Consider the following 243793-nt stretch of genomic DNA (forward strand, 5'->3'; position numbering starts at 1 on the left):
CTGAGAGACTCTGAGTGAGCGATTCGGTGTGTGCGTGACTGTAATTAAAGTGCTGTTCTGCAGTTGTGCTTGTTCCTGTCTTCTGTGAGACTGATGCTTAATTAATGAGTGGTATTAATTAGAGAAAGAGAAGGAGAGAGAGAGAAGGAGCCAGAAAGCAAATTTAAAGTGTGAGCGAATTAGAGATAGAATTTAAGGGTGACCTAAAAGCTATATTGGTTCGTGTGCACCTACCTGTTGACCCTCGGACAGCATCATCTATGTTTGATTCAAGATGCAGTTAAATTACATAGGGCTAAGATTTTAGACAAGAACGCACATGCTTGTTAATGTGATTATCTGATTCTCCTTTCTGTTTCTTCGCTATTCGGTCTGGACTTGACCCTTGTTGTTAGCATTACAAGTTAATGGGATAGTTCACCCCCCAAATAAAAATCTCATCCTTTATTCACCTTCATGTAATTTCAGATCTGCAAGACTTTCACTCTTTCCCAAAACACAAGAAGATATTTAGAAAAAAATGTGTTTGGAACTTTTGTCTATACATTTAAAGTCAATGAATAAAAGACATACAAGTTTGAGATGAAACGAGGGTGAGTAAATGATGACAGAATGTGTTTCCATTCATGTTTCCAGTTGACAGTTACATCATGAAATTGCACCTTGCTTGTGCAAATGATTTGTCCAAATAAGTCCTGCTATGAGTTATTGTGTGGTATACAATGAGCATGTAAAATCGATTAGATACCAAGCCAATAGATGCCATGCATGACAATCGGCAATTTGATCTTCAAAGACCTTGATGCTCTTGTTTTCAGTGTTCGAAATGGTGTCAAGGAGATTAAGGCCTACAAAGCAGTAGTCAACATCACAGGATGTGGCCATTAGAGAAAGATTTCACAACAGAATACTTCTAATGGTAGAAAAACTTCTTCAGCTGGCACACAGATTCGAGCTGACCTTCAAACACAAGTTTTCACCATCTATTGCCAGCCCAATGAAAGGGTAATATGTTTGAAGACCCAGGTAGACACCACTGCTGAGAGAGGCATAAGTGCAGGATAGTAGCCAAAACACGCCTGAACATGCCTTAACAGCAATCCTTCTGATGACTAAATCATTTTGGTACAGTACATCATTGCTATGTTTACTGACAAACAAAATGAAGCTTTCAAAGAGGAGGAGAGTTTCATTGATGTTTTGGATTGTTTTGTTGCCCTTGGCACCGTGAACATGTGCATGGTTTCAAGATGTCAGGTGAAGACTGAAAAATGTTGGAGAGCACTTTTGAAAGAAGTGTCAGAAACTTGGTATTGAGTGAAGGTCATGGGCCTTCCAGCACACACAAAAAATAATTGTTCTGAAGCAACCAGCAATGTGTTCAGATCTAAATCTCCCTGAAAACCTGTGAGAAAAGAAAACTGTGAGCAGGCAGTGCTGAAATCTGGGAGAATTAAAGCACAAGAAGATCAGGCCAAACTGGCAATACAGTAGGGTGGGAAGCTTATCCATGGCTCTGAACACTTGATTGCAGCAATTCTGTTTGTGCCACAGAATATTAAGTGTACGGGAAAATGCTGTTTTGTTTTCTAGGTGGAAGAATTAATTATGTGCATCAAATGTAAAGTTTCAGCAGCACTTGTAGTGAAATAAAGGATTGTGCAGACTAAATTCTTTAATTTTTTAGCAGAAATGTGTGAGTTATTATGTGCAAGGGTGCATGTTTTATGTATATTTGTCACTGTATCAGTGTCTTCAAGAATGCAAGTGTGGCAGCTTGTTTCGGCACCATGTACTGTAGCACATGTTTCTGGTTCGCTCTCTCACTCTCTCTTTCTGCACTTTCCTTATCGTTGCCAGTTAGTAATAAAAACCATGTGGAGCAGACTGAGAGATGGATAGAACTTTATTGTGTGTGTGAGAGTCCAGCCCCTGGACTTCCTTACATCACTACAATGTTTATCACGAATGAAGTGCAATTCTTGTAGGAATAGTTTGCCTAAAATGAAACTTTTGCCATCATTTATTCACCCCAATCTCATTTCAATCCTGTACTGTATTGTTCTAAAAGCAATATGAGAAGTTATTCTGAATGTCAAGGCTGCTGTTTTCTATATGAAAGGTTTTATGCACACACAAAAATATTATATCACTTCAGAATACTTGGTATATAGCACGTGTAGGCTGTATAGGATTTATTTATTCATTCATTTATTCATGGCGGTTATGCAGTATCCACTTTTATTCTGCCTAAGATCTCATTTTCTGTTTCACATAAGAAAAAAAAAATTATAGAGGGTTGGAATGACATGGGAGTGAGTAAATTGTACAAATGAAAACTTTCCTTTTGTTACTCAAAATTTTGGCATGCACTTGTCTACTTTCCTTTATTTTTCAGGTTACCATTTGAAAAATGTGTTTTTCACTCTAAATTCCCCTATTTTACTTTTTCTTCATTCACATACTCTCTCATCCTTCAGTCTCTTTCTTCAGGACCTCTTCTATATCCCTCTGCATCCCCTTCCTCTCGTCTCTTTGCTGCCCCCTGCTGCCATGCCCCAACTTCTCTGCATTTTAGCCTTCTCTCTGCAGGTTGTATTTTTTGTGTACCTCACCAATGTGTGTGGTGTTTTTATGTAGGTTCTTGTTAGTGAGAGCTGAATAATAAACTTGTTGAAACTTTTACTTTTTTATTTAGATGTTGTATTTTAAATTCTATTGTCTATTCCATATTTGTTTACTGGCCCAAATTTTCAATCAGCTACAATGTAGACATTTGTAAGTAATCTAATAATACATTTAATAATACTTTGCATCAAAATATGTGGAAATATATCACCTTGTCTTTTAAAAACAGTGTTAGCCTCATGACACATCACACAATAAAACTGAAATAATAAATAAATAATAAATTGCAGCAGGCAAACATTTATTCATCAAATACTGTTTTGAATTGAAGATTTAAACACATTTCACTTTGGATATTTCTCAACAGTATTTAAAAGATGTTGTTAATTATCTTTTTTCTGTTAATTTGTAAATTCAGACTTTGCCCAAAGGATTTTTGAGAGACTATTGATTCTGGATTATTGCGAGAGATCACAGATGTTAAACTGTGTTCAAGACTTTCCTGCCTGTTATTTTTTATTTTTCTGCACTAGAACAGTTGCCTATCCAGTGAGACATATGTCGTACTGCCATAGTGAGGCCTGCAATCTATTGCACTGGAAAGGAAAACTATGTAACCATGGTTACCGTTCCACTCATATTCTATTGCCATGGTTACAACTGTTCTCTAACTGTATCGCCATAGTGACAAGTGTCCTTTCGCCCACAGGGATAACACAAAGCATGGCCACAGCAGCAGACATGGTAAGAACAACTGCAATTATTTGAATAGCATTTTCAATTATGTTGTACAGTAATTGTTTGCATTCCTCTACAGTAAGTAAATATGAACATCTCTTTTTGTGTGTTTTGTCCCCTTTACCATGGGAAATAACCTGTTGTCTGCACTTATGAAAACTGGGGATCCCAAGACTATATGAAGCCTGATGGTCCAATTCATTCTGGCCAAGAATAACAGTGAGAGGAAAGAGATGAAACAACCTACCAGCTAAACTGGACCCAGCTCACAATTAAACTTGACACAGAACCATCACTGACACATATATATAAATACGAAGCTCCTGATCTGCAATTTTGGGGGTAATGAGCCGTCTGTCAGGTCGCCTGCGCTCTGGAGGTGTTCGTTTGACTTGTGGGGCACTGGCTGACAAGGACTGCAGTGATGATGAGGGCCCCTCTTTATGGGAGGGGGATGAAGAGCCTGGGGGCACATCTGTAGGATCCACTGACTCTAATCCAGCCAGCTCACTACATTACAGCTTTTATTCGCCTCCCTCTTTAGCTAATGGTCTGCGGAACCATGAAGAGCAACTTCGACGTAGAGCAAGGAGACGTAGGCAGACAGATTATGTGGAGCAATTACACACACAAGAACAAATGCTCATTCAGCAAAACACACAACCACAGATGCACACAACACAACACTCACACTCACTCACACAGTCGAGCACACACCTGCAGCCTCATACCCACATTCCAATGGATACACATATGTGGATGGACACAAACACGCTAACACACAAGCGCACACAGAAAGGCATGTGCACGCCTACAGACACTGGCTCCTCACTTATGGAGCAGGACCCTTCCCTGATTCCAGAGGACTTGTCTTTACCTTCCAAGACTGACACACCTAATGTACATGTACAGCCAGCCCCTTTGTTACACACCACCCTTTCCCCAAACAATTTGACACCTCCTCAATACAACCCTTCCACTTTACCCAAGGAGGACACAGAACACAATTCAACATGTAAGACAGAAATGGATCACACCAGTGATCTAGACCACATTCATATAACAGGCCAAGCTAGTGTCATGACCTCTGTGGAAGCTGAAAGGAAGTATACCCTGCGCAGCTCTGGCCGGCCACGTTTCCCCTGCCATCTTCGGAAATCATCCCGTTTACGTAGAGCTGCTGAGGAAAACATGTTCAAAAGGGAAATGGACCAAAAGGATGAAGAAGAGGAGGAGAGTAGAGTCTGGAGAACAGAGGACATAAGGCCGATAGAGGAGCTTCCCCCAGAGGTTTGTGATGCTGCCTCATCATTTGAGGTTTTCCCATCGCCAGCTATGTCAGCAGGTGTTACAGCAAATCATAGCATGAGAACATCAGAAGGAGAGAGCATTGTTACTCACCACTCAGTTAGAGGAAGGCGACAGGGACGTTATTTAGGTGTGAGGAAGATTGTGGTAAAAGTAGCCAGAATACCTGTTCACATGAGCCGACGACAGAAAAGCTACAAGATTTCATCCCTGGAGCCAGTTTGTGCTGGACCCCGTGGAGAAGGGGTCACAACAGGAGAGGGGCCTGAGGCGGGTGTAGGAGGTGAGCCAGTACCTAATGTTTCAAGAGAGCCCACCGCACTACTCCGCATGAAGAACAATGGAAAGAGTGTGATGGTGATGTTTCCACCGGGAGAGCTTCCTGTAATCCTGAAGCGACGCAGAGGACGACCCCCTAAACAGGCATTACCAGGACAACCTGACATGCATGAGACCAGAGTAGGAGCAGCCAGTGCTGCAGAGCCCAAAAAAATTCGGAGGCGGCGAACAGTAAAGCTACCGTCTCCGCAGCCCTCATATGTTAATGATACCAATGATGTTAAAGTAGAATATGCAGATGTCCTCTCCAAATTGGCCTTCTTGAACAGACAACCTCCCAGCACAGGCCGCTGCTCTCCTCCACGCTGCTGGACCCCAACAGAGCCTGAAACTTTTCACATACCACCAGAAAATCCATCCCTTTCGACTCTTTTGCACCGTCTCACAGGATTCCGCAGGAGAGGTGGTCGTGCAGGCTGTATGGGGAGTAGAGGAGGGGGAGGAGCTGGATCCTCTGATTCCTTTAAGAGGTCATTCAGTGACTTCTTTGAAACTATTGGCAAGAAGCGGAAGGTGCCTGCATCTGAACCAGGAACCCCTCGAAAAAGAGGCAAGGGTGTTGCTGGGGGAATAAGTAGGGCAGCTTTAGGTGACTCTGCACAAGGTGAGAAGGTTAGAAAACGCCGATCACGAAAGAATGGGGCTTTAAAAAATGGTCCAGGTGCACAAGAGCAAGACTGGCAAAATGAGAATAGTAGCTGGATAAGGAAAGGTGACAGAGATATTTCTGAGAAAACAAGCAGTTATCAGAGCCCTTGTTCCCCTCGTGGAAGTTTTCAAAGCAGTGAGGCTAGTAAGGGGGGGATGTACCACAGCCCTGGTATGAGAGGGGTAGGCAGCGGAGAAGAGTCTCAGGGAATGTTTGCAGGTTATTTTCGCTCTCTTCTTGATTCTGATGACTCGTCTGATCTGCTTGACATCTCTGCTGGACGCCAGGAAGGTCGTAAGCTCACCCCAGGATATGAGGGTGGCAGCCCTGGTGCAGCCCATCGTTGGTCTCCTGCCTTTCCTAAAAGAAGTCCTAAAGGAGCAGCCTGTCTTGGGGAAGGGGCACCATTACCCTCACCCCAAACGCAAGGCAGCTCGACAACTAAACCCTCATATTCATACAGTGTCTCACAGACTTCTCCCACCCCATCTTTCCCTAAATCCCCTGCACTCTTGCTTTCCCGTTCACCTAGCTCTCCACATCCATCTGGTGGTTATCCTCAATATCCACCTAGTTATAGTGCTGGGGTTCCTCAAGGAGGAAGCATTTACCCCCTCCCTCAACAGCAGCAACAACAGCAAAGGCCAAGTGACTGTAGCTTTACATATGGCACAAAAACTCCCTCTGTTCCCTCTGCACAGTGTCAGATGAGTTATTCAAACTACCAGGGTTCTGCCAAGCGCAATTATAGTGGATATCCAGGCCCACCCCATTCAACCATACAGCGAGGGGACTCTGGTGCAACCTCACCAGGTGGAAGTTATATGTCAATGTCAAAGTCTAGTCCCTATTCCTTATCCTCTTCTCCGCCTGAGGGTTGCCGACAGTTCACTTCTACAGCTCAGTGTGGATACAGACAAGGGGGAAATAACTGGGGTGGTGATGCATATGGTACTCATCAGTTTCATGGTTTCTCTGACTATGGGGTAGCTGGAACTGGATCAGAATCCAAAGACATTCTGGACATATCAAACTACACACCCCAAAAAGCCAAACCGCGTCCTTGCCCTGATACACTCTCTGAATCCTCCTCGGATTCTTCTCACACTGGCGGAGGAGGGATGGGTGTTATGGGGGGAGCATTTCGCCCAAGGGATGTTCCAATGCCTGAGGGTCAGTCTAGCCTTTCAAGCCTGGAGAAGCTAATGCTTGACTGGAATGAGAATTCAGCAGGCCCTTCTTACAACTGGAGTCAGAATGTACTATTCCAAGGGGGGGCGAAACCAGGTCGTGGGCGAAGAAAAAAGTCAGAGACACACAATGAGAAGGAAGCATGCTCTCTTCCCCCAGGATCACCTGCCAGCCCTCCTATGCAAGGGGGAGGGCCAAAACGTAGTGCTACAGGTGGTAGACAGCTGAGAGGAGCTAGAGGCAGGGGAGGTTTCTCTCCTTGCCAAAGAGATCGTCCACCACCACCAAAAAACAAATCTCAAAAGCCTTCAGTCCCATCAGGGTCAGGGCAGATGGGTTCAGGGGGTGTATACCAGGAAGCACTGGACTACTACAGTGGAGATAGTAGTAGCCTGTCACCTCTCAGCCATGCCCCAGAGTCCTGTGAATACCCCTCTCCATATTCTGTCCATACTTCCACTCCCTCCTCAGATGAGAGATTTGCTCATGTCTACCCTCCAGACTCTGCTTCTATATCCCCCAGTTTATCAAATCAGTCAGATGCCCTAAAACAGTACTCTAAACCTGGTCCTCCCTCACAGACTTATGGGCATGCTGTCAGGACTTTTAGCCCAACCCTCTCGCCAACCCCTCGCCTCTTGCCACAATGTGGTTCTGCCATGAGTCCGCATCGGGTCCCAAAAGACCAATTCTCCCAGTATGATTCCCCCAGTTACAGTGGCTCTCCCTGCTGGTATGGGCAAGGAGGAAGTGTGGCTAGCAGCCCCCAAAACTACGAGGAACAGCGACCACCAACAGTCTCTTTGCCCTCCCATAAACGAGACATGTCATTGATGGTCTCTGGGATGAGAGTTCCATCCCATTCATCCTACCCTTCCCCTTTACAAAGAGGTCCTTCCATGTCAACTTCTTGTGTGAGTGGGACTCTGGACTCTTCCCCTCTGCATGAAGAGATGGGTTACCATGGTAACTTGGACAGCTATGCACCCGCTGGACACCGTTATGCACCCCAAACAGCCCGGGGAGGGGTACTCTGCCAGCTTCTTGACCAGCCCAGTGAAGAAGGCTTTACCGTCACCAGCCTGTAGTTGGAATTATCTTGGCATCCTTAAAGAGGTAAGACATTAATTCTGGGACAGAGTTCAGATAATTTCAGTATGAAATTGTTCAAGTAGATTCTTGAATGCTGCCACAAACTATATTGTGACATAAGTTTTTGTAATTATGTATTGAAACTAATCCTCATTTGACTATTCTTTTTTTTCTTTTCTTTTCTTGACAGATGAAATGGACAGTACCCTTTTCATATTTTTAATCTTTTTTAAAGGATAAGTTTTGGAAGACACTTACTGAGTTAGACTGAAGAGTTTCAGAGCTATGGACTAAATAAAGACTTCTCCAGCAGTGACAATCAAGATCCAAATCCATACACATGGACACACACAGAAACACATGCACGAACACAAACATACTATGTGATCACAAAACATTCACATACTTGCATATACTTTTCATACGCTGACTTGCAACTGCAAATGCACGCACAAAAAGACAGTCTTGCAAACTAATATTGCTATACAGCTTGGGCTAGGGACTTACTAAACAAAGAATGGACACTGCTAGTATCAGGAAGAAGCCAATTTGATGAAATGCAGGGAACAACCTTGTCCCGTTCTTTTAGAGTGCAAATGTGATTCACACATACCCGCATTTCAGTGATGCCCAAAAACTAAACAATTGTTAAAGACCACACAAAAGGTTTTTGTCTACATAATGATCTTGCTCCCTCTTTCTCTGTCTGTTTTAGTCTCAAAGCCTTCTCTGATTTTTTCACTGGGGAGATTACTTAATCCTAAAGGTTGGTCCACTCCTTCAGCATCTATAAATGGTGACTGCACAAACTCTGCCCTCTTCTCACTTATAAGTTCAGCATAAAAAAAAACAGCATTTGTACATAAGCTACTCAAATGGTTCCATCACTTGAGGAGCTCACTGCTATGAAAACAACCGAATCTCAGAATCCTGCTGAAAGAGACATATGTTAAAGCAGCAATGTCATGACAGTGTTTTGGAACTGCTGTAAGGACACATGAGGGAAATACCAGTTTTATGTGGCTTTAAATTGTTCAGCTTGGGTTTGTGCAAGTACAGTTTAAGTAATCTTTTTTATCAGTGGCCTGGTCTGGCCCCACAGGAATGTGTCTAAATTTGATCCCTTCAACCGTCTCTCTGGATCTACAGCTTGGTCACTTTGTGCCCAACATCCAACTCTCATTTGTGTGTTTTTATCACCGCAGGAGGACAGATACCCATGCACTGCCCCCGAACGATGCTGTCCTTGTCAACATATTTAGAGGCCAGGGCACTTTCCACCCTGGATTTGATGACCTGGAACTCAGGGTGTGGACAATGCATATTCGCCGCCTCTTTTTCTTTCATCCCTCTGTTCGTATTTCTTGTGGTCCGCTGTGTCGTACAGTGATTTTTTGTGATAAAATATTGTATCCGTCTGTTCCATATACTGTATCTGAGGTGAAAATATTTAAATACACATTCTGTTCTGATCATTGTTTAATTTTGTCTTGCCTCTACTCTGTGGTTGGCGACATACAATGAAAATGAAATGAGATCCAATGGAGGCCAAGCATGAAAATAAAAATGCAATGGGTAATAACTATGATTTTTACTAAAATGCTCAACAAAGTTTCAGATCTCATTCAGATGACAGTCCAATTGCATTTGATGATTTGGAAAACTTTACTCTTCATATGATGTATGTTATATTTCGTAACATTTCCTTCCTCTTTTTTTCCTTCTGTGAGTGGTTTTGGTGCCTCTTTTGCATTCTGGGCCAAGCAGCACCACTCAGGCGTTTGGAACGAGGCAATTGTGCTTTTGGCGTCAGACATTCCAACAGAAACTCAGATGAGTTCAGATGAGGACATGAGCAGTGATTTGAGAGAGAGATGAAGGAAAGGTTGTATGGGAATTATGGAAAGTAACTGAGTGAAGAAGGCTGTGAGAATTTTTATTTGTGTGGAATTTTTATTTCATTCTGTTTTTTTTCATTGATCTGTTTGTTTGTAAATGTGTGGTATAGGGAGTGTTTGTGGGGGGAGGGGTGTGATACTTAAACTTAAATTTCTCATCCTTTTGCTGCCCCCTGTGTTGAGAATGTGAAAATATTGGACAATTACAACAGTTATCTGCAACAGATCAACCCAAGGGACTTGCACATCTGAATACAAATGTTTGGCTTTTTGTCTATTATTATATTTTAGGTCTACATGGATGCATGGGGAAAAAAGAAAAAGACCTACTCTCTTCACTACCACTTTCTGTGCATTATCTATTTTGAGTCAGTTGCTCGATATTTGTGTTGCCACTGTCTGGTTGCAGAATTGTACTTTTGTTTCTTGATTATCACTTAAATGTTTCATTATATTTGCAACAAAAATTGCAGCACCTGATAACAGGCATCGGGTTGTCATATTGTTATCTATTATTTCATTGTCCATTTGCATTTACAGAAATACAGAAGTTTAAAGATAAAATAAAAAACTTAATGTTGGCTGCTTGTCATTCTAACATCCAATCGCGCCAACGTCGTCATAAACACTGCCAATATCAGATATGCATTTGCATTTGAATACGTCTCTTGAATAGGCTACATCTCGCAATATTTCTCCCTTTGTTTGTGGCCTAAGTTACAATTTTAGAGGGCACAAAAAAGATTTACGAAATTTCAAAATACAACGATGACCCCTTTAAAAAACTCTTGCTTTAAGACACAAGCTTGCAATTTGATTTGTGGTTAAGGACTTTTCATTCACCACTGAGATTGCCATGTGTGAACGATGTTAATAGATCATTATAAATAAGCATCCGATGCACATCCAGTCCTCCCCTGCTTTAGCTCTCAGCCAATACTGGAATTGTTCATTAACAAATCACATAAGCAAAACGCAAAAGCAGCAAGGGAAAGTTTTTGATGGGAACAAGACAATCACTCCTGACTAACAGGTCGATTTTAACGATTAGTTTGTGTTTCTGTTGTATAGAGACACTGGCTCTACCGCAAATGGACCTTTTGTTCGTACGGTGTAGGCTACTATGTCTCAAAGCACCCACGTGCTATTCCTGATTGTTTAAATTCTCCTAATTGCATGAGTTTTATCGGTTTGAAATTTTGTATTTATAAAATCGCATCCAAATTCCTGAACTGAATTCCCAACAACTGTATAATAGTGGAAAATGAGCACTGGCTGCACACTTCAGAGTCCCAGCAGATGCAGTATACGTCACGAGGCTATTACTCATCTTCTGCGTTATGAATAGTGGCTGTTCTTGCATACTACATAGTAGTAAAATATGTTCGTGCGCGTGGGTGGGAACCTTCCACTAAACCTCACTCAAACGGTTCTGCCTTTTTTAGGTTTTTCATTAATTCATTATTTAGTATGTCTATTAAGCTTCTTTTTTCCCTCGTGGGGAATATTGGGAGGTGCAGGCAAACACTGACTCAAACATACTTGTATTTGTTGATAGACTGTCCAGCCGTGAGCTTTAGATCAGTGCCCTCAAGCCAGAGTCACGGTGGCGCCGACTCTTCATTTCTGGTGTCTGCGCTCCCACGGGTCACTCCAAACTCAAGAGAAGGGAGGTATGGCCGCTTGTAACTTTAGCGGATTGAGAAGCATTTCCCACCGTGTATTTATTATAGGTTTGCCGGTGCTACTGCTAGTCCAACTACTGGTAAATTTAACGGTGCCGCGTGCATCTAGCGACATGAGCGGTGACGCGCCTGTTTTTCTCGTTATTAGCATAGAAAAGAGCGGTGGCTCAGCGTCGTATGAGGTTAGAAAAAATGAGTGGGATTTGGAAAGCGGCGTGTTGGGTCTCAGGACTGACAAGGAGGACTCAAGACTGACAGGATACCAGGACGAAAACGAGCTTGAAGGACGCCAGGTAATCGCATATTCACTAGTAATGCAGGTAATTATCTGTCTCGGTTTTAGGTGGAGGGTCCTCCGGATGTGCAGCTCAAACGAATATAAATTGTCCTAGTAAACTGATTGAATTTTATAAAGAATAAATTACCCTGTTGCAGCTTTTTATCTGGAGGGTCAGCTTTTTTAAATGACTTGGCAAAATATACGGGTATCCCTTCTGGACACTTTAAGATGGAAAAATTCTGAAAAATAAAGTCTCTCACTCCCCCTTTTCTCTTTCTAGCTGTCCGCCCCTACCTCCCACAACAGTGAGTCATATCCCCTCTTCCTCTAGTCTAGTGTCTCCATGGTTACTAAATAGGGTTGTTGTATGTTTTGGGAGAGGCTCCATTTCCAACAGCCCAGGTTTAAAAAGTTATCTCTGTTTCTTTTGTTCTCACTCATATAACCTCTGGTTTCGTAAGGGCACATTCTGTGACCCCAGACAAGTTGCAACTTCTCTTGCCTGAAGCGCTGCACACGCTCACATAGTTTTTTTTCAGTGGCTATCGAATGCCTGACCCTCCTCCACTGCATCCTTGTTTTTACAGTTTTTTTGTGTGCATCTGAAATTTGGCCAAGATTATGTTTATGTGTTTACAGGCTGCAGATAGAGAACTGATACTGCAGGCATGGGCATCAGAACAACCCTCGTTTTTTGCAGAGTTGCAGCGTCTCACCCAGTTCATCACCACAACAGAGGTACACAAACAAACATACCATAATGTACTTTTCTATTTCACTTTTCGATCGTGCTTATAGCTTTCTTATATAACACTATGCGACTTCATGTTATAAAAATGGACTGTCATTTCCAAAGCAAGGTGTCTGGATTTTTTCCTATCACTCTGCAGGTGAACTGCTCTGTGGTTCAGGGTTCAGATGGGAATCAATCAACACCCTCTCCTGGTCACTTAGATGTTTTGTGCATCAACCACTGGAAGGGGAAACGAGGTTGTGTGGCCTACTCATTCAGGTATACAAATATATTACTTTACAGCAAAAAGATACAAAAATGCTGATTTACTTGAAGCTTCCCCTAAATAACGTAAGTATGGAAGTAACGATAGACCTTTTCTTCCATATTGTGACGTAGTGAAATGGATAAAGGAAAAAGAAACAAATGAGGATGGGGACTTGGTTCTTTTGACTAAATGTACTAAATGGACCTTTGGAGTAAAATGCATAGTTTGTCATATTTCAGCCAACTGAATTGTTTTAGTCTTAGTCTACTTTTAGTCGACTAAATATCATAAGACTTAGGTCGACTAAATCTACAGTAGATTTAGTCAACTAAAATCTAATGGGTTTAGTTACTGTCTAATGCATTTATTAGGAATTTCTCTAAAATTTCCAAACTCATATATTTCCAGGGTGAGAACATCTATTAATCTGTTAAAATTAATATTAGGGTTTGAACATGCAATATAGAGACACATTTAACTGCTCTGACACATAATTTAAATAAAATCACTTCTCATAAGGAAATAAGAACATGGTTTATGTGAATACATGTCAAAACGGACAATTTGAAATCATTTTGTCTGCATTACGATGCGAAAGAGAACTGAATTCAGTATTCGTGCGCTGTTTGAGAGGCACTTTTCTGTGTGCGTGATTCGGGTGTGTGCGTTCAGAAACTCTTTCGCATTCTCATGCTTTCCAACTTTTTATCCATATATCTGCTCTTCTCTTACTCCCAGATGCTGACATTGTTTTAACATTTTATGAGACATGCAGCAAATGCTAACTTATAATCAGAGCGTTACAGTTAAAATGTTCGCATCTTCGCTCCCTTCCATGCAGGAGATTCGTTCTGACTGGATTATTGAAGTTAAAATCCCATTTATTTTCTCCATAAGGGAAATTATTTTTAATGATAACTTGTGAATCTTTAAAGACAGACCTACTTTAAGCTACAGAGCTGTTAATAGATACTTTTAGCCCCCATTATTTCAACTTATCTTTTTAATACACTTTAATACTTGTATTGTAGTTCATTCCCTCACCTAAGCCGTCAAGCACACAGTCTTTTTTCAGATTTTCAAATATTTTTTTGCTTCAAATCAGGGTTTGCAATGTTGTGTTTCACCTATTTGAAAAATTAATGGGAAATGGGTGAGGCAGAATTTAGGCAGAGTAGATGGTTTTAGAAGTCTGACATATGTCACTAAAAGAAGTTTATAATTTTAGCCAATTAATAAAAAATGACCTCTAAAAATGTAAAATTATAAGGTCAAAAAAGTTTTAAATTATACATATGCATTGAAGATTAATAACATCCATTTATAAAATAGATTATCTAATCTGACAAAGGTAATATTCTTGTTAGTGCTACGAACACTAATTCTTAATCATAAAATGTACGAAATTGAAAATGATATTGACCTGGAAAATCACTTTTTTAATTATGTAAATAACAGTTGTTGTGAGTACTATACAGAAGATAATTTAATAGAAATTTGAATATGGAGGGGGCATTATCAATAATACATTTAAATAGTAGAAGTCTTTATAAAAATTGCATATACAGGTGCTGGTCATAAAATTAGAATATCATGATAAAGTTGATTTATTTCAGTAATACCATTCAAAAAGTGAAACTTGTATATTAGATTCATTCATTACACACAGACTGATATATTTCAAATGTTTATTTCCTTTAATTTTGATGATTATAACTGACAACTAATGAAAGTCCCAAATTCAGTATCTCAGAAAATTAGAATATCAATTAAGACCAATGCAAAAAAAATGATTTTTAGAAATGTTGGCCAACTGAGAAGTATGAACATGAAAAGTATGAGCATGTACAGCACTCAATATTTAGTTAGGGCTCCTTTGGCCTGGATTACTGCAGCAATGTGGCGTGGCATGGAGTCGATCAGTCTGTGGCACTGCTCAGGTGTTATGAGAGCCCATGTTGCTCTGATAGTGGCCTTCAGCTCTTCTGAATTGTTGGGTCTGGCGTATTGCATCTTCCTCTTCACAGTACCCCATAGGTTTTCTATGGGGTTAAGGTCAGGCGAGTTTGCTGGCCAATCAAGAACAGGGATACCATGGTCCTTAAACCAGGTACTGGTAGCTTTGGCAGTGTATGCAGATGCCAAGTCCTGTTGGAAAATGAAATCTGCATCTCCATAAAGTTGGTCAGCAGCAGGAAGCATGAAGTGCTCTAAAACTTCCTGGTAGACGGCTGCGTTGACCTTGGACCTCAGAAAACACAATGGACCAACACCAGCAGATGACATGGCACCCCAACCATCAATGACTGTGGAAACTTTACACTGGACCTCACGCAACGTGGATTATGTGCCTCTCCTCTCTTCCTCCAGACTCTGGGACCTTGATTTCCAAAGGAAATGCAAAATTTACTTTCATCAGAGAACATAACTTTGGACCACTCAGCAGCAGTCCAGTCAAGATGCTTCTGACGCTGTCTCTTGTTCAAGAGTGGCTTGACACAAGGAATGTGACAGCTGAAACCCATGTCTTGCATACGTCTGTGCGTGGTGGTTCTTGAAGCACTGACTCCAGCTGCAGTCCACTCTTTGTGAATCTCCCCCACATTTTTGAATGGGTTTTGTTTCACAATCCTCTCCAGGGTGCGGTTATCCCTATTGCTTGTACACTTTTTTCTACCACATCTTGTCCTTCCCTTGTCTCTATTAATGTGCTTGGACACAGAGCTCTGTGAACAGCCAGCCTCTTTAGCAATGACCTTTTGTGTCTTGCCCTCCTTGTGCAAGGTGTCAATGGTCGTCTTTTGGACAACTGTCAAGTCAGCAGTCTTCCCCATGATTGTGTAGCCTACAGAAGAGACCATTTAAAGGCTTTTGCAGGTGTTTTGAGTTAATTAGCTGATTAGAGTGTGGCACCAGGTGTCTTCAATATTGAACATTTTCACAATATTCTAATTTTCTGAGATACTGAATTTGGGACTTTCATTAGTTGTCAGTTATAATCATCAAAATTAAAGGAAATAAACATTTGAAATATATCAGTCTGTGTGTAATGAATGAATCTAATATACAAGTTTCACTTTTTGAATGGTATTACTGAAATAAATCAACTTTATCATGATATTCTAATTTTATGACCAGCACTTGTACATTAAGGATTATTTGCATCAGTTTAATAAATTTAATGTGATTGCTGTGTCAGAGACTTGGCTTGATAATGAGAAAATACATGAAGTAGAAATGGAAGGGTATAATTTGTTTACAGTAAACAGAGATAATAAGAAAGGAGGAGGAGTTGCTTTGTATGTTGACACAGCGTTAAGATCTAACTTGATTAAAAGTATGTCAGTGACTATAGAAGATCTTTTGGAATGTGTAACTATAGAAATCGATATTGAAAGATCCGAGTGTACGGATACCTTTATGAATGAATTATTTGGTATGTTCGATAAATGGAATGAGAACAAAGTACAAATTATATGTGGAGATTTCAATATTGACTTGTTGAATCCAAATGGAAATAAGAGAATAACAGATTTTACTGACTCACTATATAGTAAAGGTCTATTTCCTGTGATTACAAAACCTAGTAGAATAACTAAAAATACTGCTACATTAATAGATAATATATATATAAAGGAAATTGAAGGAAAAATAGTAGGAGGATTATTTATAAATGATATGACTGATCATTTTCCAGTTTTTGCAATATTTCAAAGATTATTTGATAAAACAAAAGGTAGTAGGATAAATAGATTTAAATTAAGTCGATATAGAACACCAGAAATCATTGTTGCTCTCAGTGAGGACTTAAAGAATCCAAATTGGCGCAAAGTTTATGCAAGTAAAGATCCTAATAGTGCTTATGATGATTTTTTGTCTATATTAATCGAAAAATACGAAAAACATTTTTTAAGAAGACTGTAATGAAGCAAAAAAAATGAGGATAAACCATGGATTACTAAGGGAATAGAGAAAGCATGTAAAAAGAAAAATGCATTATATAGGAAATTTATAGCAACTAGAACTATACAAGCGGAAAATAAATACAAGATATATAAAAATAAATTAATAAGTATTATAAGATTTAGTAAAAAGGACTATTATAATAAGTTATTGGACAAGCATTAGAATAATATACAAACAACATGGAAAGTACTTAATAGTATAATTAAAAAGAATACTGGGAAAGTTGATTACCCAAATTATTTTGTTAACGATGATAAATTAAGTATAACTAAAATGAATGACATTGTCAATGAATTTAATGAGTATTTTGTAAATATTGGGAGCAATTTAGCAAAAGTGATCGTGGAGTATTATCTGCCTACTCCTTTTTCGGTAACAATGTATTTTATTTATTTTGTGAAAATTTGTTTGTGAGGACCGGAATAAAATTATTATTGATTGAGGTATGTTTAAATTAGTATTTAATCCAACAGTGTCTTCTGTTTTAACTTTAGGTATTCTTTAAAACAGCCAGCACATTTAAGAACTGACTTGTTTATTTCAAAGAATGTCAGTCATTTAGGGATCCTTGTTTCTTTAAGATGGAAGGGTGGGATTTGTTGAATATAATCTCTAGAAAAAAACAACAAAAGCTGAAGGTTCTCCCAGATTCTGTATCTTTTTTCCTCGACATATCATGACTGATGCAGAGAAGCAGTAATTGGTTGAACTGTTCATTGGGATGTTTCAGGCTGTTCCAAATGAGCCAAATCTTTTGTCTGTATCTTTATAGTCTGGATAGGAAGGATGCAGCGTTTTTAGACACAATGCTGTACGCTGGGTGTGAGGTTCATCGGTTTGACCCCAGCGGTCGAGGGAGTCGAGAGCCTGCATCTATTAAGAATCATCGGGCTTGGTTAGACTGGAGAAATCCACGGCGTCGTGCAGGCCTCGTGGGTAATGTACAACACAGACTGCTTGACATTATGGACTCCCTGGGCCACACCATGGTACTTACACCCAAATACACTCATTCTATGATTATTTTACATGCACTGCAAGTCACGTATAATTTCACACGCACCATCCAGTGCTGAATCAGTAGTGAATCACCACCTTTATGTACTTAAGTCTTTGTTCACACTAGGGCGTCATCGCAACAGTGACTCATAAAATGAGGTGTGCTTCAGGGAATATGTGTATTATATTTAATCAGTGGTCATTTGAAAAAACAGATTTCATACTAATACAATATTTTTTTCTTGCTTTTTTTGATTGCTCCCATAATGTCACATTCATTTAGTGTCTGTTTATGTAGGTGGATGTTCTGCGTATGGATTTGGAGAGCGCTGAATGGCGCATATTAGAAAGCTGGATTAAGGATGGAACTCTCAGAAGGATCAATCAGCTCATTCTGACCATTCATCTGCAGTGGGCGGGGTTTGAGGTGGGTGGTGCTGAAGAGGAGGTGGTGCGTTTCTGGTACAGTTTACTGAGAGCCCTCCGCATCTCAGGACTCCAACTCGTGCATTCGGCACACGGCCCGGGACACATAGTACTGAGACACAAACTGGCCGACTCACACAGTTCATTCACACTCAGCTGGATAAGGACAAGCGAGCAGCCCAGATAACCAACTGCAGAATCACTGCAAAAGACACTTTGGTGCAGAAGCAAAACCCTAATTCCATGGAAAATATGTGTCTAAGAGTACTTTAAACTAAAACAGCTTCATTTAATGAGGCTGGCGTGTTGATTACATACAAATATACATCACATTTTTAAGAGGTAAAGTTACATATTAGTGTTATTTTGTTTCTTTGTACAGACTAAGACAAGCCGTCTAGTGGTTGTGAAAGGCACTGCAATGATTCAACTGCATTGTGCGCACAATTAAATCTATACTGTGATGATGATCCTTTAACAGACATTTTTATACAACAGGGCTACGTGCAATATTTTACAAGTGCACTGTTTTATATGAAATAAACTGTACACAATCAAATGTTTATTAGAAATGTGTCCTATCTGTTTTTCGGTGAGTAATGAAATCCTGGGCTGCATTTGATTCACTCAACAACAAAAAAAGCTAAAAGACAAATAACGGGCATTCCTTGATCTCTTATCACTTGTGGCTTTTTCTCCTCTGAATTTCGTCGTGTTTCGGATTTGTTCGGACTGGCCCGGTATTCAGGAATGTTGATTATCCCTCCCCTCCGTGTAGAAACTGCGAACAGATGTTTTCATGCCGCTAGGGTGGAGTTGCGCTTTCAAGATTCCAGTTTCCATATCCACCCCTTTTCTGTGATTGACGGACGCATCAGCCAATAGTATCTTTGGATTAACACGCACCGTCCAATCAAAAGTTACCAAATGCGGGACTGAGCTATCGCTGCCATTCAGCTCTTGTTACAGTACTTGTAGACATTTTGTCGGCTTAGAAAATTAAACTCAGGGAATGGTATTGCTAAGGTAGTTGAAAAACCAAAATACGTCGGCATCCAAGGCCAATTCCACATATATTCAGGTAAGACTGAGAAGTACTTTATATGTGCCTAAAGTATTAAAGAGTCGCAGTTGTGTTGGCGAGTTGACAGTATGTAATGTTAGGCAGCTAATGCTAACACTTCCTGCTATGCACAGACGCCTGAGAGAGTTTAGGCCTCAGCTACTAGTTTTTGAAGTATTTTAAACAGTCGTGACAAATAACCCTATGTCAATTTGATAGCTTTAACTTTTGAACTGGAAATCAGTTTACTGGGAACAACTTTGATTTGATCTTATCTTGTGACAAAGTTAGGTTGGTATGTTGTGGACTAGAGCCTCCACTCCCTCCCAATATAGGAAGTCTGATGGGTGAAAAAAAATTCCTTTATGCACAGGCAAAAAATTCCTTTATGCACAGGCATTTTTTCTGAATTTATATAAAAAATATATATAAAAAATATATTAAAATTGGATTCAGATGTGTAAAATTATTCCTATTTGTATATTTAACATATATATATATATATATATGTAGTCATAACATGGTGAAAGGATATGATTAGTTGTTTGTAAATGGGTCAGTTGGGAAGTCGTGGCCTAATGGTTAGAGTCGGACTCGTAATCCAAAGGTTGTGGGTTCGAGTCTCGGGCCGACAGGGATTGTAGGTGGGGGGAGTGAATGTCCAGCACTCTCTCCACCCTCAATACCACGACTGAGGTGCCCTTGAGCAAGGCACCGAACCCCCAACTGCTCCCCGGGCGCCGCAGCATAAATGGCTGCCCACTGCTCCGGGTGTGTGTTCACTGCTGTGTGTGTGCACGTTGGATGGGTTAAATGCAGAGCACAAATTCCGAGTATGGGTCACCATACTTGGCAGTATGTCACTGCACTTCACTTTAATAACCACAGTTAAAACACCTTTTAAAATAAAATGTATATAAAAAGCCAGAGGACAAGAAGTGTTAAAGGGTTGTTGCTTGTTGGTGTTAACTGCAGAAATTAGAGAAAGTTGCGTTTTGGCAGAAGAAACACCGCAGCAGTTTTGGTTCTGCTTTGGACACAAGGCTGTGAGTCTGGTTGTGTTGAATAAGTGTAATGTGAATGTGGGTGGGGGAAGCACCAGCCCATTTTATAGATTCTGCCTCCCCAGCTAATAACAGGATTTTTAATGCATTCAATTCTTTTCTTCTTTTTTTGTTGTTTTTGTCTGAAAGGGGAAGGTGACAGATAAGCTCCCATCATGCCTTTGGTGACGCGAAACATCGAACCAAGGCACCTCTGTCGCCAGTCACTGCCAAATACGATCAAGAGTGAACTGGAGTGTGTGACCAACATCACACTTGCCAACATCATTCGTCAGCTTGGATCACTTAGTAAGTGTTTGTGTAATGACATGTATACTGAAGTAAATCTGTTGTGTGTTGCTGCTTTTAAGCTGTCATTTAATCATAGGCAAGTATGCAGAAGATGTGTTCGGCGAACTGTTTGTCCAGGCCAGCTCGTTTGCCGAACGGGTCAACACGCTGGGAGAGAGAGTGGACAAGCTGCAGGTCAAAGTCACCCAGCTGGACCCTAAAGAAGAGGAAGGTAAGAGACATTGGGTTATACCCAACCAACTTTTTTCATCATAAATATGTACAATATTAGTCAAAATTTGCTTTGGTTTATTACAATTTTATTTGGACCACACTGGTTTGTACAGAAAACAGAATAGTTAATGCTGAGTTTTGATTCAGTTTTGAACATTATTACTGCATGTTGTTTTATTTTGTATTTGCCTTAGCTCATTTGCATTATTAATATTTTATATTTCTTATTTAATTTTCTTCTCATTTACTTTTTATGCATCTCTAACTCTGTTTTTAATTGATTTTACAATGACAAAAAAACACATGACTTTTTTTTATTTTTTATAATCCCAATCCAAACCACATCTATTTGTGGTTAGAATCTGATTTAAAAAACGATTTTTCAAAAACGTTTAAAAAGAGTCAAGCTGTCATGAGTGGTCTAATGACGGCCCTAAGGATGGCTGTAATGTTACTTGTTTTTAACCAATGACTTTTAAGTTTATTTTCTAGAAGTGTGTAACACCTTTTCTTCAAGAAAAATCTCTTTTTGAAATGCTTTTTGTTGTCAACCGTCAGATCAGATTTCAAGTGCTTTTTCGTACCTGTCACTGTAACATGCTCAAAGCACAGTAGCGTGTCTATATCTGTATCTGAATTCACTCCTGTTTGCTCATATGGCATTCTCTGTATTCATTTACTGTATAAATAGTACATTAATGTTTCTGACACACTTGATGAGTTCAATAAGCAACATGTCAAGAGCAGAGGCAAAATTAGTGGTTTTCCCCATCTACTCCCCTTTATCTCTTGGCGTCATAGTCATTACTATGGCAAAACAGATTTGATATAACCACTTGCAAAATGGCAGTAGCCATAAATATCAGATCTGTGTGCGGTGTGAACAAAGCCTTAATTTGTGGTTTTTGAAGCAATGATGCAAAATATGAACTAATTCCAAATGTCATTATCTGTCTTTTTTCCTTTCTTTTTACTTCCTCCTATTTTTGCTTTTTCGTTCCAGTTTCTCTTCAGGCCATTACCAGCCGCAAAGCCTTCCACTCCAGTTCCATTCAGGATCAGCAGCTCTTCATTAGGGTGTCACTACCGCAGCCTATCCAAGAGACCTATCTGACCTGCAACAAGCCACCCCCCCTCAACAATCTGAGCTGTTACAGGTAAACACACCATCACATCTGACCTCCATGTACTGACCATATATACAGTCATGGCCAAAAATATTGGCACCCTTGGTAAATATGACCAAAGTAGGCTGTGAAAATTAATCTGCATCATTAATCCTTTTGATCTTATATTTAAAAAATTCACAAAAATCTAACCTTTCTTTGGATAATAAGAATTTAAAATGGGGGAGAAATATTATTATGAAATAAATGTTTTTCTCTAATACACACTGGCCACAATTAACGGCACCCTTTTATTCAATACTTTTTGAAACCTCCATTTGCCAGTTTAACAGCTGTAAATTTTCTCCTATAATGCCTGATGAGGTTAGAGAACACCTAACAAGAAATCAGAGACCATTCCTTCATCCAGAATCACTCCAGACCCTTTAGATTCCCAGCTCAATGTGGGTGCTTCTTCTCTTCAGTTCACCTCACTCATTTTCTACAGGGTTCAGTTCAGAGGACTGGAATGGCCAGCAGAAGCTTGGTTTTGTGCTCAGTGACCCATTTTTGTGTTGTTTTTGAGGTTTGTGTTTGGATTATTGTACGGTTGGAAGATCCAAACATGGTCCATTATAAGATTTCTAACAGAGTCAGTCACTTGTTGATTTTTTTATCTGTTGGTATTTGATAGAATCCATGATGTCATGTGTCTAAACAAGATGTCCAGGACCTCCAGCAGAAATATAGGCCCACAACATCAAAAATACAGCAGTATATTTCATCGTACACATGGGGTACTTTTTATCCCTGTGTTCACCAAACCCATCTTGAGTGTTTGCTGCTAAAAAGCTCATTTTTTTAGTTTCATCTGACCATAGAAGCCAGTCCCATTTGAAGTTCCAGTCGTGTCTGATAACTGAATATGCTGGGGTTTGTTTTTGGATGAGCTAGGATAATTTTTCTTGAAACCCTCTCAAACAGCATGTGGTGTTGTAGGTGCTGTTTGACAATTTTTTTTTTTTTAAGGTTTTCTGACCCCGAGACTGAACTATTTTCTGCAATTCTCCATCTGTGGTCCTTAGAGAGTCTTTAGCCACTCAAACTCTCCTCCTCACTGTGCATTAGGACGATATAGACACACGTCCTCTTCCAGGCAGTTTCGTAACGTTTTATGTTGATTGGAAATTCTAAATTATTGCCCTGATGGTGGAAATGGGAATTTGTATCGCTCTAGCTCTTTTCTTAAAGCCACTTCTTTAATTTGTGAAGCTCAATTATCTTTTGCTGCACATCAGAAATATATTCTTTGGTTTTTCTCATTGTGATGGATGATTAAGGGAATTTGGGCTTTGTTTTCCCTCCTATTTATATTTCTGTGAAACAGGAAGCCATGTCTGGATGATTTCATGTTCATAATCACCCTGGAGTGCTCAAAATTGTGAATATGAATGGGAATATACTTCAGAGATAATTTACTCATAAGAATTTCTAGGGGTGCCAATAATTGTCCAACGTGTATTTGAGAAAAACATTTATTTCATAATGATACCCCCCCCCCCATTTTAAATTCTTATTATCCAATGAAAGGTTAGATTTTTGTGAATTTTTAAAATAAAAGATAAAAAGGATTAACAATGCAGATTCATTTTCACAGCCTACTTTTATCATATTTTACAAGGGTGCCGATATTTTTGGCCATGACTGTAGGCATGGGAAAACTCTTTATATTTATCACAATATATTAATTGTATTGCTTCAGAATATGGTTATTTTGTTTCAGTATAAGATGGTTAAAGTGTTTTCTGTTTTCCAGGGATGATGGTAAGGAGGCTCTGAAGTTCTACACTGATCCGTCTTATTTCTTTGACCTCTGGAAAGAGAAAATGCTTCAAGATACCAAAGACATTATGAAAGAGAGACGCAAACATAAGGTGGGACATAAGAGTATGAAGCATGTGTACACATGTACAGCAACACTTCAAAATACCATCCAAAATGCATGGGCTTCTGTAACTGTGCTTATTTCTGTGTTTATTGAGAGCAGAAGAAGAAAGATGACAACCTTAACCGAAGGAACTTGAACCCTAGAAAGATCAAAACCCGTAAAGATGAATGGGAACGCCGGAAAATGGGGGAGGAGTTTGTGATGCCCAAGCACGATACCCTGGGGTAATAAAAATTAGTTCCAGACAGACTATATTTTTTAACTTAATTTTAATAAACCAGTATTGATTCTTAAATCCCAAGAATCTGTTTTTTTAGTCTGTTCTTTTCAGTTTATGGTTGAAGTAAACATTATTTGAAGCATATCTTCCATCCAATAACTGCAATAAGATTTGTGACTTAATTTATAGCAAAGTCCAAGCTTTCAAATTCTATCAATTTTATAGCCAATTCAAGCCACAAATGTTGTTTTACTAACAAAGTTCAGGAGGCGCACGTTCAGATGATTAACCTAATTAACACGAGAGGAGCACGATCAGTAATCAACCCAATTAACAAGATAAGGTGTATATATACACACAGGAGACTTGCTTCTGGGAGTTTTCCAGCTTCCCTTCACCACCCCATCTCTGCACTTTCAACTATTCCTATTCTAACCTGTGGGGGGTACTCTGGGTTCGGGCCAAAATTCAGAGCTCAGAGCCCTCTCTTCAGACAGCACGCCAAATACGCATAACCTTTACTCTGTTTATTTTATGTACGCGTGATCTTGTGAAATGTCATTTTGATGCTCTTTTGTGTGGCGTGACTGATCACTATAGCGCTTCAGTTCAAGCGGCAGTGAACCGATCATTTCTTCCTCTTTACTAGTTAGCTAGAATCAGTACAACTTACTGAAATATATCATGTTTCAAGCAATCACTCAATCGGTTATTTCAACCATGGAAAGAACAGCATGTCACATAATGCATCATTTACCTCAGTGAAGCCATTCAGCATCCATAGCTTGTTAGTTAGCTATAAAAAAAAAACTCTAGGGAGGAGCATTTGGTAAATACATGCACTATACCAGATTATTATTATAATTCAATATATTTTTTTTTTTTACTAAAGATGTAAGTGTTATTTAAACTCAAATGAATAATTTAAATACCACCATTCATATATTCAACAAGTTGAAATAGAAACATTATTATTTATTCAATTAAAAATGCCTTGTGCAATTTAAATGTTTATATTCAAGTTTATATTTTTTAATGTTGATACAAAAATAAATATATACATATATGGACTCTTTTGTTAATTCAAACCTTTTAATAGTATTATGGTAATATACCAACTGACAGGATTCCCTGTTTAGGTTACAGCTTTAGTTGAGAGAGATTTTATTTAAGTACCATGTACTCTACCTGTCCAAATTTATATTAAATCGGCTCAAAAGCTTCTGAATAGAATTGGCTTGTGAAATCGGTCAATAAAAATCCAGTGCTAATAAAAATAGCATGGGGCAGCATATTGAAATCCATGTTTAATACTACTATTCATGCGTTTCTAACAGCAACTCTTCAGAAGTGTTGAACGGCAGTATTGGCTCTGGTGATGATGGTTTTAATCACTCTGATGGCTATTTGGACCAAAGCACTAACTCCTACAGCTATGATCCCAGCTCTCCTCTCCCACCTCCAATGCAAGAGGACTTCCCACCACCACCACCTCCAGACATGCCGTGAGTGTCTTAAAATAGCCTGCCATTTCTCTTGTTGAGTATCAAGTTCAGAGACTTCTCTGAGCTGACAAGCATTCATCCTCTTGCAGGTATAATGATGGATCTGGTGGTCCTCCTCCGAAGCGTGGCAGTCTTTTAAGCCCCAGTCATCCTCCTCCAGCTCCACCAGCGATGTCTTCTCCAGGCCGTCCAACTGTGGCTCCTCCTCTGGCACCGCCACCACCTCCACCTCCCAGTGGCATGATCCCACCTCCGCCACCTCTAGGTTTTGATTCACCCCCCTCTCCTCCTCCTCCATTCTCCAGCAATGCTGTTTCCATCCCACCTCCGCCACCCATGGATGCCTGTAGTCCAGCTCCCCCACCGCCACCCATGATGGGGGGACCACCTCCTCCTCCTCCCCCTCCTCCTCCTCCAGGTCCTCCTCCACCATCTGCTCCAGCCCCACCTCCCTCAGGAGGAGTCTCTGCTCCCGCCGCACCCAAAGCCCAGCCTGTTCCAGACGAGGCCGATCCTCGCAGTGACCTTCTTGCAGCTATCCGGCAAGGTAACATAACTACATACATTCACAAACACTTTAAAAGTTTGATTCAGTCAGATTAAACAATTATAACATAATCACATTTACCACTGCTAAGTTAAATTTTGTGGGGGAAATCCAGTCATTCCAATAGGAATATGCGCATGTGTGAGGACAAAAAAAGTTTTCACTCATGTGCAGACCATCAAGACAGCTGCTTGGATTGAAAGTGTTTTATACATCTTTACGCTATTGATATTGAACAGTGAACCTTTTTTTTCGCTAAGGTGACTGCACTTTTTAGTCTGCCTGAATTTTTTTTTGTGAAGTTGGACTAACAGACCTAGATAATGTGATTGTAGCTTGACTTCGTCTAGCATGTACACATTAAACATTGCGTGCATATTTCAAAAAGAATGCACACTGGGTATTTCATCTTTCAAATATTTGATTGCACTTTGCGTCACGTATACTTGGATAGACAGACTATAATTCGACTAAGCAAAAACCTGCCAATGCTTGATTATAACTGTGCATGTAAACATGCTGACTGTAAATTTACTGACTTGTTTACACCTGAAATTAACATGTTTCATGTGATCTGATCTCAAGTGGTCAGAGCTAAATTTAGGTGCTAATGGGATCCGCAACATTTCAGGATTACGTTTAAACAGCATACAGAGGTCATAAACGCGTGTGCCCCCATCACATTTGTAGTGTAAATGCTAATGTGTCATTGACTGAAGTGAATTGCTGCCTACTCACCTGTCTGGTTATTGTGCTAAAAAATAGCTTTAAACAAGTTGGAAAGAGAATTTCCGGTTTATTTCAGGTTAGCAAAATCTTACCACTGGAGGTTATTGCGATGCACTTAAGATGCCTGTATATGCAACCATTCAAACTTTTGTTTGGTGTTTGTTAGATTTTTTTTCATATTTTTGAAAGTCTCTTACACTCACCAAGCCTGTGTTTATTTGATCAAAAATACAGTAAAAACAGCTATATTGCGAGATTGTTACAACATAGAATAACTGTTTTCTATTTGTATATAGTTTAATATGTAATTCATTCCTGTGATGACAAAGCTGAATTTTCAGTAGCCATTACTTCAACCTTCAGAGTCACATGATCCATCAGAAATCATTCTGTCATCATTCATCAATCATTCATGTTTTTTTAGGATTCTTTTGATTTAGTTTACAAGATTAGCATGTGTAACATTTCTAATGTCTTTCTCACTTTTGATCAACGTAATGCATTCTTGCAGAATAGAAGTATTTTAAAATCTTATTTTTGAACAGTAGTGTGTACCATGTGTTTAAAGAGGTCTTACTGAACACTTGTCTTACCTGAAACAGATGTTAAAACCACAAGTTAACTAGGCTTTCAGATCATTTCTACATACTGGGAATATGAAATGTTTATTAAAATGTCTCTGAGCTTGCTGTAATTGTGTCTGTGCGTGTAGGATTTAACCTGCGTAAAGTGGAGGAACAGCGAGAGCAGGAGAAAAGAGATCACAATGGCAACGATGTCGCAGCCATCCTGTCCCGCCGCATTGCCGTGGAGTGCAGCGACTCTGAGGATGATTCATCCGAATTTGATGATGATGAGTGGTCTGACTAAAGCTGTCACCCCGCTTTTCATCACCTGTGCGATTACATTAAGATCATTCCTTCTAGACCTCACACTTCTCATATTACCTGTTTACCTGCAGTGAGGCCAAAAGCAAATAAGGGGAAGAGGGCCAAACATTGTGTGTGTGTCCAGAGGGTTGAGTCTAATATAAACGAGAGAGTGAATTATTTAGTTTATAAGCCTTCTCCTTTTTCAGAGCGCCTGTGCCTCTGTATAATGTGGCCAAAGGTAAACCGAGACTGGTGTGTGTGTACTTCCATATTTTCCTCTTGATGCATCAGTATCATTTCTGTTAAAATCCCACCTGATTTAACATTACTCTGTATTAACTAATCAACTAAAGCCTTCCTTACCGCCAAGACCAGACACACTTTATAATGCAGATATTTAAAGTAGTAAGATGTTTTGTGTCTATGATAGTTCTTGCGTCTAGTAGGATGAAATTACCTTGTATTTCATTGCAGTACGTATTCACGGTCATGACCAAAAGTCTGTTTAAATGGCATCTGGCTGTGTCTGTGCTGTTTTCAGCCCTCAGGTCTGACTGAATGATGTTGGTGTCAGCCTCACAGTACTACCAGTAGTTTTTTTTTAGCCCAAGTGCCTGCTTCATAATGCCTGTTGTTTTAATGCCAAAGTTTTAGAAATTATGCAAGATTTTGAAATCAAAGAAAAGTGAGTGTTTTATTTTATATATGTGGGTAATAATTATGAATTTTTTTTCTATCAGCAACTGAAATAAAATCTATAATACTGTGTCTGGCTGCAGTTACAGATGTTTTATACCAGTGTTGTGTGCATAGCTGAACTTTTTTTCTACGTGTTTGAGCTTGCATGTGCAGGGGCTTTTAAAGACTTCAAACTGCACAGCTGCATGCTTATTATGCTGCTTAGGTTGGGGTAAACATTCAGTCCACACAGGTGGTCTTGAGCTTCATGAATAGGTTGAGAAATGAATTATGCAACAGGCCAGCCCCTAAATAGGATTTTGTTTTTGGATCATCTCAATGATTTTATGTTGGCGAAAACTGTAACATTCTAATAAAAATTGTTCTAATTCATTGAGAATCTGTAAGCCCACACTACACTTATAACGATAATGACAGAGGAACTATCAGAATCTGCTGGCTTTAAAGAGCTCAAAACTGCACACTCATTAATAACAGAACTTTATATGTTGTTTCGTGTGATGCACTGATATTGTTATATTTATCAATCTTGGTGTGAGCGGGCCTAAAGTGTCGTCCTCGGCAACACAACCTTGCAATTTAGTAAAAAATATCTGCTGCACAATAAATAGGTATAGGTTGATTTTTACTGTTGGTTACAACAGTAACTTAGTTCTAGATATTCATAGCAGTGTTATTTGAGTATCTTTGAGATACTGTTAAAGTTTTATTGTAATAAAACTATTACTAGTTAGTTATATATATATATATATATATATATATATACAGGTGCATCGCAAAAAATTTGAATATCATGAAAAAGTTTTTTTTGGTAACATTTCAAAAAGTGAAACTTTCATATTTTCTAGATTCGTTACATGTAATGTAAAACATTTCAAAAGTGTTTTTGTTTTAATTTTGATGATTAGAGCTCACAGCTCATGAAAGTCAAAAATCCAGTATCTCAAAATTTTACAATATTTACATTTGAGTTTCAATAAATGACCATCCATACAGTATAAATTCCGGGTATCTCTTGTTCTTTGAAACCACAATAATGGGGAAGACTGCTAACTTGGCAATGATCCAGAAGACAATCATTGAGTGACCGGGTCATTGCTGAAAGGTGTGGCAGTTCACAGAGTGCTGTATCAAAGCATATTAAATGCAAAGTTGACTGGAAGAAATTGGGTAGGAAAAGGTGCACAAGCAACAGGGATGACCACAAGCTTGAGAATACTGTCAAGCAAAGCCATTTCAAACACTTGGGAGAGCTTCACAAGGAGTGAACTGAAGCTGAAGTCAGTGCATCAAGGGTCACCACGCTCAGACATCTTCAGGAAAAGGGCTACCAAGCCACTTCTGAAACAGAAACATCGTCAGAAGCATCTTACCTAAGGAGAAAAAGTCCTCTTTTCAGATAAAAGTAAATTTTGCATTTAATTTGGAAATCAAGGTCTGGAGTCTGGAAGAAGACTGGAGAGGCACAGAATCAAAGCTGCTTGAAGTCCAGTGTGAAGTTTCTGAAGACAGTGATGATTTGGGGTGCTGTGACGTCTGCTGGTGTTGGTCCATTGTGTTTTATCAAGTCCAAAGTCAATGCAGCCGTCTACCAGGGGATTTTGGAGCATTTTTGCTGACCATGATATCACTGTGCTTGATTGGCCAGCCAACATGCCTGACCTGAACCCCATATGGAATCTATGGGATATTTTCAAGAGAAAGATGAGAAACAGTTGATCCAACAATCCAGACGAGCTGAAGGCTCAATAGTGCCTCAGCAGTGCCACAGACTGATCGCTTCTATGCCACACCTCACTGATGCTGGAATTTGTGCTAAAGGAGCCCCGACCAAGTATTGAGTGCATAAATGAACATACTTTAAAGAACTTGAACCTTTCTGTTTTGCAAATCCTTTTTTTTATTGATCTTAGGATATATTCTAATATTTTGAGATACTGGAATTTTGACTTTCATGAGCTGTAAGCTGTAATTATCAAAATTAAAACAAAAAAATATTTTGAAATGTTTTACTTTACATGTAATGAATCTATAAAATATGAAAGTTTCACTTTGAAATGTTACCAAAAAATTACTTTTTCACGATATTCAAGTTTTTTGAGATGCACTTGTATATAGTTATATAAATGTATGCATGTGTGTGTGTATGTGTGTGTGTGTAACTGTGTATATATATATATATATATATATATATATATATATAGTGGTGTGAAAAAGTGTTGGCCCCCTTCCTGATTTTTTTGCATGTTTGTCACACTTTAATGTTATGTTTCAGATCATCAAACAAATTTAAATATTAATCAAAGATAACACAAGTAAACACAACATGTGGTTTTTAAATGAAGGGGTTTTTTTTATGAAGGGAATGAAACATAACTGTGGTTTATCACACCTGAGTTCAGTTTCTCTAGCCACACCCAGGCCTGATTACTGCCACACCTGTTCGCAATCAAGAAATCACTTAAATAGGACCTGCCTGACAAAGTGAAGTAGCCCAAAAGATCCTCAAAAGCTACACATCATGTTGAGATCCAAAGAAATTCAGGAACAAATGAGAAAGAAAGTAATTGAGATCTATCAGTCTGGAAAAGGTTATAAAGCCATTTCTAAAGCTTTGGGACTCCAGCGAACCACAGTGAGAGCCATTATCCACAAATGGCGAAAACATGGAACAGTGGTGAACCTTCCCAGGAGTGGCCGGCCGACCAAAATTACCCCAAGAGCGCAGCGACAACTCATCCAAGAGGTCACAAAAGACCCCACAACAACATCTAAAGAACTGCAGGCCTCACCTGCCTCAGTTAAGGTCAGTGTTCACGACTCCACCATAAGAAAGAGAGTGGGCAAAAATGGCCTGCATGGCAGAGTTCCAAGACGAAAACTGCTACTGAGCAAAAAGAACATAAAGGCTTGTTTCAGTTTTGCCAGAAAACATCTTGATGATCCCCAAGACTTTTGGGAAAATACTCTGTGGACTGACGAGACAAACGTTGAACTTTTTGGAAGGTGCGTGTTACATCTGGCGTAAAAGTAACACAGCATTTCAGAAAAAGAACATCATACCAACAGTAAAATATGGTGGTGGTAGTGTGACGGTCTGGGGCTGTTTTGCTGCTTCAGGACCTGGAAGACTTGCTGTGATAAATGGAACCATGAATTCAGCTGTCTACCAAAAAATCCTGAAGAACAATGTCTGGCCATCTGTTCGTGACCTCAAGCTGAAGCGAACTTGGGTTCTGCAGCAGGACAATGATCCAAAACACACCAGCAAATCCACCTCTGAATGGCTGAAGAAAAACAAAAAGACTTTGGAGTGGCCTAGTCAAAGTCCTGACCTGAATCCTATTGAGATGCTGTGGCATGACCTTAAAAAGGCGGTTCATGCTCGAAAACCCTCCAATGTGGCTGAATTACAACAATTCTGCCAAGATGAGTGGGCCAAAATTCCTCCACTGCGCTGTAACAGACTCATTGCAAGTTATCGCAAACGCTTGATTGCAGTTGTTGCTGCTAAGGGTGGCCCAACTAGTTATTAGGTTTAGGGGGCAAGCGCTTTTTCACACAGGGCTATGTGGGTTTGGATTTTGTTTTCCCTTCATAATAAAAGACTTCACGTGTGTGTGCGCGCAGACAGGAGCATGTGTCTCTGGAGGGCGATTTGGTGTGAGTGACGAAGGACGACTCGGGTCAAAGGGCGAAGAACGCTGCAGGATTCTCCATCATGCAAGCAATTCCAGCCCATGGCAGGCAGGGCACCTTGAAGACCGGCAAGAGTCCAGCTGCGATGTAGCGAGAGGAACCGGTCCAGGGTGATTCCCAACAGCGAGAACACGGACACACTGAGCACGCTCACTAACAGACCCACGCTGCCCAGCTCTAGAGCTTCTGAATGCACTGACGAGTGCAAAAGCAGTCCCACCCCTGCCAGGAAGTCCACCCCGGCCAAGCTGCCAATTAGTAGGAACATAGGTGCCCGCAGAGATGGTGAGGAGAAGATGGTGGCCACGACGATTGCATTTTGACAGCAAATCAGGGCTCCTGATACGCACAGGGCCACATCCCATGGAGTCATCATTGTGGCCTCCAGGGGTTTAGGGGTGACGTGGGAAAGGGTGAGCTCCAGCAGTTGGTTCATCGCCAAGATGACTTCTAAGCCCACTTCAGAGTCGTTCAGGGCCATTGCTGTGGGAGAGGGAGACAGATTTAGTCACGCAATCCACAGCACGGTGACTGTCACGTATTCTGCTGAGCGCTAGAGCTCCTGCGCTCCACTCCAAGGCCTGGCCTCATAATGACATGCAGAGTAAGATGAACTGCAGTTAACAACATCTTATTCAATCTGACATTCCTAGTCTGTGCTACCGGAGATGCTGGCAAGGGCAAAAGCTAATAGAACACTTTATTAATCTGTCTCAAATGCATATTGCATGTTTGATTTAGATTACATTACAATTTTAATGTAAAAAGAATATTTAATTATATGTATGTATGAAAACCTGTTACGTAATATGATATAATAGGTTTGGGGTTGGTTAGATTTTTTTCATGTTTTTGAGAGAAGTCTCTTATGCTCAACAGCACAGTAATATTGTGAAATATTACAATTTCAATTAACCGTTTTCTGTTAATGTATTTTAAAATGTAATTTATTCCTGTGATGCAAAGATGAATTTTCAGCAATCATTACTCCAGTCTTCCATGTCACATGAATGATCCTTCAGAAACCATTCTAATTTGCTGCTCAAGAAGCATTTCTTACTATTATCAATGTTGAAAACAGCTGCTGCTTTGTTTTCCTAAAATTCTAAATGACTTTGCTGTCACAGTAAAATATATTACTCATCAATTTCAATATTAATATAATACAACAAAATGTTAATATTTGTTCTTGTTTTTTTCTATCTGTATATTAGTTATATACATATTGGGTTGTTGAAGGTTACATTTCATGTTGTTTATTAACTTCATATTGCATTATTTTACTGTTTTAATGTCATGTGGTATAGGTAATGTGTAGGTAAAACATTTTTTTCTTTAGCCATTGTTCACTGAAAGGCTAATTTTGAACTTTAAGCTAACATTTATTTGCCACCTATTATTATCATTATCCAGAACTGAAATGTGTTTAACTCACATTACAGTATTCATGTGGCATTATCATTAATATGAATTCAAATAAACTTGCAACAATTACACACAAATCATAATTTCAGTAGGTTTATAAGCAAATTAAATCATTAAATATTATAAGCAGATTATAGGTATCTCCTGGATCCTGCAGGGTTAAACGTGCGCCTGGCTGGGAATCACCGTTTTGAAGTTCAAAACAGATTTGAGTGCTCCTCAAGCAGACTGATACATCATACAAGGTTATGTAAAACACAGCAGCCCATACGCGCACCAATAACACCATCCCTTAATGTCTTAAATATTTGTCCTAAATATAGCGAATTTCTGACAGCAAAGCTAGTCATCTTGAATTCATCAAGAGTCAGAGAATATATAAAGATGCATAAAACAGACTTACGGAAGCTGTAGAAGGTTGCAAAGCGGACAATTCTTCACGCCACCATCCAGCTGAAGGTCTCTTGGAGCGCGTGCTGAAATCTGAGCTCGAGCTGCCAGTGCATCCCGGTGTTGTGCCGAATTCTGCACCCCTGCCAGATTATGCACCCCTTAGTTGAAGTCGCTGCCTGATTGCCTAATCGCAACCCCACCCCAATCCTAAACCCTACCCCACACCTACTCTTAAACCTACCAATACTAGGGGGTGCATAATTTGGCAGGGTGCAGAATTCGGCACAACACCGGCGCGAGCAAATCCAGTCCTTGAGAAAACGATATCTTGTTCTTCTTGCAACGCGAGGTTCCTTCGTAGCTCCGCTGTATTCGCTCTTTCGATCGCTTCTGCATAACACTCAGCTCCGGTGTGCTGCTGCGACCTAGGCTATACCTTCACCGATTCCCCTCTGACGTCAGTTACGATGATGAGGGGCGATTCTGCCCCGGTCGACCAATCAGGAGACTCTCAGGGACACCAGCCTCTGTCGTAATTTCATTCATAAAAATACCGCATTCTTTCACCCCGCCCACTGCGACGGCGGGAGAGAGGACGAAGTGTAATCAATCTGCCTTGTTAAAGCATGGTGCGTGGACCAAAATGCACTGGGCCTTCATAAAAATCACCGACGATAAACATTTAACTAGTAAACTTATATCAGAACAGAAAAAGCTGGCCTCAAGCGTGTGATCATGTGTGACTGAGAGGGAAAGTGAGAGTGAGTCACTGCTGTCCATGGTGCTGAAAAACGTGCTCGCTTCGTTGATTGTGACCCAAATTGTGCCGCACTATTGGGGTACGTGGCACAACTCTACGATTATTAATTTCATAAAATCCCACATGTTCATCTATAACCTTGTATAAGTGACAGAGCTAAAATATCGCAAACAAGGAACTCTTCTGCCTAATATATTTTTTATTTAAATGCTACTATTCGGGTGATTGTTATAACTATGACATAATTTCCCCGCAGATGATGGAGATTATGGCGCTTCCCGGCAGATTCGGCGCGTGGGCGAGCGCTAAAATACTGGGGAACTCTCCTGTTCTCTATAAAAGGACATGCGCTTCCGGTGGTCACCAGCTGGGGAATCTTATAAACAATACCCCCTTAAGCTTTCTGTGTTCGGGGAGAGTATCTGTAAGTGTCAATTGAAGATGCTGAACAATTTATTGAACAATACATATTTAAGGACTCTATGATTGACTAAACTGGGGGCTTGTTGGTAAAAGATAATCTAATAATAATAATACAATTAAATTAACAGGATTAGGCCTATATATTATATGAAATCACTCAATCAACAAATCAAATACATTAGTGTACACCAACAAGACTCAATTTTAAGGATCAATTTGAACAACCTCCTTAAGGTAATTACACCGTCTTACATGTTTCTAAATGCAGCTTTCCAGGATTTGTGTTATTTTATCCATCCCTGCTAGTCTGTACAAATCTTTTTTGTAACAATCTCCATTGTGTGTTATACAATAATTCATTATTGGCCTGATGCACTTCATGTGTCCCCACCAATCAAATATAGCCTACAGCATAAGCTCATTTCTGAGGTTCAGTATGTTTGATTCTGTAAGCTTATGTCAATGAGAGAATCATTTGAAAAGGATGTTTAGAAATAAGAGCACAGGCACTGTTTATCCTTCCACCGTTGTATCTCCTTGAGCTCCTTTTTGGCAGGAAGTCTGTGTGCGCGTGTGGTGGGGGGTATACTGCGGAATTTCTCGCAGTTACCTAATATCTGCAGAGCGCATGCGCGGCTATATCTCTCTGCACCTAGTTCTCCCTAGAGGAGGACGCCCACTCTCTCTGTATTCACACGGCTTGGCACTACCTATTGATCTCTCTGTGTGTCGTGAGACATTACAAAACAGTTTAAGGAGTGATGGTGTGGGTTAGGGGTGGGTTTTAATTGAACAAAAGGTAGGCACTGAATTTATTGTAAAAACAAATGCTGAACTGATTTGCATTGATCCCCAGATGTAGCAGTGATAGTGGTGACTGCTTCCTCCTACACAAGCATGCATTCCCGTACCTACATATATATCATCGCCTCCTCTGCTTAGTTTATTATGCTGTGACTTTTAATTACAATTAAAAACAGAGCATCCAGAAGCAGATGTGAGGATGCAGAGGAATTGAGGGATATAGAGAAAAGAGAACTTGTTATGTAACTATGTCAAACTCTGGCTCTCTTGCTCTGGCCCTCTTCTGTTTGTTTTTCTTGGCTAAAATATATTCCAAATGTACAATAATTATGTTGTACAAAGCACAGATTTTGTTTAAACCTTCAAATGCCAAAATATATTACAAAACGTACTTGAGGGGGACAAGAAAATGTATTTCAAATTTCAAAACGCATTTTGGGTACAACCAAAATGTATTTTATTAATTTATGTTGGACTGTTTATAATGGTCTGGTATGGTGCAGGAGACCTGCATCTTTTGGGAATGAGATGGGACAAATTTCTGCAGCCTGCTTGTGAAAAGGCAGAATATCTTCAGTGGTGTGGATATCAAGACATGGTCATTTGCCATTTGGTTGCCATGTTACCTGTCTCACATTACACACCTTCCAGTCTCGCTGAATCAGAGGGCATGACGTCAACACACACACACACACACACACACACCACATGCTCCTCACAGTTCACGACGACCTTTTGTCTGGAGGACACAGACATTTAGGACTGGATGTTCACTTGACAGGCACAGGCACATTTATCACTCCTACACTTTTAAGTTTTTAGTTTTACACTTTCTGAGCTGAGGTAAAGTTGTTTGTGTTTCTCAGTTCATCAAGTCTTTCACTTGGTGTCTAGTGCTTATATCAAACTTTAGTTGTGTTACTCGGGTCAGCGTTTCGCATCGTAAGTCTGACTAGAAAAAGTTAAGATTGTTAGACTGATTCAGATAGTGTTTTACTTATAGGTTAAGCTGTTGCTTTGTTGATCATTTAAGTCAAGGTTTCCAGTTCGAAATGAGGAACTTTGTGCATGTGTTTATTACAGGCGGGATTATTGACGATTTTTTGAGGATGAGGTGTGTGTGGGCCACACTCTGTGGGATTGTACTGCTAACGCAGGTTATTATAACCAATTCACAAACCTCAGGTAAGTGTCAATACAATAATGATCTTCTATATCAATGCTGATTAGCTAATAGTTTTTTAGCTAACATTTTTACAATCTTCAAATCTAAAATACATTGACTACTGGACTATCTTGCTCTGATGTCTCGCAGGCTCGCAGCCATTATATTCAATTGCAACTTTTCTTTAATGCAATTTTAATCATTATATTTAATGATTTAAGATCATAAAAATAAATTTCAGATATTTTAAAACTTTTAAACATCAATCTAATCTATGTCAAATCTGTGAGTTTTGATAAATCAGTTCTTGTATTAAAGCATCGTTTAAGAATCAAATTTGTCAAGTCTGAGGAAAAAAGACAGTATTAGTTATTAGACGGGTGTATTAGTTGTGACAGATCCAGTTTAAGTCCAGTTTAAGTCTGTTTTGTTCTGTTGCATTTGAGTGCTGCTGAACAACACTTACTCATCGATTTCAATTCAGAAAAGCATTCCTCTCGCTTCTACAATGTGATTTATGTATAATTTATTTGATAAGATTTCTAGCTTTTTCTCTAAAACATATGTGAGTGTTAGGTGAGAATATAAGCTTACATCTTTTATCTCTTGATGTTCCTTACAGAGCCACCCACTGGGGAGTGTTCTCAGTTTGACTCGTGTAATGGCTGCATCAGCGGAGACCCGGCCCTCAACCTGACACGATGTGTGTGGCAAAGTTGTAATGACGGTAAAGAAATACATGTCGAATATGAGTTAAATGAATTCTCCTGTGCAATGTCTCTGTTTTTTGTGCGCACACACACGTACAGAGGATCCCACTGAAGGACATGTGATCCTAGCCACAGAGAGCCATCTCAGGAACAACCCGGTGAATTATTCAAAGATAGGCACACGCGCAGTTACAGCTGCCGTCCACACAGACATCAGTCTTTGTAAATAATTCAACACCATTATATACCCTCCTGGAAATAAGTGTGAGGAGACATGAAGAGAGAGAGATGTTCAACAAGAAGCATCATCTTTTAGTCTATTCATGCTCTGTTGCCAAGGCAACCAACTCTGTAACCCAGTCTCTCTGTCTTTTAGACCCATATCTAAAATACAACTAGGTTTACATGCTGTCTATGCTCACTCTGCTTTACACTCTAAAATAAACAACAGGTTTAGAACACAGAAACTGAATGACATTATAGCGCTTTCTACTCGACTACTTGTCAAATAAACAAATACATGACTTGAAATATTGATTTAAGTTGATAAAATGTTATATGATTGTAATCCGGAAATACTAAATTCATCATGTTTTCATGTGACCTACTTGTTGTGTTGCTTCACTTCCATTAACAAATCCTCTCTCCTGTGGCACTTGAGAATCTCGCTAGAAATAGAAGGTCATCCGAGAACTTTTCGCTTACTTCGATTACATTAGGTCACGATGGGGAAGTCGTGGCCTAATGGTTAGAGAGTCGGACTCGTAATCCAAAGGTTGGGGGGTTCGAGTCTCGGGCCGGCAGGGATTGTAGGTGGGGGGAGTGAATGTACAGCGATCTCTCCACCCTCAATACCCTTGAGCAAGGCACCGAACCCCCAACTGCTCCCCGGGCGCCGCAGCATAAATGGCTGCCCACTGCTCCGGGTGTGTGTTCACGGTGTGTGTGTGTGTGTTCACTGCTGTGTGTGTGTTCACTGCTGTGTGTGTGTGCACGTTGGATGGGTTAAATGCAGAGCACAAATTCCGAGTATGGGTCACCATACTTGGCAGTATGTCACTTCACTTATGAATACTCTGACATACTGCTCTTTACATATTGTTTTTTTTTTTTTCACCTATTAGATGGCTTCTAAATATATGGAGCCCATTCTGAGAGATGCAAGATGGTGCCAGTTGCCTTCATTTGAAACAAGTGCAGTAAATGGTCAAATTAGTTGTTCAACAAACCAGTGTGTTAACGATTACGTTAATAATGTAAATTAAAGTCAAATGACAAGAAGTAACAGCATAGTGAACTGTTTTGTATAGATAAAATAACCAGAAGCTTCTGACAACGGAGGTTTCGCATATTAAAATTAAACATGGCTTCTCCTGCGCTTACTTTAAAAGTAAGACCAGTTCTATCAAACCTCTACAACTAATCCAGAACGTTATATTTAAAAGGATAGTTCACCCAAAAATGAAAAGGACGTAGTAAGGACTTCATTAAAATGGTCCATATGACATCAATGATTCAACGATTATTTTATGAAGCTACAAGAATCCTTTTTGAGCACAATAAATAAATAAAAATAACAACTTTATTCAACAATTTCTTCTCTCCCAGAACAGTCCTCCTCCATTGTTGTGTGGTGCTGCTGAGTCATGCACTGTGCCTTGTTTACAAGCAGAGGAAAGCAATGCGGTCCAGAGTGATTTTACCAGCTCTTTTGCTCACTCTGGATAAGTACAGTTCTTGGTGTCTGGGGAGGGTTGTACCAATGATTCGCTCAGCAGTCCGGACTACCCTCCGTAGTCTTCTGAGGTCAGATTTGGTAGCTGAGCTGAACCAGACAGTTATTGAAGTGCAGAGGACGGATTCAGTGATGGCGGAGTAGAACTGTTTCAGCAGCTCCTGTGGCAGGTTGAACTTCCTCAGCTGGCGAAGGAAGTACAACCTCTGCTGGGCCTTTTTAACAATGGAGTCTATATGAATGTCCCACTTCAGATCCTGGGGGATGGTGGTGCCCAGGAACCTGAATGACTCCACTGCAGCCACAGTGCTGTTCATGATGGTGAGTGAGGGGAGAGCAGGGTGGTTTCTCCTTAAGTCCACGGTAATCTCCACTGTTTTGAGCGTGTTGAGCTCCAGGTTGTAAAGACGGCACCAGACAGCCAACTACTCAACCTCCTGTCTGTAAGCAGACTCGATGACATCCTGGATGAGACCGATGACTGTAGTGTCGTCTGCAAACTTCAAGAGCTTGACAGAGGTGTCTTTAGATGTGCAGTCGTTGGTTCAGAGCAGGGGTGTCAAACTAGGTTCCTGGAGGAGTTTTTTTCCAACTCTGCTCCAACACACAAACCATGTAGTTTTCAAATAAGCCTGAAGGACTTGATCAGCTGGATCAGGTGTGTTTAATTAGGGTTGCATCTAAACTCTGCAGGGCTCCGGTCCTCCAGGAACTGAGTTTGACACCCCTGGTGTAGAGGGAGAAGAGCAGTGGGGAGAGAACACAGCCCTGAGGAGCACCGATGCTGATTGTACGGGTGCTGGATAAGAATTTTCCCAGCCTCACTAGCTGCTGCCTGTCTGGTGATCCACTGACAGACAGAAGTGGGGACAGAGAACTGAGTTAGTTTGGGCAAGAGGAGGTTTGGAATGATAGTGTTAAAGGCCGAGCTGAAGTCCGCAAACAGGATCCTCACATAAGTCCCTGGTCTGTCTAGATGTTACAGAACATAATGCAGTCCCATAATTTCTTCATTCTTTTCACAGAAATCATAATGCAGAAAGCTCTCGGATTTCATCAAAAATAATTTGTGTTCTGAAAATGAACAAAGGTCTTACAGGTTTGGAACGATATGAGGGTGAGTAATTAATGACAGAATTTTTATTTTTGGGCGAACTAACCCTTTAACAAGCAGAAAAGAGTGCATATCACAACTCTGTTTATCAATTCAATGCCTCACACGTCCTGAAAAGTGAAGCTGCGGGCTCTTTGATCGCCCCCTGCTGGCTGGCTGCAGTACAGGTCATAAACCCCGCCCTCTCCATGTAAACGAATGGGACATAAGTCAAAATAAAAAAATTAATTACACTTCCAATACAATTTTCCCGAAATAAGGTTTTGGTCATTTAAAGTAGTTGTTAATGTTATCACGCTGATATATGTTCAATTGTTCGTTTTTGTGATAAGTTTGATTTTAGCTAGAAATTTGATGCTATAAAAATGGGGCGTGTTGTTATGGTTGATTGGGTCTGCGAGAGTTTGGGCGGGAGTTTGATTCCGCGGCTCCACCTCACGACTCTGGCTCCAAAGACGTCATTTACTCAGGATGGCAGCGGCCATACTGAGATGTTTTGGCTTCACTTTTCTATAGTTTTTTTGTTGTTGTTTTTTTGTTGTTGCAGATTTTAGAACAAAGAACATAGAACATACAAGGGCAATAACATTTTAATTAAATCAAAACAAATACTATAAAGAAAATTAAATAGGAAAAGCAATACGAAAATCACATGTCAGTAAACAAGCACAAATAATTACAAATAATAGCTAATAATAATAATAAAAAAAGATTTAAGGCTTCAAAGTAATTTACAGTTTGTTTGTTTTTTGCTTTGTTAGTTCTTGTTTCTTTTAACGTATACAGGTAGTGACTTATTTCTGTTTTAAAATGAGTAAAAAAAAATTTTCACTTCCCATTTACATTTGTGAATAAAGAATTTTCCATATATGATGAGTAAATTCACAATATACCATATTTTGAAATCAACAGTATACTCATAAAAAAATAAAACATCCTTTTCTTTGAATTGCAAATCAATATTAGTACTAAAAAAATAAAATCACACCAAAATATTTTTGTATAAGTACAATCATAAAATAAATGATATTTAAAAATAAATCTCCTTTTCCTCTTTACAGAAAACACACTTCAAGTCAATGTCTTTACAAAACTTTGCAATTACCTGTTTTACAGGATAACAATCTTGTATGATACTTCTCTAATTTTATTTGTGATACAAAAACGTCTGGAGATCTTGAAATTGTGATCTTCAAAAACCAATGGCTAAAGGAACACTGGAAATTTGGCAAATCATTCTAAGATAATTATTATTACATTTTTGTTCTTTTATATTTATAACTTCCAGTTTAAAACTGAAATCTAATTATTGTTTTTATTATTTTTTTGTCTATATCATTTCCTAATAAATTCCTAATTTCTGAAGGAATTGCATTAATTACCATCATATACTCCTTAACAGGTATATAAAATGAAAATTTTTCAAAAAATTCTGTATAAGAACATGAGCATTACTACTATTCAAAAGTTGTGAAACCAACTAAATATTTTTTCTAAACCAATTAACTAAAAAAAGAGATTTATTTTGGTGTGTAATGTATTTATTATTCCAAATTAAGCATTTGTGTGGGGACAAATTGTGTTTGTATATAGGCTAATCATCCATGATATGGGAAGCTTGCTAATATTAATATTACAATTAAGAATAAATTCAATACCACCAACTTTTTCAAAAATAATATTAGGGATGTAAAACCATAGCTTATCTTTTGAACGGATATCATTTTGTATCCACTTAATTTAAAAAATAGTGTTAGATGTTTCAAAATCAAGTACATTTAGCCCACCTTGGTTAAGTGGATTACAAAGTATTTTGTATTCAAATAATGTTTATTTTTCCAAATAAAATTATATATTCATTTATTTATCTCATTAATGATACTTTTTGTAATATCTATAGCCATTGCGGTATAAACTAGTCTGGATAATCCTTCAGATTTTGATAATAAAACTCTCCCGTTTAAAGAGAGGTCTCTCATCAGCCAAATGTTTAAAAAAAAAAATATTTGATTAATTATTGGGGTATAATTAAGATTTATTCTTTCTTTTTGATCTTTGCATACCGTAATTCCTAAATAAGTAATATAGTCTTTTATTGGAATGCCACAAAATTCAGACAAATTACTGGGTCTTTCTTTTAAAGCAAACAATTCACAATTTTTCATATTTATAGCTAACCCTGATAATAAATAGAATTCATGAAGACATTCAAGAGCCATCTTTAATTCTTTTAGGTCTTTTAGAAAAATTGCCGTATCATCTGCTAACTGGGAACATTTAATCACATTATTGGCCAATGGATACCTTGAAACGGATTGATTTTAATATGGAGATACAATACTTGCATGACCAATAATAATTCACTTTTCTATAGTGGAAGGAAGCAGAGACGCATCGTCCATCTTGTTTTACAGTCTATGGTTCAATGGGTTGTACCAAAGACTTTGGTTGTACTGTTGTTTACCATAATATTGTTTACATTTTTTTTTCTTCAGCTAACGAAATGTTATTCTGAAGAAAAAAACTGTCAGTAATAGTTTTGAGTCATAAGTCATTATGAAAATGACATGATCTAGGATCTTTAAGTCTATTCTTCACAGTCTGCTTTCATCTTCCTTACTAAGGTCTATTGATCAATCAGAATCAAGTGTTCCAAAGAGCTGTGTTATAATTAAAGCTGAAATCTGACAGTGACTGAATGTCAGTATTATATATTTCATTTTCAGGAAATGACACAAGATGCATGTCTGACTCTGAAGACTTAGGGGGCTGCTCTGTCTACAATGAGACCGGCATGTGCCAAGGTGAGCAAAAATGTGCATCTTTGCAAATTAATGTGTGTGTGTGTGTGTGTATGTATGCTTATGTGTATGTTTGCTTATTGCAGCAGATGGTGGGTCCACTGATGGTGGTGGCAAAGGTGAGGCATTTGATTTTCTCTGTATAAATCCTATTATGCCTATTTTTGTTTTTGATGTGGTTGAAAGAGATCCAGGCAGACAAAATCTTTCTGTGAAATTATATTTTCTTAAAATCAATTATCATAAATTCAAGTGATTAAGATTACAGATGATTAAATGTAAAATATGAAAAATTAAAAGAAAAGTTTAAAAATGAATGCAATATCCAGACTGAACATATTCTGCCAAAATTCTAAGAGAAAAGACTAAAAACTGAGCATAATAATCTTCAAGAGCAAAAGAGATGAAGATCTTCAGAACATGCAATAAGAGAGAAGGTAAAGAAGCCAATTTGGGGAGCAATATATAGACTAGAGACTTACATCCTCTTACAGCATTATGGAATGTTTATGTCTGATCGATAAAATGTCAAGTGAAATTTTCCATTATGCCATTATCTACGTGTTGTCAAATATTTTCCCTACCTAAGATGAATTTAGTTCAGGACTAGGTCATGTTGACATGACCTATGAAATGTAGTAAATAGAAGTAAGATCAAAAGTGGGGAGTTAAGCAATCTTCTTGCAAATACCAGCTCTTGGAAAAGAACTTCTAGTACCATGAAAATAGAAGACAAGTTGTTTAGCAAACATCCTTGCATATAAAATATTTTAGCAGAGAATAAGTTTCCAACATCCTGTCCAAACATCACTTAAACATGACAAAATGTAGCTACCTTTTATCTGTCAAATGAAGGAAATATATCACATCAATGGAATATGAGTACAACTAGAATTATGAGTATAAATGCATAATACTTGAGTAACTGAGTATGAGTATACATAATACAGTAATATGAATATAGTGTAATAAAAATAAAAATAAGGAAACATAACCATATTGGAAATTCTGATACACCAGTTGTTGTTGTTTACCGAATTCTCATTTTCATCATAGATACAACCCCTGGGTCAGGCCCTGATTTCTCTCAAGCATCATTTGACCTGTCCAGCTTCATTGGAGGAATCATCTTAGTACTGGTGTTGCAGGCTGGGGCTTTTTTTGCCATCCGGTTCCTCAAAACGAAAGACAGCTCTTATGAAACTATGTGAGTAATAATCATTTATTAACTGAATGTGAGCTTTTTCTTGATTAATTTTGTCTTTAAAGTTTTAATGCAGTATGTAGGAACAACAAGGGCATTTACAGGCAGAGGGATTCATTCTGTATGTGTCGATCATTAACTGTGTAATTGTTTTGCCACCTTCTCTTACAGTGATCAACCTCAGTGAGAAAATGAGTCATGACTGGGAGAGAAAATTATGGAACAAAACATAAAGAAAAGCATATACTCAGAGGAATGGATGTTACATTGGGGAGAAGTCTATAGACACTGTTTTCTCTTTTTGCTTGTCCTAAAGCTTCATTAGCCTGTTAATTGCTTTGGTTAAATCACCATTTCTTGAATGACAAAACTATTTTTGTGTGTACAGAAGAGACAAATGTGAACAAAGAATGATATAGACATGTGGTATGACAAATATACTAGGGAATTATTCACAATTGAGTGTGGGCATGTGATTATCTCTTGTGGAGTGAGTTCATATCTGTTTAAGGGGATTTAAATCTCTGGTTTGGCTCTGTTTCTGTTTGTTACTTTGATTTGAAAGATTGTTGAACTATTTTATTTAATTTTTTGAATAATTGCATGCCCTTTTATCTGGTTTTTATTAAATGTTATGTTTTGTAGGTAGTTACCTGGACTCATGTAGCATTGAGATTGAATGAAAAATGAAGAAATAAAGTAATTAGACTCTGAATGTTATACAGTGTTAACCCTCAGTAGAACAACATTTTTAATTATCTAAACCTCTCTGGGCCTGGAGGATGCATCAACCACATACAAGAATTAACATATTTTGTGCTTTTGACTGTATCTTAAACGGTCCTTCATTTATTTTCTCTTTAATCAACTTTCAGCATAATTTTCATCAGTTTTTTCCTGTAATTCTAAATTTTCACTGCATAGTAGTGTTATTGGTTTAATATAGTGCATTTTCTGGGGGGGGGGGGGGGGGGGGGGGTATGCACTGTAAAATATATTTTTTACAGTCCATATGACAGTCTGAATTTCAAATTATCATGCATCTGTATTCCTCACATTGGGCTCCTTCTTTCATTCTCTTGTGTTGGATTCATAGACACAAATTCCACACATTCACAATGCATATGTATTCACTCCATCCACACACATTCAGAAAGAACACATGAAGAGTTCAGATGCAAAAGCTTCTAAGTGCTATCTGACATTTTCTTCTAAAATTAGCTTTTTCTCAGGTATTTATGTTATTTCTATTTAATGACAATGAACAGAACCTATTGCCATTCAAGTTAATTAACTGAACCCACACATGAGAGCCTGAGTAAAATACTCATTTTGGAAGAAAATTTCAAATGGCACTTAGAAGCTTTTGCATCTGAACTCTTCACATACTCTCACATTCACTCTGCATTCTTTGAGGGTGGTTTCCCTACAGTGATTCTGGCTGTAGGACTGTCAAATGACTGAAAAAACATTGTTAACATGATGATATAAAACTGTACATTTCTTGTCTATCACCACCCTTTACTGAAACCACCAACGGAAATCATCACATTTAGAATAACAAAATATGTAAGAGAGAAGACTAGAATGTGACTCTGTTGCATTGCAGTAAATAGCATTTAAATGTTAATATGGAATCAAAACTACTTTGCACATACATTGTAATTGAAACAGTTTAATAACATTAATGAGTGGTTATAGTGGGAAATAGATGCATGAAATTATACACAGGTACATGTAATTTACACTCAGCTTGTATGGGCAATGTTACCAGAGAGATAAAGAAGAGAGAGATAGAGAAACAGCTTTAGGTAAAAGAAGACAGAAAGACCTATGTCTGTGACCTATGGCCATAGGCCTATATCTGGCCTGTGGCTTTTAACCCAGTTCAGTCTGGGAAGGCAGAACTCAGATAGAAAGGACGAGGAGGATCCAAAAGTAGGAATATAACTGTCTTTGTTCATTTTCAAACTTACAATTCACATTGTCACACAGCTTCTCTTTCACTTTTCTCAAATCTTTCAAATGTTCAGACGTCTGTAGTTTTTTCTCACTCTGTGAGGGGGTGGGGTGTGAGAACTGTTGTTTGTCTAGACAAGAGATGAGAGCAAAAGAGGGAAGCAGACATCTGCTCTGTACTACTGCTAATAAGCTAAATCGGTAAACACATTCTCTCTGACTACTGTCCTTTGCAATTCTTCAACACCAAAAGGTACTAGTTTAATCAAATTAAAGTCCAACAAGATTTAAAATAAGCTGTATTAGTCTTATAAGGATAAAGAAAAGCAAATTCTCAGTTTATGATATATAACATTACATTTACATAACGGCACTGATGCAGTGTAAACCAAACAGATAATCCAGACAGTCACAAAAAAAAGAAAATTCAAGTACAGTTATCAGACAAAGTCTGATAACAATGATTATAGAACCCAATAAATTAATAAAATAAGCATTAACGTTGTACAGGCAAAATTAGAAAGGGAAGGGAAGGGAAGGGAATACTTGGAATTTGTGCTCTGCATTTAACCCATCCAAGTGCGCACACACACACACCCGGAGCAGTGGGCAGCCAATGCTGCGGCGCCCGGGGAGCAGTTGGGGGTTCGGTGCCTTAAGCCCGGTACACACCAAGCCAACGCCGACGAACTAGTGCCGACGAAAGCAGACTGCGGGGTCTGCCGACTTCGGCAGCGTCTGGGTCCAAAGTTGCCCTGACACACCAAGCCGACGCTGTACACCCGATGGCCAAGTAGCACGTCCTTCTGCGCCTGCGTATAGAAGAAATTCCTTTCCGTGCCAGCAGGTAGCAGTAGTCTGTGTTTGTTACTCAAAGCCGGAAACCGGAAGAGCTAAAGGGATACAAAACATAAACAAAGGTGCCTGAAATCAGATCAGAATCTCGCTCACCACAGACGGAATCTTGATATTTCGAAAATGTCTGACACGTTGCAAATGGCACTGGCGTTGTCAGCCCTTGGTCTTTTGCTTGTTGAAGAGGAAAAGAAGAAGCGGCCGCGAAAAATACGGAGCAAGCGCACTAAATGGGTGAAACCATGGATACTCCAGAGACAGGTTCAGGTTCTTGGCAACGGTAATCAAGCTAAAGGTTATTCGTTATTTGAATATTACATTACAACGCTTTTTCAGTTGTGTTTATGTCGGTGTATCATTAAGCATTATAAAAAAGATAATTTGATTATTTCAGATGGCAGTTGGAGCTTACTTAAAAAGAGACAACATAAAACATAATTGTGGTTGTTTATAGCACAATGCCTTTAATAATTGATAACAATAATCTGATTTAATGTAATGTAATGAAAATGCATTAAAAGTGTTTGATTTGACTCTGTAAAAGGTGTGGAACATCGATAATAGAGTTATGTGATTGTAATCTTTGCAGGAGAAAGCTTCAAGAGCCTTTCTTACCAGTTCTGAGTGGGAATGACTACAATTCGGCAATTCGTTCCTGAAACCTGTGCAGCAATCTACCAGGTCTTAAAAGAGAAATACCTGAAGGTATGCATGTATCGGTTTTATTTTTTCTTACTTTATAGGGCAGTTTGTACACATTCAGACAGTGAAATATGCCAAAATGACTACAAGTTATCAAGGGTCGACAATTAAAACTACTTTTTGTTTCGTATTTCAGATGGTGGAGTATTTGGTGGATGCTCATTGCAGGATGCCTTGGAGAAAAGAACATCAAACATACCTGCCCCTGCACCACTTCCTGAATCTGACCTGCTGGCCCCTTACTGCATTGTGGCAGATGAGGCATTTCCCTTGAAGGACTACCTAATGAAGCCATATCCGAACCGCAGGCTATCTGTAGAGCAACGCATATTCAATTACAGGCTTTCGCGAGCTCGGAGGGTGGTTGAAAATGCATTTGGCATCCTGGCAAATCGATTTCGAGTCCTTCTAACCACCATATCCAAAACACCACCAAAGTGGAGGACATTGTTTTGGCTTGCTGTGCCTTGCACAACTTTCTGCGTACAGAGTGCTGTGAAGTATACATGGCAGGAATCGACCAGGAAGGACTTGATCCCTCGTGGTATTGAGGGTGGAGAGAGCGCTGCACATTCACTCCCCCCACCTACAATCCCTGCCGGACCTGAGACTCGAACCCGCAACCTTTGGGTTACAAGTTCGACTCTTTAACCATTAAATGCAAAACGTCTTCTAAAATGCATTAAGAAATCCAAACATTTTTAAGGCTGTTCTACATGACAGGAAGGACCAAGAAATTCCCCATTGATCTTAAACTTCTCTTGCAATGTTTCAAAGTTGAAACATTCTTGCAGGTCCTTGTGATAATGTTTTTCATCAGCCAAACTGATTACAGTGTTAAGCGGTTGTAGTTTTAACACTAGTTAAGATATGAGCATGTAATTAAATATCTCCACCGAAAACAATTGTGAGCATCAACTTCCTGTTAAGGTTTTTACCTTGCTAGGTCATAAAACATACCCTGTATGTACCCATACCCAGTATGTTCAAGTAAACAGTTAAATTAAGTAAGGACATGTTCAAGTAAACAGGGTAAACATTCAAAAAAACTTTAGAAAAAAAAAAAAACTACACACACATATGTGCAGAGCTGGGTAGATTACTTACAAATTGTAATCCGTTACTGATTCTAAATTACATGACAAAAATTGTAGTCAGTAACGTAATCCATTACATTACACATTTTAGGTAATATAATCAGATTACTTTTGACCTAACTCGTTTATCACATTGATTTAAACAGGATAATCTTGTACCATAATGATGTAAAAATACATAGAGTGAGAAAAAAAATATTTTCATTGTAATTAACAACATGAAGCGCATTAAACATTTTATTACATCAAGGTTTCCCAAACTTGGGTTCGTAAGGGAACTGCAGGGGGTTTGTGAGTTTAATGAAAGGCAAACATGTAATTAAATCATAAAAATTTAAATAAATCACCTTAAAATAACAATAAAAATAATTCACTTACTAAAAAAGAAGAAATATTTTATGTTTACCTGCACGACATATGACCATTAACCAGTGTGAACTGTGAACATGTGAACGCAATACTTATTAAAATATTTATTTTAAAATCTCAGGGGTACTTAAAGGGGTCATTGATGATTTCACTTTTTTTAATTTTAGTTAGTGTGTAATGTTGCTGTTTGAGCATAAACAACATCTGCAAAGTTACGATGCTCAAAGTTCAATACAAAGGGAGATGCTATCTTTTACAGAATTGCTGATTGACCACCCCTTTAAAGTAAATATATTAGGTGAAAGAGATTCAGATGACAAAAAGTTTGAGAATGTCTGCAAATAAGAAATAACAAGAATTTGGGGATTTTAATGAGTTTCAAGGACAAAAGCCTTTCAATAATACATAACAATACATGGTTAAGTAACCATAATAATTCAATAATAAATTATAATTATTTGATAATTCAAATAAAAATGTATGTGTTCATCAGTAGTTGATGCAATGATGAAACGCTTCCTAAACCTGAAATGATTTTTGTAAATCCATTGGTCAAATGCTGTGTCGCCACCTGAATAATGACTAGTCTGAGTGAATGTCCACAAAACTGGAATTTCTGAGTGTATATGTAACAGATAGGCAAGGCTCCACTACCACCCAATCACAGAGATCACTCTCACCTGAGTTCTGAGCACCTGCACCTTACACACAGCCAATTACCCAATCACCAGCCAAGTACATAAGCACACACCTCAGTCGCCATCATTGTCTAGTCTCGTACCTACGAAGAGGACCTATGAATTAATTCAGCATTCTATGCGATTTACCTGTGTGACACAAAAATCTAACCTTTCATTGGATAATAAGAATTTAAAATGGGGGGAAATATCATTATGAAATAAATGTTTTTCACAAATACACATTGGACACAATTATTGGCACCCATAAAAATTCTTATGAGTAAAATATCTCTGAAGTATATTCCCATTCATATTCACAATTTTGAGCACTCCAGGGTGATTATGAACATGAAATCATCCAGACATGGCTTCCTGTTTCACAGAAATATAACTAGGAGGGAAAACAAAGCATCACAATGAGAAAAACCAAAGAATGTATTTCTGATGTGCAAGCAAACAATAATTGAGCTTCACAAATTAGTGAAGTGGCTTTAAGAAAAGACCTAGATCAGTGAAAATTCCCATTTCCACCATCAGGGCAAGAATTAAGAATTTCCAATCAACATAAAATGTTACGAAACTGCCTGGAAGAGGACGTGTGTCTATATTGTCCTAATGCATGGTGAGAAGGAGAGTTTGAGTGGCTATAGACTCTCTAAGGACCACAGCTGGAGAATTGCAGACAATAGTTGAGTCTCGGGGTCAGAAAACCTTAAAAAAAATTGTCAAATAGTACCTACATCACCACATGCTGTTTGGGAGGGTTTCAAGAAAAATTCTCCTAGCTCATCCAAAAACAAACTCCAGCATATTCAGTTATCAGACACGACTGGAACTTCAAATGGGACTGGCTTCTATGGTCAGATGAAACTAAAAAATGCGCTTTTTAGCAGCAAACACTCAAGATGGGTTTGGTGAAAACAGGGATAAAAAGTACCCCATGTGTACAATGAAATATACTGCTGTATATTTGATGTTGTGGGCCTATATTTCTGCTGGAGGTCCTGGACATCTTGTTTAGACACATGACATCATGGATTCTATCAAATACCAACAGATAAAAAATCAATAAGTGACTGACTCTGCTAGAAATCTTATAATGGGCCATGTTTGGATCTTCCAACCGGACAATAATCCAAACACAAACCTCAAAAACAACACAAAAATGGGTCACTGAGCACAAAACCAAGCTTCTGCTGGCCATTCCAGTCCTCTGACCTGAACCCTGTGGAAAATGAGTGATGTGAACTGAAGAGAAGAAGCACCGTCATGGAGCTGGGAATCTAAAGGGTCTGGAGTGATTCTGGATGAAGGAATGGTCTCTGATCTCGTCAGGTGTTCTCTAACCTCATCAGGCATTATAGGAGAAAATTTAGAGCTGGTAAACTGGCAAATGGAGGTTTCAAAAAGTATCGAATAAAAGGGTGCCGTTAATTGTGGCCAATGTCTATAAGTACAAATGAAACACCAGGCACAGGGAAAAGTGAGGAGTAACTCACTCAGATAACATTCAAGGACAGGGCCTCTGTATCAGGTCTTAAAGAAACAAGAGAAGGAAAAGATGTATTTGTACCATATATAAAAGTACTAAACATAAATATGCATATAATCAGAGAATAAAAGTAAATAAGAATTATCAAGAAGTTTCATCAAATGTGCATTTGTTTGCATTTACTGGCCAATAATCTGTGGTGGGATTTTTTTTTTTTTTTTTTTTTTTTTTGAGAAACATGGGAGGATGGAGAAGACTCTCATGTCAAATAATCTTTGAAGTCTACAAGTTACACTGTATTCTTGTGTAGAACATAGTTGTAACACTTCATCACAAGTTCATATGAGGCCACCAACCGAACCAATCACACGACATATACTGCCACCCAAATAAAAAGCATCCAATCAAATGCACAACTAATAGCTCACATGGGGTGAAGGGAAGGCTGTTTCATGACTTTTATTTGCACTTTTTCAGGCTTGTTGGGGCTTATTGTTTCAGGCTGAAAACTGGAATGTTGCTGATTTGATGCCCACCAACCTCAAATTCATGCTCAGACTGACTGATCGGCAGTTACTAAGTACTCAGTGTTGTGCATGAGAGACCAGGAAATAATGTTGTTTGTCAAACACTTCGAACAACTGCAAACATTTAGAACAAATACAGTAGTATCCCATTCAGGGTTGAATGTCATCAGGACAGACATCCACCAGCTAAAAAGGAGTGAATCAAAACATAGAGATAAAATGGAGAACAACACATCCACACTGACTTTATAGAAACATTCTCTTCATGAATGTAGTATGAAGCAACCAATCAAGCTGAAAAATCTGAAAGAGTTGTAAGAATGTATATGTTAGTTTATAGAGCTATCAACCTGCATGACCCTAGGCATAGTTGGACTTTATGTGTGGGGGTTCAAAAGCATTCCTTCCTTTGGCCAGACCCCCATTCACAACTCAGATAAAACATGGCAGGAATGTATGCACGTAAAAAGACTGTGATTAACTAAAATAATAATATAATTTGCTAGCTTTTTCCCCAATAGGACAGTTACCATATGTTTTCTCTGACCAGTAATACATTTCTGTGTTAGAGCCCTGTTTTCCGGTTCAAATTCTGTTCAGGCCACCATATTCTTGTCTTCTTGCCATTATGTTTTGCCTGGGTACATAAGAATAGAAAAGAGAGAAGTGGTACAAGCCTTAGAAACAGATGAAAGAAATGCTCAGAAGGGTTTATAAAGTACTGTGAGATTAAGGTGAAAACAAATTTAGATGAGGAATATATATGAAAAATTAATTTGCAAAAACCGATAACTCAGTTTTGAACAATTCTCAGAACTCATGTTTTTTCATTGTGCATTCTAATTAATCTCAATCAAATTGCAGTTGTTGTTTTTTGACTTGGTTAAAAAATAACTAAAAAAACAACAACTAACTAACACAATAAAAACATGATGACATAATAAAAAAAAACATGTTTTTCGATAATTATTTGAGTTATCTGTCTTTGCAAATAAACTGTTCATATACACACACACATACATTTAGGAAATTCTTGTACTTAAGCCAAGAAGAGGATGACAGCAGCAGTAATTCTTTTCTTTAATCTCTTTAGGCTGAGAAGGTCATGTTAGCCTTCAGAGAGACAACACAATACTTTTGGATAGTTTATCACTTCCTCGGCCTTGAAGGGGAAGGAGATCACACAGCAAAACACATTAAATATGCAAAAACGTGCTTATTAATATGAAATGTAAAGACAACGTATAAGATTAAAAAAAACGAGAAATAGTGATATCTTAAATAAGTTAATACAAATACACACAAAGTGTTTGTATTCGGTTTGTATTCAAATTCGTTTATATTTTAACTTTTAAACACCCTTCTATTTTTAGCTCTTGGAAGTACAAAAGTTCAGTTTCCTCATTCTTAGTTTCATTTCAGGAAACAAGATTTACGAACATTAAAGTTTATGAATATTCACGAGGCTTTGCTGACGTGTTAATGAATATTCATGACTCTACACACCTCCAAACCACGCAGCAAGAGTTTACACCTCACTAAAGAATAAAGTACAGGTAGGCAAGCAAATTATCACTTTAACTCTTTGAAAAAACACTTCTTAATCATTTTTGTTTGATGATTTCAGAGTTTTTGTCGGAAGTAATAGAAAGCTAATCGCACGTGCTTAGATGGGAGCACTCTTTAGGAATCACAACCAACGTTAAACGCGGTCACACTTTAAAAATACTTTTTTTCTTGTAACGATGAAATGTCGGCGGTTTCGTATCATGTTGAGTTTATTGCCATTTTCTCTCTTGTTACTCAACTAAAACTTTAATACTACGAGTAAGAACAGATAACGATGGGTTGCAATGATTTTCTGACGGTTGCACTCACTAGACTTGCAAAAGTTGTAAGTAAACATCCTTCCTTACATTCGCAATGGAAAACTAGTTAGTGCCTACATCATACTGTGTGCTACACAGTGAACATAGTGAAACGATACACAGACATTGCCAGACGACCTCATTGATGAGAGAAAATGGCAAATTCAACTCAGTATTCAGTACACTGCAGATATAGTAAGTGGAGGATGTTAGTTTGCTATTCTGAATGTACCTGTGGATAGCTTGGAAGTTTAGCCTATCTAGACACTGTTCTGGTTTTTCTTTCTCCCTCTAGTTGATTCTGGGGATTTAGTTTGTTGTCTTCTCAGCAGCCTAGTTATGTTTGCTGCCAGCAGCCCAGGTTTGTTCTGTCACAGTTTCTAGTACACTCCTGCAATTATATTTTACCATAGTTGTCCTCTTGGTGAAAAGTGTACTGTATTATTTTCCAGGATGCCACAGTCACCTGTACAATTCCATACGTTCATATCTCCACAATCAGAACAGAGCACAGCCCATCATTGGTAAGAGAGGGTACAGTATCTATAATGATTAACTTCCTGGAGTTAAAGAAATATCTGAAATCTCTATTTTGTGTGTGAACCTGTTTGAATGTTTCAGGCCTGAACTCCATCACAGAGGTGCTGGCATACAATCAGCCTGCATTGTACTTTTGTGATGTCTGCGTTTTGAGAATAACCAAGTCTGATATCAGGAACCACATCATGGGCAGCATTCACAGATACAATTACATTGTAAGTTATTGGTTTTGAGATTAGTTTATTTTTGAGATTTTCAACATGACATGACAGATTGTTCTTTATTTTATGTAAGGGAATATGAAAATATACAATTTACTCTTACATTTAGTGCTTTTATTACATTTTATTTATGTACGATTACAGTTATGCTTTGAGTTTAATTTTCTTATGTGCATATTTTTGTTTAGATTTAATGCATTCTGGAGTGCCGATGTCCTGCAGAGTTTAGCTCCTACCCTGAAAAAACCTCACCTGCCTGTAGCCCTAGTAATCCTGAAGTCCTTGATTATCTTGTTCAGATGTGTTTGATAAGGGTTGGAGCTAAACTCTGCAGGACATCGGCACTCCAGGACCGACGTTGCCTACTATCATTGATCAATGCTTCTTTATTATTTGTTTTATTATATCTTGTAGCTTTGAAACTGCATGCTTCTCTTCTTCTCTTGTTGTGATTAGATGCACATTTTATCAACTACTTTTATTGTCTTCTGATTCTACTGGCAGCAGTTTTCCTATGTAATTATTTTTGGAACTTTCCATAATAGAAATCTCATCATGCACATGGGTGGACGTCTGATACAGACCTGACTCTTTTGGCTCGCCCTCTAATGGATATTGCAAAAAAGGTTGAAAAAAAGGAGGGAACAGGTGATATACAGGTAAAAAAAAAAGTATCAAAATCATTTTGTTATATATTAATATATATTCTTCTCACTAACCTTTCAATTTCTCTGATAAGGTTCTGAGTGTGGATGAAGTCCTCTACAAGGAGATGACATCATTGCCTGTCCCTGATGGTCTGTCTTTTGTCTTATCTTATTGCTCCACCTCAGTTTAAGGAAAGACAACTGTTCAGTGGCACTTAGTTGTGATTTTTGACTTGTGTATCTTTATTAACCCTCATCACATCCTCTTTCCACTATTGTCTTAGCTTTTGCTCAGATGACGAAGATTAAGAACCCTAATGCGCCTAATTTGCTTGTTCATAACAGACCGTCTGAAGGTATGGATACTGCAGTATGTTTAGTAATCAGTTTCATTATCATACTGTAGTAATTAGATACTGATATATGTTTGGTGTATTTTAATGTATCTATGTTCTGTAAAAGGTAAAGAAACCAGTGCTCAATGGCAGCAAGAGTCTGACAATATGAATGAGACTGCACAACTTCCAACTTTAGGATGTTTGGTCCCAACACAGTGTGTATCTACGACACCTTCGAGGTCAAAGTGTTCAAGAGTGATTGAACCCCAACAAGTCTCAACCTTTCCAACACCAAATCCATCTCTTCATAGAACCGTAGATCCTGTCAAACCATTATTCACATGCCAGGTATCTACACCTCAGAGTCTAGTGGATTCTCCTGTTTCATCTAGAATGCCTTTTCTAGAAAGCTCCCCAGCTCCAGTCCTCAGTCAACACATAAATCAGCATCAACCAATCCCAGGCAGAAGCTTTCAAAGATATATAATGTCATCTGAAAACCAGTGTTTTACTGAAGCAAGGACAGTCTCTGTTGTAAGACCACCAAGACCGTGTATCCCCGTCAGAATTCTTTGCGAGAATGACATTGTGCATGCTGGTGAAGATGATGGGAACAATTCTGTCCAGTCATTTGGAGTCAGCTATGAATCACATGCACTGCACCTGGCCCAAACCATTCCATATGAAATCCAGCTGCAAACACCATCTCTTTCAGTGAGCCACATGGTACCCGAGTCAACCCAGGATCTAGCAAACAGGCATGGAATTTTCAGGAATGAAAGTTCACCTGATAGTCCAGAGCCTGTCAGAGATGTGGAGATCGTTATCAGGCAGATCAGAACCCAAATGCTAACAGAAGCACTGGAATCGGCTACAACGCATGATTTAAGTCTGTTCATTGATGAGTCTAATTTACAAGAACCAATTAACACCGGCTGGGAAGCACATGGTAATGTACTTATATATGTAAAATATTATTCTTTTTGGTGTTTGTGTAATTCTCATTTATATTTACAGAGGAGCCTCAATCAGACACCTTAAGAGAAGAAAACACCTTTGTGTTCTCACAAAGTCCAATTGTCCAGTCTCCTCTTACTCAGACTCAAAGTCCTTCTGATCAGTTTCAATCAATAGAAGATTTTCTAGAAAACTACAATGGTCGAAAGCCTCTTATCGGTGAGTGTATCTGCATACTATGTAATCTAGCAAAATAATCGCATACAAAAGATGATGCATTGATTTAAATTCACTGCACCAAACTCTGTGTGAGCATGTTTGTCACAGGTCTACAAGCTGTTATTAAGTGCCAGAGCGTGGATGGGAATCCACCTCCATGCTGTTACATGTGCCAGCTGTGCTCTTTGAAGCTGAAGAAGAAAAAAATATTCAGCCATCTGACTGGCTGTGATCACCAGCGAAACTACTTAGTAAGTGTTTCTTTAGGTTGCGAAACTTACTCTCTTGCCAGCAACTGAATTAGTGAACTCTCCTTATCTACACATAACCCAATTTGCACAAATATACTATACAAAATATACAAAAATTCTATTGCTAATTGATCTTCTATTGCTTGTTGCTTATGTGAATGTCTTCATGTCGGCAGAAAGCTCTCCATCCACAGCTCTTGCCTAAAAAGAGGAAACACTGCAACACAAATGACATGCTTGAGGATATTGCTATCCAGCTGGAGAAAGAGGATGGAAGAGGACATATAAAGGCACTACCTACATTTATCTTTTTCATTTAGTTTTCATAGTCTCATGGGAATTAGATGTGATTGTGCAGAGCTGTATGGTAACTTTATGTTGTTCTAAAGGTGATGAGGTTGTCTGCATGTCTCATAAGTGAGGTACTAGAAAAGGATTATCATTGGTGTAAGTACAACAGATGAAAGCACAATACATAATTGTTACTTCATCAGTGAGAGCCAAACCGGTCTCACTATATTATTTATTATATGCATAATTTCTTGATGAAAAAGGCATGAAGGTGTTGAACTGTGGAGGCGATGTGGGGTGGAGATCAGGTCTGTTGTCTTTCAAGGAAGGAGCTAACAACACCACAGGTGAGTGTGTATATGTGTGTGTGTGTGTGTGTATATATATATATATATATATATATGTATATTCCCTGAACAAGAAATTGTAAAAAGGGAAAAGGTGCTCATTTATGGATAGAGATTGTAATTAACACCAACAAGATAAAGAAAAATTAATAAATAACACAATTGGATATAGAGTGCCTTATGATTTTTTCTAGATGTTTTATTACTTTATGTAATATTACTCCTGAAGTGATTTTGATATTTATACTGGAAAACAAAGCAAAAATAATTAAGAAAATTATTACTGGCATATATTGATAGATTTTCTTCTTTGTCTCAAGGTCCCGGTCAGACTCTTAAACGGCCAGCGGAGTCTGTGCTGCCCCCTTCTGATAACAACACCACTGGTGAGTGTGTATATATGTGTATGCAGTTCATCCTTTTTATGTCCGGATCAAATAATTTTTATTTTTTTCTTTAGTATTTTGGCCATGTGCTTTAGTAAAATACATAAACTTGCTTAAAGTTTATAAATATGTTTGTTTTTAGTCAGAGAATATATCTTAAGAATACAATTCAGAAAATGTCTTGAATTACGTCTGAAAATTGTTTTGCTCCATTGGTAAATCCTTATTTCTAACAAAATTTGTGAGGTTTACACTATTTTATTCTAAGGATGTTACAGGGAGACATTGATTTTTCTTTTTCTTTTTTTTGTCAAGGTCCCATTCAGACTCTTAAACGTCCAGCAAGATATATGCTGTCCCCTTCTGATGCACGGGCTTTTATAGCTCCTGCTGGAGCTCCAGCCCGTCAGATGTCCAAAAAAATGAAGAAGGGTCATCCTAAGAAAGTAGTATGTACAAACAAAGTTAAGGACCCTGTGTTTAAGGTAAGCCTGTCACTGCAGGAGGGACCTGTTATCATTGAGAGAGCATCTCTAAGAGAGACAACCACAGTGGCGCCTGAGATTGAAGGCCAAAGCCCTGCAACCACATGCAAAGACAATGATGCACCGCCTTTAGCGACTAACACACATTCTGAAGTTCAAATGTGCTTTCACAGCTGTATGTATGAGGAAAAGTTCACGAATCCTGCTCATTATGCATACTCAGGGCAGTGTGACCAGTCGCAAGTTATTCAATATCTTGAGCCTTCTCTCAGACCTAGGGACTGTGGTCCAGCAGATGAGGTGGTCACTGTCACGTATGCTGATTGGCCGCTGCAGGACTGGTCCTGTAATAACAACCAGTGGCTTGTAATGAGGCAAAACAGGGATGGAAGTGATTATTCTGAGTGTGCAAGTTACATGCAGTACTGATGAGAATGAGTCTTGAAGCATCAACAAAAAATACTTTGAGCACTTTGAACAGAATTCCTTCCAAACTGAGTGTTTGTTTTTTTTTCTTCAGTATTACAATATTTTTCTGTTTTTTTTTTTTTTTTTTTTTTAAACAGCCATGTCTTTGAAGCTGGTAAGAGATGGGTCTGAACCATTACTGAATTATTAAATTATTTGTATTTGGTAAGCTCAAAAAACTTAAAAGGGCTTCTACATAATATATAGATATTGTTTGTTCTTATCTGTAGTAATGCAGAATAATACACTGAATTTGTCAACCTATGCTTTAATTTTTTTTCTGTTCAGAATTTATTGGATTTTTCATCAGTATTATTAATTTAACTTCCATCAAAAAGACATTATTTGTTAGTTACTTCCTGCCTCTATATATTTGTTAGTTACTTCCCCTATATATATATTATTAGTAACATTTAAAAGAGCATTGCTGTGTTCCACTTAACAGACATAAATATTTTCTGTAACCAGTGAATATATGTATATGTATATGTATATGTATATCTGTTAACTTGGAATCAGTAATATTAACTTTGACTTAGTATTGAACAACAGATTTATTTTTTCTGGTATACTGTACTGTGTCACAGCTGAGGTCAGCAAGAAATACAAACATGCATATTACTGACTTCACAAGAAGGATTCCTCAGATTTAAAGAAAAAGTGTTTATAGACATTCATAAGATAAATGGTTGTTGTTTAAGTTATACATGTGAATTGTATGTTGACTTTGGTTCAAATGTATGCTTTAGAATCCAAAAAGAATGTCTATCTAGTTTGAAACTACAAGCATCACGTAGTTTAATTTTTTAATTATTTTTTTTTAGAAATGTCATTATTGGCGATTAACATTCTTGAAAATGTGATCAAGTTGTAGTAATTCATTTAGGTAGACATTCAACAGTGTTGACCGTTCAGTTCTGTTTAATCCAACCATGCTTTTGTCCTTACCAAGCAACACGCATTACCTTTTATATTGTTTCGCTCTTTTTTTTTTTTTTTTTTTTTTCTTTCTTTCTTTCTTTCATTAGTAATGTAGAAGTTAGTATTGATGTTAGACCAAGAGTAATTATTTTTAGAATCAGCCAATAACATTTAGACAGGATTTCTTAATTTTTGTCATGGCTGTAAGAATTCAATATAAATTTCTTATCACAAGTGTTAATATAAAAAAACATTTGTATTGTAACTGATTGTTTTAACAGTAAATTCACGTTTCTTCAATAAAATTCTTTTCACAAACCTATAATCTGAATTGTGTGATAATGTACTTGACATTTTGTAGGCTAAATATTGATTTGCTATACTAAAAAGACTAGTGGTGAGTAGTCCAACTTTATTTATTTTTTTGTGCAAAATTCAAGAAAAACATCAATTGTATTTATTCGTAATTCCACGGTTATTTTTTAACAGTACCCTGTTCAACCAGGTGATGGCGCCAAATGACCAGTTTACAACCAAACGGGTGAAGTGGAGTGAATTTTGTAATTGTTGTTAAATCTTTTTAAAATGTATTTATTTTAATGGATCAAAACATGAATAATTTATCGCATAATAATTTGTATTACAAAGGCATTTTAAATCAAACGGGTTTTTTACGACAACATGATGCGCGTGAACGGCAGTTAAACCGACTCTTTTTTTTTTTAGTCTATGAACCGACCTCAGCAGCAGTTAACTGACCTCTAAAGAACCGCGTACCCTCAGTATATTTACTCTAATATACTTACCTCACAAATATATATATTTAATTTTTTTTACTATTTATCACCTGGCGTCGTAATGAGTGTGATACTTGGTGGGTGGTTGTTTTGTTTGCTTGTTTGTTTGTGTGTAGAGGTGTTGGCTAGTCAGCTAAGTTAAGCAGGTTGAGTTTGATTTTCGAGTAATGCAGCTTGCTATATATTGTTTTGTACAGAGTCATCATTCAACATCGAAGATATTATAAAGACTCCAGAAAGCCCAGGTATGAGATGACTCATTAACATATTCATCATTTTACATTACATCTGACTTTAAAATAATATACGTAACGTTAAGTTGAAAATAATCCTACTAAACCGACGAGTTTGTTACTTCTCACATTTTACCCCATTACATGGTGAGGGCCTAACCTATAAACCAGATCTTTTTTCTCTGTCCACTCAATGGGATTTAATGTGTTTGTATTTCTTACAAAAACATTTGGTCTCTTTATAGGCAGGCGGGCAGAACCGAAACCAGCGGAGCTGTTAATCAAACTCAGGAAGCTGCAACAAGGTCAATTATGCTTCTTAAGACTAAATAAGTCAGTCAGAGTGTAAATCAAAACATTATTAACACCCATATATTGATTCCAGCCAAAAAACACTTTGAAGATGATGCGAAGGAAACTATGCTCTCTAGATGTGCTAGGAAGGAGGAGGAAGATGCATGTATGTAAATACTCATATTACTCTCAAATGGTAAATGAGTAATTCACACAGTACAATTAATTTAAATGAGGGAAAAACAGTAAAGAACAGGGTACTTTTTTGTTGCAGTAACTGCTGAAGCCCTACAGCTGGAGGGAATGCTGAATGAAAAGGAAGGTACTGTAGTCTAAAACCAAATAATGAGCCCATAAATGACATAAGCTTTGTTATATTTACGGTGTTAACACAAATACTCTTGTCGTAAAGAGTTAAACAGATCTCTGCAGCTTAAATGTGAGGACCTCCAACTAGAGGCACAAAGGTAAGCATACTTGGACACTCATGGGTATTAAGACACTTCAAATGGGAGCTGCTCACGTGTGAATCACAACATGAGTCACCTAAACATTGAGCTTTGGTTTCAGGTCATTGAGTCTTGTAAAGGGTGTGTATTCACTCGATACCTTATACAAATCATATTAAAATAGGATGATGTTGAGAGCAGCAGTTTGTCATTTTTTACTTAATTATAACACAGAATTGTTTGTGAGACGTACTAGAAGGCACCATTCCATTTGATTTACAATCTAACTTGTAACTATTTAGGCAACTTGAGCAGAACTATCAGAAAGAGGAAGCAGTAAAGCAGTACTGCTTTCAGATCCAGGAGACCAAACTAAAGCACAGAAAGATTCGGTATGACTTACTGTTTTTAGCAAAGATAAATGTTTACATATCTGTTTACATTCAGAAATAGACATGAGATGTTCTGTCATTTCTTAGAATACCACTGCATGTATTGCCAGAACGTCTATTGTAATGCCCACATTCAAACTGAAATGCCAAAACCCACTAGTTCAGCAGCACAAGCCATTACTGATGGTATTAGGAATAAATGACAATTATAAAATATAAGAGCGTATTTTATTATTAAGAGAGAGACTGCTTTTGAAATTCTAACTTATTTTAAATAATCTAATTTAATTTTAGGATGAAGTTTGAGAATCAGCTTCAGCAATTAATGGAGCAGCATAAAAACCTGTCCACCGTCTTTGTAAGTGGCCTATGAGAATGCATATCAAACTAAAAGCAACTATTCTTTCTTTATTTGTAATTGTAAAATAGAAAGTGCTTTATTTATAGAACAATAGCATTTGATAATGGCTTTTATGTTCCCTTTTTTTTTTCTCCAGACTCCACAAAGACTTCCAGCAGAAATACATTCTGCAGAGTACACCACTGAGCAGCTGTTGAAGGCTGGTACGTTTTATTATTAATTTTGTTCCATTGCTTAGTTTTTATGGTCCTCTCCAGTACAACCAGTGTGTAGTTGTGTGCTTAGTTGGACATTTGATCCATTCTGGTTTCATTCAGACGTAGAAGTCAAATTAGTCGTCGTTTTTCCAGAATGACTCATTTGGCCAGTCAACAAGGCAGTCACTGAATTCAGAATAGCATATTAGCAGACTACTCTGCTGAATAACGTTATGGCAGACATATTAAGAGTAGCATGATATTCTGGATTTAGCCATTTTTAAAAACATACTACAGCTAGAGGACTTGCAATGATGGGATTGCACAGGAATGTAACCTCATACCCAAGTGTCTGCGGACCTAGAACTGAACTCTTAACATTGGACTGACACCCTTAAACAAGAGACCAACATCATCCTTATAGTAATCTGATTCTTTCCTGTGTTTGTGTGTCCATCCCTACAGAACAACAGAAGCTGGAGCAGTTGAACAAGCTTCTGGACGGGTTAAGCCACACCCAGAATGCAGAGATGCACATGGACACTTGTGAAAAAGCACCATGAATACCTAAAAATTATTTTTCAAACTTAAGCTGAGTATCTAATACCTTCCAACAAATATGAATTTTAGAAAGAAGCAGCTTATATTATTTTCCCTTTTGTTCCATTGTTCTAATTTTAACTTGTTACCAACTGTATTGTCAACAAATGTTTGTGAACAAATACTGTTATAAACCAAAATCAAACCATTCCGTACCTAGAATTTGAAAGTTTCTTAAACCATTTATTTAGAATTTATAAAACACAATAAAAAAGTTTGTAAACAAGTCTAAATTCCCCAGGATTTGCATTTATAAACACAAAATGTACTGATGACACTCTTATCAAAATTCAATTCCATCATACTTCTAGATTAGATATTCCTCATTAGATCAGCTTCCAGTTTCCATAAATCAGTCCTATGACACATCCAGAGAGCACTCTGGGAAATCTTTGGTGTTCAGTAATACCGTTCTGTCTTAATTTAATTTTGCATTGACAAAATATAGGCTAAAGCCCAGTCCTGAGAATATCTTTATCAACCTAATATTTTACAGTTTCTCCTGACAACACAGTCCATGCAGGAATGTACAGGTATAGTATGTCTGAAACCATTGTACTGCAAGTTCTAATTGCCGGTGAAATATAATTAATTCAACTCTACCCCTCACATCACTTTCTCAGCTTTCAGTCCACTTTCTTGATTGCACACTGTTGATAGAGGAAAGATGAATGAACAGGCCTCCTTTCATTTTAATACATCCCTTACATACTTTCCAGTCATCTCTTGACAGTTTCAGGTTCCACAGTTTCTCTGTTCTTTGCCTTCAAAAGTAGCGTTGTTTACCAACCATCTATGGTTTCCTTTATGCCTGTGATCCATTGGCACAGTCACCACCAAAGAATAATTTCAGCATGACGTGTCCTGGGGCATTTGTGTGGTGTACTTTAAAGAGGGTGTGTTTTGGTGCCTTCAGAGTAGCATATCTCAGCTTCTGCCCAGACAAGTTAATTTCCTTTGGAAGTTGGAAATTGTGCACACTTGTACATGTACATCTTATAGAACTTATAAGGTCCAGTAGAAAAAGAAAAAGCTGAGAAAAGCCTCTTGAAGTTCGATCCCTCCTTTGGCCTGACTTGTTTCTATGTTCTGTATGGGATGGTGTGTGATTACTGTAAAGAGGTATGCCCTGATGCCTTATAAGGGCAAAATGAATCATCTGTGGGCTCAGATTGGCACAGAGCGAGGAATATTCCTCCTGCTGCAGCAAGAATCCTCATATTTGAGGTTGTGCTATTTTTGTGGTCTGTTTATATGAGATCCATGGACCATGTTCTGTAGATTACTAGTCATTTAGCAGACACTTTTATCTGAAGCGACTTACTTGCTTCTCTGTGTCGGTTCACAGGAGTATTGGGGATGTTTGGTACTTTTTTTTTTAGAATGCTTTCAGGTTCTCTCTACAGTTTTCTGTAAGGAATATTGGCCCCTTCATCCATGTTTTATCCCAGGTTATTCCCCATCTGTTGAAGCAGAGTGACAGATATGTGAGTGAAACATCCTACTAAGCTCTCATCCATCAGACCACAAATAGTACAGGAGATTCTGTGATAGTCTGTTTCATTTATTTCTATCATAAATTAAAGCAAATAGATTGGAGGCTGCAAACAAACTCATATTTAAATTTCATGGCATATAACAACACTGAATTATTGCTGAAATTTACTGTTGAAAAAAAAAAGTATATTCTTAAATTCTAGGCATACTACAAAAGAGCGTAAAGTCAAATAATAAATACGTAAAAGGAAAAATATTATCTGTCAATAAATATTCCTAGAAATTAAATGCTACTTTAAAGGTGCAGTAGGAGATCTTGGAAAATGCGAACTTTAGCCTGATAGCACTGAAAGCGAATGTCCCATCCTCCCTGCAATTGCCGTCCAAAGCCACGCCCCCCGTAATGCATATACGCTCACAGACCAGAATGCCAGAGGCAACATTACTACAATAGCCTACATCAGTGGTTCCCAATTCCAGTCCTTGCAGCCCATGCTCTGAACATTTCATATGTATCTCTTATCACTTGCCACGTTTGTTCTATTCGACCGTAAGTGCCCTGCGAAGTGGACATCACCGGATATTCTGCCATGATTGCAGTTCGACGCGAGCGTATATGTTCCATATAAAGTGCATTAAAGTGTGCAAGACATTAATTTAAATAGTATTTATTTACAGAGGTATGTTATGTCACACTTCACACTTGTCTAGTAATGAATGTTCCGAAGTGAAGTAAATTTCAACAGATTTCCCCTGCTCAGGGAGTAGGGAGCATGTCAATCGGAACACAGTTCATGCACATAGCTCTGTTCTGCCTGAATCGGGTGTGTTAACTAAGTGAGACATGCGAAATATGCAGAGCGGGGGGCGCAAGGACTGGAATTGGGAACCGTGCTGGGCTACATCATGTGCCATAACCGGTGAGAAAACTTTATAGTACAGTTAGTAAAAGTATTACAATACCAGGAAGGAAGATCGGGTTATTGATGTTTGTCTTCCAATTAACGTGTTAAACGTGTTTTGATTGGACAAACATTTCTTGGTCCTACGCCTTCCACAGAATATATTACTACATATAAATGCATTTAGACCACATAACTTAATGATTGCTATTGGGATTTGAAGAGACTTTCAACCAGAACAACAAAAAATGTTTCTGAAGACAATCACCTATTGCACCTTTAAGTGCTGTGCTCAGAAATTATATACTTCATATATAAGATATAAGCAGAAATAAAATATACATTCACAACAAATATTGTACAAGGATCTCATGTGATTGATCTAATCAGACTTTGCTCTGCCTTCTCTACATTTCCCTGGTCCCAGCAACACTCTTCTCGGTTACGATAAAGTACCTCAAAACGACTGTAGACTTTCTTTTCTTTGCGCATGCTCTCTATTCTCTTCAGCAGATTGTCCCTCTCCTGTGGGTTGACTGGAGTTCGGCTGAACCGGTTCCGGTTTTGAAATTGGAAGGATGAATTGGAAACTTCTTCTTCCTTGCCCCCCTCGACTTTCCCAGACTCTTCAGTCTGCTGTCTATTTTTCTGGCTATTTGCAGATATTTGCTCTAGGATCACCTTGGTATCATCCCTGAGGTTGCTGCTAAATATCACATTTGAGGTAGAGGACTGATAGCGTGATGGAGTTGGTTTAACATTGGGTTTGTTGTTCTCTACTATGGTTGAAGGTGAAATGGATTCAGATGGTTTCTCTTTGTCTGAGGGCTCCTCTTGCATCTCAGGGACTGTTTTCATTGACTTGTCCTCTTGAGAGTTGGAAACTCCTGAGTGCTTCTTTTCTCCCTTTGTCCCAAGGAAACCCTTTAATCTCTGTGTTTGTTTCTTGAGGAAATCAAGGGCCTTTGTATCTTTGCCATCAGAGTTCCCTAGGTTTAGGGAGCTCAGGCTTTCTTTAGACTCTGCATGGGTGATTCCCGATGAGCTGAAGCTGCGAGACTTCTTAAGCTCACTCTTTTCAGCATCTGTTGCGTCCGTAAGAATCTCCTCGCCGCACGAGATACGACGATGAGAAGATTGAGAGGCTCTGAATGGTTTTAAGAACTTGGGTGATGGGAAAGGTCGAAGTGACTTTGTTGGTTCCTTAGCTGGCTCTTTCTTTGCTACATCAGCTGTGCTCTCCGTCAGAGTTTTGCTGTTCGTGAGTGGCCTGTCCACACAGATTTCAGATGGTTTTGTTACAATCACCAAGCGCTGTGGTACAGGATCTGTTAGTGTAATCGTTGACTCTTGTGTCTTTAAAGAGGACTCCGCTGAAGTGACAGGCACATTTGGAACTGTGTTTGCTGTATCAGTGAGCTTTTTCATGGCTGTTTCTCGACTTTTAGTGCCCAAATCGAACTCTAATTTTGAGCTCTTTCTCTTTTCTTCGAAATCTTTGAAGTACTGAAGTCTGCTTGCTGGATCATTCATGTTTAGGGAAGAAGTTGTTTGCTGAGGTCTTGAAGGCTCTGTTGGCTGTGTAACTTTATTGTCCTCAGGTTTAGGGTTGTCAGGTTTCTCAGGTTTCTCCTTTTCTTTGATAGGCTCCTCTTTGGCATCTGTGATGGTAGTCAAATCTCCTGTTGATGCATTTTTAATCTTATTTTCTTCTGCTTTTTTATGCTTATTCCAGTCAAACGGCTCTCTTGATAGTGACCTCCTCTTCTCCAGAATCTCTGCCACAATAGATGAGTATCGAACAGGCTCACTCTCATCTTTCTCCTCTTGTAACTCCCCACCAGATTTAGCTTGCAAGGAGCTGTGTTGCTCCAGCTTTGAGGAGCTGAAGATTAAAGAAGACCTTAGTCTTGAGCTCCTTTGCAGCATTGGGTTAATTCGAGATCGGAAAGACTCATGCTTGGTAATGCTGATTTCCCTTGGTTCCCTTTGTTCCCTCGGTTCTGGCTCCTTTTCATTATCTGTTGAAGATGCTAGTGATGATGCTGAAATGGCTGGCTTTAATGTGTCAGTACTTGTGGGACCCAGGTCAGAGCTAATGTCTTTCACTTGATTCCTATCTTGTATGATGGGTTTACCATAGCGTGGCCGCAAATCAAGGTTTGGCTTAGTTGGGATGTTTGGACGCTCTCTTAAATGAAGGCCTGGTCCCTCTGAGCCATAAAGTCTGCTGTCAGGTTGTTGATGTGGCTCATCGAAGGCATCTGGACCCATTGGCTGATGCAGGCCCTCCTCTCCTGCATCTTCACAAGTGCTAAGATAAGAGTTGATTCTCCAGCTCCGCAATCCCTGCTTTACACTGGGGTCCTGGGACTGCTGTACCTGCTCTCCAGTGGAGAACAACTGCTTGTGGTCAGGAGGATGTGGCTGAGTTGGCGAACTCTGACAGGCATATGTGTGGCCCGTAGCAGGCCTCTTGTGGGTTTGTGGACCATAGCGTCCCCCTCCTGAGTTGTAATGTTTTTCTGAATCACTTTTGAGGTCGTCAGTGGACAAAACATTCAGATTTCCCGGTGCTTCAAGTTCAGGATGATATGAAGAATCAGAGTGTTGCTCTGTCTGGTACATGCCATAGTTAAGGCGGTCATGGTGCCCACGCTCAGAATCCGGTCCCATGCCCTCGCTATGATAGTAATGTTGTTCTTGCTGGTAATGCGATTCCATCTCCTCCAAGTTGTTCATTACACGCTGTTTCATATACTGCCGGGAGGAGGCGTAGGTCTCATGGGTGCCCTCGGCATAGCTATGCCTCTTAAAGGCATTCATTTCCAGCTGTTTGGAGGCTAACATTGAGCGTCCTGGATCCAAGAATGACTGTTGCATCCTGAACTGCTGTGTTGCATATTTTGTGACCTGCAAAGGACCAGCACCTGTTTCAAGTGTATGGCGAAATGGGTCCTCCCTTCGAAAAGGTAGTATGGATTCAAGACGATCCCCAAATGGGTAAGCAGTAAGTTCAGGCTGACGAAGATATCCTCTGGGATTCCTTTGTGACTGAGTCCTTTTTAAGCCATACTGATTGCCAAGGTAACTACTTGTATTGTCTTGTGGCATAGGTACAAGGGCATTTTCAACAACAAGAGGCTGAGACTGAGCAAACAAGATCCGAAACTCCTCATCAAATGTGGCAACTAGTTCTCCAAGGAACAAATGGGCAATGCAGCGGTGGATCTTCTCAAAAGACCACATAAAGCTGTAGAAAGAGAAAAAATATATATGTTCAGGTGTCATCTTTGTCATATTCAACTGGGCATGCATTAGAGTTGAATTCTTATCTGCCACGGAACTCACCTATAATTTCCACTGATCACTGCTCTGCAGTCTGTCAGAAGAAAACGGTCCATCACTTGACCTTTAAATGATTTTCCTGTGCGGCAGAAATAGGTAATGCCTGCCACTGTCCGTACCCGCATCATCTGTAACCAGTGAAGTCACCATTAAGCCTGCATTTTCTTAAAATACAAACTTAGGCTAGTTGAAGTAAATTTAACTTACATGGATCATGTCCAGATTAACTTTACAGCTTGCCACCATGTTAACAAAATGATGGGCATTTTGTTCATCCAGCAGAATGTAGACAGGCACGTGACGTGCTGTAGCGTCCAAAAGATCAGAGAATATATCAACATCTGTGAAAATATCCATCACCACTGCAATTACCTGTGAGAAAGAGGAAATAAACATGAAATTAGCAGTTAAGATTTTACATAACATGCAATTATGGCACAAAAATGATCCGTAACTTTTGTTTATTTTGCAGTGACCAATATCACAGTTGTATTGGACTTTGTACTATCACTATCAGTACTGATGTACAGTACCCTCACTCTCGCTTTCATTTATTAAAGCCATTGCATAAATGCCCTATTTGTTTATTCCATGAGCAATAACAGGGGCCACTGACATAAAATGAGTAGAATTTGGCTGGTCATATCTTAATTTCATGTAAGTGTACATTGTTAAACATATCTAAAATAAGATGTTAAAGTAAAATATTTGTACTGATGAAAATGATTACTGAGTGGACCTTTCATATTCTTGATTTCAGCCTGACATCAAGCACTTACCTGATGAGCATTTTTGATGAGTCGCCGGGCCTGCTCCTTAATGCTGGGCTGCTCAGGGTCAGCAGGGTTTACCAACATTGTGACCTCTGTGGGCCCCACAAAACTATGTTGCTGCAGAGGCCAGCCAAGTTCTAGTCCTGGTGCATCCAAGTCAGAATGCATTGGCCAGTACGTGTCAGAGGACCCATCCTGATCTATTTCTCGATATGGCAGTTCTGGTACATTTCCGGCACTCTGTGGTGAGTGCAGATTGCTTTTAATATGTTCAATCTCTGACCTTGATAAAAAGTCAACTACATTAGCACTTTGTAAAAACTTGTAATAGCCCTCAACATCCTCCTCCACCAGGGCATCAATAGCCATGCGATACTCTTCTCGGTAATGCGGACACAAGTAATTGGGATCCAGGGGGTTGTCGCCCAATGAAGAACTTTGTGAGCGGCGGGCCATGGTAGAACAGGGAAAACAACCTGAAAAACAAAATATTTCAATAAATAAGCGTATGAAATGATCTAAACCGCATATGTAAACTAAAATTTATGGTCACATTTTATTTTAAGGTCTAATTCTCATTTACAATGACTTAACAATGAACAATGAAATATTAACTATGACTTTTGCCTCAATAAACTACTAATTTGATGCTTATTAATAGTTAGTAGTTGTTAAGTTTAGGTGTTTGGTAGGATTAGGGATGTAGAATATTGTCATGCCGAATATGTACTTTATAAGTACTAATAAACAGCCAATATGTTAATAACAGCCATGCTAATAATTAACTTGTTAATAGCGAGAATTGGTCCCTATGCTAAAGTGTTTCCAAATTTAGATATTACTTTTTTCCCCCATTGTTTTTACCAATAATAATTCTTCCAGAAAGTGTTTAAATTTTAGCACAAGCATGTTTGTTGTTAGCTATTTTTTGTTAGAACAAAACAACAACAACAAAAAAAGCCTTTTAATACCAGAATACAATAAAAAATATAAAATAGAGCACTGTCTTTTGGACTAATTTTTTTTTATTTTTTTTATAATTACCGTACAAAAGATCCAGGAAGCAAATTCTGCATGCCAAGCCAGTGTTTTAAATTTGCATATTACATGTTGCATAACACAGATGTTAAATCACCAGTGAGTCAACAAGTGTATTATGAAATATTATGACCCCAAAAAACATTCTACTGCATGCTAGTATAGATCGACCTGCTGAAAAACTAGCTGCTTGACTCATTGTGTACATATGAAATTCCTAGCTGTTCTGTGATCTTCCAAAACATGACCCCTAAGCAAGGTTAGGCCCCAGTATGAAGGTTTTTGTAGGTTGTGGGCTCTTGTGTACATTTGTTTGTATTTTAGACATCACCATGGCAACAGCCTGTTGGCGAATGACTCATTGTGGGCAAGAGGGGAAGCGAAAAGACATCAACCGAAAGGGAAAAACTCTAGAAACATGTGACTGAATCAAAGAAGGGAGTGTTTTTGAAAGAGACTTACATGCACGATAGAATCAAACTTTGAGCAGATCGTAAATTAACTAAGACATGCTGTGGCTGATTCATAACATGAACATTCACTAACAGAAATGTTATGGAATTGTATGTGTGTGTATGTATATATGTGTGTGTGTGTGTGTGTGTATATATGTGTGTGTGTATATATATATATATATATATATATATATAACACACAGAGGTACATTTACTTGAGTATTGTACTTAAGTACACTTTTTGAGTATCTGTACTTGAGTATTATTTTTTTCTGGAAACTTATGACTTTAACTTCACTACATTTGAAAGACAAATATTGCACTTTTCACTCTATTACATTTCTATCAAGGTCCTTGAAGTAGAAAGTCATTACTATGTAGCTGCTTTGAAAGTCAGTGGGTGATTTTAATTTTTTTTTCTCCAAAACGTGACTTTCTTTTTTTTTCAGACAGTTTATCAGTAATCACTCTTGTAGGGCTACATGAATTTCCCAGCATTTCCCAGCATTTTTGTGAACACTGACCAGTTGCAAATGTGATATTTATTTAAAACAATTTAATAATAAAAAGTTAATAATGTGGTATATATTAGACACAATATTGTCTGATTTTGCTAAATTGTGTGTGAAAATATTACCTATAAAGCCACAGAAGAGCTGTAGTGAACTCCTAATAAAACACAGGTGTTGGACTTGAAGCAGCACTGCACAGACCGTTCTGTGTGTGACATCAAAATACAGCGAGAGTGATTAGACAGCATTTTTTAAATTTTTGTTTTGATGTCAAATAAGTTTTGCTTTTTTGTTAAAGCAGTGTTGCTGTTGTAAAGTTACACAGCTACAGTTGTGTTGCTGGGTTTTAAAGCAGGTTTGATTTTTTTTTTTTTCTTCCTTATCACTCTGTATTTACAGGATTTCACTGTCCACTCTGTTCAAATGTGGATGAATGGCTACACATAGATGTGTGCAGACATGCTGTCAGAGCTGTGTGAGATCACTACCATCCTGCTTTTGTGGGGGAGGGTAGGGGTGTTAAATAATATTTTTTTGTTGTTGTTGTTTTGTTTTTTCCCCATTGCTTTTTAAAATTCTAAAAGCTCTTTATTCCAGAGATACTACAAGCTAGCCAGTGCATTCAGTAGGTGTAATGTATTGGAAGTTGCTTCAGAGGTATTGCAAGTATTATATACAACAATAATAAAACAGTGCATTGACATAAAAAAGGAAATTTACTTTTGGTACTTAAGTACTTTTAAAAGCAAGTACTTCTGTACTTTTACTTAAGTAAAAATCTGTCTTAACAACTATTACTTGTAATGGAGTAATATTTGAAAAGCAGTATCTGTACTTTCACTCAAGTAATGGAGTTGTGTACTTTGTCCACCTCTGTGTGTGTGTGTGTGTGTATGTGTGTGTGTGTATATATATATATATATATATATATATATATATATATATATATATATAATAATATTATTATTATTAGCGTCTTCTCATGACTAGCCTTGATTATTATCAGTTTTCTCATTTAATCTGAAACCTGCGCTGTCAGCATGTTTCTTTATGAGAGTTGACACCCAGACCAGTAAATCGTGTTGGAGTGGATTCAACCAAGATTACCAGACAATGTACTACTTCACTGTTAATGTCACCATTTATTAAGACTGAATTTTATTTAAGCCTTTAATCTTTATAAAAATCTATTACTACAATGATTGACCGATAATTTTAATTCAAACTTATTTGTATTGATTTCGCAAATGGATGGCAAAATGTGAAAAAACCCCAAGAGAATCATGTTAGGAAATTACAGTAAGCCAGGGCACAGAAACTTTATACCTGCGGGTCTACACTGCAAGTGCCAATAGTCATATAAATCAATTTTACTTTTCAAGATATGTTTTCATATATATGTCTGCATAGACATCATTCATGTACATATTCTTTTTTTTAATTGAAGAACATAACGAAAAATTACCTAGGCAGAAAATGCTTTGCATTCCTGAGATAACCTTAACAATAGGCAGTGAGACTGACATATAACAGGTAGTCAGTGTTTCGGTAGCTTACTTTCTGCAATAGTCTTAATCATTTTCAGCAAACACAAAGAGATTTTTGCATGACCAAATTTTTTTTTAAATGAACCCCTGACTCTGATGAATATTTGGCTCATTGTGAATTTCTATTACATTTACAGCTGTGACCATTTTTATGTGATATTCACAGGCAGAATAAAGGATAATTCAGAAATACTGAATTTATATGAACATCTTTATTTGGACACTGACTTAATATATTATGTAATGTTGGTTATTTGCTAACATTATAGTTTTTTTTGTTTTATTTTGTTTCTAAATTTATTGGTATCGGCCACTGTTGTAGGCCTATATATTTAACTGTGAATACTCATTTCCTCCATTTTTACCTTAAGATTAACTTTGCCATCACCTAATCCTCATGTATATTAATATTTTGGAAATACTAAAAATGTAATAACGCTGTTAAATGTAATCTCAATGTATCCATTTTTCATATTGAATATAATAATGTTGTTATGCCTGAATTAAATTTGAATTTTAGCTTGTAAAATGACTGATTTTGTTGGCGCCAATAGCTTTGCGGTTAGAGCGCCAACAGACAGTGCAACTGTGCTCACGGTGACCCGAGTTCGAATCCCGGGTCGTGGTCCTTTGCTGATCCCGCTCCCCTCTCTCTTCGGCCAAAAAAAGCTTCCCTGTCTACTCTACCCTGTCCTGTCCAATTACAGGCATAAAAATCACATAAATAAATCTTTTTAAAAAAATACAGATTTTATTGTGTGTGTGTGTGGGGTGGGGGGTATTGGACAAAATACAGTAGAATTTAAATTGCAGACATTTTTTTCAGTTATTGGCCATAATATAGAAATAATTATAAGTTTATTGGTATCAGCCATAATATTGGTGCTGCCTTAATCCTGACATGCTGTACATAACTCTACATACATTTGATCAATTCATATCCAACACTATTGGGACACTGAATCTAGCGTTTATCGATCTAAAGACCACCAACAGGTTTCAGATATTTTTATCTCAGGCCTACATGTAAATCATGCTAGATTTACCCAAACTCTCATTTCTGCCACTGATCAATTACTAACAACACCCTCTTAGTAATTTCCATAAAAAAAGAGCTTCATGTTTCAACAAGTGCAAAGTCTTATCATAACTCAAGCTCAACCATATGTAGAAAATTATGAAATATGACCGAACGCACATGTCTGTTCATGGTGTGGTTCACCTGGGCCTCACCCACAAAAAGAATCGGTGCAAGTACTTGGATTTACATGGATAGATAATTTAATATTTAGAGTTGTGCAATGTTCGAAGACCATGATGGCACTGTGAGGAGAGGACATCCTGAACCAATCCCTAACCAAAGTCCTACTTGATAACAAAGGAACAATTCTGTGCACACAAGACACTGAACCATCACATTTCAAAGATCAATAGTAGACGTAAACTCTAATAAAATACGTATAATTCATAGATTTAAGAAAGTTTATGAAAAAAAACTGCCAGAATTTTCACACTGCTGTCAAAGCTTCACTCCATCTTCAAAACGATTGTTCAAACAAGTTATATAATTCTCAATTGTTTTAATGTTTTCTTCAAAAGTCTCTCAAATGGGCTGCTGTAGTATAGAGTGTACACAGTTGCGAATCTCTTATCAGATTAATGTGCAAACAACGTTTAAAAATAAAAATAGCTTTCAGCTCAGGCTCGTAGAGAGTCTCTGCACTGTCAACGTTAATCTGCTCGTTCACACTGCGTGACTCGTATTTTTGAAAGTTGAGACTACTGGGTTTTTCTTACCTTTACGTTTGGAGTTACTTGCAGTCGCCGGTAAAGAAACTTTTTCCGTTCCGACAAAGTCGCCTATTTTTCACCCCCTGTTCAGCGAACGCATCCGCGGTACATTCCTGGTGTCGGTGAAACCCCACCCAAAACTATTCAGCTTGAAGGCGAAAACCAGCCCTGGCGAAACCTGTTCGCGTTCGGCCGAGTCCTGCCCGCCGACCGTCTCAGCCCCATTAAGATTACACAGCACTCCGTTCGCAATGAACAGCTCAACACTTTGAATTTCAGTTGTGAAACTCCTCCCAACCATCGCCGGCGTCACCGCTCATCTACAGGAGACAGTTACAACAATACCGTCAACTATAAAGCCGAATACAATACTTATAAAACCGAATAGGGTTTTTACAGCAGGCTTTGTTACAGTTTAACTATTTGCATAACCGGCAAAACACGAACAAATATGCTCCTTGGAGTTCCACGAGCGCACTCCATATCCCAGCTCACCCTGCTCTTCCTCTTTCCATAACGAGCAGACAGACAGATGGTGGATTGTTACTCATAGGACAAAGGCGCACCCAGTTCATGATCACACTGCTGAGTTTTTTGTATGTCTGGTGGTACAGATGGCATAGAAGATAAATGATTCATTAATTGTTCATGATTTAAAACTCTATTTCTGTAGAATAACGTGCCTCTAAAGATCACATCAAGTTGCTGTGCACATGTATAAAAAACGAGAGCCATCTTAAAATCATATTAAAAGTTAGTGTTTTTTGTCACAGGATTTTTCCTTGAATCAAATACACAGTAATTTCCCCTCTTCTTTTTCCATAATATATGATATTTAATATTATTAAATATTTTGTATTTACACTATATATACATTTAGATTTTATAGTGTACATTATATTTTATTTAAAATACTTTTTATAGGTTTTTTCCTTAGGTTATGTGAGAACCCTTATGTTCTTTAGCTGTTAAATTCAGGATGTGAACTCGAAGAGAATCAGTATATTCGTTTATTATTTTCACTTACATAATGCGACTTACATATAGGGTACTGTAGGTCTTAAATTGTCAATATTTGTACAATGATTTTGTATAGTGAACAACAGATTAAAGGGATTAAACCATTGAAAACGTACAAATAGCTGCACATATTCTTTTACAAGCACATTATTTAATATACACCACCTGAATTTGAGCACCAGTGGTTAAATTAACAGTAAAACTGTCAACACTCTTACTAGTACATTATTACTGTTATTAATTTAAAATTTCAAATATCAAAAATTCTAATAAAAAAGCAGGATCCACACTCCATTTTAAGCAAAAAGCAAAATGGATCAAACATTTTGATACTCTGCCTTGCTCAGTGAATTATTCAAGATAATATAAAAATAATCAAAGTTATATACATGAAAGGAATCACATTTTCTGACTGTAAAGTTCACCCATTTTAATTGATGGATATATCAACATTTCTTCAGGTTAATATATTTTAGTTGCAAATTAATTTTTAAGTGAGACCAAAGGACAATTTTTTATGCCAGCTCTATAGTGTCAAGACATCCCAAGAGCAATACACTACATACTTTATGAGGCTATAATGATTATTGGTTACTTTATTGCAATTTGTAAAAGAGCACAATAACATATGCATGGTGAGGGGTGGAGTAAGTCAGAGGATTTTTTTAAAGACATCCGTATTTTACTAGACTTTCGTCTTTACTGGTGTGGGGAAGTTTTCTTAGAATTCTGTGAAGATTTTTTGCTGTTTATTTGTGTGAGGCAAGTTTCATGTCCCCTTTCTTGCGAGATTGATTCTGAACATTTAAGCATTTCTGTATCTGACTGAACTTAGCAACTCGGGTAACTCAGGTAAGGGAGGGTGTGAGATAGGGTGCGGCCGCCGAAGAATGTGCCAGCGCAACTGAGAGACATTCACCACGCCCAGGACACGCTCATTCCTCAAACGCACATACACACCTCCAGCATACTTACTTTTTCTTCTGTCTACATAACCTTCTCCACATTCACTTGAGGTCACACAAATCGCATTGCAAAAAAACATTACTTGTACCACAAATATGGCGTATGCAAATTTCCAAGCTATCCGTTGAACACTCTCACTCATTCACACTTAAAGTTCAGCTGTCGAAACACTTTATTCACTTTCAGTTTTCCAGTTTTACTTGACTGTGATAGGTGTGATATGTTTCCAGCAGTCCCGTAAACAAGTAGGGGGAAAACATTAATATATATTTTTTAAAAATTGTATTTATTTTTCAATTTAATCCTCATGTCATCTTTCAGTCATTTTGACCTGGAGAGGATTTTCTTTTTCTTGAAAGTGCTAGTTAATGTTATGAAATTGGACAAAAACTTGCAGACTTTTTGTAAGGTATAACATCTTACCCAAAAATGGATGATTTTTTATCTTTTTCTCATCTTGTTACACTTGTTGTGTTCCTGGTCAAAAACGACCGATCTACAAAAAATTGCTTGTAAATCTCTCATTAGGCTATATTACTAAATATATACTACCAAATATTGGATTCAGTCTTTTTATCGGTTTGTTTTCTGTCAGTTAGCGCAGGTTTTGTATTTCTTTCTGATTGATTGTAGACCTGATCTGAGATTCATTTTTGTGTGAATAGTGCCAAAATTATCCACAAATAATGTTTGTTTGTTTTTTCACTCAAAAACTGAGGTGCATAAGGTCAGATCAATGAGGCCTGCGACTAATCAGTTCCAAAAAGAAACAAAAAACCTGTTAATTGAAACCGCCGACAAAAAGATTAAATCCCAGATTTGGTGATAACAGTAATTTTTTGTCATTTTTGACCAAAATTATGTAAGAGCACGAGTTACAAAACCTAAAAATCTAAAATAAGGCATTCCACGTGATTGTGGCTTTAAACCCGAATGGCTTTTTACGAGGACAAACAAAGGTTTACCTCCCAGCTGAAGGATTTTTTTATGAGTAGCCAATGTTGAAAGACTGTTTGAGATCATTTTTTCTTGTTTTATAACCTCAACAAGTTTTAGCATGCCAACATAATCTGCATCCATCCATTTACTGAAGAGTGATCTTTAAAACAGTGCTCTGTTTTTCGAAACAAGGTGTCCTTTTGCTGTCTGGCAGAGTCCCACCCACAATTCCCTTCTGCTGTAATACCACACCTGTGTATCATGTGACACATGGCAGCTTTCTGTTGCTCTTAAACACACACAGATGCACATAAACAAACTTTTATTATTCAAAGTAGTTATGCATAATCTAAACGGAGGCTTTCTCTATTTTGTTTACTCACATTTGTTTACTGTCACAGCCATTTATATGAATACATGTCCATTCATGTTTTATGCTTGTCTTATTTGTGTTTTTAATCATTGAGTGTGTGGCACATTGCTGTTACATTACTGATAAGCTCAGGTAGTGTATTATGTGAGGTTGAAACCCGTAATGTGGCATATTTTCACATTAAATGTCAAGTCCCTGAAGCTACAGAGCCAGTTAAAGTTGAATGCATCAGCTCCTCCAGTAATATACACCTCGGGCTGTGTCATGTTGAATTGTACTTTATTACCTCATCCAGCAATCCATGTCCACCACCCAACCCAAACACAAAGACAAACAAATCAGCCCAACCCGTCTGCTATCTTGAAACGCTGTATGTGCCTAAATTCCATAAATGATTCAGAAATGGTTGGACATCAAATTCGAGAACATTAATGATTATTACTGGACACTTGCATGTTTAAGTACAGGATAATTATATGTAAGTCTCATATAAAATTATTTACTATAAGTGTCCAAGTTAATCATGTATGATGTCCCTGCTATATTCATGTGATCTGATTTCACAATATCAGCCAAATGCTTTAAATACCATCCGGTTATATAAGCAGTAAATATATTTGAGTGACTTAAGAATGGAACTAATTCATGTCAGTCTAGCCAATATACTGTTTCTGCAGTTCATTACCATCAGGTTTTCAAGAGCAGCTGCTATAAGCACACTATTGATAAAGAGTTTGTGGGAAGACTCTTGAACGATTATGCCGCATAGTAAAAGGAGGGATACATTTTTTTGCTATATTAATCAAAGCAGTGTTATAGGACTAGCTTCAAAAGTTAAACAGATTAACAGTTAAAAAGGTTACAGATAAATTGTTCTAGTCCTGATTGAATTGAAATTGCAATTGAATTATTTCAGTCTAGTCATGGTACAACCAAAGAATTACCCATCCACCATCACAGCAATCTCATAAAAATGTATTCTGCATAATCTATATTATACATCACATTTAAAATCTTCAAATTTTAGTATGTCAAGTTTTGACTTTTCACACTTTTGTATCCTAAAATCAGAATCAGAAACAGAATCAGAATGAGCTTTATTGGCCAGGTATGTTTACACATACGAGGAATTTGTTTTAGTGACAGAAGCTCTATAGTGCAATAGAGAGACAGCAACAGGACAGGACACAGATAATAAAAGAATAATATACAAATAGGCAATGTACAAAATAGCAAAAACACAATATATAATAGACAATTGTGTGTGTACAGGTCTGATATGTGCAAATTTGAAATAAAAAAATAAGTATGTGGTGAAGTAAATAATGTATAATAAAGTTGTGTGTTCCACGTTTTATTGACAAGTGTTCATGAGATGGATTGCTTGAGGGAAGAAACTGTTCCTGTGTCTGGTCGTTCTGGTTCTCAGAGCTCTGTAACGTCGACCAGACGGTAACAGTCCAAACAGGGAGTGTGCTGGATTTGAGGGGTCCAGAGTGATTTTACCGGCTCTTTTGCTCACTCTGGATAAGTACAGTTCTTGGAGAGTGGGGAGGGTTGTACCAATGATTCGCTCAGCAGTCCAGACTACTGCTACTTCTTCTGAGGTCAGATTTGGTAGCTGAGCTGAACCAGACCGTTATTGAAGTGCAGAGGATGGATTCAATGATGGCGGAGTAGAATTGTTTCAGCAGCTCCTGTGGCAGGTTGAACTTCCTCAGCTGGTGAAGGAAGTACAACCTCTGCTGGGCCTTTTTCACAATGGACTTCATGTGATTGTCCCACTTCAGGTCCTGAGAGATGGTGGTGCCCAGGAATCTGAATGACTCCACTGCAGTCACAGTGCTGTTCATGATGGTGAGTGGGGGGAGAGCAGGGGGGTTTCTCCTGAAGTCCACGATCATCTCCACAGTTTTGAGCATGTTGAGCTCCAGGTTGTTAAGACTGCACCAGACAGCCAGCTGCTCAACCTCCTGTCTGTAAGCAGACTTGTCACCGTCCTGGATGAGGCCGATCAGTGTGGTGTCATCTGCAAACTTCAAGAGCTTGACAGAGGGGTCTTTAGATGTGCAGTCGTTGGTGTAGAGGGAGAAGAGCAGTGGGGAGAGAACGCAGCCCTGAGGAGCTCTAGTGCTGATTGTGCGGGTGCTGGATGTGAATTTTCCCAGCCTCGCTAACTGCTGCCTGTCTGTCAGGAAGCTGTTGATCCACTGACAGATGGAGGTGGGGACGGAGAGCCGTGTCAGTTTATTCTGAAGGGTGTCCGGGATGATGGTGTTAAAAGCGGGGCTGAAGTCTACGAACAAGATCCTCACATAAGTCCCTGGTCTGTCCAGATGCTGCAGGATGAAGTGCAGCTCCATGTTGACTGCATCATCCGCAGACCTGTTTGCTCTGTAGGCAAACTGCAGGGGATCCAGTAACGGTCCAGTGATGTTCTTTAGATAAGCCAAAACCAGTCTTTCAAATGATTTCATGGCCAGAGCCACAGGTCTGTAGTTATTAAGTCCAGTAATTTTGGGTTTCCTTGTGACAGGGATGATGGTGGAGCGTTTAAACATGAGGGGACTTCGTACAGCTCCAGTGATCTGTTGAAGATCTCTGTGAAGATGGGGGCCAGCTGGTCGGCACAGGTTTTTAGGCAGGCTGGTGACACATCGTCTGGGCTAAAATTGTTTCATTAGAATAAATACATCATATTTACCCACCTGTTTTTCATGTAATAAAAAAAATTGAGAAAGCTATCCAATAGCATTCCCATTCGTCTCAGTGGCAGTCACTCGCACTCCACTGACCCAGGATGTCCTGTAAGTACTTAATTTGCAATTTCCCATCTTTACTCATTGCCTCAGTTCCAGAAGCAGTTTTCTTAATATCAGGGTGAGTAAATGAATAAACAGAATTTTCATTTTGGTGTGAACTATTGTTTAACAATTATGTCATCAGGAAAAACCTGCTTTCCCAAAGTCATTGTTATAGTAAGATTCACTGCTCAAATACAATACCCAGCCCTGCCACCGGACATGCTTTCAAATCTCCTGCTCTGTTCCTTTCACAGTCATATGTAAATATCCTGCTGCAACAACTGACCACCAGCATTTCACACATGAGCTGTATGGCCAACGCAAAGTATGCATAATATATCTACACAAGAACAAAGCCTATTTTCTCCCTAGCTGATCTGAGGTCATCATGTCACAAGAGACAGAGGGGTATTTAGGCTTCAAGTGGTGAAACGGATCAATTGACTTGAGAAACTTGTACTGTTGAACACAGAGATGGCTTAAGGGCTGTTTTGATGTCATTGATATAGAGCCCTGCTTTGACCTCTGACCTTGATGATGCTGTATCAGTTCTTCAAAGCGTCCAGATACCAAAGGGCTGTAGATCCCTTGAAGCAAGCAAACAGTGACAGTCTTTTGGTCCTTACGGACAGACATGACATCACTGATAACCCCTCCCCACCCCAACTCATTCATGTCTACTGCCCCAGATGTTTCCTCGGGACATGCAGCATTCTGTCAGCTTCCTGTTTATACTTCCAGGATATGTTCATTTAGCTATGCTTGAAAGAACTATATGCAAATACTCTATTTGGGCACACCTACTCAGTCCTTCAAACTATGAAATAACATGTGAAATTTGTGAATTATGCAGTGTGCAAAATGTATCAAAACCATCCACGGTTTTCAAAAGCCACCCTTTGCCTAGATTACACATTGTTGGCATTCTCTCAGTCAGTTCATGAGAGCACATTTTTTTGTTTGCTATCTGCTCCAGCTTATTCCTATAAAATTATTTTCCTTTTTTTTTTTTCTTGTATTGTATTTTTGTCATACATGGAGACCATTTATATTTGTCTACAGAGCTAATTTCACACAGCCCAAAGTCCAAACCTTTACTCTATTACTGTATATGTGACCCTGCACCACAAAACCAGTCTTAAGTCACACAGGTATATTTGTAGCAATAGCCAACAATACATGGCTAAAAATTATCGATTTTTTTTTTATGCCAAAAATCATTAGGATATTAAGTAAAGGTCATGTTCCATGAAGAAATTTTGTAAATTTCCTACCGTAAATATATCAAAACTTCAAGCCCATTAATAATCAAGAACTTAATTTGGACAACTTTAAAGGCGATTTTCTCAATATTTCGATTTTTTTTCACCAATATTCAGATTTTCAAATGTTTCAGTTTCAGTTGTATCTCAGCCAAATATTGTCCTATCCTAACAAACCATACATCAATGGAAAGCTTATTCAACTTTCAGATGATATATCAGCTTTTAGATGATATATAAGATGTATAAATCTCTGATTGAGACCCTTTGACCCTTATGACTAGTTTTGTGGTCCAGGGTCACATATGTGAAAAAGTTAGGACACCCTCTTGAATTCCATGGTTATCAGGACATCATAAAAAAATATCTGGTCCTTGACAGGTCTTACAATTTGACAAATAAAACCTAAGACGAACAACAAAACATTACATATTGCACCGTGACATTATTTATTTAACAAAAGTAAAGCCAAAATGGAAAAAACATTTCTGGCAAAGTTAGGACACCCTTACTATTAGCATAGGAATTAAGAGGGAAAGTAGTAGTCAAGCACTGCATGCTAATCAAATGCCTTTAACTGATCATTGGCAAGTGTGAGCACCTCTATAAAAGCAGAAGTTTTGTCAGTTAGCTGGTCTGGAGCCTTCAGTTGTGTTAACAGTTGTGTCTTCCAAGGAGTTAAGACATCAGCAGTGATCTTAAATAAGCAATTGCTGCTGCCATCAATCTCGGCAGAGTGACATAGCCATTTCCAAACAATTTGAAGTCCACAATTCTACAGTGAGGTAGACTATTCACAAGTGGAAGACATTCAAAACAGACACCAATCCTCCCAGGAGTGGACGTCTCAGCAAATTCACCCCAAGATAAGACAGTGTAATGCTCAGAGAAATGGCAGACAACCCAAGAACTACACCGCAGACTCTACAGGCCTCAGCTAAAATGTTAAATGAAGGTCATGACAGTACAATTTAAAAAAATATGGGTCAAGTATCGCATGTTTGGAAGGCTTTCCAGAAAAAAAGCCTCTTCTATCTAAAAAAGCATGGCAGCACAGTTTAGAACAATGTCCTTTGAACAGATGAGACCAAGGTGAAGATGTTTGGCCATAATGCACAATGCCACGTTTGGTGAAAACCTAAAGAGCATATCAGCACAAACACCTCATCCCAAAAGATACACATGCTGGTGGAGGACTGATGATTTTGGGCTTGGTTTGTAAACACAGGACCTGGGCACCTCACTGTCACCGAGTCGACCATGTACTCCTCTGTATCCCAAAGTATTAGGCAAATGTGAAGACATCCATTTGACAGCTAAAGCTTGGCCAAGGTTGGGGCATGCAACAGATGATCACAACGACCCCCCCCCCCCCCCCCCAAAAAAAAAAAACCCCCAGCATGGAATGGCTGAAAATAAAAGAATCAAGGGATTACAATAGTCCAGTCAAAGTCCAGAGCTCATCCAGACTGAAGCTGTGCATAAACAAATGCCCTCAAACCTCAATAAACTGGAGCAACGTTGTAAAGAAGAGTGGGACAAAATTCCTGCAGAACGATGTGAGAGACGGATTAGGTCAAGCAGAAAATGATTAATTCAAATTATTGTTGCTAAAAGTGGAATCAACAGGCAATTGAATCAGGGTGTCCTAACTTTCTCACACTTTTTTTTCATTTTGGCTTAAGTTTTGTTAATTAAATAATAATACAGTGTGATATGTAATGTGATGAGGTTTTATTTTACAAATTTTAAGACCTGCCAAGAGCCAGATATTTTATTATTATGTCCTGATACAGAAAACCATGGAATTTAATAGGGTGTTTTAACTTTTTCACATGACTGCATGTAGATGAACTTGCATTTTTAACCTCTGGTATTTACAATAAACAGAGACAGATGGAGGAAAACAGGCCTCAGTCAGTGTTTCCGTGGTGTAGTGTTCCATATGAGACTGTTAAGAGCTAGAGCTAAAACCCAGCAAGTAAGAAGGACAGCGCTCTCTGGTGTGGTGAAATGACATCTGCAGTATGACGATTAAAAACAAACATTTTAAAAATAAAATAAAATAAGTGTTTTTTTATTATTATTTTATTTATTCATAATAATTAAGCCACAATTACAATTAGCAGCTATGAATTCTACTTGAAAAACGTATAAAAATTAAATTGTATTTTCTAGGCATTACAGATTAATACATTTCTATATTATAACATTTCTATATTATAACCATATGTTTTTGTTATGCTTCATATATGTTTTTAGACATAAGAAATTAAAATCGGAAGTGACGTTTCGGAGAATGTTTGTCGGCCATATTTGTGAGTGGCATCTTTATTTATTTATAAAATAAATAGCGTTATTAGAACTCTTTTATAACTCTAACTCTATTGATAACTTAGTATAGTCATAATTTCATTTAAAGTTTTAGTTCTGTTTTGCGCTCGAACACTAAACTTTCAAAATGACAACTCGGAGTGCGGGGCGGAAATGCGCTGCTTCTCTGTGAGCACTGGTCTGTTTCCGTGTGAAGGTATGATTGCGAGAGATTAATGACCCAGATAGACATGAAAACAGGTCCTGCTGCTGGAAGGGTCTAATGTCATTTTGCGTTACAGAAGTCTGACTGACATTGAGCAGGTGAGTGACAGTGTTTTACGCTGGTTGTCAATAATATGTCGATAAATACAGAGTGCGATGATGTTCGCTCATTTGTGAGTTATTTCATATCCAGTGGTAACCAACACTAAACAGCTGTTGGCAACCTGTTCACCACTGCTAATCAGCAAAAACTGCAAATACGCGCGAGCTTCAACCAATCATGCATGAAAATCAGCAAAATAAACAATGTCGACGAAATGTGACATTTTTGGGGGGTTATAAATGCAGTTTGCAGCTGTGCGCAATGTGAGCGTTTCCCACTTGCAGGTGACAGTATATTTAAAATCTCATTTAGATTTAGAACTGATACGCCAATTTTTCGTTATAATTTAAAGAGCGAAGGTGATTAATATCATCCTTTAAATGATTAATTGTTTGTCAATCTTTAATTTCTCGCATGCTCAGTTAAATGACATTGCTAGCTGGGCACGGAAAAATAAACCCCGAGGGGTTTAGCACTAATGAATCCGTTTACTCAGTGCGTTGTACTGTATTTGTGTTGGCGCAAAGAAGGCCTGTGATGACAGTTTGCCAGGCCGGATCTTTACACCTGTCCTTGTCTTGTTCACACAGCCGTTTCTGTCTTAACTGCAACGCGTCACCTTTAACTGTCATGTACCTGTCTGTCCATCATAACATCTAAACTCTCTTGATATTACTTTGAAATGAATAAACGACAGAAATTAATGTAGAAAAATGTCTAATGTGTTAAATAGTTAATTTCTTTCTTCTATGAAAACCAAAAATGCAGCATGACCGCTTCAGTCACCTTTCGCTTTCATTCAATGTAAAACAATGCCGTGAAAATGAAAAATGATCGCAAGTGTCATTCTGTCAACCATCTCCTTCCGTGTTTCATTTGAGATTAAAAGTAATACAGGTTTTGAAGAGTATGCCGGTGATTAAATGACAAAATCATAATTTCTGAGTCATAATCTCTTTAACTATTTATTCCTTTGCGTCCTTATAATACCATCCTTTGTCTGTTTGTCATTTTTTAGAAGTTCTCACCTGAATGTTGTACTCTAATGTAGTGCATCTTAAACAAAATCTTTTTATCTTTTTATTTGGGAATGTAATTTTTCATTCATGTGACTTTTTTTTTCTCCAAACTTAGTCAAATGCAGTTTCACTTCCTCAAATATATAAGCTAACATCTTCATAGCCTGACTTTAAAGTATTTTGTGTATGTGTGTATATTTATTTATCGCAATTAATCACATCCAAAATAAAAGTTTTCGTTTACATAATATATGTTTGTGTACTGTGTTTACTTATGTATGTATATATATAATATTACTTTTTTTATTATTTATTTAAATTGTTAAAAATATATATATATTTTTTTGTAAATGTTGCATTACCACATTGTTCTTTTATTTTATATTTCGGTATTGTGTATTACTGGGTTGTCAGTAAATCAAAATAATGATGCAAAAGTTTGAATTCGATTAGGACACTTGAGTAGATAGTAGGCTGTTGATTTTGTAAACATAACCGAGATAAGATTACAGACTTTAATTTGAATATGAAAGTTTGTAACAGAAATCCCTGTATTTACACAGTGCTATGGTGCCATGCGGCTGTGGCTTCAGGAGGTGTTTGTGTGGACGACTTTTTATCTCTCTGCTCCCATTTCACATCATTTACCTCCCTGTATTACCGGGCTTTCTGTAACATTTTTAGGGAAAGGTATGACAAACATTCTAAGTAACTTTACAAGCAAGTTTTTGTTTAACATAGGTCAGATAAATTGGCTGTATGACTTTGTTTTTGTTTTCTTTCCATAAGGTCCTCTTGCTTAGTTGGAAGATGCCCAATGCGGAGCCAAGGATGCACAGGTGGAAATTGCCCGCCCAGTTTATCTCACTGTACCTGAGCTATCTGTGTTTTCTCTGCGCAGTCTCTGGTAAGCAGGTCCTGTACATTTTTTTTTTTCCTGGAAGTCTGTGACCTCTGTATGAAATAACTCTGAATTATGCGAACAGTTATAGAAAGACATTAAAACAACACCTAAAAATATTAAAACTAAAAAACACTAGTCCGCATCATTAATCAACTAGTTGAATGTTTGACAAATGTCTATATGAGTATATAGGCTATTTGTGACTTGTAGCGGTCATGAGTGATGGCACTGATTTGGAGGGAAGCATAATGGACACTCTGTGTTCCTTTTCACAAAAGGCGGAAATCACACAACAGGCCCACAGTCCCCCACCCCAGAGAAAAACTGCACGGGTGGGGCTGTGTCTTGCAGTTCAAGTTTCACATGCTAGCCCATAATAAGCAACCCTCTGTTGTCATGGTTACAGTCTTTATGGACAAAACAGTGTCTATGAAGGGATTGGGGAAGGGGATCGATGTCTAACTGGACTCTGACTTCCTGGAACTTGTCAGTGCAGAAAAGTACAATGTGTTAGTGTGACCTGTATGATAAACAGCCTTGTCTTGTGGTGGCATGAGCAGGCATTATTTCCCATCGTATCAGGGCTAAATGCAAGTCTACATGCAAGTATTGTCAATAGCCTATTGTTCTGAGCTCCACAGTTGAGTTTATGTGTGTAATCTGTCCATTTAAAAGCCATTTCTATACCATATAAATTGTATATTATTTCCAGTGTATTGGCCAATATTAGAGAGTTCATTAATTTTATCATGACCTGTATTGAATATATATTTAGTTGTGTATGCTTAATTCCTCTGTTTTTACTTTTGTTGTAATTTAATGCTCACTAAAAATTTTAAAAACATATTATTATTTTTATTATTAAATATTTTATTTATTTTATTTTAAGATTGTCTTTGCCATCGTCTAATGCTCAGTTATATTAGATATATATTAGGGCTGTTAACGTGTTAACGCATGCGATTAATCTAAAAATCTTAACGCGTTAATATATTTTTTTTATACAAATTAATCGTTTGATAAGGTTTGACCCCAACTTCTTGCCGTCATCGCAGCGCGGAAGGTATCTATCATTCATTGGTAATCTATAATTGCCTGCGTCCCAATGTGCACACTATCCATCCTAAATTCTATGTGATATTAGTAATTTTCAATAATATTTAGGGCAGATAGGGTGGATAGTATGCACGTTGGGACGCAGGGATTATGTGATTTATGAGGCGCCGGGCTCGACAAAAGTGAAGCAGACGCGGAGAGAGAGAGAGCGACAGTGTGTGAGAGATATGTATACTCGTATGTGATAAGGGTACAGCTAACCAGTGTTGCCAGGATCGTGGTTTTCCCGCACAATTGGGCTATTTTGAAAATACAGTCAAGGGAAAAATTAAAAATCGGGTTGCGATTTTTTTTGGGCTACTTTTATAATGTACCGCGGCCCCCCAAAGTGTACACGTGATCGCAAAAGGGAGTTATTACAAACACTCGATGGTGGTTTAAAGTGAGTTCTGAGTAAAAGTGTACTATTAATCTCATAAATTGCCTTATGTAGCATGACGCTAATGTTAGCTCTAATGCACCTGCAGAACAGGTCCAATTCTTCTTCATAATGCATTTTGTCATATTACTTCATGTAAGGTCGCAAGAAAATGTTTTGTTGTATTTATTTAGAAATACTTTTGATAATAGTTGGGTAAATGTATACTGGGATTGAAGCGATATGGCTTGGTAAACGTTTTATTACCAGTATAAAGACTGATTAAAAAAAAAAAAGACTAATAAGGATTATGTCTCATACCTAGCGGAGGTGTGAAAGGTTCGGTTTCCTTTAACTAGTTTGTCATGCATTTAATTTTTTTTTTATAAATATTTTATTGAACTTGCTAAATATTTTTAAGTAATTTAAAATGATTAAAAACAACTAAATGTTATAGCAAAATGCATTTTTTTAAATAATGTGCATTATAATGTTGAAGTAACTGAAATCACCTGTGGCATTTTTTTAACACATTTCTAGATTTAGAAATCTATCAGATTTCTGTTTATTTATTTAGACAAAATAGTGTATTAAATCAGCCATTTATCGGTTATTGGCCATAAAATAAAAATTATTATTAGCATACAGTCCAAAACATTCATGCTCTATTGCCATAGTTTAGAAATATTTAGCAATCTTTTCTTTTTCTCAGGTCTATTTTGCCCTTGTTAACCATTGTTTTTGCCATGTACTGCATGTCCCTCTCAGGGGTTTCGGCCAGCATGTGCACAGTAACGGGTGGTGTACTGGGTATCCACTGGAGCAGCGTCATTGGTCTGGGCTGGCGGCCACTGGCAGTGGACGGGGGAGGGCCTCGGTGCTGGGAATCCTGCTGTTTGAAGCCCTCCTGCGGTGCTGTGTGGAGTCTCGGTGGAAGATGTGTATTACTGGCCTGTGCTCAAAAAGAAGGCTGCACCATTACATCACTTCCTCAGCCGGATAGAAAATCACTGGGGCTTCTGCAGCAGCTGAACAAGAGCATGCGCAGGAAACCTCGAAATGCTGAGGATATCAGAGTAATCAGGGAAACCGAGCATGTAAGCTGTATTATATGATCTCAAAGGACTTCAGCATTGGGTCTCATTCACTAATAAATGCATACAGCTGTTCTAATAAATCTGTTAAAATCTTCACTGGAAAGATACGTATATTTGTTATGACCCTTATTCTATTGTTGATGAATCTGGATGATCTGAGTTAGGAAATGAGACCCACTATCCTAAAGCATAAAACTTCAGCATGTGTATACTGTCTGATATTGAATATATAATTGTGCATGCTCATTTCCCATACTTTTACATTTGGACAGATTACCATTGACATCATGTAATGCTTGTTTAAAGTAATCTTTTTAAAAATGAAAATTCAGATTTTATTTCATTGATATTTTTTGTTTAATTTAAGAATGATAAATATTTAATAAAAAATAAATATGAATAGCGCTGTTAAATATAATAATATGAATTTATATGCATTAATGTTCATTAAAATGGTGTGGTGATTTGTGTAATTTAGAATTAGGAATTTTCTCATATATTTAGACAAAATAGTATAGAATTTTAATGTCACTGTCATAAAGCATAAAATTTTGCACAATATCTGTTGATTTGCAGGATATATATATATATATATATATATATATATATATATATATATATATAGATTAGTACAATATTGGATATTTAATTGCGCATTCTTATTTCCCATATTTTTAGATTTAGATTACCTTTGCCGTTATCTACTGCAAAAAATAATAAATTAATATTTTACTGTGTAATAATTTTTATTTAATAATGATTAATATTAATCCTGTAATTTATTTATTATATACATAATGTAATAACACTTAAATGTAACAACAAATTATTAAAATGCATTTTTATGTTGTACATTAAAATGTTGTGGTGACTTATGGCATTTAAAAAAAAAAAAGAGTTTTAAAAATGTATTTATTTTAATTTAGACAAAAGTAGTATGGAATTTTAATATCACTGCCCTAAAGCATAATTTTGCACTTTACCTTTTGATTTGTAGTATATCGCTGTGAACTAACTGATATTATTTTCACCCTCACAGGAAATGGATCAGGGCTCGTCTGTGAAACCCACAGCACCACTCACCACATCCAATGGTGAAGCTCCACATACAGCCAGTGAGACCACCATCCAGTCCACCCGTGGCAGTGGAGAACAGGAAGCGATCTCAGCATCTGAGCAGAATTCTACACTGGATGCAGGCTCTGTGGATCATTCAGCATTGAACAACAGTAATCAGTCACCGCAGTTCACACCTGACACCCGTTCAGTGACTCCACCAACTACACCAGCTGGTACAACATACTTCTCTCTATAATTGTGTTATTGTACTGCATGCATTTACAACCTGTCTTGTCAGTTTTACAAAGTAAATAAAAAAGAAACAAAATCAATGTCTGTTTTACAAAACAGACTTATTTGTACTGCATTAAAACTAGTGCTGTCAAACAAGTAATTGCGATTAATCGCATCTAAAATTAAAGTTTTTGTTTACATATGTGTGTGTACTTTGTATATTTATGTATATATAAACATACAGCATATATTTGAAAATATTTACATGTATATATTTATATTCATATAAATTATATCATATGTTTATATATTAAATATATTTATGTTTTTCTTATATACATGCATGTACGTGTATTTATATTTACATCATAAATATACACAGCACACACTTTATGTAAGCAAAAACTTTTATTTTGGATGCAATTAATCACGATTAATCGTTTGACAACACTGATTAAAACCTTGTGTAATGTCATTTGTTTTAAATAACAGTGCGAGAGCTGGTCGTGTCTGCTGGCAAAAATGTGGAGGTCACTTTACCGCGAAATGAGGTGGAGCTGAATGCTTTCGTAGTGCCAGCACCCCCTTCAGGTACTGTTCTGGATAAGCCATTGAAGTTAGTTCCTCCTCCTTGATCTTCGTATTAATTTCTCTGGTAAATCCTTTAGGGGCTAACTATGCCTTTGATTGGCGTTTGAGGACGCATCCAAAAGACTACAGTGGAGAAATGGAGGGAAAACACAGCAAGATGCTTAAGCTCAGTAAGGTACATAAAAAAAAAATGGATCTCTTATTCTTTTGTCTAAAAGGCTTGACTTTTAATTTTCTAGACGTTCCTAATATTCTGAACAATGTTTCCCTTAGCTGACTGTGGGCCTGTATGAGTTTGAAGTGGTAGTGGATGGTGACGGTGCTCACGGGGAGGGATACGTCAACGTTACTGTCAATCCAGGTAACTTTAGTATTGCTGTACCTGCTAATTGTACCGGATTCAGTTTTCAGAGCTGCGCCCTGTTTGGGCAGCCCATATAAATGTCACATAAAATATATATAAGCCCTGTGTTTCTTCCTTTCTATAGAGCCACGAGTGAATAAGCCACCTGTTGCAGTGGTTTCTCCAAAATACCAGGAAATCTCCTTGCCTACAAGCTCCACTGTGATTGACGGCAGTCGTGCGTATCAGATTTTTATTAAATTAAACCTAAATGTCTAAATGTTGTTTTATCCTTACAATAGCGTTTTATACTCATAGTATCATTATTAGTATTTTAAATATACACTACCATTCAAAGGTTTGTGGTTTGCAAAAAAAAACATATATATATATTTATTAGGGATGGGACGATACTTACCTCCCGATTCGATACTATAACGATACTTGGGTGCCGATACGATATGTATTGCGATTCGATATTACTATGTGTTGCTTTTTTTTTTTTTTTTTTTTTTTTTTTTTTTTTGTAGACCATGGGAAAAAGTTACTTAATCAATACCATTGCTGAGTATTTTCTCATTAAAACATATATATATATATATATATATATATATATAACATTTAATACGTTTATTAAATATTTTAAAATGTAATAAATTCATGTGATGCAAAGCTGAATTTTTAGCAGCCATTACTTCAGTCTTTAGGGTGACATGATACATTTTTCAGGATTTTTTGATAAATAGAAAGTTCAAAAGAACAGCATTTATTTTACTGTCATTTTTGATCAATTTAATGCATCCTTGCTGAATAAAAGTTTTTTTTTTTTTTTTTTTTTTCTAAATTGACAGAAGAAAAACCGTTCTTTAATGTAATTTAGAGCTAAGGTTTAACCTAGGGCTGCACTATTAGTAAAAAAAAGAGAATATTGAGGACAGTTTATTAATTGTGAAATATGCAGTGATAGCTTCATTGTTATCAAAGATTATCAAAATAACACACAAATTAAGTGTTTTAATGTAAGTCTTATCAATCAGAATATCAGAAAAATTGCAGTTACAATATCACTGGAAATAATAAATGATCTTTTTTGCCATAAACGAGTAGCCCTAGTTTGAACACATTGCTAAATTTAAGTCTTTAAAATTCTCTGTGATGGCAAATCTGTCTAATGAAATATCTGTGGTCATAAATGTCTTGTGTTTCTCAGAGAGTACTGATGATGATAAAGTAGTGTCGTGGCATTGGGAAGAGGTGAAGGGGCCACTCAGAGAGGAAAAAGCCTCGGGTGATACTGCTATTCTCACTCTCACCAGCCTGGTTCCTGGTAACTACACCTTTAGGTATGTTTTATCCATCTTTTCATTCACATTATGGCCTGTTCGTAATCTTTTCTTTGGGCCTCCCTGGAACCATTTTTCTGAAGTCTTCAGACCTCAGGAAGTAATTAGAGAGCTACTGTAAAACCTGGCAAACCAGTCTGTCCTTGGGCACACTATTTAAAAAACGCTCAAATATAAATAACACTTTACCCACAAGTGTGGTCTGCTCTATCTATTTTTCCTCCAACAGTCTTACGGTGACTGACTCAGATGGAGCTCAGAATTCAACACAAGCCATGTTGTTAGTCAACAAGGCCACAGACTACAGGCCTACAGCTAATGCCGGACCCAACCAAGTGATCACCCTGCCACGAAACTATATCACACTGTATGGCAATCAAAGCACTGATGACCATGAGAATCTGTCCTACGAATGGTCACTCAGCCCTGAAAGCAAGGGCAAGGTGGTGGAGATGCAGGTACTTGAGAAACACAATGATATTTCAAATGCCATTTATGTTTATTATGTTTGCCGACCAGTGGATTAGTGAGCACACCTTTGTTTTGTTCTCCTTAGGGTGTGAGGACGCCCATTCTGCAGCTGTCTGCCATGCAGGAGGGTGACTACACCTTTCAGCTAACCGTCACTGACTCGTCTGGCCAGCAAGACACGGCTCAGGTCACTGTCATTGTCCAGCCAGGTATCTTTTTAAATACAGAGCACTCTGATTCACATCTATTTTTGAAGCTGCTATTTGTGCTTGAGCACTCTGTATGTGAAATCCCTCCAGAAAATAACAAGCCACCTGTAGCGGATGCTGGTCCAGACAAGGAGCTGACGCTGCCTGTCGATCGTACCACGCTGGATGGCAGCAAGAGCAGCGATGACCAAAAAATTGCCACGTACCACTGGACAAAAACCAAGTCAGTTACACACGTACACTCTCCCTGCATGTAATTTTGTGTATATTGAGGAGCGATGGCACCTATTGTATCCGTTGCCGTTCCTATTTTTGTTCTTTTTCTTACACTCTTGAGTCTATGGCAGCCCATGCTGCAAACCGTTATCAAAAGCTTTTTGATAGACCAAACCGTTTTTGAATAATGCATCAATAAAATTGTTGGCATGATGCCAAACTGCATCTGAGGCTGTATCTCTGCAAAGCTTTGACATATTGACAGCAAACTTTGTATGTGCCATTGTCACCTCATACTGACCATACCACGTAGATTTGGTTATGGCCCCAAAAGTGAGAAACCATTCATATTAAACCAATGAAATTTACAAAAATGCGAATAAATTGATTGAATTAGCTTATTGTAATGAAACTGGGCTTACAATATTCCTTGGGTCATACTGAGAAAATGGATATCGGTATTGCCATATTTATGATTTTTCAGACATTTTGACCAAACTTATCCTAAAATGGCTTCAGTTACTCATTGTTGCAGTTGGTCTGTTGCTCAATGCCATGCTTTGCTCCTCATTTTGCCTCTATTGTGCTTGGCCCCTTTATTGCTGCTTGCAGATGTATTTATAATTCTTGAACTTCTTGAATGTTCGGGGCTAGATATACTTTACTCATTTGGACAATTATTTAACACATTAATTAAGTATAATTCATACCATTGAAAAGTTTGGGTTCAGTGAATTATTATTTTTCTTTGAAAAACATATATATATATATATATATATATATATATATATTGAAATAAAACACTGTATTACTTGTAATATTGTAATACTATATTAACTTCTATGGCTACTTTTGTCTATTCAAGGGTTACAATATTGTTCTGCCACAATAGTGTAAAGTATTTAAATTATCTTTATTTAGGAGCTTTTTAAGCAAAGCTTACGAAATAATTTTTTGAATTAAGCTGATTAATTAATCTGCATATACAAGTAATTTAATTTTTATTTGATGGCCCTACTTTTTGTTTTATAAATGTCTTAAGCCCAAGACGCACTGCATTTTCGGCTGTCCCAGATGAAAGGCTGGCTTCTGTGATCATGGCTCCTAATCGGCGGTCTTGTCACACAGTGAGAGGTTCAAAGATGGGCATTGTCAAGGTCAAATTGCCAAAGAGAGCCTACGATAGTTTTCTGACAGTATCGGAAAATCAGCTAGATCAGCTTCCTCTTTTGCTGCTTCCACCTTTTTTCAGCACACAAAACTACAACTGCCAAAGTGTGATTCATCATGCTCTTTTTCTACTAGCGCATGCTGATGATGTTTTATTCTTCTATAGTAACGTGCATCGTAGCATACAAGTCTGTGGGTGTCATCATCGTACAGTCTACATGCATGTCGTACCCAAGATTATTAGATCCATGTCTCACAGTGTGACTTGCAATGATCTTATAGGATTGCTAAAATCATGCAGTTTGTAGAAGGTGGAATGTAATTACTTTAACTGTAGACTCATGGTTTTATTGTTTGATGGTATTACAGTGGCCCAGAAGGGGTGAAAATTGATAATGCAGACACTGCAGTTGCTGTGGTGACCGGTCTGCAGGAGGGCGAGTACATTTTCACATTGACAGTGACAGATGAAAGGATGCTGGAGAATTCCGACAAAGTCTCTGTCGTTGTCAGAGAAGGTGTGTGTGTCCTTAATTAAATCCAAAAATTAAATAAAAAAAATTAAAAGGTTTTATGTGGGTGTTAGTAGGCTTTGTTAAAAGATTTGTTCATGCAGTTTATGTGGGCAAGTCCACCATCAACCTGTTCTATGGTTGTCTGTCTGTAATAATAGAAAGAATTTTCCTTTTTTAAATCAGAGGATGATCAGCCACCAGTTGCCAAAGTGCTGTCCAGTCCTCCGATCACTCTTCCCATCCGTACAGCATTTCTGGACGGTTCTCGATCATCAGATGATAAGGGCAGCATCAGCTACCTCTGGACCCGTGAAGACAGCAGCCCAGCTGCAGGGGTCCGTACTGTTCAGTAGAGTGAAATACATACTAGCCATGCTCCATACATTCAAATGACATTCATGGCTCTGTTGAATATTCAAACACTGTTTGTTCACTCCTGCATGGTAGTGAACAAACAAGTGAGACCAGTTAATCTGGTGTAGTTTCTTTAAGTTTGTTCCTTTTTAAAGGTGTAGTAACTCCACCTGATTGAGGAGTCATATATCAGGACCACAGTGATTTGGACGCTATTTAAATGTGACCTCTGTTTTTTTTTTCAGGATGTCCTGAATAACTCTGACCATCAGGCAATGCTTTTTCTTGGTAATCTGGTGGAAGGGAAGTACACTTTCACTCTGACTGTAACTGACAGTAAAGGAAAGACCAGTACTGATAGAGGCACTGTAGAGGTTCGACCAGGTCAGTATGCTTATAAAAGATAATTACATAAAATGAATATTTTTAATAACATTGCATTAATATTTTTCAATATGTTGCTAAGCCTGTGATATGTAAAGTACTGGCACTTTACAGTGTTCCAGTGTACATTGATTTGTGTAATTCACTGGCATCGCTATCAGCTACTGATATTTATGTACTGTGATTAGCTTTTCCTAAGCTAAAGGAGGCAATAAAAAATAAAATTGATATTAAATTATATTACTCTCTCCTTCTTCCTCAGATGTTCACGAGCGAGACTTGGTGGAGCTGATCGTGGAAGTTGCTGTGGCTCAGGTGTCCCGCAGACAGGAGGATATGCTCATCAGACAGGTTGGCGTCCTGCTGGGTGTCCTGGACAGTGACATCACTGTGCGCGAGATTAGCGCCTTCAATGAGCATAGGTCAGTACAGCTTAACACACGTTCAGGCTTCATAGACTGTGCTAAACTTAATGCCCACCTCCACAGATCTGATTAAATTGCTTCACGGCACTGAAAAGAAAATACAGAAGAATTTCTCATTTTACAATACTCATGCATAGATTCATATAAATAAATGGAACATTTGTTTTGAAATGAGTGAATTAAAAGCTGTTTTTTTTAAAAAACATATTTTACATATATGGGATGATATTACTTACTTTTACAGCACCCGCTTGGTATTTCTGGTATCTGGAGGTCCTGGACAACCTCCATTGGTTGGCCATAGTGTTGCTATGGAACTACGCAGCAAATTTCGCAAGCAAAAAAATGAATTCCTTATCTTTAGGGCCCAGCGAGTGGACACAGTTAGTGAGTATTCATTAAATGCTTCATTAACTCATGTTTGTAATGTAGCAGTGCCCGGTGCTGGTATTTTATTTTATCTGACCTTTCCACAGTCTGCCAGCTGAACTGCTCCAGTCACGGGCAATGCGATTCCTTCACCAGACGTTGTGTGTGCCACCCGTTCTGGATGGAGAATTTATTCAATACTTATTTTTGGGATGCTGAGAGCAATTGTGGTGAGGATACACTAAGCAAAACATTGTGGAGGGAAGCTGTTTTACATTGGTTCACATGAGGTTTGATGGTCTTTATGTTGTTTCTTTCAGAATGGAGTGTATTATATGTGACGATAGCATCGTTCATGATTGTGGTTGCTATCGCGACTGTAACATGGGGTATTGTGTGCTGCTGTCGAAGGTAAGGGTTATACGGATGATAATGTTTATATATCAGGGGTTTTTTAATTCAAGATTTATTGTTTATTAAAATTGTGCATGTCTTGAGCAGACGGAAAAGCAAAGTAAGACGAAAGAGCCGCTATAAAATGCTGGAGGGGGATGATCAAGAATCTCTGGAGTTACAGTTACCAAGACCTGGTAAAAAAAATTATCCATTTGAAGATAATTGTTATCATTGTAGGGATGTCAGTTGCTGAACAATATTTTATTTAATTACCAGTACAAGAAATTTAATACTTTTGTTCAACAAGGATGCATTAAATTAATAAAAAGTGATAGTAAAGACTTTTTAGATTGTTACAAAATATTTTTGTTTAGAATGAATGCAGATTTTTTTTTTTCTTTAACTTTCTATTTATCAAAAAATCCTGACAAAACTATGTATTACAGTTTCCACATAAATTGATCATGTCACTGAAGACTGCAGTAATGACTGCTGAAAATTCAGCTTGCTATAACAGGAATAAATTACATTTTAACATAGAATATAAAAAAGTTATTTTAAATTCTATTACTGTTTTACTGCATTGTTGATCAAATAAATGCTGCCTTGATAAGAAACTTCTTACTGGCTCCAAACCTTTGAACAGTTGTGTAAAAAAAAAAGTAGCTTTAGAAGTCAAAATATTCATTACATTTAAATCAATTGATTATAAATATATTTTTGTTTTTTTTTTTTTGTTTTTTTTTTGTATCATTATTTTACTACTGTATATGATACATTCTCCATTGCAAAGATACTTCCTCCTATCCCTGTCTTTTTCCTCCAGGTCGCTTGAAGCCAGTTCCTGCTCCCACGTCTGCACTCATGCACTCTGATTCTGATATGGAAAGTGATGATGGTCAGGCAGGAATCCCCTGGTCTGATCGAGAGCGCGGAAAACTCCTGCCACCCCAAAACGGATCTCTGCGTAACGGCCAAGGTCCTCATAAACCTAAAAAACAAAGAGAGGAGCTGCTTTAGCACACAAACCAAACCTCTCGTATCGCACCAACGCACTGTTCACCCCTCATCCACGACACGTGTCATGACTTTAATTCAGGAGGGACTTGCAGGACGTCACAAATGATGACCTCTGCACCTGCATCCCTGAGCTGAATAGCAGCCCAGTTCTGAGCCAAAATGAAAATGCATTTAAACCTGAATGGTGGAAAAAGACAAAGCTGTAGAGCCATGCACCTCAAAAAGACAATGAGAATGTACCTGCAGAGAAAGACAAGCGATATATGTGCCAGCGGAACCTGGAAAGGTTTGGGCATTTCAAAGTAGCTCTCTTTTCCCCACCAGAATGTCACATCTCACCATGGATAACTGAGCCTGCCTCACTGTCCCCTTTCTATGAAGCTTCCTGATATGACAGGCAGCCTGTCACATCCAAACACTGCCTGGCATGTCTATTAATTTGTATATTTTTACTTGTGGTAGTAATGCAGAGAGTGAGTCCTACGGCACCCAATGATGTCATGTTGTATGACTGCATGAGAAGGAAAGATTTTGCTTCCCTCGTTCATTTTTATGGTTTGCATGTATTAAATTGAGATGTGCGTGTGCTACTCTGCGGTCTTGTGTGGCTGAATGTCAAAGGTGCGTTTTTGCCACTTTAAACACCAGCAAAAGTGACGTGTGCAGCATAAATAGCCATGTTTGTCAGGGGATAAAGGAGAGGTATCATACACTGGAAAATGCATTGGATGTTGCACTGGGGCCAGTTGCTTACCCCCCTCTGATTTTGTGAATGAATAGGACAGGATGGGGTCTGGCTGGCTTACTCAAACTGGAATTGGCCACTAGTCAATAAGTCATGCTTTTGTTACACTTGGTTTGGTTTGCATTAATTCAGCATTTGACTTTTTTTTATTGTTGATTCATCAGAAATCATCACTCAGTTTTAACGTAATTTCAGCTCAGCCATTTGAGGTGAGACACTTCAGTTACAGTGTTCCTTGATGGTTTGTTATGAAAGAGCTGAATGTCATCTAGACAATGTGTGCGGTTTTTTTGTGTGTTTTTTTTTTTCTCTCTCTCTCTCTCTCTCTCTCCCCCATGTTTGAGTCTTGCACATTTTGAATGCATGGGGAAAAATGAAGGGATTTTTTAAAACCATGCTTTTTTTGTTGTTGTTTTTAGTGAAGAATTCCCTGTTTCATGTGATTTGTTCTAATAACTGGAGTAAATAAAAAGGAAATATATTTACAGCTGTCTTTTGTTTTGTAGTACATGATTTCTGTTCTGAATTTTAGGACTTTTACCAAAGCCTCTTATGATTGCATACAATTTTTGTAAACCTTACCTTAAAGGGCAGTGTTTAGGAAAGCAAGAATCAAACCACGTTTACTGCTTTAAATGGAGCTTAAACTCATCTGAGATAAAATTAGATTCCATCTGCCTATGTTTTTATTTTTAATTACTGTGATCTAAGTGGATGAACACAATTTGTCATCTGCAAAAAAAAAAAAAAAAGAAAAAAGGAAACTAGGTGCAGTTATTTACTGACAGTATTTTCATTTTGATGTAACCTATTTCTTTCATTGTTCATAGTATAACACGAGGAAAATAGGTTACACTTTGTATTAGGCTATCCTTTTTACAGTGTAATATACAATGTCTGTAATTTTGTGATATGTTTGTAATGCATAACAAGAGCACCATAAAATAAAGTTACTAAAAATGCGTTAACATTTAGAAAATTAGTCTGAAATGCCCTGTCTTAAAACACCCTGACCAACTATTGAAAACTGTCCATTTATTACTAGCCAGTGAAAGCAGGCACTTATGATTCCATGCACTGTTTGATCAGATCAAAACTGTGGCATTCACACTTCCTGTTTAGCCAACAAGCATCTGTACTGAATCCCAGCTCTCTCTTCCCCTCCGGCTCTAAAAATATTGTTGGCCACGACTTCAAAACTGCAAGTGAACGAAATAAAACACGAAAAGAGAATAAGCACTTTCACTATTATTACATAATTATGTCACATTTCTCACATGGTAGACCAGGGGAATTTGTTTTATGAATATTACATCTAATCACCTAGACTCAACTCGAAATAATAATAATAAACGCACACATCCGTACTCAGTATTCCTGTTCCTGCTTCTCTCTTTTTCATCACTCTATCACACACTCGTTCTCTCTCTCTTTGTCCTTATAAGGAAGTGGAGCAGTTGATGGAGTTTGGGCGGAAACGGCGCGCGGTGACAGCTGGGTACTTCAACACGCTCATACAGGAAGACAACGCAGACGGAGAACCCGTAATACACCCATTCAACATCAACGACTAAAGCTAGGACCACTGTAACATTTCTCAGACGGTGAAGGTAAGGAGAAAAGGCCGAATGCATTGTTAGATATCTGCGTTAAGCGACTTGCCGGCGAAATCTTTTCTAGACACAGGACGCCGCAAATCATGACAACTGAAACAGGGATGAATCCTCACTGTGGCATTAGGCCTTATGAATAAAACGCGTTTTATCATACAACTGCATGTATGCAGAATTCATAACAGAGGTGTAATGCGTCGGTTGGAAAACTTCCTGATCTTGCAGGGCTAAGCGCCCAGTGATGGGAAGTCTGACTCGATTCTTCCAATCGGTTCTTTCGAGCAGTTCGTTTCAAAGAACCGATTCAGAAATTCTGTGATTCTTTTGCGTCATTACGTCATCACGTGTTTTATTAAAATGCTTTTATTAAAAAGAACTCAGTTTCGCATGCGTATTTATAAGAATCTCGTGCAATCACGTCGTAGACATATTCCCAGTACGTTTATTTGTAGAATTTCTGGTGTTTAGCTGCACCTATTAAAAATCTTGTGAATCGGTTCAAGTGATTCACTGAAAAGATCCGATGCTGAAAATCGCTACAGCGTAAATGAAGGAAGTGGGGCGGGCGTAAAGTGCAGGATATCTGAACGATTGCTACATTGTTTCCGTCTTCATATTATTTTCTATAAACAGTCGCTCTGTATTGTCTGACTGAACCTGTTGTCCCGGCTGGCCTGATTATTCAGTCAAATCACATCAAATCTCTTGGCTTGCTTTTTGCCTCGTATCCTATTGCAATCCTATTAATGGTTTGATTGCTTGTCTAGAAAGCCAGTGGACTATTGGTAGTGTCGTGTATGTATGCATACATTTAATGAATATGGCACATCTCACCCTGCGCTATGCAGAGAATGGATCTGATATGGCCTAGTTTTACTAGTCCTGAAGCATAATGACCTGTTTTTATGTCCAGAAACACAGCTTGCACCCTTATATGCTTGACATTTCAGTGGTACGTCTGAAAGTACTGTAGTTTTCTTATCTTGTTTTGGTATGTTTATCTTTAGGATGTTACCTGCAGAATTTAGAGCAGGTGTAATGCAGTGCTACTATACTGAAGCACAGAAGCTTAAGCTGGGTTTGAAATGAACACCCACTAATGTGGATGAAATGCAGCACATCAACTCACTAGACAGTTTCGGTTATTCATAAATGATGTCCTCCAACATTAGAAAAGTGCAAAGAGGGTAGCCCACAGTACAAGAAGGGCCACATCCTTAAAACATATTTAAAATTACAATGAGAATTTTGTCTTTTATTTCTATTTTAGTTTATCTTTATGGAATTCACAAACACAGAGTGACTCGTAAAACTGAAAGCTTTCAGAATCCGCATTAATAAAGAATTAGCTTAAATCTTAGTAGTTTGATAAGCTGGGGTCTTTATTAGTTTTGACCAAACTTAAACATTTAGTAGCTAAATTGGCTCATGAGAGAAAAAGTTCATTTTAAACCCAATTGATCAGTAGTTTAGATCATCTCATTGATTTTTCTACATCTGTAGGTGGCTGTTTCTTCAATAGTTGTTGCCTCCCTGAAATAGTTGACCTGAGGCAAGGCAATTTGATTACTCTAATTTGAATGTGAATATTTTCTTATAATGTGAAAAAAGGGGAGAAGAGAAATTTGAATCTAGTTTGACTCCAGTCTCCTCTTTATTATATTTGGCAAAAACTAAAGTTTAATTTGCTCATGTGTTTTTATTTGCTCAAAGGTGAATGTGCTTCTGTGATTTTATTCCTGTGTGATCAAATGTTTTGTTCATTCCAGTTGCCTGAACATTTGAAAACAACAGCCACAGCTGCTTGTAGTCACAGAGGAATCTCTTATTATTTTTATAAAAGTATTGTTAACTTGCTTACTCCAAACTTTCAAATTTTCTCAAAACTTCAGCTTTACTGTTAATAGTTTCCACTATCGTTATAATGCAGTCTTGGGAAATTTGTGATTCCTGAAGGAGTCACAAATAAGTGGGATTTTTCCCTCTGGGTTTGGTGCAAGCTCTCATTAAAGGCAGGTGATTACGTGCTCGTGTGGATACCTGACCATTTCCCAGAAGAGCCATTCAGGTGAAAGCAGGAGTGAGTCAGTGAGCCAGATTCGCGTATCAGGTTTATGTTACGTAATGCTACCTGTTTAGTGTGTGTGAATGTGAAGGGGCAGTAAAGACGGACTTGCCCTTTGAAAGTTGCCCAGAGAAGGCAAACAAGATCTACTTCCTCCTTTTTGTATTTTTAGAGGTTTGGCACTTTTTTTTTTTTTTTCTCTCAATTGCAGATTTTTTTCTTCCTGTAGCATTTTTGTGGGAAAACATGTAATGTCATGTCCTGCATTCTCTTCAGGCTCTGCACATTGTGCATGCATGTTTTGCATCTGTTGACTTTTTATGCACACTTCAGCCGTTACTCTTGTCGTTAATTCTACCATAAATAATGAGTTGTAAAATAAGTCAGAATACAATAATACCCTTTAAAGTTGGCATGAAATAAAATTATATATAAACAAAATTTTAAATTAAAAAATCTAAAATTGTATATAAAAATAAAATTCACCCGTTGTTTTCTCTCTGATGACATATGCTAAACTTGCCCAATCATTTAGTTAATTTAAAAAAAAAAAAACCCTTACTAACAATCGAGCACAAGCTCACAATCACATCTAATTACAGTGATTTCTGTACAACCTTGTTGTTTCTGTAATCATTGAGCTGTCCCACTCTCTCTCTTTTTCTCACCAATCAGGCATGGCAGAGCTGGCGGGTCTAGTGCAGCGTCTGGAGGTGGCTGTGGGCCGTCTGGAGTCCATGTCCAGTTCTGGGGGTGGAGGCGGCCCTGCTGCTGTGTCTGGAGGTATTAAGAAAAATGCAAACCAGATATATCTGAAAATAATTAGCAGTGCTTAGTGCAAAAGGGCAGCTAGGAATTTGAAGAATTAAGCTTTGTGTTGTAAATTGTCTCCCCTCAAGTCATTCAGTTTGTTGAAGATGCAAGTACTATTACTTTAATAATATTACTGTACTATCACTAATCGTTTGAACATTGACATGAATATCATAATTATGAGTGGGATTTATTTTGGCTTAGTCCTGTAAACTGCTATCTTCTTAGAACTCCTAAGTAAGTGCATGGTGAAACTCTGCCATTGGGCCATGTTTGCGGACGGTTGCTGGAAATGTTGTATTGTGTCTGTTTAGGACGTGGTGTAATTCTGCTCTTGTTTCTCTTGTCTTCAGTGGTTTCTGTGTATGTTGAAGCCTATGACAACTTGCTTGCTGGCCCTGTGGCTCAGTACACTGCCCTCAGTCAGAAGATAGGGGGTGATGTCCAGAAGCATGTGCGTAATGCAGAGCTGTCATTATAGTTCCTGAACACTGGCACACATTGATAAAGACTCCACTCGATTTGTCTTATCCTTTGTTTTGTGTCATAGGCTGAGTTGATTAAGCAGGCCTTTTCCTATCAAAGACAGCTTCTGGTCACTGCCTCCAACTCTCAGAAACCTTCTGATGTAAGTGTCCCTGCTCCATATTATGTTGAATGTTAGAATAAGACTCGCTACTGCAGTACCATTTCAAAATGAATGTTTTTCAAAGTCTCTTAAGCTCAACAAGGCTACATTTTGTATAACAAAAATGCATTTAAAAACCATTATATTGTGAAAAACTATTACAATTTAAAATTAGTTTATTATAATATATTCAAAAACAAAACTGAATCTTCATCAGTCATTACTCCAATCTTCAGTGTCACATGACCCTTCTGAAATCATTCTAATATTCTGATTTGCTACGCAAAAAAAATATTTCTTAATGTTGAAAACAGTTGTGATGCTTAATATTTTATTGGAGACAGTGATACTTTTTTCCAGATTTGAATAGAAAGTTGTTTATTGTAGTCTTTATTTATTTTTTACTTATTTGCTTTAGAATTTACTTTATTATAAAGTAAATGCCTTTACTGTCACCTTTGATCAAATTAATGCATCCTTGCGTAATAAGTATTAATTTCTTAAAAAAACAAAAAGGTAGTGTTTTGAAAGGTAGTGTATCTTTAACTCCAATGTCATTCATTATTTTTGTAACATTTTCTCATCTTCTTTGTCTGTTCTCCTTTTCTATTTCTCTTTTCCTCTGTATTTTAGTCTGCCCTGACCTCTCTGCTGGCCCCCGTGTCTAAAGTGATCCAGGAGGTGCAGGCGTTCCGTGAGAAGAACCGCTCCTCGCCTCTCTTCAACCACCTCTCTGCTGTCAGCGAGAGCGTTCCTGCCCTCGGCTGGGTTGCCATAGTAAGGCGGAGGGTGGAGACTAGGACTGTCAGCACTGAGTGTTGCAGTTTTTGTAGTTGTGTGTTTCTGTCTGAGATTAAATCATTTATGGGACTTTATATTCGGGAAGTGTACTCTAACCAATCAGTTTCCTCATTCTCAAGTGTGAGAATTTCCTACATTTTAAAAATATCTAGTTAAACTGACATACTTGGCATATGGTTTTTTTTTAGGGATGCATATGTGGGATTGAAGTCTCAGACCACATTATAAAAAAATGTTATGATGTAAATTAAGAAATAGTTATGATTATGCTCCATTTCTAGGTCACCGATTGAATACACGCTAATTTGTGGCACTGAATTTAATTAATAAAATTATATAGTTTATTGATTAATGCAAATTGATATAATTTGTAATGGAAAAAAGTTATATAATTAATATTAATAATTAACAGTTATTAATAAACTACAAATATAGAAGCACAAGTAATCTCAGACTGATTGGATGCTGATTTTAAAGCACCAGTCCTTATGATAATCAAAGCAACATTTTAACAATTTATTTTTTTAATAAGCCAAAAACGTTGGTGCGTAAATGCTCCTAAAACCTTCTCATCAGACTTTTGAACCCCACAACATATGCACAAGAAACAAAAGTCATAATCAGTGTGCATTTAGAATGTTTATTAATTTACTGAAAGAAATGAATAAACATATAATCTTTTTCTTTCTAAATGTTAGGCACCAAAGCCAGGCCCCTATGTGAAGGAGATGCAGGACGCTGCCATGTTTTACACAAACCGTGTGCTCAAGGATTTCAAGGAAAAGTATGTGTCTGTCTGCGATGTAAAGCAGCTTGTCTATATGCCAGCAAAATGGCATATCGGTCATTTTCCCATCTGCCTTATTGTCTTATTTTTAGAGATAAGATGCACGTGGAATGGGTCAATGCCTATGTGTCCATTTGGACTGAGCTGCAGGCCTACATCAAGCAGCACCACACGACTGGATTGAGCTGGAGCAAGACTGTGAGTCACATTCTTGTGTGTTCGGTTTGTCCCACATGCTTCTATAAATGAATTTCCCAAATATTTAAGCATTTTGGTTTTACAGGGTCAGGTTGCTTCAGCCTCTGGAGGAGCCCCGAGAGGAGCGCCAGCCCCACCTCCCCCAGGTCCTCCTCCACCCCCCATGGACTTAGGCAAATCATCAGGTGGAGACTCTGGAGCAACCACTCACAATGCTCTCTTTGCCTCCATCAACAAGGGAGCTGATATTACTAAAGGTATTAAATGGATCCCTAACTTGATGTAGTACTGCAAACAGATGTGATGTTGTTTGGGAAAATAGGTTTAAAATGTGTCCAGTAGAGCCTACAGTGCACAAAACATTCAGTGACACTTTTATTGCTTGTCAAATGATGGAAAGTTCATTGCTAAAGTATTAAACAGTCCTTGTGACTAATTGGAAATGATGCAGATTATTCCACTGATGCAATGTAATGGGAGCTTCACTGTGTTTATAGATTTATAAAGGTCAGTGCAGCCTTCATGATAAAAAAAAGGGCACAGTTAGTTCCTAAATGATCTTGTGGCCTTCGCTTGTGCACCTCCATGAGACTGTCCCATTTGTCATTTTATTAATTTATCGTTGTTATTAAATAACCATTATAACTGATATTTTAACATCATTCCGAGACTATTAATTGATTTTAATATATTGAACCAGGTTTTATTTTAATTGTAGTTATAGTAATTTGTGTTTGTCATTTTTAGTAGTTTAATTTTGTAAGTCTATATAGTTTTTATTCATTTTATTTGCTTTATTTAGTACATGGTTAAATTAATAAACTAAAGAGAAATGTTTAACAAACTTTTGCCAACTTTAAAGAAACTCAGCCTGATTGTAATGGCAGTAATTTATTATTATTATTATTTGTGCATTTTGCAAACACTTTTTATCCAAAGTAACTCTTAATTTATTCATGCAGTTTTTTGTTGTTTTTTTTTACACTTTATTTGAATTTTGTAATTACAGTCATTCTCACAATGAAGTAACTAACAAGTACCCAATATACTTTTCAAATCCCCACCCATACAAACACAGCAATAAAAGGAACAGGGTCAACACAATCTATAAGTGATCAATAGAAACAGTCAAATGTCCCTTGTTTGCCCATCTTATCAGTTGTTTTTTGACGCAGAAGACTGGACTAAGAGGGAAAAAAATCCAACAAATGACAATTTAAAAAAAAAAAGAACGACAGTATTAACAATAGTATTATTAATAGTAATAGGCTAATAATAATAATTAATAATACCGAAAAAAATCAGGGTATACATTTCTTTAGTATTTGTGTTCCCTGGCACAGGAATTTATTGAAGACTTGCCTTTAATATCCCTGTCTTTTATTTCTCTTTAAGGACTGAAGCATGTGTCTGATGACCAGAAGACCCACAAGAATCCTGGGCTCAAAGCTCAAGGAGGTCCTCTGCCTTCTGGGCCCAAACCCTTCGCTGCTCGGCCCACAGCAGCAGCCAGCCCAGCCCGCACCCTGCCCCCAGTGCTGGAGCTGGACGGCAAGAAATGGAAAGTGGTGAGTGAGTCAGTATGCCTGTTAGAGTCTGTATTTTTGAAAATATCATTCTGAAAGGTATTGTCCATCTCAATCTTAGATACGTTTACTTTATACATGCCAGTAGAAAAGATACTAAGCAAAGATTTGCTGTTTTAGTATTGAACTAAACATAGACGGGGCAATTTTGGGAATTTTTGTGAAGACATGACACTGTTTGGCCAGTTCTTATGCTGATTCTCTCTTGGGCTTTTTCCCGTACAGGAAAATCAGGAAGGCGCTCATGGTCTTGTGATCAGTGACACAGAACTGAAGCAGGTGGTTTATGCCTTCAAGTGCAACAACAGCACTTTACAGGTGAAGGGGAAGATCAACTCCATTATTTTAGGTATGTATGCACTTTCAATTAGTTCCTCCAGTCTTCCATTGTTTTTATATAGGTAGAATGTTTAGACATAAGTTTGTTTTGTTGTCTTTTCAGATAACTGTAAGAAATTGGGACTGGTCTTTGATGATGTTGTGGGTATCATCGAGGTGATCAACTGCAAAGATGTTAAGGTCCAGGTGTGTATGCTTGTGCTTTGTACTTTTCTCATTCTAGATGTAGTTGAGTATCTGCAGTATCATTTAAGCATTAAAAATGTCTTGGATTTCTTTTCTTTTTTTATCTTAATTTGATCCTGAATGGAAGTTATGAATAAAATTGAATAAAAACTTAAGGCTTTTTATTCTTAATCATTTCCCTCAGAATTGTGAGATGTAAACTCTATTACTATATACTTTTTTTTTCTCAGAATTCAGAGTTTACATCTCACAATTATAAGTTTGCATTTCAATTTTTACATAATTTTACACTGTTTTTTTTGGGGGGGGGGGGGTTTTGCCTATTACTATTAAACAAAGAAAAGGTGACACTTTCAGAATTCCCAAATACAAACTCAGAATTGCAAGAATTAATTTTTTTTTTTTTTTTTTTTTATCCTTTGGCAAAAACAAGCTTCCATAGAAATGTTCGTAAAAAGTATTCAAATTTTAAATAAATAAATTTAAAGTACCTATGTAAATGCACTTACAACATTTTTATTTTCAACATTTTTGTATATTTGTAGGTAAATATTGCTGTTTATTTACAGTATGTATTAACATACTGATACATATAAATAAATGTTATCCTCTTCTGCACTAATTTGATACAAATGAATGTTTTAAGTTATTAACGTCAGTCCGATCACATTTGGTCAGGCTGAACTGATTGTGACTGCATTTGTTGGTTTAAAAAAACCCTTCTGCTCCTGAATTTTAAACTCCTCACAGATGTTTCAAATGTAAAAAATGAAGAAGTCTCATTAAAACAGTGAAACTGATCACACTGATGTTTTCTTGAAAATGAATTTTAATTAAAGGTCTTATATTTAATCCTCTTAAACTCCCACATATTGCCACTTTTTCTTTCTTATCACTTTGTGCATCTGTATCTTTTGTATGAGTCATTGTTCTTCTGTTGATTTCCAGGTTATGGGTAAGGTGCCAACCATCTCCATCAACAAGACAGATGGATGCCATGTGTACCTGAGCAAGGACTCTCTGTCATGTGAAATCATCAGCGCTAAGAGCTCAGAGATGAACGTGCTGGTGCCCAAAAAGGATGGAGAATATGTAAGTAATTGAGTGAATGGTCTACTATTATAAAGATTATAAGAATAGGAATAATTGCTTTTCTATTTCTGTTTTATTCCAGACTGAGATCCCAGTCCCTGAACAATTCAAAACCGTATGGGATGGTAGCAAGCTTGTCACCACAGCAACCGAAATTGCGGGATAGAGGACCAGCCTGTGTGAGACCACCCCCATTGCAGTGTCCTACCTGACTGACCAACGAGCTTAAACTACAAAGTAGAATGGAACGCCAACCAGGTCCACTCTCCTATCAGCCAATCGCAGCGGCAATCATATCTTCCTTCAGCTAATGACATGACTGCTTGCTTACCACAAGCACTTGCTCAGTCAGCGGCAGGGCTCCATTCTCTTCTATTCCATTTGATTTAAAACATTAGCACTTGAAATTGATTGCCAACAGTTGAGGTGTTTTCATATGTTATGTTTTGTTGTTGTCTTGCAGCCATACTGAGCAAAATAACATGTCAATGGCCAACATAAGGAAGCAAGTCATTTTACTCAGATTTTGTATTTTTGATGTCATTTCGATTCTTTATTAATTAGCATTTTCTGGTCAGGGGGCAGGTGTTGGGGGGGTATTCCGTTTTCTGTTTGACATATGCAATTCAGATCTGAAGCACATAAATGTCCTTCTACAGACCACCAATGCAGACATTTACTATAACTTAATTTTTTTTTTTCTAGGGATAATTAGAATGAAGATTTGTCAAATCTTAGAGGACCAATTGGCGCCTTGCAAGATTCAGTTATATTTCCAATCGTGACACTGAAACAATGTTTAAAAACAATTGTTTTAGGAATTCTCATTTCACTCTTTATTTCATGTTGTATTCCAGAGCACATGCACATTCCCTGTAATACAAATAAATGAACATTCCATGGTTCATGATGGAAAGGTGTGGAAAGCGTTTTGAGGTCTTGAGTGTTCTTGGCACAGACTGGAGAGGATGCAGAGAAGGACACAGCGTAACGTTGTTATGCTCGTGGTACTGTCCATGTCTGATATCTGATGACTATCTGCTGTACAGATACTGGATTTTCGTGACCTGTGTCCACCTCTTGCTCTCATCACATGCTTTAACAAGTTTAGGCTTTAATTCCAACCGCTTAATCTTTACTTTCCATAATATTGAGGCCATGAGTTTGGAATTTCTTTTGTATCGTTTCTTTATTTGGCTGAGAATTAGTACTGGAGAACAAACATCATTAAAACAGTTTCAATAAATAACATCACTTGTTTCTGAGTCTTTGATGTGCTTTATTGCATATAATTGGCAGATACATTTTGTTGCAAGAGTCCAGTATCTTGCATTTTATGGTTTAAGATTTCCAGAAAGGTGATGTTGAGCAGAACATTAAAACAACAACCTAGAATGAGCATTTGTGAGACATACACAGCTGTTCAATAGTTTGTTTTTCTTTAAGAATTTCATTATTCAAAAGTGATGGTAAAGAAAAATTGTGAAGTATTTTTGGATCAAATAAATTCAGCCTTGGTGAGCATAAGAGACTTTCAAAAAGCTTCAAGACCCCAAATTCTTTAACAAATGTATGACAAATACTAACAAATACTTATGTCTACACAGAGGACAAAATATATCCTGTTATAAGAAACATTGCTCTCTCTGACTCAAGCTAGAGCACCAGTTTACAAATATCTGGCTTGGTTTCACAAACGGGGTTTAGCTTAAGCCAGGATTAGGCCTTAGTTAAATTATTTAAGCAACTTTTACAAAAATGCCTTAGAAGAAAACATTAAGGTGTGCATCTTGACACAGAACGATGACACTGACATTTTAAGATATGTCAGAGCAAGATATTTTCAGTTGAGACAGCTCAAACATGCATTTTAGTCTGGGACTAGGCTAAGCCTTGTCTGTGAAACCGGGGGTATGTTTGATGCACTTTAATATTAGTCTTAATTACTGTAATGGTACACTCGTTATGTGATTCATAAATAAATACCACATAGGCCACAGGGTTTGTAAGATTTAAAGTTTTATTCTCTAACAAAAATGAACTGAAAAATAGTACACAATTAAAACAAATAAAAATTTGGAGTGTGACGATAAGGATGTTTTTTCTGATTAAATCAAATAAAAATCAGATCAGTGCAATAAAACAAGCAAGACTGGCTTCATTTCTGTATAGAAGACATTGTATAAGATACAAAGGCAGTAGTTAGGAGCATGCTAAAGTCAGCAGACACTGGACTGTGTATGTGTGTGTAAACTCCCTCATTATGAATAAGCCTGTTACTGTATTTAGCGAAGGTAGGGAAGTAAATTGTCATTAAACCACTCTCGGGTGAACTGCAGGTGATCTCCATCAGTAGCGAGGAACACAAGATTCCCTGCAGAATCCATCTCTGCCAAACCCAGGCGATCCTGGCCAAACAAAATAAAGGTAGATATATGTATACATAATAGGGCAAGGTTCAATTGAAAAGATATGATAACAGTACAACTAATATAATAAAATCAATAGCAAAATTATGCAGAATACAAAGTATTTAAAAAGAAAATAGCACTCTTCAGTTTACCTGTGTATAAATAGCACTTTCCTGCAGTGTTTCCAGCTCTTTAGCTTGTCCAGGTTTATAGAAGCCAAACCACTGATAAAGACAATTCAATTAGTAATGGTTCAGTGCTCTTCTAATTCAATAAATGAGAGATTGATGTACCTCAGAATCCACAGGATCTACCATAGTGTCCTGCAGGAACTTAACCATGACAAACTTATTCAGAGACATGAGATTTTTCTTGTAGGTCTCATTCACCACCTGACAGAAATAACATTCATTTACCCCACATGCACAAATATATATATTTTTAATAATAATTTCTGCCTTATCCTGTGACTTACCCGCTCCTGATTGATGTCAGCGAGAAAGAGGCTGTGCTCTTTATACAAGTCATCATTGAGGGGATCGTGCCAGTATTGTGCCTGCACCAAGCTAAAATCAAATGACAATCAATTTGCTTGACTAGTGAATGTTCAGATGTGTTTCTGAAACATAAAATGATCTGTTGAGAAGCCAAAAGCAGTCATGCACGCACTGTTTTTGAACTAAATCAGTGTAGGCTCCTGAGTTTAACATCTTGCGAATCCAGTCACAGATATGAGAGCTTTCACCAGGGCATCGTGGAAGACCAAACACTCCTGTGATTTCCAAAAAAAAGAGACAATCACATGTCTGACAAAAAAAGCATGTTAAAAAAGATATGTTTGAATCATGTGGTTTTAGTCACTGAAGATTAAGTTTAAAAAAAGCATAAAAACAATTATTTTATTAATTGATAACATTTTTATTAAGATTTATTAATTAATATTATTTTCACTAGTGTTAAAAAAATCATTTAAAAATTTTACCAAATGGTAGTTTATATATAATTTTACATGCTGTAATATGACTGCAAGTAATTTTATTTTTACTCAATAATTTAAAATGGTTGCTTTTCCTGAAACAACATAACTTGAGAAATCATAACAGGGTTGTTGTGCCACGGTGCTAACCACTTTTAGGAACAAATGTACTGCTGTTTTCAGCAAGTAAATCGACCATAGAGTGAGCAAAGCATATGTCATATTACCTTGATGCTGCCCACCAACTGAGATGAGGTTCTTCATTGGCGGATTTGGACAGCGCTGTGCAACTGCTCGCCTTACGAAACATTAAACAAAAAAGAAAGGTAAAACAACATGGATAAAACTTCTGAGAATCCCTTTCATGGACTGGTTTCAATAAATAACAACTTACAGAAACTGTGACCCCTGGGAGAAGCCCATTGCATTGTAGCCTCCCTTCAGTTTAGGGTCCTGAGACAGCTGATCACATACAAAAGACACCTGCTCATTAACATCCATGAAGAAGCCATTTTCAGTGTCCTGTAAAAAAACAGAAGCTAAATCAGACCATTTTATTTTTAAACAACAACAGGAATGAGAAGAAAGGAGGACGTGGACCTGCTTTACCTGTACGACAGTCTTGCCGACCATCAGGGAAAGCACATATATTCCTGGGACTTCCTCTTCCACCATCTTCTTTATTGCACCCATGCTCAGTGGATTACAACAACTGTCTCCTGCAAAAAAATGAACAAATAACAGTGATAATTAGCAATTATCTTTATGGTAAACTGAGTAGGTGTGTTTCTGTGAATCTGGTAAACATGTTTCCATAGGTCATGGCACTACAAGGAGAGAGATAATTTTATGTTAATATTATAAATAATAAGAATTTTTCAATCATCAGTTGTGTACTGCAGAAGATCATGATAACCCCTACTGACAAAATGTTAGATTAAATGGAAAAAAATAAAATAGGAGCTATTTTATTTTATGAAATTGTGTATTAATAATGAGGATTAATGTGGAGTACAAACAAATGAAATGTCCAAAAATTATACATTTAAAAAAAGACTTGTAAAGATTAAAGTCACTTAATACACTATCATTCACAAGTTTAGGGTCAGGTTTTTCTTTTTGAAAGATATTAATACTTATATTCAGAAAGTACATTAAATATTTATCATTATACTACGGGGCCGTTGAATGCTTGAATCTGATTGGCTGACGAACGTTCTGAGGTGTGCAATTATTTTCAGGGAAACGCACGGCGAACGTAGTTCCAGGCAGCTTTCTTGACCGCATTACAGTTCCATATCACTTCGCATCGTTGTCAGCGCTGCCCTGACGATTTTATCAGTTAGCCTAGTGTAGCAACTTAAAGGCTACACATGACATTTCTCACTAGCGAGGTAATAACAGCGCTGCATCTTAAAGCAGACTTACAGTTTAGAGACGGTGCTTCAGAACACTGTTGAGGGACACACAGAGGTAGCCTAATTCATACAAGCTCTCTCTCTCTCTCTCTCTCTCTCTGTTTCTCTTTCTCTGTGTCTCTGTCTCTCTCGCTCTCTTTCTAATAACTTCATAATTAACTGCATTAGGCCGTGTTCACACTTGGCGTCTTTTTCGAAGCTGCCGGCGTCTGTTTTACATTATAATCCTATGGAGTAAACCGTGTTTTCAAAAAAGTCCTGAGCGCTTTTTAAAACGGCACCGCCGGCGTCTTTTTCTGCAGCTCAGAGCGTTTTTTCGAGTTGAAAAAAATTCTACTTTTCTGAAAAAAACGCCTTACGTCAAGCGCCTTTTTGACAGCTGACCAATGACAAGCGAGTAGCGAGATCTGTCGTTTCCATAACAACAAGAAGAAAAATGGAGAAGGTGCCGGTAGATAGACTGATTGTACTAGTTCCTTCCCCGTATAATGTCGTGTCCCCACAAACGTCGTTGTGAATCGAAAATTTATTTCCCGTTAACTTCAAAAGCCAACGCAAGAGCCAACTTTTTACTCTTTCTTGACATTTCTGCAGTACACAGGCTAGGCTACTGTTACAGCTGTTGCTATGGCAACAAAAGACGCTCTCGGCTGCTATTTGTAACAGACGCTGCCAGCTTTGTTTTTCATTAAAAAAATGCTCTTGTCAACTTTTTCTATTCAAAAAAGATGCCAAGTGTGAACACGGCCTTAGTCTGCTATCAACGGCTCAAGCCTCCATTGCCAGCTTTAAAATGACGTTTTGGAACTAGCAAAAGAGTCGTTGGATGAGATGCGGAAGAAATAATCCTACTCACAATAGCGATTTAAGTAGAAAAACCGGACGAATCCCTTGAAATATATAATCTGATCGATGTCTTGAGGTGTGGCAACCGTAGTATAAGCGGAATAATTGACTCCGGACCGTTGAATTATTAGAAAAATAATGCACACCCGAGGTGTAACGGCCACTCCGCTTCGCGTCGTGGCCGCATCACCACCTCGGGTGTGCATTATTTTTCTAATAATTCAACGGCCCGTCGTCAATTATTCCTTACTTAAATATCATTAATATCATTATTACATTTAAAAAACAATCCTGAAAAAAATGTACCACAGTTTCCACAAAAATATCCAGACTCCAGCCTTATAAATGTAAACATAATATCTTAATATTTTGAGGAATCTGTGATACATTTGTACATGATTATTTGATAGTATTGCTATTTTATTATTTAATATAAAGTTTCAAAAGAACAGCGTTTATTTCAAACAGAAATAATACTATAGGTAACATTATAAATGTCTTTACTACAAATTTTGATTAATTTAATGCATCTTTACTAAATAAAAGTATTAATTTACTGAAAAAAAATAACTGACCCCAAACTTTGATGGTTAGTGTTTGTATGTGGGTGCAATATGAAAAAAATGGAGAGATGATGTATGCAAAACCTAAAGTCACTGTATACACAAAAGCCTTTTTGTGACGTGACCAATGTATATTACTCTAATGATTGACATTATTTAATGACTCTATTATTTATTTGATCAAGTGCGGATGTGTCTCACCCATGCCGTGCCATATCACCAGAGGGACTGTGGCATTATTTCCCCACGATGAGCCACACAGCAACAGCAGACACCCAGACACCGAGATGAGGCGAAGAGCCGCGGATAAACCCATGCTTGAAGATCTGAACACATTTACATCCCTGTTAACAGAAAACACTTACAGGAAGGGAAAGCACTGAAATAAGGAAGTGAATAAGTCAAGTTGTCACCCACAATTAATTAAGTGGGCTCTCTGCGACACACTTTTTTTAAAATGTAAAAAATATTTTCCCATGGTGCACAAACAGATCAAAAGTAAGAAGATAAAGAAACAGTTTAATCTCAATTTAACGATTAATGGCCTTCGAAATCGTTTCCCTTTACAACCGGGAGCCTTAATATTGCTAGTAATTGCTATAAACATGTTTATAAATGTAGAAATATTTTCAGTTACAGCCATGGTGTACTTACTGTGATAACTTTCTGTTCATTCAATCACATGACAGACGAAAACACCGCTCAAGTCAAACAAAGCGTTTATGGCTGCAGATATTAGACTTATATGTCATATCATTAAACCTGACACAGTCAGTCAGTCCAGAGTGGTTAGATTATGATGCTTTCCAGAGCAGGAAGTCTCAATGTGTCATGTGATTAAGACAAAACAGGAACAGTCAATGGCTTTCCTGAAATGTGAAGCCGGGTCTGCATCGATGTTCCCGGTGTATTAAATATTTAGCACTTATAGAAGTAATTAACGGTTTGTATGGCTATGGAGGGGTCGAAAAGGGATCATATTTTTTCTAAAGCATACAGCGACTGAATTTTTACATCTGTTTAAGAAGCAATAATGGTAAGAATAAATAAAAATCGCACCATATGTCAATTTTTGTATAAATAACATTATTTGTGTGTATAATGTAACATAAAAATGAAAATACAAAGCTTTTGTATATATTTTTTTTTACACTGAACTGACGTTTTTCTCACTTTTTTTACATTTCATTTCATATGCTGAGTCTAGTAAAGATAATAGAGGGACCTAAAACTAGCTCTTGAAGGGTAAAGTAACTGCATCTTGATTTTCTCCAGGATTCAGGTGAGACGTATGTCATCTGTATCACTGATGCTCCTGACATAAAGATGCTGGATGTTGTGGCGGATGTCAGCTGATCTTTGTGCTGGTCAATGGTCATATGTTATGTTCAGATACTGACATGTGCTACACTAGAGATAATGGGAATTTAAAACCTACATGATACGGTGTTTTACATTGTCATCTGATTGGACATTTTCAGAAAGGTGCTACAAGAGGTTTGGGCTTCCCAGTAGATGCAGTTGAGTGAGTGAGTGTCATGTTTTTGTTTTTGCTATTTTTTTTTTTTTTACCAAAAACCATTTAAACAAGAAATATTCAAAGCATATTACAGCTTGCAAATGAGGAGCTTTCTGAGAAAAGGCCATAGAAAAGATCTGAAAAAAAAAAAATCTTAGCAGAACATTATTCAGTGAAAGTTGAAACAGACACATTTGCATAATGAATGATGACAGGAAAATTGGTATTTGGCATGATGGATGGTCCAAACAGAAGAGGAAGACTAACAGAAAATGGACTGCTGATATCAAGCACTGAACTAAACAGCGATTTATGAAAACTGAATAAATACAGCATTGATCCCATAAATGTTGATTAGTTGTTGATGAAATGGCGCCTCAGATTGATTCAAACTCATGGATTCTGACAAAACACAAATGAGATGAATTGCATTTTCTGAAATGTCTGTGTTTCAGGATTTGTGGATGTCATATTTAAACTAACTCAAGTACAGTCCAAAACTTACACCTTTGCAATCATGCCACTACAAGACAGTTACTCCATTAACTCGACCGCGGACGACCAGGACAGCAATGCTGCAACACTTCTAGAGAAGGAAGTGGAAAAAATCACAGGTTGGTCTGCAGTTTGATCCTCTTGCAGTCTGCATGAAATGTGGTGGTTTGTTTTGTGCTTTAAATAGGTCTTGTCACCCATATGCTACTATTCAAAAGTTTGGGGTTGATAAGATTTTTTTGTTTTTGAAAGAAATACCCTACCATATCAACTCACTAATGCTGAATTTATTTGAATAAAATACAGCAAAATATTATTACAATTTAAAACAACTGTTTTCTAGCTTAATATATTTTAAAATGTAATTTATTTCTATTTTCTTCGGCTATTACTTTGTTGTTTTATTAATGTTGGAAACAGATGTGCTGCTTAATATTTTTGTGGAAATGATAAATGTTTTCAGGATTTAATGTGCCCTCACTGAATAAGAGTATTCATTTCTTTCAAAACAGAAACAAAATCTGGTGCACCCTAAACTTTTGAAGGGTAGTGTGCTAAGTGATTATAATCTTTACCAATTTTTTTAATATATGTAGCTATTTAAAATTTCAGAATGTGTTTGTATGTGTGACAGTGCCTCTCAAATGCTGCTCTGTACGATGCAATCTGGCTGCTATGATGTTCTTTGGCTTTGCTGTGGTCTATGGTCTATGTGTAAATCTCAGTGTTGCTATGGTTAATGGACCCAATGACCAGTCGTCATCCAATAGCAATATATCAAACGAGTGTCCAGTACCCACCCATACACTTGACAACAACAGCCAAAGTTCAGAACAGCCAGATGGGGTAAGAATAAACCGCATGCAGCATTTCGTGCACCGAACCTGGTGGATCTCCTCATATGTCATGTATTTTTATAACTTATAATACTTAAAAAAAAAATAATAATACTTGGTTCTTGTCGTAACTCTCTCTATTTCATTTTCTTTTCCTAGATTCCAAGATACCCATGGAATCCCGAGACGCAGGGAATGCTGCTCGGTGCTTTCTTTTTTGGATACCTGTTTACCCAGATCCTGGGAGGCTACCTATCAGGTCGCTTTGGAGGAAGCCTGTTCCTTGGTGGTGGTGTGCTTGGAACAGCCGTCCTCACTCTCCTCACTCCACTGTCAGCACAACTTGGTGCCAAGTGGCTGTTTGCCTTGCGTGCACTGGAGGGATTTGGGGAGGTTAGGGGGTGTTTGTAATAGCCAAAAAAACTCCACAATGATTCTCAAATAGATAAAATAAATGTAATTTTTTTTTTGTTTGTCTAGGGTGTGACTTTTCCTGCCATGATGGCGATGTGGGCCCGCTGGGTCCTCCATTGGGGAGGGCTTGTCTGATGACGTTCTCAGGTGCAGGCTCTAGCTTTGGTGCCTTTGTGGCTCTTCCTCTCACTGGCTTCATCTGCCAGAGTCTGGGGTGGCCAGCAGTCTTCTACTCCTGTGGTGAGGGAAAATCACATTTAATTTATGGATGCATTTATATACATAATAGTTTGGGGTCAGTAAGATTTTTGTTTGTTTGTTTTGAAAGAAATTAATAGTTTAATTATGCATGTATTCAGAACTTGATCAAAAGTGCCAGTAAAGACATTTATAATACATAAATGCTGTTCTTTTGAACTTTCTATTCATCAAAGAATCCTGAAAAAATGTAAGACTATTTCCACAAACATATTAAGCAGCATTGATAATAATAAGAAATGTTTCTTGAGAATATTGGAATGATTTCTGAAGGATTATATGACACTGAAGACTGGAGTAATTGCTGCTGAAAATTCATCTTTGGCATAAATTATATTTTAAAATATATTAAAATAGCAAAGTTTTTTGTATAATTTATATTTTTACATATTATACAATTTTATAAATTGTACGAATATTCACAATATTACTGTTTTACTGTAAATGCAACATTGGTGAGCATAAGGGACTTTCAAAAACTTAAAAATAAAATCTTACTGAGCCAAAATTAATTTATGTTATTTATATATTATTTATATGAATTTATTGGTGTAGCATCTAGTCCAAGCAAAATGCTTGAAAGTAATTGTTTATATATGTGACCCTTGACCACAAAAACATAAGGGTCAATTTTTTTAAGTTGAAGAAAACTTTCCATTGATGTATGGTCACCCTCAGATACAACTCTCTGGAATCTGAGGGTGCAAACAAATCAAAATATTGAGAAAATTGCCTTTAAAGTTGTCCAAGTCCTTAGCAATGCATATTACTAATTTATTTAATTACTATAATTACTTATATTTAATAATTACTAATTAAGTTTTGATATAATTACGGTAAGACATTTACAAAATGTCTTCATGGAACATGATCTTTACTTAATATCCAAATGACTTTTGGATATCGATAATTTTGACCCATACAATGTATTGTTGGCTTTTGCTACAAATATACTTGTGTGACTTAAGACTGGTTTTGTGGTCCAGGGTCACATATGATATATGAAAATACTCAACACTCCTTACTCTAGTCTTCATATTTAATGTAATATAATAGCATCATATCTTATACATTAAAGTGTTTTTACCACCAGGTGGTGTCGGGTGCCTCTGGGCAGTGTTTTGGTTTATCTTGGTGTCAGATGAACCCCGAACTCACCCAATAATTAGTGACAGAGAGAAATACTACATAATTAACTCAATAGGCTCACGGGTATGAACTAATTTTATATTTTAATTTTTGATGATGTATAAAGTTGGTCTCATTATTCATCAAGTAAATCATTCATGCTAAAAAAAAATAACTATATGTAAATATGTGTTAGAATATGTTATTGAATTTAAAAGGAATCCTCAAATAACCTGAATTTCCAGCATGCCTTCCTCTCCATAAATAATCTGAGGTTTAGATCTGCAGTCATTTATACTGATTTGATATTTTCTCTGTTTTTAGGGGACGGCACATGGTTGGTCATTGCCTGTATTATCTATGCTGTTATCTGTGCCTCTTTGGGCCATAATCATCCCATAGATGTGCTCTTAACTGGTCTTATTACACTCTCCTCACCTCACTTCCTTCCTACATGGACACTGTGCTCCACTTTGATTTGTGACAGGTGAGGCAATTTGGATATCTAGATTAAATCAGCCTGGTTTAAATCCTGTGTCTCACTGTTCTCAGTGGGCTCAGGTGTGCTGGCAGACAACCTCCTGGAGAGGGAGCTCCTGAGTGTCAAAGCTGTCCGGAAAATCTTTACTTTTATTGGTATGAATAATAAATATCTTATAAATAACACATTTATGATGGCCGAGTACATGTATAAAGTGTGGAAATAGAATAGTTACACTAGTAGTCCAAAATTTGGAATTGTTACATTTGAAATGTTTTTAAAACTCTCTTATGCTAACCAAGGCTGCATTTTAATTGATCAGAAAAAAAACAAACATATTATACTTTGTAATGTATTGAAACATTATTACGATTTGAAAATGTAATTTTTTCATTAGCCATTACTCCAGTTTTCAGAAAACATTCTAATATGCTGATTTGGTGCTCAAGAAACATTTCAATGTTAAAAACATCTCTGCTACTTAATATTTTTGTGGCAACTGTAATACCTTCAGGATTCTTTGATGGGAAAAAACTGCATTTATTTGAAATACAAAGCTTTTGTAACATTATAAATGTCTTTACTGTCACGTTTAATTAATTTAATACATCCTGGCTAGATAAAAGTATTTATTTATTTTTCCAGTCTTATTTTCCTCAGGCTTTTAAATAAAAATATTAAGAAGCAAAACCTGTCTTCAAGATTGACAATAAGAAGAAATTATTTTTTTGAGCAACAAATCAGCATATTAGAATGATTTCTGAAGGACAACATGACACTAAAGCATTGCAGTTTTTATGTTTTGTGTCCCATAGGTCTGTTTCTACCTGCTGTTTTCCTGCTTGCTGTAGGCTTCACGGGATGTAGCGGTGTGCTGACTGTGACATTTCTCACTTTGTCTAGTGCATTTGGGGATTTCAGTGCTGCTGGTGTCTACATTAACCAGATTGACATTGCTCCACGGTACAAAACCAAGACTGTCTGACTGGTTTTTATGTGACAATTATTCGGTCTGGTCAAGTAGGCCCTATAGAGCTGTTCATTACATCACTTTGTGGGCCAACTCAGAGGGATACTTCACTAATACTGGATACTGAAACTCATGTCCATCAGTCTATCCATTAAGTTATCTTTACAAGCTTCACGTGTTCTGGTTGTCTGCAGGGGTGAGCGCCTTTGTAGCCATGTTTTACGTGATCTTTGGCACTGGAAAGATTCAGAGCTGGGCAAGGACTGATGAGGAATCAGACACAGATACACACAATTAAACATTCCAGTTGACCAATTCAGAGGGACATGAGGACTGCCTTTGAGTTTTATCCTATACTCAACACATGCGACCAGTCAGAAGTTTGGACAAACTTCATACTTTTTTATGATAAAAAAAAAAAAAAAAAGTGTTATTCTACTTCACTCAGGGTTTTAAAAGGGAAAATTTTAAGTGCCTTACAATGTGTAGTTTATTTGTCTGTCTTTATTTATTGCTGAACAATTCAGAATTAATCATAATACAATGGAATGGAGAATTCAGAGAAATTCCATGTCTTAATCTCATTCAATTAAAAAATGTATACTCTGGACTTTATACTAACTTTCAATCAAGTGTAATATTTATTAAAGTGGTGAAACAGAACAGATTAAGGGGTTTTATCTAAATTTAATTACATTTGAAAATACTTGTTAATAAGCACTTTAATGCATTAATAATGAAAATACCTTACTTGTTACCAGTGCTGTTCAGGTCATTTTAAACTTGCTAATGAAGTAACTGTACTCCATTAATTGTGTCATTCAGTTCAGCACTCGGTTTGTTACAGATTTACTGACAGATAAAGTCCATTCATATTTACTGGAATTTGCCAGACATGGTACAATATTGTTTTGAAACTTGTTTTTCTTCAAGTTGAAATGTTTAATGAATTTGAGTTTTGGATGATTACATTAAGCTACTGCACAATTAAATTTTTACATGTTTGGTAAGCTAGTGCACAATAAAAAAAAAGTTCTTACATTAAGTTTAACTTAATGTTTATTTTAAACACTCAAAGAGTCATACATTGAGTCACAATGGCCAGCACTTTTTTTTAAATGGCATGAATATCTCAATGCTGAAAATTGCCCTGTATTACTATTTAATTTTTTTTTTTTTAAATAAGTCATATTCATTTATGATGTTGATCATGATCAATAAATAAAACTGAATTTTAACAGTGCAGTCATATTCCATCTGCTTTGTCAGAACTTGTTATGTGTTCTTCAATATGGATGAATAGATAATTAATCAAACATTTATATTCCTATGTTCGATTACAGAGTAAATAACCCCATCATTTTAATGGCTACAGTGTAAATAATATACGAGGCGTTACAGTCAACTTGTGGCATTTGGGGACTCGATTTCTCAAAACAACAGCCAGCAGATGGCGCATCACATCGTTGATAAATTTAGGATCAGATAGTACTGCGTGTTTAAATGTTATATATCTTAAATATGTGTATTATTATAACTAAAACAGTCAAGGGGCAATAATACCAGATATATGAACAATATCATGCCTTAAGTCACATAAGCTCCGACACTTTCAATTTATCTCAGCACTGTTTGAGAAAACGACCCGGATGTACTTGACTGAATGCGGCAAGATCTCACGTGTTTATTTACATGTGTGACAGTGACGTAAGCGTGAAGATTGTCATTCAGCCTTACTGGGCGTTTTAACCTTTTGTGTCAATAATATAGTGCTAACTTTGATGTGATATATTGATTTTATCAATAAGACAGCGAATATATTTGATTATTTTAGGTTGGTCTCTTTAATCGTGCCTATCATGACATTGGAATTGCACCCTTTCCGTATCTTTTGTGTGTGTGTGTGTGTGTGTGTGTGTGTGTGTGTGTGTGTGTGTAAATAAATGAGCGATCTTTAGTCAAGTCCGGCATACCATGAGGACAAAAATAACACTGGTAGAGTAATAAAATAACCTTTCTTGTGTTACAGTTTTACTAGCTGTTCAAAGGAGCAAAGCATTTGCTCTATGAACTTGATATTGCCCTACCATACCCTGTTATATTGTTTAATATTACTGTAGATGTGTTTTATTTTGCTTTCCTGCTTGAGATGAAACATTAAGGTAATATATGAACTGTAGGTCTTTAAATGGGTGAGATAAAAAAAAAAGTATTTAATTTATTATATTGACTATAACCAACATCTTTTTCAGCAGTTGTGAACTGAATAGGAATTGCTTCCTTTCATTAATGGACATTTGTATTTTCACCAAAGGTCTGAGACAGGCCCATGGGGTTCTCACACATGCAGATGTTTGTTTCCCTGACCCCCACCCATTTGCATTACACCTTTAAAATGCATAACACATGAAGAGGATTTGCAAGTGTAGGTTTGTTGCCTTGAGGGGGAGGTGGAGGATTTCTACTACATGAACCTGGTAAACAGGCCAGACCAGATCAAGGGTCAGCACAGTATACAAAAAGACAAATGGTTTGAAACAGGACAGGATATGCTGAGGTGTGTTTGTATGTTGGGGTGGGACTTTAGACAGCTGTGCTGTGAATATTAATCATCTTTGGTGTGTGTGTGTGTATACCTGTTTTTCTATTCGGGTGGGGACTTAAACCTGAATACACAAAGACTCATGGGGACTCGTGTCACGGTGGGGACCTAATCTGAGGTCCCCACGGGTAAACAAGCTAATAAATCACACAGAATGTCGTTTTTTGAAAATCTAAAAATGCAGAAAGTTTCCTGTGAGGGCTAAGTTTAGGTGTAGGGCAATAGAAAATACGGTCTGTACAGTAGGAAAAGCATTACACCTATTGAGAGTCCCCACAAGGATAGCAAACCAGACGTGTGTGTGTGTGTGTGTGTGTGTGTGTGTGTGTGAAGAAAATAAGAAAGAAAGGTGGGAATCACTGCAGTTCATATAGCACAATCATGTGCCAGCTTTTTTTCTTAAATGCTGTGGCATCTCTTTTTGATATCACTCAAATGACTTGCTGCTTATTGCATAATTCTTTTTACTTCAATTTCTAGTATTACTATTAAAGAAGACCATGATAATGACTGAAGAGACTTTTCAAAGGATTTGTTTGATTATTTGCTTGATCTGTAGGTTTGGGTTGACGTAATCAGAGTTGGTCAGTCTTTTTTGTTTAGATTAGTTGTTTACCAACCATCAAGTTACCTGGAACTTTTTCATTTTCAACTTTTTCATTTTATATTTCAGAATTATATACTGACAGCTATTGCAAGGTCTGGTATACAAAGCAGTACAGAAACTAAATGGCAAAATTCAAGTAAAAAAAATTTTTATATGTATTTTACATTAATATAAATTTCATGAGCACATCACGATTGTTTAATTTATTTATTTTTGTTTTTTATTATTATAATGTGCAGTGTACAATGTATTGACTTTTTGTGGACACAAATTATATTAAATTCCATTGTCCTGTACTTTCACACACTTTATTACAACTGGTGCATTTAGAAAAATAGTTTATACTGTACCGCCCTGCATGTTGTCTCATTATTATTAATGTACATAATTCATATTTTTATTTATTGTCTATTGACTATGCAAACCATTGCTTGCATGAACGACATTGGCCAATGACAATTACAACAGTACACTGTTAATTCAATTATGTCTGAGTATATTTTACTCAACTAGCCAATCAATCCATATCACTGTTCTCTGTGTAATCATTATTTATACATGAGAATGTGAAGTGAGTTTTGTGTAACCAGTAGTGGAAATACCTTTATGTTTTTTTTATGTTATATTCATAATTTTTTATTATTATTTAAAATACTTATTATTATATCATGTCTGTTGTGTCCCCATTTTGCTTTCATGACTGCAGCAATTCTGAGCTGCATGAACTCCATAAATTTGTGTAAAACTGGATGATCATGTTCTCCAGCATAATTTGAGAATGAGCCAAAGAGCAAATTGTACTTTAGTGGAAGCAAAAACATCAGACTATCTGTACAAAGGAGTTTTCATGATCAATGTAACAAAGAATCTTAAATAGACGCAGAATCTTCAATGGTTGTTCTAAAAATTATTTTGTCCATGCTAGGACGTTTTAAAACCTTAAAACTTTTTTTTTTTTCACATTTGAATGACGTCCCTGACTTTTAGACCCCACTGCATGCTGCTCTGATTGTCACAGTATATGTCATTTGACTGTGTGTCTGTGCTGCTCTTGGCTGAAAATAGCAGCTGTCGACCGAGCATCTGTTACCTAGAGGAAGAGAGAGTTGATCGGAGGTTCAGGGGGAAATGCCAGCTCTTTGAAATAAGTCTATGAGGAATGTAAGGCACTGAAGATGGCATTGAAGGCCTGTAAGGCACTGAGAATTCCCCACACGCTAGACCTCTGAATGCATGAAATACATACAAACTAAGGGAAATTACGAAAGTTTCGCTGCCTCCCATGGGCTTATGTTTCAAAATAGGATAGTTTGAATCTCACTGTTCAGCAAATAGTCCTATCTTATTGCATTTGAATCTGAATAGATGAACCACTGGGTGGAGATGCATCTAAGACAGACAACAGACCTGAGTGCCTTTATCAACTTTGTGCTGGTAGTAAATTGCTGACTAGTTTGCACACAGACTAGGCTAGTCTCTGGAGTAAATGACTAGTTGTTTCATAAAATAAAATTCTGATTTCTTACATTCTTCTAAAACTGTTGTGAATAAGAGCATGTAAACAAGATGTCATTATTGTGAGAATAAGCACAAAGATGAGAAATAAATTATAAAATGATCAGCTTGCTGGCTATATATGCATATTATACACACAACAAACTCGTGTTGCATAAAATGAAACTTCGCAGCTACTTTGACCAAAACCAGAGAATTAAATGTGAAATAGCTTAAGAAATAGGCCTAAATGTGATGAAGTGATATTTAAACCAAATTCAATCGGTGATAGGCTATATAACGTAGTTTACGTTTCATAGTGATGATTACCGTCATTCATCATAAAGAGACCAACAATATAAACATGTGTAACTACCATCATGTGACAATCTAAAGTTAAAATGGAAAGACTTTCAAAAGACAAAATTCTAGTATGTATTAACATTCACGTTAAAAAAAATTATTAGGCTATTTATTTATGCTATTTTATTGGCTGATTACATGTGGTATGGATTCAGGCATATGTTTTCCCATTATGTTTATCGCAACATATCTCAAATATTAGTAAAAAACATAAATAATACTATTTCATACAGTCACCAGATGCTCAGTAAAACAAAGTAGTGACGCAGTTTGTCGAGGCGGGGAGTATTTCTCTGATTATTGGGTGGATGAGGCAGGGAGAGGAAGCGGGGGGTTGCAGTCTAGTCGGTCCTCCTCCTGTGTATAAATTCTCCAACCAAAGCGTTTTTCTTCCTTTTTCTGTTACCTGGCAAAGGGGAGCAGCGGCTGAGGAGTGATCTCTCGATCTTGGTGAGTACTTTATTTGTTGGATAGGCCTTGTTTTTTACGCTCGTTAGTTCTCTTTTGAGAACTTTTGAACAATTTTGTAGGTTTTTCTCAGGTTGACGGTATTTAGACATTTTCAGCGTTGCTTCGCTACTCTTTGTGCTCCTATCACTTTTTGTTTCTATAATGGTTTTCTTTCTAATTGTGTTCTTAATAGTGGTTTCTTTTTAATTAGAAGAGTATTGTATCCATTCTTTTTTTCTTTTCTTTATTTGCGTCCATCTCTTAAAGAATGGGAACCGGGAAAAGAACAAAGGCACCAAGAGACTTCGGGTCGCGGGCCTGTTAAAAGCTTTCCACACATTCTCGCATCCAACAACTGTTATCAATGACTGAGAGCCAGATGTCTGCGTCCTTATGGATTCCTTTCACACTTTGGATTTTCCCTGTAACTTGACACCCCGTTACTCTAAAAAACACGTGTCGCAGTTGCCTTATGGTGAACTAGGCCGCTTCAAACTCTGGGCCATCCATAACTTGAATCCCCGCTCAAAAGTTTTAATGATGGAAAGTCCGTTTCACTCATGCCTCTTTACTCTTCTCTTTTTAATACAGAAACTAATCAATCATGGGAAAGGAAAAGATCCACATTAACATCGTGGTTATCGGCCACGTCGACTCCGGAAAGTCCACCACCACCGGCCATTTGATCTACAAATGCGGTGGAATCGACAAGAGAACCATCGAGAAGTTCGAGAAGGAAGCTGCCGAGGTGAGTTTAAACTCTTGTAGTGGGTGTTTAGTGAATTTCTGTGAATTTATTGCGGCACAACTCTTGAGTATCAAGAGCCAAAATGGCGGCGGTAGCACGTTCCTGGGCTCAAGCCGGCTGGGTGTGGAAGTGGGCGGAGTTTAAGCGATGCTTCACAATGACGTTGCAGATTCTGTAATGGCGTCTAGTAGGCCGCGCGACATGTGCGCCGAACCCAGTCAACGTTCAAGCAGTTCTGTTTTTATAGTTTAACACTTAAAGCCACTTGTGACTTTAAAGCTTAATGTTTTATTACACACACAACTCAAAGTGACTAAATACTACTGTTAAATTTCTGTTTGCAAAATAGATGGGCAAAGGCTCCTTCAAGTACGCCTGGGTGCTGGACAAACTGAAGGCTGAGCGTGAGCGTGGTATCACCATTGACATTGCTCTCTGGAAATTTGAGACCAGCAAGTACTACGTCACCATCATTGATGCCCCTGGGCACAGAGATTTCATCAAGAACATGATCACTGGTACTTCTCAGGTATGACTACTCTCCCCCACACAGAACTGCTTTTGTGAGTAATGATTTAACTTCATGGCTTTAATTCTTTTCCTCCCTCCCTTCCAGGCTGACTGTGCCGTGCTGATTGTTGCTGGTGGTGTTGGTGAGTTCGAGGCTGGTATCTCTAAGAACGGACAGACCCGTGAGCATGCCCTCCTGGCTTTCACTCTGGGAGTGAAACAGCTTATTGTTGGAGTCAACAAGATGGACTCCACCGAGCCCCCCTACAGCCAGGCTCGTTTTGAGGAGATCACCAAGGAAGTCAGCACCTACATCAAGAAGATCGGCTACAACCCTGCCAGTGTTGCCTTCGTCCCAATTTCTGGATGGCATGGGGACAACATGCTGGAGCCCAGCACAAATGTAAGTGTCTATGCAACTTCACCGGAGTGGTGGGAAATGAATTCCGCTTGTGGAACGGCTTTCTTGGTGCATTTCAGGTCACGTCTTAGTTGACATTGTCTGTCTATTTTTAGATGGGCTGGTTCAAGGGATGGAAGATTGAGCGCAAGGACGGTAACGCTAACGGTGTTACTCTTCTTGATGCACTGGATGCCATTTTGCCCCCCAGCCGTCCCACCGACAAGCCCCTCCGTCTGCCACTTCAGGATGTCTACAAAATTGGAGGTTTGTATAACAAGTGGAGTTACTCAAGTTCTAAAGTCAAACACTTGAATTGGTTTTTAACACTTTCAACTTCTCAGGTATTGGAACTGTGCCTGTGGGTCGTGTGGAGACTGGTGTCCTCAAGCCTGGTATGATTGTAACCTTTGCCCCTGCCAATATAACCACTGAGGTCAAGTCTGTTGAGATGCACCACGAATCTCTTTCTGAGGCTACTCCTGGTGACAACGTTGGCTTCAACATTAAGAACGTGTCTGTCAAGGACATCCGCCGTGGTAATGTGGCTGGAGACAGCAAGAACGACCCCCCTCAGGAGGCCGGCAGCTTCAATGCTCAGGTTAGGCTTTTTCCTCATCTTGATCACCAAGTCACTTTAATTCCAGGATTCTTTGTGAATGTGTATACTAATTAGTTTTTCTTTTTAGGTCATCATCCTGAACCACCCTGGCCAGATCTCTCAGGGCTATGCCCCAGTGCTGGACTGCCACACTGCTCACATTGCCTGCAAGTTTGCTGAGCTCAAGGAGAAGATTGACCGTCGTTCTGGCAAGAAGCTTGAGGACAACCCCAAGGCTCTCAAATCTGGAGATGCTGCCATTGTTGAGATGATCCCTGGCAAGCCCATGTGTGTGGAGAGCTTCTCTACCTACCCCCCTCTTGGTAAGTTCATGTCATGCCAATCGACTCTTGCATCCATATCCTGCAATTTGCCATGGCCTTGTGTGTTAATTGTTCTCCATTCACAGGTCGCTTTGCTGTGCGTGACATGAGGCAGACCGTTGCTGTTGGTGTCATCAAGAGCGTTGAGAAGAAAGTTGGTGGTTCTGGCAAGGTCACGAAGTCTGCACAGAAGGCTTCCAAGACCAAGTGAATTTTCCTTTATCACACCGTTCCAAAGGTTGCGGCATGTTCTTCCCAACCTCCTGGAATTTCTTTAAACCTGGGCACTCTACTTAAGGACTGGCTTATGCTGATTAAAACCCATCGGAAAAGTTTTCGCAGGAAAGGAAACCAACTTGGATTTAAGTGTGGCTCCATTTTATTGACTGATAGTGCCTCTTTCAGTTGTTAAATTTGTGTTAATGGTTTAGAACTGCACCTGTTGCCACAGTAAAATTTGGAAAGCTGCTGAAAAAGAAACTAATAAAGGTATTAAAAATTGAAATTGCGCTTTCTCCTGTCCTCAATGGGGGAACTGGGTGGGATTTGGGATAAGCAACTGTAATATGATTTGTCATGGTCCTTGCAGCTGTTTAACACGTGTTGAAGCCGGGCTTCTACAGTGTGCCCACTTTACTGATGTCTTCTCCTCCAATCGCAAATAGTGAGTGCACAGCAAATCTACCAATGGTACTCCTCATCTGAGCAGTATCTATGTGGTCTAGGTGTTTTTCATAACCCACCCCTGTCTGAACCCGTATAAATTTAGACGGGCAGTGCGACTCGTTCCTTTTTTCTCCGGTCTGCTCAGGGCTGTCTGTAGTGCTTGTAGTCCGGTAAGTTTATTACTGCCTCATTTTATTCAGTTTTAATCCTAGAGTTGCTAGGCTTTGTTTGTCATAAGGGAATTCCCTGAAGTGCATTTAAAATCGCAAGGTGGTCTAATTTGTCATTTTCAGGGTAGCTGATTCAGACCAGGTTTTTCACTTCCAGGTTTTTGATTTCTCTACCCAGTTTTCACTGACGCGCATGTAGACAGCACTTGTTGGCAAAGCTGGACAGAACATGGCTGGTCCTGTCATTCCAGTCCTTCAACATGGAGGACACGAAGAGAATAGAGGGAGGGGTGGGTGTTGCCAGGTCTTGCAAAAAGAACCTGGGCTGAAAACAAATGGAAACGAGCCATTTAACGTAAATGCGGGTTTTCTAATTAAGTCCCACAAAACAAACGCATTATGGAAACCGTTGTAAGTCTCAAACATTACATGAGAATTAACAGCTGCAAAAAATGATCAATTTGTGCTATGTGAACCAAGCTCTAGCAACCCCCCCCCCCCCACACACACACTTTTTTTTTTTTTTCTCTCTCTTTTTTTTAAAGACTATCAACCAGCGAATTTATCCCATTATATAATATATGTTCTTATAACAGGCGGACATGGCAACACCGCCGGTGCTGCGCTTTGACGCAGAGATTACCCCGCGCCCCTTTGTGTCGTTCAGCGCGCGAGCTTGATCCTGTTCGATCGCTTATATGCCGTCTCGTTGTGAATTTGTTTCCAGAATTCCTCGAATGTTTGTGTAATGTCCGGATAATGTTTATGCCAGCTAAACTAAACCCAGCAATGTCTTTCCACAGTAAATTTACAATATGGGTAAGGAAAAGACTCATATTAACATCGTGGTTATCGGCCACGTCGATTCTGGGAAGTCCACCACCACCGGACATCTCATCTACAAATGTGGAGGCATCGATAAGAGAACCATCGAGAAGTTTGAGAAAGAAGCCGCTGAGGTAGACATCACAGCCGGATGACTAATGTCTCTCGATGACCAGTATATTCTGGGCGTGTCTGTTTAAACACCATGTGTTGTGAGCGACATCTACAGTTTAGTTTTACTGGGCTCAGTCAGTTCAAAATGTCCAAACTGAACACACATTCTTTCCATTTTTTTTATTTATTTAATCATTTATGAAATGTAGAGAATTATGATAACTAAAACAGTCCCATTAATGCATCACTTATAGATGTTATCTTTGAAAAGATGTTAAAGTCTTCATTCTGTCTATCTAATCTTTTATGTATTATTCTTTTGTCCATTCGGTCTCACAAACTTCTCAAATATGCTTCTGAATATTTTTTTCTGCATCAAGATGGGTAAAGGCTCTTTCAAGTACGCCTGGGTTCTGGACAAACTGAAGGCCGAGCGTGAGCGTGGTATCACCATTGATATTTCTCTCTGGAAATTTGAGACCAGCAAGTACTACGTCACCATCATTGATGCCCCTGGGCACAGAGATTTCATCAAGAACATGATCACTGGTACTTCTCAGGTAGGTTTTTCTTCATGTCAGCAAATCTATCACAGATTACTGGATGTAATGATTTTGTTAATGCATTATTATTGTTTATATGTTGTGAATTTATTCAATCCTCCTCCTAGGCTGACTGTGCCGTGCTGATTGTCGCTGCCGGTGTTGGTGAGTTCGAGGCTGGTATCTCTAAGAACGGACAGACCCGTGAGCATGCCCTGCTTGCCTATACTCTGGGAGTCAAACAGCTTATTGTTGGAGTCAACAAGATGGATTCCACCGAGCCCCCCTACAGCCAGAAGCGTTATGAGGAGATCACCAAGGAAGTCAGCGCCTACATCAAGAAGATCGGCTACAACCCTGCCACTGTTGCCTTCGTCCCAATTTCTGGATGGCATGGTGACAACATGCTGGAGCCCAGCACAAATGTGAGAATCTGCTGTTTTTTCCTAGGTTGGAAGGGTTTCGTTAGGGTTTGTGATCACTGCGATTGTTCATGCTTTTTGTTTTGTATTTTCTTTATGGATGATAGATGAGCTGGTTCAAGGGATGGAAGATTGAGAGGAAGGAAGGTGCTGCCAGCGGTGTTACTCTTCTCGAGGCCCTGGACTCCATCCTGCCACCCAGTCGGCCTTTTGACAAGCCTCTCCGTTTGCCTCTGCAGGATGTGTATAAGATTGGAGGTAAGCATTAACCACCAACCAGGGTTATTATAGATTTGAATTTCAAATAATTACATTTTTTAAATTTATTTACATGTTTTTATTTGCCTTTGGTGTTGAATTTGTAGCTTTTGTTTTCTAGTTTTGCTTTTTGTTATTATATCAGTTTTAGTATTTTAGGGCTGCCATAGTTTATGCGCTACACTCTTAAAAATAAAGGTGCCTCAAAAGGTTCTTAAAGCGATGCCATAGAAGAACCATTTTTGGTTCCACAAAGAATCATTCAGTTAGAGGTTCTTTAAAGAACCATCTCTTCCTTACCTTTCTATAATCTGAAGAACCTTCTTTCTCCCCAAAGAACCTTTTGAAAAACAGAAACGTTCTTCACATGTTAAAGGTTCTTTATGGAACCATTTAGACTAAAAGGTTCTTCTATGGCATCATGAAGCACCTTTATTTTTAAGACTGTAATCAGTATAATTAAAAAATGCTATAATTTTCTTAGTACGGTCTAGTGTTATTGCAGTGATGCTCAAACGTGTCCTAAAAAACTTTCAAGAGGCATACTTCCAAGACCAAACAAGCATCAAAAAGCTTCATAAGCTACACTAATTAAAAATCAAGATGTTTCTTTAATTTCTTCATTTGGTCTCTCAACAACTGTTTTTTTTTTTTTTTTTTTTTATAAATCTTGGATACCTGTAAATATGAGGATGGGATTTCTAGATCTGGGAAACTCGTGCAAATTAATACAATCGTAAAACTCCATGGGCATATTTAAATTATTATTTTTTTTTTTTAAATCCTCGTTTGTCAGCGCTAATAGCCTCGTGGTTAGTGCGTCGACACACTGAGCTCACAGCGACCCGAGTTCGATTCCCGTCTTGAGGTCCTTTACCGATCCCGCTCCCTCTCTCCTCCCAGTGCATTCCTGTCATCTCTCTCTACTGTTCTATCCATAAGAAATCCATAGAAAAAATCCTTGTTTAATCCTTATCCAGTAAATCACAAACAGCATTTTCATGTTTAATGCAGACAGTATTGCAAAGGTTTCACATTTTATAGTATACCGTGAAAAAACTAAACAAATGATTTTGCAGACGAGGGGGCTGTTCCATAAACCAAGATTAGAGTATAAACCAGGCTTATTTCGGTTAGTCAGGCTTATTTTTGGTAGATTCGGTTTCATAAATCAAACTTAAAAAAGTTCAAACTCAGTTACCCCGGCAATTTATGCTGGCAAACTAACCTGGTCCAGAGCAGGCTAACTGTCAGGCTAAGCTGAGCTCCTCTAACTCTGACCAATAGGAACGCATCCATATTACCACCGACTCTCTCACATACAGTCAGTTTAATTTATTATCGGTCCAAAAATAAAAGTATACAGAAAATACACCTTAAATAATCAAATAAATAAAAAATAGGCTTCAACCAACTGTATTTAATGTATTGTGCCCAAAATGTAGGCGAATGACATTTTAACATAGTTAAATCAGAAGTTGATCAGAAGTTTCTAGCCATGCAGCCTTTCTCTCTGAATTTATGACAGCTGTACCTTTTATGGTTATTAGAACATTAAAACATTACAATCTAAAATGTCTCTTTAAAGCATTAAAGCATAAAAACACAATCAAAAGTTAAAATCACTGAATTAAAAATGTAAATTTATAATAGAAATCAGAGTACATTTTAACTGATAAGAGGAACACACATTTAACTCATTGAGCTAGTGATTAACAGTTGCTGCTATCATAAAAATACACTTATATGTAGTAAAATTCTATGTGTCACATTTAATGTCCAACAACAAATATTTTAGCAGAATGTATATTTTACTCAGAATTCTTGCGCTAGTATTCTATTCTGCTCCGTCTGTGTAGCGCGCATGCGCGCCGCAGCGCTCGTTCTCTCGCATAAGCCCCGCCCACTCCTGACAGCTAAATGGATATATTTGCATGGCTTTCTGACATTTACAGATGTAAAAAATATACCTGTGACGTATCAGTTATGCACTGAGGAAAACACAATGTTTCAAATGCGTTAAACAGCACAAATATTCGCTGTTTGCTATGGTGGATCGATTTGATCCATGATCGACATTAAGGGCTGCTTCAGAATAAGCGTGTACGTCACATTAGCCTGACTCACTGAACCTGGATAGCATTAGGCAGATTGCGTGAACTTGAATTGTCGTTTATGGAACCGCTTTAGTCCCGATTGATTTGTTAGGTTATTTCAAGTCAGGTTTTGGACTTTAATCCCCGCTTTTCTTAGCGTCTTTTATGGAACAGCCCCGAGTTAGTGTTGAAGTTGTAAATATAAATTTAGTCTCTATGGTTCCCAGTTATGTTGGTTTTTATTTTAATTTCACTGAACGAAAGTGTCTGCTTTTAGTTTTCATTAACAATAACAACACAGCCTCCAAACTCATTCACAGTTTTCTCTGAAAAACCAGTGTCTGTCACTCAAACCTTCTCCTTGTGTTTCCCTCAGGTATTGGAACTGTGCCTGTTGGACGTGTTGAGACTGGAACTCTGAAGGCTGGTATGGTTGTGACCTTTGCCCCTGCCAATGTGACCACTGAGGTCAAGTCTGTTGAGATGCACCACGAGTCTCTTGCTGAGGCTCTCCCCGGTGACAACGTTGGCTTCAACGTTAAGAACGTGTCTGTCAAGGACATCCGCCGTGGTAATGTGGCTGGAGACAGCAAGAATGACCCCCCTCAGGAGGCCGGCAGCTTCACAGCTCAGGTTAGATATAAATAATAGCATATTATCTGCATGATCTTCATAATGTCAGAGGCTTTTTATCACGTACCGCTCTTTCTCGCAGGTCATCATCCTGAACCACCCTGGTCAGATCGCTCAGGGCTATGCCCCAGTGCTGGACTGCCACACTGCTCACATTGCCTGCAAGTTTTCTGAGCTCAAGGAGAAGATCGACCGTCGTTCTGGCAAAAAGCTTGAGGACAACCCCAAGGCTCTCAAATCTGGAGATGCTGCCATTATTCTTATGGTCCCTGGCAAGCCCATGTGTGTGGAGAGCTTCTCTCAGTACCCACCACTGGGTAAGTGTCATCATTTATGTTGCCATAAATATTCTATATTGAATATTAATCAAACGTTCTGCTTTAATTTGAACTCCTTACTATCCCACTACTACTTTCCAGGTCGTTTTGCTGTGCGTGACATGAGGCAGACCGTCGCTGTTGGTGTCATCAAGGCTGTTGACAAGAAAGCTTCCACTAGTGGCAAGGTGACCAAGTCTGCTCAGAAGGCTGCCAAAACCAAATGAATCGTCCCGTCAGACACCCAGCAAGTCTCATTGATATCCTACACTGCAATGTCTCAGAACCTGAGCACGGTTTTAAAGGACTGGCTTATGCTGATAAAAACCCACCGTAAAAGCTTCAGAAGGAAAGGAGGAAACCATGTCTTTCTGAACACCTTAGGAGAAAACGATTATAAAAATAAAGAATGACCATTCATCAGTTTGTGCCATTATTCTTGTCAAAATCAAAGCATTATGAATGGGTTTTATTGTAAGTGCATTCATAAATAAATTCTTTTTGAGCATGATCAATATAATTAAGAATTTTTTTTACATTTGAATTGTGAATCTTTGTTATTATAGTTGACTAAAACTTACACTAATAGAAATAAAGCTGAAAGAAAAGAAAATACAAATATTAGATTTAAAAATAAAAAAACAAAAATATATCCTTGCCAATTAACTGAAATAAGCTGAACTACTAAACTTTCTAAAACTGAACTAAAAAAATATTTTTTTAAATTGATACTAAAAATAAAGCTAATCAAAATGTTAAATACTATAATAGTATAAAAATAATACAAAAATAGCACTATGTACACATACTGCACTTTTTCTCATTGTTTATATTGTTAAAAAAAACATTCATTCATACTTTTTAGTAAAATTCAATTGAATAACCAACACTCTCTCCACCCTCAACACGACTGAGGTGAGACCCTTGAGCAAGGCACCAAACCCCCAACTGCTCCCCGGGCGCCGCAGCATTGGCTGCCCACTGCTCCGGGTGTATGTTCACTACTGAGTGTACACTTGGATGGGTTAAATGCAGAGCACAAATTCCGAGTATGGGCCACCATACTTGGCCACACACCACTTCCCCCTTCAGGGAGGTCTCAGTTCTCACCAGTGGCAGCTATTATGAGATGGTGAAGGTAAAAAATTTAATGGTAATTTTGAGAAAAATCAGCTAGTATCAAATAGAAAGAGTTGCTCAAGTTAGTATCAGAAATGGTCTGTTTTTAATATACACTACCGATTAAACATTTGGAGATTTATTTATTCCTGAAATGAATACTGTTATTTAGAAAGCTTAAATTAAATTGAGCAGAAGTGACAGTAAAGGCAATTACAATGTTACAAATTATTCAGTGTTCAAATGATTTTAAAAAGTTCAGCAATTTCAAATAAACACTGTTCTGTCAAACATTTTAATAATAATAATAATAATAATAATTTGTTACATTTATATAGCGCTTTTCTAGGCACTCAAAGCGCTTTACATAGTAAGGGGGTATCTCCTCATCCACCACCAGTTCTTTTTAATTCGTCAAAGAACCTTGAAAAAAAATCTATCATGGTTTCCACAAAAAAAAAAAACCCAGCACAACTGTTTTCAACAATGATAATTATAAGAAAAGTTTCTTGAGCAGCAAATCAGCATATTAGACTGATTTCTAAAGGATCATGTGACACTGAAGACTTCTTTCAAAATCATTTAAAAAATCTTACCATCCTCAAACTTCTGAACAATAGTGCAACAATCCTCCACATCTTGAAGAACAAAGATTGATTAAAATTGTTCATAAATGATTGGAATAATGGAATGACAAACTATAATGTTATCACCAACAGATCATCAAACCCAATGAGTTTGACATTATGCTGAAACTGAAAGTCCCAAGGCTTGTATTGTTAGAACTGGAAGAATATCAAGGACTGTTTTATAAGGTAAACCTTTTAAAAGCCACACGAACTGAAATCCAGCACTTTCTTCTGGAAGATGAACGAACCGTCTCAGCAACCAAAATCAAAGCAGAAATGTACCGCTTGGTCCGCAAATTCATTAGCAACAATTTTCAAGGTGCGTTTCACTGATCTGTCTCTCAACACCATGTATTACCATGTTCAGATAGCTTTTTTTATACACTACAATTTGGGGTAACATTTTTTTATGCATATATTTGATACATGTTTGATACTGTGAATTTTCAGCAGCCATTTCTCCAGTCTTTATTGTCACATGATCCCTCAGAAACCATTCTAATATGCTGATTTGCTGCTCAAGAAAAAACATAAAACATTTTGACCCCACTTTAGAAAGGTAGTGTATAAGCTTGAGATTGTTTGTGGTTCTGCCACCCATTCACAGGTGAAGGTTGGGTGATACGCAGAAATCTAGTAAATTCACCGGCGGTGACCCTTAAATTTAAGGCGAAAGAGAAAGACGATGATGTGATGTCTGTGAACATCGTACTCTTGAGGTGCCACAAGGTTGGCCACAAGCAGCACGGCCAGGTCCCAATATAGACAAATGGCTTGGAAAAAAATCTCGTCGCCAATTTGTAAGTAAGGCTGTGTATTTCGTCCCAAAGAGACCAAAAGGAAGAAACCTCAAAAATTATGCCAAAGGTATGCTGGCAAAATACATATTCAGTCATTACAAAAACATTTCTTTCATTCCTTAGCATAAAGGATTTATATATTTGAGGTATTCGTTTTCAGAGAGCTGGCGAATATCCTTCTCTCACATTGAAAAAGTAGTATACTTCAAGTTAATTTTATTAAGTATACTTAAGTAAAGTTCAAGTATATTTTAAGTATACTTTATGTAGTAAGTATACAAATATCAGTGTACTAGTAGTATACTTGTAAGTGTACTATTTCAATAGTCCTTGAGATTAAATTGGCCCACTTTCTAGTATAAGTACTTATACCCCCAGTTTCACAGACAAGGCTTAAGCCTAGTCCTAGACTAAAATGTAAATCTGAGCTGTTTCAACTGAAAGAAACTTGCACTGACTGATCTTAAAATATATCAGTGCCTTTGTTTTGTCTCAAGATGCACACCAGTAATGTTTTTCTTCTAAGAATGTTTATAAAAAGTACTTAAATGTCCTAATTGAACTATGGCCAAACCCTGACTTAGTCTAAACCCTGTCTGTGAAACCGGGCCAAAGTATAACCGTAGTAAATTTTGAGTACACAACTAGTTTACATCAAAGTTTTTAACTTGTACTGCAACTATACTAAAAGTGAATTTATAAGAATACTAATAGTTTACTAAATAACTACTTGTAGTAGCATTTTTAGTACACTTTGAAGTATAGTCTCAGAAAACTACTAGTTAGTAGATTTATACTGCAAGTATACTCGTACGTTTTCTTTAAGTGAACATACTTAAATCATACTACTATGTCCCTATTTAGGTATTAATTTGTATATATTTTGTTATATGAATATTTGAACATACAAAACACCAAAAGAAAGAACAGAGTATCTGCTTGTAAACAAAAACATTTTATTCTAGCTTCATGCATTCTATGACACTTGAATGTGGGTAAGTTTAATAAATAAAAAATAAAGAAATAAACAACTGAACAAAAAGCTGAAAAAGACTATGAATTGGATTCAGAATGATAATGATAATCAAAACGTAGATGGAGTCGATCAACACCCCAAAGCTTGACAGTCATTATTACCTCTTCATTGGTCGACATTTTATTCCATAATGTTACAAAGTTTTGATGGTGTTTTACCACGTGGAAGCATCTGTTGTTTTTTTTTTTTTTTTTGCTTTTTGTTGAAATTCTGTGCAAAAGATGTGTACTAGTGCCCCCTACCGCATAACAATGAAAACAGATTCTAGGAGCACACGTATAGCTCAAATATATTTAGACTTTTTCTAAGTATAAGTCAAGTATACTTAAATGCCATTTTAAGTATATTTCTGAAAAGTACATAAAAATTAGACTAAAAGTATACTTTCCTTTTGTTTTTTTTTTTAGAAGTATACTAATAGCACACTTGAATAAACTTCTAAGGGACGATACAAAAAAGTGCAACAAAAATTAGCTGTTTTTTTCTGTGCAGCAGGGATGGACTAAAAGACTACAACTACAATTTTCTTCTAGTTCAAAATAATTTGTCGAAGATGTAAATAAAACAAGGCTTATTGGAGTAAGTTTTACTAGAAAATACTATTTCAGTTTTTTTCTTCTTCAAAATTTTATGTTTAATTCAATGTAACAATGTTTCAGTATTACTTGTCATTTCTTTGTAATTTTTGCTGAAATTTTCTTGCAGTTTCTGAGTGGAAATTCTTTCTACACAATTTATTTTTCAGTATATCATTTGTTATTCTGAGCAAGTATGTAAGTGAGTATTTAACTTTGTATTTTTGACGACAGCCTGATGGATTTAATAAGAGTGAAATTGATTAAACTTATAGGCTATTTCTGAATTTCTATTCAACTATTCTCTTTCCCTAATAAAAGCTATGTAATAATACATGCTGAACAGTTTCTGCTTGATTAGGCTATCCTGTTTAATGTTTCCCTATTATGAACATGATTTAAAACAGAATTTCCTATTCTGAGTCGAGTGATATTGTATCTTCTTTCCTAATACTGAAAACTATTTTCCCTTCACCAATTTCTATTCCCTTATATTCTGAACTCTTAAGCAAACGTGTAAGTGTCTCAAAAATAAAATGTCGTCTTCGACTTCAATTTTTGAGTCTTTAAATATTACCGGAAGTTCGCCCCGCTGCGCAAAGCATGCTGGTCAGTGTAGTTATGTGGTCTCAAACCGCAGCATAAATGCTCTGCGCCGGAAGCATATCGTCCTCTTCGTAGTGATCAAACATGGCGGTGAGTACAGGAGAATTTGAGATCATGAAGGAGTATTATTAAAATCAACAAACATCTGCTTGTCTGCATGCGATAGTCATGTGAAGCACGCTGTTATCAGTCCCTGCCGCTGTGAAATACAGAACGATGGCAGTATTTGTGGCCAGAATGGTTCGATGCGGCGGATATTGGTGTTAGTTTTAGAGTGTGCTGTAGAGCCGAGACGGCATGTTATTGACTAACTAAAAGTTATTTGTGTGCTTCCAATACTCCCTGTACTCTGGTTCTGTGGAAACGACAGGGTCCGGATGAATAACCGGCAGCTCCGTTGTATGTAATGTGAAATATAAATCATACTAGTAGCTTCCCAAATGGTGGATATGTCCGGGCATGTTCATCTCGGAGCCATGGCCATAATGTAGTAGTTATTGGTTCATTAGAGTTTGTCTCTTGTTTAGCACCTACTTTTTAAGAGATATGGTTTTGTTTTTGTTAATCTTTAGCATGAAATTGAGGGAGCTGGTGAGGTTTGTGAAGAAACCGCTTTCAGGACAGCTTGTTATTGGACTGTATGTCATTGTACAGGAAAAGGGTGAGAAGAAGGAGAACCCTATGAGGGAGCTGCGCATCCGCAAGCTGTGCCTGAACATCTGTGTGGGTGAGAGTGGTGACAGACTGACCCGTGCTGCTAAGGTGCTGGAACAGCTGACAGGCCAGACTCCTGTCTTCTCCAAGGGTAGGTGGATCTTTCCATCTCTTGCTAGTGGTTGAAAATGGTTGCATTCTGCTACATGTTATGAATGTGGATTTATATTCATTAGTGTTTGTAAAGTTGTGCCATGCATTAAGTGTAAATGTCTTCCAACAGCCCGATACACTGTGCGATCCTTTGGTATCCGTAGAAATGAAAAGATCGCAGTCCACTGCACTGTCCGTGGAGCCAAGGCTGAGGAAATCCTGGAGAAGGGACTGAAGGTGAGAGGAACGTGTTGTTTATGGAAGTGTATTCCTTCGTATTTGGTGTGCTCAAATTAGCCAGGGCTGTACCTCACTCATAGTGGGTTCTTTCAGTGTCATGTTTTGTTCATGGATGTTGTATTGTTTTTAAGCAGTTATTTATTTTTGTGCAGGTGCGCGAGTACGAGTTGAGAAAGAACAACTTCTCAGACACAGGAAACTTCGGCTTTGGTATCCAGGAACACATTGATTTGGGCATCAAGTACGACCCAAGCATTGGAATCTACGGCTTGGACTTTTATGTTGTGAGTGGCATTTTATTGATCCAAAAGAGTCACATTGATGCATCTATTTACATTACAGCTGCGGAACCTATTTATTTCCTCTTGGATAGGGAGTTTGAGTTATGTATGTTAATCTGCCAGTACACTTACTTAAAAGAATATCCATTTTAAGACCAAAATACCAACTGTACTATAGGTACTACTATAGGTGGTACTAATTTTTTAGGAAGGGATTCTTCCTGATTGATTGATTAAAGCGGTAAGCCTCAAGAAGCTGTAATGTACAGTGATTTTAGAACCGATAACACAGAACAGAGTATTAAAAACAGTAACAATAATGTAGCCCTTTATTGATGATTTATAATCCTCCCACCAAGCAATGGACCTTTTTCACATTTCCAGGTTTCTCAGTTGTTGTGGTTAGGTAAAATTCTATAGCGGTGAATTGGAGAGACTACATCAAATTTGTTTTGCATTGCCGTTTTCTCAAATAGCAAAAGAAAAACTTGACATGGTGTTTCACTGAAAACATGGTGTTTTCATGACTGTCAAAAAGAGGCAAAAAAATAGAGCCAGTCAGAGGAGAAAACTGTCAAATTTACCTTCACTCCCAAAGACAGTGTATAAGAAACACCTTCACAGCTGTGGCAACTATTTTTTTGTAATTTGATCCAAAGATAATATAATGCATGTAAAGTGTCATAAATGTACATAAAATTAAAATATAAAAATTTTGCGTTGCTAATGACTGTTAAAACATGTCAATGCAATCTGTGAAAAGGGTCCATATAGTTCTTCACCAGTGTGTGGCAGAATGGTTCTCGAGCAACACAGATTCACACAGTTGACTGTATATACATATTTTACAATGGCTTCAAAAGCAGCTCAGCCAATAATAAATTCTAGAATCATCCATATTACAACAGATATTTTACTAATGTGTGTCTATTGTGGTGCAGTACAGATGAAAGCAAACACATCTTTTAACCTTAATCTGTCATTTCATGGTTATTTGGGCAAATATGAATAAGCAGTCCTAATTGTTTACTGTAGGTTCTTGGCAGACCTGGTTTCAGCATTGCTGACAAAAAGAGGAAGCAGGGCCGCATCGGCGCCAAGCACCGTATCCGCAAAGAGGAGTCAATGCGCTGGTTCCAACAGAAGGTGTTTAAATAGTTGATACCCATGTTGATTTAGTTTCTAAACGGTCTACATTTAAGCAAATGTATGGAAATTGTTCTCTGTATTCCTGAATTTGCTTACATGTTCTTTTTTTGTCTTTCAGTATGATGGCATCATCCTCCCTGGCAAGTAAAGGACCACCTTTTTTCCCCAATTTGTAACAAACAAATAAAAGAAAAGCCCAAATGTGATGCTGTCCATGTGTTTTTATTTGTGAAGTACAACACTGGTGTTGCTCACTTCACATAGTTTTTATTAGTGTGGCATGTGACAAAGTTATCAATGAAGTATATGAAATATGACTTCTGTTGAACTTAAGTCATTTTAAAACTGAAATATCAGCTGTACTTGTTTAGGTAGTACAGGTTTTAGGTAATGGTTTTTGCCAGCTTCTTGATGTCCTTGGGTGTGACCTCTTTAAATCTAGACAAGTACATTTGATTACAAAGACAGTAGTTTCTGACAGTTGAGGGCTGGATGGTTATGTTGCAGTGAATATTGCAAAAGAAACAAGGTTTTTTTTTAAGTTTTATTCAGTGAAATCCCAGAGATTTTGTACCAGATACACTCCAGGCTCTCTAATGTGTTATATTTTACATGTTACGCATTAAATTCCATTTGGTTATTCAATTGTTGACATTTTTGTTTGGTATTTTTACTGGTTCTTTTAGATCGTTTTTATCATATACCATTATAGGTAGTTGTTTTGACCTCTACACAGGAAAGTAAAGGCCTTTAAATATAACTTGAATACATAAATGGGTTAAAACAGTAAATATTGGTAAGCATGTGTTTTTATTTTATTCATAACCAGTCTATAAATAATGTTGATTAATATGTGATATTATGCACATTCTTTGGAGGGCGGTATCAATGGTTTGGTACTTAATTTTATGTCTGAGGGGGTATTGACTTTTGCATTGTACTTCTTTGCATGTACCCCTGAACAACATTTGCAGTTATTGGGTTTGATTATTAAGAGAGAAAACTGATAAACTTGATTAAAAAAAAACGAATAGTGTGAGAAATAAATAGATACTACTTAATTCAGTACTACTGAATTAAAATGGTGATAATCCCATTATGATATTTTTAATAGAACTGTATGGCTCAATTTCTAAAACTCATTCACAGAAACCCATAAGCAGATAACTCACTAAATTCCTTGCACTGCAGAGGCTCTTGTGAAATGTACCTTTCACATTCTTTATAAATGGGCCCTAGGTAGTACCTTTTCTTTGAACTCGCTGTATGCCTAATGCATCTTTGGAGTTTTAAGAACAAGACTTAAAAACAAAGACTTCTGTGCTTTTCCCTTCCTGTTGTTATTCTTTACATTTTACTCCTAATTTCCATTTCACCTATTCGTCTCTCTCTTGCTGTCTTTTTTCTACACTCAATCTTTCCTTTCACCCTGTCTCTTTCTTGCTCTGTCTTTCCCCAGTTTTTCTTTCTCATGCAGTGTTATGTTTCACATTGCTCTGATCTTCATGGGAAAGTGTGTTCCGGTGTCTGCGGGTCGTGTGGCGTGGGGGCAAGAGAAGGGCACAACAGGACACTCCCACTATGGGTTCTGGCAGGTCTTCCACTGTTGACCAGCTGTCAGTGCTTGGGTCATAGCGTTGGACTGCTGACTTGTAGCGTTTCTCTGCTTCATTCCATCCACCTAACAGGTACAGGTGATTTCCCTGTGGAGACATACCAGCTGTGCTCACTCCCAGGGGCAGGGTAGCAGCTCTGGTCCACTCCTTGCTCTCAGGGTTGAAGACTTCCGTGGTCATCACATCAATGCGGACTCCACCGGGACCAAGCTGGCTACCTCCTACCACGTACACCTTGCCACCTACTGTTGCAGAGCAGTGCCAGCCACGAGGTGTTTCCAATTCTCCCTGCTCACTCCAAGTGTCGCTGTCAATGCTATAATGAATGACAGAACGAGAGTAAGCGCAGTTAACATACCCACCAGTCACCAAGATGTCTCCCGATGGAAGGACGGCACTAGCATGGCAGCATCGTGGCATATCCATTGGCGTACGGAGCTGCCAAGTGTTCGTAGAGGGCTGGTAGCTCTCAATGGTGGCCAAGAGGCCATCAGTGTTACGGCCACCAATGGCATACAGCCGCCCACCAGTGGCCACCAAACTGAAATGGGTACGTCGTTGGCGCATGCTGGTAAGATGTAGCCAAGTGTTGAAGCGAGGATCGTATCTGAGGATCAGAAGGTAATGTGGTCAAATCTGTGTTTTAGACTAAATTTGATTTTAGACTAAGGGTGTCCAATCCTGTTCCTGGAGGGCTACCTTCTTGCAGAGTGCCTACCTGGAGGTACCAAGTAATACTAAAGCCCTTGATTAGCTAGTTCAGTTGTGTTTAATCAGGTTTTGGACTAACCTCTACAGGAAGGTGGGACCCCAGGAGCAAGATTGGACCACCCCAGTTTTAGACTGATTGATAAGGTCTACTGATGACTAAATTATTTGTCATAACATACCTGCTAAGGGTGCCAACAGCATGTTTAGCCTGGTTTCGGGCATCATTCTGATCTTCTCCTCCTGCCACATACAGGAATCCATCCATCACAGCCGCACACTGGTTGAAACTCTTGGCTGGCAGCTGAGTAAGATGACGCCATGTAGCCGTTCCCTCTCGTGGATCTCTCCAAAGCACCTTTGCACAGTGAAACAAGTGAGCAATCAAAGGAAATAAAAAATTAATTTCCTTATGTGGACACAGCAGGGAGTTTAGTCTTGCTCCTGAAGGAGCACATTCTTGCAGAGTTTGACTCCAACCCTAATTAAACCAGAAACACCTTAGCAAAGATATTCTGGGATTGCTAGAAGCTTCTAGGCTGGTGTGTTGGAGCAGGACAGAGGTAAACTCTACTGAAAGGTGCTCTTCCAGGAGTAGAAGTGGAAACCAACGATATCAAGAGTATTACATGTCATGGACTATGTCCAAAGGTTTGTACCTCTCGACTTAGGGCACGCTCAGTTAGTGAAGGACGACCCCCAATGGTTAGAAGAGCCTTTTTGCTTCCGCGGACCTTTGTGCGCCGTGATTGCAGTGTGTTCTGCTGGTAGGGCAGCAAATGGTAGTTCATGGCATCCACCAGAAGACGGTGACACCGAGGATCTAGCATCATGCGTGCCACTGGCTGGATCTCACTAACCAGCTCGCTCGCAGGGATGGTCTCAAAGCGCACGTGAGACAGCAGTTCTACAGCATGTTCCTGCCTCTTTGGGTCAAAGTCTATCCACTTCATTGCAATCTAGGTTCCAAGAAAATTTTAAATGAGTGGTCCAAGTTTAGTATCTAATTCAGTCTACTTTATGAATAGCGTACATATTTATATCCTTCTCATGACTCTATATCTCTTTTTACAGTATGTGCTGTGTTTGCTGACATATTTAGCTTTTGGGTATAAATAGGACTTCCTTAGCCTTTGTGATACCCTACTCCTCTTGCCCTTCCATCCATCTTTCCTTACACTGACCTGAAAGGTGGTGACCTCTGAAGGAAGAGATAGGTTGTCATCTTGCAGGAAAGATGTGATCTGCTCCAGGGTGAGTTGGTTGAATTGGGTTGTCTCAGAAAACTGGGTAACATTCTCCAGAATGTAGCGCCGGGCGGCCTCTCGAACAGGCATCAGGCCATATGCAGCACCGATGTTCCACACATACACACAAGTGTGCACATTCAGTTCGGCCACCATGAAGTCCATACACATCTGGAGAAGATGAGGTATTTGCAGGGTGCTGGCTGCAGACACGGTGCAGCCAATGGTGTACAGGGACATGTGCACACGGCCCAGGTAAGCAAATGTAATCACATTGGCAAGTCCTGAAGATAAATATAATACATACAGTATATGTTATGGTGTTTTAATATGTATGAGTTAGCCATAATGTCAGGCATGATTCCAGTTGTTTGGATCATTCAAAATATTGGGGAACTTTAACAAATGCTGCTCCAGGAGACATACTGTCCTACAAATTTTAGTTCTAACCTGCTCCAACCTACTTGCCTGGTTGGTTCTGATCCTGAATCAGATTAAGAATTGTCCTGAATGGTTGGTTCAGGTGTGTTTGATGAGAGTTGGCGCTAACCTCTGCAGGACAGTGGGTCTCCAGCCGCACAAGTGAAAACCTCTGAGCTAGATTATATCTTTTAAAGCTTACCGAGAGGTGAGAGGGTAGGGAGTTCCAGCCGTTTGAGTCCAGGGTCCTTGGCCAGGACTTCACGAAGATACTGGCTGACTGAGGAAATGACTAGCTTGTGGACATCAAATGCCTTGGTTTTACAGGCCATTTCCATATCAGTGAGGAATCGTTCCTGTCTCATGCGGCTCAGCTCCTCCAGCAGAGCGGATCCATGCAGGGGGCGGGTGAGCTCACTGCCCAGGCCAAAACCTCTCTCCCCAGGTCGAATCACAGGGGGTGTCAAGGGCACCCCATTGAGCCGGTTCAGCTGCTCAACATTAAGAGGAAGCTCCAGCTTCTTAACACCAGGCTCTGGGACAACCACTCCATTCTCAACTGTTGCTGGGTCAGGAATGGACTTCTTAGGGCGTGGTGACTTCTTCTTGGGAGCCATTGAGATGTGTAGGCTGATTAGATGATAGCTTTTTATCAGTCAGGTCAACAGATTGTCAAACTAACAGATTTTGTGCCGACAGTCACAATGACCCAATAGCACTTAAATAGATTCACTTATTTAATTATTTTTTCAAATTTTATTTATTTTTTGTGTATTTTTTGTTTCTTTAAAGGTTTTTACTGACAGACTGACTTTGAAGATGTGACACATTTATTGTATCACAAGAGCACCGATTAACCAAGATGCTATATGGACAGACAGACACACTACACTTGCAAACTACCAGTGGAGGAGGGCGATTGATCCGTGTCAGTGCACACCACCTGAAAAGAAACACAACATATAGTAAGTATGAGTTCAATAAATACCATATGCTTTCTAATATCATGGTCAACGTGGATGGATTTACACTTGATCTCGTCTCTCTCTTTTACAGTGGGAGGATATAAGGCTGATTGACAGGTGCATGTGGTCTCATAGGGGAGTTTCCAAAAAGAATTACCATGGACCATGGTTATAATTTATTATAAGCAAGCGGAGTAGTTTACAAGTAACATGCATATTTTTGTATTTCAAATTGAAAGAAAATTGTAAAGTAAATTCCATGTAGTCTCCCTGTTGATATAAGTGCATGAAAACCTTATGTATATATATATATATATATATATATATATATATATAAATGTTATTTTATTTTACATTTCATAGATTGATGGTGTATAGCAGGGCATATTGCAGGACACTATATGCAGTTTTGTTACTAAATTTTATAAAAGATGTAATGTACATTTGCATTGACATCTGACTCTTATTATAGGATTCAGCATGTCTTAGAATGTGTGTTTATTCTTATATCAGTATTCAGTAATACCTTCCCATTTGGCAGTTATTATAGTTAAATATACAGTATCTCATAGAAGTGAGTACACCCCTCGCATTTTTGTAAATATTTTACTATATCTTTTCATGTGACAACACTGAAGAAATTACACTTTGCTAAAATGTAAAGTAGTGAGTGTACAGCTTGTATAACAGTGTACATTTGCTGTCCCCTCAAAATTACTCAACACACAGCCATTAATGTCTAAACCGCTGGCTACAAAAGTGAGTGAACCCCTAAGTGAAAATGTCCAAATTGGGCCAAAAGTGTTAATATTTTGTGTGGCCACCATTATTTTCCAGCACTGCCTTAACCCTCTTGGGCATGGAGTTCACCAGAGCTTCACAGGTTGCCACTGGAGTCCTCTTCCACTCCTCTATGACGACATCTCGGAGCTTATGGATGTTAGAGACCTTTCGCTCCTCCACCTTCCGTTTGAGGATGCCCCACAGAAGCTCAATAGGGTTTAGGTCTGGAGACATGCTTGGCCAGTCCATCACCTTTACCCTCAGCTTCTTTAGCAAGGCAGTGGTCGTCTTGGAGGTGTGTTTGGGGTCGTTATCATGTTGGAATACTGTCCTGCAGCCCAGTCTCTGCTTCAGTATGTCACTGTACATGTTGGCATTCATGGTTTCCTCAACGAACTGTAGCTCCCCAGTGCCCCAGTGCACTCATGCAGCCCCAGATCATGACACTCCCACCACTATGCTTGACTGCAGGCAAGACACACTTGTCTTTGTACTCCTCACCTGGTTGCCGCCACACATGCTTGACACCATCTGAACCAAATAAGTTTATCTTGGTCTCATCATACCACAGGACATGATTCCAGTAATCCATGTCCTTAGTCTGCTTGTCTTCAGCAAACTGTTTGCGGGCTTTCTTGTGCATCATCTTTAGAAGAGGCTTCCTTCTGGGACGACATCCATGCAAGTTGATGCAGTGTGCGGCGTATGGTCTGAGCACTGACAGGCTGACTCCCCACCCCTTCAACCTCTGCACTGCTGGCAGCACTCATACGTCTATTTCCCAAACACAACCTCTGGATATGACGCTGAGCACGTGCACTCAGCTTCTTTGGTCGACCATGGCGAGGCCTGTTCTGAGTGGAACCTGTCCTGTTAAACCGCTCTATGGTCTTGGCCACCGTGCTGCAGCTCAGTTTCAGGGTCTTGGCAATCTTCTTATAGCCTACGCCATCTTTATGTAGAGCAACAAATCTTTTTTTCAGGTCCTCAGAGAGTCCTTTGCCATGAGGTGCCATGTTGAACTTCCAGTGACCAGTATGAGAGCGTGAGAGCGATAACACCAAATTTAACACACCTGCTCCCCATTCACACTTGAGACCTTGTAACACTAACGAGTCACATGACACCGGGGAGAAAAAATGGCTAATTGGGCCCAATTTGAACATTTTCACTTAGGGGTGTACTCACTTTTGTGGCCAATGTGTATTGTTTCAGAGAGGAGATTGTTCTGTTATGCTTGCAAAACCAGAACAAAGCAGACCCCTCATAGACAAACAAACAAGCATGATTGGACTGTGATAGACAGGTGTGCTTACATCTCTTCTAAAAATATTCTAAAGCCACATAGAAAGAATGGCAGGGGCTGTGCTGCTTAAATTACCCTCACACTGTCATCATTCCCTTCCTGCCCCCTCTCTCACCCCCATCCCACCTTAAAATCTGTGCCACAACACAAAGGTTTCTCAGTGTTCTCAAAATCTGGTGCGGTTGTTTTCATTCATGCAGAAATACATGGATATGACTCAGTCATGGAGCACAGTGAAGCCACCCAATTACCATGACAACCTTTTTCACCAGGGACATAGATACACAAAGGGCAGCAGCTTGAGTGTAATCAACAGGTGTTCAAAATGTGAAGGGTCTCATTTAAAAAGAAAAAATAATAACAGCATCAAAAAGCAATTATTATATGATTTAAATATACATGTTAGACAATACAATGCTTAAAATCGTGAATATTAGAAAAGCAAATGTTTATGACAGCAAAAGGCAACAATGTTTTTAGCTTATATAAACAGTATCAGTATCAAAGAATTTGTAGTATACCATTTTAGCATATTGTACAAACTTTTCAGTGCTTATTTCCATCTTGACAGTTGTTTTTTCCCAGTCAGAATATTTTTATTCCTAGTTGGTCCCTAACATGGCAAGATTTACTATACGTAAATGAATAAGGAAGACACACACACACACACACACACATATATATATATGTATATACATGAATTATAAAAGAGCATTTGATGCATTAAGTCTTAATACAAGCTATATTGCCTTCTTGATGGCACATTAGATAAATAAGCTATATGTTGCCTGCCATGCTTTTGTAACATTTACTATAATTTGGATCAGGTCTGTATTTCTTTCAGCAGATGTTTAAATGATTTCAGGAGTATTGCAACATCATGTCAGTCATAAGACACTAACATGACTGTTAGCTCTTCTATTACACCACAGCACCTGCTGGCCCTGCATGGGCTATAACATGCACAAACAAAACCACAGCACATTTACAGCTATTTACAGCACAGAGAGGAAAAGCCTTGAGGGGAAAGAATCAATGACTGAAATAATTTTCAGGTTTGCAGTAGTCTGATGAAAGTTTCAGTAATGGTCATACAACCATCTGACCCAGATAGCTCAATGGAAGTCATCTGGAGATCCTTTCAGGTTAACAGAAAAATTATAGGTTTATGTTCTTTTATCTGATGCTTTAAAGAAGATTTCACAACACTCAATATGAAAAGGTGAGAGGTAAGCAGGGGGACAAGGACATTTCTATACCTTGAAAAGAGAAAGATAATAAGAAAGGTTAAGAGGGTAAGAGGAGATGGAAAAGAAGCAGCTGGTACACACGTCATTCCTAAAGCTGAAGGCCTGGCTGTCTGTCTTCAGTCTAAAATGCTGCAGTATCATGGAAAGTCCGACTAAGTATTTGCATGCCAACCTCCAACAAGCTCCTTGCTCTGCTTGTTATTTATAGAGTGATAAACAACCCTCATGTCATTCTCTGTTTCTGACATGAGTCTGTTTAAATTTAGACCACCCCACTACAGTGGGATGCCTTTGATAAGAAATTCTATGAGTCTGTGTTTAGATTGTGAGATGTCCGTGAAGCATATCAAAAGTGATGTTTAGTTTTCAATAAACTCACATAAATTGAAGCATGTCTATATGAAATAAGCATGTCTTATGATTCAGGCTTGTTGTAAATCCATGTTTTAAATTACATGGAGATTCGTGCATTAGAAGTGTAAGCAATGTTCTGTTGCTTTTTAAAACATTCACGTCAGTGTCTAATTTCATTTAATGTAAATGTAGTATGTCTTAATGCATTCATCAAAACAAAGAGAAGCACAGTCAGAATGTTTTACCTCTACGTTATAGCTCTCTTCCACTCTTCTTTGTCCTTCCTTGTTATTTAATTCGCTTCCTCTTAGTTCTTGAATCCACACTGTTTTCTTTCTCTTCTTAGTAATCTGTCTCTCTCACTGTTTGTCTGTCAGTCAGAGCTCTGTTTGCAGCAGGAGTTAGTGGAGAAGATGAACCAACCACAGCTCTGCAACACAAACCTACCAGTCCTCAACCCCACCTACATAACCTTCTCCTTATACAGCCATACACCCCTCCCCAAAAAAACACTGTCCATATCCAGCTTGTCCTCCAAACACCAACCTGATAGGCCACACAGAGACAGCATTATTCTTACAGCCATGACAAGATTAGGGCTATAACCGCCCTAGACATTATCCATACAGTATGCATTCTTCAATTAGTATATATATGAAGTTTAACAGGGTATATAATATAAGCAGCTTCAGTCTCTCGTCAGTGATGATGCTTTAACATTTGATTATATCCTAGGGCCAAGAAGATGCTTAACTCATGTTGTGGTGAGTCCTTGCATTTGAATAATGCAACAAATTAAATACTTGAATAATTCTAAATCACTTTTTTACATGCTGATTAATTTGACTTTTTTAAAGCTGAATTATCACCAAGTAATTGGGATGACTTTATAACGGCAGTATTACGTTCTTCCGGAATCTCCATTTGGAGTGACGGAAGTTCGCACTTCGCAGCAGCCTGAAACAACAGCAGGCCCCCACCACTGCTGTTGTGGCTTCCGGGTAACATGTACCAGCTGTAAACATGGCGGAGGAGCTACTGGAAGCAGTCGAGAAGTTGCAGTTAAGGCTCACAGAGAATCAAGAGCCTCGCAAGGTAAGAAACCTTTTCGATGAGACGACGCGAATGCTCTACGTTGTCCCTTTTCGCCCCGTGTATGGCTGTTACACGCACTTCGGCGAGTGTCTAGCCTGAGGCTCGATCAACATTGCTATCCAGAAATCCCACGTCTTACAATTACAAGAGCAGCAGACCGTGAAATGGACGATCGGTTTACATAGATCTGGATTTAGCTTTCTCTTCAAATATGCCTCGACACGACAGCAAAAACAACATCGAGGCACTTTCCCAGAAGCTTGTGTTCAGTTATCAGAAATGTCAACCACAGCGATTTAATGCGATAGCGGTGACAGATGAAGACAGGCCTTGAGTAATGCGGCAGAATTTCTCTTAAGTTACTCCCTGTAAGACACGATTCCTTCTTAATAGAGAATAGTTATTACACCAAGGTTGTGTCTCAAAACCGAGCGATCGGCCTATGAAGAGGGCATTATTGGGCAGAATGCTTCATTCCATGCCTCAGAATGTTGTCTAGATAGGAAGCTCGACACGGTTTGAGATTCTGCTCAGCTTTCTGGTCGATGCAACCCCCCATGTTCCCCTGTAGGCCACGACGACACTTTGAATGTGTAATTAAAATTGTTTAGCCAATTCTGGAATCAAAGCGAGTCTACTGCTTAACCTACTAACGTTAATATCTTTGTTTCTTGGCCTTACTTACAATGTTGTCTTTGTGTAAACAAAAAAATACCACAGTACTACTGCAGTTATTTGGGCACTGCACCACATTTGTGCAATGTTTTTTTTTTTTTTGTACATATACAATGCCAGTTACTCTTTGAAATTTGTATCCTGGTGCATGAAATACTACTGTCAGTTTCTTTCCCCTAAACGTATTACATCTATATAGTTTGTCTATTTATTTATTTATTTATATAGTTGTCTAAATATTTTATGTATTTGGGTACAATTTATGTATAATTGTACATTTCTCTTTTTTTGTGGTTCGTTTTATAGAATGATGTGATTGGTATTTTAGGATGTGTTAAATACATTGTAAATTATTTTAAGTGATAAGAGTAGTGTAGTTTTTCACAAAGTTTGCAGTTTTGTGCTTAATTTGATCACAGATTTTGACCATATGTTCTCTCCAATATTGTTGTGGTAATGGTCCAAAATTAATATTTTGCCACAACTGCCAATGGTGAGTGTTAATGGAAAATTTACCAGCCATAAATACTTTTTTCCCGCCCCTTTTCACCTTCTGTCTAGCTGCTGAAAAATCTCAAAAGGCTGGGGGAGCTTCCTATAACAGTAGACATCCTGGTGGTAAGTTCATTCATTCATTCATTAAAATATTACTTTTGTTCTAAAGTATTGCTCTTGATTTGGTCTAACAGATTTTTTTGAATGCAGTTGGTTCTATAGCTTTTAATATGTTTACGTTTTCTTCAATTGTTGCAGGAAACAGGCATTGGAAAGACAGTGAATTCCCTACGCAAACATGAATTTGCTGGGGAGGCAGCAAAGAACCTTGTGGCCAAGTGGAAAAAGCTTGTGCCAGAGAGATCTGCAGACAGGTTAGTTTTTTAAAGTGATATATTACGGATTCATATCATTGCAGTTAACCTTTTATAGTATTAAGAATAGTGTAATTTTCCACAAAGGGTATACATAAAAGCCTAACATCTGATCATAAAGATTCTTGACAAAGCATCTACTGCAAAATTTCTTAATGAAGAAGTTGAAACTGAAACAACTGTTCTTCAGAATATTTTTGCTGTTATGGTCCAAAATTAACCTTTTTGCCACAACTGCCAGTAGCAGGTGAATTGAGGAAAATGTATGTATGTGTCAACTGTGTATTGCACTTTTGCTTATTTTTATATATACAATACTGTTCAAAAGTTTGGGGTTTTGATAAGTGGGGTTCTTGAGAAAAATTATTTTATGCTCACTAAGCCTGCATTTATTAAACCAGAAATACAGTAAAAACAGTAATATCGTCAAATATTATCACAATTTAAAATGTTATTTAATTTAATATTGTAAAATGTAATTTACTTCTGTGATGGCAAAGCTAAATTTTCAGCAGCATTGCTCAACTCTTCAGTGTCACATGATCCTTCAGAAATCATTGTTACACTGAACAAAATAAAAAACGCAAGACTTGTCCCCCCCCCCCCATTTTTCATGAGCTGAACTCAAAGATCTAAGACTTTTTCTATGTACACAAAAGGCCAATTTCTCTCAAATATCGTTCACAAATCTGTCTAAATCTGTGTTAGTGAGCACTTCTCCTTTGCCGAAATAATCCATCCACCTCACAGGTGTGGCATATCAGGATGCTGATTAGACACCATGATTATTGCACAGGTTTGCCTTAGGCTGGCCACAATAAAAGGCCACTCTAAAATGTGCAGTTTTATCACACAGCACAATGCCACAGATGTCGCAAGTTTTGAGGGAGCGTGCAATTGGCATGCTGACTGCAGGAATGTCGACCAGAGCTGTTGCCCGTGAATCGAATGTAAATTTCTCTACCATAAGCCGTCTCCAAAAGGCGTTTCAGAGAATTTGGCAGTACATCCATCCGACCTCACAACCGCAGACCATGTGTAACCAGACCAGCCCAGGACCTCCACATCCAGCATCTTCACCTCCGAGATCGTCTGAGACCAGCCACCCGAACAGCTACTGCAACAATCGGTTTGCATAACCAAAGAATTTCTGCACAAACTGTCAGAAACCGCCTCAGGGAAGCTCATCTGCATGCTCGTCGTCCTCATCGGGGTCTCGACCTGACTGGAGTTCGTCGTCGTAACCGACTTGAGTGGGCAAATGCTCATATTCGATGGCGTCTGGCACTTTGGAGAGATGTTCTCTTCACAGATGAATCCCGGTTTTCACTGTACAGGGCAGATGGCAGACAGCATGTATGGCGTTGTGTGGGTGAGCGGTTTACTGATGTCAACGTTGTGGATCGAGTGGCCCATGGTGACGGTGGAGTTATGGTATGGGCAGGCATATGTTATGGACAACGAACACAGGTGCATTTTATTGATGGCATTTTGAATGCACAGAGATACCGTGGTGAGATCCTGAGGCCCATTGTTGTGCCATTCATCCACGACCATCACCTCATGTTGCAGCATGATAATGCACGGCCCCATGTTGCAAGGATCTGTACACAATTCCTGGAAGCTGAAAACATCCCAGTTGTTGCATGGGCAGCATACTCACCGGACATGTCACCCATTGAGCATGTTTGGGATGCTCTGGATCGGCGTATACGACAGCGTGTTCCAGTTCCTGCCAATATCCAGCAACTTCGCACAGCCATTGAAGAGGAGTGGACAACCTGATCAACTCAATGCGAAGGAGATGTGTTGCACTGTGTGAGGAAAATGGTGGTCACACCAGATACTGACTGGTTTTCGGACCCTCCCGGACCCCCCCAATACAGTAAAACATTTTAGAGTGGCCTTTTATTGTGGCCAGGCTAAGGCACACCTGTGCAATAATCATGCTGTCTAATCAGCATGTTGATATGCCACACCTGTGAGGTGGGCAGTCGTGGCCCAATGGTTAGAGAGTTGGACTTGTAACCCGAAGGTCGTGGGTTCGAGTCTCAGGTGTAGGTGGGGGGAGTGAATAACCAACACTCTCTCCACCCTCAATACCACGACTGAGGTGAGACCCTTGAGCAAGGCACCGAACCCCCAACTGCTCCCCCGGGCTGCCCACTGCTCTGGGTGCATGTTCACTACTGTGTGTACACTTGGATGGGTTAAATGCAGAGCACAAATTCTGAGTATGGGAGTTCTGAGTACATTCTGAGTACACACCACTTCCCTTTCCCTTTCCCCTTATCTTGGCAAAGGAGAAGTGCTCAGATTTAGACAGATTTGTGAACGATATTTGAGAGAAATAGGTCTTTTGTGTACATAGAAAAAGTTTTAGATCTTTGAGAACAGCTCAGGAAAAATAGGAGCAAAAACAAAAGTGTTGTGTTTATAATTTTGTTCAGTGTACATGTGGATTTGCTTCTTAAGAACCAGTTTTGCTGCCTAATATTTTTGTGGAAACCATGATGCATTTAGTTTTTCTGGATTCTTTGATAACTAGAAAGTTATTTGAAATAGATTAAATAAATTTTTGCTAAATAAAAGTAAATTTATAAAGTATATTTTTTAAAATCTTACTGACCTCAAACCTTTGAACGGTTACCAGTACTGATGCGTTTTAGTAAGATTTGATGTTTGGCGGCTAATAATTTTGGAAACCTGGTTGTGGTGGTGTTGTCTAGTGAGATAAGAGATGAATAAGTATATGTTATGTTTCATGTTTGTCAAAAGACCAAGTGTAAAGGAAGGGCGTTCTCACTCACGCATTAATGAGTCTGGAGGGCACAAACGAGTCCGGGAGCGGTCTACAGATGAGCCTCAACTTATTGAGGAGGAACAACATGAAGAGATGGGATACCAACATGGCTACTCCCCCTCCCCTCCACAGCACTGCAGCTCACAGTACAGGCACAGTAGCGCAAGGGAGTATCAGTCAGATGAATATGAAAGCCCTCCTGAAGAGGAGCCAGAGCCCAGTCCCCCACGCAGTGACATTAGACACAGCAAGCCACACAAAGAGCCAGTCAGAGAGCACAATTCCCAAGACATTCGGGAACAGGAGAGACGGAAGAATCGTCCCACGGGTGTCAGCAGCAGTGAAGAGAGGTCGCACAGAACCGACAGAGAGCAACAGGGTGGGACGAGTCACAAATCTAAACACAATCGACATTTAAGCCCACACGAAAGCAAAAGGGAAAAGAAAGGAGGAAGTGATGGTAAGAAAGTTTTGTTTGCTTTTATTGTGGTTGACATGACAATATCCCAGTCATATTGTGAATATATATTGTGTTATTACAATTAAAAATTTTTCTCTTGTAATATATATTTTTAAAAAGTAATTTATTCCTGTGATGCAAAGCTGAATTTTTAGTAGTCATTACTCCTGTCTTCAGTGTCACATGATCCTTCATAAATCATTCTAATATGCTGGTTTGCTGCTCAAGAAGCATTTCTTATTATAATCAAACAGTTGTGTTGCTTAATATTTCTTTGTGAAACAAATTTTTTGCCATTCTTTGATGAATATAAAGTAAAAAAACAGCACTTATTTGAAATCTTTTGTAAAATTAAAAATGGATTTACTTTCACTTTTGATAAATTTTATACACTTCCTCTCAATTAATGACTTTAAACTGAGTTATATAAGGTTTTACTTGAATTGCTTTTTGTTATGAAGGAAAATCAAGGGAGAGGAGGGAAGTTCCAGAGCCAGTGGATGAGGATGAGGAGCCATATGAGGCTCCAACTATGTCTTTCGAATCCTTTCTCACATATGATGCTCCGACCCCAAGCAAAAAGAAGAAAAAGCAGTCCTTGCGACCCCCTCAGCCTCCTGCCTCGATTCCTTCTGCTTCCTCTAAGTCTGGCAAAGCCAACGGGACCAGTAGTAAACACTCAAAGCCATCCTCTTCCTCAAAGACCACGCCTGTTCCCGAGAAACGCAGGAAGGTGAGGCTGAACTTGTTTCTCAGTCTAGGTGATGGGAAACCAGCTTTTGTCCATGTGTCGAAGGATTTCTAATCATTATTTCTCCAGGTAGTGGATGTGGTTCCCGCACTGCCTGATATCCCTTTGCCAGCCATCCAGCCCAACTACAGACCACTGCCATCCATTGATCTTACACCACTGTCCCCCCAGAGACGCAAAGGTATGCGTTTTTTGTTTTTATAACCCTAACAGATCATACTTGAAAGAATCCGAATTTCAAAACAATTTTAAGTGGATAAATCCCAGTGATTTTTCTGCATGGACGTGTTTTTCTCCCCCAGTCCCACTATCAAATGAGGAAGAGGATGGTGGCTACGCAGGGCGTCGACTGAACTCTAAAATGGTGGTGTACTCTGGGTCCAAGTCTTCGTATTTGCCGAAAATGATGTCTCTGTTTGAACAGTGCATCAGAGTCCTACAGAACAATATAGATTGTAAGTTTTCTCATTCTCTTATCATTTGTTATAATAGTAATTATTAATTAAACATTTTAACCCTATATAATAAATAGTTGTTCAAATCACATCTGTAAAGAATGCCATGATGTTTCAGGCTGGCTGAAATATTAATCATCAATTGACTGTAAATGAATCAGCTTTTTACTTGTATTTCTTGCATTCTCTTAGCAATTGATGAAGTGGGTGGAGTGCCATTTGAAATTCTGGAACCGGTTCTGGAGAGATGCACTCCTGAGCAGCTTTACCGGATTGAGCAGTGTAATCCAGTATGTCTCAACACGGTCACGTGCAGATTATTTATTTCACATTTGTAATCTAATCTAAATTTGTTCTCTTACTAAACTGCTTGTCTTTATGTATTCTATTCAGTTTTGAAACTATGTACACTACTGTTCAAACGTGCGGGTCAGTAAGATTTTTTTAAAGAAATTACTACTTTGATTTAGCAAAGATGCATTCAATTGATCAGCAGTGACAGTAAAGACATTTGTAATGTTACAAATGATGACAAATTTGTAATATTTCAAATAAATGCTGTTCTTTTGTACTTTCTATTCATCAAAGAATCCAGAAAAAAGTATGATGACAAAAATCTGTTTTCATCATTGATAAGAAACGTTTCTTGAGCAGCATATTAGAATGATTTCTGAAGGATCATGTGACGCTGAAGACTGGAGTAATTGCTTCTGAAATTTCCGCTTTGCCATCATAGCAATAAATTACATTTTAAAATATATTAAAATAGTAATATTTCACAATATTCTTACAATTTTACTGCATTTTTTATCAAATAAATGCAGGCTTGATGAGCATAAGAGACTTTTTTTTTTTTTTTCAAAAACTTAAAAAGATCTTATAGACCCCAAACTTTTGAATGTTAGTTTACATTCTTTGTCATAATACTTATCTTAAAGGGGTGGTTTCTAGGCTTCATTGTGTTTAAGGGGTGCAGTCTAACATGTGTTAATGCTTCGTTTTAAAAAAACAAAACAAAAAAACACATTTTTCACATAATTTACCTTTATTCCACACCGCTCTGTCCCTTCTCCTATGAATGCGCTGATCATTTCCTGCTTTTATGAAGCCCCTCCCTAAGAAATACGCAATGGGCTCAGATTGGTTAGCTGGTCCAGTGTGTTGTGATTGGTTAAACCGCCTCTAGTGCCCGTCTAAACGTCCCGACCCTCACTTCAGCTGCATGTGCTCTGGTTGTATTGTAAACAGTGGCGTTGTCTATATTGCTTATCAACGTGAGCCCGATTGAGACCCAGAGAATATTAGTGAAGAGGATCGCGCAGAACCTGTGCAAGCACTGCTCTTAATGGTATGTTTTTTGTTTGTTGTCTCATACTTTTAGATACGCTGTTATTTGTAAATGCTACTGCTTCTGTTAGCTTTTAATATACGGTTTTAGCCTGATTAAAGCTTTCATACAGTACGGCAACCGCACGCGCGTTCATGTATAACAAGATTTTTTTATTTGTCACATACACAATTCTCATAGCACTCTCATAACACTTCTCATAGCTATGCGAAAATAAGAACAGTTCATTGTTGGAGCTGAGCTGATGATCTGAATGAGAGAGAGAGAGATGCAACGCATGTGCAGAGCAGGGCGACGCGAGGAACAGGATAAGAACCGCTGCTTTAGAACATTGATTTTGAAACTTGTGTATCCATTAGAATCGTTAGAAGACAGAATCGCGATTCATATATGAATAGATTTTTACGTGCACCCCTAGTTTTCTTCTTCTTTAAACAGCCCAGCATGGCCTTGCCCCCTTTGTTGCATATTCCCGGGGGCGGGGTTTGTCTGGGTTTGTGATGTCACAAACCCAGGAAGTAACTCGTTGTAGTCCCTACGAGCTGTTTTTGTAGGCATTAAACTGCCAAAATTTTAGAAGACTATATCTCCATTTGCATTGAACTTTCAGCGCCGCAACTTTGCATATATTGTTTATGCTCAAACAGCAGCATTACACACCAACTAATGTTAAAAAAGTGAAATCGCAATCAACCACCCCTTTTAGAACAACACTGCATTAGAAGTTTTCCCGTTAGAACTTAGCATGGTGATTTAGGGCTTATTTTTGGACTAATCTTTAATTTCAAGCCTCTCTACTCAGTATTTCACAGAAGATTCAGATGATCTGTGGCTGAAACACTGCCAGCGGGATTTTAAACATGAACCTCGACAAGAGTATGAATCCTGGAGGGAGCTGTATCTCCGGCTCCATGAAGAAAGGGAAGAGCGTCTGCGAAAGCTCACAGAGAACATCACTTCTGCCCATGCAAACAAACCTAAAGGTACACACAGGCGGTAATCAATACTCTTAGATCAAACTTATTGCATAGATCTTTGCATAGAAAATGTTAACATTGTAGCTCAGTGAGTGCAAAAAAAATGTAGGTGAGGATTCAGTAAACTGTTCACAATAATAACAACTCAGAGTTCTCTATATTGTTCACTTTTAACAGGACGGCAGGTTAAAATGGCTTTTGTCAACTCTGTCGCTAAGCCTCCGCGAGATGTCCGCCGTAGACAGGAGAAGTTTGGCACTAAAAATGGTTCTACCAGCACAAGTGCTGCTCCTCCATCTGCCAAGTAAGTGAATGCTGCATTAGTCACAAAGATGTCATGTAGATGAAACTTTATCATGTCGTTTTAGCTGACAATCTGGTTTTCTTCCAAACAAAAAAAGAGAAGGATTTTATTTAGTTTTTTGTAGCTCCATTTAAATATTATGCTAATTCTTCATATACAGGATCAGACCAGCAACAAACTACAGTGCTTATAGCAAATCCAGTGATGGTGGTGAGTCTTCTTTTAGCAGTCCCCCTGAGTCCTCCTCACGCCCCTCTGCTCCCAGCAGTGCTAGTGCTCCCAGTGCCAGAGACAAACCACAGGTCAAAAGTGAGTTTAAGAGGAAATGTTGTTCTTTACATATTTATTTTACAGATATTTATGTATTGTATATTCACCGTGAATGTTATTAAGATCATGTCCAAAATGTGCTTGTTTTTCAGAAGTTGCTCCAATGATGGCTAAGACTATCAAGGCATTCAAGAACAGATTTTCCCGGCGGTAAAGGAAAAAATGTTTTTGTGTGTGATAGAAGAGAGAACGACTGGAAGAGGAAACTTTTTTTTTTTTTATTTGTTTTTGTTTTTTTTTGCTGTAACGCTTCATAGGAAATGTGCAATGCCCTCTCACCTCTTTTATCTTTTTATGCTTTTTAATATTATCAGTACAGCTCACTGGACGCAATCATAGAAAATATCTGCATCAACGAACCATCCATACTCAATTATGTCATAGCATGTTGTAAGCTTTTTACAAACACGGAAAACAAGTGGTACACTACAGATTACCATGTGACACCAGAACCCAGACCCTCTGTTATATGTTTATGTAATTGCTTACAATAATCATTGCATTTTCATGTGACTAATTATACGATTTTATTGTAGAGTGAGAGGGAGAAAGAGATGAGATGTAAAAAGTTCAAGGACTGTACTGTTTCGGTCCAGAGCTGTAACTGTACACTTCCACACCATCATATTTATTTGAAAACTTGGACCTGGCAGTCCTGGACCTTGCCTTGAATGAAAGATCAAGTCGTTTTAATAGATTTTATGAAGTGTTCTATGGACATTTTTAATAAAATCCATGTGTTGCTCTCAACATGTTCTTATTTATGGGAGTTTTACATCTTGGTAATTATGATCAATAATGAGATGAAAGTTTTAATTTTCAACGTTTCACTATCACTCTGTTATATCACCTAAAATGGAAATAGTAATTTTTACTCAATCTCATGTTGTCCCAACCTTCTTTTTCGTCAGTGGACCACTAAAGACAGTAAAAGGTGATTGTCATTATGCCAAAAAACATCTAACATTTGTGTTAAACCTAAAAGAGATAAGGATACAGGTTTAGAACAACATTAGACCGAGTAAATAATGTCATAATATTGGTTTAACTGAATCGCTTCAATGGCACAGCTTGTTTTCTTTACACTTTATTTACAATGACGCGAAGCCAACGACCAATGAGACGTTAATGCGTCACAAGAACGCGACTCCAAACTCTACTCCTCATTGGTTCCCTTGTTTTTTGTGGTCCAATCACGTTTCACGTTTTGTATTCGCGTGTTGTCTACTTTCCTACTTCTACCACCTGTGTAACTACGATTTCGTCATGTGTCACAGAAGCCGCTATTAGAGCTGTTGTACTTATCTCTCCAGTAATCTTAGTTGTGAGCGTTTCGGTACTTTTTCGGTCCAGAACTGCAGGTTCACGCCATGTCTGGACACGGTCACGGCCACGGTGGCGGACACAGTCACGGTTGCTGTGAATGCGACCACGAGCCAGCAGAGAGAGGAGTGGAATATGAGCTCTACAAACGCATTGATATCGAGAAGCTTCAGTGTTTGAATGAGAGCCGAGACGGAGACGGTAAACTGGTGTTCAAGCCTTGGGATCAACGCACTGACAGGGCGAAGGTACCAATTAACCTGGCTTAGTGATAGACGTTAATTACATTATCCTGTAGTGCTACATATGTAACTTACATACTTAATTGCATATATGTATTTACTTTATATGAACTCTTCTAAGTTAAAGTCAATGGTTGTCTTTCGAGAATTTAAATAAACTGATTGGTTAATAAACTCGGTTGTCAGATTGCTGTTCTGTTTGTTTTAATGTATGTCTCCGGTTTTATTTTCAGTTTGTCGAAAGCGATGCTGACGAGGAGCTTCTGTTCAATATACCGTAAGATTTGATGCAAGCAGAATCCATTTCAGTTTCTCTTGTTATTAATTAGCGACTATTTAATATAATTTTTTTTAAAGATTTGCCTAAATACTTAGTGGTTTACCAACAGAAATGGATACAGTTGGTGCATATGGTTATTTTCAGGTTTACAGGTAGCGTGAAGCTGAAAGGGATTATTATTTCTGGAGAAGACGATGAGTCACACCCAGCTGAAATGAGACTGTGAGTTTGCACTCACTGCAAAAAAAAAAAAAAAAACCCAGACTTGCAGTGTCACTTATGGATGCAATGTAATATAAAATGTAATGCTGTTACATGAATGAATAAGTGTTGCAACTGGGAACAGGAATCTGCTTGCTGAGCATGAGTATCCAAGCATTTTCTTTTAATAATGATAACATTGCAGCTGCTAAACTATTAAAGAGAACATTGTGTAAAAGGATAAATATTAGAAAATTTTAAATGGTTTTGTCTATTGTTGTACATTTATTTAAAATATTAATAAAAAAAATTAACACTGTTTTATGCAAATCATTTAATAAAAGATCTATATAACTTAAAATTTGCTTTAAAGGAATAGGTCACACAAAAATGAACTTTTTTGAAAATGTACTCCGCCTCAGGCCATCCAAGATGTAGATGAGTTTTTTTCATCGAAAACAAATTTGGAGAAATTTAGCATTGCATCATTTGCTCACCAATGGCTTCTCAGCAGTGAATGGGTGCCATCAGAATGAGGGTCCAAACAGCTGATAAAATCATCACACACGCATTCCACAAGTTTTTATCAGCTGTCTCAGATCAAAAACTCACCTGCATCTTGGTTGGCCTGTGGGAGAGCTTAATTTTTGGTTGAACTATGCTCATGCATTTATTTAAGTATTTGCATCCACAATGCATCCCAGCTAAAATCAGATTGTGAATTTGCTTTCACTGTGTATATATAAAAAAAACAAAATCTCTTGCAGCATCACATGAATAAGGCAGTTACAATTTCCATGAATGAGTGTTGCAACTGGGTATTTTTTGAGCAGGTACAAGAACATCCCCCAAATGTCATTTGACGATACAAGCAGAGAGCCAGAGCAAGCGTTTCGTCTAAACAGGGATCCGCTTGCTGAGCTTGAGTATCCAACCAAGTAAGCAATTTTAAAAGTTAACGTGTACATCCTGTATGTTGGACACTATTAATCTATGTTGACCATGCCCAAATGTTTTATATAGGATTGCGAGATTCTCCAACGTGCAGCACTTATCAATCCACATATCTCGAAACTTTGGGGCAGAATCCACTCGTGTGTATTACATTGGTCTGCGGGGAGAGTACACAGAGGTCAGTATTGAATAAAACATGCTGTATTTCTGCTATAACAACAACACTTCCATCATTATTAATAACTGGTGGAAGATGCGCCATATTCTGACAATATTATGCTAGTGTTGCTGTTTCTATAAATATTTGTTTTACACTGGAAAAAATTAAGATAAAGAGATCCAGAAGCATCTGCATTTTTGCGGTCACCTTAATCTTGTATCTTTTTATCTCTCTTTCAGGCTCATAGGCATGAAATTACAATCTGCAATTATGAAGCAGCAGCCAATCCAGCAGATCACAAAGTGGAGACCATTACACCCCAAACACAGTTCATATCATGACAAATGGAGAAGAGAAAATCTCACGTGTGCTGTGTGAAACTATAAAAGTGTGCATGTTTTGATAATGGTGAGATGATGAACTGAGAGAGCCTATGTGATCTTTGATGTGTTCAACAGGGATTTCTTTACCAGGGTTTGTTCACTTGCAATTCTGCTAATGTGCCAATAAACCTTAGGCTATATAAGCATAATTACTTAATGTATGCTTTTGTCAAATAAACAGTGTATGCTTCAACAAACAGAACAGATGAGCTGTGCAAGAAGTCTGTTCCTTATAAAACATCTCTCAACAATGCCATCTAGTGGAAGTTTTGTTGTTCTTGTTCTCATTTTTACAATGTCATCCATTTAATATTATTTTGCATTATTACCTTGGGCAAAAATAATCTGGCATTAAAAACTACAAAATGTTTTTTAATTGATTCCTCAAAGTGTATAACATTGATGGATTCATGCAGTTTGTGTAAAAAGAAAGTTTTAAAGAACATTTTACAACAACTTTTATTCTGCTATTAGTTAATTAATGGTGCACTTATACAGTTTCAGTTCATGTTCACATATAAATGTCTATTGTGACAGGAGCCCATCCGCGTAGTCTCTCGGGAGTCGAGAATGACGATCGAGGCTTTGCGCAGTCATCTGTGGGTCCTCATGTGGCTTCGAAGCACAGAGGTGGTTCCAAAGGGGTCAAGGTTCGCCAGTAGTTGGGGCAGCTCTGTGGCTGCGTTCTCTTGCAGCTCCAAGATGATGGCGATGGTCCTCTTCAAATACAGTGGCTGCTTTATTAGTTCGGGCGCGCCAACTGGCTCTGTCAGAGGCGGCAAACTCCAACTGCTTTGGGTTCAGGTCAGCCCATTTTAGATGTGACTTGAGGTTATCTTTGAATCTTTTCTTTGGGCATCCCTTGGCGTCTGGACCCTGTGGCCAGCTCTTGAAAAAACACATGCTTTGGTATCTTCTGCGGGTCCATGCGTATGACGTGGCCAGACCATCGGAGCTGCATTTTCAGAATCATGGATTCGATGCTTGAGCCATATCTGTCCAGGACATCTTGGTTGGTGACTTTGTCCTGCCAGTGATTCTTCATGATTGACCGGAGGGAGCGATGGTGGAATTGCTCCAGCTGATTGATATGTCTCCGGTAGAGCATCCATGTCTCGCAACTGTACAGAAGTGAGGTCAGGACCATTGCTCTGTATACTTTGAGGTTGGTGGAGAGGCAAATGCCACTGTGTTGTAGAACTTTGGAGCGCAGTCTCCCAAGAGCTTGACTGGCCTTTTGGACTCTAGTATTGATCTCCTGGTCCAGGGATCCGTCGCTGGAGATTGTGCTGCCCAGATACTTGAAGGTGGTAACATTTGAGAGCTTGGTGCCATCGATGGTGATGCACGGCTGATCTGCAGCTCTCCCTGGCACAGGCTAGTATAGAACTTATGTCTTGCTGAGGCTGATGGTTAAGCCAAACAGCTTTTTGCTGTAGAGAATCTGTCTACGCTGGTCTGTAGATGGTTCTCTTGATGCACCATGAAAGCATAGTTGTCTGAAAAGAGAGCTTCTGTGAAGAGCCTCTCCAGTGTTTTTGTTTTGGCGGCCAGGCGGCGAAGGTCGAACAGTGCGCTGTCGAGACTGTACCTGATGTACACGCCCAGGTTCAAGTCCCTCACAGCATGTAGCAGCACTTAAATGAAGAACAGGTTGAAGAGCACTGGAGCAAGGACACAACCTTGCTTCACGCCATTGGAGATGCTAAATTGATCAGATGGCTCTCCACCTGACAAGGCTTTTCCTGTCACGTCGATGTGAAATAGCTGGATCAGTTTGGTGAACCAGCTGAGTTTTCTGAGTATGACCCACAGGGCGTCTCTATTGACCGTGTCGAATGCTTTGGTCAGATCGATGAAGACTATATAGAGGTTCATATTCTGTTCTAGGCACTTCTCCTGCATCTGTCTCACAGTGAAGATCATGTCGATGGTGCTGCGATCTGGGCAGAAGCCACACTGTGACTCAGGCAGGTTCTGTTCGTAGACTGAAGTGACAACTATTGTGGCGTCACAGAGCTGCGAGGGCATATCTTCCTCTTCCCAGATGCTTGTCAAAACTGCATGGAATGCCTGCAGTGTCTCCTCACCAAGTGCCTTGTACAACTCTGCAGGGATGCCATCCTTGCCGGTTGCCTTGCCCGAGCTCATTTGCTTGATGGTCTTCTGAACCTCAGCTAGGGATGGGGGGTCGTCCAGCTGCATGTTCGAGAGTGGGATTTTGAGGGCTCTAGTCGAGGGCTGGCTGGCTGACTTTAGATGGGAGGTTGAGCAGTTGGCTGAAGTGTTCTCTCCATCTGTTGTTGATGCCGTGTTTGTCTTTGAGCGTGGCACCGTCTGCAGAAAGTAAGGGGGCAAAACCAGATTTTGAGGGACCATAGACTGCCTTGAGAGAGCCAAAGAACTGCCTGGGGTTGTTTATGTCGGCGTAGTGTTGTATTTCTTCCGCCGCCTTCTCCCACCACTGATCTTTCATCTTCCTGATTTCTCGCTGTGCCTGGGATTGGAGGGACTTGAACCTCTCCTTTTTGGATGCGGACCCTGGGTCTTTCTGCCACTCCAGGAATGCTTTGATCTTCATGCCCAGCAGGTCTCCAATGGCACTTTCTTTCTCATCGAACCAGTTCTGATGAGTTTGTTCCTTGGGGCCTAGCGCCTCCTTGGCTATCTCCGTCACTATATCCCTGAACTTGTTCCATTTCTCAGTTGGGTTTCCAATTAGTGGTTCATTGGCAGATTCTATTATTCTGCTATTAGTTAATTAATGGTGCACTTCTACAGTTTCAGTTCATGTTCACATATAAATGTCTATTGTGACAGGAGCAGTGAATAACCATTTTGAGCATCCATCACTACAAATCCATGGCTCTTCACTGTAGCATAATTTTTATTTATTTTTGCTGTAATACAACAAACCACTTAAGAAAATGAATAATGATATTTTGCATAACTAGCAGTTTACTTGACTTAAAATGCGTGTTACAACTGGGCCCAGATTTTTAAAGAAAGTGCTGAAGGGGTGTGTGATGGGCTAAATAATAGACAATTTAATTATTAAAAAAATTGCGGTATGTTTAATACATTTTAAAAATAATGAAAAATAAGAATAAAGTGACAAAAATAGTTATTATTCTAAAGTCTTAAAACGACCTTTTATTGCGAGTGTACAAAATACACAATTGAGAGAATTTACATTTTGCATTACTTTGTTGCCTTGCGCTTACAAAACAATGTACTATTTGCAGATTGCTACCTAAAAATGTTTAGAGCCGTTTTCCAGTGCGTTTCATTGAGCAACATTCAAGCTCACGCGGTTGAACAAATCCGGTGACATCACAGCGCAGTGACTCCGCCCCTCTCCGGCAGAAGAAGCGGAAGTTCCGTTGTGACCTGGGATAGCAAGCGGTGAGTCAATACATTTGTAGCAGTGGGCCGCTGTTTATATCTGTTTTTTTCCTGCCTGAACCCTAAATTTTAATCTACTCCCTGACCTTGGCTTTATCGCTAGCTATAAAGGCGCAAGATTATCGTTGAGTATCGTAATTGTGGGATTATTCGCGGGGGTAGAGAGCCAGATAGCTGCATCTATGAGGCTGTGGATTCATTGTGACAATCATACAGGCGAAACCGGATTAAGCTGCCTAACTGCGATCATGTCGCTCGAGTATTAATGAAACGACCTGGCGGCTTTATTTATACATGTAACGTACCCTGTCCTTGATTCCGCCAAGTTGGAAAAAATGAGCTAAGCTTCGCCCATTTCTCTATTGTTTTCGCTGCCCATCCCTTTCTTCCCATTCTTTTTGAATATATGATCGTGGTATTCAGGGTTCGTGAGAAGGATTATCGCACTGACGCATTAGAGATTATCAATACAGTCAATGTGGTGTAATCAAATGCATAGTGGTGCATATGGAGACCATGCTCTTTCATTGAAAAAAGGGTAATTTTCTGGTATTTGGAGAATGCAAATGATTTGATAGAAGTATTTGATAACATGTGCAGTACTAAAGTCCAGAAAGGCAGACTGACCCATAAAACCAAGACTGGCACATGGAGTTCATTCAAATGTTGAAACACTTTGATAAAGTCACCCAGGCCACTCAAAGACGAATGAAACCAATAAACTGGAATGTTTTGCCTCCTGCAGCTGTCAAGATTCAATTTCTTAGTGCTGTCATGTGATTCTAGGAAAACAGGGACCCGTGGTTTTCATTTTAGGCTGCATTAGAAACAGTTTTCTGAGAACTCATCGTAAACAGAAGTCTGCAAGTACAAACTTGTGATCTGCACAGCCACCAGCAGAAAATGAGCCTCTGTCTGTATGATTAACATAAGCGTCAGTGCTTATCCAGTAGGTTAAATCACCCGGTAATTATTACATTACCTTTCAGCGTGCTTTTTCACGTCTAGATGCTCTGCGGGTGCAATGGAGCACTTTTTAGCTTTAGATGGGCAAGAATTGCTAGTTGAAATGGCTTTAGGAAGTAACACCGGTAATTAAACCAACTTTTGTTAATCATTCTGCAGCCTGCTGACCGTTTCTTTCTAAAATCGTCTGGTTCGTATCTTTAATATCCAACACTTATTGCCTGGGCCTTTTTATTTTGCATAAACATGTTGTACTGATTGCATTTGAACATTTTTGTTTTTGTATTTTCCTAAAAGCACTCCTCACATTGTATGTGTGGCAACAACATGTCTGTACCCCTGCTCTCTGAAGCTGTGACAGTGCCTGGGACGGAGAAGGAAACGGCTGTGGTGAGAGACCAGTCGAATCATTAACTAAATTCTAATGTTGTCCAAGTTATTCATTAGCATTACACAGGCCAGGCTTCAAATAAACTAAATCTGTTATTTTAAGTTTCCTTAATTCACCTAAAGATGAAAAGTAATTTACCCACCCTTTTATGTAAATAAAACTTTGGTTCGTTTCCTAAACACAAATTAAGATGTATTTAATGAAATCTGAGAGGTTTCTGTCCCTCTATTAAGAAATCTATTAAGATTAAGAAAAAGAGATTAGAAGATTTAAAAAGGTCATAAAGGCATCTCAAATGAATTGCATAACATATTGTAAACATGGAAGCTCACCCTTGCTGTGTGTTGCATGAAAACCAATGAGGTGGGTTCTAGCACGACATGCATGGGAATCCGTCTTTATCATATGTAATGTGATCTATATTATATGTGAATTAGATTAAATTAGATCTGTTCATCATATAAAGCAATTGTATCTCTTCACAAGACTTGGATTAAACATTTTTATTCATATTAATTTATTTTACAATAACAACCTTTTTAGATATTTTAGTTTTGGTTACCTATACTTTAAAAGAGAGACAGACCTCTTAATTTGTCTCTCAAAGATTAACTAAAGTCTTTGGGTTTGGAATGACATGAGGGTGACTAAATGATGACAGAAAGTTCATTCTTTTAATAGTCAACATACAGCCTATACCGTTCCTCAAATTCTCATTACAGTCCAAATCTTCAAATAGGCTGCCTGCCTCCTTCTTTACAGGAAAAAAAGGGTGAATAGATTCATAGAAAGCTGAAGTTTGCTATTGAGATGGTATCTTCATATAAAATAACCACAAAGTCAGCATCAGACAGGAAATCTGGCCTATTTTTGCAGAGATAAGTTTCACATCATATTCTGTAAACTTTGCAGGTAATCTTCCTTCATGGCTTGGGCGACACAGGGTACGTTCTGTTTATTACCTGCCTCTGTTGCAGGATCTTTTAATACCCCCTAGCCTGGTGTAGAAATAACCCTGTGGTGTTACTTATTATAGACACGGCTGGACTGATGCCATGACGTCTATTCGACTGCCATACATCAAATACATCTGCCCACACGCGTAAGTAAAAACCTGCAAAATTTTTTGATGTGTTGATTATGCAATACAAAAATGTTAGTATCACTTGATTTACTGTAATTTATTGACCATAAGCCTATTATACTTTCTGACTCTAGACCTCGAATCCCTGTAACACTCAACATGAAGATGACTATGCCCTCATGGTAAGTTTCCTCTGCTGTGGATAACATTAAAATCTAGTACATTTACATAAAATGTGCAGTGGTAATTTAAACCTGAGAATAAATAATGCTTAGGATTTTGAAAAATGTAAAACGCTTAGGATTTTATGATGTAAAATGAAGAAGCATTTCGGATTCTGTTCTGTTATAGTCAATTAATCAAATAAAGTGGCTGTTTGTACACATGGTCAAACGTTACAAAGTGGGACAAAAAAAATACTAAAACATTCAGATTTTTTTTTATTCAGTAAGGATGCATTATTGATTAAAAGTGATAGTAAAGAAAGATTACATTTTTTTTTTCTTTTAATATAATATATCATATAATATGGGAAAATTGTATTTATAAAATGCTAAATAAAAGCATTTTCACTATTGGACTCTTGGATTTCTCCCTTAATTCTTGTATAATGTTTTTCTTTTCAGGTTTGATCTGATAGGCTTAACCCCAGAATCACCGGAGGATGAAGCAGGGATTAAGAGAGCAGCAGAGAACAGTGAGCAAAATTTGTTTTTGGACACATGCACATTGGGGCAGCTGTCCCATCACTAACAAGCATCCAAAAATTGGTTTAGTCTGTGTCATCAAATGTAAAACCTAGTGAAGAAACAGGTTCATGCCAGAGAATATTGTTATATATCGAAATTTGATTATGTGGCCCTAAGTATAGACCACTCCTTTTTTTCAATAGTAAAGGCCATCATCGATCACGAGGTAAAGAATGGTATACCATCCAATCGTATCATTCTTGGTGGCTTCTCTCAGGTAAGTGATCCATCCTGAAAGTTTGTACTATAACTCAAATGACTGACATTGCAGGTGCTTTTCAGTTCCTGTTTTGTTTTCTGTACTCTTCAGGGTGGAGCTCTCTCTCTCTACACCGCTCTGACCTCTCAGCAGCAACTAGCGGGTGTTGTCGGACTTAGTTGTTGGCTTCCACTTCACAAGACTTTCCCACAGGTACAAGATGTCAGCAGTGAGTTTGTGTGAGGATAAGTATGTAAATAGGTATGTCTGTCAATATGGATCTGCTTTTTTATCCATTAGGCTGCAAGTGGGAGTGGAAACAAGAACACTCCCATTCTGCAGTGTCATGGCGAGATGGATCCCATGATCCCGGTGCAGTTCGGGGCTATGACGGCAGAGAAGCTCAAGACCATTGTTTCTCCACAGAAAGTCACCTTCCGCACCTACCCGGGTCTCATGCATAGCTCCTGTCCTCAGGTTAGACTCAACTGTTACGCTCAAAGAAACCTATTTCCTTAAAAATTTTACCATGTTCTAATTCAATATGCAGGCTTTCACAGACCCCCCCCCCCCCCCCCCCCCCAAAAAAAACAACAACAAAAAAAAGCTAAATCCTTTTAGACCTGCTTATGTCTTCTGTTGATTAGTAGTTCTTTATTACTTCTGTATTACTACACTTCATTTTAACATTTTGAAAGCAGTTTCTTATGTTCATAAAGGCCACATTTATTTGATCAGAAACAGTAATACTGTGAAATATTAAAGGGGGTCATATGACGTCGCTAAAAAGAACAATATTTTCTGTATTTGGTGTAATGCAATGTTTTTATGTGGTTTAACGTTTAAACAACACATTATTTTCCACATACTGTACATTATTGTTACTCCTCTATGCCTCGCCTTTCTGAAATGTGTTGATTTCTACAAAGCTCATCGTTCTGAGAAGCGAGGCGCGCTCTGATTGGCCAGCTATCCAGTGCGTTGTGATTAGCTGAATACCTCAAGCGTGAGACGGAAATGTTACGCCCCTTACCGTATTGTGTTGGCGTTTCCTAACGCGACGAGAATAAAACAATAAAACCCATTACAATCGAAGCATTTGTTGCATCCAGTGGGGACATAATTACTGATTATAATGACTTATACTGTCTTTTAACGCGTCGCGTTGCATCGCGCCGTGTAAACATTACCATGTCTGCATCTGTGATCAGAGAAACGACAAACAACAAGAGCTACTCTACACTGCTCAAAACTCGCGTTTGAATAGTCAGTAGCAGAAACGTACTTACAGGCTGTGAGTCAGAAGCGCCAGACTGTCTTTGCAAAGTTGGAATTGCCCCACTTTATAGAAACAGCATTTGAGCAAGCCAGCATTGTAGGCTACTCTCCTGCCAGGTTCAGGAAATAGTCCTCCGTAAAATGTGCTGCACACACTCAAATATTTGCGTTGTACTGCTCTGGAACAGTGTTGTAAATACAACTTAACCACTGATTTCTAGTTGTGTCCTCTTTTGGAAGCCCAAACAAAGTACTTTTGCTTTCACAACGAAACACAGCGCCTCCAGGACATGGTGCCGGCGGCAGCAACAAGACTACAGCGAGAATAAAAGTTACGCCTTCCTTCTTTGCATATACGCTTGGGCGGTGTTATGAAAATCTGTTTGAATGAGCCGTTTTAGGGGGGCGTGGACAAGTCTTAACCTTTATAAAGAATATCTCTTTGGTTTTGAGACTTTAGTCTTTGCAACTTCAGGGTTATTATCTGCACAAACAGCTTGTAACACTCCAAAGAGAAAGGAAAACTTGAAATCGCATCATATGACCCCTTTAATACAATTTAAAATAACCATTTTATTTTTATATATATTTTAAAATGTAATTTATTCCTGTAATGGCAAAGCTGAATATTTAGCAGCTGTTACTCCAGTCTTTAGAGTCACATCATTCTAATATGCTGATTAGGTGCTCATGAAACACTTTTTTTTCTTATTGTTATCATTGCTGAAAACAGTTGTGCTGCTTATCTTTTTGTGGAAACCATGATACATGTTTTTTGATGACTAGAATGTTCATAAGACATTAATTTGAAACGGAAATACTTTTTTTTTTAAAGAAATGAATACTTGATTACTAATTGATCAAAAGACAATACATGAGACAAGACAATAGTACATAATGTTAAAAAGGATTTCCGTTTCAAATTAATGTCTTATGAACATTCTAGTCAAATGCCTAAATGCCTAAAAAAAAAATGCCTAAAAGTTTACACTAGGGTGGAACCCTTTCAATTAAATCACCTTTGTACCTTATTTACTGTATATTTAATGTATGGAACATAAGTACTTTCTGAAAAGGTACCGCCCCAGTGACAGCTGTTGTACCCTCTTGTACCATTGAGGCGGTACCTTTTCAGAAAGTACTTATGTTCCATACATTAAATATACAGTAAATAAGGTACAAAGGTGATTTAATTGAAAAGGTTCCACCCTAGTGTAAACTTTTGGGCATTTTTTTCCTGACTGTGTAATGTAAATATTGCAAAGAACTGCCTAGATTTAGTTAGAAGAAAGCTCCTTCATGTACACTTCATGTAAACTAATAACGGGATGAGGTCTGAACTGAAATCATGCTAAATATTATTTGTTTTAGTGCAGTGGTTACAGTAAAACTGTATTATTTGTTCATGCTAGTTCTAACACCCATACCACTCTCTGATTGACTTTACAGGAGATGTCTGCTGTGAAGGAATTCATTGAAAAGCAGTTGCCCAGAGTCTGACCTCATTCTAGCTCACTGTGACCCTTAGACACTGACCTCTCACCTCCGACCTGCCATTCTCCCACAGGAAACAGCCATGATCCCTAACAACACGTAATGACACATGAGCATGCACGTTCAGTTGTACATACTGTGAACATGCAACACATGCATACCATGTCATCTCACCCCTTTCTTTGTAATTTCATACATCAGTGGACATTCATTAAAAAGGTGATTATTATTATAAGTGGCATCCGTACATACAATAATATTCCATGAAAGTCTTTTGGCCTTTTCTTTAAGGGAGACTCATTAACTTTAATTATACATTCCTGTACGTATTACATCTTGAACCTTTATCCACTATCTCTCTCCCCTACTCTTCTGTCCCTTTCTCTCAATAAGCAAGGCAGTAAAGGTAACATTTTGCTTGACAGCTCTGTAACAGAACTCGGGAGAGTTCAGATGCTGCAAATCTGTGGTGGTGGTGGAGGAAGTTAGTGAGCGCCCAGTGCCGTCTGGAGTGACTCGCGTCACACTGCTCTGCATGCTAGTCCCACGGTGCATGCCTGTGGTGGGGCTTCATTGGGATGCTGCAAATCATACTTGTGCTGAAATATCTTTTGTTTTTTTAAACTAGAAATATGAGAAAAGCAAGCGAAAATGGCTCAAATAAACTGCGCAAATGAATCATTCAAATCTTCCAGTAAGCTTTGTACTTCTAAAACAATTACACAATGAGAAAACATTTTCATTTGTGCCAGAGTGAAATCCGGCACCAATGCTTTGAATCTATATGCAAAATGATGAAAAAATTATAAAAAAAACCACAATATGTAATAAACTTATTTAAAATAAGCATTTTAGAATAAACACATAACCAACTTTATAGTATAATAATCAATGATCCTAAGCTCTTGACATCACTTATTAAAAATAATCAGAGTGAATCACTCCAGACGGTTGATAATATTTTCCAGTTGCTTTAAATAGCTTCCTCAATCCTCCCTAATTCCCTGTTCACCTCATAACCACATCATCCTCCACTCACGTGACCAAACACATTCAAGTGTTCTGGGGTCTCAGATTGCATATGTATATTTCAGGATCCATATTACTGAATAAAAGTATTGTTTACTGACACAACCTATTAATAAAAGAAGGAAGGTAACAGTTACGCAGCATCGTGGCAGATTAAGCCTGCTGATATTAAAGAAGTAATCTTGATTAGCTATTAAAATGGAAAGATGAGTTTGCAAACATGGTTGCTAAAGTAATTTCTCTTACAGTTTGCTTGTATACATTTGAAAATGGATTAAAATGGTTTCTGTGTGATGATATCTAAAGTTGTTTGCAAAGTAGTGAATGTTGCTTTTTTTAATCTAAATAGATGTTCTTCGATATATTATTTCAGTGTTATTTTAATCTTACCGAGTCCATTTGACTTCCATGTTTTCATAACTCTTATGATCCTCTCTTTTATAAATGGCATTATTCCTTATTATTAGTTAGAATAATTTCTTAGCTTCAGACAGGTTTCCTGTATGCCCTGTGGCTTGAATGTTTATTGTGTGAATCATGGGCATGCCAGGCACAAGTTGGTCAGCAGAAACTGGCAATATCTTTGGGTTTAACAGTGAACTTATCAGTTTATGTCCACCTGAGTTGTATTTTGTTGTTTTTTTTGTCATTTGTGCTCGTTTAAAAAATCTGTCATGTTCTTTTGTTGTTGTCTTTTTATTTGAAGTGCACTGAAGGACAATTGGTTCTTCAGAAACTTTACCGAAACACCTGTATGTGAAATAAATGATGCAAATCACAGCAAAGCAGTCCTGCGTGTTATTGATAATGCTACTTTAATAATTTTCATGTGATGTAGATCAATTTGAGAACTTCAATTGAACATCAAGCGTCAGCATCAAGGCCTTGCACACTCTAAATAGACCAGTGTAACCGTTTTAATGCAGAAAGTATGTAGGCCTATGATTTGAATCAATTTCAGTATCTTCCAGTAATAAACAACAACTTATTTTACATAAAGGTCCAAAGGAGTAAAAATGTTCACAAACCCTAAAGGAAGTAATCTAGCTGGAGCAGAACTGCTGTCATCAACGGATGACCTGTTTTGACTGCTGCTTGAAATAGTGCTGAAATCAAAGAGTGATCAAAAATGTGCCCTAATTAAAGAATGTAGGCCTATAAAACTGCCTGTAAATTAAAGGGAAAGACACTGTCTTTCATCAAAATCATTTGACAATTGCTTTATATTAATGTATTTCAGGTTTGTATTTTGCTGATGTGTACTCCCATAATTGTTTATTTAAAAAAAAAAGTAATAAAATTAAATTATTTATAACGCTACTGATATGACTCATTTAAGAGTATATGATGACGTTTTCAAATGTTCAAGGTACTGAGTGGACCTTATATACTGTGCCTCATACTTGTCGGTAGGTGGCAGTGAGTGGCTCTTAGATTCGGTCCTTCATCTACCGTTAACACCGCGAAGGAGACGCAGATTATTGTCCTATGAAATGAGAGCATGACCAGCAAACACAGGCACGAGCACCACCCCTATGATTATACAGTTCTTTATCATTTCTTTTTATATAATCTCTGACATGATCGAAGGTCTGCCGTCCGATAACAATGTTGATCTAAGCTTTTGACAAGCCGCTTGTTCTGGTCATTTGATGTGCCAACGTTTAATGGATACGTCCAAATCAGTGATGAGGTAATATACGTGTGTGAATGTTTGTGTGTTGATCGCTCATGTCAACACGCCTTGGTGACGGAAAATTAAAGCTCTGCTTTATCAAACATGTGTTTGTTGGTAGATGGCTTGAATGCAAGGGGTCTATCAGTTATAGACCTGTATTGATGAACTGAACTGATGATGCTGATTAGCTGTCAACACATCCTTGAAAAACTACATGCAGAGGTTCAATAAGCGTTTGTTGAACGAGCTGCCCAGTTTTATTCTTAGAGAATAGTTACAAATGCATCTTGAGAAATTTAGCTACCAGAGAGAAACCACTGTAAACAAATAAGCAAGTCACAGAACTAGTATGCAGCGTTTATCTCCATGCTTTGTGATGGATTACATGAAAATCAAATCATTTGTGTCTGGTAGAATATTATAAGCAACTGCTTTCTTTTTGAAACCAGTAAGTAATCTTTAAACAACATATGTAATCTGTTTTATGTGTTTAGCTTGTCACTGTGTTGATTTTTTTGTGCATTGTTAAAGGGGTAGTTCACTCAAATGTTTACTCACCCTCATGCTGTTGCAAACCCGCATGACTTTCTTTATTTTGAAGAACACAAAAGGAGATGTTGTGCAGCATGTTAGCCATGTCACCATCTGCTTTTGTCAAATATGCAGTGGGTCACACTTTATATTAGATGGCCTTAACTACTGTCTACTAACAATAAATACCTACTAGACTATGGATTTGCTATGTAACTACACTTTGTTCTGGAAAATTCCCACAAGTTTGAGGTATGAATTGCTTTAAGGATAGAATATGATTTAAGGAGTAAGGATAGGGTTACAGTTTTGGGATTACGGTTAGGGGTAAAGTTAAGTGTAACTACAAATGTTATTTTAATGAGAGTCCTTTAAATGTAATAACCATGAACCAACATGTATGTATATTATAATTAGTATATACATAGTAGTTAAAGCCACCTGAGATAAAGTGTAACCATGCGTTGAAGGTTAATATTCTCTGAGACTGTCAGTCCTTCACGTTTCTCAATTTGATGTCCAAAAATAATAGTAAAGGTTTGGTCCTGTCACTTTAAATGTCAGGTTACTGCATGCTATTCTTGTCTGCCATGGCAATTAATTAGCCTGCAGTTTCAGACATTGTTAAAAGTGAAAATGGCAGTTGAGGATCATTCGTTTAACAAAAAGCCTGCATTGTTTGAATGTAGCCCACTGCCTGTAAAATGAATGCAAAGGGAGTTTTTCCATTAATGGACACACAGTATGTTTAATGATTGAGCTCTAGTACGGGGGAAGCTTGTGGAACAGAAACGTTTCCCTCTCTTTGTGTGCCTGCCAAGTGCTGCTCTTAGTTCATCTGTTCTGCATTCTCAGACGTCCCACCTGAAAATGAGCCTTTCGACCACAATCCCAAAGTGTGTTTATAATGATTCTTCTGCGTTCTAAAATGTGCTTTGTTTCTGATGTAACTCTACAGACATTTTTGTTGAATGTGAGTGAGATGTGAAATGATGTGGAAAAGAACAACAGAGCAGACAGAATGACCTAAAAAACCGGGTCGAACACCCAGCTCCCACTCACTCATGCCCTATCAGTGCACCTGCTGCCGCCCTCTAGTCTCCCACAACCCTCTCAAGCAGATTTATTAGAGCATGATATGATGCATACTGGATTGTTTTGCTGATGAAACATTATAGATCCCTTAGGTCATGTAACCTTTTAAAAATGTTTCTTTTTTTAGTGTACTCATGCTTTTTTTTTTTTTTTTTATCAAAAAGAGGCACAGACATTTTATCTGATGTAAATGTTTAGAAAAAAAGGGTAAAGATAAGATCAGGTAAGGACACCTGTGCAAGATTGTTATTTGCACAATGTGGTCATATGCAAATTAGCATTTTGTGAAGCTGACTGGTTTTGTTAAGTTAGGGATTTCCATTAGATAGTTATGCGAGTTGAATAGTAGCTTGTTTATATTTCGCACTGTATAATTATTTACTGTTTAATATGTTACAAAGCAGAGCACAGAGCACGTTTGTTGCTTTTCCACTGTTTTTCTATGTCAACATACGCTAGATGGATGTGTTTGACTATTGCGATCATGCTTGGCATCTTTTGCAATGTCTCGCACATGACACAGCTTTCTAAAAACTCAGTGCTCAAGTCACAGTTTCAATGGCCCCAATTAAGCCATTTGTTGGATGATTTCAAAGAAATGTGTTAACACTTGGGCAATATCAAAACAAGTGCAAACCCAACAGTCGATTTCATTGATCAACTGTCACCTGTCAAGAAATGTTTAGACTTTATAGATTAGTTTCAGAGTCCAGAAAGATTATTGATGGATCTGATGTGTCTTATTTTTGTGCAAGATATTTAGCATTTCCAGTAGAAATGCTTGTGGTAATTTTACACTTTAGATTTAAACCTAACACTATTTTTGAGTCAAGCTTTGAGGAGAAGGTAATGGACTAGTGATGGGTGTAGAGATTATGTATCACATTAGGAGCAAAACCTGATTTCCTGGTGTCAATAAAAAAAAAAAGAAAAAAAAGAGATTGCAATATGGTGCTGTTGATTTTCCACATTGATTTTACATTCCGTGATGTAACACTGTAGATAACCAGACAATGTGATCGTGTTGATGTGTTTACAGGACTTGCAGTATGCGGCCCATCCACTCTCACGCTGGCTGAGTGCTGAAAACTTAATGTGGGCCGCTCTGCGGCTCCCACTACAGCTCCTGCCATGGGGAATACCGCCACCAAGTTTCGTAAAGCACTTATCTGTGGAGACGAAGTCCTGGCTTGCCAGCTTTATGAGAGCAACCCCCAATTTAAAGAGGCTCTGGAGCCCAACGCATCTTATGGGGAGCCCTATCAACACAACACACCTCTGCACTACGCCTCACGCCATGCCATGACACGCCTCATCAGGTAGGAACCGGTGAATGATTGGGCACCCAAATACAAGCATTATCCTCTACTGATCGTATTGTGGTTGAAACAAGTGGCAGTAAAAATATAACAGTTTTGCTTTATTTTTTTTTTGATGAGACTTTTTAAAAAAACATAAAAAAAACTTCTTAACAGTACTGAATGTGTCAAGGCAAAACATATGAACACATTTAATTTTAATATGTATCCTAACAAAGAAAGGTAAGATTGTTAGACTTTTATTGATGTGATGGGAAAATCCAAACAGCACAGCAGCATTTGTAGAGGTTTGTTGCTTCAGGGAGAAAGGTTCAGGGTTGGCCCCTAACAGACAGGACCTAAAGCAAATATGCATGGAATGGGAAGCTTATGTGGAGCCCGAGGTGTTTTTGTGCGATGCAAGGTTATTTTTACATGGTTGTTGAATTCCATTGCTTGGTATTTGAGTCAAGACCACTTGCAGCCATAAAGCCAACTCTGACTTAGTGTAGTTAATGCACCCCTCTGAGAAAATGGTTGGTAATTACCAGCTAGGACAGCTAGCTACTGAGGACACTCTGTCCCTCCTCTTTCCTTTTCATGTTCATCTTTTCATTTTACAGCATGTTGGAGCACACTACTAGTAACCTCAATTATTTCACAGCCTGATTGCTTCTCATTCTGATACATCAAGTTTATGGTAAAAGGCAGAATATAAGTTGAATAAATCTGTATAGTGTCATATCTTTACTTTTGACCATGATTTCTAGCCCACATTGTAGCTTATTCTGGTGTAATGGACAGAAAAAGAGCATCTGATTGAGATTTAAAAGTGACCTACATGTAAAGTGTTCTACTGTGCTGGTTATATGCAGATTTACAGACCATACCACAAAAAATAAGCTTGAACTGAAAGTTTGTACAGCACAGAGGGTTGTTTCCAGGCAGACTTTACCTCAAAGTTGCTTAAAATCAGCCGGTCAAAAAAATGCTATTCTACGTGTGTCCTAGTTGAAAACAAAGATGTTTACAAAACTACAAAAATCCTAGCTAGAACCACCACCCAAGCTGTAACGGGCAGTTTGAAGTGGTTATGTATTGAAAAGCTAATACCAGAGTTCTGTATTTTGTAACTGGACTTTTGATTTACTTTGTGGCTGCTACTGATTCTTGGATAAACAGCCTGCCAGTCTAGACTACACCCAGAATTTTTGAGGCCAAATGCCACGTACTCTGGCATCTGGCCTAACGTATATGTACACTTTGTGTGGTCTTGTTTTTATAATGATCACACTTTAATTAGCTAGCATACAGCAGAACAAAGCACAACATGTCTTTCACCTGTTTGTCTAGATATTATCCTTGGATGTTGGTGTCATTCCACTGTAAATGCTTGGCTTTGCATTTCATGATGTGGTTACAGCATTTTGCACTAATGTTTTATTGTTACATCTCAGTAGATTTAACAGTCATGTAGTTAACAGGTGTCCGTGTAAATTTCATGGTAGTTCAACCAGTTTTTCTGGCCTCTCAGGTGCATTTGCAGTTGGAGAGCAGGGTTAGGGAAATGCTGGGAGTTAGAGCTGTTGTTTCCAGTTGCATCAACTAATAAACTCAGATTGCCAGATTCACATCACAGACTTCCCAGAACAGCTCGCTGAGTCATTTCCTCTAAAAGGCATTAAAGCCTGCTGAATGCAATCACTAAATTCACTCTTAAAGCTTACAAGGTTGTACGTTTTTCTGAGTCCATTCTATGGTGTATTTCAAACCTGTTATCAATTACTTTGAAACTCCCACAATTAATCGCCTGAAAATGATATTAGTTTTCCTAATCACCTCCAGGCAGGGAGACATCGAGGGCTCCAGCTGTATTGAACTGTGTCATCATGACATTTTCATTGTTAATATTGTTATGATCCTAACTCACCATCATATGTTATGAAATTTTGAGATGGTAGATGCCGCCACTAGCTCTTCTTTATTGCTTGAAGAGATATCTCTGAGAAGAATACAAAGGTCGTCTTTAAATACTGCCTGTGGTGTTTTATAGAGGCTTATAAAATCAATATATAAGACACTTTTGGTCTTGGATGCTGATTGGGCAAAACAACATGGCGTAATCCACGAAGTGTTAACAGTTATGGTGCAAAGTCCTATTCATTGCTTGGCATCCTTAAGGCTCTGAGCATGCAAAATCAACCAGTGTTGATAACTGGATGTCATTCTATTCAACTCATCATTCAACACAGAAATAAGCTATTTCCTGTGAATGTACTTCTGATTCCTTTGCTATTATAGGTAAATAAATGGAAGAATAACAGTGCAGTAAACAGTAAAAATTTTGTTTTTGTTTTTCATCCATATATTTGCTACAAACTAGTGTGTTTATGACTGTAAATTAAATAAAAATACTTATTTACTTAGTTTTTCAGACCTTAAAAAGTCATGAGATCTAATTAAATCTCAATCCATGAAATGTTCTATAGTTCATATACATTTTTCTAATTATGATCATCAAATTTCAGGAGATACTGCTTTTGTGTAGAGCTTTTTGTGTAGCTTGTGTAAGCTATAGGGATGCCTGATTTTTAAATTTGTTCTTTTTAGTCTATTGTTTTCAATGAACAAGATGAAGCAGTTTACAGATCAGTCTAAATGATTCATTAAAGAATCAAGTCTGAATCAAAATGATTTGCACAAAATGAATATCTACAAAAACTAAGCTACAGGTTTTTTTTGCATTTAGTATCGTAGCATTTACTGTTTGTTTTGCTGTTGTAATTTGTATTTTTAAATGTAATTCTGATTTACAGTCGAGTTCCTTTTCTGCAGGTCTTTCCTTTTCTCCAAAGATGGCAACCCCAACAAATGCAACGTTCACAATGAGACTGCGTTGCACCTGCTGTGCATGGGCCCGCAGATCCTTCTGAGTGAGGGGGCGCTGCAGCCTCGGATCAGCCGCCCCCAGGAGGATGAACAGAAGCGGTCTGAGTGCCTCCAGATGATCCTGCAGTGGACCGGAGCCAAGCTGGACCAGGGCGAGTATGAGAGAGCCAATGTCAATGCCACCGACAACAAAAAGAGCACCTGCCTGCACTACGCGGCGGCGGCTGGCATGAAGAACTGTGTTGAGGTAACAAGATTGTTTTTTTTCTTATGTAGTGTGTATGTATTTATTGTATTTTCAATTGATTAAATGCAAAGCCTCAGTTCAGATTCAGCTCTGTTAGACTGTTTAGTATGTGGCCAAACTCCATGAGCATGCAAGATTGACACTAACTAAGGGTTAGTCTTGTGTTTTACAGTTATTAGTGAAGAAAAATGCAGATTTGTTCGTGGAGAACGAGGACAGGGAGACGCCGTGTGACTGTGCAGAGAAACGGCATCACAAGGAGCTGGCGCTCAGTCTGGAGTCTCAGATGGTTTTTTCTCAGGATGCTGGAGCTCAGGAGATCGAAGCAGAGTATGCCGCCCTCGACCGACGAGAGGTATGTCTGTTTAAATCTGTTTTCTGAATTTAGATGTTTTAGCATTTATTTTTTATACATTAGTAAGTTTAGGATCAGTAAGATATTTATATATATAACATACAGTGTATAAAAAACATACAATGCCTCTAAGTGCAATTTGAAATTTTCTTCTAAAATTGCATTTTTTATCAGACACCTATGCGTATGTTCAGTCATTTCAAATGATGAGAAATGCTAATTTTATAAGAATTTCAGACGGCACTTAGAGGCCTTTGCATCCAAGTCTTTTTTTCTTTTGAAAGAAAGAAATTAACATTTTTATTCAGCAGGGATGCATTAAATTGCTCCAAAGTAACAGGAAATACATTTTATAATGTTACAAAAGATTTTCATTTCAAATAAATGTCCTTTTGAATTTTCTTCAAAGATTACTGAAAAAAAGTGTATTACAGTTTCCAAAAATTATTATCATCACAACTGTTTTGTAACATTGGTAATAATAAGAAATGTTTGCAGAGCACCAAATCTTTAAAAAAAAAAAAAAAAAAAATACCCTGAATGGTACCGTTTATACAGTGCCCTCCATAAGTATTGGAACAGTAAAGACAAAAGTGCTCTGTTGGCTGTGGAGTCAAGACATTTGCAAATATGATTAAAAGATGAATATGAGACAAAACTACAGAATGTCACATTTTATTATTAGCCGTTTCAACACACATATGTTTTACCAAATAAAAAGAACAGCACTTTTAGAGTTCATCCCACGCATTGACGTGAGCACAAGTATTGGGACAGTTGAACATAAGGCAGATATAAAAGATTAAAAGCTATTATTTAGTTGCACAGCAGTGAGTCTGTGACCCATAGACATCACCAGACTCTTGGTCTCATCCTTTGAAAAAGATTTTCCCAGCCTTTAATGCAGCCAATTCCAATTGTTATTTGTTTTGGGGAGTTTCTGCCTTTACTCTCCTCTCCAGCTGGTGAAATTCATGTTCAATCAGATTTAAATCTGGAGATTGACTTGGGCAATCTAAGACTTTCCATTTCTTTGCCCTTATAAATTCCTTGACTGAACTGGCACGGTGTTTTGGGTCATTTTCTTGGATATTGGTAGGCAAGATGGTTTTGTACCCTTCTAAATTCATTCCGCTACTGTCATCATACATTAAGTCATCAGTAAAGTTGAGAGGGCCTGTTCCAGAGACAGCAATACATGCCCATGCCATGATACCACCTCCACCATGCTTTACAGATGAGGCTGTATGCTTGGGATCATTGCAGTTCCCTTTTTTTCTCTACATTTTTGCTTTCCCATCACTTAGATAAAGGTTCATCTTTGTCTCATCGGTCCATAAACAGTTCCAAAATTCTTCTGGCTCACCTTGGTGCTTTTTTGCAAACTCAAATCTTGCCTTTTTATTTTTGGTGCTGGTCAGAGGTTTGCATCTTGCTGTGTAGCATCTGTAATTCTGTGTCAAAGTCTCCTGAGGACAGTAGATTGTAAGAGCATCACCCCAGCTTTCTGGAAGTTGTTGGTGATTTTACAGACATGTCTTTTAGGGTTCATTTTCACAGCTTTTATGATTTGTCTGTCATCAACTACTGTTGTTTTCTCAGCCGATCTGGTCGTTGTTGGTTGCTGGTGTCGCTGGTGGTTTCCAAACTCTTGATTTCTCCATGCCCTTTGTTTTTGCTAGAGCTCTAACTGACTTCCTCTTTTCTTTTAGCATCCAAATTGCTTGCTTTTCTCTTAAAGTCAGCTCCCTCGTCTTCATCCTGGTTTGTGTGTGTCATCCTCGAATGCAAGATTCAGAATGCAGAAGTAATGGATATAACTGATACGACATATTCCCTGCTTTTAATATCCGAAGAATTAATGCAACAGGACACAGCTGATCACTTAGAAAGACCTGTGAGGCAACTGTTCCAATACTTATGCTCACATCAGATAGAGGGATGAAATTCTAAAACTGCTGAACTTCTTAGCTGGTAAAACATCTATGTGTTGAAACGGCTAATAATAAAATGTGACATTCTGTAGTTTTGTCTCATATTCATCTTTTAATCATATTTGTAAATGTCTTGACTCCACAGTAATTTTGTCTTTACTGTTCCAATACTTTTGGAGGGCACTGTATATAATACAATTTTCTATATAAAAATATATACTGTATTTAAAATATATTCCTATATAAATAAAATATCTTCCTGTGCAAGGTTTTCTCAGAAAATATTGCTTTATGCAGTTATTTGCAATTTATGTAATGGCATATCTTGTAATTAACTTAAATATATTGTTCTATTTGTTAATCAATTCATAGCCCAAAATATAATATAGGCAGAAGTTTGCAGGCCTACAAACGGAGAAACTAACATTGACTGTGCGTGTGAGAGTACACCGTTATTTCATTCGTCATAGCTGTGTGCTGAGGAAGTGAGCTCAAGATAAATCATAACTTGGTAATGTCATGTCAAAGGATAGGGCACCAGTTGAAAGAAGATAGACCCAACTGCCAGCAGCAGACTCATGATTGCTTCGTTTTGCTGCTCCAGACAGGCTGAGCAATATAGAAGTTTAAAAGGAAAAGCTTTATTAGTTCTCTTTCCATCACTTCTCCACTTACACCCTCTTTCCTTTACACTTTTCATCTTTATCCCTCTCTCTCCCAAACCTGTCATTCTCTCTTATTTTTCTTTCCAGCCACATGAGGGATTGAAACTGCAAGACTTGCGTCGGTTGAAAGACATGTTGATAGTGGAGACGGCGGATATGCTGCAGGCTCCTCTCTTTACGGCTGAGGCCCTGCTGCGAGCTCACGGTATGAATTTACTGCAGCAAACAATTCCAATTTTTTTTCAATTCCAATATGCTACATTTTTATTTTACAATATACAATATTGTCTTGCTCTGGCTACTGTGTATAGACCGCCAGGGCCATATACAGATTTCCTAAAAGAATTTGCAGATGTCCTCTCAGATCTATTAGGTAATGTTGATAAAGTGCTAATTGTCGGAGATTTTAACATTCACGTTTATAATACAAATGATGCGTTAGGACTTGCGTTTACTGACCTAATAAACTCTTTTGGAGTCAAGCAAAACGTCACCGGGCCCACTCATCGCTTTAATCATACGCTAGATTTAATTATATCACATGGAATTGATCTTACCGATATAGATATTGTACCTCAAAGTGATGATGTTACTGATCATTTCCTTGTATCGTGCATGCTGCGTATTACTGATATTAATTATATGGCTCCGCGTTATCGCCGGGCAGAACTATTGTTCCAGCCACCAAAGACAGATTCACAAATAACCTGCCTGATTTATCTCAACTGCTCTGTGTACCCATAAATACACATGAACTAGACGAAATGACTAGCAACATGGGCACCATCTTCTCTAATACATTAGAAGCTGTTGCCCCCCTCAAATTGAAAAAGTTTAGAGAAAAACGTACTGCGCCATGGTACAACAGTTATACCCATTCTCTCAAGAAAGAAACTTGTAATCTTGAGCGCAAATGGAGAAAAACTAACTTAGAAGTTTTTAGAATTGCGTGGAAAAACAGTATGTATAGCTATAGACAAGCTTTAAAAACTGCCAGGGCAGACCACAAACTCATAGATAATAACCAAAACAATCCAAGGTTTTTATGTAGCACAGTGGCTAGATTAACCAATAAACACATGCCACCCGATCTAAATATTCCCTCACAGTTTGATAGTAATGACTTTATGAATAAATAACATCAGAAATTCAATATCAAATGTAGATTTACTGCATCTAGTATTTCAGCTTCATTCATCGCACCCAAAGAAAAACTGCAGTGCTTTACAACTATAGGACAGGAAGAGCTAAATAAACTTATCATCTAAACCAACAACGTGCTTATTAGATCCTGTACCCAGAAAGAAAAGAGTTGTTAGCTGTAGCAGAAGTTAATATTAATATTATTAACTCATCGTTATATTTAGGCCATGTCCCAAAACCATTCAAGCTGGCGGTTATTAAGCCTCTTAAGAAACCACAACTAGATTCTAATGAACTGGCAAATTACAGACCCATTTCAAATTTTCCGTTTATGTCTAAAATTTTAGAAAAAGTTGTGTCTGCTGTAGTTGCGTCACATCTCTCTGAAGAATTACAGTCAGGTTTCAGGCCTCACCATAGCACAGAAACTGCACTTGTTAAAATTACAAATGACTTGCTTCTTGCTTCAGACCAAGGCTGCATCTTATTGCTAGTATTACTTGATCTTAGTGTTGTGTTCGACACTATAGACCATGACACACTCATAGATCGATTACAAAACTATACTGGTATTCAAGGGCAGGCTTTAAGATGGTTTGTTCATTTAAACCCTTAAATGATCTGAGATGACCGAACACCTGAGAGAAGATAATGCCAACCCCTCATAGGACCTCAGAGGATGCCAAAGCTCAGACAACATACTGAATTATCAAATTTTGCCATAAGTTAAATATATTAAGGTTCTGCAATATATACTGTAAATATATTGTGGAAACTTAATGTCCTGTAGAGCCGCTTTGCAACGATTTGTATCGTAAAAAGCGCTATACAAATGAACTTGAACTTGAACTTGAACAATAATTGGCATCACAAGTGAACCCTGAGGTAGTTGGGTAAAATCTTTTAGATTTTGTGAACACATAAAAAGACTTAATAGTATATGCCATATGTATAAGTATCCCTCTACCATAGTACGTATTTGTAAAACATTAGAGATGAAAAGGTAATATATTGCAGAGGGCTGTCACTGTGCCAGCTGATCCATTTGATCAATTAAAGAAATATGCCATATTTGGCCAATATCCAGGACCCTTCATTCTTCAAGATATTATAAATTATAACAAAAGGGTTTGGCTCATCTTCATTACTGGGCAAACCAGAACATTCCATGCTTAATCTTTACTGAAGTATTTGGCACCAATTTCACATTCAACATTCAAAGAGATGGAAGGTAGTTTCAATATTTTTTTGAAAAGAGAAATGGCAAATTGTGGAATTCTCTTAGAATATTATATAGCTGGCCACTGTTGCATGTCCTAAACAGGCGCTATGCGACCAGGTTCCTGTTCACACTTATTTTGCAAGACGGACTCAGGAACATTTACTTTATTTAATAATTGTGTTGGACAATGGCAGACTTCTAGTCAAAAATGTTTAGAAACACTGCATTAGAGGAAATTAATAATGCCAGTACGTTTAAACCTTCTTTTTGCTGAACAGACTGGGACAGGGAAAAACTTCTAGAAGACTGGATGTCTAATGCGGAGGACTGCTGCCAGCGCTCAGGTGTTCAGATGCCAACTCCCCCACCGAGTGGCTACAATGCTTGGGACACTCTGCCTTCTCCTAGAACCCCGAGAACAACTCGCTCCTCTGTCACCTCCCCTGATGAGATCAGCCTGTCTCCTACTGATGGCCTTGCCCTGGTTAGATTAATCGCCATGCATGACGTTATGATCCACGTTCTTTATCATTCAATGTACAAATACTGAAAAGAATATTGACACAGTCTGTTCAATGTTTCTTATGCCCATGTAGTGTGGGATTTGCATGTGCACCATATCTGTGTTTGAGGACCCTGTGGATATGTCGTGTGGGCACGAGTTCTGCAGGGCATGCTGGGAAGGGTAAGGAATGAAATATGTGACTTAAATATGTGATTTATACTGAATAAATAAGCTTTCCATTGATGTTTGGTTTGTTAGGATAAGACAATATTTGGCCGAGATACAACTATTTGAAAATCTGAAAAAATCTAAATATTGAGAAAATCGCCTTTACAGTTGTCCAAATTAAGTTCTTAACGATGAATTACTAATCAAAAATTAAGTTTTGATATATTTACAGTAGGAAATTTATAAAATATCTGTACTTAATATCCGAATGATTTTTGGCATAAAAGAAAAATCAATAATTTTGACCCATACAATGTATTTTTGGCCATTGCTACAAATATACCCCTGCGACTTAAGACTGGTTTTGTGGTCCAGGTCCCATATAAGTTTTGTTTAATGCACAAGATCAGATCATATCAGATATTTTCTTAATAATGCATCCATTACAGGTAACTACTTACACTACCAAGTTTGATGCCAGTGAGACTTTTTTTTTTAAATGCATACATTAATTTGACAAGAATACACTAAATTGATCAATAGTGACAGTAAAGAAATTTGTAAAATTACAAAAGATTTCAAATTGAAATAAACATGGATGTTTTCAACTTTTTATTAATAAAAAAATCCACAAAAAATGTTGTAGCACAACTGTTTTCAGAAATGTTTCTTGAGTGCAAAATCAGAATATTAGAATGATTTCTGAAGGACCATGTGACACTGAAGACTGGAGTAATGATGCTGAAAATTCAACGTTGCTATCACAGGAATAAATTACATTTAAAATCTTAAAGCATCTAGAAAAGTTGTTTTCAATTATAACAATATTTAACATACATAACTGTTTTTTGATTAAGTGGCTTTGGTAAGCATAAGAGATTTCAAAAACATTCAAAAATATTTCAAACTCCAAACTTTTAAACGGTAGTGTATGCACTGGAATAGTTTCTAAATGGAATAGCTATAAACGTCAAATATATTGTTTTTTATACTTAGTCATTGACAATTTCAGATATGTATTTTACCATTGCCTTTTTGTTTATAGCATTTGCAGTGCTTCATGTGAGGAGTAGTTCTTTCCCTAAAAAAACAACAACAAACCTTTTGATGTTTTTGGACATTTTTAAAATCCTGTGGATAAAAATGAATAGGAAAATCCACCTCAGCTAAACGCCCCCCCCCCCCCCCCCCCCCACCACCACACACACACACACACTATATTGCAGGTTGTTTATGGTCCATGCATTCACAGTCTTTGAACACTGTTTGTCTGGATGTCAGGTTTTTGAATCTGAAGATCCAAGAAGGGGAAGCGCATAACATCTTTTGCCCTGCTTACGACTGCTTCCAGCTGGTTCCTGTGGAGGTCATTGAAAGCGTGGTCTCCAGAGAGATGGATAAGCGCTACCTGCAGTTTGACATTAAGGTACAATTGCAGCTCACAAAGCACCAGAAACATTTCAAAGCTGCCTTTTTATTTTTCTTATCATAGTCTGTCTGACGTTGGCTTTGAATCAAATGCTGACAGCATCCTGCTGTTGAGTTTATGCCAGTGTTTGTTTGAGCAAAAAAAAGCTTTTGTAAACACACATGCTCAGAAGTCAAATGTTTGATTGTTGGGTAAATATCACATCGATTTGATTTGGATGATTTACAGATTAAAATCGGTTTTGGATATTGGGTCGTTTACGTCATCCAAAACACAGAGGAAGTTTAAATACATTTCTTTTCCATCACCAGGCTTTTGTGGATAATAATCCTGCCATTCGCTGGTGCCCCCGTAGCCAGATGTGAAAGAGCCGTACGACTGACTAGGCCAGGCCCTGGAGCCTCTGACCCTCTGAGCTTCCCCTTGCTCAAAGCCCCCGCTGTAGACTGTGGCAAAGGCCATCTCTTCTGCTGGTACGTTAACCAGCTGTTTCCTTTATTTACACGCTCAGAAAAAAGGTGTAAAGCTGTGTCTGGGGTGGTACTGTAAGTTACAAAAGCTGTACCTAATTAACCTCTAAACTATACATTATAGTATTCAAAAATCAAAGATCATTGTTTTTGTTTTTTTTAATGTTTTGTCACTATTTTAATATCAGTTGAGCACATTTCTTCTTTTTCCCCTGCATTACTATAATATGTCTTCACATTTTTTTTTTGAGTTTTGAAATTCCTGTTATTCTTTGTGATTTAATTCTCATTACTGTAATAAAATAATTTATTTCTTCAAAATGCAGTAAAAGGCTTAAACTAAATAATTATATATATATATAGGGTTCGTACAAGGTGCTTAAAGTGCTTGAAGTACTTGATTTTGACTTTTTGAAATTTAAGTCCTGGAAAACCCTTGAAAACAGCCATATTTATGAAAAGGTACTTGAAATTTTAAAAGGCAGTATACATGAAATTAGTGTTCATATTAGTTTTCGATAAAAACAATATTTTCACACAAAATTAACAATGCTGCGTGTGTTAATTATTACCATTTCTCCCGGCTTTTGGGAGCGCGCGAGATCTCGCGATATTTCAGCTTGCATTATATTGCTCGGTCTTTTATTGCATGTGCTACGTTTGGGTTTCATTTGGGAACGCATATGAAGTCTGACGCGCTTTGTGTTGCACTGTTATCATTTAAAAGTGTGACGCGCGTCTCCATCTCAGCAGCTCAGTCCACAAACTCTTCCTCAGCATATGCTGGAGTTTGGGTTGCTTAACGTTCATCTGGGAAAACAGTGTGTGTTATCTGTGTAGCTTTGTAATGTAAATCATTTACAAACCTATGCCAACACAGGAGAATACATCAACATATTTCTAAACATGCGATTTGTTGTACATCGCGATTTCAAAATTCTGTGTAGATTTGTAATGTAAATCATTTACAAACCTATGCCAACACAAAAAAATTGTGCTTGAAAAGTCCTTGGAAGTCCTGGAATTTCATTTTGCAATTTCTGTAAGAACCCTGTATATATAGAAAAACTAAATACTTTAAAAGTAAATAAAAGCAATTACACTTGTCCATAATATAATGCTGTACTTTTTATCCATTTCATTTTTTGTGCATTTAGCTTAGGGGGCTGGTGGATACAAAAACCCATAACAACCCTAAAAATCATTTTTAAAAATATTTTTGTTAAAATATAATATATTGTTTCTTTTGAATTTGATGGGATACTCTGACACAGTCATGTTCCTGAGAGGTTTCATGAGATCACCATCTTAACATTCATCCTGGAAAATGCCATCAAAGCACTATTCATGTTTATCTCTCGGGATTCTTCTCAGGGAGTGCCTTGGTGATGCTCATGAACCATGTGACTGTGAGACATGGAAGATGTGGCTGCAGAAAGTGTCTGAAATGAAGCCTGAAGAATGTAGGAGCTCCAGACTTTTCAGTCTGCACCTTTGCTTAATATATGCACCTTCACCTGTAACTTTATTTAATGTATGTTCATGATATACAACTTACTGCTGTAGGTTTTAATATTGAGCTCCTCTTTGTCTCTGAACAGTGGCTGGTGTGAGTGAAGCCTATGAAGATGCTGCCAACTGCCTGTGGCTACTCACCAACTCTAAACCTTGTGCCAACTGCAAATCCCCCATCCAGAAAAATGAAGGCTGTAATCACATGCAGTGCGCGAAGGTCAGTACAGAATGGCGTATGTGGGCAAAAAAAAAGTCATTCGAATGTCAGCCCGCTAAATTGTGACTGTCTGATGATTATCAGCTGATACATTGTGGACTAATGAGGTCAAATGTCCCAAAATGTATTCTGTCAGTGAAAAAGTTTGTAATCACATATGTATGGCACATTTATTAAGGACCAATATTTAGCTCCAGAAACATTTTTACCCTATGAGGGCATTTGTTTTTAACTATAAAAAACAAAGGAAGCCATCCATTAATGTTAAAAACATCAATTTAATCAATTAATTGAAAGGAAATAAAGTTTAATAAAGATTTATTATTTTCATAAATAGATTTTACTTGCAGTTTTGTCATGTTCTGTACAGAAGCAAGATAGCGATATATTCCTTTTTAAACAATTTTTTAATACAATTTCTCAATGTTGAGTAAATTACATTTTAAACACAACACACCAGCTATCTTATTTATAAGAAATAATATTGTTATTAGAAATATCAGCACTGTTCGAAAACTGCTTGTCCAATCAAATTAAAGGACTGCAATGTAATTAGTATTCAGTAGATAAAAGAAATTCAAAACAGATTTTGCCAATTATCAAATTTGGCAAATTTGTCATTTTTAGACCATTTTAATTGTTAGCTAAAGGAAACTCACACAGAGTGAAAAGATTCAACTAATGCTTTTTTGAGATGCTATTTGACTAAAAATAACTTCCTCCTGTCATTATATGCTTGTCCACATGCGCAGGCATTAAGTGAGCATTTACATACTATTTGTTCCATAATGTACAATATAGGGGGCAGTCGTGGCCTAACGGATAGAGAGTTGGACTTGTAACCTGAAGGTTGTGGGTTCGAGTCTCAGGTCCGGCAGGGATTGTAGGTAGGGGAGTGAATAACCAACACTGTCTCCACCCTCAATACCACGACTGAGGTGAGACCCTTGAGCAAGGCACCGAACCCCTAACTGCTTCCCGGGCGCCGCAGCATTGGCTGCCCACTGGTGTGTTCACTACTGTGTGTACACTTGGATGGGTTAAATGCACAGCACAAATTCTGAGTATGGGTCACCACACTTGGCCACACACCACTTCCCTTTCCCCTTATAATGTAAAGTTGCCATTATAAAATCTGTTATAGACTTCATATGAGTGTGTTTGACCTTGACACAAGATGCATGTGTGATGCGAAGCGGCCCTTTGACGTCAGAGGCAGGTGTTTGAACAAAGGCAGTGTGGAGGCCATAGCCTCACTGTTATTTTCTTAATGAAGGCTTAACTAAGGCTATGAGTGACAGGCGCAGGGCAGGGGGAAGGGGAAGCTATTCACACCACCAGCACGTAGAGGAAAGGCAACGTCACGCGCTCACAAAAACAAATGTTGAATGCGCACTCGTGCCTGGGTGGCTATATAAATATAAAGGGTCTTGTACTACCTGCTCCATAGTCGTACACTCTTTTCGTTGATTAATAACACGCATGCCGCGTGGAATTTCTAGCTGGTTCATGTAATTGATTAAAAGGAAGGGAAGACAGTTGGAATTGATTGTATAATTCATACATATTTGAGTTCTGTTTTGCTCTTCTTTCTCATCTGGATCTCTTTGCAGTGCAAGTATGATTTCTGCTGGATTTGTCTTGAGGAATGGAAGAAACATAGCTCCTCTACCGGAGGATACTATCGCTGCACGCGCTACGAGGTCATCCAACAGGTGGAGGAACAGTCCAAGGAGATGACTGTAGAGGTACTAGCTCCTAAAATGAGTTTACACACATGGCAGCCATTCAAGAAATGCATTTACTTGGATCTTTTGTGATTTGTTTGTGCACTATTGTGAATGGTGCTAGTCAATAAAAGGCTCAGCACTTCACATATACTTTCCAGGCTCATATTTCTCATGTATAAAAAGTAACAAAACAGGTTCTGTGCTTTTGTTCCGAGTTCACGTGTTGTTATGAGCTTGAATTTCCATTATGAAGTTACTCTTGCTTTTGTGATTGTGTCCTCACAGGCAGAAAAAAAGCACAAGAGTTTTCAGGAACTTGACTGTTTTATGCATTATTATACCCGATACAAGAATCATGAACACAGTTACCAGGTAGGAATATTTATGTAATGAATGTCTTAAAAACGTTCCAGTTGAGTGATTGGCTCACTATTTGTTGACAGTCATTCATCAAAGGTGCTTCTTTTAAAATAGTTAGAAGAACGACTCCTGAAAACCGCCAAAGAAAAGATGGAGCAACTAAGCAAAGCTTTCATTGGAAGTGAGTGGAACATAATTTACACCTACTACTGTACATGACTTTAGTTTTAAGCGTGATATAGTATGTTCTTATAAACTGGTGTATTTTACATATTGTAAATATGTAAAAATGTCAATCTCTTTTTCTTCAAGGGGAAGGAGCCCCACCTGACACCACTTTCATTGAGGATGGTGTGCATGAACTTCTCAAGACCCGACGCATCCTTAAGTGCTCTTATCCGTATAGTTTCTTCTTGGAGCCCAAAAGCACAAAGAAAGAAATATTTGAACTTATGCAGGTAGTGCGATCGAGATCTATCTATTCACCACTTAAGAGAAATGCAGTGTGATTGGTTTCCATTTAACCTTTTCTTGCACAATATGCTGAGGTGTTTAATCTTTCTCCAACATACAAAGACTGATTTAGAGATGGTCACCGAAGACCTTGCTCAGAAGGTGAACAGGCCTTACCTCCGCACCCCTCGCCATAAGATCATCAGTGCCACATATATGGTGCAGCAGAAGAGACGGGAGTTCCTGGCCTCTGTGGCTCGAGGTGTCGCTCCAAATGATTCTCCCGAGGCTCCCCGCCGCAGGTAAATCCTTGTGCTGCTATTTACACCATTTTTATCAGGTTATCATTTTTGCTTGTGTACTAGTACAGTATAATAGTATACGTTTTCAATATGCATCATATGCAAACGCCATATAAAAACACAGGTTTTTTTGTCAGCAAAAGAGAAACTGTAAGATCTCCCTGCAGTTTTCTGCTGAAATGCAGTATAAGCTCTGTGGTTTAATGCTTGACAGCGAATAATTTAAGACATCCATAAGTATTAATATTTTCTATTATGTAAAATAAGCGTATTGTTATCATTAAATAGTATATTAAATAGCATTAGTACTATAGTAAAGGATTTTTTTAGTTGATTTATTTTTATACAAATATTATAACTTATTGTATGGTCATATTGCATCTCGTTGAAGAACACTATGATGGTATTATAATACTTTGATATTACTTTGGTTCCATGTCCAAAATATATTATACTAACAGAAATAAAACCCTACAGCCACAGAACTTTTTTCCTCTTTTGCAGTTTTGCTGGTGGGACGTGGGATTGGGAGTATCTTGGATTTGCCTCTCCTGAGGTATTACTACATTACTGCTCCTGTGTTTAAATTTTTTTCTGTTCTAACTAACCTCTGCTATTGCAAAGCTCACACAGCTAGCCAGAGTTGTAACTCACTAGACTGTTAATGCCCTCTGACTCTCTGCGATGTCCTTGTAATAATGTTGGAGAGTTGTGTGTTGTTGTAAAGTACTAGCAGTCACCGAATCTCATTCTGTCCAAAGATGGTGAGGAATCACCCAGTACGGGGATCAAATGCACAACGTGAGAGCAATTACAATGCAGGAGGCCAGCCGCAGGTACTGCTGAAGACAAAATAACAAAACAGTCTTACTTAACAATTCTTAATTAACAAAATTTGGTGCAGCATCAATTTGAAAGTCATTCATATGTCCAGTATGACATAATATATATGATGCTGTCAGAATAAATGTAATCTGGTGTTTAGCTGTTAAGGCTGGTCATCTCCAGGAATATTTCCGATAAAAGACTATGCCGTTACTAAATAAACCAGAATTCCTGTCCTGTGGTCAACTTCACCGTTCTTGAAATGTGGACACTGTTGTAGGTTGCTTTGTCATGCATTCAGTTTGCCTGTGCAAACAATCTGCATTTCAGTCTTTCTAACAACTGCAAAATTATTAAAATATTAGCTTTTTAATATATATATAATTTTTTAATACAGTGACCTCAAAAATGATTTGGACTCTCAATCATTCTTAAAGTATGAATTCTTTTGCAACGGATAATTACATGTTAAGCTAAGAGGCATCTGCAAACAAATGGTCCTGAACATATTTTCTCAAAACTAACATCAGCCTTCTAAACTTGTTTTTTTTTAATTATTTTTTCAATGACTTTTTAAAAAATAAATCATGTTGTCCGTTTTGCAGAATAACTACCATTGTAGTTCATTGTATTAACCATAAACATTTTACTGCATTTTAGCTAAAGCGTTAACAATCAGAAAATATCCAAATACTTGCAGTAGTTGTTTTTTTTTTTTAATTATAAAACAATCCAAACTTCTTTTTGTGGAGTGTTTTGCTTGAAAATTGTTATAAAATAAAACTGTGGTTAGACATTTTGTTATATAATTATAAGAAATTAATTTTTAAGTGTGCCTTGAGTGTCCAAATATGTTGTTGGGCCACTGTATTTTATTTTAATCCATATTAGTAGTAAGGATTAGAGATGCAGGATACGGTTTTCAAATAATCATTTCATTAATTCTTTTATTCACTACTTGTAATTTTGAAGTCAATCAAAATTCTTGCAAGACTCTGTCCACTTTTTTAAGGATCTATCCATTACTTAATTACTGCTCCTTGACAACAAGTCATGTATTTTTATTATTAAACTGAGGTTGATGGTTACTGCAGGAATACTCAGATTTCCAGTACAGACGGAGACATAGGCAGAGGCGTAGAGGAGACCTTCTCAGACTGCACAGCCTCCGCAGTAATACCCCTGAACCACATGACTCCAATGACAACACTTTAGGTAAAGCTCCTGACCGAGATAGTGACCCCACCTAAAGTTAGGATAGACATAACTGAAAGAGCTGCTTTATGTCGGTGTTACAGAGTTTGAAACTTCTGTATGTCCAATTTGTGTCTACAGAAACACATGAGGAGGGAGGCTATACACAAAGGCATGGGATCTCCACGGTGAATATACTGTTTATATGTAAAGATTTTCTAACCGGATTAGGGCTGCAGAACAATTAATCGTGATTAATCGCATTAAAAATAAGTTTGTTTACATACTATATGTTTGTGTACTGTGTATATTTATTATGTATATATAAATACACACACGTATATAATTGTACATATTAAAAAAATATTTTATGTATATATATATTTATAATTGTTTTTATAAGTAAATTAAATACATTTATATTGTATATAAATCTAACATGTTTTTCCTTAATATATACATGTATGTGTGTATTTATATATATATACACAATAAATATACACGTACACATACATATTTAGTATGTAAACAAACTTTTATTTTGAATGTGATTAATCAAGATTAATCGTTTTGCAGCCTTAAACCTGATGCAGCGTAAATTTTTCCACAATTATTTGTTTGTCATATTTTTGTATTTTGAATAAAATAATTGTTACATTTCATATTTTCATTTTTGGCAGATTTACTAATAAAATGGCATCTAAATTTAGTCAAAAAATTAGCTAAATTAAACAATATATTTCATACATTCTCAGAAACCAGAAAGTATTTTCTATGCTATTTAAACATGAAACAACATTTAAAAACTTAAACTGCCATTGAAAATTTTGGGGTTGGTAGGATTTTTTGAATGTTTTTGTCTCTTATGCTCACCAAGGCTGCATTTATTTGATCAAAAGCACAGTAAAACAGTATTGTGAAGTTTTACTGCATGCCGAAACATTTCTGATCAATGTTAAAAACAGTTGTGCTGCCTAATATTTTTGTGGAAACTGTGATGCATTTGTTTTTCAGAATTTGATAAATTGAAGGTTAAAAAGCAGCATTTATTTGAAACCGAAATCCTTAGTAACATTATTAATGTCTTAATATCACTTTTTAATGCATCCTTGCAGAATAAAAGTAATTTCTTTAGAAAAAAACCATCTTACTGACCCCACACATTTGATCGGCGGTTTAGCTCAAAAAGTAATCAAAAAGCACACATTGAGAATTTGAACCCTTTTTACCCCTCAGGCACTTGGGTCTCTGGATGAAGATGACCCCAATATATTGTTGGCTATTCAGCTGTCCCTACAGGAGTCCGGGCTGGCCTTGGACCCTGAGCCTCAGGATGTGCTCAGTAATGATGCCTCTGTCGGTGCTAGTGGGTCCTCTCTGCCCTCTAGACTGGATTCTGCGCCCCATACTGCGGATCCCCCCCGAGCTTCCATGAGCAGCTCTGAGCTTCTGGAGCTGGGAGACAGCCTTATGAGACTGGGCAACATTACCAGCCACTATACACCCTTTAACATGAGTTCCTACCCTGATGCCTTGGGTAACGCCTTCACCCCTAGTGACCCAGACTGCCTGGACCCTTCCACCAATGCCAACCTGCTTGGCAACATTATGGCCTGGTTCCACGATATGAATCCACAGAGCATTGCACTGATTCCCTCAGCCACCTCAGATGCCAGTCCCGAGCCACCCGTTTTTGGAGAGGGACAACCTGCCAAAGCCCAGGACGAGGAGAATGAGGTTGGGAGTCCTGAGCAGGGTTCCCTATCACTAATGAAAGAGAGCGCAGATGTGTTGGCATCGCAGCTTTTGGAGCTCGAATGTGTGGATGATGCACAACCTCCTAAAGCAGAGCCAGACTTGGAGGGTTTGGGCAGCAGTGTAGATATCACTAGCACAGTTTGTCCGGAGAGCAGTACTGATCGGGATGCGCAGGTAACCGACCTCTCTTTAGAGTGGGAGGAAGAAGTGCACCTAGTGTGAGGAAAAAGTCTAATTATGTTTACCAACTGAGTGCTCTTATCGTGCCAAAACACTAAATAAAAGCAGAATTGCTTGTTCAGAAATTGAGAAGAGTGAACCAGGTGCATTGGGGTTAGACAGGACTTGTCTTGGTTGTGTGTTGCACCGCGTCTGGTGGAAGAAACAAGAAATTGTGGTGATGAAAGCAGATGAGAGAAGAGTGGGTCTCATTCATTAACCGTATTTGTGTGTGTATGAATTTTTTGGCACAGAAATCATAATTCATTATCTTAGCACTTCGATTTTTTTTTTTTCTTCCTACATTTAGCATAACATTTAGAACCAACTAAACTGTATGTATGTAAAAATCAGTCTTGGTGGCCTTAGAAACATGAAATGGTTTAAGCCGAAAAGTTTATATGGAATTGGAAATTTGAACAGCTGTGTGACCCAAAAATAATTTAGCATTAAAAAATGACATGCATTTTAGATCTGGAATGAGTTCTGCATAAAAATGTATTGTCAGGCCTATATAAAAGGTCTTTATTTTGTATTTAAAAGCCATTATATGGAGATGGTTAGAGCACTAATTATGCTAATTGCTAACTTTAGGGACGTTTATGTAGAATAATCTGGATTCATTAACATTAGAAAAATTTACATGCCTACCCGTTGAGAGTAATCGGGTGGAAATTGTGTAAGAACCATTTCTGTGCAAATAAAATAAACACGTTTATAAGTGAATGTTGCAAAGTATTAAACTCACGATAAAATGGAAGTAGTGACAGGTATTTTATTCCGAGTGAAATGGATATTTGGAAAAGGAAAAATGTTAGGTGGCGACTTGGTTATATCCATTGTTGTTGATTGCAGTCGATTGTAAGAAAGCGGCAGGGTTTATATGCGCTAAATGATTGGATAAATTAAGTAAGTCTGTCATTTTCACTGGAAGATCCACCTCGTTTAAGAATTACAAGGTTTTCATTTCAAACCGAGCGAGGCCACTTTGGCCATCTCTAGAAATCTTGCTGTGGGTGCCATGAGAGAAAGCTCCATCTGTATTAGATTGGAAAGACATTCTTTTAAGTTCAAATGAACGGAAATTAAATGGATGAATTTTTGACATAGTTGTATCTTTCTGAAAAGGAAAAAGGAATGTTTATGTGCAGAAGAAAATGCATGAAAGCGTCAATCCAATGTTTCTTGGGTCTTACAGTTACAGTGAAACTGTGAAGCCACCATTAAGACCTGAACTTTTTGCCCTGTTTTGTTTTTAATTCTACAGTTCTCCTATTTAGCAATGCCAATTTGTTGCTTTATTTAAAAACACAAATGTTCTTTTTATTTAATTTACGTCACATTTAATGCATGTGCAGATTGTACAATGCACATTTCATGTTAAAAATAAGGAGTGTTTTGAAATCAAGCTGTTTGTTCTTCAACATATTGTCCTGCAGAAGACCTTGTTTGATTCCAAAAGGTTACAATTTATAAATTTACACTCCTGAAAATGTGAGGGCATTTATTACCTTATCTATTGTGACTACTACACACAATACCTCTGATTATCCTGTGTTGTTTATTTCATTTGGCAAAGACACTTCACAGGTCTTCTGAAGCAATAGAGAGATAACAACAGTGCTTTTTATTTTTCGTTTGTGTGCTGAACTATGTATATTTCATATTACATAGAAAGTCATTCTCTTTAACAACAAAAACAGTTATTTTGTCTCTTATTTTATGTACGGCATATGAGGCTAAATTAATCATCTGTTAACCAATTATCTAGCCTTTGCAGGAGGCCAATCACATCCCTCACTGACGAAACATACTGTGCAGTAACCAAGAGGCTTTTCAAGGAATTTTCTAGGTTAAATACAATTTAAGATTTAGCATCTGTGGCATGTTATCAGTCACCACATCATCCCTTAGTTTTTAAAACAAAAGCAATGTCTTTGAAATGTAACTCCAACACTGTTGATAGATCCTAAAGTGTATTTAAACCAGAATATTTCTATTACTGATACATAATTGTTGGAAGGTTTTAAATGTGGGGGAGAGATCCCCCCCCCCCTTGTTTTTTTTTTTATTTACTGTGCTCATCAGTGTGCCTTTTTTGTACTTTATTTATATACATGTTGCCTAATTATGTTAGTGTTTGCTGTGTCAATCAAATAGCCTACAATCAACCTTACATATTCATGAATTGCTAAAAATTCCATTTCTATATTCACTTGCTAAAAGTATGTTTCTTTTTTCAGATTGAATAGTTTTTGGTTCATGTTGACAACAGCCTCATGATTTGTATTACATTGAACAGGTTGCCATGTTTTAATAGTCTTTTATGACATTAGAGTTAGAAAGGTCTGTGGCCCTAGAGATGTGTCTTTTATTGACATAAGGGAAAAGAAAGACTAGATGTAGATTTGGTGATTATAGTGGGTGTATTTAGGTTTGTTTGTTTCTTTTTCTTTTCTTTTTTTCCAGAAAATTTTACATTGAAAGTGATTGGCCAGTTTTTACAAATTTGACATTTGATTAAATCATCTTGTGTAGTAAGGACCAGTTTTCACATCCACCATACCCCCCCAAACTTAGGTATTCATGGTGGTGGTATTTTTTTATTTTTATTATTATTAATATTTTTTTTAAACGTGACCATTCACATTGCATTGTCATTTGCACTTTCATAGACTATACTTGATGCATTCCCAGTTTGTATGATGTGTAGCCAATAAACAGAAAGTATTGGTAAAGGTTTGCTCGGATTAAAAAGTTTAAAGTGCAGTCCAGTTTTATTGTGGTTCATGAAAAAACTAATGCAACAAACATGCTTTCTTAAAATGTATTAATGACATGAAACAGTGAAATCAGATTTGTTGACTTAGTTTAAAATGCTAATTTTCTTCTCTTGTTCTTGTAAGTTTTTCTTTTTTTTTTTTTTTTGGTTTGTTTGTTTGATTTAGGTAAGGTAAAATATCCCATTATTCATTGTTTTCAAAATTAAGGATATGTAGCCTATTTGAGACCATATTTCTTTGAAATGGACATTTATTGTTGAATTTTGGCTGTGATCGCATTCTCAAGGACACAAAAAACGACGGTTTAATTAAAAAATAACTTTACCAGACCCTTGTAAAGGAAACATTACCAAGCTGCTGTTGTGGTCAGCAAGCATGCAAAACCATGCTGTGCTGTTTGCAAAACCAACTCTTCTTCCATGTGGAGAAACCAGGGGGAAATTTTGTGTAACAGCCGCATGGGTAGAGTATGCTATAAACAGGGAGGCTCCGGCGCATCTGCTTCATCCACCATCCAGCAGAATAAAGGCCATGGAAAACAGGTTTGCATCTTTCTTAAACTTGCTTTCTAACGTCGATTTGTGTAACCCTTAATTTAGACTGCTATTGTCACACTTTTAAGTACAATTTTAAAAAAGCCACCTATAGCCTACTGTAAATAGAGTACATTTGAGACGTGTACAGTTGAAACACCTTAAATAACTTGAGTACCCAAGAACCCCGAGCTGTGATTTTTGCTCCACACGTTTTAGTGTTCTCTTTGATTGTGGGAAATTTTAAATGTGTACGTCTTTCCACTCCAAATATATCGGCAAAAGTTTTTTTTTTTTTCCCAAGGTGAGATTGTCATTTCACCATGTCCCTTCCACAATGAATAGCTTATTCTTTTATGATTGTTAAACTTAACGTATATCATTGCAAACGTTACTCTGTGCTCTAAAAATAGACATATTTTATGACATTGTGCCATGCAAGGTCTTTTCATAATCTAGAAACGTGCGAGCATGTCAGTGGGGGTACATTTGTAGCCTACTTAAGTACACTTTTTGAGTACTTTTAAAAAAGTGCTATATTAATGTAACAAAATAATAATTAATTAAAACAATCTTTTATTGTACTATTGAATAAAATATTAGTTATCAAAGAAAGGAAAAAAATAATAGCCATAATATGGACTCTTGTAAATGCTGTGATACTGTGATGCTCAGATGTTATTTCCTTCTCACGTTGCTGATTTCATCATTAACTCTTCACCTGAACAGTTTATGTTGCTGTATATCAGAGTAACTCAAATCTTTCCTTGGAGGGCTGCTGCAGAGTTTAGCTCCAACCCTGATCAATCTCGCCTACCTGTGATTTTCTAATGATCTTGAAGACTCTGATTAGCATGCTCAGGTGTGTTTGATCAGGGTTAGAGCTAAACTCTGCAGTGGGCCAGATTTGAGGATGCATATGGGATCATTGGAATCCTTGACCATCAAAACATAGGTGTAGACATCACATTTTCTGTGTTATCATGTTTGGTTCAGGAGATATGTCACAAAATACATAATTTGGTTATGGTAGAAAGTAAAATGGTCGCCATGGCAACCACGAGGTGTTTTTGCAATGGCCCCATTTCTGAAAATGTTCAGGGCCATACTAAGTTTCATGATTTTATAAAAAAGTGAACACATCAAATTTTGCACAAATCACCTGGACTATTTACTTGAGTATAATTCTTTCTGAAAACTTTAACTTCAATACATTTAAAAGACAAATATTGTACTTTTCACTCCACTACATTTCTATCAAGGGCCTCGAAGTAGAAAGTTGTGTACCTACTTTTGTAGGTAGGTAGGTCACATTGTATGATTTTTGAATAATTAATTTGCATTTTATTTCGTGAAATAAGTATTTGATCACCTACCAACCAGCAAGAATTCTGGCTCTAACAGACCTGTTAGTTTGTCTTTAAGAAGCCCTCCTATCCTCCACTCATTACCTGTATTAATTGCACCTATTTGAACTTGTTACCTGTATAAAAGACACCTGTTCACACAATCAATCAGACTATGGGCAAGACCAAAGAGATGTCTAAGGACACTAGGGACAAAATTGTAGACCTGCACAAGGCTGGGATGGGCTACAGGACTGTTGGCACGATTATTAGAAAATGGAAGAAATTCAAGATGACTGTCAATCTACCTCGGACTGGGGCTCCGTGCAAGATCTGGCCTCGTGGAGCATCAATGATCCTGAGAAAGGTGAGGGATCAGTCTAGAACTACACGGGAGGACCTTGTCAATGACCTGAAGGAAGTTGGGACCACAGTCTCAACGGTTACCATTAGTAACACACTACACCGTCATGGATTAAAATCCTGCAGCGTGCGCAAGGACCCCCTGCTCAAGCCAGCACATGTCCAGGCCCATCTGACGTTTGCCAAAGACCATCTGGATGATCCAGAGGAGGCATGGGAGAAGGTCATGTGGTCAGATGAGACCAAAATATAACTTTTTTGGTATAAACTCCACTTGCCGTGTTTGGAGGAAGAAAAAGGATGAGTACAATCCCAAGAACACCATCCCAACTATGAAGCATGGGGGTGGAAACATCATGCTTTGGGGGTGCTTTTCTGCAAAGGGGACAGGACGACTGCACCGTATTGAGGGGAGGATGGATGGGGCCATGCATCGCAAGATTTTGTCGCGAGAACAAATTCTCTTCCAGTGATCCTGCTTCAGTGTGGAAAGGTATGAAGGATATCACCAATTACAAGTCACCATCCCCCAGCGCTCTGGAGAATCAACAACTGGCAGACGATTTGAATGACTTTTACTGTAGGTATGAAAAAACAACCCACAAAAATCCTGCAGTGTGAACACCTCGTATAATGCAATTAATGATAAATAATGTAGCCTAATGTAATAAACTGAATATTTTCCTAATATTTCACACATTTATACTATTCATTTTCACAGTATAAAAATAGGGGTTTCTACATGTTAATGCATAACTGTCTTTTAAATTTTAGGAAGAAGCACCCTTGCATGAGGATGGCCCTGTTTGAGGGTCCATGCATCTAAAAGATTGAAAACCCAGCTGACTTAAAGAACAACACTCTGATTTGCAAACAGACAAAGATAAGGAGGATGATTGCAGATGCCAGAGCATACAGGGAGAACGAAAAGGTTTGATTTGTTTTCTCCTTCTCCTTCAAGTCATCCTTATGTTATGATTTTAATTGTAAGGTAAAACGACCATTTTTATTGTAGAGTTTTAATTTACGTATCGTAATCTGTCACTTGTGTGAACAGCAAAGACATGTAATGAAACTGAAATAATGTGGCACTCTTTATTTATTGGTATTTATTCAAGGACATTAAAGGGCTCAACTCCAGTGAGAGTGAAGGAAGGGAGGATCTGCTTCTATTGGTAAGTATTACTAAAAAGTAAAAGTAAGTACTAACCAACCTAATTTAGAAAGCACATTTTTAGTGGCGCAGTATATTATTATTATTATTATTATTAGTATTGTTAGTTTAAATAAAGGTAGTAAAATTAGTATGTATCAGTATGTCAGAGTGATTATCTGCTGTCTTGCTTAGTTATTATTGATAGAGAAACAAATGTGTAACAAACAATATCACATTTTGTCACTTTTAGTTTCTACTTCACTCAGCATGTGTATAGACCGAAATTATTTACTGAATGGTTTGTCTTAAAAGGTTACAATCTGATAATGGCTTATAGCTGATGTGATATATTTTTAATATGTCTGTATTTTGTAGCAATCAAAAGAGAAGTGCTATCATCTAATATGGAAAAAAACAAAACATCTTTTATAATATTTTGGGAGGTTGGTTATTTATTTATTGTATAACGTAGAAATTAAATTAAACTACGTGCTTACAAATGCCGTTAATTGTTAGTTCATGATACCTACTTAACGATTCCAGAGTTTAAAAATCAAACATTGTGTTATTAATATTTCAACATTTTAATTTCTGTCCAATGTGTCATGTCACAGCCATCAGCTGCTGTGCCTATGACAGCCACCAGAGGACACTCTTCTGGAACATTGTTGGTTGGTTTTGGACTTCAGTTCCTATTATCCCTTGCATTGATTGTTCCATTACATCAGCTGTTTTCATATACCTATTAGCTCACCCTGATGTATACCATGCTCACTTGCCCTGCATTCCAATGTGCATACTATCCACCCTATCTGCCATAAATGGTATAGAAAATTACTAATATCACATAGAATTTAGGATGGATAGTATGCACATTGGGACACAGGCTTAGTCTTTTTTTTTTTTGCTGGGGTATTGCATCTGTAATTTTGTGTTTTTTGAGTGGATCACCTTTTGTCAGTGTTTTGCCTGTTTCTCTGTTTTTTGGATCATTGTTTTGGACTCTTCAATAAAAGCTGCAATTGGATCTTCTTGTTTGAGTGTTCCGTGACATGATAGGCCTGTATAGCTACTCTTGATCTACATTAACTGTTTTAAGGTGACGGGTCTAATTATTTTCTATCTTTGTTTAATATTAAAGGCCAGGAAGAGTATTTGGGAAACTTGTATGTAAACGGTGTTAATTTTTTTTTTTTTTTTTTTTTTGATGCCACTAGTGTGAATGTGTATGTTTGCTGCTTCTCTCAGGAGCTGCTCACATATGAGTGAATATGAAATATGGTATATGAGTTTAATTGATGAGATATATATATAGTTTTGCAGGGAATACAGAGGGGATCAGTCGCTAATTATTACAGTCTTAGATGAAGACACCAGCACAGCATAATGCAAAAAAAGAGAGAAATTATAATAAGAAATATTTTCAACATGGATAATAATGAACATTTTCATAAATACACCTCAGCAGTAATGGCTGCTGAATATTTAGCTTTGCGATCACAGGAATACATTTTTAAATATATTAAAATGTGTTGGTTTTTTTTTTTTTTAAATGCATGTTTCACAATGTTTCTGCTTCTACTGTATTTTTGATTAAAAAATGAAGCCTTGGTAAGCATGAGGGACTTCAAAATCATTAAAAATAACTTAATTTATTCTTTAAATTGTTTATTCCTATGTAGTGTTTATATGTACATGCACACTGTGGTTTAAGGTGGTCTTCTAGTGCCAAAACTCCTTTAAAACCAACCAATACCAGTCTAACTGTAACATTGACTATGTAACTTAACTTAGAAATAAAGTTAAATTAATTTACAAGTCTAATAACTTTGTTTTTAAAAATGATTATTATTATTACTGTTATTATTATTATTATTTTACACTTAAAGTAGAGTGAAATGTTTTACAGACCTGTTAGATTATCTGTTTAATTTCTGTCCAATTTGGCCTCTTAAAAGTGATAAGGTTTTTTTTTTTTTTAATCTTTTAATTTAGACAAGAGGAGAGTTTAGGAAGCATTCAGTATTTAATATGGTGCCACTAGTGTTGATGTATTTACTGCGTCTCTCCTGAGCTGCTATAGTTCTGAGTTCTCAGGGTTCTGCTATACTGTGACATCATAATGGAGATTCTGTTCTGGCAGCTCTAAACTGCTGTTCTGACTAATTGTCTTCCGTTGGTGTGTTAGGAGTGAAAAGATCGAAAGCTACTTTCGTGACTTTCTGCAGATATTGACGACAAATACTGAATTCACTTGCAGCATTCAGTGTCCACAATGGCACTGTTTAGCAGTGTATTTAGACAACTTTTTGAGCGTTTTGCTCACTTCTTACGTAGAAGAGAGACACCTTTGAGGGCACAGCAGTGTGCAGCGCAAGAATGGGCACTGGAAAGAGAGGTGAAGAGGAAGGTGAAGGCGAGAGAGATGAATGAGGGAGAAGGTCATCAAAACGAGGTGGAAGCAGTGAGAGAGAAACTCAGCCTTGAAAAGTTAAAGGAAAGAAGACATGTGCATCAGAAAAAACGAGAGTCTGCCAAATTCAGAGAGATGCAGAGTCTAGACAAGTTGATGAAGGGAGGAAGTGAGCATAGAGAGGCTGGAGAAATAAAAAAGGAGGAGAGAAACCTGAAGGAACGAAAGACCACTGAGCCAACTCCACTTCTTGTGGAGGTCAAACCTCAGCAAACTCTAGTCAGTCCTCCAGTGAGATCTTCCTTCTTGACGCCAATAGAAGGAGAACTTCCAGTGTTTCCAAGTGTTTCTGAAGACCTTCCCCTACTAGCTGCTCGCTTCAAGACCCTGCCGCCAGTGACCAAGCTGCCCATGCATCCTCAAAAGCCAGCTCCTGCACAAGATGAAGTGTCCCTGCCATGTTCTCCTCTCCAAGTGGATCCTCCCAAACCGTTGGCAGTTCCTCCACGTTCCACTCCAGCACCTGATGAACTGTTTTCCCTCCGGTGCTTTCAAGTGAGTCCTCCCAAACAACTGGCGGTTCCTCCGAGCCCCACTCCTGCATCTGATGAAGTTGTTGATCTGCAACGTTCTTCAACTCAAGTGTGTCCTCCCAGCCTGGAGAAGCCTCAGCCATCCACTTCTTCCCTGTTTGAGCCGCCTCCACAACTCATGCTCATCGACATAGAGGATGAGGAGACCGAGTATGTGGAGTACACAGGGAAGACCATTCGGGCCTGTGACTTACCCAAGTCTGAACCCCCCCAACCACTGGAGGCTGAAATGAAACCGAGACAGATGATTGCTTGGTTGGAGAGTGACAGAGAGGTGCTGGAGGAAGTGTGGGCGAGTGAAGTGGTGGGGGTCCAGGGATGTGGGAAAGATGACCCCAAAGAAGTGGGAGACTCCAAAGCCATTCAAGGCCATAAGGATGTCTCTTCTCAGAAAAAGGAGGAGTTGGATGAGCACATGATGAAGCTGTTCTGTGTAACCTCTCCGGAAGGTCCCAAGAATGAGACCCAGCAAAAAGTGAACATCCAGAAAGAGCAAACAAGCAAAAGAAAAGTGGCACTTGTTCTGTTTACCTGGGTAGAGGATAAGACCAAGAAAAAGGAGGAGAAGAATATACGGAAGGAGAAGGAGCAAAGAGAAAAAAGGTTGCTACTTACACGCTACAGGAACGATCCAAAACTGAAGCACTTGTTTATCAACAAGCACAACTGCAGCTACTGCTCCTCTGAATGAAGATCAGGGTTTCTAAAATACCCCACCTTTAACTTACTATACATTTCTGTGTGCAAATAATAATAAACCTGTGCAAACTAAAAGCTGGAAGAACCATGATTCTTACTACATTCGAAATACTATAAAGTAATAAACATGTTTAAATGCTTAATATGAAAACCGGTTTATTATTAAATTAATTTTTTAAACTTTTTTTTAATAACCTAATTTTTCCTTTAACAAGTGAATGAGTCATTATAGTTTACATCAGTTTCATTTAGCCTTTCAGTGGTTTAATATTAGTTGGCTAAGATAAGTTCATAAAATATTTTCATTTGGTTCATTATATTCCATACGTCACTTGTATTGAATTAGTGGCTCAATTTTTTTGTCTTGGTCTGTACTAGTGTAACCCACTCGAATAATTGAGTTCATGGATTATTTGTGATGAATGAGAATAATCGTTTTTTTGTTTTTATTCACAATGTATTTTATTTTTATTTTTTCTTGCTTAATGCATATTTTGTTTAGGCATGTAAAATATACATTTATAAATTTATTTATGTATTTTATTCTGTTGCAAAATAGAATTGACTATTAGATAAGTGCGTCGATGGTCGCTTAATCTGATTCATCCTCGCCATTCCTTCTTTAAATATATGCCTGAACTATTTCAGTGCATTAGTGATTGGAGGATGCCGTGCTAGATGAGATCTGTTTCATCGCATCGTGGTCGTTTTGGGTTCACGCCAGGAGGGGGAAGACGAGCTGGATTTCACTAAAGACGGATTGCGCGAGGGCTCGTTCGTAAAGACGGAAAAGTTTCTTCATCGTTCGTTTCGGCGAGGACTCTGTAGGCACTTATACGCTCATATTGACTGAACTGAGCCAAACACATTCCTACACTTCATTCAAGACTTCGGTATTCATCTACATTTTTTTGTTTGGACTGTTTTGGACTATTTCCTTTCTTTTTTTGTTTATTCTTCAATTGTAATTGTTGACTGACAGCTTTACAGTTCATGGGCTGAATTTAATCAACTAAATTCATTAGCTGATTTATTGTTTTGAATGTGAAAAGGTTTTCAAGCCTACTGCAATGCAGTAGTAAAAAAATAAAATAAAAATAAAAGAGAAAGAGAAGATATACTGAATACAAAAGGTATACTCTAAAACTGATTTCTGTGTCTTATTCAAGCAGTTAGTGACTAAATTGAGATCTGAATTGCATACAAGTGCAGACACATTTCATAAACACAGTTTATTTGTAATTCTGTGTTTAGTGTGAGACCCCGAACCCGTGACTCCAAATATTGTAATGGAAATTTATACATATTTGGTGAACTCAGACCCAGTAGATATTTTTTCTCCTTTTCATTTATATAAATCCGACATGCGGGTTACACTAGGTCAAGCGAATTTTACAGGAGGCTTTTGCATGTGAGATATTTGATACTTCCAATATATCCAGTAAGGGAGAGTGGGGACGGTTGCAACATGGCTTATTTCTTCAATCAGGAATGAGCTACAGTAATGATAGTCATACTGCACATGCTAAATCAGACCCCCATCCTTTCTGAATCAAATTAGGCATATGTGACCATTCCTTTTACCAAAAATAATTTTCATGGTAAAAAAGTATTTTTTTAATCATCAGATTGTTTTTGTTATACTGTCTAAGTTGTTTGCGTGAAGCATTGTAAGAACATATGTATATCTGCGTTTTCTTAGATTCTAACAGGCACAGCTAGCATGTGTCAATGATATTGTGTCAAGCTGTTATACCAAGTTTTATCACGGCCGTATAGGGACAGTTGCAACAGTCCCAACATGCTGTGCATGCAACTGGCCTTAGTTCAGTAACCTTTCACAGATGTTATCAGAAGTAAGCTATTATTACATTTTAGTGTCTTGATTCTGATTAAATTAATATTTTGTAGTTCAAATGTATTGTAATATTTAACCAAGACAAGGTTGATTTTTTTTCTCCTTCCATTTACTATTCTTTGTTTTTATACAGCCAATTTAACTTATTAAAGACCACGTCTATGCATAAATAAAATAAAGAAACTGCAAAATGATGTTTTATTAACAAAGTTCGGGAGGATCACGTTCAGATAATTAACCTAATTAACACAAGGTGAGCACAATCAGTAATTAGGGTTAAGGCTACTCAGGGTTCGGGCCAAAGTTCCGAGGTCGGAGCCCTCCCCTCGGACAGCACGCCAAATACGCATAAACTTTATTCTATTTATTATATGTAAGTGCAAACTCGTGAAATGATGTTTAAGAATGGTTTTAATTACATTTTAATGAATGTTGCAACTGCCTCTGTGGACTGTTGCAACCGTCCCCTGTTGTGGGGTCAGTTGCGACATTTGACTTTGCCTATTAAAGCAATGTGGGTGAGTAGCCGTCTGATGTTGCTTTATTGTATTAAAATTCTGGTTTTCTAATGCAAACAGTCTCTGAAAAACTAAAGGAAATGCAAAAAGTGTAGCAACCGTCCCCACTCTCCCCCTACATCACCTGCACCATTCTTCCCCTATAGGTGCTCTTTGTTGATTTTTCAGAGCAGTTTTTAACAGAGTAAAAATAGCAGTTGTATTTTATCTAATTGGAATATTTATGCTGCTGTTGATTGCTGTTTGAAATTTGTTTTTCAGATTTACAAGTCCTACACATCCATTTCTCATTCTCAGTCTCATTTCTCATGAACAATCTTCTAGAATGGCCCATACTGGCGAGAGAAAGAGGAATAAAACAGATCACCTTCTTATTTCGTGACCTGTTGTATTTCAAGACATCACCAGAGGACGCTATAATCCAATGTTTTTTGTTTTGTTTTGTTTTTTAATGAAATGCAATGCAACTTGTATTTTGTATAATGAAATGCAGTAAAGCTAACATTTTAAAAACATATATTGCATTTAGGTGTCACATAACTAGAATATTTGTTTTGAAATGTTTAGGCCTATGTTGTGTTCAATTTGAAACAATCGTTAATTTTAAAGAGCTTTGAAGTGAATTATTCTTAACAGGATAAATTAAAACTGAACATGTAGTTTAGGAATATGGTCGAAGGCTAGGATAAGAATTCTCATGCAAATTTTTACCAGGCTGTCCAATGAATAAAAGTGCGTTAAAACTGGAGGAGGTTCAGGGTGAATCCTACGAGTTGCGCTTCCTCCACAGCGAGCGCGCGTGTAGCCAATCCTGACGGAAGACTAGACTTTCCAAAACTTCATTTCAGTCTGCGACTATAATATGGACAGGCTTCAGCGGAAACATGAGTATTCAGCCCCACTAAATTTATGGCACAGAAGATGTCACAGTTGTTCCTGAAATGACAGCTCGTTCTTTCCGTAAATGAAATCAACATGGGAAAACTGCAATCGAAACCTGGTAAGACACTTTGCGAATAACATGCCAAACGTTAAAACATTTCAAGCGACTTTTCTCATTCTTGTTTTACTTTTTCCCTAGCATGTAAACGGAGAGAAAATCCAGAGGGTAAGGTGACACGTGTAGCCTATAACTTCATTATCCATAGGCTTTAGCTATTACATGAGAAAAAGTTATTAAATGGACATTTGTGTTGTATTAGGAGATGTTTTCAAGGAGGCTGAGTATATTGATGAAGTGGACCGAAACAAACAGGTAAGGTGACAATTTTTAATGTTCAGGACAGATGTAAGATTACATATACATAACTAGATATATATAAGTGCATGTTTAAGGGTTAAACCTGTAAAGTGTTAGTTGGTTGATGAGTACAACTTTTATTGATAACACTTCATCCTAACTTTTATTAAACCATTATGAATCATACTAGATTATATAGATTAATTCTTAACAAGTAAATAGGCTACATTTATAGACAATGCATACTGTATTCTTGTTGTAATGTACATGACATAGACTACTGATCTCTTTTTAATATTATGTAATGTGAGTTTTGCTTATTAAAATAAACACTGTTGCTATAAAACTTTCATTTGTACATTATGTAACAATACATTAGATCTGTATTATTATGACCTAATGTCTGGTGCCAAACTAAAATACCAATAGTGTGATTTATATGATATAATAGGCAAGCTGCAAGCACTATTGTTTAATAAAAAAATGTATACCTAGCTTGCACTGTAAGGGGTGAAGTGAAGAAACGAAAATGTACACAAATATAAACACAAATCAACGCAAGTTGTCTTCATCACTTCCATACTTTAGACTACTCCGATTTTGAGGACCAGGCACTGATCGCTTTTCTCCGTATTACACTGTTCTCTCAGCATTGTATTTAAATGGTGTTGGGTCTCTTCCCTCTTTTTCCTTTGCTCTCATTCTCTCAGCGGAGCCTGGAGCCTTCATCACTGTGTGAAATGCATATGGCCGGCAGCCAGAACAGCAGGGTCTTTGAGCGCAGCCCCACCACACATCTGTTATTGATTTTGAAAACAGAGGGAGGCTGTGATGGGAAAATGGGGGGAAGTTGGAGCAGGGAAAGGAGGTGTAGTTGGTGGGAGGAGTGCTATGATGAAGGCTGCTGTAAACGAGTTGCAAAATGTAGATGAGCGGTTCAGCTAAAGGTTTTAGATTGTTGTAGTGATGCTGTGTGCATCAAACATCTAATTCAGAGATTAGGGTTGGTGGTTGGGACCAAGGAAACGTACAACACAGTGCAGTTAGTGTTGCTGCTTTCAGGCGAATTCAGATGTGCAGGAAGTTGAACAGGTTCCTGGATTTTTTGTAGCATTGAAAAAGTTTTTTTTTTTTTTTTAAACATTTTAAAGCTGTACTGTCCTACCTACTTGGAGATGCTTGACCATATCTCACTAAACATAAGAAAAGAGCAGGGTTTAAAATGCTGTAAATGGGTTGATAAATCAGTTTTCAAGGTGGGGTAGCTGTAGTAGCTGAAGACATATAAAATAGTCACCAAGAATGGTACATTAAGTTGATTAAGGTGAAAAGCAAGTTGTGATCTTGCAAAGAATGTAACATTATTTGCTAGTACTATGGTCTTGGTTGTAATCGCAGGGAAAGCGCATAATGGCAACCTGTTCATGTTCAACCTGTTCAGTCACAGATGATGAATCTATAAACCTTAGTCAGATAGTCTCATATTTAAATTTTTGACAGAAATGAAAACAAAACTGCAAAGTACTGTGTACCATAAAACAGTTAAGAAAGTTACATGCGATTTAGGACATTTATGCAGTGCATGCCACTCTAAGTCTCGCATAAAATTCAATATGGCAAATAACCTTACTAATGTCTATTGTGCAAGCTGAAAGTGTATGAAAAAATGAAGAAATAGTACTTGCATTCTTTGAATTACATGTGGTTTTTCTGACTGTCGCTAAGTGACATTTTAAGTAACTTGAAGTGACAAATTTTAAGTAAGTAACAGTTTGATTCCAATTTAGAATGCATGTCACCATCAGTTGACAAAAATGTTCATATCTGCTGTACACTCTCAGAAAAAAGCTACAAAGCTGTCACTGGCGCAGTACCCTAAGGGACAAAATCTAAAAAGGTACATCTTTGTACCTTATTTACCACTAAATTATACATAGTATCTTAAAGTTGTATTGTATTAGTATTTCAAAATCCATATTAGTACCTAAAGTGTAAACATGAATACATTTTAAAAGGGTACCGCCCCTGAGAGTGTACGTCTTATATTAGATTATAAATGTTAAACCCTCCATTGGCCAAATCTTATTAATTTCAATTTTACACACAGAATGAACTAAATCAGTCTTTGACTTTAAATGAGGACGTGTATGTTTTCTGTCTCTTGTGTGTTTCGGGTCTAATTAGGACGCTGGTTTTTCATGGCAGGATCCTGCAGTGTGGGTCATAAAGCCAGGGACACTTGAAAGGTTTCGGTCTCAGAGGGCTCAAAGGAGTCTGTGTTTGCTTGGAAAGGCTGGAAGAATCCTTTCTTTCACCCTTTTTCCTCTCTGTCCCACTTCAAAGGACATAAGGAAGGAAGCGTGTGCTGGAGGCAGTGATCCATGTCTCTTTAGAATGGGGTGCATAGGAAGATTGCTGTGTTTTCTTCCATTATTTTATACGAGCAAACTCATTAAGTGTTATTACTTAAGTTTGTTGACTGCCAATACTCAACATTTGTTGGATGGATCAGTAAAACCCTAAAATTAAATATAAAAAGGGCTAAAGGGACTGAAAATACATGTTGCGCAGTAACGTATAAACAGATTCTGTCCTGTTCTATTGACCTTCAATGTCCATGAGTTGATATTTATCTGATAGAAAAACAAGGGCAGCTTTCGTCAGCTAGCACAACTAGTTTGCCTAGACATGCCTGGAGAGTGTAACAATAACACAATGGTATAAGCTTGACGTGTGGTTTATATTAGACTAGAGTTTTTAGAGTATACTTCCTAAGGCCCAAATATAAAATTCTGACATCAGTTACTCATCAAGTTGTTCCAAACTTGTATGAATTTCTTTTGTTTTTCTGAACACACAAAAATATATTTTGAAGAATGTGGGTAACCAAACAGTTTCTGGTCCGTATAGACTTCCATAGTAGTTTTTTTCCATACTATAGAAGTCAATGGCTACCAGCAACTGTTTGGTTACCCACATTCTTCAAAATGTGGGTAATCAGTATTTTTTTTTTTTTTTTTTGAGTGAACTATCCCTTTTAAGTACTTGTATGCTATTAGTCTATACCAGGGATCTCCAGCCCTGCTCCTGGAGTCCTGCAGACTTCAGCTCCAACCCTGCTGCAACACACCTGTCTGTAATTATCAGGTAGCCCTGAACACCTTGATTTTTATTTAATGGTTTATTGGTTTATTCCAAGACCATGAAAGATTAAATCAATCACATCCAGCCTCAAAGTTTTTAGCAAATGGTGTTAGATATTCTAGTACCTTGAGCGCGTCATACTCCAACCCAAATGGCATGTTGTTTCTCTCCCTCTCTCTCACCATGAAATAAGGGTTCCATCCAGGTGTTTGGTGACAGGAAGTGAGAGGAAACAAAGCCAGGTACTGTTCTGAACCTCGTGAGAGGGCACAGACAGCAGTGTGAGTGGGTGGTGAAGAGGAACTGGAGTTGGGATAGGGGGTGTCTGGCCCAGTGACACCCGGCTCAGGGCAGGAAAAAAACCCTCCAAGCTGGTAATCTGAGCCCACATCAAAGGCCCTAGAGCAAGCAGAGCGTGGCAGAGGTTTGGCCATGATGTTGAGAGAAATCATTGGCAGACTGATAGATCACTCATCACACTTCTTCGGGCTTTGTTCTTCAGGTTTCTGTCAGACTGCAAGTTCTGCTTCCAGCAGCATGATGCAGAGTTTGGTTTATGGTTGCACATTTGGATGTGGTGCAAAAGATGAAATTTAATACATGGAAAAAGTTCATGTATTTTTTTTTTTTATGTGCCAGTATTTCATTTCATTTCTTGGATAAATACATATGACAAAATATTTTGTTAAATTTATGAAAAATAGAAAAAGTCAGTTGCAAAAAATAAAATAGATACATAGAGGCAATGTTTTAGTTTGTACAGATGCATATTGGTGCCTGTATATTTTACTACTACAAATGTTTACAACAGAAAATGTAAAGCAAAACTCCCAAATGTACATTAATGATAAAATGAGAAGAGAGAACTTTTTATCTGAAAAAAAATCGTTTATATACAACACTCATATAAAGCAATGCTAAACCTTTTATGGTTTTTCACAGTATATGGTAACTTGTTAACCAAATAACAGGGTTTTCCTGTAACAATTTTACAGTTTACAATTTTGTATTTTACAGTGCAAATAGGTCTGTTTTGGATTTTTAATTGTTTATGTTCATAGTCTCTGTTTTTATATTTTTATGCATTTAGTTTTCTTTTGATGTCATCTAAAACTCACTTAAAATGAATCTTTAAAACACTAACAATCAAATTTAGTTCATGAAATCTTTAGCAAATCTCAAAATGAATGTTTATTTTTCATACTGTATATTATAGCATTTTTAGCATTTTATTTAGTTAATTTTGAGAAAAATAGTGTAGAATTTTAATATTTCCCAATTTTCCCAGTTTTTATTTATTGACAACATGAAAATAATTACTGGTATCAGCCAGTATATCAGCCAGAATTTAAATATCGGAGCGTCCCTAATATATTTATTTTATGTTGGGTGATTTTTAAACAAGCTAACTCCGACAGGAAGCTGACTGCATGTTCTTAAGATGTTTTCTCCAGATAGATTTATGGTTCTGGCTCATAAAAGGTTACTGTGTGTTACTTCAAATGCAGTTTGTCTAAGAACATATGCTTAATATGCTGTTTTACGTAATGAGTTTGTGAGTTAATATCTGGTTTTATATTTGTGCATGGTCAAAGCTGGCATGAGTAACACTGTATCTACATCATGTCCCTGTCCCATGTCATTTAATCTGAAATAGTATGATATTCTACTATATTTAATAATAAAAATCCAGAAGAATGTGTGATGGATTTATTTTATATTCTAAATTGCTCACAATTGAATTGCTCACAACAATTTTCAAAATGTTGAAAATATTCTTTGAGTGTCATACCGTGTAAATATTTCAAGCAAAATTACATTAAGAAAAAAAAAGCTAAAATTTTGGAACAAGTTGATAGTCAGATGTCCTCAGTGGACATAAAGTTGTGTTTTCTGATAGTGTAAGAGGGACAGAGTTGTGGCAGGGAGGATTACAGATGATGAGTTGTTTTGGAGGGCAATTCACTTCCTCCCTCAGAACCCAGCAGTGCAATGTGTCTGGAAACAATTGGGTATAAGACCACAGGAGTGCAAAGAATGAAGTGATTTTTTTTCTTGTTCCTGGTGAATTCATTATGGGGGCTGGCTTTCCAGCTCGAAAATAGGTTTTCTACACATTATGTACAAAAGTGACTTAGCAATGCAAAGTTTCATAGTTCATGTTTGTAAATTTATCATGTGGTGTTTTCTATGCTTTCTAATGTAATCTAAATCATCCTGTGGGTCCTTTACTGCACACACTAGCTGTACTCCAATCCATTATTTTCTTTGGATGTCCATAGTTTTAATGATTTGTTTTTCCTATTTAACTCTAGGATCTGAGTGGTAGAGATCCGAGAGAAGATCATTTGTCAGATCAGTACTGTTCACTACAAGGTAAGTTGAACTGTGAAAGGAAACTCATTTACAAATAGTGCCATTGTTTAAAGCAAAGTAATACAGACTAATCTGTCATTTTAAATATTCTATAATGTTGGATGTTTTGGTCAGATGTTTGATTTCTCAGTCGAGGCCTTTGTAAGATCTGTTAACATGATCTGTTATTTGTAGTAACACTACCACCAGAGAGAGTAATGGAGACTCTTAAATCTTCGCTTCCTTTTCCTGAAAATGAAAGACCGCATCCACTCAAAGATTCATTTAGGAGAAACAGGAAAAATGATGTAAGTTTTGTCATAGATAACTGTATATTAAATAATGAATATTGTACCTATTGTGAAACTCCAAAGACGACCAACCTGACATACTGTTTAGGGTCTTTAAGGTTTAGGGTCAGTAAGATTTTTAAATGTTTTTGAAAGAAGTCTCTCAGTGATGCTGCATTTACTGTTATTTGACTATTACTAGTTTTCATAGTAATATTGTTACAATATAAAAATAGTCTATTTTGTTATATTTTAAATATCATTTATTCATGTAATGGCAAATTACTTTAGTCTTCAGTGACAAGAATGCTGTCAATAATTTCTCATTATTAATTTTGAAATTGGTTGTTGCTTAATATTTTTGTGGAAATGGTGATACTTTTTCAGGATACTTTGATGAAACAGAATTTATTTTAAATAGATTTTTTTTTAAATTAGCATTCACTTAGAATGCATTGTTGCTGAAAAAAAATTTATTTCCTTCAAGTTTTAAAAGGTAAATTAAAAGAATGGTTTGCTAAAACTTCACTTAATTTGTGAACTCTGAGATATAGGATATCTTTTATTAATAAACATGTTGTCCTGCTAATACAAAAATGATTGCAAATCCTTCCGTTGTTCTGTTGATATTAGGGCAAGGGGTGTAATGTGTCTGTCATGGATGAAAATCATCAAGAGTGGATGATCACATTGAATGATTTGGACAGCAATGGGAAAATAACCAGAGAGGTAAATTTCAGTATTAACAGAGGACCTACCATCTCATTAAAGTGATCATTTAGCCATTGGTGAGTTTCTCTCATTGTGTTTGCTGCAGAATATGTTGAGCCTGATGCAGACGATCTGTGAGGTGGTCGAGGCATCAGTCAAACAGCTGGTGCTTGGCAATGGCACAACCTTGTGTGTGAAGCTGAGTGTCACTCCATTAACCAGCAGAAAAGGTGAAGACCGAACCTATCATAAAAACAAAACAAATGGTCTCATAACCTATTTGATCAATTTCCTGAAATAATCATGATATAATGCAGTGTTACTCACGTTTTACTTTTGTCCTTCTTGAGAATGGGATGCTGGGATGTCTCTGAATGAGCAGGATCAAAGAGAGGATCCAGTACGATGTGCAGAGAGCCCTCATTCTCAAATCAGGTGATTTTTAGTATTGCATATATGAATGAATCAAAAGTTATACTTGAGAAATGTTTATACAGGAAATGAATGCCAGTTATTTACCTAGTGGAACAAAATTATAACAAACTGGAATAAAATTATAGTAACCAGTAATTATACCATTATTATTTTAGTATTATTTACATACTAATATAGTATTTATAAATATTTGTAGCTTTTACTTTTATATTTTTAAGTAATTTTCTTTTGTTTTTAATTTTAATGTGCTTTTGTAATTTTTATTTCTAATTAGCTTTTATTTTGTTTTGAGTTTGTTACACTAGCACTCTCTATTCTATTTATATTTGATCTACTTGTTTTTCTTTTTGTTCATTTAAAATGATCCTCTAACACTTGCACTCTCTGTTCTTTCTATTCTAACTACTTGTTTTCTTTTTTATTAAAAAACTGACCTTCTAACACTAGCATTCTCTTCTTTTTCTATTCTTTCTCTTTTCTTTATTTAAACAAAAAATGACCCTCTAACACTAATGTTCTCTATTCTTTTAACTATTCTATCTACTGGTTTTCTTTTTATTTATTATAAAAAAACCTTGCTACGTGTACTGCGTTAGACTAACCGAGACTTGTCACATACATATTTATATATACACTTGCATATTATTACTTTTTTTTTCTGAATGTAAATATAACTTTTTTTTATTATTATTTAGGTATTTGCCTAAATTATGATTTTAATATTTTATTTTAAGAATTTTTGATAGTTTTAGTTAACAATAACTACACTATTACCAACACAATATTCAATAATACTGTATTTTGTCTGTCAGACAGCTGAACTCGGATCAGTTGGATGTTTCAGAGAGGAAGCAGTACTCCGTAGATGAAAACACAGAACGTAGGAACCACTATCTAGATCTGGCTGGAATTGAAAACTACACCTCTCGATTCGAAGGTGATAGCTTATTTATTCTTTGAACTTCAGCAAGGCCAGTGAAAATTGCTGAGCTCAGTTTTATGAAAGCCATTTTTATTCAGTGGATTCTGTTCTAATTCTAGGAGATTCTAGATGTTTAAAGCTTTCTTAAATATGATTTATTCTACTACCAAAGCTCCAGAAACGTGTGCTGAGGAGCAGCCTCAGGAGAGCTCTTCCCGCAACCATCATCGTCGCTCTCAACCCGAGACCTGCAACCCTGTGGAGTCATCTGGAAAATCCATTCCTTTCCTCAGGTCACTCCGCAACCGCAGCAAGTCTGTCGGTTATAGTGGAGCCACAACCAAACCCAGCAAGCTCCATGGGCATCACCCTATGACCTGGTGCCATCCATCCCAACAGCAGCAACAGCAACCTCTGCTGCACAGCTCCAGCAAACGCATCCGTGCTCGAGCCCGTGAGACTGCACCACCTTCCAGAAGCAACCATGACAGAGAATTACAGCCCGGGCCAGCTGTTCATCCTGGGGGTTTTATGCCCCTTCCTCAAAGACACGAACACCATCATCACCATGAGCACCACCATCACCACCATCATCACCATTACCACCCAGCGTAAGAGTTCTGAAAAACTCCTGAATGACGAGTAGCAAACTCTCATAAGCAGTGTTATTTTTTTCTGTAAAAACAAACATTCAGGTGGTATGCCAAACATACACAGCTTGATAATTTCTGTATTAAAAGGTGCTGAACCACTCTTCTCATATCGATGATATGAGAACTGCACCTGCACAAAAATATAATCTGTCAGTAGAATGAGCCTGCATTCTTTATGTTGGTGTGCAGCTCCTCCATGTGGTTATAAATGGAATAGTCCAAACTGGTTTCTTCCCTAGAATATATAGTGCATTTGGTGGACTTTCCTTTTTGGTTTGCAAAATGTGTCATTTTAGTTTATGCTTATTTCTTAAAAGGTTGAATTTTTGCGTTTGCGAGGTGCAACACACTTTTATTTCCCCAGGAATGTGCTTGCTAGACTATGTAGATGTAACCACTCCTATTGTATGTTATTACTTTTTTTTTTTTTTTTTTTTTTTTAAACCAAAGGTAGTCTTTACAACCATATTGCATGATTGTGTTCTGAATAGGGTTGCTAATATTATATTAATTATATTAGAAAATGCCATGTTCTCTCTCTCTCAAAAAAAATAAATAAAAAAAATTCCCCTGAAAATAACTTTCTTTCCCTCAAGAAACACTGTTTACATGCAAAAAGTTTTGTTCTTTCCCAAAACTATTGTAACCCCTGGTAAACACTGCGTTAGCTCGCAAAAACATTTTCTTCCCACCTGATATTATTTCCATCACAAAAGTTCTGACCGCAAAATTTTCTTTTCAAGTGTTTTTTTTTTTTTTTTTTTTTTTTTTTTTAAATATATCCTATTTACAGCGTAATTAGTCAGATTACTTAATTTAATACAATTCTCAAAGGTTGACCCAGAAAATACCAGATTTTTCCTACATCCACAGAATGTAACCATCGTTTGTCACAGGTAAGTCTTCTTTTTTTCTTTCCAGCCGTCCAAAATCTAATTGCTGTTTAACCTCTGCCTGTTAGTCATGAAAGTTTGAGACAGCTGCTTCTATAAATAACTAACCCCCTCTCGACTACTTCCCTCCTCAATGTCTCAATCAGCACTCTTCTTTTCTTGGGTTGACGCACATATATTTGTTGGTTGAAAGAGAGCAGAAGGAACACTCCATATCTCCTAAAGGCTGACAGCTCTAAGAAGATTCCTTGATCTTGGGAGCTGACAAACACAGCCATGAAGAGCTTGAAGTTCCTAGCAGCCGAGGGCTTCGTTCAAACTGGCTCAAATGCGTGTAAGAACCTCCATTGCTTGTCTTACAATCTCTACCCAATCCTCTTCAAAGCCAGCTATCTGCATGAGGAGGCCACAATGCTCCACGACTTGGTCCAGACGTGGCCTCTGACAGAGCTCAACTTGCGCAAACTATTGGGCAGCACAGTCGACTGTCCAGATGATCTCACGTCCCGCGCCTGCAGGCTCTGTCTGGAGGCCATTCTCTCAGGTCAGAGGGACTATGTGCTTCAAGCTCCAAGCACGTATGCAAAAATGTTACGTGTGGTGGATCTAATAGGTCTGCAAGACATAGAACACCAGGTCTGTCCCTGTAGACGGACTCTTGGCCGCTGGGCAAGAACTGAACTGCTTACCCGCATGTGCTACGAGACTATGGTGTCCATGCAGGCCGGCCAAGCAGCACCATCAGCGTTTGATGTGGAGGTAGATGTGCGCTTGGATGCATTTGTTACTGGACGGAACTATGAGGTGGTGGCTCAGGCTCTGTTGCTGCGCAGACACTGCCCATTAAAACTGAACTTTGTAGGTCTGCGTGTGGACTCGCTGAGCCTCAGGAACCTCTTTTACCTTCTGAAGATGGTGGAATCACATGGCCTGCAGAAGCTGGAAGTTGTGCACAATGTACATCTGGAGGCTCCACACATTGAGGTACTGCTCTCTCAGCTGAAGTTCCCACAGCTGCGCTCGCTTACGTTTCCTGCACAGGCTTTGAATGTACACAGATTGGCTCTGGAGGACGAGGGACTCATGGGAGTTCTGGGTGAGCTGATGAGCAAACTGACTGAGCTGAGAGAGCTCTATCTGGGGTTCTCCACACTTACAGGTCATCTGAGGAAACTGCTGAGGTAAAGACTATAAAACCATAATGTGACCACAGTTGCCATTTAAACTCCTACACATTTTTAAATCATTTCATCATTTGTGATATATTAACACAATTTATTAATTTTAATATTCAATATTAATAATTTTTCTGTTTTGATATATGTTACCCTGGATCACAAAATGAGTCATAAGTAGCATGGGTATATTTGTAGCAATACACTGTATGGCTCAAAATTATTGATTTTTCTTTTGTCAAAAATCATTAGGATATCAAGTAAAGATCAAGTTCCATGAAGATATTCTGTAAATTTCCTACCGAAAATGTAAAAACTTAATTTTTGATTAGTAATATGCATTGCTAAGGACTTAATTTTGAGAACTTTAAAGGCGATTTTCTCAATATTTTGATTTTTTTTTTTTTTGCACCCTCAGATTCCAAATTATCAAATAGTTATATCTCGGGCAAATATTGTCCTAAAAAAACCATACATCATCTGAAAGCTGAATTAAAAAGCTTTCCATTGATGTATAAATCTTAAAAAAATTATAAAGCTTAAAAAAATGACTGTTTTGTGGTCCAGGGTCACATATTTTAAAAATGTATTTATTGCTGTGATTATGGCAAAGCTGAATTTTTTTTTTAACTCCAGTCTTCAGTTTTACATGATCCTTCAGAAATCATTCTAATATGCTAATTTGGTTCTCAAAATACATTTCTTATTATCATGGATGAAAACAGTGCTGCTTAATATTTTTTTTGGAAACCATGATAAAGATTTTTTACTGACCCCAGCCTTTTGGATGGTAGTTACCATAAGGTATCTTTTTAATTTAAATATAAGATCCGACACCCTTATTTGACGGTTTTACAGTCTAATCAACTGTTTAATATCAAGCCATGTTGTCTAGCATGTTGCTGTTGTTCGGATATGGCTCTTTTTTGTTGTTGTTGCGTGACTGTTAGACAGACAGCTGTCCTATTGCAAACCTGAAGTAGGCCAGGACATGACTCTGGCAACACAATCCCCCAGTTTCACAGACAAGGCTTAAGCCTAGTCCTAGACTAAAATGTAAATCTGAGCTGTTTCAACTGAAATAAACTTGCACTGACTGATCTTAAAATATATCAGTGCCTTTTTGTCTCAAGATGCACACCAGTAATGTTTTTCTTCTAAGAATGTTTATAAAAAGTACTTAAATGTCCTAATTGAACTATGGCCAAACCCTGACTTAGTCTAAACCCTGTCTGTGAAACCGGGCCAAAATGTTCTATATTTACTGTAAACAGCAGCACACGTGTCTTATAGCAGTCAAAACATCTCGGGCCTCATTTATAAAGCGTACGCACAGATTTGATCTCGGAGTGTGCGTACGCTTAAATCCACGCCAGCGCTCATATTTATAAAAACGTGGAAAAGTGCTTAGCTTCACGTCAGGGTCTGAGCAGATGTACGCACTTTTTATTGTCGGAGTATTGCAGCTTTTTTTTTTTTTTAATGTAAGCTGATCTTGCAGCTCGCTGTTCTAAATTATGATGATTGGTGATATTTTATGTTAATGACATTAATTAGCTGAAACCGTTCAATTGCGTGCAAGTTCAAGATCATTTGCTATTCATAGATTTCACATCCTAAGAGACTCGTACGCGTTTTCTGTTCGTATGTTCATTCTATGAATCAAACGTACGCATATTCGAGAGATGATCAAATGTAGGATGGTTTCTGCGCAACATTTTATAAATAAGGCCCCACGTCTCATAGGTGTATATTAACAGAGGGATTTATGAATATTTATTATTAATATCTTATGGGTCAGATTTTGTTTTGGCACACGAGACTTCAAATGGATTGTGAAGTTTGCTATAAATTTCCTGTTGTATCCAATAGATTTGTGTGTGTGTGTGTGTATATATATGTGTGTATATATATATATATATATATGTATGTGTGTGTGTGTGTGTGTGTATATATATATATATATATATATATATATATGCGCATGCATTTAATTCATTAATTTATTACAAAATAATGCTTATTTTCAGCAAGGGTGCATTACATTGATAAAAAGTGTCAGTAAAGACATTTATAATGTAAGATTTCAAATAAATAAACATTAAAGACTAAAAAACAAATTAAACAGCACAACAGTTTTATCATTGATAATGGTAATATAAAGGAAATGTTTTTTTGAGCAGCAAGTCATTCTATTTAGAATGATTCCTGAAGGATCATGTGACAGCTTTTGCCATCACAGTAATACATTAGATTTTAAAAATATAAGTGTTCATTTTTAATAATATTTTACAATATTACAACTTTATTGTATTTTTGATCAAATAAATGCAGACTTGGTTAGTATGAGACTTCTAGATGTGCAGTAGAGTTGCAAAAAAGTATTGCCAAGTGAATAACTCAGTTTCTTTTTCAGAGATCGCAGTGCTGAATTCTATCAAATTTAGTTTAAATTATTATTTTTAAATATTAATATGCATAATATTATATAACATAGTATTAACTGAATTTAGTGTAATTTGCACTGTTGCAGTTTGATGCTTTATGTTGAGATCATTCCTAAACACTTGTTTTGAGTAACTCAAATCTGTTTGATTTGCCAGCCCACTGAACACTCCACTGCAGTGTATTGAGTTAGCGAACTGCAGTCTTAACGCAGTGGACATGGCCTACTTTGCCAACAGCCTGCACAGTGAGCACATAGTAAAGCTGGACCTGAGCGGTCATGAGGTAGCTGACCTCTTCCCCAACACCTTCCGGAAGCTTCTGCATCGCTGTTGTGCCTCACTCACTAGTCTGGGTCTGGAGGAGTGTGGGCTAGATGATGACAAACTGGATTTGCTCACCCAAGCACTGACACCGTGTCATGGGCTACAGGAATTGAAGATCCTGGGTAATCCGCTGAGTACAGCTGCGCCATTTTTTCAATATGCTGGCTCTGGGTTTTCCTGAATTGAGGTACAGTAAAACCATGTGTTCACTGATATCTATTTGGTTGTTTTAGTTGTAATTTCATTGTATTACATTCTCAGATATGTTGAGCTGCCTGTCCCTCGTGACTGTTATCCTGAAGGTGTAACCTATCCACTGGATGATAGGACGCTGAAACATTATGACATGGAGAAGTTCCAACAAGCCAAGACTGAACTTGTTGGTATCTTAGCGAGGGAGGGAAAAGGACATATAGAAGTCTGCACGCCATTATTTGGAGCCTATGATCCTGACATCAATGAGACGAGCAATGAGCTGGGAGTCTCCATGCTACACTCCTTCAGCAGTGTCATAGGAAACTTCATTGACACAGTCAACAGTGTTACCCAACAGAGAGAGCAAAGACTGATGGAGTGAGAGTGCTAAAAATTAACTTTTGCTATCCCAGGAATAAAATGAATACATGTTCAAATAGAAAAGTTATTTTAAATTAAACTTAAATTACTGTCATAGTATTTGATCAAATACATGCAGCCTTGAGCAATTGAAAATAAAAATCTTACCAACTCCAAACTCGGAGGAAATAATGCAATAATAGATGCGATTAATATTTCCATAAAGCATTTAGAATAATTAATGCATAACATACACTTATTCAAAGCATTAATAACTGAATATTTCAGTACCAGTATTGGGATCACTGACATGTTCATAAAACTTGAATGCCATTACATATTTAAAATAATCTCTCTACATTTTTTTTCTACATAAATTTAAAGAGCTAATGTGACTAAAGAATCCACAGCACATGTGAAGGAAATAATACATAGGCATGTAATTGTGTAACATGATTCATTTGTGTGATTGTACTTTTGTAACTGATGAATAGTGAACACTATTTAAGGTAAACTGTAGTTATGAAATTTGACTTATCTTGTAAAATCTGTTAGTCACTTTGTATACTGTATATTGTGCATTTATTGTCTGTATTTAAACAAATGGCCTTATCTTTGGAGTCTACTGTAAACAGTCTTTGAAAAATTAATTGACTGTACAAAACTGTCATGACTTTTTTCCATTTAAAGGGGGGGGGGGGGGGGGGGGGGGAACAGGCACGTGAAGCTATGTCAGAAAGGAAATTTTATTAAGTATAGGGACTCATCACAGAATACATTTTCTCTTAAATACAAGACACCAGACATCGCACCAAAGAGGCGCTTCAGTCTCTTCACACTCATCCTACTTCTTTGCCCACTCCTCCTTTTCCTTCCTTTCACGAACAACCTCCTCCAGATAGGGCTCAATGTAATGCACATCCTACAAAGAACGATATTAATTGTGAAAAACATTTGAAGCAGAGGCTTAAATAGATCTACAAACACATACGTTAACTACATATCTCTTGTATTTTCCAAACCCAGGTGAATAAAATACAGAAAAACGTTCTCAAACACAAACTTTTCATTTGAAGACACTGTGTCACTTATTATATGAAAAAGAGCAACATGCATGCTTTTCCTACAATCTATGTTTGAACTCCATGACAAAACATGGGAATTTTTTTTCAGTCAATTGATCACAAATAAATTTTCATAAAAAAAAAACTGGAACACTGTCTAAAAATCTTTGGGTCATAAAAATATGTATTTATGCACCCTACACAAAGAAAAAGCAGGTAAAATTAGAATATATTCAGCTGACATGCTTTCTCACCTCCTCATATTTAGTCCACTGATCCTTGGGAAGAACCTGCTGTTTCATTGAAAGATCCAGAGCTCTCTTGAGACGGAACATTCTGTCATTGTAAACTTGTTCTGGGAGCCGACGGACGGCTTCTTTCACATCACTGTCCTCGTGGAGGGTATCATCCCGCATCAAGCCTATATGACATGTAATGACACAGAAATTGGTACATTTGTAAGTTGTTTTCAATGTAAATATCAGTCCATGAAGGTAACAAGTTCTAAACAATGCTTTGTCTACATGGCAAAGAGAAAGCACTGCGTACCAATTTTGTTGAAACCGCATGCATTGTAGTACCACTTCTTGAAGCCCACCAAGAGCCTGCTGGTTGCAGCTGTACAGGGACAAGAATATACATAACCAAAATTAGAGATAAGTAACGAAGCAAGTTTTCTTAATATCAGTGAGTGTCACTTAAAGCAGGGTTCCTCAATAGGCGGCCCGCGAGAGAAAAATGTTTGGACCGCGCTCATTTCAAATAATGTGGCATGAAAATTCAAACGCAGCGACATTAACTTGCATCGTGTCTACACAGGTCGCGAGCAGCGCGGCGCAACAAAATACAATAGAACTTATTATAACCAGTATATATGGATGACCAAACCTGCATTAATTAAATATGAATAAATTAATAAATGAATGAATAAATAAATAAATATATTAATGAATAAATAGATAAATGTGATAATAGGAAAATAAATAAATGAATAAACGACTTGATAAAATAAATATTAATTTGTAATGCATTTTTGCCCCCTTAATTTATTTTCTGCTTTTAGACATTTATACATTTTTAAACATTTTTTTAACTTTTATTTTTTCACTAATTATTTTTTTAATGTATTATTATTTATACATTGATTTTTTTATATATATTTATGCATACATTTTTTTTTTAGAATGATTTATTCCAACATGTATTTATTTTTTAGATTTATTTATTCATTTATTTTTACTTTTCCGTAAAAACATGTAAATGAGGAAGGTGGTCCTTGTGTAGCTTCAGTGCATCATTGGTTGAGAGCTCACGCGTCGCATCGTCAGGCCGCTATTTTCTTTGAAAACTCATCTCTATCGCTTAGCTGGCCTGACGATGCGACGCGTGAGCTCTCAACCAATGATGCACTGAAGCTACACAAGGACCACCTTCCTCATTTACATGTTTTTACGGAAAAGTAAAAATAAATGAATAAATAAATCTAAAAATAAATACATGTTGGAATAAATCATTCTAAAAAAAACGAATGCATAAATATATTAAAAAATAAATGTATAAATAATAAAAATACATTAAAAAAAGAATTAGTGAAAAAATAAAAGTAAAAAAAAATGTTTAAAAATGTATAAATGTCTAAAAGCAGAAAATAAAGGGGGCAAAAATTAATTTTATTACAAATTAATCATTTATTTTATCAAGTCGTTTATTCATTTATTTATTTTCCTATTATCACATTTATTTATATATTTATTTATTCATTAATTTATTCATATTTAATTAATGCAGGTTTGGTCTACACTGGATGCAGCGCTGAGCGACAAATCCCCGACAGAAAACTGCTGACTCGTTCTATTTATGACGTACTGACACAAAGTTCAATTGATTTGCAGTACTTTTTTTTTTTTTTAAATAGTATTTATAGAGTTGTAACTTTTAGTTTTAGTTACTTTTTCTTATTTGTAAGTCGCTTTGGACAAAATATACATACATACTTTTGTCATTTAGCAGACGCTTTTGTCCAAAGCGACTTACAAATAAGAAAAAGTAACTAAAACTAAAAGTTACAACTCTATAAATACTATACACCCACATATTTAAGAAAATAAAGAAATTAAATAAAATTGACATGCATATAACAACATTTCAATAATAAACATATAAATTAAAAAACTAAAATAAAAAGCGATACTTCTATCCCTTGCCGGTGTCCCTGTCTGGTGGAGTCGCACGGTAGAGTTGATGGTCTTTACACTCTTTACTTTTGTCATTTAGCAGAATATATATATATATATATATATATATATATATATATATATATATATATATATATAATAGGTTAGTGGCCCTTGGCTTGGTGTTACTGGCAGAATTCGACCCTCGGCGAAAACTAATTGAGGAACCCTGCCTTAAAGCAACCTGACTTAAACGTCTGCTGTGGTTAACGGATGTGGAGCTTATGACAGGAGGGAACAGGGTTATTATAGCAGAAAAATCACTGATGAACACGTCACAGCTGACATGAGATTCAGTTAACCGCCTGTAACGTTACTCCCGGTGAACCATCAATGACTGAATCACGGAGCATTTCATTCGTCCTCCTAATGCATCGTTTACAATAATTAGGACATAAATGGACAGTTACGTTGGGATGGAAACAGAGCATAGTCATATTTTGAGTGGTAACGGGCAGACGGGGACACACAGTAGAGGACATCAGTGCTTTACATGACAAAACTAACAACCTCGACAATAAACGGCCATTCGAATAGCACAGAAATCAGACAGATGGTAAAATAACTCGTTTGAACGAGGGCAACAAATCCATACGCTCGCAATTTCCCAAAACGCTCACAAATAACATTTTACCTGGTGCCCTCGACGCCATTTCTGTTCACTGGGAAAGTCGCACAGGATTGTGGGATATGTGACGTCTTGTCCGGTGATTACGCAATCAGTTTTTCTCAGCATGCGTGGGGTCATTGGCTGTCACTGTTTTTTTTTTTTGTTTTTTTTTAAAGATTTTAATAATTCTTCTTGATCTGATCGCATAATCTTCACTGACACTACCTGATATTGTTACCCCCCTTATACTAGGAGGTTGTAATATTTATGGGACTGATACTGGTTAAGATTAGTCCCTATACAAAATATAATCAACAACTTTTAAGCCACTGCATCAACATGTTTCTCCATAGGACTGGCGGAACAAATTCCAAAAGCTGGATTGCTTGCCATCAGATTAATTTCCTTGTGTTTCTTATACAAGGAGGATTTAATATTTAAAAACATAATTCTGCTTCACCTCAAGTATCTGAGGTGTGGAGGATATTATCTTCCTCTCTTAAGGAAGATCACAGAGGTTAAAAAAATACAGAGGTCTGTCAGGCCCAAATTAAATTAAAGTTACTTCCTGTGTGTGTGTTTTTTTTTAAATCTGAGATTAATAAATGAACATTAACATTATTGCCAACATATAACATTAAAAAATGGCGGACAAAAAGCATGAATTTGACAGCTTTTCGCTTAAAATTTATATGTGGCAAATTAGTTTTTAGATCTAGAGCTGTGTAATTTGACTTACACAAGTACACCAAGGGTCATTGTCCTGTGATGATATACTCTATTAAAATGGAGTATATCATCACAGGACAAAAGATAAAATGGTACTATAGCCAATTTAACTTTGCAATGTTTATTTATAAAACTATGTTCATACAACCCAACTATTAAACATAATTCCATTTATTCTGTACATCTACAAGGTTTTCTGAAATCTTTCAAAGTCTTCAAGAGTGGTTAATGCTACTTCTGAGCAGAAAACATCATCAGGCAAGAACACCAAGCGATCCAAGGAGATGTAGTTGGGTTGAGATGGTTGGTACTGAGCCCGGCCTAAGTACTCTAGAAACAAGTGTCGCTCCCGGATGCGAAGGAATTTGGCATTAAGGACCTTTGAGAAAGTAAAAAAATAAATAAATACAAATTAGCATGTTGCACAGTACCAAGTAAACTCGCACATTACACTACATGGAACATTTAGATTTAACAGTTAATACATCAGTTATTTCTCTTATCTGGTTGAAGAGAAATACTATGCAAAGTGCCTCAGTTAAATGATTATATCTGTACATACAATCACAACTATACATTTATAAATAAACTAAACTGCATTTGCATTCATAGGGCTTCGAACCAAACCATTAATATGTACCTGTGGGAACTTTGCAATAAGTGCGTGTGGAACATCCATGGTGTTGTGAACCAAGTCAAATATTTGGGTGAGTTTTCTTTTATTGGCTATTAGAACTTTAGGGACTGTGGTCACAATATGCTGGATTTCATTTCCACGAAATCCAAACTCCAGTTCACAAACCTGGATGAGAGAAATATGAATTCCTGTCACATTTAATATCTCAATAAAAAAAATATAATGAAGAAAAAACAAATCAACAAAGTGTCGGACCTTTAGATTCTCTTTAATTGGCTCTAAACTGCCACACAGTAGTTTTGGTAGGCGAGTCACAACATCTCGGGTCTAAAGCAAAAATCATGACAACAACACTCATGGTAAATGTAGCTCTTCTGCAAATGCTAAAGGCCAGTATGAAAATCAGGTAAAAACCACCTCGTTATTGGTTTAAACAAACAAACAAATATTTATAAGCAGTTATTCTTTTTTGTTCTATAAAAAATATATGTAATTCTACTTCACCTTCTCAGCACTGAGTCCCAACTGCTTCTGAAAAAATCCAAGCCAGTTGTCGAGCCTCTCAACACTGAAGTTAAGCAGGTATGAAGCTTTGCTCAACATAGCAGCCACAGACTGCTTACTGAACTTCTTTGATTTCAAGTAGGACACCCTTAAAATGAACAGACAAAAGAGATAATGTAACCTTTATAATATAATGTCACATTACTTTAAGGATCAAAATGTTAACCGTGAAGCATCCTGAAAGACGTTTCAACGCAAAAGATCACATCTTTCTAAAAGCTGCTAATTAGTTTGTAAAAGTTTTACACTACAGTGTATTTTATATGCGCATATATTCTTTTTCTGACCTGGCTTCAAGGTTGTCCAGGCTTTCTGTGAGAATGAAGGGGTTATTGGTGAGCAGTTTGCCCAGTTTAGACTCTTCAACTCCCAGATCTTTGATGAAGAGTAGTCTGGGTGCAACATCGGCATGGAAGTCAAGTCTAACCAGCATGGAACCCACATTGGGCCTCTGTTCTAGTTTCCAGAGGTTGACACCTGGAAAATGACCAAAAGATTAGACAATAATAATCCAACATAACTTACTTAAGATATGAGACACACCAAGCTGAACCAGTTTGCTGAGAGTTTCTGATTTATCCACATAAGGTCTGAGTGTGGAAGATTCTGGTGGAAGGGCAGAAGGTACTTGGATCTGGACTGCTTCCTCCTCGCTGATTTCCTGAAGCGGTGAAGGATGCACAGCTGCATCCAAATCTACAGAAAACAAGACAGATGATGAGCATGACAATTCAATCAGGGATTCACAAGCAAGTAGGTAGAATACATACCTTTACTTACCTATTCGATGCACGTCAGAATTGAATGGCACAACCTCTTTCTGCGCAAGATCAATCTTATTACAGACATCTGGCGAAGCAGCTTGGTGGTCCGTGAAGTGTCTCCATGTCTGTGTGCTGTGTCTCTGTGAGAGTGTGTGTCTGGTGCTGAGCGGAAGCAGTGTGAGATGTGAGCGCTGATGCAGAGCGCGTGTCGACTGCTGGAGAGCTGCAGATAACAAACTCACACACCGCTGACAAACATGCATGACGACTCACCAGAGCCTTCCTGGATGGAATAATATACAACAACAGTGCGTTATGATGCTAATTCTTATTGTGTGTTGTTGTGGAAATATATTATTTTGATTTAGTAACTAATATACATTTCTATACAAACTTAATGTGACTGAGAGTATTGACTCCATTCAATGTCATTACAGCAGTAACATTATTAAATCTTCTATACACGGCGCAAAGATCCAGTTTGTATCACAGCGTTACTATATATCTATCTATATATATAGATATATATCTACTATAGAGCTGACATCTTTTAAAAATATGACATTACCTGTTCTCGGTAGAAGCATACAAACTGCTGTTGTTTCCAGTCTTCTTCGCAGTTCGCTGGTGATGCGCAATACACTGGGTCTCAGCGCCCCCTAAACGCACGGAGGAATAATTGCATAATCAATTCAGTCAAGGGACAAAGGGATTTATTAATTACTTTTTATTACAAAAAATACATAACACGGCTGTATCAAGTCAGGGCTAAAGGCAAATAACGTAATGTGTAAGAACATTGATTTCAGTAGTTTTTATTCCAATATGAATAAAACAAGCAGACTGCGAGGCATTTAAATACTGCACTATAACAGATTGTGTTTAATTATTGTCATATACAAAACAGAGTTGTCACAGGCACCATTGAGAAAACCAAAGCCCTATGGACTGTTTTAAAAAGTGCTCGCACAATTACAAAAATGATCTTTACAACAAATGACACAACATTATTTTAACAAATGTATATCACAGTATATAACATTTTATGTTATATGCTTGTCTAGCTGACAAGCTACTTTTGTGTAAATGTTCACAACACTGAAGCTCAGGGAGAATTTAAGGACATAGTGTTGTTACAGTAGTAGGTTTTTGAAAAAATAAAACAAAAACAACATGCTGTAGGCCAAAACTTCATTAAATATATATTTTTTAAACATAGAAACTATGAAATTGGAGCAGCTAAAATGTTACTCTTTTATGTTTAGCCATAGCAAATACTTTCATGAAAGTAAACATGTATGTTGCATGTAATTCAAAGCATGCAAAACAACAGTAAACATTAAATAATGAAACCGATGCATCTGAAAACGTGATTAAAGAGTACAAACTGAAGGCTCAAAGCCTTTGAAAGAGCACAACAAGCGAATGGAGTGGCACCAGCTGTGCAATTTCACGTCAATGATCGCAATTAGATTTGTACTTTCCTATGAAAACCTACCGCCATTCAGACCATTTGTTTTCTAAGACAAGCATTTCTGTAAGTTTGAGAACAAAACATTATATTTGTAACCTCAACTAGGTCAGAACAGTTCAGAACCATTTAGTTTTTAGTCCAATGTGCATGCTTGTATTGAGAAGCAGCTAAAAGAAGCACTTTTTTTTGCATGTGAGACGGAACGCACATGTAGTATCCATGAAAAGGACATGCACAGAAATACATAACACATTATATACAAACAAAACGATTAAAAACAATAAAATCTGCCAGTGTTGACCATAAAAGTCTATATAATGTGAAATCTGGGGCCAGGGGTGGCGACGATGTCACTGTAGGGCTCGTCCTGCCTGAGCTCCACTGCCTGCTGTTTCTTCAGCACGAGAAAGCTGTAGAACTTAGCAGCTGCTTGTTTCTTGTTGTTGCTTCTGCACAGATCCAGCAAGCTGATCGATTCTGCTCCGGTCTTAGCAATGACTCTCTGTGGAAAGTAAGAAGAAGCAGTCGAAGGTATTATGCATAAAAAATATGCATAGAAAATATGCCCTAACAGATCTTATTTATCAAGATATGAAGTGCATGTTCAAACCTGTAAACCGTGCAGCATCTGCTGCGTCCTCTTGTTCCACCTTCTCTCCTCCTGATCCTGGTCTCCGCTTTGACCTTCCTCGTCCTTTTAAACACAAATTCAGAATGAACTGAGTGGCTCGATCTGACGGGAATCAAGTGCAACCAGTGCTCAGACGATCACATGCCTCGTATGATAAATTATAATAACTGAACAATTAAAAATCCAAATGCAAATAAAAAAAATACAGGACAAGCACAATTAAAATTTATACACAAAACTGGGCATTTAAAAATGAAGTTGGGCATAAACAGCTGTACTATTATGATGCTTAGTGCTGAAAAGTTATTCTAATTTAGCTCCTTGATCCTAATTTGTGGTTGTTAAAGCCTCATCACCTCCTCCTCCTCCTCATCATCCTTCTTCTCTTTGCTCTTCTCTCCAATCAGGTCGAATTCAGGGATGAACTGTGAGATGTTGCCCTGTTCCTCAGGTGGAATGTCCACCTGCTGCATGTTCACGTGTTGTGCGGACACAATAGAGGAACGATCATCCTCCAGCATCTGTGAGAAAACAAGCGAAAGCACAGAATAAAAAAAAAGCACAAACAGTGGGGTCAAAAAACCCACACTAAAAATCTGTAATTTAAAATCTCACAGGTAAGGCAGGCTCTGTGTCCTGAGCTTTGCGCTTTTGTCCACGGGGTCCAGATGGAGGAGGCATGACTGATTCATCAAGGGTTGTGCGACTGCCCTCCATGGCTGAAGCCTGCAGAACACTGGGCTCCTCCAGGATGGTCTGGTCTGCAAAAAGCCAAACATGAGCATCCGTGACAAACTTGTGAAATCTTAGTGTCCTCAAATATTTACCATATGAATCAGTCTCTTTTACCAATGATGTCTCGTTGCTGAGACAGGGCCTCTTCTCGTGGTACCTCAGGGTTCTCCAGGTCTTTGAGGAACTCATCTAAGCTGTCTGCTTCTCCACCCTTTCTTCTCTTCCTCAGTTCATCGGGCACCAGAGGGGTCAGGCAGCGTGTGAACATCTGCACAGAGAGATAGAGCTGGTCTTAGGACTGATGATACTAGAGAAGATTTCTAATAAACTAAATTTGTGTAGCAATTAAATGGGAAACAACATTGTTTAATGGCAAGACTACAAAAAACTGTCAAAATAAGTTGTTTTATTAGATTAAATCCCTATTTTACTCATAATTATACACAGAAATCTAATAAAAAAAACTTATTTTGTTGCCCAAGAACAGCCATATCCAAGGCCACTTATGTATTTTGTTGCACTAAAGGCTGTATTAATGTCTCACAGCTTGTTCCAGAGATCTGTCCTGACCTTGAGCAGTCTGCTGTTCCAGAGGGGCTGAGCTGGCAGAGAGAAGAGCTTCTCCACTCCTCCTGTTTCCTTCCACATCATCAGCTTCTTGGTAGGGGGAGCCAGATCCAGAGTGGTGACAATATCGGAGTAGTCGCTCAGCTGGGCACGGATGGTCTTACTGTCCAGCTCCTTCACACTGTCCACAATCAGCTTCCTCTTTCTTTTTGCTTTGGTTTCCTTCACTAATAATATATTAATAGTATGGTTTGATGACAAGATAACTCAAAATGTTTAGGTGCACTGGCAGAAAGGGAAAGTTCACCTAAAAATTTAAATTCTGTCATCATTTACTCACCCTCAAAACATTTCAAACATGTACTGTATGACTTTCTTCTGTGGAACACAAAAGAAAATATTTTGAAGAATGTTGGCAACTAAACAGTTTCAGCTCCCATTGTATGGTAATCAAATACCATGGAAGTCAATGGGAACCAAAACTGTTTGGTTATCAATATTCTTTAAAATATTTTCTTTTGTTCAGTAGAATAAAGAAATACATACAATTTTGGATGCCAGGAGGGTGAATAAATTATGACAACATTTTATTTTTTGGTTGGACGTTTTTGAATGTAGAACAGATTATTATTATTTTTTTTTTTCAGATTTATAACTGTCCTGCCAATTTTTATACCTGTCATGCCTCACCACAGATAATGGATTATGGCACATAAAAAAACAATAAACTGTTTGTTAAAAGTTTCTTTCGTTAATAAACATGTACATACTTTTACATTTTACTCCATCAACTTATTATGCATGCCAGAAACAAAAACAGAGCAAAAAAAAAACAAATTTGACAAAAAATAATTTACTAGGATAATGTGCAATAACAGATGGAAATAACTATAAAATAACTCCATGACAGCTAAACATTCATCAATAATTGTCACTTGTTTATCGTTTTAAATATAATTAATTAATCATAAATATAAATGTTTATATAATTAATATAATTAAAAATCATAAAATATATTTTAAAAATTATATTTAGATATTAATCATATAAAATAATGTGGCACACAATAAAATTTGTTGATAATTTTTTTGTCAAAATGTAATTCACGACAGTCAGCTAGATTATTTTATTACTACTATTTCTTTGTTCTGGCTCACCTGTAATGTCGATGGGCTCCAAAGCAAAAGCCTCCTCCTCATTATGGACTAGGGTGGTCTGTTCAGTCTGGTCTGTCATGGTGGGCAGCTGCTCCACAGGACCAGAATCAGGACTATCTGGACCTCCTGCGGCTATTGAACAAAATACCAAATGTTTAATTATTATGCATAGCACCAAATACATATCATGATGTTATATGCATTCTTACGTGAAAGGTTGTCAAAATCATCATCATCATCTCCACCGTGGTCTTGGGGCATCATCACACCCTCAGCGATGGCTGGAGGGTCATCAAAAATACCACCTCCATCCTCGGTACTGAGCAGCTTGTCCACTGTAGGAACAGGAAGTAGCCAGTTCAGTCTCAAGATGCTTGTAAATGCAGCTTTAACTTATAAGGTGCTTGCGGATGCCTCTCTTACCCAGCATGCCTCCCTCTGTGCTCTCCATAGGGTTGTCTCCAAAGTCATCTTTGTATTGGTCATACTCTAGGTGATTGGACTTGTCAGCAATCTGTCCACTACTTGACTCTGACTCCAGCAGCAGGTTAGACGCAGACGCTCCATGGATGATGTCCACTTCAAATGCACCTTCCTCTCGCATCATCTCTCGGTCATCCATCCCGAAATCAGCTGTCGAGAAAAATGTGTTGGGTATAAACTATCTGCTGTATGAGGACAATGCGAGGTGTGTGCATGATCAATTTAAACAATAAAAAGACATAAAAACATAAGACAAAAAATTTTACAAACATAAAGAGGATGTTTATATGCCATACCAAAATCATTCTCCTGTAGCAGATTGAGGTTGCCTACTTCTTCTCGCATTGTGATCTCCTCCACACGCGACTGATTCAGGGTGAACTGTTGAGCAACATCAATGTCGCTGCAATCCACAACACAACGAAGGGTCAACACTGACTGCATGCAAGTCTAACTAAATTTTTACATTTAGACTTTGATATCTGCAAGTTGAAATCTGAACATACTCCAGGTCTGGAAGAGGCTGATCGAAGTCGTGAAATTCTTCAGGTAATGTGATGGCGTTGTAGGCAGCTTCACGGTTCTCCTCAGGCAGGTCGACCACACCTGTGTCACACAGTCCACAATATATTATCTCTTGCAGTACAACAGGACCAACTTCTTATGTAGTCCAGCCACAACTTACCTGGGCGAAAAGCCATTTTAATCTTAATAAAAGCCTCATTGCAGTCTGCCAGCAGGTACTTGGCTTTTCTGTGGTAGATCCTCACTACGCCAAGGAGTAAGTGACCAGACGTACGGAGAGCCATTTTTACCTATCAAATTAAGCAAATATTATAAATAAATGGAGCTGCTATAGAGCTGCTTAGTCATTATGTCAATTTGAAAGCCATCCAAGAAGGAATTTCCAATGTGATTTTTATAAATGTGCTTTTTGATTTATGAGTAAAATAAGGCCTGTGACCGTCATTGAAGAGATTTTCATGATTTGTTTTAAACACAATTTAAAGTAGCTATGTTTACATGCCCACAAATATTCAGTTTATAATCGGATTGATGTGTCTGATGGAAAGAAATGACTTTGTGTAAACACTTCAATCCATCTGATTGAGCTTGAGCTGAATAAAATTTTGATTTGATTGACCAGGGTTATTAAACTAAAATTTTTTTTTTTCTTTTTTTTAAATAAAATAAACTTTGAAATGAAATAAAAATAAATGTACTATATGTGATGTACTAAAACAACTAATTAGAAATTAATAAAAAGGATATAGACATTAATATAAAAAAAAGTATATAGACATATTCAAAAATGACAAAACAACAAATTTACCAAAACTTTAATTAAAATTAAGAAAACAGAAAATACAAAAATTAAAACTAAAATAAAATATATATAAAAAGTATCTCAATATTACCAAAATAGCACTAGTGTAGACCTGAAATAATCTGAACCACAGGAAGAAATTAAGCATGTGAATGCTTAAATCAGACTATTTTCTCAATTGGATTATAAAATGTAAACAAATATGTGAATCGGATTGCAATGTTCAGGGTTCATATAAACAATAATTTGTGGACGTAAACACCACTAGTCAAACCTCAAACTTGAAATCTAGGTTTTTTAGACTACAAAATGAACAGCACTATTACTCTAAACAGGTCTGCAAAGCATTTTAAGATCTGCCATGGCATTCAAAAATGATAAAAACCAAAAATGCAATCCACAAGAAAAATGGACAAAAATAAACCTGAACAGCATGATTTCATGAGAATCTATTAACCTTTGGAGAGATGATGCTCTCTACACTGCTCTCCAGATTGCACTCAAACACGTGTGCTTTGGTTAGCTTCTTATCCCAGTGGGCCGCCAACCAGATTTTGGCCAGCGGCCCACGTTTGCTGAGGACAAAGTGGGCGTAGAACATCGTCCCTGCACCTTCTCACACTGAGGTGGTGGGGGACGCTGAACCTGCAGAATAAAATGGCAATGGTGTTAGGCACAATTATTTTTTTTATTTTTAATTAATAAACAGTTATTATCATTTTTTTCTTTATGTCACACCACTTTTCTCTGTACCAACTCAATATGCAGATAAACCGTTGAAATGCCCTTGAAATGTTTTAATACTGTGGGTCTGTAGTGGTATCAAAACACTGCTGTTTTTTGGAGTTTGTGTGTCAACACAACTGACTGTGTCAGTCCGACCAAACAATAGAATTTCATTAAAAACATTTTATGCAGGTAATAGTGTCACTCAGGTCTTTTAAATAATTTATTTCACAGAAATCTAAAAACACCACTCAATAACTTCTTTTTGTCATAACAACATGCAGTTTCTAAGGGTGTTCAATGTAATTTCATTTAATTGCTAACAATATGGTTTCGTGTGTTATTGATTAAACCGTTTCAGTCAAAAAGACTAACAATTCATTCATGAATTTCAGATTAGATTAAAGACATAATTTTAGCAATTCTATTTGGTGAAATAAATTATAGCTTGCCATAACATTTTAAGAATTTACTAGTAATATGTTAGATGTTCTGCTTGAATGTTTAATGTAAAAACTGTACTAAGGTGAAAACGCACACACTAACATAGAATTTTAAAATTATTATAATTTTTTTAAATTCAAATAATTATCTAGATGTAACGTTAACGTTTTCCAAAATATCCCCTCAGTACATATAACGTTAGATGTGTGTGTGACGGGGCCTGTGTGATGCGCACCCTTGACTAATGCACTGTGACCATACCGAGTCAACCCACCCCTGCACTTTTATTATTCAGCTCCTAATGGTGTTATTAAAATATCTAATAGTATATGAAATGTATGATAATGTAATGACTGTTAATAATGTAACAGAAAGGACATACGTTTTGGAAGTCTGTAGCTAAAAGAAAAGCTAACAAGCTAACGGTCTGCTGTCGCGAGATCAACATCTGCCTAGAATTTGTACTGCGGCGCGCGCCATGTGCGGATTTTCCTAGTGCTTTGCATGCGCAAAGACGCCGAACGCGTTCTCCACACAAGTCATTTTTGCGCTAATTAAGACATTTTAAGTGATAGGGTAAATAATTGATGTTACACAGCGTCTGTCTGTCATTTGCCGCTGGTGTAGAGAGGGAGAATGCGTGACGAAATCGAATGGTTATGATTCCAATGCATGCAATTCAATGCAGTTTTGTTTATGTTTTCGCCTTAAGTACTTACGCGGAACGGTCCTATCGTAGCTTTCCGTATTTAGCAACCGTATCTAGGGTACCTTTCTCACCCTCCTCCCACTGTACAGTTTCACTAAAACAAACAAAATGGCGACGCCCCCCTCCCGCCGTGAGCTTCATTTAAAACGAGCTGGATGTTAATGAGGGAAACTAATGCTCATTCTGTATGCATGACAGAAATAGGCAGTTCGTGTACATGAAAAATTTAAAGAATGAAAACAAAATGCAACTTTGATGATTACAAATCCGCACAGCTGCATTTCCAGTTTTTTTGGGCTATAGTTGAGACAAACGCTCAGCCAGACATTAAAATGGGCTATTATTTAGTAAGGCAGAATTTCCTCTGGAAGAACAAGTTGTTATTTTTATGTTAATAACAGTGATGAGAATGCTGATTGAGACTATCAGCGCTGCTTTTTCTTCAAACTAACATCTGGTTTAAAACAACGAAAATATTGTAAATATATAAAGTAGCTACCCAAACGATTTAATTTGATGAATAACTACAAAGTTAGTTGAATTTAATGTCCAGAAGATGGTGGTCACACTCCATCTGTAACGGATTAGCCTACAATTTAATGCTGCCTCAGACTAACTGCTGGATGGATGAATTAAGCACTATGAATATAATAAACATAAGCTTAATGCATATTGATATCTGCTGTAGATCTTGATAATTTTAATAATTTTATTCCTTTTGTTCCAATATGGTGGTGAACAAAACTTACCATCGAGAGACAACAAGACATTAAAGCATTTCTACAGGCTTAAGAAAATTTACCACGGTTTTATTGTAGTAAAAGTGTAGT

General features: G+C 37.7%; 24 protein-coding genes, 1 long non-coding RNA gene and 2 pseudogenes across 39 annotated transcripts; 20 read left to right on the forward strand and 7 right to left on the reverse strand.

Annotated features, from left to right (window-relative positions):
* Window positions 1-3711: 3711 nt before the first annotated feature.
* Window positions 3712-10331, forward strand: LOC306847303 (transcription factor Gibbin-like; the record flags this gene model as incomplete). Its single annotated transcript, XM_079381180.1, has 2 exons — window positions 3712-7969; window positions 8136-10331. One exon carries the CDS (start codon window positions 3712-3714, stop codon window positions 7939-7941), a length of 4230 nt encoding a protein of 1409 aa, XP_079237306.1. The 3' UTR covers window positions 7942-7969; window positions 8136-10331.
* A 1113-nt stretch (window positions 10332-11444) lies between these two features.
* On the forward strand, window positions 11445-18767 carry LOC306847304 (putative methyltransferase-like protein 24). The gene is made up of 5 exons (XM_079381181.1): window positions 11445-11821; window positions 12448-12546; window positions 12699-12820; window positions 17548-17764; window positions 18073-18767. Exons 1-5 carry the CDS (start codon window positions 11519-11521, stop codon window positions 18385-18387), a joined length of 1056 nt encoding a protein of 351 aa, XP_079237307.1. The 5' UTR covers window positions 11445-11518; the 3' UTR covers window positions 18388-18767.
* Window positions 18768-19142: 375 nt separating this feature from the next.
* Window positions 19143-28524, forward strand: LOC306847305 (actin-binding protein WASF2-like). Its single transcript, XM_079381182.1, has 9 exons — window positions 19143-19281; window positions 20457-20615; window positions 20695-20829; window positions 21835-21988; window positions 23754-23871; window positions 23985-24109; window positions 25443-25610; window positions 25700-26157; window positions 27599-28524. Exons 2-9 carry the CDS (start codon window positions 20483-20485, stop codon window positions 27754-27756), a joined length of 1449 nt encoding a protein of 482 aa, XP_079237308.1. The 5' UTR covers window positions 19143-19281; window positions 20457-20482; the 3' UTR covers window positions 27757-28524.
* A 3543-nt stretch (window positions 28525-32067) lies between these two features.
* Window positions 32068-32637, reverse strand: LOC306846958 (G-protein coupled receptor 12-like; the record flags this gene model as incomplete). The annotated part of the gene is made up of 1 exon (XM_079380679.1): window positions 32068-32637. The coding sequence occupies one exon, from the start codon at window positions 32635-32637 to the stop codon at window positions 32068-32070; it is 570 nt and encodes a 189-aa protein (XP_079236805.1).
* A 4433-nt stretch (window positions 32638-37070) lies between these two features.
* Window positions 37071-44877, forward strand: LOC306847442 (CD164 sialomucin-like 2 protein; the record flags this gene model as incomplete). The annotated part of the gene is made up of 6 exons (XM_079381396.1): window positions 37071-37146; window positions 37749-37853; window positions 43412-43489; window positions 43576-43605; window positions 44543-44693; window positions 44862-44877. The coding sequence occupies 6 exons, from the start codon at window positions 37071-37073 to the stop codon at window positions 44875-44877; spliced, it is 456 nt and encodes a 151-aa protein (XP_079237522.1).
* A 2648-nt stretch (window positions 44878-47525) lies between these two features.
* Window positions 47526-50193, forward strand: LOC306846952. The gene is made up of 3 exons (XR_013782125.1): window positions 47526-47784; window positions 48094-48209; window positions 48343-50193. It is a non-coding gene; the product is annotated as an uncharacterized lncRNA (long non-coding RNA).
* A 3641-nt stretch (window positions 50194-53834) lies between these two features.
* On the forward strand, window positions 53835-60633 carry LOC306847654 (uncharacterized protein). 2 transcript variants are annotated; one of them, XM_079381728.1, is made up of 15 exons: window positions 53835-53927; window positions 54535-54600; window positions 54692-54763; window positions 54861-54994; window positions 55546-55659; window positions 55740-55797; window positions 55932-56003; window positions 56110-56934; window positions 57003-57161; window positions 57270-57412; window positions 57589-57702; window positions 57802-57859; window positions 57967-58050; window positions 58371-58436; window positions 58752-60633. In XM_079381728.1, exons 2-15 carry the CDS (start codon window positions 54579-54581, stop codon window positions 59348-59350), a joined length of 2520 nt encoding a protein of 839 aa, XP_079237854.1. In that variant the 5' UTR covers window positions 53835-53927; window positions 54535-54578; the 3' UTR covers window positions 59351-60633. The 2 variants fall into 2 exon arrangements, with proteins under 2 accessions (XP_079237854.1, XP_079237855.1); XM_079381729.1 differs by having other exon boundaries at window positions 57018-57161; window positions 58752-60627.
* Window positions 60634-60820: 187 nt separating this feature from the next.
* Window positions 60821-63863, forward strand: LOC306847656 (synaptonemal complex central element protein 1-like). 2 transcript variants are annotated; one of them, XM_079381731.1, is made up of 10 exons: window positions 60821-61184; window positions 61305-61352; window positions 61586-61645; window positions 61726-61800; window positions 61909-61956; window positions 62047-62101; window positions 62386-62475; window positions 62770-62833; window positions 62973-63039; window positions 63499-63863. In XM_079381731.1, exons 1-10 carry the CDS (start codon window positions 61169-61171, stop codon window positions 63594-63596), a joined length of 621 nt encoding a protein of 206 aa, XP_079237857.1. In that variant the 5' UTR covers window positions 60821-61168; the 3' UTR covers window positions 63597-63863. The 2 variants fall into 2 exon arrangements, with proteins under 2 accessions (XP_079237857.1, XP_079237858.1); XM_079381732.1 differs by lacking the exon at window positions 62386-62475 and having other exon boundaries at window positions 61010-61184; window positions 63499-63853.
* Window positions 63788-76020, reverse strand: LOC306847655 (protein FAM83H-like). Its single transcript, XM_079381730.1, has 6 exons — window positions 75503-76020; window positions 70160-70629; window positions 69588-69752; window positions 69384-69508; window positions 66489-69285; window positions 63788-65096 (listed from the first exon to the last, which is right to left on the reverse strand). Exons 2-6 carry the CDS (start codon window positions 70607-70609, stop codon window positions 65076-65078), a joined length of 3558 nt encoding a protein of 1185 aa, XP_079237856.1. The 5' UTR covers window positions 70610-70629; window positions 75503-76020; the 3' UTR covers window positions 63788-65075.
* Window positions 76021-85351: 9331 nt separating this feature from the next.
* LOC306847658 (dyslexia-associated protein KIAA0319-like protein) lies at window positions 85352-100332 on the forward strand. Of its 3 annotated transcripts, XM_079381734.1 has the most exons (22): window positions 85352-85497; window positions 87084-87210; window positions 87310-87427; window positions 89667-89995; window positions 91035-91287; window positions 91781-91879; window positions 91957-92054; window positions 92153-92240; window positions 92368-92460; window positions 93433-93565; window positions 93795-94023; window positions 94122-94245; window positions 94336-94468; window positions 96001-96149; window positions 96330-96481; window positions 96746-96884; window positions 97147-97306; window positions 97554-97696; window positions 97786-97908; window positions 97999-98089; window positions 98180-98268; window positions 98901-100332. In XM_079381734.1, the coding sequence occupies exons 3-22, from the start codon at window positions 87331-87333 to the stop codon at window positions 99092-99094; spliced, it is 2916 nt and encodes a 971-aa protein (XP_079237860.1). In that variant the 5' UTR covers window positions 85352-85497; window positions 87084-87210; window positions 87310-87330; the 3' UTR covers window positions 99095-100332. The 3 variants fall into 3 exon arrangements, with proteins under 3 accessions (XP_079237860.1, XP_079237862.1, XP_079237861.1); XM_079381736.1 differs by lacking the exons at window positions 85352-85497; window positions 87084-87210; window positions 87310-87427 and adding an exon at window positions 88473-88694; XM_079381735.1 differs by lacking the exons at window positions 85352-85497; window positions 87084-87210; window positions 87310-87427 and adding an exon at window positions 88476-88922.
* Window positions 100333-101263: 931 nt separating this feature from the next.
* Window positions 101264-111207, forward strand: LOC306847366 (adenylyl cyclase-associated protein 1-like). The gene is made up of 13 exons (XM_079381278.1): window positions 101264-101449; window positions 104193-104300; window positions 104684-104784; window positions 104881-104958; window positions 105592-105735; window positions 106458-106543; window positions 106639-106744; window positions 106830-107001; window positions 108140-108312; window positions 108556-108679; window positions 108773-108855; window positions 109804-109947; window positions 110030-111207. The coding sequence occupies exons 2-13, from the start codon at window positions 104195-104197 to the stop codon at window positions 110111-110113; spliced, it is 1401 nt and encodes a 466-aa protein (XP_079237404.1). The 5' UTR covers window positions 101264-101449; window positions 104193-104194; the 3' UTR covers window positions 110114-111207.
* LOC306847367 (palmitoyl-protein thioesterase 1-like) lies at window positions 111126-116992 on the reverse strand. Of its 2 annotated transcripts, none has more exons than XM_079381280.1 (10): window positions 116816-116992; window positions 116363-116487; window positions 113944-114053; window positions 113729-113856; window positions 113562-113632; window positions 113028-113130; window positions 112834-112924; window positions 112652-112750; window positions 112511-112582; window positions 111126-112355 (listed from the first exon to the last, which is right to left on the reverse strand). In XM_079381280.1, exons 1-10 carry the CDS (start codon window positions 116833-116835, stop codon window positions 112233-112235), a joined length of 942 nt encoding a protein of 313 aa, XP_079237406.1. In that variant the 5' UTR covers window positions 116836-116992; the 3' UTR covers window positions 111126-112232. The 2 variants fall into 2 exon arrangements, with proteins under 2 accessions (XP_079237406.1, XP_079237405.1); XM_079381279.1 differs by having other exon boundaries at window positions 111211-112355; window positions 116363-116505; window positions 116816-116934.
* Window positions 116993-117582: 590 nt separating this feature from the next.
* Window positions 117583-122700, forward strand: LOC306847368 (sialin-like; annotated as a pseudogene). Its single transcript, XR_013786015.1, has 9 exons — window positions 117583-117690; window positions 118136-118294; window positions 118810-119021; window positions 119171-119404; window positions 119492-119665; window positions 120777-120895; window positions 121136-121447; window positions 122108-122346; window positions 122406-122700. The product of XR_013786015.1 is annotated as a sialin-like (transcript).
* A 4649-nt stretch (window positions 122701-127349) lies between these two features.
* LOC306847210 (elongation factor 1-alpha-like) lies at window positions 127350-130868 on the forward strand. The gene is made up of 8 exons (XM_079381033.1): window positions 127350-127778; window positions 128370-128526; window positions 128876-129055; window positions 129143-129439; window positions 129553-129703; window positions 129781-130037; window positions 130126-130360; window positions 130447-130868. Exons 2-8 carry the CDS (start codon window positions 128383-128385, stop codon window positions 130569-130571), a joined length of 1389 nt encoding a protein of 462 aa, XP_079237159.1. The 5' UTR covers window positions 127350-127778; window positions 128370-128382; the 3' UTR covers window positions 130572-130868.
* Window positions 130869-130990: 122 nt separating this feature from the next.
* On the forward strand, window positions 130991-136943 carry LOC306847211 (elongation factor 1-alpha, somatic form-like). Its single transcript, XM_079381034.1, has 8 exons — window positions 130991-131196; window positions 132000-132155; window positions 132516-132695; window positions 132806-133102; window positions 133207-133357; window positions 135830-136086; window positions 136169-136403; window positions 136506-136943. The coding sequence occupies exons 2-8, from the start codon at window positions 132012-132014 to the stop codon at window positions 136628-136630; spliced, it is 1389 nt and encodes a 462-aa protein (XP_079237160.1). The 5' UTR covers window positions 130991-131196; window positions 132000-132011; the 3' UTR covers window positions 136631-136943.
* Window positions 136944-137454: 511 nt separating this feature from the next.
* On the forward strand, window positions 137455-139188 carry LOC306847443 (cyclic GMP-AMP synthase-like; annotated as a pseudogene). The gene is made up of 4 exons: window positions 137455-137541; window positions 138242-138470; window positions 138759-139018; window positions 139112-139188. The product of its transcript is annotated as a cyclic GMP-AMP synthase-like (transcript).
* Window positions 139189-141174: 1986 nt separating this feature from the next.
* Window positions 141175-143846, forward strand: LOC306847581 (large ribosomal subunit protein uL5-like). The gene is made up of 6 exons (XM_079381603.1): window positions 141175-141258; window positions 141823-141973; window positions 142106-142212; window positions 142368-142499; window positions 143532-143642; window positions 143764-143846. The coding sequence occupies exons 1-6, from the start codon at window positions 141253-141255 to the stop codon at window positions 143791-143793; spliced, it is 537 nt and encodes a 178-aa protein (XP_079237729.1). The 5' UTR covers window positions 141175-141252; the 3' UTR covers window positions 143794-143846.
* Window position 143847: 1 nt separating this feature from the next.
* LOC306847580 (kelch-like protein 31) lies at window positions 143848-152749 on the reverse strand. 2 transcript variants are annotated; one of them, XM_079381601.1, is made up of 7 exons: window positions 152540-152749; window positions 148540-148579; window positions 147839-148266; window positions 147154-147500; window positions 146629-146928; window positions 146152-146327; window positions 143848-145868 (listed from the first exon to the last, which is right to left on the reverse strand). In XM_079381601.1, exons 3-7 carry the CDS (start codon window positions 148251-148253, stop codon window positions 145115-145117), a joined length of 1992 nt encoding a protein of 663 aa, XP_079237727.1. In that variant the 5' UTR covers window positions 148254-148266; window positions 148540-148579; window positions 152540-152749; the 3' UTR covers window positions 143848-145114. The 2 variants fall into 2 exon arrangements, with proteins under 2 accessions (XP_079237727.1, XP_079237728.1); XM_079381602.1 differs by having other exon boundaries at window positions 147839-148238; window positions 152540-152748.
* Window positions 152750-153238: 489 nt separating this feature from the next.
* On the forward strand, window positions 153239-163180 carry LOC306846883 (elongin-A-like). Of its 2 annotated transcripts, none has more exons than XM_079380569.1 (12): window positions 153239-153389; window positions 154626-154682; window positions 154818-154933; window positions 157712-158196; window positions 158658-158929; window positions 159017-159128; window positions 159250-159402; window positions 159595-159692; window positions 161553-161733; window positions 161905-162031; window positions 162192-162340; window positions 162454-163180. In XM_079380569.1, exons 1-12 carry the CDS (start codon window positions 153318-153320, stop codon window positions 162513-162515), a joined length of 1884 nt encoding a protein of 627 aa, XP_079236695.1. In that variant the 5' UTR covers window positions 153239-153317; the 3' UTR covers window positions 162516-163180. The 2 variants fall into 2 exon arrangements, with proteins under 2 accessions (XP_079236695.1, XP_079236696.1); XM_079380570.1 differs by having other exon boundaries at window positions 162192-162344; window positions 162457-162612.
* A 367-nt stretch (window positions 163181-163547) lies between these two features.
* Window positions 163548-166159, forward strand: LOC306846885 (PITH domain-containing protein 1-like). Its single transcript, XM_079380572.1, has 6 exons — window positions 163548-163932; window positions 164160-164203; window positions 164351-164428; window positions 165241-165345; window positions 165431-165539; window positions 165761-166159. The coding sequence occupies exons 1-6, from the start codon at window positions 163732-163734 to the stop codon at window positions 165860-165862; spliced, it is 639 nt and encodes a 212-aa protein (XP_079236698.1). The 5' UTR covers window positions 163548-163731; the 3' UTR covers window positions 165863-166159.
* A 3098-nt stretch (window positions 166160-169257) lies between these two features.
* On the forward strand, window positions 169258-177286 carry LOC306847594 (acyl-protein thioesterase 2-like). 6 transcript variants are annotated; one of them, XR_013782168.1, is made up of 12 exons: window positions 169287-169309; window positions 170435-170465; window positions 170573-170665; window positions 171579-171610; window positions 171703-171768; window positions 171885-171932; window positions 172377-172447; window positions 172643-172716; window positions 172810-172911; window positions 172999-173175; window positions 175426-175569; window positions 175896-177279. XR_013782168.1 is itself a non-coding variant. In XM_079381635.1 (11 exons), the coding sequence occupies exons 3-11, from the start codon at window positions 170588-170590 to the stop codon at window positions 175474-175476; spliced, it is 699 nt and encodes a 232-aa protein (XP_079237761.1). In that variant the 5' UTR covers window positions 169281-169309; window positions 170435-170465; window positions 170573-170587; the 3' UTR covers window positions 175477-177281. The 6 variants fall into 6 exon arrangements, 2 of the variants coding, with proteins under 2 accessions (XP_079237760.1, XP_079237761.1); XR_013782169.1 differs by having other exon boundaries at window positions 175426-175689; window positions 175896-177278; XR_013782166.1 differs by lacking the exon at window positions 170435-170465 and having other exon boundaries at window positions 169266-169309; window positions 175896-177278.
* A 681-nt stretch (window positions 177287-177967) lies between these two features.
* LOC306846886 (ankyrin repeat and IBR domain-containing protein 1-like) lies at window positions 177968-203463 on the forward strand. The gene is given in 22 exon segments (XM_079380573.1): window positions 177968-178192; window positions 180843-181122; window positions 183937-184237; window positions 184410-184592; window positions 187279-187396; window positions 189835-190040; window positions 190153-190241; window positions 191511-191655; window positions 191970-192005; window positions 192007-192131; window positions 193503-193591; window positions 193730-193860; window positions 195474-195608; window positions 195876-195962; window positions 196065-196131; window positions 196263-196408; window positions 196527-196705; window positions 197210-197261; window positions 197467-197541; window positions 198625-198745; window positions 198866-198912; window positions 199961-203463. Coding segments are annotated over 21 exon segments (3264 nt in total). The 5' UTR covers window positions 177968-178192; window positions 180843-180934; the 3' UTR covers window positions 200705-203463.
* A 10286-nt stretch (window positions 203464-213749) lies between these two features.
* On the forward strand, window positions 213750-223286 carry LOC306847181 (protein naked cuticle homolog 2-like). Its single transcript, XM_079380988.1, has 10 exons — window positions 213750-213963; window positions 214045-214071; window positions 214166-214218; window positions 219663-219723; window positions 219898-220010; window positions 220626-220721; window positions 220810-220933; window positions 221054-221138; window positions 221951-222075; window positions 222233-223286. The coding sequence occupies exons 1-10, from the start codon at window positions 213939-213941 to the stop codon at window positions 222673-222675; spliced, it is 1152 nt and encodes a 383-aa protein (XP_079237114.1). The 5' UTR covers window positions 213750-213938; the 3' UTR covers window positions 222676-223286.
* Window positions 223287-223882: 596 nt separating this feature from the next.
* Window positions 223883-228129, forward strand: LOC306847612 (leucine-rich repeat-containing protein 14B-like; the record flags this gene model as incomplete). The annotated part of the gene is given in 4 exon segments (XM_079381655.1): window positions 223883-224787; window positions 227385-227690; window positions 227692-227739; window positions 227814-228129. Coding segments are annotated over 4 exon segments (1575 nt in total).
* A 52-nt stretch (window positions 228130-228181) lies between these two features.
* On the reverse strand, window positions 228182-232082 carry LOC306847391 (cytochrome b-c1 complex subunit 7-like). Its single transcript, XM_079381318.1, has 4 exons — window positions 232040-232082; window positions 229721-229789; window positions 229426-229592; window positions 228182-229029 (listed from the first exon to the last, which is right to left on the reverse strand). The coding sequence occupies exons 1-4, from the start codon at window positions 232056-232058 to the stop codon at window positions 228952-228954; spliced, it is 333 nt and encodes a 110-aa protein (XP_079237444.1). The 5' UTR covers window positions 232059-232082; the 3' UTR covers window positions 228182-228951.
* A 769-nt stretch (window positions 232083-232851) lies between these two features.
* LOC306847183 (transcription termination factor 3, mitochondrial-like) lies at window positions 232852-235337 on the reverse strand. Its single transcript, XM_079380991.1, has 8 exons — window positions 235278-235337; window positions 234726-234957; window positions 234489-234641; window positions 234233-234422; window positions 233886-234033; window positions 233637-233708; window positions 233385-233546; window positions 232852-233123 (listed from the first exon to the last, which is right to left on the reverse strand). Exons 4-8 carry the CDS (start codon window positions 234376-234378, stop codon window positions 232929-232931), a joined length of 723 nt encoding a protein of 240 aa, XP_079237117.1. The 5' UTR covers window positions 234379-234422; window positions 234489-234641; window positions 234726-234957; window positions 235278-235337; the 3' UTR covers window positions 232852-232928.
* Window positions 235338-235407: 70 nt separating this feature from the next.
* Window positions 235408-243095, reverse strand: LOC306847185 (double-strand-break repair protein rad21 homolog A-like). Its single transcript, XM_079380993.1, has 14 exons — window positions 242974-243095; window positions 241542-241729; window positions 240443-240572; window positions 240264-240363; window positions 240054-240160; window positions 239698-239907; window positions 239484-239609; window positions 239275-239406; window positions 238120-238343; window positions 237664-237817; window positions 237430-237575; window positions 237171-237335; window positions 236794-236877; window positions 235408-236685 (listed from the first exon to the last, which is right to left on the reverse strand). The coding sequence occupies exons 2-14, from the start codon at window positions 241683-241685 to the stop codon at window positions 236494-236496; spliced, it is 1914 nt and encodes a 637-aa protein (XP_079237119.1). The 5' UTR covers window positions 241686-241729; window positions 242974-243095; the 3' UTR covers window positions 235408-236493.
* Window positions 243096-243793: the final 698 nt, after the last annotated feature.

This window comes from Barbus barbus (genome assembly GCF_936440315.1).
Source record: "Barbus barbus genome assembly, chromosome: 27".
Lineage (NCBI taxonomy): Eukaryota > Metazoa > Chordata > Actinopteri > Cypriniformes > Cyprinidae > Barbus > Barbus barbus.

What these genes read in the sequence shown, in the direction of transcription:
- LOC306847181 (XM_079380988.1), top strand. Translation starts at nt 213,939, where the DNA reads ATGGGAAAACTGCAATCGAAACCTG. An exon ending in TCAGTACTGTTCACTACAAG is followed by an intron (nt 219,724 to 219,897) that starts GTAAGTTGAACT and finishes TGTTATTTGTAG; the next exon opens with TAACACTACCACCAGAGAGA. An exon ending in AGCCCTCATTCTCAAATCAG is followed by an intron (nt 221,139 to 221,950) that starts GTGATTTTTAGT and finishes TTTGTCTGTCAG; the next exon opens with ACAGCTGAACTCGGATCAGT.
- LOC306847658 (XM_079381734.1), top strand. Translation starts at nt 87,331, where the DNA reads ATGCCCAATGCGGAGCCAAGGATGCACAGGTGGAAATTGCCCGCCCAG. An exon ending in TCCACCAACTACACCAGCTG is followed by an intron (nt 91,288 to 91,780) that starts GTACAACATACT and finishes TTTAAATAACAG; the next exon opens with TGCGAGAGCTGGTCGTGTCT. An exon ending in GCAAGGTGGTGGAGATGCAG is followed by an intron (nt 94,024 to 94,121) that starts GTACTTGAGAAA and finishes TGTTCTCCTTAG; the next exon opens with GGTGTGAGGACGCCCATTCT.
- LOC306846883 (XM_079380569.1), top strand. Translation starts at nt 153,318, where the DNA reads ATGGCGGAGGAGCTACTGGAAGCAGTCGAGAAGTTGCAGTTAAGGCTC. An exon ending in AGAATCAAGAGCCTCGCAAG is followed by an intron (nt 153,390 to 154,625) that starts GTAAGAAACCTT and finishes CCTTCTGTCTAG; the next exon opens with CTGCTGAAAAATCTCAAAAG. An exon ending in TTCCCGAGAAACGCAGGAAG is followed by an intron (nt 158,930 to 159,016) that starts GTGAGGCTGAAC and finishes TTATTTCTCCAG; the next exon opens with GTAGTGGATGTGGTTCCCGC.
- LOC306847185 (XM_079380993.1), bottom strand. Translation starts at nt 241,685, where the DNA reads ATGTTCTACGCCCACTTTGTCCTCAGCAAACGTGGGCCGCTGGCCAAA. An exon ending in GCTACAGGAGAATGATTTTG is followed by an intron (nt 239,908 to 240,053) that starts GTATGGCATATA and finishes TTTTCTCGACAG; the next exon opens with CTGATTTCGGGATGGATGAC. An exon ending in GGAGCCCATCGACATTACAG is followed by an intron (nt 238,344 to 239,274) that starts GTGAGCCAGAAC and finishes ATATATTATTAG; the next exon opens with TGAAGGAAACCAAAGCAAAA.
- LOC306847366 (XM_079381278.1), top strand. Translation starts at nt 104,195, where the DNA reads ATGGCAGAGCTGGCGGGTCTAGTGCAGCGTCTGGAGGTGGCTGTGGGC. An exon ending in CCCTGCTGCTGTGTCTGGAG is followed by an intron (nt 104,301 to 104,683) that starts GTATTAAGAAAA and finishes TCTTGTCTTCAG; the next exon opens with TGGTTTCTGTGTATGTTGAA. An exon ending in CCCTCGGCTGGGTTGCCATA is followed by an intron (nt 105,736 to 106,457) that starts GTAAGGCGGAGG and finishes TCTAAATGTTAG; the next exon opens with GCACCAAAGCCAGGCCCCTA.
- LOC306847594 (XM_079381634.1), top strand. Translation starts at nt 170,588, where the DNA reads ATGTGTGGCAACAACATGTCTGTACCCCTGCTCTCTGAAGCTGTGACA. An exon ending in CATGGCTTGGGCGACACAGG is followed by an intron (nt 171,611 to 171,702) that starts GTACGTTCTGTT and finishes TACTTATTATAG; the next exon opens with ACACGGCTGGACTGATGCCA. An exon ending in TTCACAAGACTTTCCCACAG is followed by an intron (nt 172,912 to 172,998) that starts GTACAAGATGTC and finishes TTTATCCATTAG; the next exon opens with GCTGCAAGTGGGAGTGGAAA.
- LOC306847367 (XM_079381279.1), bottom strand. Translation starts at nt 116,835, where the DNA reads ATGAACAGAAAGTTATCACA. An exon ending in ACTGATTTAGTTCAAAAACA is followed by an intron (nt 112,925 to 113,027) that starts GTGCGTGCATGA and finishes ATTTGATTTTAG; the next exon opens with CTTGGTGCAGGCACAATACT. An exon ending in CTGACATCAATCAGGAGCGG is followed by an intron (nt 112,751 to 112,833) that starts GTAAGTCACAGG and finishes TATTTCTGTCAG; the next exon opens with GTGGTGAATGAGACCTACAA.
- LOC306847581 (XM_079381603.1), top strand. An exon ending in TCCTGGAGAAGGGACTGAAG is followed by an intron (nt 142,213 to 142,367) that starts GTGAGAGGAACG and finishes ATTTTTGTGCAG; the next exon opens with GTGCGCGAGTACGAGTTGAG. An exon ending in ACGGCTTGGACTTTTATGTT is followed by an intron (nt 142,500 to 143,531) that starts GTGAGTGGCATT and finishes TGTTTACTGTAG; the next exon opens with GTTCTTGGCAGACCTGGTTT.
- LOC306847183 (XM_079380991.1), bottom strand. Translation starts at nt 234,378, where the DNA reads ATGCTGGTTAGACTTGACTTCCATGCCGATGTTGCACCCAGACTACTC. An exon ending in TGGGACTCAGTGCTGAGAAG is followed by an intron (nt 233,709 to 233,885) that starts GTGAAGTAGAAT and finishes TTTTTGCTTTAG; the next exon opens with ACCCGAGATGTTGTGACTCG. An exon ending in TTATTGCAAAGTTCCCACAG is followed by an intron (nt 233,124 to 233,384) that starts GTACATATTAAT and finishes ACTTTCTCAAAG; the next exon opens with GTCCTTAATGCCAAATTCCT.
- LOC306847305 (XM_079381182.1), top strand. Translation starts at nt 20,483, where the DNA reads ATGCCTTTGGTGACGCGAAACATCGAACCAAGGCACCTCTGTCGCCAG. An exon ending in AACAATCTGAGCTGTTACAG is followed by an intron (nt 21,989 to 23,753) that starts GTAAACACACCA and finishes TCTGTTTTCCAG; the next exon opens with GGATGATGGTAAGGAGGCTC. An exon ending in CCCAAGCACGATACCCTGGG is followed by an intron (nt 24,110 to 25,442) that starts GTAATAAAAATT and finishes CGTTTCTAACAG; the next exon opens with CAACTCTTCAGAAGTGTTGA.
- LOC306847656 (XM_079381731.1), top strand. An exon ending in AATGCTGAATGAAAAGGAAG is followed by an intron (nt 61,957 to 62,046) that starts GTACTGTAGTCT and finishes CTTGTCGTAAAG; the next exon opens with AGTTAAACAGATCTCTGCAG. An exon ending in TGAGCAGCTGTTGAAGGCTG is followed by an intron (nt 63,040 to 63,498) that starts GTACGTTTTATT and finishes CCATCCCTACAG; the next exon opens with AACAACAGAAGCTGGAGCAG.
- LOC306847580 (XM_079381601.1), bottom strand. Translation starts at nt 148,253, where the DNA reads ATGGCTCCCAAGAAGAAGTCACCACGCCCTAAGAAGTCCATTCCTGAC. An exon ending in CAGAGGTCACCACCTTTCAG is followed by an intron (nt 146,929 to 147,153) that starts GTCAGTGTAAGG and finishes CTTGGAACCTAG; the next exon opens with ATTGCAATGAAGTGGATAGA. An exon ending in AGCGTGCCCTAAGTCGAGAG is followed by an intron (nt 146,328 to 146,628) that starts GTACAAACCTTT and finishes CACTGTGCAAAG; the next exon opens with GTGCTTTGGAGAGATCCACG.
- LOC306847391 (XM_079381318.1), bottom strand. An exon ending in ATGCGGTTTCAACAAAATTG is followed by an intron (nt 229,593 to 229,720) that starts GTACGCAGTGCT and finishes CATGTCATATAG; the next exon opens with GCTTGATGCGGGATGATACC. An exon ending in AGTGGACTAAATATGAGGAG is followed by an intron (nt 229,030 to 229,425) that starts GTGAGAAAGCAT and finishes CGTTCTTTGTAG; the next exon opens with GATGTGCATTACATTGAGCC.
- LOC306846885 (XM_079380572.1), top strand. Translation starts at nt 163,732, where the DNA reads ATGTCTGGACACGGTCACGGCCACGGTGGCGGACACAGTCACGGTTGC. An exon ending in AACGCACTGACAGGGCGAAG is followed by an intron (nt 163,933 to 164,159) that starts GTACCAATTAAC and finishes TTTTATTTTCAG; the next exon opens with TTTGTCGAAAGCGATGCTGA. An exon ending in CACCCAGCTGAAATGAGACT is followed by an intron (nt 164,429 to 165,240) that starts GTGAGTTTGCAC and finishes TTTTTTGAGCAG; the next exon opens with GTACAAGAACATCCCCCAAA.
- LOC306847655 (XM_079381730.1), bottom strand. Translation starts at nt 70,609, where the DNA reads ATGGCCCGCCGCTCACAAAGTTCTTCATTGGGCGACAACCCCCTGGAT. An exon ending in TTAATCTGGACATGATCCAT is followed by an intron (nt 69,509 to 69,587) that starts GTAAGTTAAATT and finishes CACTGGTTACAG; the next exon opens with ATGATGCGGGTACGGACAGT. An exon ending in GTGATCAGTGGAAATTATAG is followed by an intron (nt 69,286 to 69,383) that starts GTGAGTTCCGTG and finishes CTCTTTCTACAG; the next exon opens with CTTTATGTGGTCTTTTGAGA.
- LOC306847654 (XM_079381728.1), top strand. Translation starts at nt 54,579, where the DNA reads ATGTTTGCTGCCAGCAGCCCAG. An exon ending in TTCACAGATACAATTACATT is followed by an intron (nt 54,995 to 55,545) that starts GTAAGTTATTGG and finishes TTTCCATAATAG; the next exon opens with AAATCTCATCATGCACATGG. An exon ending in TTCTGATAACAACACCACTG is followed by an intron (nt 58,437 to 58,751) that starts GTGAGTGTGTAT and finishes TTTTTTGTCAAG; the next exon opens with GTCCCATTCAGACTCTTAAA.
- LOC306847304 (XM_079381181.1), top strand. Translation starts at nt 11,519, where the DNA reads ATGGCCGCTTGTAACTTTAGCGGATTGAGAAGCATTTCCCACCGTGTA. An exon ending in AGTTCATCACCACAACAGAG is followed by an intron (nt 12,547 to 12,698) that starts GTACACAAACAA and finishes ATCACTCTGCAG; the next exon opens with GTGAACTGCTCTGTGGTTCA. An exon ending in TGTGTGGCCTACTCATTCAG is followed by an intron (nt 12,821 to 17,547) that starts GTATACAAATAT and finishes GTATCTTTATAG; the next exon opens with TCTGGATAGGAAGGATGCAG.
- LOC306847211 (XM_079381034.1), top strand. Translation starts at nt 132,012, where the DNA reads ATGGGTAAGGAAAAGACTCATATTAACATCGTGGTTATCGGCCACGTC. An exon ending in TGCTGGAGCCCAGCACAAAT is followed by an intron (nt 133,103 to 133,206) that starts GTGAGAATCTGC and finishes TATGGATGATAG; the next exon opens with ATGAGCTGGTTCAAGGGATG. An exon ending in CTCTCAGTACCCACCACTGG is followed by an intron (nt 136,404 to 136,505) that starts GTAAGTGTCATC and finishes ACTACTTTCCAG; the next exon opens with GTCGTTTTGCTGTGCGTGAC.
- LOC306847210 (XM_079381033.1), top strand. Translation starts at nt 128,383, where the DNA reads ATGGGAAAGGAAAAGATCCACATTAACATCGTGGTTATCGGCCACGTC. An exon ending in TGCTGGAGCCCAGCACAAAT is followed by an intron (nt 129,440 to 129,552) that starts GTAAGTGTCTAT and finishes GTCTATTTTTAG; the next exon opens with ATGGGCTGGTTCAAGGGATG. An exon ending in CTCTACCTACCCCCCTCTTG is followed by an intron (nt 130,361 to 130,446) that starts GTAAGTTCATGT and finishes CTCCATTCACAG; the next exon opens with GTCGCTTTGCTGTGCGTGAC.